At 34.7% G+C, this 288,358-nt stretch overlaps 8 protein-coding genes across 9 annotated transcripts in view; 5 read left to right on the forward strand and 3 right to left on the reverse strand.

Annotated features, from left to right (window-relative positions):
• The first annotated feature begins 5,167 nt into the window (after positions 1 to 5,167).
• slco1c1 (solute carrier organic anion transporter family, member 1C1) lies at positions 5,168 to 64,446 on the forward strand. Of its 2 annotated transcripts, none has more exons than XM_056456206.1 (15): positions 5,168 to 5,508; positions 13,573 to 13,721; positions 34,208 to 34,349; positions 40,029 to 40,161; positions 40,816 to 40,922; positions 42,248 to 42,394; positions 44,678 to 44,776; positions 48,696 to 48,941; positions 50,344 to 50,508; positions 52,708 to 52,903; positions 55,079 to 55,244; positions 57,522 to 57,691; positions 59,286 to 59,350; positions 59,442 to 59,559; positions 61,466 to 64,446. In XM_056456206.1, exons 2-15 carry the CDS (start codon positions 13,587 to 13,589, stop codon positions 61,704 to 61,706), a joined length of 2,130 nt encoding a protein of 709 aa, XP_056312181.1. In that variant the 5' UTR covers positions 5,168 to 5,508; positions 13,573 to 13,586; the 3' UTR covers positions 61,707 to 64,446. The 2 variants fall into 2 exon arrangements, with proteins under 2 accessions (XP_056312181.1, XP_056312183.1); XM_056456208.1 differs by having other exon boundaries at positions 5,168 to 5,500.
• A 3,089-nt stretch (positions 64,447 to 67,535) lies between these two features.
• On the reverse strand, positions 67,536 to 100,227 carry LOC130223397 (B-cell receptor-associated protein 29-like). Its single transcript, XM_056456209.1, is given in 12 exon segments — positions 67,536 to 69,703; positions 73,797 to 73,897; positions 74,176 to 74,284; positions 75,539 to 75,674; positions 76,123 to 76,270; positions 79,125 to 79,225; positions 79,309 to 79,410; positions 97,919 to 98,149; positions 98,365 to 98,487; positions 98,903 to 99,020; positions 99,719 to 99,840; positions 99,934 to 100,227. Coding segments are annotated over 12 exon segments (1,410 nt in total). The 5' UTR covers positions 100,017 to 100,227; the 3' UTR covers positions 67,536 to 69,667.
• A 260-nt stretch (positions 100,228 to 100,487) lies between these two features.
• On the forward strand, positions 100,488 to 204,320 carry cog5 (component of oligomeric golgi complex 5). The gene is made up of 22 exons (XM_056456210.1): positions 100,488 to 100,543; positions 100,739 to 100,878; positions 103,015 to 103,072; positions 103,690 to 103,744; positions 104,539 to 104,608; positions 109,249 to 109,369; positions 132,406 to 132,536; positions 155,791 to 155,950; positions 156,050 to 156,162; positions 156,640 to 156,717; positions 166,563 to 166,644; positions 169,736 to 169,937; positions 172,283 to 172,444; positions 173,711 to 173,810; positions 180,736 to 180,846; positions 183,556 to 183,618; positions 188,036 to 188,139; positions 194,364 to 194,601; positions 195,779 to 195,855; positions 200,754 to 200,880; positions 201,192 to 201,271; positions 203,220 to 204,320. Exons 1-22 carry the CDS (start codon positions 100,498 to 100,500, stop codon positions 203,329 to 203,331), a joined length of 2,430 nt encoding a protein of 809 aa, XP_056312185.1. The 5' UTR covers positions 100,488 to 100,497; the 3' UTR covers positions 203,332 to 204,320.
• On the reverse strand, positions 114,906 to 120,105 carry gpr22a (G protein-coupled receptor 22a). The gene is made up of 3 exons (XM_056456211.1): positions 119,840 to 120,105; positions 117,988 to 118,883; positions 114,906 to 117,759 (listed from the first exon to the last, which is right to left on the reverse strand). Exons 2-3 carry the CDS (start codon positions 118,071 to 118,073, stop codon positions 116,463 to 116,465), a joined length of 1,383 nt encoding a protein of 460 aa, XP_056312186.1. The 5' UTR covers positions 118,074 to 118,883; positions 119,840 to 120,105; the 3' UTR covers positions 114,906 to 116,462.
• A 2,925-nt stretch (positions 204,321 to 207,245) lies between the features above and the next one.
• Positions 207,246 to 222,106, forward strand: e2f7 (E2F transcription factor 7). The gene is made up of 13 exons (XM_056455144.1): positions 207,246 to 207,413; positions 208,116 to 208,214; positions 208,297 to 208,596; positions 209,232 to 209,382; positions 211,361 to 211,582; positions 214,141 to 214,299; positions 217,053 to 217,190; positions 217,272 to 217,424; positions 217,520 to 217,589; positions 219,079 to 219,334; positions 219,811 to 219,982; positions 221,049 to 221,350; positions 221,635 to 222,106. The coding sequence occupies exons 2-13, from the start codon at positions 208,116 to 208,118 to the stop codon at positions 221,782 to 221,784; spliced, it is 2,172 nt and encodes a 723-aa protein (XP_056311119.1). The 5' UTR covers positions 207,246 to 207,413; the 3' UTR covers positions 221,785 to 222,106.
• Positions 222,107 to 227,931: 5,825 nt separating this feature from the next.
• csrp2 (cysteine and glycine-rich protein 2) lies at positions 227,932 to 241,611 on the forward strand. Its single transcript, XM_056456213.1, has 6 exons — positions 227,932 to 228,035; positions 231,963 to 232,100; positions 235,126 to 235,294; positions 237,361 to 237,490; positions 239,307 to 239,400; positions 241,099 to 241,611. Exons 2-6 carry the CDS (start codon positions 231,989 to 231,991, stop codon positions 241,173 to 241,175), a joined length of 582 nt encoding a protein of 193 aa, XP_056312188.1. The 5' UTR covers positions 227,932 to 228,035; positions 231,963 to 231,988; the 3' UTR covers positions 241,176 to 241,611.
• A 1,112-nt stretch (positions 241,612 to 242,723) lies between these two features.
• zdhhc17 (zinc finger DHHC-type palmitoyltransferase 17) lies at positions 242,724 to 276,456 on the reverse strand. Its single transcript, XM_056456212.1, has 17 exons — positions 276,376 to 276,456; positions 266,757 to 266,854; positions 263,794 to 263,916; positions 261,751 to 261,828; positions 261,428 to 261,572; positions 260,924 to 260,988; positions 258,713 to 258,875; positions 258,273 to 258,398; positions 257,299 to 257,441; positions 256,090 to 256,192; positions 252,060 to 252,182; positions 251,628 to 251,690; positions 251,392 to 251,485; positions 250,765 to 250,848; positions 249,265 to 249,422; positions 249,094 to 249,188; positions 242,724 to 247,034 (listed from the first exon to the last, which is right to left on the reverse strand). The coding sequence occupies exons 1-17, from the start codon at positions 276,436 to 276,438 to the stop codon at positions 246,896 to 246,898; spliced, it is 1,863 nt and encodes a 620-aa protein (XP_056312187.1). The 5' UTR covers positions 276,439 to 276,456; the 3' UTR covers positions 242,724 to 246,895.
• A 2,788-nt stretch (positions 276,457 to 279,244) lies between these two features.
• Positions 279,245 to 288,358, forward strand: part of osbpl8 (oxysterol binding protein-like 8) — a 115,371-nt gene continuing 106,257 nt past the window's right edge. The window contains exon 1 of the mRNA XM_056456214.1: positions 279,245 to 279,550. The gene's annotated coding sequence lies outside the window, so the exon portion shown is untranslated. The remainder of the gene's footprint in view (positions 279,551 to 288,358) is intronic.

Consider the following 288,358-nt stretch of genomic DNA (forward strand, 5'->3'; position numbering starts at 1 on the left):
GGTACACATTTGTCCCTATTGGGTACCTCAAAAGTATATATTAGTGCCTAAAGATTTTGTACTTCTTAGGTACTAATATGTACCCTTGAGGTATTAATATGGACCTTTTAGGTACAAATGTGTATCTTTTGAAAAGATACCACTCCAGTGACAGCTTGCTTACCTTTATTTCTGAGAGTGTTTTGCCCCGTTGTCACTGTGTCAGTATTTTTTAATAGAACAGAATTGTACCTTAAGACAAAGAAACACATTTTTTTTCTTTCTCTAATTTCTTTCTTTTTCTTTTCTTTTCTTCTTTTCTTGTCTTCCCTTATATATGAGAGTAACAGATGTTTTACCTAATATTACTATTTATTTGTATTTTATCTTAATATTATTTATGTTTTTTTTTCTTTTATAGAACCTAAATGTATTCGTGTGCGACAGGTTTTGTTTGTCTGTTGTGTAAAAAAAAAAGTGAAAAGCTATCTGTACTGTATGTTTCATATCTAATATGTTTAATAAAAAATACTTTTGGGGGGAAAAAAAGAAACACATTTGTACCATTGCAGTTTGTACATTTAAGATTTGTACCATGTTAAAACCTGCAAACTTTCATCAAAGGTACAAATCTGATCCATGAAGGTACCACTACAGTGACAAGTCACTTTGTACCTTAACAGTGTCGAATGTGTTCCTTCAGGAACTATTTAAAGGCATTTTTCTTTATCTAAAATGCATTAATTTATTTTATTAACGATATTTTTTGTTTATGTTTCTTTTTGTGTAAATGCACCTTTTCCATTGACAATAAAGATAAAAAAAATACTTTAGCATAAATCAAAAGCTCTATTTTTTTACTAAACATTTCACAGCACTTTTCACACATTCTCCCATCTACAATATAACACATGATTTTCTCCAATTGTCACACAATACCTTTGTAATCACTTAGAAGTTAATTAAATTTAATTAATTTTAAAATAGAATTATGCAAAAGTATTGTGTATATGTCTACATGAACACGTTGTGGACAGCAAACGCCAAAAGGTGCGGATATCAATAATGAAAATGTGTTTGTCAGAAAATGCTTACCAAATGTTTATTAAAAATTATTAACAATACCTAGAGTGTTATGTTTTACCTGTTGTTTTGTTTTATAGAATTAATAATGAATATTTATGAGTATCTTAAACAGATGCTTTTTAATGAGGATTCATGTTTTAATATGGAAATTATTCATAAAGTCACTTTGCCTTTCCAGTAATATTTATCTTTATAGATACTGTAATGAAGAAGGAGCTGTCCAACACTTGTGTACCTTTTTAATGAAAACAATTGTGTCCCTCCATTTCAGTTGTACCATAGAAGGTACAGAACAGTATCATAAGAGGTCTATTCTGTAGCATTTAAGGTAAAACTTTTAAGGAACATTATTTGTACCACCGTGTACCTTCTGAGAGTGTAGTAAAGTACTCAAATGTTTTATTTATATACTGTTTATAGCTTCTAATATAAACAAATCACAGTTTACTGTAGTAAAAACTAAAGTATACTACACTTTACTACAGTATTTATTACAGTTTATCAGTTAGCTGATATCATAGTATGCTGTAGCATTCATTAACAATGTGTTGTACCATAATATATACAGTATAAAACACTTTACTATAGTATAATTTGAGCATTTACCTTCGACTTAGTCCCTTATTTGTCAGGGGTGGTAACAGCTGATTGAACCGCCAACTATTCCAGCATTTGTGTTACACAGCGGATGCCCTTCCAGCTGCAACCCAGGATTGGGAAACATCCACACACACACACACACACACTCATACACTACGGCCAATTTTAGTTTATTCAATTCCCCTATAGCGCATGTGTTTGGACTGTGGGGGAAACCTGAGCACCCGGAGGAAACCCATGCCTACACGGGAAGAACAAGCAAACTCCACACAGAAACACCAACTGAACCAGCCGGGACTAGCGAATTTCTTGCTATGAGGCGACAGTGCTAACCATTGAGCCACCGTGCCACCTAACGCTATAGTATTTTGAAGAATATTGAAAACTGGAAATCATTGACGTTTATAGTAGTAAGCATACAAACAAACACATACTATGGAAGTTAATGGGTGCAATGGGAATTAATAATAATTTCCGACATTCTTCAAACTATCTTCTTTTGTGTTCAATGTAAAAAGGAATCTCAAACAGGGTTTGAACAACAGAAGAGCGAGTAAATGATGACAGAACTTAGATTTCTGTGTGAACTATCCCTTCAAGCCATTGTGAATAGATGAAACACGTGCCGCTCTTTTATAAGGAATACATGCAATGAACTGTTACGTCTTGGGACCGGCTGATTTAATAACGTTTGTGAATGAAAGCGTTTTCTAAAGAAAGACATTCAGTCATGATTTACATTAGTCATGGTTAAAAACACAAACTGCGTGCTTAACCCTTTGTGTGTCAGAGACTGTTCATAACAGGTTGATCCTTTGAGTTAGATTTTAGGTTATTGATCTCTGTTGCATTGTAGAAGTCTACAGACTTTTGTTCAACAGACTGGTAAAAATAGAGTATTTATTATCTCATTATAACCATGCAAACATTACAGTTGTACCTAAAGGGATAGTTCACCCAAAAATTAAAATGTCCTCATCATTTACACACAATTGAGTGTTTTTTAATTGCAGGAATTGTATAGAAGTGTTCAAGAATTTTAGTACATACTTAAGAAACATATTAAAAGCATAAAAAAATATTTATTTATTTAAAGTTTTTTATGTGGCAGTGCGGTGGCGCAGTGAGTAGCCCTGTCGCCTCACAGCAAGAAGGTCGCTGGTTCGAGCCCCAGCAGGGTCTGTTGGCATTTCTGTGTGGAGTTTGCATGTTCTCCCCATCTTGGTATGGGTTTCCTCCGGGTGCTTCGGTTTCCCCCACAGTCCAAACACATGCGTTGGTGGTGAATTGAGTAAGCTAAATTGTACATAGTGTATGTGTGTAAATGAGTGTGTATGGGTGTTTCCCAGTGATGGGTTTCAGCTGGAAGGGCATCCGCTGAGTAAAACATATGCTGGATAAGTTGGTGGTTCATGCCGCTGTGGCGACCCCAGATTAATAAAGAGACTAAGCTGAAAAGAAAATGAATGAATGAATGTTTTTAGTGTTTTTGAAGCATTTTATTACTTACTATTTTATAATAAAGTATATTAATATAATAAACATAATACAATAAAGAAAGAAATAAAATATTTATTGTGAATATATATATTTTCCCTTTTGTGTGATTAAAATAGTAATTTAATTAATAATTCAAAAATCCATTCTTTCTGTTTTTCCATTAAATATTTTCCTTAAATATCAAACATATGCTGGAATAGTTATCAGTTCACGACTATATATATATATATATATATATATATATATATATATATATATATATATATGCTAAAGCATTCATTAACAAAGCGTATAATAAATAATACCCAGTTTAATATGATTAATAAGCACAGTTATTTTTTTATGTACTCTCAAATTATTCCTGAAATATTCCTCAAATTATTCCTGCTTATCAAACTCATTCATTCATTCTAGGTAATAATGTAAATTAAGGCATTGCTTTTTGTTTTTAGGTCATTTATTTACAGTTTATTCATTCTTATTCGTGTCGGCTTAGTCTCTTTATTAATCTGGGGTCGCCACAGTGGAATGAACCGCCAACTTATCCAGCATATGTTTTACGCAGCAGATGCCCTTCCAGCTGCAACCCATCTCTGGGAAACATCCACACACACTCATTCACGCTCATATACAGCCAATTTAGCCTACCTAAATTCACCTGTACCACATGTGTTTGGACTGTGGGGGAAACCAGAGCACCTGGAGGAAACCCACCCGAATATGGAGAGAACATGCAAACTCCACACAGAAACGCCAACTGACCCAGCCGAGGCTCGAACCAGTGACCTTCTTGCTGTGAGGTGACACCACTACCTACTGCGCCACCGCTTGTTCAAACTACATATTTAAAATAAGCTGAATCAACACAGTTCTTGAGTTTTTTGGCACAGCTTAATTGTTTAATATTCATTCATTCATTTTCATGTGGCTCACCCTTTATTCATCAGGGTTCACCACAGCGGAATGAGCCGCCAACTATTCCAGCAAATGTTTTACGCAGCTGATGCTCTTCCATCTGGAATGCAGTGCTGAGAAACACCCATACACTCTCACATTTACACACACACACTCATACACTACGACCATTCATTCATTCATTCATTTTATTTTCGGCTTAGTCCCTTTATTAATCTGGGGTCGCCACAGCGGAATTAACCGCCAACTTATCCAGCATTTCTTATACTTCCAGCCGCAACCCATCACTGGGAAACTCATACACACTCATTCACACACATACATACACTATGGACAATTTAGCCTACCCAATTCACCTGTACCGCTTGTCTTTGGACTGTGGGGGAAACCGGAGCACCCGGAGGAAACCCACACGAACGCAGGGAGAACATGCAAACTCCACACAGAAACGCCAACTGGCCCAGCCGGGACTCGAACCAGCGACCTTCTTGCTGTGAGGTGACAGTGCTAACCACTAAGCCACCGTGTCGCTATATTCAAATTGGTAAAAACAAATCAAGTTAACTTAATCGATTTGTGTTGGGACAACTTGAAGGAATTTTGTGGAGTCCAGCATTGGTAACAGTGTACAGTATGTAACCCAGTTTAGCAGTTCACTACTATATATGATGAAGCATTCAATAACAGAATTCTTAATACTACTATATATATATATATATATATATATATATATATATATATATATATATATATATATATATATATACAGTATAATATGACTCAAAAACACTTCTTTTTCGCGTAATTTCACTTGGATTTGTAACCCTGTTCGTTTAATAGTGTAAATGGTGCGTACATTTACATTTTTAGTGTACTATCTCTTTAATGCTCCACATAACATATAATCAAAGTCGGTATAATAATTTAATTCCTAAAAAAAATGAGATTTTATTATTATTGTTATTATTATTATTATTATTAAAGCCGCGATGAAAGGATGGATGAGCGCGCGCTTTACGCATATGATGTGATCATCCAGAGACTGTGCGCGCTCAATCACGTGCTTCAGCTCAATCCATCCAGCGGCTTCAAAGCAGAACAAACTATATCACCTCTCAGGAAGAAGAAGAAGAAGAAAAAGAAAGAAACTACAAGATTGACGTAAAAAAGATTAAACTATTCGGACGCATCGAGCCGCACGCAGCACAATCGGATGTGAGTGGAAGTGTTAGGAAACACCTCCAGCACCAAGTGCCTTTTCCTCGTCTCCGGCAAGCCTGTGGGAAGTTTTTTCTCCCTCATACACACATGATCTGCTCCAAACGCACTCGTTTTGGACCACAGGGGACTCTTATGTATCCATAGATTGTATAACAGACGCAATCGGGATCGGATATACGCGTACGAAGCGCGCGGTTTGGTGAGTAGGTACGTCTACTTCATAGCAGAAAAAGCGCACGTAGACAGACGCAAGACATTTTGACCTAATTCATCTCTTGCTTACAAATTATGGATATGCATTGCGCACAAGACATGGCATGGTTTAAAATGGGTGCGCAAAGCCGCGCGCGTGTCTATTAGAAGATAAATCCAACATCTGCTCGTTAAAAGTAGGTGTTTGTGCTTAGTTTGAATGATTCAGACTTATTGTGGCGGATAAATGACGCACTGTTGAGTTATATTAACATCCAGCAGTTCATTATGCATCTGCTTTTAGGAGACGGGTGTGTTTTGTTGTTGATATCAGTAGGTTTTATGCATTCAACAGTGTTGGACTGTGTGTGTGTTTGTTTTTTGGGGCTTTTTTAATCTGTGGTCACTCGTGGATTCATATCAGCTGCTGGTTAATTAGACGCAGTTGCGCGCTGGTTGTCATGACCACTCATCCACACCAATTCACCAGATCACTGACTGTTTACCTTCATGCGTCTGATGTGTATATATACGCCACATCATATATAAGCTTTAATTCAGGGGAAACTTATGCTGCTGCAGTTGTTGATACATCTAAATGATGTTGTTTTTAAGAATATTTATGACCTTTTGTTGCATTTCTGTGTTTTGGCTTAACTAAATAATCCTTATTTTACCAAATATTATACAATTTTATTAAATAAATTATGAGTTTTGCTAATTTAAGCAACAAGTTTGAGGATCTGAATTAGATATTGATTGTTTTCAAGCTTAAAACAACCACTATACTTGTGAAAATCAGTTTTTATGATTTAATTAATAAATTAAAGCAATTTAAGGCTAATTTGACTATATTATTATTAATAATAATAATAATATTTTATATATATTTTTAATGGAAAATAGCTACTTCCAAGTTGAAATTGTATATTGAAATATTGCTTTCTGCATTATTTTTATGCAAATAAATATTGTGACTAGGGATGCAACGGTTCTAGATTTTGCTTGTAGGATTACAGTCTGAGGAATAATCACGGTTTCATGGTTATCACGATTATTATGCATTCATTAATTCCAAAACACTACTAGTTTAGAAAATGACATGAAAACTCCTTATATTTTAAAGTTTTTTATTGCTGCTCAGTAACCAAATAATACAGCACAAAATAATAATCAAAAAAACAAAGGATATTCAATTTCTTTTTGGACTTAAAAATAAGTGAAAAAAATGTTTTCGGCGTTTTAACATAAGTAATAATTTTACACTCAAAATAAATGACAGAACAGTGAACAAATACATAAATAAATTAATAAATAAAGACAAGACTAAATAAAAATAGTATTTGTCTAATGTAAATCTAAGCATATTATAAAGCTGAACGGTCATTTCCACGTGCAAGTCACTCCCAATATGCGTGCAAGAAATTAAGTAACGATATTGCGCACTCAAAAGACGCAACATGTTAAGGGCGAAAGAAACCTTTTTTATTTAATAGCCTCAGCCATAGTTAGTCCAGTGTGCGTGGATATTAGCCTTGGTGTATAAGCTCAGAACTTTAAATTAGTGCACAGTTGGTATAACTTTGCTTAGTTGCAGCAGTTTGTTCTGTGCAGAAACGCGGTGTTGAGAAGCCTTTAAAAATAATCCATTGTGCGAATAATAGTGAAACTAGTTAATTGTTGCATCCCTAATTGTGACCTAAATGTTCACGCATTGAAATGTCCAATTATAAACTTCCTAGAAATATTGTAATTAGAATTCTTTTATTATATTTTCTGGTTTTATTATCTAAATAATGACAGGCTAAAAATGTAATTGATGACAGACTAAAAATATTGTAAATTCTGTATTGTTTTTTAATGTATTTGGGTTTTTAAGTATTATTTGGGCTGCCAAAATATTCATAAGACTGCCCAAGCTCATGCTAAAAAAAATAAAGCTCATTACATTTATGCAAAGTGGCTATTTCCAAGCCTAAATAGTATAAATATATTGGTATTAGTAATAATATAAGTAATGTAATATGATAAGATTAGATTAGATTGAACTTTATTGTAATTACACATGTACAAGTACAAGGTAAAGAAATGCAGTTTAGGTGGAGTGCACTACCAGGAGTGCACTAGCAGGATATAAGTTTTAAAGTGCGATTACAGAAAAACGATAGTGATATTTACAGTGATATTTACAGATGGATGTACTATCAACATTATAAATAAGTTGTATCAGCTATGAACAGAGATTTACTGTAGATATGTACAGGTTGCTATTAATAATCAGAGGTATGCAGATATATTAACTTTTTATGTGCAGTGGATATGTGCAATTCAAGATGAAGTAGTTTTGTGACCTAAATGATCACACATTATAAAATTAAATCATAACGTTCATAAAAATATAATAATTTCTGTATTATTTTATGGTGTAATTAAATAAATGAGTAAATAAATAAAAGACTGACTGTACTGCTCAAATTTACAAATGTTCTAAAAAAGATGGACATTTCTGTATTGTTTTTATGCAAATTATTTATTTGGGATTTAATGATCAAACTTCCGTCAGCGCCAATAGCCTAGTGGTTAAGTGTGCTGACATATAGCACCATGGTGCTCACGGCGACCTGAGTTCGATTTCCAGCTTGAGGTCCTTTGTCGACACTTTCTCTCTCTCTACTCTCAATACTTTCCTATCTGTAACCTACTCTGTCCTATACTAAAAAAAGGTGACAACCCCATTGAACTTACCAAATTTTAAATAGTAGAAGATTAAATCATTATATTTATGCAAATCAGTTGTTTTTAAGGGTGGCTCAGTGGTTAGCACTCTTGCCTCACAGCAAGAAGGTCGCTGGTTCGAGTCAGTTGGCATTTCTATGTGCAGTTTGCATGTTCTCCATGTGTTGGCGTGGGTTTCCTCCGGGTGCTCCGGTTTCCTCCACAGTCCAAACACATGCGTTATAGGTTAATTGAATAAACTAAATTGGCTGTAGTGTGTGAATGAGAGTGTATGGGTGTTTCCCAGTACTGGGATGCAGCTGGAAGGGCATCCGCTATGTAAAATATGCTGGAATAGTTGGCAGGGACTAAGCTAAAGGAAAATGAATGAATGAATGATTGAAGCGTTGTTTCCAAGCTTAAACTACAGAAAAATGGTTAAAAATAACAAAACAATTTGCAGTATTTATGCTAAGTAGCTATTTCCGAACATATATAGTATATAAAACATAATTTCTGCATTATTCTTATGCATTAAAGTAGTTTTGTGATCTGTATGATCACACAATGGAACATCCAATACTAAAATGCATAAAGAATATCACAATTATAATTTCCATATTATATTTTAGTTTCATTATCTAAATTATGATGGATCATCCATGTTTAAATCGTCTAAAAGGTGTACAGTTTATGCATTGTTTTAATGCAAAATTAATTCATCAATTTAATGCATTTTATTTGGCTTGTTTATTTTTGTGTATGGTATAATAGACTGGACGAGCATATGCAATAAAAAATAGCTCTTAATGGACAGTGTCCCTATTTTGTGATTCACAAGTGTTTTGGGTTTATTTATGGTTGTGAATTGCATTATGGGATGTTGATCTCTGCTTTGTGGACTTTTGATGTTGAAAATTCAACTCTACAGTTTAACATAGTGACTTTTATTGACATGTTAGTAGCTTGAAATAATATAATGTATAAGAAATAATAATATAAATTAAGAAATATGCCTGTAAAATAACAGAGAATGCACTGGCGGTTTATTACAAGGGTTTTATATCTTAATATGCAACACCAACATAGGCAATATATCACTTTAAAGTATTAAAAATGATCATCAAAGTCACTCCTTCAAACTTTTGAAGGGTAAAAGTCATCGAAAGAAAGATCAAGATCCCATAATGCAATTCAAAAGCAGAAATAAATAAAAACAGGAATCACAAAATACAGAAAACTGCTAATTTTTATCATTAACAATGATTGTTGAAGCCAAATGATGCCATTTATAATCCATATTAAACTCCTAATTAAGTAGAACATATAGAAAAGCATGCAGAAATGATAGCAGTCAAACTCATAGTGTGTCTGCTTCTCTGAAGAGCTGATTCATGAACTTTGTGTCCTTGTGCAAGACACTTAACCTCCGCTTACTCCAGAGGGATTATCACAATATGATAAGTGTAGTGACTCAGAAAAGTAGAAGAAGCATCTGCTAAACGACTGGAGAAAAATAGCCGGTGCTTGTGAAGAAGGCTGCTGTGTTTTTTCAAGTGAAGTTGCTTGCTTTTGTGTGTCCGATGATTTTCTGAATTCAAAGCAACCTCTGTAATTTATAGTCGGGTTGATGTTTCATTTACTGCACTGGCTGCGCTCAAGGACTCATCAAGTTCAATCAGAATATACAATCAGAGCATGAATAGCTAAATTACCAGCCCATAATGTTCAAGAGACCTTGGAATATAGACGTATAGAAGTTGCGTTGTGTGTAAAGCTGCACGTTTCTGAATCAAGTTGCAATATAAGATGATAGTTTTGTTATGATTTTGCCTCTTTTTTTATTCAGCTTGAATGATTTGTCTCTTGTTTGCTTTGTAGGCATCAAATCTTTCCCATTCTGTGACAGTTTTATGTGTGATATATTAGTTTTCATGAGTGTTTTTAAGAGTTAGGGAACAAGTTTAATTCATTTTTAATTACACACACTAAAAATAAAGTGATTCATTGGATTTATTAAATGTTTTTAAGGTAAGTGGTTGCAAATAGTTTATTTTTACTGAATTTAAACAAACTAATTAAGTTGAATGATACTAAATTTAATTAGTTTGTTTAAATTTAGCTCATAGAAATTGTTTGCAACCTTCACAAAACTTTAGCAAATCCATTCAGTGTATCTACAGTAGTAGGCCTGTAACAATAATCAATATATGTAGAGTTCAGATGCAAAATCCTGTAAACTCAGTCTGAAATTTCTATAGAAAATGAACATTTTTCTCAGCCTCTTTTGTTTATGTTGAGATATTTCACTTTAAAGACCAGGAAAAGAACTTATTCTTTGCCATAAAAGTGGTTTTACTAAACATACACACAGGAGCCTGATGGAAATGCTCATTTTAGAAGAACATTTTAGACGGCATTTAGAGGTTTTTGCATCTGAAGTCTTCATATGGACTTATTGCACAACATGGACATGACCTCAATCATATATGGTGATGTAATATATATTGCACATACATAAAAACCAATTCTAGCAACATTTGAGCTGATTGTGAAACATCTCTATCTTTATTGGAGGTGTCAGTATGGTTAAAAGCACTGTAGTATTTACTATAAACTACAATAGTATATTTTCATGTGGGTGTCTGACAGCTGAAAATAGATCTGGCAGCAGATATCACAGCCTCTGTTACTCTTTACCTTGCACTTTTGTGTTAACATTTATTGTAATTTATTTAGGATATGCGTTTCACATTCTGATCCCAGTGTCTGATTATTAAACTGTTCAAATGACTATAATTAAATGAAATACTCTAATATGATGTGTTCTGTGGAAGAGTGTACCTGTATTGTGATGCTATTATATAGTCATTCTGGCATTATATACTGTAATAAGTGGCGTGAAATGGTCTTAAAATGACGATAATATAATTAACACAATATATTTTGGTGCAATATATACAGTAGTACAACAAAATAGATATCATGACAGGCCTAGTCTCTAGTGAAATTGGAAAGAAGAAAGGCGGTATTTGTGGTGTCATGTCCAGTGTTTGGTGTAATTAGTTACAGAGTAGTGATTAAAATACTTGTATTTTGGTAATAATGTAAATTAAGACATTGCTTTTTGTTTTTAGGTCATTTATTTACAGTTTATTCATTCATTTTCTTGTCGGCTTAGTCACTTTATTAATCAGGGGTCGCCACAGTGGAATGAACCACCAACTTATCCAGCATATGTATTACGCAGCGGATGCCCTTCACTGAGAAACATCCATACACACTCATTCTCTCTCTCTCACACACACGCGCACACCACAGACAATTTAGCTTACCCATTTTACCTATAGCGCATGTCTTTGGACTTGCGGGAGAAACAGGAGCACCCAAAGGAATCTCGTGCTAACACGGGGAGAACATGCAAACTCCACACAGAAATGCCAACTGACCCAGCCGAGGCTCGAACCAGCGACCTTCTTGCTGTGAGGCAACAGTGCTACCCACTGCGCCACCGTGACACCCTTATTTACAGTTACTTGTCTTAAATTTTGTAAACAAATTCAACAGTTGTGTATAAATCAATTCAGATGATAAAAGTCATTGTATTTTTGTTATGCAAATATATCTCCAGGAAAATTCAGTATTTAAACTAAAGAAGGTTACATTTATCAAGACAAATGCACGTTGAAGAAAAATTGCACTTGAATTAAAAGCACTGTCAAATTAAATAGACAGCAAGAAGGTTGCTGGTTCGAGTCCCGCCTGGGTCAGTTGGCATTTCTGTGTGGAGTTTGCATGTTCTCCCCATGTTGGTGTGGGTTTCCTCCGGGTGCTCCAGTTTCCCTCATATTCTAAACACATACGCTATAGGGGAATTGAGCTAAATTGGCCGTAGTGTATGAGTGTGAATGCGAGTGTGTATCGGTGTTTCTCAGTACTGGGTTGTGGATGAAAGGGCACCTGCTGCATAAAACATATGCTGGAATAGTTGACGGTTCATTCCGCTTTGGCGACCCCTGATAAATAAGGCAATAAATAAAGCGATATAAACTATATTAGAACTTAGGACATGTCACCACCTACTGATGTCGAAACAGTTGGTTGAAATCTTCGTTTGAAGCTCTAATTTAATTCCAAAAGTAAATTAGATTGTAAATCCTTCGTATTTATTATCCAACCAAATCAGTTATGCGTACATTTATATTAAAATGTTTCAATTAAGGTCTCTCGGATTGATTGGAGATCAATTATTACAAATAATTTATTGTAATCTTCATTTGAAGCTTTAATTTACTTCCAGTTTCCAGTAAATCATCCATATTTATTACAGCCGACTCACTGTCAGTTATGCAATCTTTTATATTAAAATATCTGAATCTAGGTGTCTCGATCTCACTCACAATAACTTATGGGCTACAAATCCGCCATTTCTGGACTACATTTTCATACATGCACTTCGCTCACACACACACATGCTTCCTCATTCTGACCGATTACACTCGCACCACTTGAGGATTGTCTAAGAGTGATTACACACACTATTTAAACAGCACACTCACTAATTCCCATTGCAGAGTCTTGTTTTCTGTATAGTGACACTACAACGCATTTTCCTTGTCTTGTTTTGCCATGTATTTACCTCGCCTTGTTTATTTAGTTATCCCTGTATGCCGCCTGCCATTCGACCTCTCGTCTGATCCTTTGACTATGATTCTGGCCTGCCTTCATACATCTGTTTGTACCCGTGTTGACCATTGCTTGCCTGTCTACCCAATAAACCTGCACGTGGATCCGAACCTAGTTGTCTCTGTCACTCCTCGTGTTACACTAGGTCTCTCAGATTCATTGTGCATCAATTATTCCACAAGCCAATAACATTGAAATCATTTTATCAAAACTGATCATAATCTTCATTTGAAGCTCTACTTAAAGTCCAAAAGTAAGTCAGACGGTAAAGCATTTCTATTTATTACACAACTCAATCACAGTCAGTTATGCATTAATTAAAATTAAAATATCTGAATCTAGGTCTCTCGAATTCATTGTGCATCAATTATTCCACAGGCCAAAAATATTGAAGTCATTTTATCACACTTTTTTTTCCTCAAGACTCCATGCGTGTCTTTGAAACTCATGCCAGGACGTTCTAGCAGAAGATGCTCTCCACAGATAGTTGCAGGTTTCTCCTGGGAGCTGATCTTTCCGCTGCTATTCTTAGGGTTGTCACTTCAGTCAGTCTATATGAAGGGAATTGCATCACAAGAGCTGAAGTCAGAACTTTATTTATTGTGTGTGTGTCATTTTTTTATCAAACACACTAAGAGCACAACATGTCATGACGTGTGCAAACTGTGTCTCTTTCAGGAGTGCATGCATAAATGCCAAGAAACTGCATTAAAGAGTCATCATCACCCAAGGAAAACGAGATCTTTCTGTGGAGGATGGATCTGCCCAACAAGGAAAGACGGTCACCGGAAAACGGCCCAAATCGGCGCTGTTGCTCAAGCTTCAAGGTACTTATTTGCACCTATTTCTCAAATGATGTTTAACAGAGCAAGGAATTTTTCACAGTATTTCCTATAATATTGTTTCTTCTGGAGAAAGTCTTATTTGTTTTATTTCGGCTAGAATAAAAGCAGCTTTTAATTATATTCAAACTATTTTAAGGTCAATATTATTAGCCCCCTTAAGCAATATTTGTTTTGATTGTCTACAGATAAACCACTGTTATACAATGACTTGCCTAATTACCCTAACTTCACCCTATTTAACCTAGTAAGTCTTTCTGTTAAACAGAAATTGGGAAAAACATACAGAGGGGCTAATAATCTCATTATTACATGGCTGTTTGGAATATTTGATTCTGATTGGTCAGTCGCGACTTTCCAAGGTATGTTATTCCAAGATAACAACCATTAAATCTAATAACACTGGTTCATCCGGGTACTTCTAATCTTCTACTGTCAGTGAATACGTTTACATCCATATGCTTGTATCCAAACGCTTGTCTATTTTCAATGCTGTTTTTTATGGTTTGGCGCCCTCTTATGACTGAATAATCTGCAGGTTAGTGTATGCTCCGTTCAGCAGGTTTCATTTTTGTTAGCTTTGCATAATTAAATAAATAAAAAACTAATACAAATCAGACATACGACTAAGACATCATAGAAGTAACACTAAAATAAGAGTGGCTTAACTCATCATATATATATATATATATATATATATATATATATATATATATATATATATATATATATATATATATATATATATATATATATGAAGAGTTCAGATGCAAAAACCTTTAAATGCCATCTTAAATTTTCTTCTAAAATGCACGTTTTTCTCAGACATTTGTGTGTAGGTTCAGTAATTTCACATGTATGTTGATGAATAGGAGTTTCCCTATGTGAAAAAACTGAAAATAAACATAGGAGGTTGAGAAAAATGCTTATTTTGAAAGAAATTTTAGATGGAATTTAGAGGGTTTTGCAACAGAACTCTTCATATTCACTCACCGGCAAATTTATTAGGTACTAGTATCGGGTTGGACCCCCTTTTACCTTCAGAACTCTTTCCTGTTCTGTGATCTGCTGCTGCTGTAGCCCATCTGCCTCAAGGTTGGACGTGTTGTGTGTTCAGGGATGCTCTTCTGCAGACCTCGGTTGTAACGAGTGCTTATTTGAGTTACTGTTGCCTTTAGAACCAGTCTGGCCATTCTCCTCTGACCTCTGGCATCAACAAGGCATTTGCACCCATAGAACTGCCGCTCACTGGATATTTCCTCTTTTTCGGGGCATTCTCTTTAAACCATAGAGATGGTTGTGCATGAAAATCCCAGTAGATCAGCAGTTTCTGAAATACTCAGACCAGCCTGTCTGGCACCAACAACCATGCCACGTTCAGAGTCACTTAAATCAGCTTTCTTCCTCATTCTGATGCTCGCTTTGAACTGCAGCAGATTGTCTTGACCATGTCTACATGCCTAAATGCATTGATTAGAAATTTGCATTAACAAGCAGTTGAACAAGTGTACCTTATAAAGTGGCCGGTGAGTGTGTATATGTATATATATATATATATATATATATATATGTGTGTGTGTGTGTGTGTGTGTGTGTGTGTGTGTGTGTATATATATATATATATATATATATATATATATATATATATATATATATATATATATATATATATATATATAAAATGTGATTTTAAGACTCTTTTATTTAGTTAAATAGTAGATCTCAACAATAGAAAAGGACTCTCTACATCAGTGTTTCTTAAGCATGTTCCTGGAGGACCCCCAACATGGAATGTTTTGGATATCTCCCTTGTCTGTCACACCCATTACAGATCTTTCAGTCTCTGCTTTTGAGCTAATGATCTGAAACAGGTGTGTTTGCTTAAGGAGACCAGGAAAATGTGCAGAGCTGGTGGGCCTCCTGGAACGTGGTCGAGAAACACTGCTCTACATCAAAATTTACTGATCAGCGCATGATTCAGCAAACGTATAAACAATCAAATCTCTTATAAACCAAGTGACAGAGGCTTTACTTAATATCCACAGCAAAGAAAGATATCCAAAGATGCCTTTTCAAGTAGTAAAGAAACCAGTGTTTTTGAAGCTAATGAAGACAGCAGGCGTCAGGGATTTAGTTGAATTATTTAGCCTGACATGTTTACTACTCAAATATTTTAAATGTTTCTGAAAATTAAATATATTGTGTTCAATGGGGTTGTTTTTACCCAGACATTTAAAAGGAGCATATTTTAGAGCAATAGCGTGAAACCGTGATATTTTTATCCAAGGTTATCATACTGTCAGACTCTTGCCTACTCATACCGATATTCCCTCAATTGTCTGTGTGTTTATGTCTGGAGATGAAGATTCTGGTCCATCTCCTTTACATGTAACAGGCTTTGAGGCCTCCGGCGCTGTGACGTCATTGAGTCCAAACAAGATTTAGCTTCAGTTTGTGGTGGAATCTTTTTATTTTGTGAAGAGCTGAGGTCTGAGAACAGAGAGCGTTTTGAGCTCCTGATGAGATGATTATGGCTAACGATGTAAATAATGAGAGAGTCATGCTCAGCGCTTCCTTTGTCATGAACACATAAGCTTGGCCACAGAAGAGCCATTCAGCCTCGTCAAAACTCTCTGTGTGAGACTCATAGTCATGTGTGAAAGTGGATGACTGCCAGATTATAATGTAAACTTTACTCTACATTGATCTTTACTCTGCTATGATCAATGTGGAACGTGAATGCAGTGATTATCAAACACTTTATTCAGGAGGTGAACTGGTATTTATAATGAGATATTTACTCTTAGAAATATATGTTTATCTTGTTTACCTCAAAAGTGTGCATATTAGCACATCAAAGGTACTTATTATTATTATTATTATTATTATTATTATTATTAATAATAATAATAATAATATGTACTAGTCTTCATACATTTGAAGGCAAAATTAGTAGCTTCCCTGTGTAATTTTAATTACTTGTTTAATTAAAGTGGTGTTTACCATAGTATTTTCTATTATATTTTATTTAGTTTGACTGGAATATATAATATTTATTTGTTTGTTTGTTTATTTACAAAGTTATAACTGCTTTGGTCAATATTATTTGCCCCCCTAAAATATTAGTATTTTGATTGGCTAATGAACAAACTACTGTTTTCAGTGATGATTCTAATTAACCTAACTTGCCTAATTAACCCAATTAACCAGTTAATGGATGATTGCCAGCTTATAATGTAAACTTTAGAGTAAACTAAAGATGCAGTGATTAACAAACACTTAATTTTAGGAGGTGAACTGGTATTTATGATGAGATATTTACTGTTAGAAATGAAGGTTTATCTTGTTTACCTCAAAGGTGTGCACATTAGCACATCACTTGTACATATTATAATTATTTTATACTAGTCTTTATGCATTTGAAGGCAAAATTAGTAGCTTCACTGTGTAATTTTAACTACTTGTTTGATTAAAGTGGTGTTTAACACAGGATTTCCTATTATTTTCTGGAGAATGTTTTAGTTATTTATTTTATTTTGACTGGAGTATATATATATATATATATATATATATATATATATATATATATATATATATATATATATATATATATATATATATATATATATATATATATATATATATATATATATATATATATATATTCATTTATATTTATTTATTTATTTTTAGAGTAATAACTGCTTTGGTCAATTCTATTTGCCGCCCCTAAAAAATTACTATTTTTTGATTGGATAATGAGTAAACCATTGTTTTTAATGACATGTTGAACTTCCCTAGTTACTGTTAATGAATTACTGCAAGTTTATGTATCTTAATGTAAAGTTTACTCTTAATAAATTTGAAAACATGCAGTTTATAGATCCAGATTATAATGTAAACTTTACATTGATCTTTACTTTGATCATTGTGCAATGTAAATGCAGTGATTATCAAACACTTTATTTCAGGTGGTGAATTGGTATTTATGATGAGATATTTACTCTCAGATATATACGTTTATCTTGTTTACCTCAAAAGTGTGCATACTACACATTAGACATATTGTTACCTAGTCTATATACAGTTGATGGCAAAACTATTAGCTCTCCTGTGAAATTTTAATTACTTTGACAAATATTTCCCAAGAGATGCTTAACACAGCATTTCCTATTAGATTTTTCTTCTGCAGAATGTCTTATTTATTTTAGTTTGACAGGAATAACAATATGATTTAATATGTTTTTAAATGTAATAGCTGCTTTGGTCAATATTATTAGCCCCCTTAAGAAATACTTATTTTTGATTGGTTAATGAACAAACCACTGGTGTGTCTAATTAACCTAATTAACTAGTTAATGGATGACTGTGAGCTTATAGTGTAAAGTTTACTCCTGATAGAGTTGAAAAGATACAGTAATTATCAAACAGCTTTTTTCCAGGAGGTGAATTGGTATTTATGATATTTACTCTCAGAAATGTTTATCATCAAAGGTACATATTGTTACAGTTAACGGCTATTATCAAAATTATCAGCTTTTCTGTGAAATTTTAATTACTTTATCTAATATTTCCCAAGAGATGTTTAACACAGTATTTCCTATTATATTATATTCCTATTATATTGTTTATTTTTGTCTGACTGTCTCTATATAGTTTTTTATGTTTATTTTTTATGTAAAAACTGCTGTGGTCAATATTTTTAGCCACTCTTTTAATTAACAAACCCCGGTTGCCTATGATGTGCAATTCACCTAACTTCCCCATTTAACCTAATTAACTAGTTAAGGCTTTAAATTGCACTTAAAACTGAATGCTACAGTAGTTTCCTGCAAAATAACTAGTAAAATAATATATACTGTCATCATGACAAAGACTAAAGGATTGAGTTTTTAGAAGTTAGTTAAAACTATTTAGTTTCTTCTTTCTGTTAAACAGTTTCCACAGGAGGGCTTTTGTCTTCAATTGTGTATTAGTACATTATGAAAGAGTTCCTCCCTTGCAGATTACTTTTTCTGGTATAATATATATGTATATTTGATGCGTAATATATAATTTAAGCAAGCATATAATTGTTCCCATAGACTCACCTCTCTTTGTAGACTTTCCAGTCGTGTGTTTGTAGTCAACTTGAATTTGAAATCAGCCTGGTTTATTTTAATAATGCACATTACTGACCATTTATTTGTAATAATTAATAAGTTATGCATGTACTCTCTTTCTCTCTCTCTATCAATATAAATATAAACTAGACAGCTATCTAACTATATAGATAGATAGACAGATAGACAGATAGATAGATAGATAGATAGATAGATAGATAGATAGATAGATAGATAGATAGATAGATAGATAGATAGATAGATAGATAGATAGATAGATAGATAGATAGATAGATAGATAGATAGATAGATAGATAGATAGATAGATAGATAGATAGATAGATTCCTAGTGCTGACATTTATGCATGATAAATTAGCAGCGAAAACAAATCATGCTCAATCAAACTCAAGTAAAAATACGATTCCTTGCCAAAAAATGTAGTGCAAGTGGAGTACAAGTATATAATTAAATACAACTCAAAGTATGAGTAAGAAATGGCCCTTCTAAAAGCACTCAAGTCGAGAATATTACACTGTGGAAATTAGTCCACCATGTACCCTGCAAATTAAAAATGCAGCTTACAACGGTGCCATTTTTAGTTTTTCTATGAGAGTATGAGATGACTTATACCATGATATGAGATTTTTGTCGTATCGCCCAGCCTTAGTGCTGATATTTATGTACACAAACACAATGAAGTGCAGTTTGAGATGCTGCGATTGTCCCAGAGCCATCAGAGGGTTAAATGCTTTTTAAAGAGTCTATGGTCTATCAGCTGACTCTAGAAAGCATTGAGCCTCTGGGTCTGAAAGCGTGAATGACTAGCGAGTGTTTAGCGTGTTTGTCCAGCCATATGACCGACTTCTGAAAGCCTCACCACTTCATTAGTGACAAACTGTTTTTCTAGACGTTAAGATCTGGCACATGCGGAGGAGATCAGAATTCAGGGCTTGTTTTTGGTTGGGATTAAGTTTGCATGAGACAACAGTGCAAAAGCTGCTTAGGAAGCGATTATTTAGCAGGAATGAGCACAATGAAAGGGCCACTTTTTTTTAAAAGAGTAGGTCATATGGGTTTTGCAGAAATGTCTTATTTGCAGTTTGTAACATAGCTGTTCTTCAATGTATATATAGCTGTTCATCAAGTGTATGATAAATGCATAATATATAAGTGTAAGTGCATGATAAATTAGCAGCGAAAAGAAATCACACTCAATCATGCTCAAGTAAAAGTACCATTTCTTGCCAAAAATATGTAGTGCAAGTAGAGTAAACGTATCTAATTAAATACGACTCAAAGCATGAGTTAAAAGTGGCCCTTCTAAAAGCACTTGAGCATTACGCTGTGAAAATTATTCCACATTATACCCTGCAAATTAAAAATGCAGCTTACATCAGTGCCATCTTCAGGTTTTCTAAGTGTAAGTTGAATTATTTGCCATTCATGTATTATAAATGTAAAACACAAGATTAATTTAATGTGACGTAAGAACACATTATATATAATATATGCACCTATAATAAGCCGACAGAAAGCAGGTTGATACGCAAAGTTTATTTATAAACTAATTTCGAGAGGATCACATGCTTATGATTGATCACAGCTGGTCCTGCATTAGCTAACGCATGATTTACCGATCAGATGAATCCTAAACTAAAATAACCAGAGTTTCTTACCTTAGTTATCTTCATCTTGAAGAATCCCCCCTTCCACCCCTACTCCTCCTCCCTTTTCATTGATAGGGTGGAACGGTTGCTCAGTGGTTAGCACTGTTGCCTCACAGCTAGAACATCACTGGTTCAAGTTCTTACTAGGCCAGTTGACGTTTCTTTGCAGTTTACATGTTCTCCACATGCTTGCATGGGTTTCCACAGGTTCCCTGGTTTCCTCCCACAGTCCAGACATGCAACATAAGTGAATTTACCGAACCAAATTGGCACTATAGATGAGCTCTTAGTCAGGCTCCTACCTATGCCTTTCAGTCAGCAGTTTATCTCTTCATAGCAATCCCTATAATCTGTCTTGGGTCCTAAATAATGCAGGGGACTTCTCGAGACCAACCTGAGCTCAAATGGGAGGGAGCCGGGGTTTGAGGACCTTCTGAGCTCAGGGCTCTCTCCCAGTACATCATGCCAAACACGCTTTATTATCAACCGTCAGCTAAGTGTGAACTCTTGAAATTTATATGCTTGGCAAAATCTGTGTTCAATTCAATTCACCTTTATTTGTATAGCGCTTATACAATGTAGATTGTGTCAAAGCAGCTTCACATAAAAGGTCACGGTAAATAGTAAATCTGTGTAATCTAAAAATGTAAAAAAAAACTGACCTAAATCTAGCTGATGATATGTTAGTGCTTTAAGTTATACACATTTAACCCTGACTCCAATTTGTGTTTGAAAACGTAACATTCTGTAGTGCATTTAGTTATTGTTTTAGGCCATTTGGGGGTCTCGGTGATCATACAGTATAGACATTGTTTATCTTTTCATCATGCAGTCTAAACCATCACATTGCGCATGATTTGTGCATCTTCTTGAACATTTTAATGCTTTCACTCTGTACATGTTTTGCTGCATTTTTAAAGCATCTTGAGGTTTGTCTGTCTTATGCATTTTTTTCTATGCATGATTGGATTGGATGAAAGTCATAGAGCTGATTATTCTACTTATCCAATCACTATATACAAGAAAAAAATAAACATAGAAAGTAGTGACTGCAGGTTGAAGTTAGACATGCAGTAAAAGTACTGATATTGCACTCAAATGTACTCTAGTAAATGTATACGTTTTAAACTACTTACTAAAGTACAATTCCTGAGAAAAACTACTCGCAGTAATTTGAGTATTTCTGATGCATTACACCACTGTAAATAACAAATAGCCGATTGTTCTTGCAGAATAAATTGCAGCTGTTCTTTAAAAGGGCTTATTCTGCAAAAACAACATGCTATATGTACATTATCCCACTTATTAAACAATGCTGCTTGCCACAAAACTAAACAGTTAAACACAAAACATTGATCTGTGTTGTCACTTGACTAAATCGAAAAAGAAAAACAGCCTGATGCAGCCTACACTAACCTACTTGTATTATTATTCAGTCACCAGATGACGCCAAATAGTCAAGAACATTAAAGTTATTTGTAGATTGATGATTAGTTTCAGCAGTTGTTATCTGGGAATAACATACCTTGTAATGTTGCAATTAAATCAGAATGAAGTGTTTCAGAGAGCTGTGTAATAAATAAAGGCAACCCAGGCTCATTGTGGATATGTACCCAGGTCTACATTTCTGTGGACAGCGAAATACATGACATGTTTTTGCAAAATCCACCAGAGGCTGCTGTTTCTCACATAAATCCATCAGAGGGCGCAATGTACACTTCAGCCGACCTGGCCAGCTTGCTGTTGACTGACTGACCCACCTACCCCGTCCCTAAATCCAACCAATAGTGTTTTCAAAAGCAATCTAGAAAAAGAAAAGCCGCGGTCGTGTGGTTTCACCACGTTTTCAGCCTGTTGGTTATTTTTTTTCTTTTGTTTTACTTGGTTTCTGGAATTGTTCTTCACCAGACTCAAACCCCGTCATTGCAGTTTGCTGATGTGTGCAGCAAGCTACTGGCAAACTGATAACACCAGAAAAGCCGCCCGTACGGAGGCAAGCGGTCAGCGGTAGCGGGAAAAGGAATAGAAGCTGTCAGCATCGTCGTACCACCCCATGTCGTTCATTTTAAAGACGAAATGAAGCCAGACATACCACTGGCTACATAATTTGTGCTCTCCAGAAATGTAGACAGGGGTACGTATCCACAATGAGGCTGTGTTGAATAAAAGTATTGTCTCAAAGAAAAAATTGGCTCTGAATTGTCATATTTGCGAAATCCTTTTTCATAATTTTTTCATAAATTGTCATATTTGCGAAATCCTCCTATCGGTCTACAGCAGGAGTGTTCAAACTCGGTCCTGGAGGGCCGGTGTCCTGGAGAGTTTAGCTCCAACCCTAATCAAACACACCTGAATCAGCTAATCAAGCTCTAACTAGATGTAGAAACTTCCAGGCAGGTGTGTTGAAGCAAGTTAAAGCTAAACTCAGCAGGACACCGGCCCTCCAGGACTAAGGTTGAACTACAGTAATACATTTGCATAATACCCACCTACAGAAATTGTTAGTAAAGAATTTTAACACAAAATTTACATGGAAAGACCCATAAAAGTAGTCTTGGCTAGCTGACAAATCAAAGCAAAGTTGGTTTATGGGATGTGGAGGGTTTACAGACATTAAACCCCAAACTGATAATAATATTATTCCAAAATTAGGAGCATAGTCTGAAAAAAAGACAATGCTTTCTGAATTTAGATGCATTTAAACTTGTTGTGTGGACTCATTGTTAGGACACTTTACTATAGCATGTGACCCGGTCTCCAAGAAAGACAATGCAAAGGTGTGGTTAACAATATCCTCCTGATATAAACCTTTACGAAGGCCTGCTCTGATTTCCAAATTCTTTGCTTTAGCCTGAGGTCTGATTTTAGAAATGATCTGCACGTATGAGGAACAGTGGCTAATCTGATGAATGAAGGTATTGTAATTGCACCCATAGAGACCCTTATGGCAAAGCCGATTATGGTTTCCAGTGGAGTTCCAGCTCAACAAGTTGAACACAAATATTTGACAAAATTATCACAACCAGCAAAAAGAGAAAAGCACATTAGGATCTGTGTGCAGCAGAAAAATAGCAGCTTGGTCTATATTTAAAGCTTAAGTGATCACGCTTCGCTTTAAGTGACATTAAACTAACCATCTTTTGCAAAAGCAAGCATTATTTTGTTGTGTGTATGCTGTCAGAATCAAACCTCATGCCTAAAATCTAACTGACATGCTTGGTTGGAAACTCAGCCACTGGTCATAGAGTTGCCTGTTGATGTGTTGTATGTTATGGGTGAAGCTCAGACCTGTGCGTCTGGAGGTCTGGAGCTCATGATGAGCGTGTGTGTGTGAATGAGCTGATCTCAGAACAGCAGCCCGGGGCCTCCGTGAACACGTGCTTCTGTTGGCCGGCACTCAGATTACTGTGTCCACGTGTAATGTGATCTAAACAGATGAGCGGCGTGCCACTGTACAGCTGGAGATTTATGATGAGCTCCAGACTTTGACAGACACACGCATAGACAGATAGAGTATATACACTGAGACGCATACACACTCACATGCACACAAACACACACATTAACACACAGACACAAATATACTCTCACACACATGCACACCGCAGACATACACTCATACACACATATATACACACACATAGATACACATACAGTGTATACACTCATATGCACCAACACAAACAAACATACAATCAGACACACTCAAACACATTTACTCATACACACATATATGCTCGCACACAGACACACATATACACTCAGACATACTCACATGCACACTAACTAATCGATGTTGAAATGAACTCTGAATCTTTTATCTGCTCCTTGTAATTGGGATAATGGGGGTTTACACGCACCTTAGAAGCCAATTGTCCAATTACTTTTGGTCCCTTAACAAGTGGGAAGCACATATGCAAACTGTTGTAATTCCTACACCGTTCACCTGATTTGGATGTAAAAACCCTCAAATTAAAGCTGGCAGTCTGCTAGTGTACAACCTCACATGCACACAAGCACACACATTTACACACTGACACACATATACACTCACACTCAGACATACATAATCAATGGCATAATGCAAAATGCATGTATAGTGTATATATATATATATATATATATATATATATATATATATATATATATATATATATATATATATATATATATATATATTCTCTCACATACAATATAATAAAAGACTGAAATTGAACAATAAAACACACACACACACACAAATATGAAATAAACATCTATTTTACAACATTATAAAGTGATATATATATATTCATTTTCTGTTTTATTTAAACTGAAATTAAATAAGCTTTTAAAACATTAACAAATGAAATAAATGATTATAAACGTACAACTGAAATGTAAATAAAACTATATTGACATATTAAGAAACAAAAATCATTTTATAATAAAAAATATATAAAAATATATTTTTTAAATCTAATAAAATGTAAATATTTTATTTCAGCTGCTAAAGAGACGTGTGCTAAACTTAGAGCTAAGGTTACATGGTGTAAAATAACATGCAATATAAAGTAATGATAAACTATAAACCTAATACCAAAGTGAAGTGAATGAACACAGTAATGTTGTGTGTTGTTGTTTGGACAGATGATTGTCATCTGTTTCTATTCTGAGCGTCTCGTCACGAGCGAATGCTGTGCTCTGCCACATTTTCTTCTGTTTACTCTCTCTCTCTCTTTCTCTCTCTCTCTCTCTCTCTCTCTCTCTCTCTCTCTCTCTCTCTCTCTCTCTCTCTCTCTCTCTCTCTCTCTCTCTCTCTCTTTGACATAATAGTTCTTTAGATACTCAACTTCTGCCTGCAAATCCCAGCATGCATTGCTCTAGCACAGAGGTTTTTCAGATTTTCCAGAAATGTGAGGTTTTTTTACATAATACACTGTAAAACTGTTAACTCAAACTGTTTGAGGAAGCTGATTGCGGAAATCCATTTAAGTTTTGAAACACAAGTACTATAAACCTATTGTTATATATATATATATATATATTGAGTCATGTACACGTATATTATGTGTGTTGATGTCAAATATTTAGAGCAGTAGTAATTAAAACATTTTAAGTTCTTCAAATTGGTATTTGGAGTAATGAAGTTCAGTTAATAGAACGAAACAGAGTCCAAACAACTATAGAGGTACTCAAATGGTTTGGCATTGCCTCTAGCATTAGAGTTAACACAAAATGTATAAGTAATTAATTCATAACTCATTAGGTTTGAGTTCTGCTTAATATAATCAGTTTGTGAGTTACAATAACTCTTTTTCGTTAAGTCAAAGTAACTTTTTTTAAATTATAAGTTAAACTAACTTACTTTATTTTGTGAAATGTGAATTTTTGTTTGTTTGTTTGTTTGCTTTACATGATAGTAATGATGTGACGTTGTGAACAGAGGCTTCGAAGCATGTATATTAAAAAAAAGATACTTCTCGTAGTGAAGCAGTGTACCTGAGCTTGATTCGTTTAGGCATGATCACGTGATCAAGTGACGTCCGAAGCTTCATTTTCGCCTATACAAACGTGACTGCTTCAAATTTTATTTCAAAGGTTTAAACACCATTGTTGGTTAGTAAAGTATATAGTGAGACATTAGGCGTCGATTACATACATTTGTTCTGTTTCAAAGCACTGCACTAGTCCCATACACCAGTAATTAAACTAATACAGTAGTAATTTATAGTAAAAATCTTTTGAACCATACTAAAATGTATTATTTACAACTATTTTTAAAGAATGCCACTGCATATTGTAGTAAAGTGTGTAACGGAGGCCAGCTGATGAATTCAGTGCAAAAGTCTCACTCTCATAGCCTCCTCCATAGCGCAGTTGCCTCCCATACAGAAACTGCTGGTTTGATCCCCACTTGGAACGAGTGTATACACCGCATATACTGTAAATACTTATGAATGTAGGGTGTGGTTGGGGGGTTTGTTCTGTTTGGGCGATCAAAACTGGGTAGTAAGTAAAGAGACCCAATCTGGCAACAATGAAACAAGAACAGGTGTGTGTGAGGTGCATGACAGGATTTGTAGTTCTTTTGGTGGCAGATTTGTAGTTCTCTAGCGATCTGTATTGCTCTGTAGCTCAGAAATGTTTCAGATTTTCCATAAATGTGTGTTTTTTACATAATAGTTCTTTAGATATTCAACTTCTGTCTGCAAATCCCAGCATGCATTGCTCTGTAGCTCAGAGATTCTTCAGATTTTACGGAAAAGTGAGTTGCATCCCAGTGGATGAAGCACGGGTTTGCGTGACCCACAACAAAGCGGTGCTAACTGTGTTAAATGAAGGACACAGACGCTGAACTCTTGAGGGTTTGTGAAAACAGCATGCTTGCCTAATCTATTGATTGATTTAGGGCTTTAAACAGACGTCAGATTGTTTACAGGAGCTTGAGAGTATATTACTGTCTAATAGTTTCTTCTTGATGACAGGAAGTAGATCTGTGTTTAGATTAGATTTTAGATTAGATTCAACTTTATTGTCATTACACATGTACATGTACAAGGCAACGAAATGCAGTTTAGGTCTAACCAGCAGTGCAATAGCAGCAAGTGCAGGATACAGGTATAAGTTATAAAGTGCAGTTATAGAGAAACTATAGTGATATTTACAGATGGATGTACTATCAACATTATATACAGGTTGTATTAGCTATGAACAGATTTACAATAAATGAATATATGTACAGGATACTATTAATAGCAGAAGTGTGCAGATAGATAAACATAATTACAAATGTTCATGTGCAGTGGGTATGTCCAGTTCAAGTAAATGAATCAGTGCAATGAATATGTGCAAACTTTAAATGTGCAAATGTTAAATAGTGCAGTGATTGTGAGGAGTATAAGTTAGAGGAGTGTGGGGGGTGTATTGGGGGGGCAAAAGAGTCAGTAAGGGGCAGAGTTCAGAAGGGAGACAGCTCTGGGGAAAAAGCTGTTCCTCAGTCTGCTGGTTTTGTTTACATCAACACCAGTACTCTAGTCATTTACTTTATTCTGAATAAGGCATTAGTGATACTGATTCCTGTTCACTAAATAGGGGACTATGTTGGGTGGCTGGCATTTTGTAGTGGGGTCTGAAGTATATACAATTATTTGATGATCATTAATAATAATAATAATAATAATAAAAAAAATAAACAATAATTATAATAATAATAATTGTTATAATAATAATAATAATAGTGTATTATTTTTATTAAATATAATTATTGAGAATTTATTAGAAAATTTTGTTATAAATTATAACAGTTTATTATATATTTCAAATAGTGCATTCCATTTGTCTTATCTATTCATTTTATTATTATTTTGTTAGATTATTATAATAAACAAATTAAAACTGTAAAACAATAATAATTATAATTAATAAATGCTTTATTATTATTATTATTATTATTATTATTATTATTATTATTATTATGATAATATAACATTATTATATTAAATTCAAATGTTTGATTAATAATAATAATAATAATAATAATAATAATAATAATAATAATATGTATTAATGAAATACTATTATTCAGGTCATTTATTATACAAAAATATTGTTATAAATAATAATTATTTTATTATATATTTTAAATAATGCATTCTATTTGTCTTGTCAATTCATATTATTATTATTAATATCATTATTATTATTATTATTATTATTATTATTATTATTATTATTATTATATTAAACTATTATAATAAACTAATTAAAAAATGTAAAATGTAAAAAATATAATAAAAATCATAATCGTAATACAATAATAAATTATTATTATTATTATACTAAATTATTATAATAAACAAATTTAAAAATCTTAAATAATAAACTAAAAATAATAATCATAATAAAACAATAATAAATTATAGTTAATAAATTATTTAATTATTTTTCTTATTATTACTAATATAATGATGATAATATTACATTATTATAATAAAAAATGTTATATATAATATAAAGTATATTATAATAATAATAATAATAATAATAATAAGCAATGATACATTATTATATTAATTATAATGAAATAATAAATGTTATAAAAGATATAATTAATAATAATAATAATCTCATAATTATCATCATTATTAATATTGTTATTGTTGTTGTTGTTGTTGTTGTTTTCGACTATGAAAATGTTGGTGCAGATAATTTTTTAAGGAAACATGTTTGTACTTGGGGTTCAGTTTATAATTTCTTCTGCCATTGCCTTTATTTGATTAGTAAAATACAATAAAAATCGTCTGTGTGTCTGTGTGTGTGCGTGCGTGCGTGTACGTGCGTGTGTGTGTGTGTGTGGTTAACAATGTAATAAATTTGTTTGTATGTTCATATATTTGTAAATATAATTTATTGCTGGGATATAAAGCCAGATCCTTGAGAAATCATTCAGACATGCTCAGTTGGTGATCAGAATGCATTTATTATTATTGTTATTATCTGTGTTAAAGCAATTTTATGTGGAAACCGATACATTTTTCCTTTGAAGATTCTAAGATGAACATAAAAGTATTTATTTGAAATGGAAAAAAGTGTTTACTGTTAGTTTTTATTGATTTATTAAAAATAAAATGATTAGATAAGACATAAATAAAATACACTTAAATGTTAAATATAAAATATAGTTATTTATAACAATATCATTTTTATAATAAATTATTATAATAATTATCTTTTATTATACATTTAAAAAAATACATTTTGTTTGCATTATTTTAAATGTATAATAAAATATAAAATATTCACTGCCTTATTTTGTTTTATTGGGTTTTTTCAAGGCTTAGTGGGTAGCACTGTTGCCTTACAGCAAGAAGGTTGCTGGTTCGAGTCCCGGCATTTCTGTGTGGAGTTTGCATGTTCTCCCCGTGTTGGCGTGGGTTTCCTCCGAGTGCGACCTCTGATAAATCAGAGACTAAGCTGAAAGAAAATGAATGAACGAATGAATAAAATTATCTCAATTATATTTTCATATACATTTAAAATAATGCATCTTTTTTGCATTTTTGCATTATTTTTTAAGTATATAAAATTTTCATTGTCTTATTTTACAGTTTATGTATTTTATATTTAATTTTATTCAATGCATAATTTTATATATATAATAAAATATAATGGCGACGCAGTGGTGCAGTAGCTAGTGCTGTCGCCTCACAGCAAAAAGGTCGCTGGTTCGAGCCACGGCTGGGTCAGTTGGGGTTTCTGTGTGGAGTTTGCATGTTCTCCCCATGTTGGCGTGGGTTTCCTCTGGGAGCTCTGGTTTCCCCCTAAGTCCAAAGACATGTGGTACAAACATGTGGTTGGCTAAATTGTCCGTAGTGTATGAGTGTGAATGAGTGTGTGTGGATGGGTTGCGGCTGGAAGGGCATCCGCTGCGTAAAACATATGCTGGATAAGTTGGCGGTTCATTTTGCTATGGCGACCCCTGATTAATGAAGGGACTAAGCTGACAAGAAAATGAATGAATGAATGAATGCAAAATCAGTTATCTCAATTATAATTTCATATGCATTTAAAATAATGCATCTTGTTTGTATTATTGCATTATTTTAAAAGTATAATAGCATATAAAATATTCGCTGCCTTTATATTTTATGAATTTTTATATATAATTTTATTTATTGCATTATTTTAAATGTTTATTAAAATTCAATTATTTATAACAATATTTTCATAATTATTATAATAAAATTATAGTTTAATATACATTTAAAATAATGCAACATGTTTGCATTATTTTTAAATGTATAATAAAATATTCACTGCCTTATTCTATATTTTATAAAACATTGCATTGTTTTAAATATATAATAAAATAGTCATTTACAGTAATTCACTTATTTCTAATAATTCATAACAATAAATTAATAATAAAATAGTTATAATTAAAAAATCTCAAGAAATAGAAACAAAGCAGCCAAATGAACATTGTGATCATCAAAAGCATCCGGAAGGTCTCCATCTGTCTTCACCATATCCATTTTTCCTCTGATTCATTCATTCATTCATTTTCCTTAGGCTTAGTCTCTTTATTCATCAGGGTTTGCCACAGTGGAATGAACCGACAACTTATCCAGCATATGTATTAAACAGCGGATGCCCTTCCAGCCGCAACCCAGTTCTGGGAAACACCCATACACTCTCATATTCACACACACTCATACACTAAGGCCAATTTAGTTTATTCAATTCCCCTATAGCGTATGTGTTTGGACTGTGGGGGAAACCGGAGCACCCGGAGGAAACCCACACCAACACGGGGAGAACATGCAAACTCCACACAGAAATGCCAACTGAGCCAGCTGAGACTTGAACCAGTGACCTTTGTGCTGTGAGGCGACACTAAATTTAGTTGATCAGTAATATATTGATATTATTTGTTTGTGGATCAGTTAATAACTTCAGAAATAGTCGTTTATTTTTAACAAGCATTTGTTAGATTAAAATTCATCAAAATACATCATTTTAAATATATAATCATTTAAAATCCTCTTTATCGATGTAGTTAAAAGAAATAGCTGGTGATTTGATCATTAAAGGCATCAGTATGGTCTCCGTCCATCTCTGATTATTCATTCGTTTGCACTGAGTGTTCACGCTTGCAGGAAAAGCCCGCAAACCTCTGCGAATGCTGCTGGTTTCTTTATTCCCAGAATCCTGAGCAACAGATGATCAGCAAACGCTCATGTTTCCTCATGTTTGGCTCATATGCAGGCTTAAGTCACTGCGCTTCAATTCAAGAGCGTGACATAAGCTCTCCTAATCCGCTTTTTGTCCCCACTACCCATGATGCACTGCGGTCGGAGAAATGCGCCCGCTCCTCATCTCTCCATCTCTCCCATTTTTAAATGCATATTAATGAAGAGTTGCTCCCATGTTTAAAAATAGGTTAATGAGAGAGCGTTGCAGCATCTGACGCGTACTGGGTTGTGCAATATGATGAGAAACTGTTGTGGTCAGAATTATTAGCCCCCCTGCATATATTATTCCCCCAATTTCTGCTTAATGGAGAGCAGATTTTCTTCAACACATTTCTAATCATAATAGTTTTAATAACTCATTTCTAATAACTGATTTATTTTATCTTTGTCAGGATGACAGCACATATGTGACTAGATATTCTTCAAGATGCTAGTATTCAGCTTAAAGTCACATTTAAAGGCTTCACTAGGTTAATTAGGGTAAAGTTAAGGTAATTAGGCAAGTCATAGTATAACAGAGGTTTGTTCTGTAGACTATCCAAAACAAATATAGCTTAAGGGGGCTAATATTGTTGACCTCCTAAACATCCTATGGGAAATATTTTAATTAATATGAATAATTAAGTGAATATTGTATGGACAAAATAAAAAGTCTCTCGTTTCATATTGTGCTCTATTACTATTTTTTGTTGTTGCATTGTTTATGATAATACTTTTTCATAATTTATATGAGCACAATAATATATGCCAGAAAATACAATGTTTACATTTTTGCATTTTATTTAGGGTTACGTTTTATAATTTTTTTAACAAATGTTTTTATTAGTTTTACATTTTTTCAATAATTACCAAACAACACAACAACAATAAATAAAAAAATACAAGAAATGAGCATGATAATACAAAGAAAATGATGGTAATAATAATTAAAATAAAGACAAATAGATTTAAATAAATAAATTAAGTTATTATTAAAAACAATAAGGGCATTTAAACGTATTCAATGAAAGTACAAAGAGGCAGAGGCATTACACTGCTGCTCAGAATCTGAATTATATTGGTCCAGGTGATCAAGAAATGGTTGCCATATATCGTAAAACTATCAAGATTATCAAATACTCCATAACGGACTCTTTCCATGTCAATATTTGAGTGAGATAAGTTAACCATGTCTTAAGTTGAGGAATAGAATCTGATTTCCACAGGTTTAGAATGAGAGAGATATGTTTTATTTTTATGTTGGATAATCTTCGTTTTTGAGTTTTATTAATATTTATTTTGCATTTCTACAATTGAATCAAACATTTGCTCTGAAGTTCTAAATAAAGTGAGAAATATGAGTATATATTAGGGGTGTAACGGTACATGCATTTGTTAGGCTGAAAAACGGATCACCCTTATGCTGCGTTCACTCCAGACGCGGCACATGTGAGTAAATCGTGCTATTCACACGTAAATAGAAACGAAAACGTTTTGAGTTTACTCGCTTCAAATTCACTTCATGTTGATGCAGATTCACATCATGGGCAGAGCTTTTGTCTACCCAGTGACCCTAACTTCATTGCTAAATGGCTAACATGGATTTTACTGAGAGAATAGCTGTGCTTTATGTGGTCTTTAGGAAGGCAGATAAACAGTGTCAATTCAAGTTTGTGTCCACTAGATCCATTCAGAGGTGCACCCAGCTCTGTGAGTTCATCAACTCCTCCAGAAACTGTACCTGGATGATTTCAGCAGTGCTTCAGACTGAGTCCAGCCCAGTTTGATGAGCTGTTGTTCAGTGCCGGCAAGAAGATTTTCCCTCGGGACACCAACAGCAGGCGCTACGTCAGAATCATGGCCCTACCACCGCAAGTTCCTGATTGGTTAACGTGGCGCAAATGTCCGATGAAGTTCAGATTTTCCAACTTAAGCGATTCAACTGTGCAAAATGCTCCACTCGTGCTGCTTCATTCACACAAATTGCGTCAATAACAATGTCTCATTCGTGCGTGTCACGCTGCAGGATGTCTATTCGCTTCTTTGCATTGACTGAACATGCAAATCACTCACGCTTGATGCTTCATCCGCGTCTGGTGTGAATGCAGCATTAGGCTGAAAAAAACTAAATAAAATCAGTGTAACAACTGAGTAACCTTTCACAATAAACACGTCTGAAAACGCAAGATGCAGCGCTCAGTAGTTCCATCATGTTGCCGTTGTCATGCCAACTTGACCCAAGGTCAATAGGTCAAAATTTGGCCACAACTTTCTCAATATTTCAGCAAATGGAATATATTTTTGCTGACAAACCTTATTTTGACACCCATTTTGGGAAAACGCTTAAAAAAACAATAAGTACACTAAGTACTTATAAGTACAATAACTAGTACAATAAGACCCCCCTTTCATTATGTTGGGGGCTGTTTTTGGCCTATTGACTTCCATTATAGCTACAATTATTTTGATTTTAAAGCCATGACACCATGTAATCAAGGCTTTGCGATCAAAAATTGTCATTATAATGGAAGTCAAAAACAGCCCCCAACATTATGAAAGGGGAGTCAATTTGAACAGTACACAAGCATTAAATCTATTATGTTTAAAAATTAAAGGTCGGCGCCAGTGGTATAGTGGTTAGTGTGTTGACACATGCACTCCGGTGCTCACGGCGACCCAAGTTCAATTCCGCCTTGCGGTCCTATGCCGATCCTTCCCCTCTCTCTGCTCCCATTGCTCCCCATGCTTTCCTGTCAGTTCTCTCTACTTTCCTCTCCAATAAAGATGAAAACCCTAAAAAAAGTATTATAAAAATTAAACAGCACTTGGGATATTTTCAAAAGCAAAACAATTGAATAGGAGGACTAACAATTATGATTTCAACAGTGTGTCATTATTAAGATATTAAATGACTTACATCATGATAGCACATTTTAGTCGAGATTTTTGTTAATCTGACATGCTTTTTCTGTGTGTTTCATTGCAGATGTTCCTCGTGGCCTTGTCCTTCGCCTATTTCTCCAAGGCTTTATCCGGGAGCTATATGAAAAGCACAATAACTCAGCTGGAAAGACGCTTCGACATCCCCAGTTACTTAATAGGAGTCATTGACGGCAGCTTTGAAATAGGTAAGAAGTGTGTATTCATGCGTCAGCTTCGTGTGTGGGTCCGTCAGCTCCCTCCAGCAGTTGTGAATATGAAATATAAATTAATAAAGAAAGGGGGAAATGTTTACCGTTATTATGAGTAGGCCTGTCATGATATGTATTTATTGTTGTCAATATATATTACACCAAAATATATTGTGATAAGTGATATTATCGTCTATTTAAGACCGTTTTATGCCACTCATTATATAATGCCAGAATGACAATAGCATCACAATGCAAGTACACTTCTCCAAAGAGCACTAGCTTAATCCCTTTATTAATCTGGGGTCACCACAGCGGAATGAACCGCCAACTTATCAAGCAAATGTTTTACACAGCAGATGCCCTTCTAGCTGCAACCCATCTCTGAAAAAAATCTATACATTCACACGCATACACTGCGAACAATTTAGCTTACCCAATTCACCTGTACCGCATGTCTTTGGACTGTGGGGGAAACCGGAGCACCCGGGGGAAACTCATGCCAACACGGGGAGAACTTGCAAACTCCACACAGAAACGCCAACTGACCTAGCCGAGGCTCGAACCAGTGACCTTCTTGCTGTGAGGCGACAGCACTACCTACTGCGCCACTGCGTCGCCTTGAAAGAATATATCACATTTTTATTTTTAAGAATATAATAATAATAAAAATTATAATAATAATGATAATTCTTTTTATTTGTAAATGGCACCTTTCTGGACACCCAAGGTTGCCTACAACAAGCATCACCAGCCATAACAGAACAAATTAAAACAATTAATAAAACGTTGCCAAACAAGATGTTGATTGCATGTAGGGAGTTGCAGGTACAAACACATCGTGAGTATAAAATAACATAGTCAAAAGAAAGCCTGCTTAAAAAGATAAGTCTTGAGACGAGATTTAAAAGTGTGAAGACTATCACTGCTCCTTAGATCCAGGGGAAGCGAGTTCCTTAGGCGAGGACCCTCGGAGCTAAAAGATCTGGCACCCATTGTGCTTAATCGAGTGCGAGGTGGCACCAGGGAGAAAGAGTTGGCTGATCTAAGAGTGGAGAAGGGGTATAAATATGGAGAAGTTTGGTGAGATTATGTCATGAGATGAAGTCCTAGAGATGACACTGGTTCTAAACCAGTTGGAGTTTATTGAGAAGTTTAGAAGGAAGCCCAGAGAGAAGTGCATTACAGTAGGCAAGAGGTGAAGTAACTAATGCCTGGAGGAGAGTTGCTGTTATCGGTTGTGAAAGAAGGGTGGAGACGAGTGATTTTACGCAGGTGGAAATATGCAGTGCGCGTAATATTATTAATGTGACCTTCAAATGAGAGTGTGCTATCCAAGATGACACCCAAACTCTTTACCTGCACAGAGGGAAGAATTGTGCTATTATCAATGTTTATTGTAAAATGATCAGCTTTATCCAAAACACTTTTAGTCCCAATGAGAAGGTCTTCGGTTTTGCCACTATTTAATTTTAAAAAGTTAGCAGAAAGCCAGATATTTATTTCTGGAGGGCTTGGTGGATAGGTAGAGTTAAGTGTCATCAGCATAGCAGTAAAAATTGTATGTTGTATTCTCTAAAAATGTGACCAAGAGGCAATAAATATATGATAAACAGGAGTGGAGCTAGTACGGATCCTTGTGGGACACCAGTAGTGACGATCTGAAATCTTGACTTAAAATCCTCAATTCAAACGAAATGAGTATGTTCTGCGAGATAGGACTTAAACCATACTATTTAGGATGTGTAGTATGCAAATTGGGACACAGCAACAGTTTTCAGATGCTCTTTTGGAGGAAATTATTGAATAAACTTTGTGGATTAGTTTGTTGTGGAATATTAAAACATGTTTAGGAAGCGAGAATAACATGGAAGCGTCCTGCGTCTAAAAACAATACCTGCTGGGAACCGAGGATTCAGCAAGGAATTCACTCTGACACTCTGGTTTAGTCTTTTTACAGTCCAATAAGGCTGAGATGCTCCATGTGTGCTGCAATGTTACAGCAGTCATGCTCTGCAGTGCAGTGCTTCCACAGATCAGACGCTTACGCAACAAAATCATGTTAACAGGTCACAGCTGCAGAGGAAAGAGGCCGGCAGATCTCAGCAATGTATATAATTAATAGCAGTCAAGTTCAATAAATATAATAGTAATATAAATGGTGTCATTTTAATAGAAAATATAATGTGTCTAATAGATTTAGATATGCATGCTGTTGATTTATTTTTACAATTATTTTTATACTGAATATATAAATATTCTATCTAATATATGTTTATTATTTGTGCATTTATTAAAATATATTAGAAAAATAATTATTCATTTATGTTTCAATGTTAAATTTTATGTTAATTTTATCTCCAGTGCATCTGGAAAGTATTCATAGCGCTTCACTTTTTTTACAGCCTTATTCCAAAATGGATTAAACTCATTTATTTCCTCAACATTCTTCACACAATCCCCCATAATGAAAAAAGAGTTTTTGAAATTGTTGTAAATTTATTAAAAATAAAAACCCTGAAAAATCACATGTGCATCAGTATTCACAGCCTTTGCGCAATACTTTGTTGATGCACCTTTGTCAGCAATTACAGCCTCAAGTCTTTTTGAATAGGATGCCACAAGCTTGGCACACCTGTCTTTGGGAATTTTTGCCCATTCCTCTTTGCAGTACCTCTCAAGCTCATAGTTAGCTTCACTCTTAAATCAGAGTTAGCATCATTTTTGCTGGCTCCATCAGAGTTAGCATCACTTTTGCTGGCTCCATCAGTTAGCATTACTGTCACTGGCTCCTTCAGAGTTAGCACAACTCTCACTGGCTTCATCAGAGTTAGCATCACTCTCACTGGTTCCATCAGAGTTAGCATCACTGTCACTGGTTCCATCAGAGTTAGCATCACTCTCACTGGTTCCATCAGAGTTAGCATCACTCTCACTGGTTCCATCAGTGTTAGCATCACTCTCACTGGCTCCATCAGAGTTAGCATCACTCTCACTGGCTCCATCAGAGTTAGCATCACTCTCACTGGCTCCATCAGAGTTAGCATCCCTCTCACTGGTTCCATCAGAGTTAGCATCACTCTCACTGGTTTCATCAGAGTTAGCATCACTCTCACTGGCTCCATCAGAGTTAGCATCACTCTCACTGGCTCCATCAGAGTTAGCATCACTCTCACTGGCTCCATCAGAGTTAGCATCACTCTCACTGGCTCCATCAGAGTTAGCATCACTCTCACTGGCTCCATCAGAGTTAGCATTACTGTCACTGGCTCCATCAGAGTTAGCGTCACTCTCACTGGCTCCATCAGAGTTAGCATAACTCTCACTGGCTCCATCAGAGTTAGCATCACTCTCACTGGCTCCATCAGAGTTAGCATCATTCTCACTTGCTCCATCAGAATTATCATCACTTTTTCCAAGTCCGCCAGAGTTAGCATCAATCTCGCCGGCTACGTCAACATTAGCATTCCTCTCTCCGGCTTTGTCCTCCATCAGTATTAGCATCGCTCTCTCCATCAGACTTAGCATCACTTTTCCAAACAATTTTCCAACAAAGGCCGCAGTGTGTGTGTGTGTGTTTTCTAAATGTTTGGGTGAGTTGTTTCTCTTTGCGTAGCCTGACCTCCTCAGCCATGGTCTAAATGTCTGAGAATTCCTGTCCCCATTAAAACCATGAAGCGTCCTGAACTCCATCTTCACAAAGACCTCCGTTCATCAGGCCCGAAGCTCAGAGACAAATCATTCTGCCAATAACTGTTCCTCACAGACAAAGAGCTCAATCATGCAGAAATCAGTCGCGAAGCAGCATGTTCAGTGAGTTCAGAGGAGTTTGTGAAGTCATGAGGGACTTTTTGTGTGCCATCAATATTGGGGTTTTATTGTTGAGCGACAGTAGCAAGAAATGTGCATGCAAAATTAGTCTTATTTTACAGTGTTTACTCAACCTTAGGTGTTTTATGCTACAGTGTTTTCTTAATAATAACTCACAATAACTTGGCGCATGTGTGTGGACTGTGGGGGAAACCGGAGCACCCAGAGGAAACCCATGCCAACATGTGGAGAACATGCAAACTCCACACAGAAATGCCAACTGTTCCGGCTGGGGCTCAAACCAGCGATCTTCTTGCTGTGAGACGACAGTGCTAACCACTGAGCCACCGTGCTGCCCTTATTATTATTATCATTATTATTATTATTATTGATACAGAAAACAGTAAACATTTCCTTTCCCCAAAAATGTTATATATTACATTTTGTTTACATGTCTGTTTTATTTTGATTAACAAATTGTGTTGTGCTGTATTTTATTTTTGCATCAGTAGACAATTTTGATCCAGTCTTGTTTTTAAATATTTAGGATTATTGAGTAACTATTGTGGTTTTTATGGATAGTTTACTTTGTTGTTTACCTTTGTCTTTAGTGAATTTTTTAAATAATTTAATAATCATGGTTCTCAGTGATGGGTTGCTGCTGGAAGGGCATCCGCTGCGTAAAACATATGCTGGATAAGTTGGCGGTTCATTGCGCTGTGGGGACCCCAGATTAATAAAGAGACTAAGCCGAAAAGAAAATGAATGAATGAATGAATGAATAATTGAATGAATAATTGAATGAATAATCATGGTGGCGGCATGGTGGCTCATTGGTTAGCACTGTCACTTTACAGCAAGAAATTTCCCGGCTGGGTCAGTTGGCATTTCTGTGTTGAGTTTGCATGTCCTCCCCGTGTTGGTGGGGGTTTCCTCCGGGTGCTCCGGTTTCCCCCACAGTCCAAAGACATGCGCTGTAGGTGAATTGAATAAACTAAATTGGTGGTAGTGTATGAGTGTAAATGAGTGTGTGGGTGTTTCCCAGTACTGGGTTGCATCTAGAAGGGCATCCACTATGTAAAACATGCTGGATTAGTTGGTGGTTCATTCCACTGTGGTGACCCCTGATAAATAAAGGGAGTTAGCCGAAGGAAAATGAATGAATATGTTCGTTTAAAATCAACTTGAAATCAAAATTCAACGTTTGTTTTTGCTATTCTTAAGGTGAAATATTAATCCATGCAAGTTAATTAAAAGTTTGTTTTGATCATCTACAATCGAAGTCTGACCATTCAACCTGTTCGCTTACATCCAAGGCGACTGCGTATTAATGCACAAAAATGCATATTAATGCATACAAATACACTGCATAAAACATCTGTAAAGGAGCAGTTCTTCGTCTTTGTGATTCATGTTTTGATATTTCATTTTTCTCCATTATTTCTGCTTTTGAATTGCATTATGGGACTTTTATCTTTCTTTTCAACAACTTTTAACCTTGAAAAGTTAGACAAAAGTGACTTTTTTGAACATTTTTAATAGTTTAAAGTGCTCTATTGTCTGTGTTGGTGTTGTATATTAAGCTACAAAAACCTTGTAATAAACAGCCAGCACATTTTCTGTCATCTTACAGACTTATTTCTCTGTATATTATTTCTTATACGTAACTGAAATGTAAGTAAAAGTCACTATGTTAAACTGTAGAGTTGAATTTTCAACATCAAAAGTTAACAGAACAGAGATCAACATCCCATAATGCAATTCACAACTGTAAATAAAGTATGGAAACTGTTCATTACAGATATCTTCTACAGTGTAAGTGAATGGAAACATAGCTAGTCTAACCAGCTCTCGTTTTCTTTCTAGGCAACTTGTTAGTGATCGCCTTTGTGAGTTACTTTGGTGCCAAACTTCACCGTCCGAAGATCATCGCCATCGGCTGCCTGTTGATGTCACTCGGGACGTTTCTCATTGCTTTGCCCCACTTCATAATCGGCCGGTAAGTCAGAGTGTGTGTTTCTGTCACAGCGAGGGTCACATGGATCCAGTTTGATCTTGTTAAAGAGCGCAGATGCCTTTGAGTTTGCGGTCAGACTCTTGTGTCGTCTCTGTGTTTCTTGGCATCGTGAAGCTGCTCTGTGTTTTTAGTGGATGTAAAGAACAAGCTGAATTTTGCATGACGTTCACATTTACCTTTGAGTATTATTGAGCATGTGGCAGGTTTACAGTTGTATACACCGCACTTATAGATGTCCCCAAATGATGTTTACATGAGCAAGAACTTTTTCACAGTATTTCCTATAATGTTTTGTCTTCTGGAGAAAGTTTTATTTGTTTTATTTCAGTTTTTAATTTTTTAAACCCATTTTAAGGTCAACATTATTAGCCCCTTTAAGCAGTATTAGTTTTGGATTGTCTCCAAAACAAACCACTGTAATACAATGACTTGCCTAATTACCCTAACTTTACCCTAATTAACCTAGTTAAGCCTTTAAATGTGACTTTTGGCTGAATACTAGCATCTTAAATAATATCTAGTCAAATATTATGTGCTGTCATCCTGACGAAGATAAAAGGAATCAGTTATTAGAAATGAGTTATTAACGCCGTTATATTTGATGTCCAGTGCTGAATTATGGATGTTTTCTTGCAGATATAAGTTTGAGACGTCGATCCGCTTGTCTGTGAACTCCAGCAGCAGCCTCTCTCCGTGCCCACTGAGCTCCGCTGAACCCAGCACATCTTCAGTGCCCAGCGCAGGTACAAACACAAAGAGTCCCGCTGGTCAACCCAGTAAAAAAACCTGTCAGGGACTAACACATATATTAACATATATTAATTATATACTGTACAGCATCACGTGGGTTAATGTAGCAGGGCTTTTTTACTTGATAGCACCGGTGCTCCCAAAAATTTAAGAGCTTCCACCAAATATGAAAGATCACCACTGCTAAGTGTATATAAATGGATTTATTGAATTTGAACAACGTTAATTTGGACTAACAAAAACCAGAAACAACTATCTAACTAATGCTGTGGGGACTTATTCATTTTGGAATTATTGCAGAAATATCAATGTCTAATAATTATAAAATAAATTATTTTATTATAATTAAATGAAGCATTGCAGTAAGAAATATATTTGCGTACATTGGCATTTCCCATGGTCACAAAAGTTCCCTGTCATCTGACAGCGGAAAGCCTTGAGTGATTGACAGCTAATATGAACCAATATAGCGTCAGGGAAGAGCGATTCAGCACGTTTTTAGAAATAATCAAAACAAGTTGCACTGCCATTATATGAAATCGCACAAATGTTCCCAAATATATTATGAGGTCGCATAGATTAAGTTTCGGGCGCATATGTGACCAATATGGTAGCAATTTTAAGCCCTGTGTAGTCTTATTTAGTTTAAGCAATGTAAATTATAATCATTTTCTATTATAATCATATGTATGCTTGTCTTCTTCCTCTTCCTCCTCTTCATCTAACTCCTCTTCTTCTATTCCTTTTTCTTCCTCTGCTTCCTTTTCTTCTTCCTTTTCCTATTTTTTAATCTTCTTCCTCTTTCTCCTTTTCCTTTTTTCTCTCTTTCTTCCTCTTCTTCTTTATCTTTGTCTTCTGATCTTTTTTCTTTGTATTTTACTTCCTTTCCTCTTTCCTCCTCTTCCTTTTATTTTTCTCAATTCTCTTCCACCTCTTCCTCTTTTTCCTCTTCATCTTCTTCATCTTTGTCTTCTCCTTTTTCCTTGTCTACTTCTTCCTGTTCTTCTTCTTCCTCTTCGTTGTCTTGTTTCTCCTTCCTCTTCCTCCTGCTTCCTCATAATTTTTTTCCTCTTTTTCATTTTCTTTCTCTTCTTTTTCTTTAACTTTGTCTTCTCCATTTTTCTTTGTCTACTTCATTTTCTTCTTCATCTACCTCTTGTTTTTTTCTCCTTCCACTTCTTCTTCCTTTTTATCTTCTTCCTCTTTTTCTTTTTCCACTTCCCCCTCTTTGCGGTTTTCTTCTTCCTCTTGTCTTCCTCTTCATTCTCTTCTTCTTCCTCCTCTTTTTTCTCTTCCCCTCTTTCCTCCTCCTCCTCAGGTTGTGAACACGAGTCTCGGTTGTCGATGTGGATTTATGTGTTTCTGGGGAATATCCTGCGTGGGATTGGAGAGACTCCAGTGCAGCCGCTGGGAATCTCCTACATCGATGATCACGCTCTGGAGGAGAACGCAGCTTTCTACATCGGTTAGCATGCTAGAAACTTTCATATGTTAAAAAGTAAACTTATGGAAACATAATAGCACATTCTGACACCTTGATAAAACATGCTAGCATCACATACACACATAAAAACATGCAACTAAAGACATGCTAGCATCTTGACAGAAATATGGTAGCAAAATATCAGCCCATGTTTGCATGTAACTGTTTGCTAACATGCGTGCTTACAAACATGTCAGAATAATGGCAGAAATGTGTTAAATGCTTTAACTAACCTGTTAAATTAATGATAAATGCACTATATAAATACACATTACTTACTAAAGTACGCTAGAAACATGTTAAAATATGCTAGCAGTTTGATAAAACAAGCTGTAACTGCTTCAAACATTCCAGTCAAGCAGCAAAGTTTCTTAAACTAAATCTGTTTTACTCATATATCTACTTACATAGCAACACTTATTTAATATTTAGCTAGCTTTCTAGCTTGTTAGCTAGTGTAATCTTTTTTTTAACACATATAAATGGCTTTCAGACAGATATTAGTTTGTTCTACACTTGTAAATCACTTTGGATAACAAAATGCACAACTATAAGTCTAATTACACATGATTGTACATCTACACAGTGTATTATGTAGCATTATTATATCTATATCCATAAATATCCATATCTACTTATGTAGCAGCTCTTATTTAATATTTAGTTAGCCAGTGTAATCTTTTTTAACACATATTAATGGCTTTCGGACAGATATTACTTTGTAAATCACTTTGGATCACAAAATGCACAACTATAAATCAAGTGAGTAATGAACTGTACATCTACACACATGTAAAACGGTGTGTATTATGTAGCATTATTATATCTATATCCATATCTACTTATGTAGCAGCACTATTTAAATATTTAGTTAGCTTTCTAGCTTGTTAGCCAGTGTAATCATTTTTTAACACACATTAATGGCCTTCACACAAATATTAGTTTGTTCCACACTTGTAAATCACTTTGGATAATAAAATGCACAACTATAAGTCTAATTACACATGATTGTACTTCAACAGTGTGTATTATGTAGCATTATTATATCTATATCCATAAATATACATATCTACTTGTGTAGCAGCACTTATTTAATATTGAGCTAGCTTTCTAGCTTGTTAGCCAGTGTAATCTTTATTCTTTAACATAAATAAATGGCTTTCAGACAGATATTAGTTTCTTCCACACTTGTAAATCACTTTGGATAACAAAATGCACAACTATAAGTCTAATTAGACATGATTGTACATCAACAGTGTGTAATATGTATCATTATTATATCTATATCCATAAATATACATATCTACTTATGTAGCTGCACTTAATTAATATTTAGTTAGCCAGTGTAATCTTTTTTAACACATATTAATGGCTTTCAGACAGATATGACTTTGTAAATCACTTCGGATCACAAAATGCACAACTATAAACCAAGTGAGCAATGAACTGTACATCTACACTCATGTAAAACGGTGTGTATTATGTAGCATTATTATATCTGTATACATATCTACTTATGTAGCAGCACTTATTTAATATTTAGCTAGCTTTCTAGCTTGTTAGCCAGTGTAATCTTTTTTTTAACACATATTAATGGCATTCAGACAGATATTAGTTTTGTAAGTCACTCTGGGTAATAAAATGCATAAATATAAATCAAATTAGTAATGAACTGTACATCTACACTCATGTAAAACAGTGTGTATCATGTAGCATCATTATGTATATATATATATATATATATATATATATATATATATATATATATATATATATATATATATATATATATATATATATATATATATATATATATATATATATCTTCTTGTGTAGCTGCACTTGTTTAATATTTAATTACCTTCCTAGCTTGTTAGTCTTTATTCTTTAACATGAATGAATTGCTTTCTGACAGATTAGTTTGTTCCAATTTTGTAAATCACAACAAAATGCACAACTATAAATAAAATTAGACATGAATTGTACATCCACACTGTGTATTATGTAGCATTATTATATCCGTAATTCATAAATCCAGCTGTGTATAATATTTAGCAGATCTCAAATTCATGTTTTCACTCTTTTGTTTTCATTTCTAGCTGTAATCTTGTGATAAAGACGTGATAAAGATGTGATTTAGTACGACTGTGGAACTGCTTTGGCCTTTATCTGTATTGATTGTTCTTGCTAGAGAGCTTTGTTTTTCTTGGTAAGCGGCACAGACTCGAGTCCGCTAATAATCGATTTGTGTCCCGTCTGCTTCAGGATGTGTCCAGACTATCTCCGTCATCGGGCCGGTTTTCGGGTATCTGCTGGGCTCCGTCTGTGCCAAGATATACGTGGACATTGGGTTTGTCAACATGGGTGAGTGAACCACAGCAGCGTTTCCTAAAAGAGTCACTGAGCTCAGACACATTGAGCCTGAATAACACCAGTGCTATTTCACGGTTATTCACATAGATAAATGTCACATTTACAGGTAAGGGGGAAATGATTTGCCCTTCTGTGCAATAATAATTCTTTTTCAAATATTTCTCAAATGATATTTAATGGATTAGGAAAATATTTCTGTTTTAGTCATTTTAGTATATAAAATTAAACTAGGGTGGGTAGCACGAGCGCCTCACAGCAAGAAGGTCACTTGTTTAAGCCTCGGCTGGGTCAGTTGGCATTTCTGTGTGGAGTTTGCATGTCCTCCCCGTGTTGGCGTGGGTTTCCTCCGAGTGCTCCAGTTTCCTCTACAGTCCAAACACATGCGATATTGGGGAATTGAGTAAGCTGAAAATGCCGTAGTGTGTGAATGTAAGAGTGTATGGGTGTTTCCCAGTACTGGGTTGCAGGTGAAAGGGCATCTGCAGCGTAAAAACAAATGCTGGATAAGTTGGCGATTCATTCCGCTGTGGCGACTCATGATTAATAAAGGGACTAAGCCGAAAAGAAAATGAATGAATGAATGACAATTAATAAAATAAATTAATAATAAATAACCAATTTAAATAAAAAAACTAATTTAATAAATATAAATAAATAAATATCTTAGTGTTCAAGTATATATATATATATATATATATATGTATATGTGGTATTTTAAAATAACGTCAGCTGTCATTTTTTAGTACAGTTTGGGTTATATCAATTAAGTATTTCAATTAAAATAGTTTTTTGTAATATATGAGAATAAAAAAAGAGAGAAATTTTGCTTTTGGAAGATTTATATCAATAAATATTTATATCATAAATGTTATGAATTTTTATTTTAGTAAAACAAACATTTAATTTGTGTTTTTGCATCTTATTGCAATAAAACGAGTTATTTATATAATTTTTTTTATTTTAATTATCTCCATATAATTGTTAATTTATTTTTAAACTAATTCTAAACTAAATTAAAAGTTGCCTAATAATAATTGTAGACTCATTTCAGAATTGCGGGCACATTTCAGGTATTAAGGGGGTCGCACACCGGATGCGCTGCTCGGGGACGCGCCGCATTGAACCACGCATCGTCATGCATTTTAGAATTCTAAACAAAGGTTTCTATCAAGGTACACACACCGCGCCACAAGTCGGCAGCTGTCTGCAGTGACCACTGCTGCGCAACAGAGCGCGATCTGAATAGTTTAATTTAAAATTTAACATGCGAATGTGCGCGTCTGGTATGACATTTTTTAAAATGTGCGCTGTGTCTCGGCGCATTTGGTGCGCAACCCACTTTAGGGTATCCGCTGTGTAAAACATATACTGGATAATTTGGCGCCAGAGAATGTGACATCACTTAAAGCAAGTCATATGCCTTTTCTGTCAGTGCTTTGCAGATTAATAATCGATGTAACAGAGTTGACCAGAATCAAGACACAAACACAAAATGTGTGTTTTTTTATTACTGAAATGACAAATAATATAGAAAATAGATGTATAATGCAAATGTTAACTGAACTTAGTAAAGTAAACAGATAAAGAAGATGAAAATTAGACCTATTAGACTAGAGAACTGAAACTGAATGTATGATTCAGGCAGAGTAAGTCAACAATAGGTAGAGTGGGAGTCTTTAAGTTAATATTTCAAGACAAAAATGTCCCTAAACACACATGCAGACATTATTTTAAGTGATATAAATTGTGTTAATAGTCAAAACATTTTCATTAAGGTTTTTGTTGATAGGAAAAACAATTGAATGTTATCTTGAATATGTAAATTTTATTCTAGAATTACCCTAATACTCTGTTTATTTAATATAGAAATAAATGATTGTGTTAGTTTTATGGTTTTAATATGGTCTATGTAGAATCTACTGCACTAATCTGATTTATGTCGAATGTGTGGATTTTTCTTGCACTGTGTGGGACACAATTGGCTTGAACAGAGAGAAAGAAGCATATCATTCTGTACATGTGAGTGTGTTTTGGCTCATTTGTGATTCATAAATACTAAAAGGCTTTTAAAGGAGGACTTAATAGTAAAACTGACTCTGACTCTGGAGGAAATCCAGCTATTATTCATATTGTGTTTGCATTCAGAACAAAAGCAGGAGGAAATCAGAAACCCTGTTGTTCTTTGTTTGAAAGCTGCGGAGGCTGTTTATGTTGGATCCGAGTGTGTTTTTGGCATTCATATGCGCTCTTTAGTTGACTGCGGACGATGTAAAGCTTCATAAATATTAAGCTGTGGTTTATCCAACAGCTGTTTCAGATGAGACGCACACCAAAAAAAGAGACTGAGAGGTGAAAGTGGACATAAGCTGAAATATGTAATACGCTTAAATTGCACTGCATTAATATTAGATGTGTGCGCCCAAATAATGATGTATGAAACCGATTGCTTCCAGAATGGTTTTTGGCATTGGCAAAGTTTAGGTTTGTATGTGAATTAAAGCGTGCTGCAGACACAGGCCATTGCTTTATGGGTAATACAGCGTTACGTTACGCCCTAAAGCCATGAGATATTATATATACAAGTTTCAGCCAATAAAAACTATATCCTATAACTCAATGCATAGTTTCACCATTAGTTTTGTGAAATGAGCCATTAAAACAAAGCAAAGACAGCATCATCTGTATCATGAGCATATATTCTGCTTATATAGAGATGTCTAGACCATAATGCTAACAGAACTAGTCAGTCTATGTTGTATATTGGTGTCTGCATTATATCGCATTTACTAAAGTAATTTTATATTCATAGAAACAGTATTAAATGCATTAAAACTATTAACTATAAACCTATCTATTGCATTTGTGCATTAAAACTATTAACTATAAACCTATCTATTGCATCTATGCATTAAAACTATTTACTATTTAATTTTTAATAATGCATTAGTAAATGTTATACAGGTTAACATAGTAACTCACATTAACTTATGAAACCTTATTGTAAAGTGTGGCCATTATTTTTATGCACACACATATATACACACTGGTCTTTTTTATTTTTAGTTTAGTTTAGTTTTTTTATTTATTTTATTTTATTAATTAATTTTATTTTTTTAATTTATTTTAATTTTATTATTTTATTTTTGTTTTTATTTAATTAATTTTATTTATTTATTTAAATGATTTATTTATTTATTTATTTTAATTTTATTTTTATTTTTTTATATATTTCTTTTTATTTTATTTTAGTTTAGATTTAGTTTTTAATTTATTTTATTATTTTATTTTATTAATTAATTTAATTTTAGTTTTAGTTTTTTTTTATTTTAATTAAATTTTATTTTTATGTAATTAATCAATTTTATTTATTTATTTAAATGTAAACTTTTTTATATTTATTTATTTATTTATTTTAATTTTAATTTTATTTTTTAATTTATTTTATTATTTTATTGTTTTATTTTTATTGATTTATTTTATTTATTTGTATTTTAGTTTTAGTTTTAAATTTATTTTATTTCATAATTTAATTTTATGTTTATTTGATTAATTAATTTATTTATGTTAGTTATTTATTTAAATTTTAATTTACATTTTTATTTTATTTTAATTAATTTATTTTAATTTTAGTTTTTTTATTTTATTATTTTATTTTATTTTATTTTAATTATGAAACCATGTAAAGTGTGGCCATTATTTTTATACACACACATTATTTACAGGTTATAGAGAGAAAATGTCTGCACTTGATTACTTATGTGGCAGTGTAATATTATATATTTATTTATTTAATTTGTTTTTTACTTGCAAATTTTTACTTGCAATTTCATTGCTGTTTTCTGAAATCTCCAGCATTTGGGTCTTCTGTCAGTGTATGAGACTCAGATACTGTGTTTTTCTGTCCTCCCAGAGAGCATCAGCATCACTCCAGGAGACGCGCGCTGGGTCGGTGCCTGGTGGCTGGGTTACCTGATTGCCGGATTCATTACCCTGCTCTCAGCCGTGCCCTTCTGGTTCCTGCCCAAGTCTTTACCGCTGCCAGAGAGACGACTGGGCAAATACTCTCCGGAGCGCAGCAGCTTCATCAAAGACTCGGCTCTGCTGGAGCACAAATACCAGGCAGACGAGCCGGCTAACTTCCTGGAAATGGCCAAAGGTAAAGCAGCTGCATCTCACTGGAAGAGTAAAGAGTTCAGATTTCTGACAGTGAGGTCATAATGATAATGTCATCACAACTGTAGCAATAATATATCAATCTTTCACACCAGGTATTATTTTGGCATGCAATATATTTGACAGTGTTTTATGGCACTTAATTTTGATTCATTTTTTAGGAAGATAAAAATTAAGGTTTAATAAATCAGATGCATTTACTTGAGAAGCAAAAACACATTTTATGTATGGGTATACAGTCGAAGTCAGAATTATTAGCCCCCCTGAATTATTAGCCCACATTTATTATTTTCCCCAATTTCTGTTTAAGGGAGAGCAGATTTCCTCAACACATTTCTAAACACAATAGTGTTAATAACTCATTTCTAATAACTGATTTATTTTATCTTTGCCATGATGACAGTAAATAATATTTGACTAGATATGAAGTGACATTTAAAGGCTTAACTAGGTTAATTAGATTAACTAGGCAGGTTAGGTAAGTTATTGTATACTGATGGTTTGTTCTGTAGGAAAAAAAATAGCTTAAAGGGGCTAATAATATTGACCTTAAAATGGATCATAACAATTTTTAAAACTGCTTTTATTCTAGCCAAAATAAAACAAATAAGACTTTCTAAAAATGTCCTTGCTCTGTTAAACATCATTTGGGAAATATTTAAAAAAAGAAAAGAAAATTCAAAGGGGGGCTAATAATTCTGACTTCAACTATATATATATATATGTATATGTATGTATGTATATGTATGTATTTTTGCTTCTCAAGTAAATGCATTTGATTCATGTATGTGTGGATATTGTGTGGGAAAAAAACAAGACACAAGTACCTGTTTAGAAAAGACATTTTTGCAGTGCATATGATTACACAAGTGCATACGTTACAAAGCAACGTTTTTACACTGCATTAAATGATAAGATTACCACAAACATCTTTAGTTAGACAAAAAGATAATACAATTAAATTCAAGCAAAATATTTCAAGTAAATTAGATTTTTTTTTTCTCTTTTTTACTTCATAAAGTTAAATAAAGTGTACTAAGAGAGTTATTTTGTTAGATCAGCTCCAGATTTGTCTTCAGTACTGACTAATCTAATGTATATGCACAAATATAATATTGTATAGCTTCCTAACAAACATATGAATGTAAAAGAGAGATTTATGAGGAGTGAACTCGGATATGCTGAGCACATATCTCTTATCACTTAAGATATATATTTATCTCATATATCTTATACACCTTAAATTAAATTAGATTTAAATCCTTTAAAAACATGTATGTTAAGGGTCTTGAAAAGTTCACAGTTTATTACAACAAACGATGCAGTTTTAAAAGAAATCTAAATTGACCTGAATGTGTAAAATGTTCTGCTTTTGTCGTTGTCAGACTTTTTGCCAACGCTGAGATCTCTCCTGGGGAACCCGGTCTACTTTCTGTATCTGTGTGTGACCATCATCCAGTTCAACTCTCTGATCGGCATGGTCACATACAAACCAAAATACATCGAGCAGCATTACGGACAGTCTGCATCCAAAGCCAACTTCCTGATGGGTTCGTCCTCCTCCAAACACACCTTTATATTCAATTCAAGTGTATTTGTATAGTGCTTTTCAGAATTATTGTTGTTTCAATATTATTATTGTTTATTATCAAATTCAGAAAGGTTAAAGTTATTAGTTACTATAGCTTTGATAGTTACTAATAAATGTAACTAATTTACTAGTAGCTAATAGCTTTTAATTAATACTTATGGCTGTTTCCACTGAGTGGTATGGTTGTCACGTTGGGCTTACAAAATTACAAGATATATCCAAGTGCAGCAAGTTTTAATAAAGAAATAACAAGGGGACAGGCCAGGTACAGAAATCCAGCAGAGACAAAAAGTACACAAGGTGAATCAAACAATGTTTAAACAGGTATTTAAAAACATAATCAAAACATGAAACAAAGTGGGGTGGTGCGGTGGCACAGTGGGTAGCGCAGTCGCCTCACAGCAAGAAGGCTGCTGGTTCAAGCCCCTGCTGGGTCAGTTGGCATTTCTGTGTGGAGTGTGCATGTTCTCCCCATGTTGGCGTGGGTTTCCTTTGGGTGCTCCGGTTTCCCCCACAGTCCAAAGGCATGTGTTGTAGGTGAATTGGGTAGGCTAAATTGTCCGAAGTGTATGTGTGTGAGTGAGAGTGTATGGATGTTTCCCAGTGATGGGTTGCAGCTGGAAGGGCATCCGCTGCGTAAAACATATGCTGGATAAGTTGGCGGTTCATTCCACTGTGGCAAGCCCTGATTAATAAAGGGACTATGCTGAAAAGAAAATGAATGAATGAAACAAAGTAAAATAAACAAACTAATACAATGAGTCGGTGATCAGACTAGGACCAGATAAGAGCCAGACAGAACAAAACCGAATCATGCAAACAGAGTACACCAGCAAAAATCCAAAGGCAAACTAAACAAAGACAACACTAATTAGACAAATGACGGACTGCTGGAAACAAGTAGTGATCACGTGAACAACCACAATACAGGAACAAAAAACAAAATATAACTAGTGCCCAAAAGACCACAAGATGGCACTACAGCGGATGTGACAACAGTACGGTACGGTTTGCTTCGCTACGCTTTCCACTGTCAAAAGGTACCAAAAGTACCATGCTACTTTTTGGGTATCCTTTCCAAAGGGTACCTAGCAAAACAATAGGGTAACAAAAGGTGGAGCCAGACGCCCAGCTGAACGCTATTGGTTTGCAGTGAAACATCACTAGCTCGTGTACAAGCCAGGAAATAAAGGAAGCGTAATTTTTAAATACACAGTGGAGACATTACACAGTAATAATATATACATATAATAACAAACCTTATTGTTGTCTTGATGAACAGCCACAAAGCCAAGAAGAAGAGCAGAATCTGCCGTGTGTCCTGTTGTTGTTTACGAGGCCGTCTAAAAGCGCGAGTGGTTTCACTTTCTTGAGAGCTCCGCGGTTGTCTACAGAAGTTAGACAATAACTTGCCTAAGTACTCTAACTTTACCCTTATTACCCTAGTAAAGCCTTTAAATGTCACTTTAAGCTGAATACTAGTATCTTAAATAATATCTAGTCTAATATTATGTGCTGTCATTATAGCAAAATAAAAGAAATCAGTTATTAGAAATGAGTTATTAAAACTATTATGATTAGAAATGTGTTGGAAAAAATATCTCCGATAAATAGAAATCGGGAAACAAAAATATACAGGAGAGCTAATAATTCAGACCTCCAGTGTTTAAACAGCTATCCTGCAGTTATATAGTATATAGGTGATGTATATGTGTGCATGTTCAATGAAGTGTATTTATGCATTAGGTGTATGTGTTTGACAGGTCTTGGATCTCATCAAGTGGCTTTTTTCTGCTGTAATACAACATCTGATGTATTAGAGATCACAGCGCAGGGTTTAACGTGGTGTCATGTTTTCATTGGATCGCAGGGATTTTATTAATGTGTGCTAAATATTAGTCTACGGTTTTGATATCAAATCTGGAGGCTTACACGGCTCGGTTAAATCACAGTGTGATATAAACGATGACCACATATGAAAGGGAAAGAAATCCAACAATAATATCAGCACACAACGTATGCATTGTGTGCATTTGTGGAAACGGCATCAGGGTTTTTGGAAATCAGACAGGAGGGAAAACAAATAGGCCTGTTTTGTATTCCTGAGCCTTTGTTGCTGCTTTGATCCGGGTTTTCCTGATGCCGTCTGTTTTTTCAGGAGTTATCAACATCCCAGCCGTAGCCTTGGGAATGTTTTCGGGCGGCGTGATCATGAAGAAGTTCAAGCTGAGCATCATGGGAGCAGCCAAGTTTGCGTTGGGAACGTCTCTGCTGGGTTATTTTCTGTCTCTCTTCTTCTTCAGCATGGGCTGTGAAAACGCAAGCGTGGCTGGAATCACCACCTCCTACAACGGGTACGATAAAAGCTTCAGTTTGTGTCTGATCTGGGGTCAGCTGGATAAATACTGTACGACAAAACTGTGTGTTCATTTACCTGCTTATACTTTGTGCTACATCCATTTAGGGTGAATTGCAGTTTGAATAGTTTCAATAGTACTTTTCTCCCCTTGTAAATATCCTAAATATTTATGCAATGAATTAAGTGTCTCTTATATACAGTTCTTATGAGTACATCCCTCAAAAATGTATCCTTTATATGAATATTTTCTAGAAGATGCTTTACAATATTATATTAGTGCATATACATTAGATTAGTCAGTACTGAAGACAAATCTGGAGCTGATCTAACAAACTAACTGAAGATAGCGGTCTACAAATTAATAGTACAAATTTGTATGTCAGGGAAAAATTCATTCATTCACTCATTTTCCTTCGATTTTTATTATTCATCAGGGGTCACCACAGTGGGATGAACCGCCAACTTATCCAGCATATGTTTTACACAGCGGATGCCCTTCCAGCTGCAAATTAGGGAAAAATATTAAATAGAAATTTAAAAAAGAGGAGAAATCAAGAGAAACAACAAAAAAATAGTTTTAATTAGTTGAAATGTTTGTAATTATTTTGTTTTCAACATTTAGCTTGAATTTAAATGTATTAATTTTTCTATTTCTAAAGATGTTCGATTACTAAAATATTATTTTGATAAATATATCTCTTTAATGAATCTGTTTTGTTTAAATGCACCAAGATATATTCACTGAAGGATTAATAAAAATATTAATATCTAAATGGGGTGCAGTCCTTCATGCTGAGCACTGTAGGGTTGTGCAGAACTCACAGTTAATTAATAGGCTCACTTTTATTGAAGGAGGCAGCAATGTTGATCTCAACCCTCAGAATGCTGTGTTAATATAAAGCAGGGGTCACCAAATTTGTTCCTGGAGGGCCGGTGCCACAGATTTTAGCTCCAACCCTAATCAAACACACCTGAATGAGCTAATCGAGATCTTAATGGGTATACTTGAAACACCCAGGCAGGTGTGTTGAGGCAAGTTGGTGCTAAACCCTGCAGGGACACCGGCCCTCCAGGACCGAGATTGGTGACCCCTGATATAAAGAGACAAATGTATGCAGCTTGTTTAATTATGATCTTACAAGTGTTTCATTTAAAATGTTTAATCATCCTTGTTACTAAAAGTAAATGCTTAAAGTAAAACCAGGAATTAGTTAACAGTCATGAAACCTTTATAATCATGACGTGACACATGCTTATGCATGTTTATGCATGCTTTTGTAGACTGTCATTAGGTGTCATTCGCACTGTTATGACATTTTAAATGCAAAGATGACATTGTTTGTCATGACATCTTGTCATAAATGCATCATAACTTGTCATAAACATGATTGAGCTGAGGCAATTATAATAATTGTGTCATGAATATTTTTCTGATCGTGTTTTCACTGTATTTGTCATTAAAATGTCTCATTAAAAGTGTCATTAATCATTTTTAGCTGCGTCATTAATATTTAATGGCATTTTACTGACAATTTCAGCTTGTAGCTCTGTAGTTGAGGTCAAAAACAATATTAATGACGCTGTTATAAAAGTCATGAGACGTTTATAATGGCTTCATAACAATCATGTTAATGACTGATTCTGTTGTCTTGGTCATGTCAAGTTATCATGACAAAGACAAAAACAGGTCGAGATGTATTTGTTAAGGTCAAGTTATCATAAAATGACAACTGAGTGAATGACAGACGACATAAGCATGTATAAAATCTCATTCACATTCATGACATGTCACGTCATGATTATTAAGGTTTCATGACAGTCAGATATTATTATGAGACAGATATAATTCAATTTCAAGTGACAACATGTATTTATTTGCTGGTTTATTTATTTATTTATTTATATAAAATGTCATAACTGAGTGAATGACACCTAATGACAGTTGTTATAAACATGCAGAAAATTATGCGTGTCATGTCATGATTCTAAAGTGTTGGTGACCATCTTATAAACACCCCTTCAATTAAAGTGTTACCAACATGTTGCATATATGATAATATATTTTATAAATCCAAATATCTGAGTATATGTCATGTATGTCATTTCTATAAATACATCAGACTTCACTGTGGTATAACATGTTTCTCCAATACTTGTGTGTGTCCATCAGGACGGAGAGTCTGTTTATGGCGGACGGCTCTCTGCGAGCGTCCTGCAACGCGGCCTGTCATTGCCCTGAAAAGAACTGGGACCCGGTGTGCGGAGAAGACGGCCTCACCTACGTGTCCCCGTGCCTGGCTGGATGCCGGACGTCCCACGGCTCAGGAATGGACACGGTGAGCATGATTCTGGAACAATGGCGAGTGTTTGTTATCCTTTTTTCTTCAAAGCCACAATGCGGTGCTCTTGAACTGGACTTTTCCCAGCGCTCCCTGAAGGGTGTGTGCACTACCTGTTTGTCTGCAGCTCAAAGGCCAGATTGAATTTTTGGGCTTCTCTGAAACTTCCTTCCCCGTCTGTCTTTGAGGAGAGCAGGTTTTATTATTGCGTGTGTCTCAGTGCATCTGAAAGGCTGAAGTATTTTAATGTGCAGACGCTGGTTTCCGCTTCTCATCCTCTCTGTGTGTGTGTTTCATATCTCCAGCATCTGTTATGTGCTGCGTCTTTGACCTGCTACTAAACAAAAGAGTGGCGTAATTTCAGACTGAACCCCGGGTCAAACAGAGCACACTAGGGCTGAGTAATCTATCAGTTGAGCATTGATATCGCAATGTGTGCATCCGCAATAATCACATCACAGGATTAGATTATTTATTAAAGATTAAAGGATTAAGATATTATTAAATATTATTAAAAAAAAAAAAAAAAATATATATATATATATATATATATATATATATATATATATATATATATATATATATATATATATATATATATATATATATTTATACAACGTTGACCAAATGTTGGGGTGGCAACATTTGCCATTCTGGTGAAATTATATTCATATCGCAATATATATCGACACATCGCAGCCAAACTAAAATATCGCAATGTCAGATTGTTCTGAATTATCAGGATTGGAAGGATATGTTTTGATATTTGCATTCTTAAATGATGGGGTTCGAGTTTCAGCTGGGTCAGTTGTCATTTCAGTGTGCATGTTCTCCCCGTGTTGCTGTGGGTTTCCTCCGGGTGCTTCAGTTTCCCCCACAGTCCAAACACATGCGCTATAGGGGAATTGAATGAGTTAAATTGGTCGTAGTGTATGAGTGTGAATGAGAGTGTATGGGTGTTTCCCAGTACTGGGTTGCAACTGAAAGGGCTTCGGCTACGTAAAACATATGCTGGAATAGTTGGCAGTTCATTCTGCTTTGGCGACCCCTAAATAATAAGGCGACTAAGCTGAAGGAAAATGAACGACCAAATGTTTGAGAGGGGTCTGGATGCAGACCTGGTGCAGTGCAATCTGAGCTGCATCCAATGCTTTTTAATGAGCTCACCTTACCCCACCCCTCACAGTGACGTCACTCGCTCTATTGAGTGCATTATATCTGACATTGCATCTCTGAGTGATGCAATCTCAGCTTGCATCATAAAGGCTGCATCCAGATACAATTGGAATGTTTGATTGTTCAATTTCTGCATTTTGTATTTCTGTAAAGCCACAGAGCACGGTTTATTTAACTTTTCTTTTTCCTCCGTCATATATTTGTAGTTTATTATATTTTATGCTGATGCACTGCATAGAACAGGGGTGGGCAAACTCGATCCTGGAGGGCCGATGTCCTGCACAGTTTAGCTCCAACTCTAATCAAACACACCTGCCTATAGATTTCTAGTGATCTTGCAGATACTGATTAGCATGTTCAGGTGTGTTTGATTAGTGTTGAAGCTAAACTGTGCAGGACACCGGCCCTCCAGGACCGAGTTTGCCCACCCCTGGCATAGAAAATGACTTAATCATCTTTAAAATCTCTACAAATGATCAAATATTTCAATCATCTGCTGAAATTATATTCATATCGCCATATATACACATTGCAGCAAAACAAAACACAGCAGTGTCAGATTATTCAAGATTATCAGGATTTTTCCAAGGATATTTGCATCCTGAAATGATGGGGTAAGATCTTGTGTTGGCTTTCCTCAAAGCTTTGCTCTGTAAGCTGAAGACTAGTATCTTGAAGATTATCTAGTCAAATATTATGTGCTGTCATCATGAAAAAGATAAACTAAATCAGTCATTAGAAATGAATTATTAAAACTATTAGATTTAGAAATGTGTTCTTCTTTCTGACTTCAGCTGTATGTATATGACACCAATTATATAGAAATGTAAAATATCTGTGTAATAAAATAGTTTGGTATGGTTTTGCTTCAATCATATATACATAATAAATATATAACACAGTATATAAGCGCTAATGTTTACCCAAGGTTTCTGACACTAACTTGACGATTGTAAAGCAGTTTGAGTGTGTATATGTGTGTGTTAACTCTGAAATCTGGACTGACAGTTTCAGTTTACTAGAACTTCTATGTGAATTTGCTTTGACACAATCTACATTGTAAAAGCGCTAGAGAAATAAACTTGAATTGTATTGCAGGTGTTTGCGCAGTGCAGTTGTATAGGAGTTGGGAATCAGACAGCCACCGCAGGCCAATGCAACAACAGGGAAAGCTGCCATCGAATTTTCCCGTACTTCCTGGCTCTGTCCGTCATCACTTCCTTCATTATATCACTAGGAGGAACGCCGGGATACATGCTGCTCATCAGGTCAGTGTCTGATCACTAATGCATATTACACTCAATAATGCACTCTGAACTGGATCTTTTAAAAATAGAGTTTTAATTGTCTGTATCAGTATGTTAGACTTAAAGATATCTATAAGCTAATGTGCTCTAAAACAGGGACGAAATTCACATTTAGAAGATATAAACCACATATCAACATGTGAAGCTTGCAGTTTGTCACTGCCGCCTAAATGGATCAATGATTTCGGTATTATTTACGAACTCTAAATAGCGAAATCATATTAGCAGCCGATGACTATCAAAGTACAACATGTTCACAGTCAAATAAACAGTGGTAATGTTGTGTTCAAGTCACACTTGCAGGTTATTTCAGACCTAATATTCAAAGTGCCGTGGTAAACAATATAGGGAGTGTGTCACAAGTTGTCACTGAATGAACGTGTGAATATAAAACCAATTTTACCGTAATTTACAGTTTAATTAGTTTAATTAATAAGCAGTTTAATTCACCATATGTAACTGTTTTTGCTGAAATCATTGCTGCAATCAAAAACAAGTAATGTGTATGATTCAGCATAGCGTGAGCTTACCTGATATGACATGAGAACTGCAGAGTCCAGCATTTCTAATCAGGTCATCACTTCATTCAGCTCCCTTTTAGCCAAAGTCTGCGCTTGGCATTAAAGCAGTGTGGTGTACGGTAAATGAATTTGGCATCCTACCGCACAACACCACGTTTACTATTGCAACCGGGAACCTGTGTGACGTAGGTTGGTAATTCGTCTATAATATATGTTACTACTGTTACTATACTATTTGCTACTATGGCAGTCAATAGTTACAGGCTTTCAGCATTTTTCTAAATATCTACTTTAGAGTTCAACAGAAGAAAGAAACTCATGAACATTTATACCCACTTGAGGGTATAAATTATTTTATATATTTAATATATTATTGTATATATTATTATTTTTGGAGTGAACTGTCCCTTTAAACATAGTCCTGGTCTTATGGATGTGCTCATTTGCTGAATGATTATTTATATACTGTATTACCTGCATAAAACACAGCAGATTGTGGTCCAGTCATGAGTTTGACTGTGCTGAAGCAGATGTGATAGGGATTTTCTCCTCATTACTCTTTGTCTTCCAGTCATCAGTGTCAGTGGCTTGAATGTGAAATGAGTTGAGACAGGTTTCTGCTCAGTGCTGTAATAAATAAAGCGCTTTAGCATTGCTCCTCAAAGCTCAGTCAGCTGACGCCGCTGGAATGCTCAGCTCCTCCGGCTAAATTAGGTTAGCAGAAACACAGCAAAGAACAAACCCTGTCCAGTCTGAAAACACCGGGTAACACTCGCAATAATGCTGGACTGATCTGATGGAAACCTCCTGCTGGTGTGAGTGGTAGTTAGGTTAGGTTAATCCTCAATGCATTCACAATCTGTATACAATTTATTTACAATAAGCCATTGCATTGCTGTATTTACCCCTTTATACATGGAATATATATGTGTGTGTGTGTGTATATATGTATATATATATATATATATATATATATATATATATATATATATATATTCTTCCACTAGCTGCTGTTGCTGTGCTTTTCTCCACAGATGCATCAAACCTCAGCTGAAGTCTTTAGCTTTGGGTTTTCACACTCTGACCACACGTACTCTGGGTGAGAGGCGCTGCTCAAACACACTGACTTATCATTTATCAAGACACACTGGGTTAGTATGGCCTTTTGTTTGTTTGTTGGTCTTCCACAGCGGGGATTCCAGCTCCGATATATTTCGGGGCCATCATTGACACCACCTGTCTGAAGTGGGGACACAAGAAGTGTGGTGGAAGAGGAGCCTGTCGAATCTACAACACAGCGGCCTACAGGTGTATATTCCACACATTTATACACACACAGCTGAAGACGCTAACACCATACAGTAAGGTTGTATTAGGTAATGCATTTACTAACATGAACAATAAACAATACATTACAGTATTTGCTCATGCACTCTAAAAAATGCTGGGTTATTTCAACACAACTCTGGTGTAATAGGGAAACTGCTGGGTTAATTTCTTTTTATTAAATTAATAGGACCAAATTTAACCCAGTGTTTGGGTTAGTCCATATTTTATTCAACGTTGGGTTAAAATAAGCCAGCATTTCTCAGTGTGTTTGTTCATGTTAGTTCATGTTAACTCATGGTGCATTGACTAATGTTAACAAGCAGAAATTAGAATTTTAATAATGCATTAAACATTGGTCATTAAATGCTTTAGAGGTACAGTTTATTGATAATAAATACATTTACTAATGAAACCTTATTGTAAAGTGTGACACTAAAGGCATTATTCAAATACTGAATCAAACATTTGCCGTGAAGATGAATATGTATAAACAAGTATACGCCAGTGTAGTGTATAAGTATAGTAAATAAATCTGATCACATATGAATGAGCAGATTTATGAGTTTATACTTTATTGTGCATCTCTAGTGTCTTGCACCCACTAGACCAGAGATGGCCAAACTAGGGCTCTGGGGCCAAAGCTGGCCCATGCTAACCTTTGATTTGGCCTACCATCCAATCTGAGAAGACAGGGAGAATGATGGAGATGGTTTCGAGATTGTCAATTCAAATTTAATGTAACCCTTTGTTTGTTTTATTGGTAAAAGCTAACTGAAATTAAACGTTTCAATAAAACTGTACATTTGAACTAAATCTGACCAATTTACACCCTGTCACCTGACAACACAGAGACTTTGGTGAGCAAATCAAGTCAACGGCAGATTTAGCTTGTATTCAGTATTGAACTCCACTGTGTTATAAATGTTATTGCTTATGTGTTTATTGCAATACGTTATCATTTGCATTAGTTAATACGATTTAAAGTTAGGTTTTCTATTTATTTTGAAATATTCTGAAATATATTACTCATGGTAACTTTAATGTAATATAGCTTGGTATATTTACCTTCGGCCCATAGATATTTTGGGGTCTCGATGATATTTGGGTTTTGGCCCTTCAAATGAAAAAGTTTGGCCACCCCTCTGCACTAGACAATAAACAATATATCGGAAAATTATTGCGATATATAGTATTATCAGGATATGAGATGACTTATCATAAGGGATTTTTGTCATATAAACTATTAATTGATTAAAATGACACAATATCGATATATTCTGCACCTCTATATAAGGCCAAAAACCAAACTTGCACCGCAGATAAACATACAGCACCATTAAAGCTGAAATGGTAAGTTCCTAATGTTATTAACGTTCTAAAATAAATAGAAAAACATGTTATACTTCACATTTCATAATGGACGTCTAACAATAAAAACATTAACACATGTATCACACAATGTTCAATGCTGAATATACGAGTCCAGCTGCACCGCCTTGTGCATTGTCCTCCATCTTCAAGTGACAGAGTTCACATCTGATTCATGCACAACATATCATTGAAACTTTTCATTTCAGTTGGCTTTTTTGTAGCTCAACAATTAAACAAACAAAAGGTTATGATAAATTATAAATGACAATCTCCCCAACCTTCCCATCATTCTAAATCTCTTCTCAGATTTGATGTCGGGTCAAATCAAAGGTTACCATGGGCCAACTTTGGCCTGCGGGCCCTAGTTTGGGCATCTCCGCTCTACACACAATACGATTTATCGAAACATTATCTTTATCCGGATAACTGTATATAGGGCTGTGCACTATGACAATCTCTTATCATGATACAAGTTGTATTTGTGGTCATTTGACTGTCTTATTTTTCTCCTCAGAATAGCGTATCTGGGCCTGACGTTGGGTTTGCGCACCGTTTCCTTCTTCCTGTGTATCCTCGGTTTGTTGGTTTTGCGACGGCACGTTCAGAAGCAGAAGCACAGCACAATGCTGAACGGAGGATCAGCAGCGGCCGGAGAACTGCAGGCGCTCAGAAAAGAAGAAAACAACAGCTGTAACTCAGAGCAGTGTGCACCACATAACTCAGATTACGACCCGGAGCGGGAGACGCGACTGTGACGCTCGCGCAGAGAGAAAAAAAACGTCCGCGACGCCTGATTTTATGAGTTAACACTTTCTATCGGACCCATGTAAATGATGTGAAATACTGAAAAATCTGTTGTTTTGATATAGTAGAACTATTTCTTGAATGTACATGATGTTTGAGTTAAAAAAAAAGATGAAGAATGTCTTAAAAACTACCTAATCTGTTTGAAGATGCTTTTATAAGTGTCTTAACGTCAAGACGAAACATTGGATTTCCGCTTATTCAAGCCATCGTCGTGCACAGGCCCGTAACGATAACAAGATTATTATATCTTGCATCTCGTTTTTTTCTGAAGGATCGCGAAATTGCCTATTTATAACAAGGTTGAATTAAAAAAATTCAAGTTATAGATTCGCAGTTGATATCACAGACTTTTCAGATGAATATATTTGATAGATTCTGCAAGAATTACTGCATATTAACTCGCAATTGTTAGCAATGCTGGATTCGAAATTGCATTTGTCTGAAATATTGGCATTTCTGAGAAAAGAAAAGTGTGAAGGAGTGGTATGTTTACACAACACAGTACTCAACTAAAAATGTAACATTTCTGCGTGCTCATTTACATGCCAATAGTATTGTTAAGCCGTGGTCACACTGCACTTTTCGCCCTATAGAGTTCTGTTCATACACAACCGAATGTGACAGACCTCGTGCGACAATCTTCGCAGTTTGCTGCATTGGAAAGTTCAAGCTAGGTAAACTCTGACCTGCAAAATCATCGCAAGTGACTGCATTAGACCAATTGAAGATTAAAACATGACCTCTCTATAAAATATAGACCAATCACTCGCTTTTTTAAATGTCTAATGATCTTGTTTAATCCCATCCCTTTTCGCAGCATCGTACAACAGAATTTCGCAAGCTCAAACTCTAATGTGACCGCAGCTTTATGGGTTAAACTGTTTAGACTTTTAAAAATGGGTTTTAAACATCGCCATCTACTGGCCTGATGTCCACCGTACAAAGACATGTCCACTTATGTGTGTGAACAGGGATCGTTTTGGCTACTGCCGTCTGGTCACAACACTTTTTATATAGTGTGGCTCTCAATTCTGACAAAGCCAACAATGCTTTAAAGAAAACTTAAACAGAAAGCCTAGATATACAGTTAAAATTATTAGAGAAAAATGATTCGCCTCCTGTGAAATTTTAATTAATTTTCACATATTTCTCAAGTGATTTTTAACGGAGCAAGGACATTTTCACAGTATTTCCAATGTTTTTTTCTGGAGTCTAAAATCTTCATTTTTTAAGTTTGGTTGGAATAAAAGAAAGAAAATTACTTTAAGGCCAATATAAAAAGACACTTAAAGACACTTTAAGACTTTTAATTGGCTGCAGAAGAAACCACTGTTGTGCAATGACTTGCCTAATTAACCTAACCTGCCTAATTAACCTAATTAAGCCTTTAAAAGTCACTTTAAGCTGAATACTAGTGTCTTTCTAAATATTATGCAGTGTCATCATGGCAATGACAAAGGAAATTAGTTATTAAAGCTATTAAGTTTAAAAATATGTTGAAAAACATTGTTAAACTATAAAGTGATGCAGAGTACAGAATTTCTAATCATTTTTTACACTATTGCCGTGTGCTTTTTCCATTTTTAGTGCACTGTTGTTGTGTAAACACACCCTCAGATTGCTAAGAAAATCATCAGAATTGCGAGATATAAGCTAGAAGTCCCAGCACATTGAATATCTGCTCATTATAAGCCATAATGGAGCACAGGCCCACAGGAATATGCATATAATGCCTGGCGGGCTCATCTTCTCTTCTGCCATAAACACACACAGACTGATGCCTGAAGCAGTTGACCACGACACTGTGTGCTAAATGTAGGTAGCGTTAGCCTATAGGCGGACTATCATTTGTTTTTAGATTATCGTCAGGAAAGGAAGCGCATCAGAGATGCTCACCGTTGTGCTTTTCCAGCAGTTACTCCATTAAAGAAACAGGAGGAAAGCATGCAAACAGGTGCGTATGTAGGATATCATCTTCAAGATCGATGTTGTGCAGTGTCACTGTGAGAAATGTTGTGCGTGTGTGTGTGTTATTTTACCTGTGAACGGGTGCATTCCTGTGCCAAAAAAAAAAAGATAAAAAATTACACAAAAAAAGTGTGAGAAAGGAAACATGGTCTATTCTCAGGTTGTTCAATCAATTGTTCCTCAAATTTGCAAATAATTATTCTTTTATACACTTGTATAAATGTTTCCTTTCTGTCCTTGGAATAATTTGTTCATTTTGGGCAATTGAAGTTTACCACTAACAACAACAACCACCACCACCACCAAGGAAAGGGTTTTTATTTGTGACGAGTGGCATTTATGACTTGCTTTTATGTTAGGCAGTACATCATTTCATTTGCTATGTTTTTGTATACTTTAAAAAGTGAATATCCTGATGTGTAAAAAAGAACTAATGCATTTATTTGAAAGATTAGATGCATTCTTTTAAAAAATAAAATGATTTGCTACAAAAGAAAACCGTACTATTTTACAAAGGATCTACTAGCCTTTTCACTTTAATGGTGAAAATACAATCACAGCAAAATGTAAACAACTCACGAGGCACTTGCGCAGATCATTTCTGCATTATTATTATAAGAACTACAATATGATTGTTCAGCTATAAGCTATATTTGACCACATTTGACAGGTAGATGTCGATACAATAAAGTCATAAACATTCCCTCTTAAGACATTTCATATCATTTTCCAGCATACAATCAGTAAAGAACATGTCTGATCTTTGCATAGCACATTTATATGGACATTTCTGCTAATGTTTCTGTCTTTTCTCTCCTCAGTTTTCCACTACTGTATCTGAATTGTTTGGAAACTTGTTTCTGCCATGGAATAAACAATAAAGAAGGTAATCATTTCATAATTGTAACTTTTTTTCTCAAATTTGGGAGTATCTCCTGCAAAATTCAATAGAAATTTGCAAGTTTATATTTCAGAGTTCTGAGAAGGGTCAGAATTGCAAATTGTAAACTGATAACGCATGAAATGTTACGACATTGTGATACAAACTCAACTTGCAAGAAATAAAGTCAATTACTAGATATCAAAATAATAGTCAAAACTGCAAAACATTAAACATAAATTTGTAATATAATTATTAATATAAAGTTTCCACTTGAAGACTTAGAATTGCAAAACAGTAAATTCATACTTAGAATTGCGAGACATTGCATTCATAATTAGGATTGCGAGACATGAAAATTCAAAATTAGAATGGCAAGATATTGAATTTATAATCAGAATCGCAGGACAATAAACTCATAATTAGAATACGGAGACATTAAATTCATAATTAGAATAGCAAGACATTAAATTTCTAATTAGAATGGTAAGATTTTAAATTTCTAATCAGAATAGCGGGACATTAAATTCATAATCAGAATTGCGAGATATTAAATTTATAATTAGAATTGCAAGACATAAAATTAATAATCAGAATTGCGAGACATTACATTCATAAACAGAATTGCAGGACATTAAATTCATAATTAGAATTGCGAGATATTAAATTTAGAATTAGAAGACATTAAATTCATAATCAGAATAGCAAGATATTAAATTCATAATTAGAATAGCAAGATATTAAATTCATAATTAGAATAGCAAGATATAAAATTTCTAATTAGAATAGCAAGATATAAAATTTCTAATTAGAATGGTAAGATATTAAATTTCTAATCAGAATAGCGGGACATTAAATTCATAATCAGAATTGCGAGATATTAAATTTATAATTAGAATTGCAAGACATTAAATTGATAATTAAAATTGTGAGACATTAAATTCATAATTGCAAGTGTAACTACATTCACTAAAGTCATAACTGCAATATAAACTCCGTTATTATTCATTTAAAATTGTCAACTCGACTATTCTCATGAAATATAGAAATTATGACAGTAAACTGTCATAAATTTGTGATTAAGAGAGATAAACAAAGAACAGAGAATTGCAGAAATTAATAAAAATTACATCAAAATAATAATCCACATTGCAAAATAAACTTTAAAATGACATCGTTCACTTTGCATTTCTGCAGCTTGTATTATTGTAAATGCTTTCAAATTGCAAACAAATATAAACGTATATCTTATAAACTGTTCATTGCACTTGAGTTTCTATCTTGTCGTTCTGAGTTATAAAACTAATTGCAAGATTATTTTGAGTTTATAAATTCACAATCGTGAGAAACATAAATCATTTACACACATATTTTTTCTCCAAATAGCAAGAAAAAGATCACAATTATACTTTTGTTTATTTTATTCCATGGCAGTAACAGATTCTGACTTATTCATAATATTAAATAATAATATTAATAAATGAAAGAAAGAATTAGATTTAGCTGACAGATATTTGTCTCACAGCACAGGATAACTTTCACAGTCTTTAAGTCTAATTATAAATGAATATAGTAGTATATCACTACTAAAAGTGCACATTCGATGAGTAAATAACATATAATGGACAATTTTGGTTGTTTTTCTGAGACCAGGTGAATGATATACAAGATATATATCCAGGCCTCTTTTTATTTCAGAATAAATCTCACCAAAACATGTCCAGGTCAGATTTAACCCTCAATAAATAAAGAAAATTGCATGAAGATGGAAGCTCTTTGTAATTGAACGGATTGGTTTCTGCCCAATTATTCTGCATAGTCATATTCATTCAATAATTCAATACACTAATATTTATTGCATATATTTATATATTTTTTGCATTACAATAACAATCATTTGCCTTTAGAACTGGAAGGAAAATGCCTGTTTCTGCCTAGGAATAAACAAATCATTTAAGCAAATTGTGATTAATTCTGTGCTTATAATTAGGACTTGAGAGATATGAACTAAAAATTAAAAATCTGATTATCAAAGAAACCAAAATTGCAATATATAATATAATATAATATAATATAATATAATATAATATAATCTCTGAATTATAATAAAAGTGTTAGATCTGCATGTTTGTATCTTTCAGTTCTGCTTTTTTTGCCGCTTGTATTGTGTAACTGTAAATGACTTAAGGTAATTTAATAGTAATTACTTTATATAATAATAATAATAGTAATTTAGTCCTTTATAATTCTGAATAAATCTGAATTGCACCTTTATCACAATTTTAAGTTTGCATCTCTCAGTTCTGAATGTATAAAAATATGTTGTGAGAAAATAAACATTTATATCTCACATTTAATGTAATTCTGCATTTGTATTTAGAGTTTATATCCCACATGTCTAACATTTGCACCACAGAAATATCTTATATTCATCACACTTGTATCATCCTGTGGCAGAAACAAGCTTTCACTTTTTAAAAATGTGCTTAATTGTGATAAAACATATTAAAATAACAGTAAAAATGCAAACATAAGAATATAAATGCTCAGAAGAACGGTAAATATAATAATTGCTTTGCGGCTGAATATGGCCCGGACATGTTTTGTTTTATATTTAATTTAGATTATTGTATCTGTATTGTTGTGTCCTCTTAAGCAGCATCAGCAGCACAAAAACAAAGCATCTACCTCAAATGAGCTGAAACGCATTTGTCTAACAGTATTTGATCTCAGGTGTCAATGTATTTCTACCTCTCCAGAAAGAAGACGCTAATCGCTAACCGCTCTCACTGTCATGTGTTCACTTATTTTACCTGTTGTTCATCTGTACACGCTTTTATTCTTCAGAATTAAAGCTGATCAAATGACCACCGTAGCCTGTAATGTATGTCAACTCAGATATGCCTCCATTGTTTTAATTATAATGATATTGTTTTTGTTAACCTTTATTAGATAAGAGAAAGGAATGCAAGGGAGCAGATAGAGATTAACAAAGTTGCTTGAGCCGGGTCTCTGTGCATTTAGCATATCATTGCTAAATGTTGATGTACGTAACCTCTAGGCTATCGGTTGCACTACAAACCTGCTTTCAAACTCAATCCATGATGTAATGAGGAAGAAAATAGAGCAGAAAAAAGAAGGAAAACAACAAGGTTTATCAGTGCAGCATGCAACAAACACAAATCAATATTGGCTTTTTTTCCTTGTAAACACATTGGTAAGACAAAAAATGTGCAAAATGTGTTCCTTTAGCTTAGCATTAGCCATAAAACCCTTGAAGGAATACTCCATCTGTTTGTAAACAGGCTCATTTTACAGCTCTACTACTGTCACCATTTTAATCCATTTAACCGATCTCTGGGTTTGCACTTTTAGCTTAGCATACATCATTGAATCAGATTAGACCATTAGCATGTCAAAAATTATCAAACAATTTTGATAGTTTTCTCATTTAAAGCTTGACTCTTTTGTAGTCTTGTGTACATAGGCCGAAAAACCTAGACGGAAAATGAAAGTTGCTATTTTAGATGGTCTGATTTGTATACTTTTATTCTGGCGTAATAATCAAGGCACTTTACTGCAGTACCATGGCTGGTGCAGTGCAGTTATATTACACAGTGCCTAATAATCAGCCAACTTCTGTCAAAACAAACAACATGACCACCTGCTTGCACAGGGAACATGCTGGGAACTATTTTCAGGCACTGCGTAATATCATTGCACTACAGCCATGGTACCGCAGTAAAATACCTTGATTACTAAGCCAGAATAAGAGTATAGTTCCTAGAAATATAATAGCAACTTTCTATTTTCTGTCAGTCTAAGTACATGGTGTAACTACAGATGAGTCGAGCTTTAAATAGAAAAACTATTAAAAAAATTCATTGGTCATTTTTGAGCGCAATGCTAATGGTCTAATCTGATTCAATTATGTATGCTAAGCTAAGCTAAAGGTAGTTACCAGCTATATCAGTCTAGAAAATAACTTTACATCTTTCATCAGTCTTAGTGCACAATGTAAACACAGAAGTCCAGGTTTAAATAGAAAAATTATCTAAATTCTTTGGTCATTTTTGATTGAGATGCTAATGGTCTAATCCGATTCAGTGATGGGGGCTAAGCTAAAAGTAGTTCCCAGCTTTATCAGCCTGGAAAATAACAACTTTACCTTTTCGATTAGTCTTAGTATACAATGTAACCACAGAAGAGTGAAGCTTTAAATAAAAATTAAAATTTGTTGGTCATTTGAGCGCGATGCTAATGGTCTAATCCGATTCAATTATGTATGCTAAGCTAAAAGTGGTTTCTAGTTATATCAGCCTAGAAAATAACTTTACATTTCCCATCAGTCTTAGTGCACAATGTAAATACAGAAGAGTCAAGCTTTAAATAAAAAAATTTTGTTGGTCATTTGAGTGCAATGCTAATGGTCTAATCCGATTCAATGATGTATGCTAAGCTAAAAGTGGTTTCTAGCTATACAAGCCTAGAAAAAATGTTTTACATTTCTATCAGTCTTAGTACACCATGTAAATACAGGAGAGTTAAGCTTTAAACAGAAAAATTATCAAAATTCTCTGCCTATTTTTGAGCAAGATGCTAATGGTCTAATCCGATTCAATGATTTATGCTAAGCTAAGCTAAAAGTGCTCCTGAGAAACCCAGAGATCAGCTAAATAGATTAAAAAAACAGTAAAACTCACCTGTTTAACTCCAGAGGAGCTGTAAAATGAGCCTATTTACACAAAAAGGTGGAGTGTTTCTATAAAACAACAACTCTATACCCATTAATGTTCACATTATTGAACCCATTCCTATTAAAAATGACTATTAAATAAGGTATACAGTTGTCGTTTTAACAGGTTCTCTCCAGTGACTAGCTAAATGAAGTTTTGCACATTTTATTGAACAACGATGCTAAAAAACTGTGAAACCGCTCTGATCATGTGACCTGACAGGAAGTGATGTCTACATCAGGAGTGTCAGGTGAGTGTGTTGAGGATGAACTGAGCGTAATGATGATTATCGTGCAGATTTACATTGTCTGGTGTGTCCGTTCTTCTAGTTGTCTTTTTTATCTCCGCTGTCCAGCTGATTCTGGAAATTAAAAGACAAATAGTAAACAAGGGTCTTATATTGTTCTTGGTCACATATTCTTTAATATTTGTCACTAATGGGATTTATGCACAAAGACTTTTAATTTTCAGCCAGCCAACCAGCCCCAGGGCTTTCGGTGAACTGTCTTTCATTATAAAATTGACAAGTTTAAGGTCTGATTTCTCTATAAATCAGTGATCTTCACTGCCTGATAGATATATGATATAAAGTGGGTCTCAGACTGGACAAAAAGCACTGCATTAAATTACATTTCACCCCCCTCCACCATGTCTTTAAAATATGGCAGTTTAATTTACCCCAGTGTTTTCAATGAAGTTTCTGCACTCGCCTGCTGATTCTGACAGCGCTAACGTTTACTGATCACCAAACAACCTCAACCCCCCTTACGCTTGATCTAGGGCTGGGCAATTAATTGAAATCGCCATTCAGAATCAATAATCGATCAAATTTTTCCAGGTCAATTTTTTCAATAAGTTTCCCTAACATTTGTGGAGTCATGTGACCACGCTCTGTTAAGGCTGAACTATACTTATTATTATGTTATTATGATATTATACTTCTGCCAAGGGCATGAGTGTAGTCCGGTACAGCCTTCGCATACCCACGCACCTCTCAAAAAAATGTATTTACACATCACAACAACATGTAGCGGAAGCTTTGTGATTGGTTGGTTGGTTTAGTATCGGTGACGACAGTGGGTGGTGCAGAGAGCCGCGTTTTAGGTAATGTGTGTTTAAATGTCAGTTGTTCAGCGTTGGTATTCAATAAATAATCATAGATAGCAGACAGTGTGTGTTTACTTCAATAATTTTAAAATCAAGTAATGCACCCTTCAGTCAAACATCTCTCATTGTAATATGCGAGCATATTTACTGTACACAACTTGTCAGCGAACTATGAGGGTAAAAACTTATATTAAACAAAATAATCGTTTATCAATCGCAATCAACTTAAAATGTTCACTTAATCAAGATTTTGATTTTAGGAAATCGCCCAGCCCCAGCTTGAACATCTAAATAAATACGTAAGTCTATTTAACTGGATGCATTTTATTTACATTACAACATCGATGCTGTAAAAGGAACCGTATAAAATTGAAAAGCTTTCATCTGAAGTTTATCACTGGCTGAAAACACTAGCTGTGCATATACCCCATTTGGTCAGGATGCACATTGTTTTTGGTAATTATTATTGGTGAAAATGTGTAACTTAAACTTAAGAAGGTGATTTAAATGAATTTATTGAACTTAATGATTTTTTCTGATTTATTTATTGTAGATCTTTACTTTTTACTGTTTTATTATATTATTTTGATGGCATCCTGTGAAATATGGAAGCATTTGTACATTATTTTGTTGTCTAAAACATTACAAAAATACAGATTTAAAATATGACAACTTCGCAGTGCTATTTTAATATCACTAAGTTTTTGTTCATATTTTTATTTTTGTATTTTCTGTTTTTGTCTTGTCTGAGTTTTATTATTGTTACCTAAATTGCTATTTTTATTAATCTGGTGTGTTTTTATCAAAAATTACTATATTTTATAGTTACTATATGTGAATTTGACATTTATTTTTGATACAGAATTACATTTATTTATAAAATCTGTTGAATTTATTTTAATTATTCTTTCATTTTTTAATGAGCTTTTTCCTTCTTTTTTGTCATTTTGATGGTTTTATTAGATGTCTTACTAGAATTAAGTCTAAAATTACTTTTATTATTGAAAGATTTTTTTTTTTTATCTAAAAGTACTAAATGTATTTGTTTTGGTCATTTTTTTCTATTTGTGCCATCATTTATTACTTGTATCTAAAATGAATAAATCACTACTTTGTAAATTTCCTGTTATTTTAAGTTATTGTTATCTAATTTTACCACAAGTTTGATATTTTCTAGTTTGGATTATTGTTATATACATTATTAATGTTTTTTATTTTTAATCTAAAATTATCAAACATTATTTTGCTAATTAATTTTAGCCTAAAACTAGTCTTACTTTTTCAAATAAAAAATTAATGCATTCATTTTTGTGTAACCTTGTTTTTTATTAGAGGTTTTACTTAAAAAATTACTCTATACTCCAATTAATCTTGAGTTTTTTTTGTTGTTCTTAATTAAAAGTACATCTGTTCATTTTTATTTGTTTTTTTAATCTAAAGTTACAAATTGGTTTGTTTTTACTTGCATTTAAAAATACTAAATCATTACTTTACTTATTAATGTGTTAAGAGTTCACACTTATTCCGAGTTCAAACTGCTTGATTTTCAAAGTAGTGGCGTCACAAATGTTTTCCCACTGCATGACTATCTGGGTTAGCACTTCGTTGCTGCTGTGTTTACACTGTAAGATGGATCAGCGACAGGGGGTTTCACACTGCATGACTTTACAATAGGAAGAATCGCCGATATCATTGTCTCAGTCCACAAACTACCTCTCACAACCAAAACATACGAGAAGTGACGTGGAAACAACACGAGGTCAGGTAGTATATCTTTTGTTATTAATGAGCAAGAAGCCTTTAGTGGGGTAGAAAGTGTACTTCTTTTGCTCATCTGGGGTTTTGAAAGAAACTAACAATATTTCTTCAACTTTTTTTCTTTTTCGACCTGAGGTTTCTCTCAGATGACACGTCAAACAGAAATTTACACTAGTTTCTCCTCCATTTCTTGGGTCCAAATAAACTGAAAACAAATAAACAGATACCCATACTAGTAGATGCTGCTCTCTCATTGGCTGTAGGTGATCGCTAGGCCCACACGGAATCTGCGTGCGCAGAAATCCGCCGATTTTTAGCCCATCATTTAGTCTATGCATTTACTTGTGTAAATGTGTGTGAATTTATATTTATTCAGTTTTTAAATTAATTTCACTAATATTATTGTGATATAATAATAGTAATATTAAAATGCTAATTTTATTTATTTACAATACAATTTGTAAAGTAATATATTCTATCTTTCAGTAGATATATTATATAAGAGACTTGTTTTGTTTACCAAATAAGTGGATCTAATTGAATTTGCATCGTAAACATTTATATAAATATTATTTCATATATTAGTGTATTAGTTATGATACTTCTAAAATCAGTCCGCATAAATCTGCAGATTTTTTACAAAATTTTCAGCAGAAATAGCAAAAAATATTAATATCATGTTATTTTCAATCAGAACACATTTCACACGGCATGATTTTAAATCACCGACAGCTCCAGATATTTAGCATGCCAAATATCTGACGGGTGTCAGCGACTCATCTGTGATTCTCTTAGATCGCGTCTTTGATAGGTTGTTAGATTGATTGTTTGATAGATTGTTACTCACGTTAACGAACACCTATTTGCCTGTAATTTCAGCCATTTGTCTGCGATTTCTCAAAACCTGTTGGCGAGTTAAAATCGGGGCTAAAATCATGCAGTCTGAACTCGGCACTAGACACTGCTTGATAATAATAGCAGGTTGGTCATGCTACCCCAGGGAAGAACCCTAAGCTCGGAGACAATTGAGCCCAGGGTTCCCACCTGGTCAATGAGCATGTAAGGCAATGTCTCAAACTCAAGTCTTGGAGGGCCACAGCTCTGCATGGTTTAGCTCCAACCACCTCCAACTAACACCTACTTAATAGTCTCTAGTAGTATAGTAGTCAAAACTCTGTTGTGGCCCTGCAGGAATTAAGTTTGAGACCATTGATGTAAGGGGATATGAGATCAGGTAGGTCTCGAAAGCTCCCCCTAGTAAAGAAGGAAAAGGAGGAGATGGGGTTGATTGGGGGGGGGCTAGTGAGTTTGGAGATAATCTGATTGGCTTACTAATGATTACAGATGAGAGACCAGCCATGATCAATCATATCATATGTGCTCCTCATATCACATATCCACCATATCAGCAGCACTGTCTACATTCATAGCAACTTCGGTAATAAATATTCAATACTCTGTACATTTCCTCTTTAAAAAATCCTATTTAATCTAGTTTGTTGTTATTTATTTGCCAGAACTGAATAACTGTTCAATAATGTTTATTTGAAGTGAAGTAATATAAAAGGTGTGTGTTTTTAGTGTTTGACCTGCAGCTGCTGGTGCTCCTGAAGCAGCCGCTCGTACTCTTTGGTCAGTCCGTCACTTTGTTTCTTCATGGCGTCTAAATCAGACTTTGACTTTTTCAGAGCTGCAGGAAAGCAGTTTCAAATAAACATATCTTTAAAATAAAATGATTTAACATACTGTTAAACACTGCAAATGGAAAAGAAATAAAACAGATGTTCAGGTGCCCTAAAATGAAAAAATTGCATGAAAAAAACACTTTCTTCACTTTCAGATGTGCTGTGTTCACTCATTCACTGCTGTAGGAGTGTGTGTGTGTGTGTGTGTGTGTGTGTGTGCGCATGTGAGTTTGTGTGAATTTGTGAGTTTGTGTGTGTGTGTGTGTGTGTGTGTGTGTGTCACCATCTGTGCTGCTCTTCAGCTCCTCCTTCAGTCTCTGCAGCTCCTCCTTCAGTCGTTTGCTCTCCTCTGGATCTGCTTTCTGTCCTCCTGCTTTGGCATCTGCAAGAGCCTGAAAATGAAGGTGAAGGTTAGTCTTTCTGTGATTATTCAGACACACATTTATTTAAATCACACCTTTCCTCGTGCATACTTATCTTAAGTTAATATAAAATGCAGACGTTCAGGTGAGATTTAACCCCAAAAATCATAATAATTTTTTTCATGCAAATTAAATTGTTTATTGATAATTAGTGAGCTGCAATTAAAACCAAAACATTTGTTTCTTGTAATTGTCAACTTAAAAAATGCCAAACATACTATTAAATTAATAAACTCAATAAAAATGGTGAAAAACATTTTAAACTATTGTTAATTACTAAATTGAATTAAATTAAAGTTTTGAAATAAATCTTTTTCTTATTCATTTACGTAAACAAAAATGAGCTTAAATAAAAATACAATTAAACTACATTTTAAAAAGTCAAATCTTATTAATCAATTAAAAAGAAATTGTCATTGTAAAAAGCTATTATTAAAAGCAACAAATGATACACAAAACGTTTTCATATATAGATTAACGTAAGATTAAAATAACCTTACATAAAACTATATTGTTTATGCAAAAAAAAATTTTAAAGAAATTGTAAAATAATAACCAAATCCAATTTAGACTATAGTTAAAAGCTAAGTTTCTCAGTGCCTTTAAAATAAAATTAAACGCAGAGAGGAGCTGCAAGTAAAATGCAAATGGTCAGGTCATAATTAAAGTCAATCATTTATTTTTTTAGTATATCTTTTTTATATTTTAACAAATTCATAGCTGAAAATATTTTCATCCTTATTTTATTTATAGTTGTAACTTTTATACACTTATATTTATTCACATTTTCTCATCGAAATAAATAAAATAAAAATAAAAGCATAAAAAATTGCATAAAAAGCAACCTTTGTAAATAGTAAAATATTTTAGAAAGAGATTTAGACTAGAATTTATGCAACATACTCATATGTCCACCCTGTATGTGTCCCCAAAAACAAAATAAAGAAAAGAAATCTTTATTTTTTATTCATTTTATTTATTATTCAATATTTTTTATTTCTGAAAAATTATTGTATTATAGATATAATGGCTGTCTATAGATTTTTTAAGTGAATGCTTTGCTGGGTTCATAAAAAAAAAAAAAAGTTTTTGCATTATTTTTATGGCAAATAAATCCTTAATAAAACACATCTTTAATTCTGGGGTAAAATGTGCTCCATGTTTGAGCCTCATGCTTTTTAGCCTGTTTGAGGATCTGAGATTTATTTAATTAAATTTTTTAACCTGTTTGAGGATCTGGTTGTCCTCCATGTACTTCTTGGCAGCTTTATTGGTAGTTTCGGCCTGGTTCTGTAGATCTGTGCAGGAGTCTGCAGCCGTGGCCAGCTGACTGATCAGAGTGACCACTCTCCTCATCACCCTGAAACAGAGACACAGACCAAAACCTCAGCAGCACGTCCACTAACTCCACTAGTAGGTTTCTCATCTTAACATTTACTTGTGATTAAGTGCAGAATTATGTAGTATTACCACGATACATTGATTTTAATTGCAGTATATATTATTATTGTAGTATACAGATTTTATTACAATATATGGTATTATCACAGTTTATGGCGTGAAGGTATATAGATTTTAATTCCATTTTAATTAATTAAAAAGTCTCTTGCATGGTAGCAAACTTTCTGCATTTTTCCCCATGCATGCTGCATTTCTAATACAACAATCCGAATATTCTTAAAAAGCATGCTAAAAGTTGAAATAATAAATAACTATTCACTGTACTTTGAAGTGCACATGATATCAACACTGTGCATGTTCATTATCATGATATATTGAATATCTTCATTAGTCAAACATCAACATACAGCCAGAGGAAGAGCGAGAAGCCAGAGATGTAGAGGTTCCTCTGGGCCCGGAAGAGCTTCATGTGCATGTGGTCGAACATGTTGGGGTGCAGCTTGGCATCTTTGGACTGATCCGGGTTTGAGTATTTTCTGACCTCTCGGAGAGCGTCTGCACACATCAGATCAGATCATAACATTACAACACTCAAACAGGACAATCTTCAGGTAAAACCATTGTTAATATTCTATCTTATGTGAAAGTACTTGTAAAGTCTGTCTATAGTTTACATGTGTTCATTTAACTAAAGTCAACGTAATGACAAGTACAAAAGCATTTATTGATTCTTAATAACATGTATAGTATATGTATACTTTAAAAAATATCTGTTAATTATCAGTGTCCCTATTTTGTGATTCACAAGTGCTTTGTTTATTTACGGTTGTGAATTGCATTATGGGATGTTGATCTCTGCTCTGTCGACTTTTGATGTTGAAAATTCAGCTCTACAGTTTAACAAAGTGACTTTTAGTGACATTTTAGTCGTTTAAAATAATGTAATGTATAAGAAATAATAATAGAGAGAGAAATAAGGCTGTAAAATAAAAGGAAAATGTGCTGGCAGCTTATTAAAAGGTATTTATAGCATAATATACAACACCAACACAGACAATATAGCACTTTAAACTATTAAAATGGTTCATAAAAGTGAAAAAGATTTAAAAAATATTACTGCAAATGCAAAATGCGTTTTATATTTTAATTGATGGAAATAAACATACGTTAAAAATAAGACAAAAAATGTGAATTTGTAGAAATTCTGTGAATTAAACTCAAATTAAGTCCCTTTTAAAGATTTTTTCCCATCGCAAATTTGAATACATTTTCAACCAGTTTATCATTTTATCCCCAACCTTGAGTATATTAATATACGAGTAACAGCCACCGGTGGCGCTGAAAACAACAGTATTTTTCATTACAGTTTTTCTCAGTCTCTTTGGTGCATTTCTCACAACACCATTTACATTTGCACAACAGTTCATGCATTTCTCAAAACAATTAGTACAAACTGCAAAACCTAGTTGATAAGCTGCAGAAGCGTGTCACTTGCTCAAAATGGAGAGCTCATTCCTCAAAAGCAAGTATTGATGTCAATGAAAGTATCAGTGTCACCAAGATGAAAAGTCCTGACACCATTGTTTATGAACAAGATAGTCAGATGGCTTTGTCATGTTTTCATTATGATAGTTTACTCTGTTCATTTATTCCAATGCAACACAGTCAGGTTTTGGTGACACGTCCTGACAATGCTCAAGACAGCACTATATACTATTTGCACAGCCATTTGAAAACTACAGTAAAGTTACACATCACTGCATTGACTTAGGTATCCGAGTACAAGACACTGAATATGTATGCTTCACATTTTTACTGCATATGATCTTTACTATTTTAATTTATTCACAGCATTGTGCAAAAGAATAAACACACTCTTATTTACAACAAAATTAATCCTCCTTTGGGTAGAGCTGTGCACAACTGTAAACAATATTGCAGGACATATTGGAACTGAACCTACAATGTCCACAGGTCTGAAGATCATTCATGAAATTGTTCAATTTAGAAAACATTTTTAGGAAAAAAAAAAAAAAGGTTTAAATACTTTTACAAAATTAGTTTGACAGATTTTGACAACTAGTTCAACATTTTTGTATGTAATGACTCAGATAATGAAATGAGGACTATTAGTTTTATATGGAATGACTATTCAGCATTCACAAGTTTAGTTCAGTCTGACTGGCATGACATAAGCCAATGACAATGTTCTAAAACAGCAGAGAGTTGTGTGAAAGCAGTTGATGCATGTCCAAAAGCATTCGCAATTTGTTGGAAGGAATGAGAAACTGCTACTGTGATGTGCACAGATGACTAATTGTTTTGAGAAATGCATTACCTGTTGTGCAAATGTAAATTGTTGTGAGAAATGCACCAAAGCCACTGAGAAAAACTGTACTAGCTGTGTCTCATTTCAGAGGCTGCATCTTCCAAAGGATGCAGACTCAAAGGTGAGCCCTTTGAAGTCCACGCAGGCTGAATCAAGTTTTGAAATGAGACGATCTAGCCTACAGAGGATAGATCTTGTCATCTAGCAACCGTAACAGCTGCCATTTAATAAACTAATAAAAGTTGCAATTCCTTTTTTTTTCCAAAGTGATTGTAAGGCTGATTTTAAGCAATCTGAAGGCAAAACAAGTTTACAAAAGCAGGAAATATATTTTCTTTGATCCATCCATGTTTAAAATAATCTACAAAATCACCTTTTAGTAAGATAAAATCTACAAAATCACCTTTTAGTGAGATATAATCTACAAAATCACCTTTTAGTGAGATAAAATCTATAAAATCACCTTTTAGTAAGACATTTCATACACTTTTTGTTTATTAACATGTTAGCTCAGGCATGGGCAAACTTGATCCTCGAGGGCCGGTGTCCCTGCAGAGTTTTGCTCCAACACTAATCAAACACACCTGAACACCCTAATTAGTGTCTTTAAGGTCACTAGAAAGCTACAAGCAGGTGTGTTTGATTAGGGTTGGAGCAAAACTATGCAGGGACACCAGCCCTCCAGGATCGAGTTTGCTTATCCCTGTGTTAGATCCAAGTTAAAACCTAATTCATACATTTAAAACTGTAATCCGGACTTTTGTTTTAAAAACGTCCTGCCATTATCAGCGCGCAATGAATCTTGGGATGTTAGAGGTTGTGAAGGATCCACTGGTTGTGTCCTTCATTACCTGGGAAACAAAGGACGCATTTAGAGGCTATATTTGAAGGAGCCTTCGAATTTTATTTTTAATGATGACGGAGTGCCCTTCAAATGCATCCTTCATAGGATGCAGCCTCTGAAATGAGACACAGCTCATATATTTATTGATTTTCACATAAACAATTTACAGAATAATCTGAGTGTACACTGAAATGTTGTAAATAAATGTCTTTAATTTGAAATAGAAAAATACCTACCAAGAAAGAGAACGATGAGGATTATTATCATGGTGAGGAAGCCCTTGTTCCAGAACTGGGAAAGCCGATTCCAGATGCTCCACTTGAAAATCTTCTGCCATCTGCAAACATGGATGTTAGCTTACTAACAAATGCACAACAGGGAAAATACACTTTAAATTGCATCACAGCAACGACATCTCACCTTTGAGCGGAAATGAACGGCAGACAGAAGAAGATTAGAACAGCAATCTCTATATACAGGAAAGTTGCAACCGCCGTCCACTGCAGCGTCATGTTATTTCAGCTGAACGACAGGAGAAGATATATTTAGGTATATGAGCTAACATTTTAGGAGACATGCTTCTGAAAACCAGCTGTTTGATACCGGCAGAGCAGATTTACTGTATATACATAACTATTTTGAAAGCTTGATGGATTATGGCTTGAATGTAATTATCAGTGCTCTAAATGTACGGTAATTTTTCTTATTATTTTTTTGTAGAGTACTATAATTAGTGTATTATAAATTTCCTAGTACATGGTATAATATTTGTTATAATAATTATTTATTTATAGTCATCTCATACTGAACTGGTCAAAACAGTGAGAAATATGGTAAATGAAAACTTGTATTCAGTTGAAGACAAAATATTTCCTGTTCAATTGTAATATTATTTATTAATTTAATAGAAAATATTATTGTCTATTAAAATTATTTTCCTACTAGTCATTTTAATGTTAGAATATGAATAGTTTTATTAAATATGTGATTTTTAACAGAACACATACATTCACAGTATTTACTTTTATATTTTTCAATAAAATAATAATTTTTTAGTAATTAAATTTCATAATTAATATAAACTAGTTTTACTAACTATTTTACTAACTTATTGTATTTATGAGCACTAAAAAAACCTATCCATTAAAAAACTTAAAAAATTTATTATTATTATTATTATTAATGCTGCATCTGTTATTTTATGCACAGATAAACATTGAGGTAAAGTTGGATTTATATGGATTCATATTCACACTTTCAGACTTTCTCCTTAATAATATAATTTCAGAAAAGCAATATTTGCCCTTTCTAAATAGTGAAATCATATTAGCAGCTTATGACTATCAAAGCAGAGCATTGCTCACAGTGAAATAAATAGTGATAACGCTGTTTTGAAGTCATCTGATTTCAGACTGAATATTCAAAGTATAATGGTAAACAGTATAGGAAGCATGTCACAAATTGTCATTGAATGAATATGCAAATGTAAAACTTTAACATGCCTCAATCAGATAAACTCCTTCAAGATTATTCTAGAATGATTACATCATCCCAAATATAGCCATTAAGGCCATCTGGAGAAAAAAACTATATATATTTTTCAATGTACAGTTGAAGTCAGAATTATTAGCCCCCCTTTGATTTTATTTTTATTTTCTAAATATTGGCCAAATGATGTTTAACAGATTCATGTAATTTTCACAGTATGTCTGATAATATTTTTTTTCTTCTGGAGAAAGTCTTATTTGTTTAATTTCGGCTAGAATAAAAACAGTTTTTATAAATAAAAAATAAAAATAAACATTTTAAGGTCAATATTATTAGCCCCTTTAAGCAATTTTTTTTCGATAGTCTACAGAACAAACCATCGTTATTCAATAACTTGCCTAATTACCCTAACCTGCCTAGTTAAGCTAATTAACCTAGTTAAGCCTTTAAAAGTCAATTTAAGTTGTATAGAAGCGTCTTGAAAAGTTTGTTAAAGCACAATCCTTATCAAAGCTGTCATTAATCTCTTTGGAAATCTACTTATGGCATTATGCTGTGGTCAAAGGTCATTAATTTCACCTGTTATACACTTTGACTGTATTCAATACCAGGAAGAACGTAATGTTTATAAACCTTATCATTTTAACATGCACAAAGCAAACAAACGCATTTTAAGGTTTAAAACAAATACCAGTCGATGTTCAGAAGTGATATAATCAAGTCTAAGCAGTTATAAGCGTACAGCTGTTATGAATATTAATATCTATGATGAATATAACTTAGCATCTGCTCGAACAGGAAACGAACAAACGGCATGTCAAGACAAACCCGCGAATAAACCGAAGACACAACAACACAGACAGACAGAAAAGCGACACGTTTGCGTCTCACTTACATTTGAACAAAATCTCCAGCCGAATTTCAGACGAAGAACACAATTTTGGGAAAACTAGACTGAAGTCTGACAAACGCGCAACTGCCGTCCCGTCTCACTCCAGTGACGTCACTAACGCGCGCGCTCAGCATCACCATGCACGCGCTCCCGTGAAAAGCTTAATAATAGTAATAATTATATAATAATAAAAATTATAAAATATATACATATACCTTTTGCTTTCTCACATTAAAATGTTATGATTATATTTATTTTATTGTTAATTTTTAATAAAACGGACGAAAACAGACAAATAGTCAATAGTTTCAAGCAGAAGTCCTATAATATTTTGTATAATTTATTTAGTAAATAACTATATATGTATTTATTTTATATTTAAGTAACTACATGCTATTTTATTTGTTTTTGTTGTTGTGCTCTGCATCATCATGTGCACACTCTCGTGAAAAGCGAAATAATAATAATAATAAAAATAATAATAATTAATAATTATAAAATATATACATATATCTTTTGTTTTTTCCCAAGAGATCATTAAAAATGCTATGGTTATATTTGATTTAGCCTATTATTAATTTATATTACATAAAGGCACAAATGAATAGTTTTAAGCAGCAGCCCTATGATATTTTGTTGAATTTACATGTCTTTTCTGTAAATAATTATACGTATTTATTTTATACTTAAGTAATTACTATTTTATTTGTTATTTATATTGTTGTGTGTTTATATAATGACATACTCTTACGTAAATTGTGTTTAAAGCTTTTGCAAAATTGCACGTAAAAACACTTGAGTATACAGTATTTAAATGATTTTGCTGTGCTGAAATGTGCAAAACTGAGCCAGTTTGTTCAATTTACAGACCATATGTTTAGTATTTTTATTAAGTTTGAAATGTTATTTATAATACATTGTAATGTATGTTTGTTGTTATTATATATGTATATATTTTCCTGTATTCGCCTATTTTGCGTGTAATTCCTTGCCATAATAATTATAATGACTGAAATTACCGTGAAATGTTTTTGCTGTAATTCATAAATATCACCTCTGGAGGGCGAAACACTTCACAAAATCACCAGCTTGTTTTGGATTGACTTTTTTGACAAATAAATAACGCAGTTATGTTGTTTTTGCTCTGGTATTGTCTTATTTTGAATGGCTGTTCATGTTTTTCATAAGTGTGCTTGTCAATGAATCGTTTTTGTTTTTTATTTGAGCGTTTTTTGTTACAATCGAGAACTGATTCAACATTTACCCGTTAATCATTTGCAATTTAAGATAGTTTCATATGGTAAAGGTATAGAAGTTTACATATAAACTACACACACTTACATAGTTTAAACATTTCTGAGTTTTCAAAACCGTATTTTTTGTTCTAAAAGTGCAATTTTATACTTCAATAATAAATAAATAAGTAAATAAATAAATAAACAAATAAATAAAAATACTAGTGCAGTCGAATGATTATGCATTCACCGTTATTTTTGTTTAGCTGTGAAACATTAACACATTAAAAATAAAGATACTGTCATTGGGTCCTTTCCATAATAAGGTTGACAATAAACATTATTTGTTTACATTTTTGTTTCAATAAACATAAAACCTGTAAATACAGAGACCCAAAACAGTATCAACACAACAAATAAATTAATTTAGGCTCTGAAATGTTTCAAATTCAAGCGTTAAAGGCTTCTTCTATTACTGAAAATAATGAAAACATGTATTTATGTCCTGGCTGATTATTAATATGGTGGTTAAATACACTTTTTATTGCTATTATTTTCATTTTCCCCTGCAAAAGGACAGCGTCCCTAACCGGTAAGTCATGGGTTCGAACCCCACAAACGTACACCCGACATCTCCACTATCTCCTGACAGAGTTATGCCGTCACAGCTTGCGTCATCAAAGCTCCATCCAGATAGCCCACTAATGAAAATCTACATTGCAATAAACTTCATATTCAATATTCAAGCGTCAACAGAAAATAGAAGCAGAAAAACACCTAAAAATATCAACAAATAAAACATCTATGAATATAAGTACCAAAGAATCGGTAAATTCAGATCTGAAACTGTGTTAAATTCGTAAATGATTTGAAAACGAGTAACATAAACGCACAAATAGTCAACAGACTCATGCAGCAGCCCTAAATTTGTAAGTTTTACATGTATATTTTGTTGATTTATTCTATCACAAAACATTTAATTTAATTGTGGCATTTTTTCCCAAATTCTCATTATTTCAGTGTATTTTGGTCTCGATTGCGTTTGTGGGATTCGAACCCGTGATTCACTGATTAGGAAGACGCCTCCCCTTCAATATGCTTATTTAATTTATTGCACAAATTTATTAAATATCGAAGGGGAGGCGTCTTCCTAATCAGTGAATCACGGGTTCGAATCCCACAAACGCAATTGAGACCAAAATCTGCATTAAAATAAACTTTATATTCAATTGTCAATAGAAAATATGAGCAGAAAAAACATCTCAAAATCTCAACAACAACCAACTAATCTCTAAATAATAGTAGTAAACAATGAATTTGGGTCTAAAACGTAAGTGTTTATGTATAAATTAAATTATTTGAAAATGAGTAACATTAAAAAAAAAAACGTGCATGTCAATTAAATATATAATTTTAGATTCAAGTTAAGTTAAAATGAATTAAATATTTAATGCGTTTTTGACTGAAAACTTCTTCAAGTTTCAAGCTTCTTCAAACTAATTTCAAGAAATTGACAGTAAAGACAGAAGACATATAACACCAGAAGAGGGCAGTGCAACATAACATATGACCGAAAACGTGGAAGAAGATGTCAAGCGACTTTTTGCGAACATTTAAAATACCTCTAGCACGCGGATAACTTTAAAACTAGTAACTAAAACAAGCAAAGTGTCTATTTTAATGCGTTGCCCTTGAGCATTTTGAAATCGTTTATAGTGTATAGAAAACCAAACAAACAGAACCAAACCACGTGAAAACACGAGCTTCTCAGGTAAGTATTGCTAAAGCTAACAAAAAAGCACAAAGGGTTTTCTGATAGCTGTTAAAACTACATTATTTTTGCAAGTGTTTTCATTGTTAAAACTGAATATTTAGATTATTTCCCTTTACTAAAACGGCAGTATGGAGACATAGAAAGTGTATATGTCCTAATATTCAGAAGATTATGCAAGATTGTGTAAGAAAATCATAAGAATTGGCATGATTTTAAAGGAAATTGAGATATTTTTGCAATTACAGGCTTGCAATCTTTGGAAACCTTTTTAAACACAGTTGAAGATATAAGAATTGATATATGAATCCTTGAATTTACTAAATTTAAGTGATCGTAAACTATTAATTTGGGTTGAATTTAAACAAACCAACTAAGTTGAACATTACTACATTTAATTTGTTAATTTAATCATAAAAGAAAAGCAGAAGAGTGGGGGGTTTTAAAGGAAACTGAGATATTTCTGCAAGTAGAAACTTGCAAACTTTGGAAACTTTTTAAAACCGAATTGGGGAAAGATATGAACTACATTCAACATGAAATCAGCTTTTTAAGGTGGTTCACGTGGGTTTTTTGGAGCACAGTTTGCTCATGAAGCCAACAGAAACCATTTTTCAGAGGTTATTTATATCAGAATACAAACATTCAGAAATATGTTTTACAATATAAACTGCTCTGAAGTGCTGTACAATGTACAAGACATTTACTTAAGGTATACAATGATAGTAAAGTCTAGACTTCTGATTATTGGTTAAAAATAACATCATGGTACAGGTAAAAGGAGGTATCCCAAATATCTGTGTGCCCAAATGGACAATATGGCACAACAGATTGGGAGGTATAACTTGGTGCTCAACCAAAAAAAAAAAAAAAAAAAAAAATTGCCTTAAACTATACAAAATCTTAAAAGCTTAAAACAAAATCAACTCAAAATTTAAAGAAAGCCGAAGCGATCCAGAGAAAGTTTGCAGCAGTTTTCTGAACTGCTTGCAATGAAGATGGAAGAAGAGCAATACTCCAATCAAGATGGAAGACCAATACCAATACTTCATTCAAGATAAAGTGCATGATGCACAACCTCCATATCCATAAATCTCCCAAAAAAACTTCTAAAAGCAGCGCTGCAACATAACAAAAAAAAAAAAACTAGAGTCAAAAAGGTTTTTGATTTGCTGAGTTTAAGCATTCTTCTAAATCACAAAAAACACAACTCAATAATTAATCTTGAATTAAATCTGTGTTTCAATGATGCTGTAATAAAAAAAATCCAGGGTAAACATATAAAGGGAAACCATCAAAGGTCCCAATATGGATCCCTGGGGCACTCCACACAAGACGGGTGCAAGATGTTCTCAACATACGAGGCAAAATGCTTTAATGCAATGCCTTGAAATTCTAATACTGATGAAAAAGAATGCAAAGGTCCAACCATACCAATACAAAAATGTCAGTTTTAACTCTCAATACAGCCAACTTGGTGATCTAAAACCAGATTGCAACTTATTTGAATCACTAAAAGATTCTAAAGAAAGTGGTAAAAATGTTCAATACTTTTACTTTTACAAGTTTCAGGCATGCACTTTAGGGGAAAAGCACTAGAAGTGATTGTACACATTGGTATGTAAATCTAAACATTTTACTGCTCTGCTTTGAATTCTCTGTGTAAATATAATGATGCTGCAATCTTTCTAATGTCATTTTAGTGAAAATGTAATGTGGACTTCTCAGTTTATTGTACATCCATGACATTTCATTCTTTCTGTATTATTTATAAATGGTTGATGTGAATGAATTATAGGACAAAAATAAGATTTGCATGTGTATTTATAGTAGTTTGTGATGCTAAATAAGATGGAAGCAATGTGTATTTATGCATGCATACATGAATGTATTTGTCTTATGTATGTACTAAAAGTTTATGTGTATTTTAAGTGCTATGTGTTCACTGTTTATGTTTTGTCTTTAGTTCAGAAAAGATTGAGAGTCTGTGAGATGTTTGATGTTTGCATTTCAGTGACTTTTTCTAGAGGATTCGGCCATAAAATATGTGTTCAACTGGAGGCCAAACGTTGGAAGATACGCTCGACTTTTACTCGCAAACCCCTTTTTTCCTCAAGTGCTTTTTATCGTTTTTCCTCGTTAAAAGGAACCATTTTTCTTCAAAGTTTCAGAGAATCAGTCAAGAACTTTTTTTCATTATCTAGTTGACAACATTTCATCATATTTGCATTCATTTACATTGGTGGATGATGTATATACTGTCATAATGTGAGATTATGTTGTGTTTAATGCATAAAGTGTGTAACATTTCACAGTTTGACTGCGTCTGATGCTTTATGATTGTAATGATTAAATGCATTTGTTTTCAGAGTTTACATCTGAATTGTTTGCATTGCTTTTTTCCTTGTATTGCATTGTCTGCATGATGACCAGCTTGTTCAGCTAATAAGCTTTGATTTTCTGTTGCATTTGATTGGATGATTATAAATGAGTCTTTCAGCATCTGCACCTGTTTTATTAATTGCTTTAACAAGTTAACAACGTCAAATTGCGCTCCATGTGCATGCTGGCTTTGTTGGTCAAATAAAACTTTTCACTTTCAATGAATTGTTTCTGTCGTGTTTAATTGTTACATGCACTACATTACACCGAATAAATGTGTTTATGAACACATGACATGAGCTGATTTAAATGATTAAATGCTCCATATGTTTTTAATATATATATATATATATATATATATATATATATATATATATATTCTTAATAAAAAAAAGCTTGACACAACCCACCAAATAATAATTTTTAAAAGAGGGAGAGAAAGAAAAGTGGTGGTTCAGTCGCTGCGCATTTCTACGTGGAGGATCTGGATTTAACTTCCTGACCAAAAATGACTTAATTCATTAGTGGGGAGATAAATAAAAACCCAAATAACAAGCTTGAAAGGTTCATCTTCGGTGGCTCAGCGGTCCGTGAGTTAGCCTTTCGTGTGGAAGATCTGGGTTTGAGGCTCTCTTAAAATTGATAGTTTGTCCATCGATAAAAGCAGAAAAGTCCACAAACCAATAACATAGAAACCAAATTCAATGGCTCAGTGGTCTGTACATTTGCCTTTTGTGCCGAAGGTCCAGGCTGAGAAAAATCTGAATTCTAGGCTCACCTTCATCTGTTTTCCTTTGTTTGTACAACAATCACAAAAACCCACACACCAAACTCAATGGTCCAGCAGTTTGTACATTTGCCTGTCGTACAGAAGATCAAAATTCGAGAAAGATCTGGGTTCTAGGCTCACCTTCGTCAGTTTTTATTGATTTGACCATGAATAAATCGCACAAAAACCCAAATACCAAAATTTGTCATCCTAAACTCAATGGCTCAGCGGTCTGGGTCTTTACCTTTTGTACAGGAGATCCAGGTTCGAGAAAGATCTTGGTTCTAGGCTCACATTCGTCAGTTTTCATTGATTTGACCACGAATAAAACCCAAATACCAAGATCTGACACTGCAGACTCAACGGCACAGTGGTCTAGGTGTTCACCTTTTGTACAGGAGATCCAGGTTCGAGAAAGATCTGGGTTCTAGGCTCACCTTCATCAGTTTTCAGTGATTTGACCACGAATAAAACGCATAAAAACCTAAATACCAAGATCTGACACCCCAGACTCAATGGCTCAGTGGTCTAGGTGTTCACCTTTTGTACAGGAGATCCAGGTTCGAGAAAGATCTGGGTTCTAGGCTCACCTTCGTCAGTTTTCAGTGATTTGACCACGAATAAAACGCATAAAAACCCAAATACCAAGAGCTGACATCCCAGACTCAACGGGTCAGCGGTCTGGGTGTTCGCCTTTTGTACAAGAGATCCAGGTTCGAGAAAGATCTGGGTTCTAGGCTCACCTTCGACAGTTTTTTATTGATTTGACCATGAATAAAACGCACAAAAACCCGAATACCAAGAACTGACATCCCAGACTCAATGGCTCAGCGGTCTGGGTGTTTGCCTTTTGTACAGAAGATCCAGGTTCGAGAAAGATCTGGGTTCTAGGCTCACCTTGATCTGTTTTTGTTTGTTTGACCTTCGATAAGTCAAACATACCCAAAGCGGAACATCAGTGTGGAGTCCATGTTGCTCAGTGGTCAGAACAGCCAGTTGTGATCTGGGAATTCTGGGTTCGATTCCCTCTATAGATGAAATTTAAGCAGTTTTCTGGCTTTACCTGCAAGAAAAAAGATAAAATAACCAAAAATCATTGATAAGTATAAGCTGAGCAGTGGCTCAGTGGTCTGTGCATGTCAGGGCATGATCGGGATGTTGCAGGTTTGAGGCCCCGCTTTAGCCGAATTTGAGTTCTTCAATTGGCTTTACCTGCCAGAGAAAAGATAAAATGACCCAAAAATCATTAATAAGTACAACCAGAGCTGTGGCTTGGTGGTCAGTGCACAGCACGCCATGATCCGGAAGTTGCAGGTTTGCGGCCCCTCTTTAGTCGAATTCGAGCAGTTCTTCTGGCTTTATCTGCAAGAAAAAAGATAAAATAACCCAAAATCATTAGTAAGTATGAGCAGAGCTGTGGCTTGTTGGTCAGTACACGTCAGCGCATGATCGGGTAGTTGCAGGCTTGAGGCCCTCTTTAGCCGAATTAGGGCAGTTCAATTGGCTTTACCTGCCAGAGAAAAGATAAAATGACCCAAAACCGTTAATAAGTACAACCAGAGCTGTGGCTTGGTGGTCAGTGCGCAGCAGGCCATGATCCGGAAGTTGCAGGTTTGAGGCCTCTCTTTAGCCGATTTAGAGCAGTTAAACTGGCTTTACCTGCAAGAGAAAAGATAAAATGACCCAAAATCATTAGTAAGTATGAGCAGAGCTGTGGCTTAGTGGGCAGTCCAAAGCAGGCCTTGATCGGGAAGTTGCAGGTTTGAGGCCCCTCTTTAGTCGAAATCGAGCGCTTCAACTGGCTTTACCTGCAAGAGAAAAGGTAAAATGACCCAAAACCATTACTAAGTATAAGCAGATCTGTGGCTTAGTGGTCAGTGCACGTCAGGGCATGATTGGGAAGTTGCAGGTTCGAGGCCCTCTTTAGCCGATTTAGAGCAGTTAAACTGGCTTTACCTGCAAGAGAAAAGATAAAATGACCCAAAATCATTAGTAAGTATGAGCAGAGCTGTGGCTTAGTGGGCAGTCCAAAGCAGGCCTTGATCGGGAAGTTGCAGGTTTGAGGCCCCTCTTTAGTCGAAATCGAGCGCTTCAACTGGCTTTACCTGCAAGAGAAAAGGTAAAATGACCCAAAACCATTACTAAGTATAAGCAGAGCTGTGGCTTAGTGGTCAGTGCACGTCAGGGCATGATTGGGAAGTTGCAGGTTCGAGGCCCTCTTTAGCCGAATAAGGGCGCTTCAACTGGCTTTACCTGCAAGAGAAAAGATAAAATGACCCAAAATCATTAGTAAGTATGAGCAGAGCTGTGGCTTAGTGGGCAGTCCAAAGCAGGCCTTGATCGGGAAGTTGCAGGTTTGAGGCCCCTCTTTAGTCGAAATCGAGCGCATCAACTGGCTTTACCTGCAAGAGAAAAGGTAAAATGACCCAAAATCATTAATAAGTATGAGCAGAGCTGTGGCCTGGTGGTCAGTGCACGTCAGGGCATGATTGGGAAGTTGCAGGTTCGAGGCCCTCTTTAGCCGAATAAGGGCGCTTCAACTGGCTTTACCTGCAAGAGAAAAGATAAAATGACCCAAAATCATCAATAAGTATAAGCAGAGCTGTGGCTTGGTGGTCAGTGCACAGCAGGCCATGATCATGAGGTTGCAGGTCTGGGGCCCCTCTTTGGTCGAATTTGAGTGCTTCAACTGGCTTTACCTGCAAGAAAAAAGATAAGATGACCCAAAGTTATTAATAAGTATGATCTCTCCAGTGGCTCAGTGGTCAGTGCACTGCAGGCCATGATTGGGAAGTTGCAGGTTTGAAGCCCTCTTTAGCCAATTCAAGCAGTTCTTCTGGCTTCACCTGCAAGAGAAAAGATAAAATGACCCAAAATCATTAATAAGTATGAGCAGAGCAGTGGCTTGGTGGTCAGTCCACAGCAGGCCATGATCCGGAAGTTGCAGGTTTGAGGCCCCTATTTAGTCGAAATTGAGCGCTTCAACTAGCTTTACCAGCAAGAGAAAAGATAAAATGACCCAAAATCATTAGTAAGTATGAGCAGAGCTGTGGCTTGTTGGTCAGTACACGTCAGCGCATGATCGGGTAGTTGCAGGCTTGAGGCCCTCTTTAGCCGAATTAGGGCAGTTCAATTGGCTTTACCTGCCAGAGAAAAGATAAAATGACCCAAAACCGTTAATAAGTACAACCAGAGCTGTGGCTTGGTGGTCAGTGCACAGCAGGCCATGATCCGGAAGTTGCAGGTTTGAGGCCTCTCTTTAGCCGATTTAGAGCAGTTAAACTGGCTTTACCTGCAAGAGAAAAGATAAAATGACCCAAAATCATTAGTAAGTATGAGCAGAGCTGTGGCTTAGTGGGCAGTCCAAAGCAGGCCTTGATCGGGAAGTTGCAGGTTTGAGGCCCCTCTTTAGTCGAAATCGAGCGCTTCAACTGGCTTTACCTGCAAGAGAAAAGGTAAAATGACCCAAAACCATTACTAAGTATAAGCAGAGCTGTGGCTTAGTGGTCAGTGCACGTCAGGGCATGATTGGGAAGTTGCAGGTTCGAGGCCCTCTTTAGCCGAATAAGGGCGCTTCAACTGGCTTTACCTGCAAGAGAAAAGATAAAATGACCCAAAATCATTAGTAAGTATGAGCAGAGCTGTGGCTTAGTGGGCAGTCCAAAGCAGGCCTTGATCGGGAAGTTGCAGGTTTGAGGCCCCTCTTTAGTCGAAATCGAGCGCTTCAACTGGCTTTACCTGCAAGAGAAAAGGTAAAATGACCCAAAATCATTAATAAGTATGAGCAGAGCTGTGGCCTGGTGGTCAGTGCACGTCAGGGCATGATTGGGAAGTTGCAGATTCGAGGCCCTCTTTAGCCGAATAAGAGCGCTTCAACTGGCTTTACCTGCAAGAAAAAAGATAAAATGACCCAAAATCATTAATAAGTATGAGCAGAGCTGTGGCTTGGTGGTCAGAGCACGTCAGGGCATGATTGGAAAGCTGCAGGTTCGAGGCCCCCCTTTAGCCAAATAAGAGTGCTTCAACTGGCTTTACCTGCAAGAGAAAAGATAAAATGACCCAAAATCATTAATAAGTATGAGCAGAGTGGTGGCTTGGTGGTCAGTGCACATCAGGGCATGAATGGGAAGTTGTAGGTTCGAGGCCCTCTTTAGCCGAATTCGAGCACTTCAACTGGCTTTACCTGCAAGAGAAAAGATAAAATGACCGGACAGTCTATAGTAAGTAAGAACGTGCCGGTAGCACAGTGGTAGTGCACCAGCTCCCTGATCGGGAGAGCGTGGGCTCAATCCCCACTCCGGCATGGAAAGCATGGTTGCGTGACGGTCAGGTCGCCGTGGGCTGTGACAGGCTGTGCCTCGGCAAGCGGATCAGAACGTGGCGACAGAGACATGAAGGCAGGACACGAAGGGGCGGAGTATGATTCCAGAACGCTCCCCCTGGGGACTTTCGTAACAATAATCAGCAGCGGTTATGCGGAAGGAGACAAAATTTTGGAAAATTACTTGTAAAATATTCCAGACTAAGTGCCCATGGGAGGGGCTTATTCAAATCAACCAATCAGAGGAGAGTATAAGTAAGAGAAGGAGGGGCTAAGTCAAAAGAGCCTATTATAAGGCACTAATTAACTATCTAAGCCAATCAACTAGAGAGGAGGAGGGACTAATTTTTCAAAATTTTTAAAAACTAGAACAGAAAGGGCAGGCTAAACCAGGCAGGGTGGGGAAAAACAAATCCCTGCTAAAAATTAGGGCAGGCTAAACCAGGCAGGGTGGGGGAAAAAAAAAAATCCCACTAAATATTAGGGCAGGCTAAACCAGGCAGGGTGGGGGAAAAAAATCCCGCTAAATATTAGGGCAGGCTAAACCAGGCAGGGTGGGGGGAAAAAAAAAAATCCCGCTAAATATTAGGGCAGGCTAAACCAGGCAGGGTGGGGGAAAAAAACCCCGCTAAACCCCCCCCAACCCCCCCCCCCCCACTAGCCAGCCCCTAAAAAAATAAAAAACCCCGCTAGCCAGCCCCTAAAACCCCCCCCCCTAGCCAGCCCCTAAAAAATAAAAAATAAAAAAAAACCCCGGTAGCCAGCCCCTAAAAAAAAAAAAAAAAAACCCCCCGCTAGCCAGCCCCTAAAAAAAAAAAAAAAAAAAAAAAATCCCTGCTAGCCAGACCCTAAAAAAAAAAAAATAATAATTTTATAAAATGGCCTAAAATAAATAAAACCTAGCCCAGCCTATTCAGCACCAATCTGTGGTTCAGCAGGATCCCATTCCACACTTCTCAGCCACTCGTAGCTTCAGGTCAGGACCTTCAGGATGCTTTGATTCGGATGTTAGCACTGCTGAAATAAGCTTTAACAGATTAGGTGGTTTGGTTTTAGATCAGCAATTGAGAAACACTAGTCATCTAATTTGATGACATTTAATCATAACTCATCCACAAACATTGTAAATGTTTGAAAAACAAAAATCACCCAATCAAAAATACACTTTTCAGAGAGAAGAGGAGTTCAGCTTCAAATCATCAAGAGCACAAAGATCACATTTAACCTTTTATTTTGCACAAACAAATACACGGCAGATTTTTAATACTACACATAGAACACCACTTCAACCACTCCAGGAGCCCTCCAACACTACATATTTTGCATGTCTTAATTGCACCTGATGTCATTCACCTCATTTACAGACTTGGATCTTGAGACATGCAAAATGTGAAGTGCTAGTAAAGGCTTTGTGAAGATGGTTGAAAAGCACAGATTAACCAAAGAATCAGTCGGAGCTGATACCATCAGATGAATACAAGAGCAACAGATTACACTTGCTCAAGTTTAAAGGACAAAGGTGAATCAAGGGCAACTTTTGAAGAACTCCACACCATTGTGTTGCTCTGCTTTCTCCCACAGCTCAGATCCAGAGACCTAATAAAAAAAAAAAAAAGAAACATCACTGTGGTTAAAGTCATTACTATAATACAAGTGAATGTGGCATTCAAACAACAATGCACTTTTAAAGAATCTCAACTACAACTGATCAATGACATTAAAGATCTTTGTACACTACATGTTAAACAAAAGTAGAAGTCATGCTAAACAAACAGCTGAGACTTAGAGGTTAAGCTTATGAGAGTTGACTAAAATAACTTACAATAAACACAGTCTCTCTAATGTTTAGTTATGACTGCATTTGAACTAGTAAGAGAGATTTAAAAGTACTGGTGATTGTTTGCAAGGTTTCTCATGGTGTTGTACTACTAAAAACTATGAGAACTTCCAACTCATTTACCCAGGAGGATAATGAGATAATCATTTAAATGCACTATAAAACTTATACCTTCTTTGTAGCAGTCTTGCACTCAAAATATAGTAATAATACATGGTACATCTTACCTCTCGTCCATACACGGAAGTCGCCTCCTCGCGTGTGGTATTTAAGCCCCTGCAGGTCAGCCGTTAATCAGATTGTCAGCCAATGGCATCGCAGCTTGCAAATTAGCCCCGCCCACTCAAGAAAGCATCGGAAATTTCCACTGTCGTGAGCGAGCGTGACGCGTTGTTGACGGAAACAATAGCATGATACCAATTGGTACACAACCATAAACATTAACCTGCATTTTCAATCATATAAGTGCTTTTTTTCGCTATTATTATACACTAAATATGCCTCAAATGAATGTTCATATATGCACATATGATTTAATGAGAATACAGCCTATTTGTTTAATGATTTAATGTTAAGTTTAATAAAAAATAACCTATAAAAATCTGTTAATTAAAAACGTTTATTAATATTCAAACAAATTTACTGATTTACATTTGCAACTGCAAGAAAGCTGTAATTTTTATGAGTTGCAATTATTTACTCATATCTCTGCCTTGTTTTTAATTAAGCAATTTTAATTTTAATAATATTAATGATTTAGGGTCATTTAAAACACACATCATTGCATGTTAAACATGAAATGTTTGCAGTACATAATCAAATCTGTTTACCATATTAACGTGCATAAGAAAATATAGTATAGTAATATAATTTGATGTAAAAATATAGTACTTTTTAAATCAAACGTTAAGGTAAAACTAGTTTCTTCTACAAGAAATGTCCTCAGCTAAAATTAAAACATAAACCACAAATCATTCAGAAATAATCCTTAAGTACAGTACATTTTTATGTAATTCAGACAAAAAAAAGTCAGAAATGCATAATATAAATGTGTATTTCTTGTAAAATATTAATAGTTTAATAATAATAATAATAATAATAATAATTAATAACTTCACATATTATTTAGTCAGAATTTCACTTTTGTATCTTGCACTTCCAACAGATAGAAATGTAAAATAATCATCTAGCATCGCATTAAACAAATCAATAGCCTTTAGTGGAACCAAAAAACTTTTAAAATGACCACCTGCTGATTTCATTTCATACATTTTAATGTAATAATGATATATTAATACTTATTAATGATATAAATGTAATCTATTTTCCCCTTGGATGTATGAATTTTACCATATTTACCATATTTAATCAGCATAGGATGAAAGAAAACAACATTTAAAACTACAATACCTTCTAAATGTTTAATTCTGATTCACTTCTGAATGAATTACAGCACATCCTCGCCTTAATACCAACAAAATACTTCAAAAACACATTAGGATGTTTGTCATTTGTGACTTTATTATATAAAACAGTACATTGATTAAAAGCATCTATACAGAACCGTATGTGTTGTGTAAGAAATCGATGACGGCAGACGTGCTAGATAAGTTATTAAACACCCTCCTCTCAGGCTGAGAAGTGATTCGCTCCAGCATGTGGATCAGGTGATGGTGGAAGCAGGTAAACGGAGTGCCGTGTTCAGCCGCGATGTCCACCCAATCCCACACACACTGCAGCGGCGTCTCCTCGAAGCCAGAAAACATAGCCGGATTGGACAGCAGACCCCGAGCGGCCATCACTCCTGCGGGAGCTCATAAACATCATACACAAATACACCACAACAGCACCTATAATCGATACTATGCAAAAGTCTTAGGATACTAGTATTTTCATCAAGAAAAGGTTTAAAGTTGGCTATTTCTATATTTTTATAAAGCATGGCAGTTTGAAATATCATTATTTGTGTCGTTAATTTTAATTGTACACTGAGATTATTGTCTGACTACAGCTAGTGCTCTACACTGACAGAGATCTGATCTGATCATCATCCAATCTGTCTGGAATGACATGAAAACCCGAGACAAACTAAATCCAGACCAACCTGTAAAGCTATTTTACTGTTCAAAGTTTGTGTAAAAATGCTGTAATATGAGGATGCTTTCAATAATAATGCATAAATACATTTTATTTATCAATTAACTGTTATTAACTAAATCAAATCAACATTTGATTTGACCACACTTTGCATTTAAAACACTTGCCCATAGCTTTTTAGGATTTAGTTTCTCTCAGTTTGTTCTGTTTCTTCATGTCATTCCAGATATGATCAAAGGATCTAGCATTTCTGATTTTATTACTCTTATTAATAAAACACAAATACCCCAAAATAATCCTTAGACACAGTACTTTTTAATGCAATTCTAAGAATAAAAAACACTATCAATCATAACTGCAATAGTCAATAAGTTATATTTAGCAATTCTGACATGCAACTGTAATTTACCTGTTTGTAATTTTTGTAATTTGCCAATTTCATTGGCAAGTTCATAAGTTCTAGCAATTCTGATCTCCTATATTTTGTCTGTAATTCAGTTTCAGTTAATCTATATTCTGCATTAAAATCAGAGTGAAAATGCACATCCGTTGCATCTAAATGCATCTGTCTGTTTCTGCATGCACTTAATAATAATAATAATAATAATAAATTAGATTTATAATGCAGTCAAACCCTTATTACAGTAGAAAAATCTTTAAGTAGAGTAAGCATAAAAAGTAGTGTCTACTGTAATTAAGGGTTATTTTGAGATATTTGTGCTTTATTTATTTATTTATTTATAATTTTTTAAACAGGAAAAGATTAAAAGGTAATCAGGCCTGACTCAGCATGAATGCTGTTTTTCAGCAGGTTCCTGCTCTGCAGAACAGAGACACATACAGACACATTTGCCATCTCCTCCATCAACACATGAGAACAGTACAAACAATCACCAAACATACAAAATAGAGGGAAGCAGGCTACTAACTCAGTGGCTACAGCGATAGTTGACCATCAGATGATGAGCATGGGATTTTTAAAATAAAATTATTAATGCTGCTGTTGTTTTTAGATGTTGTGAGATCTCATTTTTAGGCTTTTGTGAATACATAAAAGAAAGATCTCTGTCCATAAAAGTTTTTAAAAGCCGGTGATGGCAAACATCCATTTGTTGCAGATCTAGTGGAACGATCAGTCCTTCTGTGAAGTTTTGGTACCAAAGCACAAAGGGCTGGTGAGGTAGCACTATATAAAGTTTGATAGATAGTTTATAAAGTCAGCATTGACAGAACCTGCAAACTTGCAAATTAAATAATTAAAATTGCAGGATAAAAATGTCAGAATCACTAGATGGGACTATTTTCACTATTATTATACACAATAATCATGTTTTTAATAGTAATTATGAGTAATATTTGGCAATTCTGACTTTATAAAGCACAAATCCCCCAAAATAATCCTTAATTACAGTAAACACAGTACTTTTTTAATCTAATACTGAGTAACTGCAATAAAGTATCTAGAAAATCTGACACACATTTGAATTTATTTTAACAGTAGGTCCAAATCATCCCAAAATAATCCTTAAGTACAGTAAGTACAGTATTTGTTATGCAATTCTACATATAAAAATTTAATTCGCTAAATTACCAATATTTACATATTAATTTACATATTAATTACATTATTACATACTTATCATAACTGCAATAAAGTCATTTACTCCTATCTAGCAAGCTTGACATGCATTCATTTTAAACTTAATTTAATAGTCTAAATCCCCCCAAAATAATCCTTAAGTACAGTAAGCAAAGTACAATGTTTATATGCTTTTATAAATATAAATAAGCCATAACTGCAAAATAGTAATCATAACTGCAATAAATTCATTCCTATGTATCAGATTTGACATGCATTTGAATTTAATGTAATAATAAGTCCAAATCATCCCCAAATAATCCTTAAGTACAGTAAGTATAGGTCAGTATTTTTAATTCAATTCTAAATGTAAAAATAGTAATCATAACTGCAATAAAGTCAATTAGTCCCATCTAGCAAATCTGACATGCATTTGAATAGAATTTAAGTCCAAATCCCCCAAAAATAATCTTTAAATGCAGCCTTTTTCATGCAATTCTAAATATAAAAATGAATTTTGCTGAATTGCAAAAGATTAATCATAATTGCAATGAAGTAATTAATCCCCAAAATATTCCTCAAGTACAGCAATGAAGTTAAATCTAGTGTTTTAACATTCTGCACACAAATGAAATAATGAGAAGCAGAAGACCTGATACGCACCGTCCACTCCAGTGAGTTCACAGACAGCCTCTACATCCTGCATGCTCTTGATGTCTCCATTAGCGATGACTGGGATGGAAAGACTGTCTTTGATGGTTTTAATGGCGTCGTAGTGAACAGGCTGGTGTCTCTCGATGGCAGTGCGTCCATGAACGGTGATATAGGAAACTCCCGCGGCCTCCACCTTCTGACAGAGATCCACCGTCTGACGGACGTCTTTATGGATTCTGAAGATAAAAACAAAACAATAGGAGACATGGAGGCAAATTTAATCATTTAATGCTTTCCACAATACACAGTTACAGAGAAGCTTTAGAAAACCATAATGGTTCATTTGGAAAGAGATAAATAGGAAGAGATACATAAAAAGATACCTTTGGAAGAGATACAGAGTTATTCTTCCTTCTCATGAGCGTATTTTAATATCAAGATATGATATTACCTTATTTTAATGGATACAGCATAGTTGGGATTGTCTATTTGGTTTCTGACGTGTCGAACCATGTCTTTCACAAGCTCAGGTTTGTTGATCAGACATGCACCATAGCCTTCAGACATCGCCCACCTGCAAAAAGTCAAGTCATCTTAAATTCTATTTACAATGTGTGTCAAAACAGCTTTGCAGAAATGAAGAAAATACAATAAAACATCTCATACTCTCATCTCAGTTCAATACAGTTAATCTGCATTCATATGAGACTGATAAATGCACAACCGTTGCATCTAAATCCTTGTATAAGATAATGTATGTATATAATATGCATGAATGTATTATTATTATTATCATAAATGTGTAATTTACAATGCACTTTTCTTAAACTCAAAGCACTACAATGTATACAAACAAAATAAGATTAGAACCAAAGCCAAAATGACACACTTGCACAATAAATTATAACTATAACTATTATAAACTGTTACTAATCCATATCTGAATTGTATTTTCTGTGTAATTTATGTACTGTAAATGTTAGCATTACCTTTGTGGACAGCCACAGTTTAAATCCACCCCGTCTGAGAAAGGAGAAACCACACATGCGGCATCTGCCAGCGTCTGTGCATCCTTCGCAGCAAACTGGACAATTAATGGTCGGTCGTCTGAAGAGAAAACAAATGTTAAAATTGATTAAAGAATGGACCTCTAACAAAATTTAAGGGATTGGTCAAATGTTGTTTTATGTAAATAAAATGTTTGGAAATGTTCCTGTCTGACATGACCCTTTGTTAACATGTTTTAAGGGTTAAACAATGCATTTACATTAAAACATTAAATGACATTAACATAAATTAATTCATGTTTTTATACCATTATAAACATAAAAATATAAGCATATATATTATTAATTTGTACGTTTACAAACATATAAACAAAGTATTTATATACGTATGTTGGTTAATATGCATATACAAATACAAATAAACATAAATACATTATTTTTTATCATTTATGTATTAATTATAAACATTTTGTATGACATTATGGTGTGAACATGTATTTATGTTTATACCACCAAATCATCAACAGCACCAGAAGTGTTCTGCAATACATTATGAACACAGTAAGTACATTATATTTACTTTTTGAATGTAAATGTAATGTATATTTACATTGAATGTAATGTATATTTAACAAGTAGTTAATATAAAGTGGGTTAATATTAGTTAATATAAATCTTTTGTGCTGAATGACAATATTATTTCATCAATATTTTGACATTTCATGTTCCCACAAGTTAATGGAAACACAACATATATGAAAACACTTACATTTAATGCGAAATTCAATCTGAACTCACTCTTATTGGTGGTGAACTCACTGTCTCTAGCTTTTGCAGATCGCATGAAATCAGCTGCAATGATCATTGGAGTGAAACACACATCACAGTCATATTTCCTTACCAAAGACCTAAAAGCCAGCCTGAAATAAATAAAATAAAGTATTATATCATCTAATTGCCGATCAGAACTCCAGTATATGTCACAGAAATCAATCAAATCTCCTCTTTCTTACTTTGAATAGCGGACCATTGGTGCACACACTCTGACTGGCTTTCCCCTGTTGAACAAATCCAGAATATTCCCACTTTCCATCATATGGTGTTTATTATGGACTCCCGACGTTAAATCCGCTACTCACAATCCTAAAGTCACTGACAGGTCGGATTACTCAATGTTACCGTCCTTATTAAAATGTACTGCATTTCCATTATAAGCAGGACATGCGTTTTCTCTTTAAAATCGCTGTCTGTGTTGTAAATATTGGACGAAAACGCGCGTGTTTACACCCGGCTTCACATGCGTAGTAGTTTCTCACTTCCGCATTCAGTGGGCGTGTCTAACCTTTGACTGTTTATTTTTTTCGCAAGAAAACTAAATATATTTACTCCAAATAAAAGCACGATGAGTTTATATAACTATTGCAAATAAACGTTATAATAAAATATAACATCTTTGCGAAATTATAATACTAGTTGAGCGGTATAGCTAATTAATATTCATAACCATCGACCAATCGCCGTAGCTTTCCATTCATGTGGAGACGCTGGAATTACACGTCATCGATGAAGTGGCAGTGATGGAGGCTAATACGGAATCAACAGCGAATTCTCTGCTGGAAGATGGTAATATATTGATTTTAACACGCTCTGATCGATTTATTTTTTTGGTTTACATCTTTATATTCTACTGTGTTTAAGTATTGGCTGATTAATCATGTCGATCGACACTTATAGCTGCAGAAAGTAGCACATCAGTCAAGTCCAGCTAATGCGATCTGCTGCTATCTGTATTTAAACCCCCCATCTCTTCCTTTCCAGAGTGTTATTCTGATTTCCTCCAGGAGGATTTCGATGTGAAAACGTACACCGCTCAAGCCATTCATCATGCTGTGATTGCTGAGCAGCTGGCGAGGCTGGCAGAGGGCATCAGTCAGCTGGACAAAGAGCTGCACTGCCAGGTCAGAAGCATGCAGATCAGCTGTCTGGATCATAGACACATCAGGCAAATCCGTTCATGGATGTGTCTCTAAATAAACACAGGAACACTGTTGGTTAAGATGCATAAAAAAACAACAGTTAAAACACACACACACACACACAGCAAGGATAATTTCAGTCCTGTCTAGTATATACACGGTGCATGTATATACAGTGCTCAGCATAACTGGAGTACATCCCATTTTGAAAATGAATATTTTTCTCCATTTCTCAGTGAATATAGGGTAATGTATTTGGTGCATTTAAACAAAACACATTTATTAAACAGATATATTTATTAAAATTATATTTTAGTCACCAAACATGTAGAAATTTAAAGATAATACAATTAAATTCAAGCAAAATATTGCAAAAAAAAATTATAACCTAAAAAATTTCAGCTAAATTTTCTCTTTGCTTCTCTTACTTTTTTAGATAAACTCCAGATTTGGCTGAATATAATATTGTATAGCTTACTATTAAAAGTATGAATTTTAAAGAGAGATTTGCGAGGGGTGTACTTGTATGCTGAGCACTGTATTTTCAGTCATGTGTGTGTGTGTATGTATATATATATGTGTATATATATATATATATATATATATATATATATATATATATATATATATATATATATATATATATATATATACATATACATATACATACATACATACAATGCTCAGCATGAAAGAGTGCATCCCCTTTTGAATATGAATATTTTAAAATGATAATCAGCGAATATCCAATTTTCTTTGGAGAATTGAAACCATACTGTTTAATTAAACAATATCCTTTAAATATATGTTTATTTAAAATACGAGTTTGGTCATCAAATATCTTTATGAATACAAATATAATACTTTTAAATTCAAACAGATTATTAAAAAAATACATACTTCAATATTTAAACTTTTTTTTATTTTTTTCTCCTGTTTATTACAATAATCTAATGTATATGCACAAATAGATTATTGTATTATTGCAAATGCAATTCAAAGCAGAGCGCTGTACTCATTTATCCTCAGCACTGAATACTATAATCAACATGTAGAAACACATTTTGTCAAGAGTGGGTATTGTCAGTGGTGTAGTCCTTGCTGTACGCACGTATACTCAGTATGCTTACTTTTTTCCATGAGCTGTTTGGGTATTACCACTTCTGAGGATCAATAATTGCGTATACTCACTTATTTTTCTGATTAAACTTCCCTAATTTTAGTGTATTTTTAAAATTCTTACTTAAAAAATGTATTTGTGGGTAAATGTATATACATTTTTCTTTGTTTACCCCAAAATGATCTGTTCCTGATCCGCCCTAAAATGAAAATCCTAAAATCGCCCCTGTACAACAGTATTTCACACTTGTCTTAATCGTGCCCACTGCTACAGGGAACGACACTATATATAACACTAAAACGATGAGCCAAAGACTACTCATAAATCGCGTAACAATATGCAATTTAAAAGGGTAACTACTTGTATATAATGGTGACAACAGAAGACAGACTCCTAATAGTTTGGTTTAAAACAAGCATGCACGAATGTGACAATCAAAAATAATGGATGACTGATGTTTAAAGGAACCTATTACATGTAAAGTAATAAGCCAGTAAAGAAAGTAAGTAAAAAAAAGCTGTCTTTTTATGTATGCACAGGCCCTATTGAGTTAACTTAAATAAAAGTTAACTAAATTGTTGTAACTATCTTGATGGATTCTTTTTTTCAATATTAAAATGATTATATAAGCCACATACAGTAAACATACAGCCAATTGCCAAGGCTAGCTTATATATATATATATATATATATATATATATATATATATATATATATATATATATATATATATATATATATATATATATATATATATAGCTTATGAATCAAAGAAACATTGACTTTCGTCGTTTCTTTGCCTACTTTCATTTCAAATTTGGGTCGGCTGTAATAGTACACCACCCTTTTTTTAGGACTACACCACTGGGTATTGTTGAATAGTTTTAGGACAATTTTTATGAAAGGTGATGATCCACTTTAAATATTGACTCCTGTATAGTTATTATTTTGCTTGCTTCCTTGTTCTGTGTTTATCAGTGTTTTGCTTTTGAACACAGGTAGTAGCCAGACATGAGGATCTACTGGCTCAGGCCACAGGGATCGAGTCTCTAGAAGGTAATGTTTTATTTCCTCATTCATATTTCTATATTAATATATTTAACATCATTATTCTTATACCTTGAAACTAAACCCTAAACCTTAATGTTTTTAATAGTTTGGATTAGTTATTATTTCATTTTTTTGTTTTCATTTTTAATTTTACCTCAAAGTTTTAAAAATAAAGTGTTTATTTTATTATCATAATTACATACATTATTATGATGCTGTATGCATTTATTAATACAAAAGTAATTTTATTGTCAGATTATTTTAAAAAATGGTTGGTCTTTTCATACAATAAAAAAAACAGTAGTTAATGTTATATAATTTGTTGCAAAGTCATTAGTTACAAACACAAAAAATAATAACTTATTACTTATTACTTATTAATACTTATTACTACAGTATATAACCAGAACATACTACATAGACCAGTCCCTCCAGGATTACGGTGGTCCTTGTGATCAACAACACAAGATTTTCAACAAATAATGTCATATATATTAGTGATATTAAACATACATGCAGTTTGGCTGCAGTCCACCAGAGGGAACTATCGTAACATTTTAAATTCAGAAGTGTGAACTGTATATTTACTCTCTCTGAGAATCATGATCATCTTTGTATTACAGGTGTATTACAAATGATGCAGACCAGAATCTCAGCTCTCCAGAGCGCTGTGGACAGGTGAATGACTCTAGTATAAGCATTAATATTATCCATTGTTGCATGATTAATAATAACATTATGCATCTGCAGTTTATGCACTGAAAAAGTAAAACTACTGTGTCTTTCATTCAAAGCATATTTTTATATTAGATACAGAAAAAAAATTATGCCTTAATTTTTTATTCAATTTTCCTTAAAGCAATAAACAAACCTCTTAGGACAAACAGTTTTTTCTCAAAGGCGTATTTTTACTTTAAAGCATATATTAGTTATTATTATAGTTTAGTCCATAGTGCAACTTTAATTGTTATTTGATTTTAAGTTGAACCAAAGTAATCAATTTAATTTATGGTCAACAATGGCAATATTAAGCTTTTAAATGAATGTATTTTTGTCCTTGGGCAGAATTCTGATAAATATTACATTATATTTCAGTTTTATCCAAGTCAAAATTATGATTTGAGGAAATTTATACATTTAGCTGTAACAAATTACAATATACTTTTAAGTTGACCCAAACCCAAAACTATACTTTGTTGTAAGGGTAAAAAAAAGATAGTTCTTCCATAATAAAAGTCTAGGCTATACCAAAGAAAAATATTAGTGTCTATCTAGTAGACAATATTTTTACTTTGAGTGACACATTAAATATTTTTGATTTAGATTCCAAATTTTTACAAATATTTTATTATAGTAAAAATATAATTTATTTTAAAAATGTAATAAATGTATTAATATTTAAAAAAATTAAGTTGGTTCAAAGTGTCATTTTCATACATTCAACCGAATTTAATTTCTCTTTCCTTTCTCAGGATACGGACCAAAATTGTTGACCCTTACAATAAGATAGTGGCACGGACAGCTCAGCTCGCCCGCTTACAGGTGTTTGTGTTTTATTATTCTTGCATTTGCTTCTGTCTTCTCATATCTCTCTTATCCCGAGGGACTGGCTTTCTGCTGAAATATTATTATTTCTTCATTGTCCTGCTTTACAAACACTGTGCTTTTGCTCAGAGGCTTGATTTCCATGTTTATTGATTCAGTGTCTGAGATGCAGCCCTGCCTTCAGTCAAGACAGATTCTGAAATACAGCCAAGCTGAACAAAAAAAGATGCACAAAATCATTCTGGGAGAATAACTGTTTTTATATATATATATATATATTGGGCGGCACGGTGGCTCAGTGGTTAGCACTGTCACCTTATAGCAAGAAGGTCACTGGTTCAAGTCTCGGCGGGGCCAGTTGTCATTTCTGTGTGGAGTTTGCATGTTCTCCCCATATTGGTGTGGTTTCCTCCAGGTGCTCCTGTTTCCCCCACAGTCCAAACACATGCGCTATAGGGGAATTGAATAAATTGACTATAATGTACGAGTGTGTGAAAATAAGGTTGTATGGGTGTTTCCCAGTACTGGTTGCAGCTGGAAGTGCATCCGCTGCGTAAAACATATTCTGGATAAGTTGGCTATTCAGTTGTTTTTTTTAAGCTTGCATATCTGAACGTGATGCACTAAACAAACAAAATAAACCAGTAAGAATGACTAATGATGAAGGAGGTGGAGCCTGAGAGCCACACCTACTTATGCAAATGAATCAATAAGAGTGAAGAGTTTTTCTAGGGAAGTTTCTTTATTTTAAACTTTATCACACCAGATATTTAATTTTACATGACATATATAGCGGTTATGGGAGGTTTTTGCATGACTATCATTCTATTGACTTAGTACCTTTATTAATCAGGGGTGGCCACAGTGGAATGAGCCCCAACTTATCCACCATAAGCTTTAAACATCGGATGCCTTTCCAGCTGCAACCCAACACTGGGAAACACCCATACACTAACATTCACACACATACACTATGGCCAATTTCATTTATTCAATTCACCTATAACGCATGTGTTTGGGTTGTGGGAAAAATCGGAGCACTCAGAAGAAATCCACGTCAACACGGGGAGAACATGCAAACTCCTCACTGAAATGCCAACATCTGGTACTCGAACCAGCGACCTTCTTGCAGTGAGGCCACAGTGCTACCCACTGAGCCACCGTGCCGCACATGAATATCATTATTTCTTTGATTTTTGTGAAATTTTACTATTTTTTAACAATGAAATGAAACGACGTTACACCGAAGCCTGATGAAAGTGCTTATATAATGGACTCCCTGTGAAGCCACGTCAGTGTGGGTTTATTGTTCTCACTCAATATCTTTCCACTATAAATACAATATGGATCTAGCTCTTTTGGCAACTTGCCTTACTGACTGTAGTATTTTATTATTGTATTTCACAGATAGGGTGGGACTTGGTTCATGTTGTCTTTTTCTGTCTTGGTCTGTCCTGTCCTTGCCTTTAGCCACAATTTATTTTTATTCCTCGTAAGAATAAGAGCAGACCTGACGACGGGGACACAGCTGACGTTTGTTCCTGTTTTCCTTTTTGTAATTTTTCTGTCACAATATCTGACGCTCTGTCACCCCGGGACAAAGCTATCAGTTCCAGACACACACAAAATCAGATGCACGTACCTTTGGGACAGTTCGGCTGCACCTATTCACTGAAAAACGCCAAAAAGGCTGACCTCTCAGAGTCCTTGGTCCTGCTGCTGTTTGTCTGCCCACAGGCGTGATCTCATACTACACTGAACACGTGGCTTAGTTGTGTGTGTTTTACCACAGATACACTATCTTGTAAGAGTTGCTTAATTCTTCTTTTAAATAATGGATGCTTTTTTCACATTTCTGGCTTTCTCAGTAGCAGAAGTCGTCATATTTGGGTAAACTTAGAGCAAAGTGAATGAGAGAGTACAACAAATAATCTTTTTACAATCCTATTTGCTGAAATAATGAAAGAAAAACTCCACGATGGTGTTATCAAGACCTTCAGAAATAGTGTGAGACTGATAACAGCAGCCAGAAGAGAGAATAATGCCAGATTTACTGTCCTGCACCCATAGACTGTGCATTAGAAACACCTCACATAAGCGGTAATTTGTTTTCATGCAAAGATGATATAATACATACAGAAATGCATATTATTGTTCACAAGTTTTAAAATATCTAATATTAAAAACCTTCAAGGATTTAAGATGCTGATGACCGTTAAATACGTCATAACGGTCTTGTAAAAAGGGTCCGTATCTGCTCGCTTTTAGGGTGTGAACTGAATGTTTATTCATGCCTGTTTATAATATTTGTTATAGGATACATTTTTAAACACATTTTTAAGCCTAATAGTTTTAATAACTAATTTATTTTGTCTTGATGACAGTACATCATTTTTCACTAGTTATTTTTCCAAGATACTAGTATTCTGCTTAACCTCTTAAGGCCCAAGGTGTTTTTTTACATGCAATTTTATTTCTCTTTAATAAATATAATAAAATGAGGCGATGCAGTGACAAGCGGTGGCGCAGTAGGTAGTGCTGTCGCCTCACAGCAATAAGGTCGCTGGTTCAAGCCTCGGCTGGGTCAGTTGGCGTTTCTGTGTGGAGTTTGCATGTTCTCCCTGCGTTTGCGTGGGTTTCCTTCAGGTGCTCCGGTTTCCCCCACAGTCCAAAGACATGCGGTACTGGTGAATTGGGTAGGCTAAATTGTCCGTAGTGTATGTGTGTGTGAATAAGTGTGTATGTGTTTCCCAGTGATGGGTTGCAGCTGGAAGGGCATCCGCTGCATAAAACAAATGCTGGATAAGTTGGGGGTTCATTCCACTGTGGCGACCCCAGATTAATAAAGGGACTAAGCCGAAAAGAAAATGAATTAAATATAATAAAATATTAAGTATACAATATTAAGTAAGAATAAAAATCTAAGTATCATCTTTTGATATGATGTACTTTTAGAGAAAAATGATGTCCATATGAGTGGTCCAAATTTACATAAAACACTTTTTCCTGAATTTTTTTAATGCATAAATAACATCAATTTTTTTTAACTTGCTTTGACTATCAGAGAGTAAAAATAATTGTATTTTTCCCATTTTGGACAGTTAAAAATAGTGTTAGGGACATTTCATATGCTGCAAAACAGTTGCAGGATGACACTTATATAAAATCTAAAACATTCAAAGTATTTTAAATAACCACTTCAGAGCTAAAATGTGCTGTCCACATATGTGGACACTCAAGCCCTAGGTTAAAGTGACATTTAAAGTCTTAAAAGTAGGTTAATTAGGAAAGGTATCAGATAATAATGTTTTCTTTTTGGTAGCCAATTTGAAAAAGAAGGGCTAATAATATTTTCCTTAATATTTTCCCGTGCGTTTTTTTAATTAAATTAATTCAACTGCATTTTTTATACTTAAAAAAAATAATATAAGAATATATATTAACCTTCAAAATATATATATATCTTCAAATCCAAAAAATCAGTTGATTAAAAACTCATGAATTTACATCTGAAATCATTAACCACTGCCGCTGTCCTTCAAACCTCTACATCAGGGGCGTCAAACTCAGTTCCTTGACAGCCGGAGCTCTTCAGAGGTTAGTTCCAGCCTTGTTTCAACACACCCGTCTGTAGGTATCAAACAAGCCTAAAGCACTCAATTAGTTTGATCAGGTGTAATGCCTTTAATTAGTGTTGAAACTAATCCGTGCAGAGCTATGGTTCTTCAGGAACTGAGTTTGACACCTGTGCTCTACATTGTATCCATTTATCTGCGAAAGATAAATCACTGGCTAATCACTTTGTATAATTACTGGCTTTTATATATTATTTAATAATTATTGGTCAGAATAAGCCTATTTTTAGCATAAATATTTCTGTTATACAGGATGATGTAACTATTTATTCCATCTTATAAAAATAGGTCATTATTTTTAATGCAAAAGTTATTATACTGTAACTTCTGAAAATGTATTAGATTTAGTAAAATTTGGATGAAATATACACCAATATCCTTCTCATCTTTGACTATTTAATATAATGATTTTACATGAACACTATTATGGTCAGAGATTTTAGTCACTAATACCAAGTTTTATTGTGGGCACAGTCTATGTAAACTATGGTTACCACCACAGTGCATAGAGTATTTCTCTTTATCATAATGTGGTGTCTATTATCATCACCTTATTGTTAATACTTCTTTATTGACCAGTAGAAACCAGCATCAGAATAAGCCTATTTTATTTGAACATAAACATTTCTGTTACACAGATTGATGTAACATTATTTATTCCATTTTATTTAAAAAAAGTCATTTTATTAATACAAAAAGTTATTATACGGTCACTTGTGAAAATTTATTTAATTTCTTTTAATTTTGAATTTAGGACACCACAATATTTCTCATGTTTGACCATTATATTATCATAGTTTTTGGTCGCTAATACCACGTTTTATTGTGTGCACAGTCTATGTAAACTATAATGCATGTTAGATGGAGTATTTAACTTTATTATAATGTGGTCTCTATTATCTTTACCCTAACATTTCCTTATGGACCTGTAGTAACCAGCACAAGTCATTACGTTATTTGATGAACACAGGAATGAAGTCTAATATTTATTCTGTCTGACAGGTGGCGTGTGACCTGTTGAGAAGGATTATTCGCATCCTATACCTGAGCAAAAGACTGCAGGGACAGCTGCAAGGGGGCAGCAGAGAAATCACTAAAGCTGCCCAGAGCCTCAATGAACTGGGTGAGTGACCCATCACGATGTGCATCTACACAACCCTTATGTCCTCCAAAACATTCGCTCATAATGGAGTGGTCTACACGAGTACCTCTGTTGTATTTATTGCAACATTAGTACTCTATGCTTGACAGTAGACCTACTTGTACTGTTTGTTCTTGGCTATGTTGTCCTCTCCTGCTGCCATGGTTTTAGTGGGGTTATTTTTCACGTTATCTTCTTGTTTCTTACAAGTATTCAGCTTAAAGTGTCATTTAAAAGCTTCACTAGATTAATTAGGTAAGTCTTTGTATAATAATCTGTGAGGGGTGTCCAAACTCGGTCCTGGAGTACCGGTGTCCTGGAGAGTTTAGCTCCAACCATAATCAAACACACCTGAACCAGCTAATCAAGCTCTTACTAGATATACTTGTAACCTCCTGGCAGGTGTGTTAAAGCAAATTGAAGCTAAACTCAGCAGGACACCGGTCCTCCAGACACCCCTGACATAAGCTATAGGTGAATTGGGTGAACTAAACTGGCCGTAGTGTGTGTGTGAATGAGAGTGTATGGGTATTTCCCAATACTCAGTTGGAAGGGCATACGCTGCATAAAATATATGCCGGAATAGTTCATTTCGATGTGGCGACCCCCGATAAATAAGAAACTAAGCCGAAGGAAAATAAATGAATGAGTTGAGTTTATATTAAGTATAGATTTTTCAGTAGGAATTGTGGTTTCCTCATTCATGCCTTGGTAGTTGAAGTATTCTGCAATATTTTATTCAGTTTTGTTCGGATCTCGTAAATGGCATCAGTAAACTTCTACTGTTTTTAGGTCAGTCCTGTTCTTGTGGCCTAAATGTTTTGCTGAGTGTGCAAACGCAGGTGTGAGGACTGTCTGGAACTGTTTCTGGGATTGTCTGACCCACTTTGGAGATATTTTAGGTTACACTTCATCAAAACCGTCTTGATTATCAGCTGACCTGAATAACATTTACAGGTCACTTTAGTGCCAGTAGTGACCGGAGTGCATTATAATAATCTCACGAAGCTTAAAGTCAACATGAAATGAAAATTGACCTCATTTACTTTCTTAATGTCGTCTTGTCACCCCTCAACCTCTGTTCTGTCACATAGATCCAATAATGATCCAATCAGTTCCTCTTGCTTTCCATTTTGAATCCTGTTTCCATTTTTTTTCCATGTGGCATTTCTAGTAAAACAGGATTTTCATTCTCTGAATACAGTTGAAACACTGTTTCATGTTGACTTTAAGATTGTTCAGCTGATTGTCTCTGTAATTTCAGAGCGCTCTCATGGTGTTATCTGGAATTCATGTAATTGTGGACATTATCTGAAATGTAAAACTTGTTTAAGGTCCTGCGTTTAATGGCTGTAATATATTCATAATAACTCCTACGCTATTGAACTTTTGTTTGTACATTTGCCTAGATGTCATATGGACAGATAAATGGCACGATGCAAATTCAGTGTGTTCTTATTGCAAGTTTTATATGGTACAGTAAACACGTCTTCATTATTGAGTCCCAGAACCTGTGGCAACGATTCCAGGGAAGATCAGCGGGTACTTTTTCCTGAATTATATTTGCATTTTTGTTTTCAAGTAAAGCTAAATCAATGCAGAGAAACAGTAGTTTCCCATTGTGCATTCAGTACGCATGCAAATTTTTTGCATTCACCATAATTTCATGCTGTGGACAGAAACACAAAGTATTTCCATCTCTTTTTTTCTCTCTTACACACATAAGTGTTTCCAAAACAGTGAACAGCTCACCTAGACTGCATTTTAAGTCATGGTACGTTCACTTCTGATGTGAGAGTATCCAAATTTAGAGTAATATCTGCATGAATTTTCACAGAAATCACAGAATGCACTGTGAGAAGCTCTGTGAAGAAATTAGCTACCATTTTATGAACAAATGTATTTCAGCTCTTTTGTGTGCATTACATGAGGTGCTTTATTTGCCAGTTAAGAGATCTCAGCCAATGTTGGCAGTGTAGCTTCTGGAAGAATGGTAGCCTTATATTGTATGTGACACAATATGTTTCAGTAATATGTTTTCTCTATTCATTGAATTATTTATCATGTCAGAGTGTGGGTCATATTTGGATTCGTCTCACCCAGCTAATGGATTACAGAGACATCTTTGCATTAGCATCACCATCCAAGATGAGACAATTAGACTGCCCTAACAGTACCTGTCCTTTTTGTTCACCGGGATGCTCGGCTTTTATGCCATCCCTCCTCCCCCTCAAGGTATAACATGAACAGCCAGAGTCTGATTTTATATCATTATCTGTATGTGCAGCTCTCTGGCATCCAGCATAAAAAGCCGTCTAACAAATCTCCCATTAGGCAGCTTGTTTAAAAACATACTGTCTTACACGATAGAAAAGCTTTTTGCCTGTTGCTTTTGACAATGTTTTATGGTACATGTTAGATCACAGTCTCTTTTTTTCCCCTCAAATACAGCAGGATGCAGCCCTGAAACCGCAGAAGCAATTAAACTGCTTGCTTTTTTTGAAGTCTGTCGCTGTCTGATGTCTTTTAAATGCTGTTACAAGATACCCAATGAGATGCAGTTGGACACTGATTGGGTCGAGCTTGAGAGTTCGTAAAACTGCTGATAGCATCATGTCATTGGATTGTAAACAAGACGATCAGTAAATTATAATGGAGCCTTAAAGGTTTAATTGACAAAACGCTTTCCTGTTTACCACTGTCGGAGATGTTAGCCTTTGACATCAGTGTGTTTCAGAGAAGGGATGGACAGAATAAACGGTACCATGCACAAATAGATATACAGTTGAAGACGAAATGATCAACCCTTATGCGAAATTTTAATTATTTTAAAAATACTTCCAGGGCGGCATGGTGGCTCAGTGGTTAGCACTGTCGCCTCACAGCAAGAAGGTCGCTTGTTTAAATCCCGGGTGGGCCAGTTGGCATATCGTGTGGAGTTTGCATGATCTCCCAGTGTTGGCGTGGGTTTCCTCCAGGTGCTCCGGTTTCCCCCACAGTCGAAACTCATGCGCTATAGGTGAATTGATTAACTAAATTGGCCATTGTGTATGAGTGTGTATGGGTGTTTCCCAGTATTGGGTTGCTGCTGGAAGCGCATCCGCTGCATAAAACATATGCTGGAATCGTTGGCTGTTCATGCCACTGTGGCAACCTCTAAAATAGAGACTAAGCTGAAGAAAAATGAATAGAAAACGGGGGTATGTGTTAAGGGTAATCAATTTCTTTGCCAAACTGTCTATTATAGTGCAATATTCAAACACTCATTTTTTTCCTCATATTATTTCATCATTGCTGCCCAATGGATATTTCTTTGCTTCATCTCATTGTGCACTCAAAAGCCTGATTTACGGCTGTCCTAACACAATAATGGCAGCACACCATTTTACTAACAAGATTTATGGATCTATTGTCTGCTTTGTATAGTACGGATGGCTACCAGATGGATTGATGAACAGTTGAAGGAGAACTCTAAATGGCTTAAGGGGAGATCGACTAGGGCAATGAAAGGAGGTGAAGGTGTTTTTATTGGCGGAGGACACGTATGTGACCGCTGTCAGCAGTAATGGCATGATTGAAGTGGGATCAATGGGCAAACTGAAGGAATGATGCTGTCATTGAAGAGAGGAAATCAAAGGCAGATAAAAACCGATGGGAAGTAAGATAAACCACATGCTGTTTTATATTAGTATGTGAGGAAATGTACCCGCATGAGCCATGGTGATACCTTATATTGAAGTGGATTGCTATTTTGGACCAAAGTAATATTACAGCTTAAACACTTGGACATTTGCTGATTATTTTTAAATGATTATTTATTTTAAACTATTGTCAAATGAAGGATCATCAAGTTCTATCTTTGTGAGGTGGTTTCACTAGAGAGTGCTCTTAAATGGTTGCAATGTCCACCTTATTATAAGCTATGCTTGTCCAGTTTATGGCGTTCATGAAGTAGGTAGGTGCAGGTCGCAGTATTTTGATATGTGGCTTGTTTATTTCTAAGATAAAGAATTTGGGTTTAATTATACGAGAGACTTTTTATGTGTGTTTTTTGATGATCTGGGTCCATACATAGCCTAACTCCTTTTTCTTGCACCACATTAAAAACAAAATCGCATTCAAAGTATGTTGCATATTTAAATATCACATTTTATTTCAGTATGATGGCATGTTTTCAAGTGAAACATAGAGTTAAGGAGTTATTATCTTTTGCTTGCAGAAAACTAATGGTTTGAGGGGTGTGGCTAAGCATATTTCGTTAAAAAAAACATGACCAGAGAAGGTTCATTTCATTGCAGATCTCCTATTTTAAACTCCCAGAATATCTTAAGAGTTGGTCTATTTATAAAGCCATTTGCTTTCAGAATAGTGGGCAGATTTACACCCAATATGGGGTGCTTTACACAGGGGATTTGATGGTGTTTGTTTTGTACATCACCTGAACTGCACCTGTCAGTCAAATGAAGATGAAATGTGGCATTCATGAAGTAGACAGGTGCAGGTTGCAGTATTTTGGTATGTGGCTTATTTATTTCTAAGATAAAAAAAAATTTGGGTTCAATGATACGATAGACTCTTATGCGAGTTATTTTTAAGTATGATCTGACAAAACGAATGAGTCCATACATAGCCTAATTCTTATTTCTTGCACCACATGTAGCTACATTAAAAACAGAATCACATCCAAAGTATGTTGCATATTTAAATATTTTTTTTTAAGTATGATGGCATATTATCAAGTGAAACATAGGGTTGAGCAGTTGTTATCTTTAGCTTGCAGCAAACTAATGGTTGGAGGGGTGTGGCTTAGCATATTTCGTCAAACTAATTTCATTGCAGATCTCGTATTTAAACTCACAGAATATCTTAAGAGTTGGTCTATTTATAAAGCTATTTGCTTTCAGAAAAGTGGGCAGATTTACACCCAATATGGGATGCTTTTCACAGGGGATTTGATGGTGTTTGTTTTGTACATCACCTGAACTGCACTTGTCATTCAAATGAAGATGAAATGTCAATCATGGGACTTTGGACTCAGTGACTCACGCCTTTGAGAATAAATGACTGACACAGATGTCATGATCAGTGTAGCAAGGTAAGAGGAATAGATTGGGTGAATGAAATCAGATGGTGGACAGAAATGAATGTTCTTTTTTTTAACCAGATTTTAAAGACACAGAGGTGATGCAGTCCACTTTTTGGTTTGGTTACAGGCTCTAGAATAGAGACCGTAAGGGATTTAATGCTGTTTTTGTGCTTTTAAATAGGACTGAACAGTATATTATCTGAGCATCAATATTGCAATGTGTGTGTCTGCAAAAGTCACATTGCAGGATAAAATTGTTTATTAAAAATTTAAAGATTTTAATATATTTTGTATTAGTTACGCAATGATGACCATGTTATTTTACATTTAATTGTTTAATGTTAGACTTACTGGAAAACCATAACGCGCTGTTTATTTTCGCTTGTAAGTTATGCAGATGCACTGCATAGAAAAAGACTTGATCAGCCCCGTTGATTTTATTTAATGAAATCTTTCCAAATGAAGCTATTCAAATCATCTCAAATCAATTTTATTCATATCGCAATATATATCGTGGCAAAACAAAGTATTGCAATGTCCGATTTTTCCAGTATGTGCAGCCCTAAGCCTTTAAATCAAGAGAAAGACAATAGTGTTAATACTAGAATATTGAGCATTGGCATTAACAATGGAAACAGTACATTTTGTTAGTATTAATGAGACTTCGGATCTTTCAGAACGCAACTTATAAGCATATTTCTCCCAGTTTTTGGTATCAATTTTTACTGGCAGGTGCCCCATTTGCTCACTTGCAATCATATTTTTGTCACTGCATGCCTATTTCAAATGCTTATACAGCTTGTTTACCTTTGTTATGAGCAACCCTAAATCTCGGTCAACTCATCAAAGAGCAATTGCTCCAAATGCCTTGGTATAATCTGTTGGATATTATGATACAATTGGGTTAAAGGGCTCTTAGAAATTACCATGTGTGTTATTTCACCACAGTGTCATACATAAAAATGATGCCTATTAATTATGTATGATTAATGCGAGTTATTGTCCAACACCATTTGCATCCATTCCAGATTTTTTGCACATCAAACCAACTCTCGGCTTAATTTTCAGCATGCAATAGCATGACACTGTCCCAAAGCACCTAGGTGTGTGACCTTTCATTGATGCAGTGCAATGTGTGATTATTTTTCCTAGCCTGCCAAAAGATACAGCTATCACCCTGTAATCCAGTCTAACCCATAATTAAACACCAACAGCTCAATGGGTATCATGAGGTCAACTATCTGGAGTCAACACCTTTTCATTGACACTCCCCAACCACTTCATAACCCCAGCAGCTTTATTGGACGATATGCTGTACACCACTTCCTTTATACCTATAAAAAGATATAATTTTATGCCAACTGGTCATGCAAGTGATTTTGAAAGGAAGCAGACCTAGCTTTGAAAGTCTTGTGACTTGTTGACCTGAGTAGTAGTAAAGTTATCACGCTTTTTTATTGCAGGGTAGAGGGCAAATAAGAGATATCCACTTAAAGAAGCTCATGCTTTAAATTCTCAAGAGTATTTATCACATATTTGTCACCAGTAAAATTTAAGGTAAAACAGGAGTAAAGACGTATAACCCCCTTTTTCAGAGACTCAAAAATCTTTACTCCTTTAATTATGACCCAGTGTTATTGCAAAGGAGTTGTGTGGAATTCATCTTGAAAATAAAATCTGCACTTTTGGGGTGAATTTAATGCAAATAAACAAACCCAGGGGCATCATTTTCTACTTTACATTTGAGGTTTATACTTTGATATGTATGTACAATATCTAGGACCAGTTCAATAAAGCACATGCAGTATTTACACTTCAACGTCTATGACATCTACAGTAGTCACCATCACAATAAATAATAATAAATTATTCCTCTTCAGGTACTGTACAATTAATACACTTAAGTTCATTACTGCTTTGGATTAGTGGTTTCCCTTTTTAACGACTCTGTACCTGATGAGGATTTTTGCCTAAAATCGGCCCAGTAGCTCATTCCACATCCTCTGATGAGAGGCATTTTTGCCTGACCTCTGTCTCCTCAAAAGTCACCTTTTTGTTCCTTTTTGGGTCAATCCATGAGTTGTGAATGACCACATTGTTGGGCATGGGGTCAGCTTCAACAACTGACACAACGCGCTTCTTCATTTTACTCTTTAAAACCTTCTGAAATTTCTGCCTAGTAAAGGCATACAGCAGCGGATGAAAAATGGTGGTTCCGTAAGCCATGACCAGGAAGCCCAGTCTGAGACGCACGGTGAAGTTGCTTGGCCCTACACTCAGGATAACCGTGTTGAGCACGGTTATGGGTGTCCAGCAAAGCAAAAAGGTAGAGATGATAAGAAGCGACATGCGAAAAACCCTCTTTTGCCGTTCACGGCGTTCCCTGTGCCGTTTGACCGCCCTACGGAGGGCTATGATCACAGATACAGAGGTACGCATACCCAATGGTGGATTTCTGCCTGCACTGCTTTGCGATGCATCAGTAGATTCTGGTTGAGTGGACGTCATAGAGATGGTCTTTTTCTTTCTTGGTTTCTTCTTGGGCGCCGAATGGAAGCGTGTGCCAATGCGGATATTCAGAGCCTGCAGAATCTTGTAGTAAGTAACCAGCATGACCACAGCAGTGAAGAAGAAGATTGGTATCTGTGCCAGCAGGTGATAGTACAGTCCCAATTCTGTGTAGTATTCGTTTGAAGGCTCTTCGGCCTCTGTCTGATTCCTTTCATTACCAGCCTGGCTGAAAAAACCCTCTTCTATGAAAGGTACCAGAAAGCTGAAGAATGATAAAGCCCAAATGGACCCTAATAGGGCCACTGCACGTCCCATTGTCAGAACTCGATTTGCAGGCCGAACTGAGATATCATAGCGGTCTAGTGTGATAGCCAGCACATTGGCAGCAGTGGCCACACTAGCAAAGGACACACAAGCCTCATGAAAGCAGCAAATAAGTGCATTGTTGCCTTCCAGTGGCAAAAGCACCACCACTATCGTAAGTGGGATGCATCCCACACACACCAGCACATCCAGAACATGAAGGTTCATGGTTACAATGTTGCTGACAGAGCTCACCAGGTTTGACTTCATACAGTAGAGAGCCAGCACAGTCAGGTTGCTACTGAGACCCAACACAATCTCCAACATGAGGAAACCCGTAAGAGACACCTGAAAGCTGACAGGGTAAGGAGTTTCCAGGTCCATTTCGAAGTCAAGGGGTTCAATGTTATCGAGGACAGTGACGTTGCTCATGATGGCCTGGAATCCCAGCACAGGAGGGGTATGCATTCTCCTACATAATAAAAAAAGATAAATGGCTATATTTACAATTCTATAGCAAGGCTTTAAAAAGCTTGATGCTTTTCTAATAATTCGATGTCTATGGCATGCTACTGAATGCATGCTTGCATCAGTCAAGCTTAAAAAAAAATCACAATTGTTGGAAAATGTAACAAGCACAACACATTTGTCTTTACAACACATTCACTTAAGAAAATGTGCTCAGACTAACGAAACTCACCCCTCCCTTGTGTTCCCCGTCCTCGTTAGGTGCTTGTTTAGCAAACCGAAGTGCTGATGTGTTGGACTAGATGGCATAGACTCCATCCATACTCCAATGCCTCTTTATCTTACCAGTGTCCTTTGCTCCTTCAGTGCCATTCTGCTATGTACCTGCTCCGTTGTGCTCTTGTTTAGTTTTCTGATGTCAAACGAGCTAAAATTGAACAAATGCATCAGCTGTCCTTATCCCCAGCATGGCACAGACTGAAGTAGGGATACCCCTGTTTCCTCAAACACCTCTCTGTAGGGTTGATTAAACACCGTCCAAACAGTTCATACCTCATTCCCTTGCATCCTCAGATTTCTGTGGGTGGATGTGGGAGATGGAAACACTCTCAGCTCTTCCTTTTCAGAGCGTGGGAAGGGTTTGTGCATTGTAATATCCACGTGGTTCTGACATGAAAGCTGTGTTGTATTCAGGCTCGTCTTTAGCCTTTTGTCCTTTGTCTTGGCCAAACAGATCTTGCAGAAATGATCACGGACAACACCATGTCCCATCTTCAATGTTTATTCCAAGATTTTGTGAACCACAGGCAGAAATGTGCAACAGGTCAGAAGTGACATTCTCTCCTCAACATATAACAAATGTTCCACTGTCCTTTTACAGAGTCCATGGCTCTTTGTATTCCACCTGAGTAAGTCACATTCCCACCTGCTGTGCCACAATACAGCTCCAGGAGACCAGGCAGGTAGACAGCGGTACACAGTAATCACAACAAGGTCACGGGTTTCCAGAGGGAAGGAGGTAGCCAGGCCGGTGCACTGTGTGGCATATATTTACCCTTTCTTTTTCACGGTGTTCATGTGGGACACCAGAAACGGAGGTCCATTCTCAGTAGTTTCACACTCATGCAGCTGGTAAATGCAAGAAAATTGTTGTTAGAATTTGTTGCTCTGAGTCATAAATGACCTTGAAATTGTCTACCGGAATGTGGCAGCCTCTTAGCATGTGTAGAAGCCTAAATATATATTGGATTATGAAAAATAAATGCATGTCATTTGCCCACAGATGTAATGCAATTTAAATGCCATTTAATGTTGTTCAGAGATATGTGCACCCTTCCAGTTGTCTTTTGAAGTCATGCTAACTTTTGGTCTGTGAAAGTGTCTTTGATCTAATTAGTTCAGGAATTAGTTCAAAAGCTTAAAGCTCAATAGCAACTCATTAAAGTAATGTTCCTTTGGAATAATGGACTCCCACAGTGACTGTGCGTGAGTGGTTGTTTGGAGAGCAGTTTGCAGTACACCCACACCATACTTGCATGGGCTTTACTCCATATATGTAGAGCAGAATACTCCAAGCATATATCTCACTCTTTATGTCTGTCTGTTTTAGTGCTAGAAGGCAGCTTTCAGCACTAGCCAGAAGCAGTAACAGTGACAAGAGTGCTCACATCATCTTCCCCTTAAGAGGATAATGGGTTGGATGGGTTTCGATTACTCAGTTTTGCTCTTTCCACATACATTAACAGAGTTAAATGTGTCATTTACTGTGTTGGAACCACTGGAGGAATCACATAAAATACAGCTTGCATCTTTTGTTTTCCCTCTCAAATCAAGACAGTGCACAATTTTTCTTTAAAAATAGATCATCATTTAATATTGCTGTCCACTGTACACAAAAACGAACTGCACTGAATTAAAAGCATAATGTAAATTTGCTCATGCTAAGTAGCAACCTTTGCATTTTCCCCGTATTTAAAAAGTAAAAGTTGTCAACTTCATATAGATGTCTAAAGTAGTGGTTTGTATAAAAAGCCATGCATTCCCCCTTTATCAGATGCTCCAGGACAGAAAACTGAAGCTTTTACCTCTTGTTGCTGCCGTAAGAGCGAGTGACCTGGTAGCCCATATATTTCCCAGTTTGAGTACAGCCATGCCAGAACGAGTGATCCAGGACATGCTTATCTGAAGGGATGAGTCTGTCTGTGCCTTTCTCTGAGTGCTCCCTCGCCTGTCAAAGGGGGGCAGGGAAGTCAGATGTTGTAGGATGTAGTGCCATGCATCTCGTTTAGAGATCTTCTCCTCTCCTCCTCCCCTGTTCCTTCCCTCTCAGTCTTTCTCTCACCATCCCTACGTTCAGCGCTTTCAAAATGCCCTACCTACTCATCTCTCTCCTCCTCTGCTCTCTCTCTCTTCCCTCCCACCTCCTCTCATCACTCTCGCTTTCCCTCCCCCTTCCTCCGTTTTTTTTCTGCTGTGGCTTATAACACTCTGGTTCCCGATTGGTCTCCTGTAATAGTTGTAACCCTTTCTTGCCCTGTTGCTCAAATAGGGTTTTCACCAACAAGTGAGACAATGAGAACACAAAATTGTTCTGTATTGTCTCCTCTTCTCAACTTTTATTTTCTATTCTAAATGCAGTTTTGTCACGACTAAATTGAAAGGTGGAGTAAATAGAAAACTGTTTATAAAAGCTCTGAGCAAGAATATGCTCATTTGCAAGGCTCTATCAATGCCTTCATGATGCAAACATGACAAGAAGCGTCACTTTCGGTCAAGTTTTTTTTTTTCTTTGCTTTTCTTTTTTTTTTTTACCATACGTGTGTGGGCGTGTTGGTGCACACTGATATGGAGAGACGCAATGGGCTAATTATGGAACATTGGTTTCTCAGCAAATTCAAATCCATTGTTGTACATCACAAAAATATAAATATAACAAAAGGCTTCAAATGACCAAGCTGAACATACCTGTAAATATTTCAAGGTGGGCATTAATATTTAAACTCTTTATACAGACTCTGTCCAAAGACAGTTGTCGGAAGATGCGAGGGAGAATGTGTACACGAGAACTAGTGGCACAAAACTCTATTTACCTCAATTCCGAAAGCCTGTCTTATTCAGCATTTCTAGTATCCATCAGTAATAAGCACTCTCTTTATGCCGTTATCTTTCTCTCTTTGTATAAACTGCCGTATTGAGTGTGTTTGTGTGATTCTAGCTTGATAATATCACTGTGGCTGATGCTCAATGAGTGGAAGCAGAACTCCAGAAGCCCTGGGTGAATTAACCCGTGCTTAGCAACCGCAGGTTTCAGGAACGGAAGGTAAGATGCCAGGTGCCAGCTCACTGGGAGAGGCGTGAGGGATGAAAAGTCGTGGAAAATGTACGCCTCTGCTCCCTGGAGCAACCTCTTAGAATCAAGCAATGCCCACTGAGTCTCTGGCTTGACCCTCTGGGATGCCACATAGCAGTTTTTCCTTGTACATGTGCCTGGATCCCTTCCGCTCTCTCATAGTTCTGTCAGTTTTACGAAGGTATTACATTTCTATACACATTTTAAAAAAATAAAAATACAGTATGTACAGTAGGGATGGGAATCTTTAGGCACTTCACAATTCTGATTCTGGCACTCACGAAACTTTTCCAAAGCATTTCTTGACCTCCATTTTATCCTTAATCTTCGCCTGTGCAAATATATCTTTTCAACTTTCCAGTGAGTTTCTATGCTTGTTTATGATTGGAATCTATTTCTGACTACTGCCATCTTATAAATTATTTATTTCATGAACAAAGTTATATTCAGCATGAACAAGCACTGAATGTAATGTTGAAACAACAATATACAAAAAGGCAAAAATAAAGAACAAACAGTGCTCCTTCAAAAAGAGATTATAACATTTTTGTTGGTTTCAAACGCCTTCAAAGCAAAAATATTTATATAAAAATATTTGGAAAATATGTGAGGTCAGAGCCACTGAGAACTAGCTTTAAAACAGTAGTTAGGGGTGTCAAAATTACTTGTTTCTTCGGTGCAATGCAGCCGCAGACAATTCGGTATCAGTTTAGTAATAATCAGAACATGATCACAAAATGATCATAATCAAAACATAAAATGATGTTATTTATCTCACATGCAGTATATTGCGGTAGCTTACTATGGCGAGGGAGGCGAGCGCGAGTATTTAAAACACTCCAACTACTTAAAAACGCAGAAATTGTGCATAGTTTACTGCATTTGTGTTTGCTGGACAGTCTTTCACTGACACTTGCAACAGAAGCCCCTGATTCACTGTTATGGAAAAACTGAAAGTAAACTCAATTTCTCTCTCTCTCACTGTGGACCATTGACCTGCTGTCATGAGGTAAAGTTCCCTCTCCTCTCGGCTGTTACAGCAACACTTCTGGATACAGACACAAGATTGTCTGCATAGCGAGTTTTCTACTCCGCATCTATCATGGATCAGCTGTGATCTCAGCTGCTGTTTATTACTCGTAAGAAAATATAAAACTGCGTATGGAAAGCATCCTCAATGCACCGAGATATCGAATTGAACCGAATCGGTGGTATGATAATCGTAATCGAACTGTGAGACGAGTGTAGGTTCACACCTCCAATAGTAGTACACAATTTAAAAAACTTTTATATTCACTTCTTAGTCCAAGTTTGTAGAATTAATGTACAGTAGTTCACCTTGAGATAAAGTATGACTTAACACTGAAACCTAGTGACTTTCATTGTATGTTGTTCTTTCCAGTCATTCTGATTTGAAATGAATTGAGAATAAGTACATGACGCCATAAGTATATTTTTATTTGGGTGAACTTTCAATTTATTATTGAATTTATTGTGCAGATACAGGTATGCCACGTATTTTACAACAGCAGTGAATCTAGGTCATCCAATCAGATTTTAGAGCTATCTTCGGGTCGGTGTGAGCTGTTGGTCATACCTCTTTTTTTCTGGCTCTGTTTTAAACCCTATTCCTCTGTGTCCTCCCTGGCAGTGTTGCATCTCATCCGTAGCCATGTGTCAGGTAGGACAGGCCAGAGAGCTCAGGCGAATGTGATTTGCTATCCCTAGGCAGTTCTCCAGTATCAGCTGTAAGGTTTTCAAGACACCATTCCTATTTATTGGCACACTCTATTAATTTTAAATGGGACCTATTATGCCCCTTTTTACAAGATGTCAAATAAGTCTCTGATGTCCCTAGAATTTATAGTGAAGTTTTAGCTCAAAATAGCACACAAATAATGTTTTATAACTCTTTGAAACTGACCCTTTTAGGCTTTCATCCAAATTATGCCAATTTGGTGACTGTCACTTTAAATTTAAATGAGCTTGTGCTCTTTCCAAAAGAGGGCAGAGTTACAAATGCCTGTACATCAGCATAGTGGCAGATTCAAAACAGGACTAATGTTACCTCTGTGAAAAATTGAAAATCTTCGAGGAAGAGGCTCAGAAAAAGGTAGTCAACAGAGACTACAGTGTGCATTTGTGCATCCTAAAACTCCACATTTAATTCCTCTTAGTTGCTGACATTATCTACAGTGTAAAAACTCTAATGGCGGATGGCTGCTTTACACTCAGAACTGTTTATGCTAATGAGGAAGATATCAAATTGTTTCTGCAGACAGTTACCTCACAACTGTGTTTAGACCCCTTATAAAGTGATTTTTGCATAATGGTCCCCTTTAACAAACACATTTGACCAGAAGCTTAAATAAAACAACCACCAAAACCCAAAGCCAAACAGGAAGTTCTGGTTGGCCTGTAGTGTTATATTTTGTTGGCTAACTACTCCCTCAGAGACTAAGGAGCTGTTCTTGGTCACGTTCCCAGTGTCTCCAAGGGCTATCTGCCATGTGGACTTGAGACATACCAAATGCAGATGACAGACTTAGTGGTCAAACTCGCCTCTGGCAGTCCATAGTCCCCAAAGACCTACAGCTGTTCCATCACGACCCAGTGTAATAACTGCACATCTGTTAAACTGGGTCTAAGTCAAACTAGTCCACTTCAGAAAGATGACATTTGGGCACGTGACTGAACTGACTTTGGAGCATTTTATCATGTCAAACCCTATTTGTGTTTGACATTCAAAGGCCTGGAATATAATGCAAGTAGATGCAAAGATCTTTTGGATGCTCGTACAACAAATGAATGTAATACAGATGGTAATGCTTAATATAGTGCGTTCTCTGATTCTGAGGTGCAAGGTTGTATTTTTCCAGTAATTATGAATGATTCTAGTGAGAGTTAGATGATGATTATTTTCTACAGACTGCTTCAAACCCCATGGAAGAGACTGTGGGGAAATAGGATTGTCCTGTATTTAGCACATTTCAGAGAAGAAGATGCAAGAATCTTTTGGATGGTTGTACAACCAATTAATGTAATACAGATGGTAATACTAAATATAGTGCATTCTCTGATTCTAAAGGTGCAAGGTTGTATTTTTTCCAGTAATTATGAATGATTGTAGTGAGATCTAGATGATGATTATTTTCTACCGATGGCTTCAAATGCAGTGGAAGAGACTGTGGGAAATAGGATTGTCCTGTATTTAGCAGATTTCAGAGGCTTTAGTTGTATAAACAGTGTCAAGTCCCCTTAGCCTCTGCGGGGCCAACACGTCATTCTCTGACGCAAGGTTACAGTGTTAATGCGAGTTTGGAACCCCCACATCGTGTTTTCACAGAGACAGATTAGTGGGGACACCCTGACTGTGAACTTCTGCTTGCTGCGTATGTTGGTTCAGCTTTGCTTAGCCATCCCATAGGGATTCTGTCCAATCACAACAAAGCATTCCGAGTTCATCCACTTCCTGCCACAGTCCAGAGGGCTGTGTTTTTACATGTTTTGTTGAACAGGGGGAGGGGAAAGCATGGGAAAACGCTATCCCTTTGCGAAGGGTGACCTTCATAAAAAGCTCTGTCACCTCTCTGAGCCAATCTAGTCTGGACAGAATCTCTTTTTTACCTATAACTATTGGGAGTCTCAATACTCTTTCTTTTCGGCTTAGTCCCTTTATTTATCAAGAGTCGCCGCAGTGGAATGAATGGCCAACTTATCCAGCATATGTTTTACGCAGCGGATGCCCTTCCAGCCGCAACCCATCACACCCATACAATATCATTAACACACTTACACTATGGACAATTTAGCTTACCCAATTCACCTATAGCGCATGTCTTTGGACTTGTGGGGGAAACCGGAGCACCCGGAGGAAATCCACACGAACACAGGGCGAACATACAAACTCCACACAGAAATGCTAACTGATCCAGCTGAGGCTTGAACCAGCGATCTTCTTGCTATGAGGTGACCGTGCTACTGTGCCATCCGAAACAACTATTGTTTATCTTAATTTTGTGTAACCCATGAAGGACAACTTTTGGTCTAAGCACGGCACAGAAAAATACGAGATAAAAGTCATGAAAATTAAAAACATAATGCACATTACTTACTAAAAGGCTTTATCCTAATATTTGCATTGCAACTTTAGTAAAAAAATTCTAATCTTAAGACAATGGCAATTGACCATCTTTACAAGAATGGGGATGGTATTTAATAGTCATCAGGATGTTAATTTCTTGAAAGAATTAGTTTTAAAAAATGTCTGTACATTTATAAAGCTATACTTTGTATTATATTATCTTTGCATCAAATTACAAAACAAATAAATAAACAAATTACCACTCACGCGAAGGGTTTCTAATGCATTGTCTATGCATCAACATTAAATTTGATGTTGTTTTCTCTTCTCGCTGCTGTTATCAGTCTCACACAATTTCTTTTTCTCCTTTTTTGGAAAGTCTTGAAATCACTATCATGGACATTTTTCTTTTTTTAGCAGAACAAATAGAAATACAAATTTATATCTGTAATTTACTGCTCTCTAAGTTTACCCAACTATGATGACTTTACTGCTGAGAAACCCAGAAATGTGAAAAGGGTCCATGAGGTGGCAAGTAAATACTAGATCTATAAATATGCGGTCTGATTTATATATTACACTGGCATTAAATATTATATAGAAAAGATTAAATTACATGTTAATATAGTGGTATAATATTATATTTATAATTAGTACAATATTACAGGATCAAATATAAAAATAATAGTTTTTAACAGCAGGTGGTCTAATGAAGTATATAGTAAACCATTTTATTTCTTCAAGATCTTAATTACATTTTACGATGCATCATCATCATCATCAGTGTGAGTAGCACAATGAATGCTAGCCGCAATGGTTTACCACTCTAGCTTGGTGACAAGTGAACTCGATGTGTTATTGAAGTACACAGATGGTAGCTTGAACGCCTGTCTGAAAGAGCCAGCTTATTCTTCCAGTTGGTCAAATTGATGTGGGAGGACAATGTCTGACCTTTGGATGTGATTTCGGTGTGCAAGTAATGATTCTATCAAGAAGCCGCTAGAGTGATCTTCACTGTCTTGTCACTTCTGACCGGCTGAATTGTGTGTGTTCTTCCTTTGGCCATCATGTATCATTGCAATTAAGCATCTAAGGCAGACATTGGGTAGAATTGGAAGTAATTTGACAGAGAAAACGATCCAAGCTTCTTTTAAGGCCTAGTACCGGCACTTGTTTTCAAGTAGTGTGTCATGCATCATCTGTTATTCCAGAAATATATGTAGTCTATGCTCATGACCATTGTGATTTGTGCAGGTTATATTTTTGGGGGCATTTTATTGAAGTCTGTTTTGAAAATGGTTTATATGGGGTATTATTTTTGATAAGGTCTAAAGTGCGGTAATTTTCTTTGAAACATAGACCATCAGTCAACATTACTGTTCTTTTAGTTAGATTATTCTGGCATTTTCCCACTGCAGACATTTTTCTGTTTATATTTTTACACTGAAGTACCATTTCGGTGGATTTGAGCATGTCTTTTGACTCGCTGCTCCGCTTTGTATTGAGTTCTTGAATATAAATGATTTTGAACCAAGTGTTGCACGTTCAATTGACACTTTCTCTTTCTTGTAATTTCAGAGATGACTCTATCTATGCCAACAGCAATTACCTTTTCTTCACTTTCATTTTAATCTCAAACAAATTGAGTGGCCCGCTTTGCAGGAATCACCTCCTCAGACCGACCCCATATTGAATTTGCACTAATGTTTCTTATCGGTCTCTTCTTTTTTCCCTCCGTAATGGGGAAAAAATTGCATTTCCAAGGTCACAGTTAGAATCGTTTTACACCATATTGCACACCCCACCTTCTCTCTGTGGAGTGGCTGTTTTGCTCCATTCCAGATAAATTCAGGTAATAACTGTGATTGATGCTGAGCCAACGGTCCTCTAGTGCTTCTACAAAAAAGACGGTCCTGCGAAGAGCAAACAGACGGTCATACGAGCGTCTTTTTCTGCATCCCATGGAAGCAACGGAGTCAAAAACCCTGATTGAACAAGCTCCTATGGCCCTCCCCCTGGTGTGCCCTCTGACCTCTTTGACCCCTGCATGATTTGATTTTGCAGAAAGAAGATGTGGCTGCATTCAAAATGAAATACTAGTTAATTTATTACTGCACACCACCCAGTAATAACTGCACACCTTGCGTTTTTAAAGCGATACTACACGCAGTTACTTACGATCAGATATTAATGCCTTTCTTTCTTCAGATGGACCGACATGACCATATAGGGCTTGTTTACATCATGTGCACTTCCATGTGTTTTTTCTTATTGAATAGCTTTTTAATTTGTTAAAGCATTTAGATTTAGCCACTTAAGTGCTTCTCTGCTTTATAAATTCGACCTTCAAGTCCTGCGCTATATGCAAATTTAACCAGGTTGTCAACTAAAGCATTAAATATCCTGCATTTTATTTAATTATTATTTTTATTTACAAAATGTAAGCTATTTATCTTTTTTGGCACACTAATTATTTTATATGTAGGCTGCAGGAGGCTTTGCACTTCACTTGTGATGCAGTTAAAGATTATCACTAGTGCACAATGTCATCATTATCGGCTAAATGAAATATACATATTTGTCTACAAATAAGTGCAAGAAAACATTTAAAACTGTAAAGGTTTTACATTAATTTGTGCATAACTTTCAACTTTCTGTTAATAATGCTTTCAGGTCATGATGACATTAAACAGGCGTGTAAATAGCACACAACATAACACATAACAAAACATGTTCGTGAGTCTGGTGTCCCCAGTAACAGGCTTGAAGTCCCAACCCGGTTTTTGACTATTCAAAAACAACAGTAATCCATTCAACTCTAATCAGTGTCTATTGTTTGTGCTACTATACTTCTTAAACTGTAGGGAGAGTCTTGGTTTTTGTCTAGATTATCTGCTTGTACTACATTTCATAATGTTTTATTATTTTGATTTGATTAAACTCATACCTGTAAAGCACTAATGTGAACACCTGTTGTTTGTAAAAAAAAAAAAAAAAAAAAAGTGCCTTATAAATAAACTTTGACTTAATTTAGCTGTTATAATAAAAAAATGAGGCAACTTTGAATTTTGACCTCAAAGCACGCATTAGAGACGGAGCAAAGTGCCATGTCTTTTAAAGAAATGCAGTGTGCATTCTATATTTAATTAAATCACAGCCTTTTGCAGTTTAATAATCTCAAAGATCCCATTGCGAGTCTAATTTAATTTAATCCTGCAGCCCTAATAGCAGTCATTCCAAACATAGCTGAAGTTAGCGAGTTAATGAATTAAAGAGTCATGATGTTACATGTAAATCCCAGCATTGCATTAAATTACATTTTTCTGCACATGTCTTTTGAAATATGGAAATTTATTTTACTCCAGTATCTTCAATGGAGCTGAAACCATATTCATTTCAACTTGCAGCCCAAGACCGGCAACTCACTGAAGCTACTGTCAATAGGGCTGAGCCTGGTCAGAACCTGGATGGGAGACCACATGGGAAAACTAGGTTGCTGTTGCTAGTGGTGTTAGTTAGGCCAGCAGGAGTGCTCAACCTGTGGTCTGTGTGAGTCCTAATGCCCCAGTATAGTGAAGGGGATGCTATACTGTCAGTGAGTGCCATCTACCGGGTGAGACAATAAACCAAGGTCCTGACTCTCTGTGGTCATTAAAAATCCCATGGCACTTCTTGTAAAGAGTAGGGGTGTGACCCTGGTGTCCTGGTCAAATTCCCTCTATCGGTCCTTACCCATCATGGCTCTGTCACTGTCTCTCTTTACTTCCCCTATAGCTGGTGTGTAATGAATGCACAGGCACTGTTGTCCGGTGGCTGCCTTCACTTCATCCAAGTGGAGCTGCACACTGGTGGTGGTGTGGAGAGACCCCCTTTTGATTGTGAAGCGCTTTGGGTGTGTGGCCATACATTATAAACTGCGCAATATAAATACACATTACATTACACTCGCCTGTTACTACTGACGCCGCTTGCATTTAAACTTTTTATCCCGTTTTACCCTTAAACAACTAAATGAATGCTTAAGTCCATTTAACTATTTATATTTAAATTATATTGCAACATAAATTCTATAGAAGTAACCTTGTGAAATTGAAAATAGTCACATAAACCTTTCACCGGACGTTTATCGTTAGCTAAAAAACACTATACCCCATTGTGAGTCCCTTTACAGTGAAGTGCATTTCTTCTTGGACAATGTAGTCATTATCGCGCTCTGGCAGGGTGAAAATGAGGTGAAATGAAATAGTGCTGCAACACAGGAGACTTCTGGCAGCGATTGTTGATTTTATTCTGGCTTTGGGCCTACCTGTACGAACAGGAGCCAAAACTCCCCCTGATTTCCCGTGTAGGAGCCACCTGTTTCACATAGCTCTCAATCTCTCCCGATTTTGAACCACAAACCCAAGGTCACTTCCAAGCATCTGTGTGCTACAGTATGGAGTCATTTCCTCAGCAAGATATCTGACCTCTTCTAATGAGATAGCTCTGGGTTTCTTTATGGTATCTTTGTTAGCAGCCGGCAAATCGAGTCACGGAGTCGTCAGCTGGTGGTGTGTGCCCTAGGAAGGCGCTAATGAGTGGATCTATGTAGTGACATTGTTCTGCTTGGTGCCACTGTATCTGTATCAGTCAGCATCTCTGACTCATGGGCTGTCTGTTCAGACGCCTGTTCGGCATGGCACCCTGTGTTTAGAGATGCTGTTTCTTTCCCTCTCATTTACTTGCAACAGTCCTCTTCTCTTTAAAGTTCACAGTGTGCATTTTCTTGCACATGTCCTGCTTGCATTTAAAAAATTGTGCAGATGTGTGCATGTCCTTGTGCATAGACTTACTTGTCAGAATGGCTATAGTTTGTTTTAAAATTATAGTTCCCTAACAATGATAGTGCCGTAATTTGACCATTCTCTTTTCATCCCAACTGTAAATTGATATTGACAATACCCTCAAAATGATTTGTGCTGCTTGTTCAAACTACTAATTTAAAATGAGCTGAAACAACACAATTTTTGGGGGGGTGGGGGGGTCAACCTAATTGTTTTATGTTAAATTCACTTATATTTGTTAGAAGAATTATGGTAACTTAATCGATTTGTGTTTGTCTATTCAGTGTTAAAGGTAAACTAAAGCTTTAACACTGGGACTACCAGTACCAAATCAGATCGAGATTTATTGCTAGGTATGTTTACATGCAAGAGGAATTTGTTTTCATGACACAAGTGTCCACAGTGCCACAGAATAACCATGACAGGATCAAAACACGGATAATAAAGAATTAAAAAAATAAGAAGTAAATAGAGAATGAAAATATGTAATTTGACAAATGCATGTACATGTCTTTTGAATGAGACGTTAAACCGAGGTCCTGACTCTCTGTGGTCATTAAAACCCCATGACACTTCTCTTAAAAGAGTAGGGGTGTAACCCCGGTGTCCTAGCCAAATTCCCTCCCTCGGCCCTTACTCATCATGGCCTCCCAATCATCCCCATCCACCGAATGCTCTATCACTGTCTTTCCACTCCACCAATAGCTGGTGTGTGGTGAGCGCACTGGCGTCGTTATCCTGTGGCTGCCGTCTACGTTATCCTACGTTATCCTGTGGCTGCTACACACTGGTGGTGGTGTGGAGAGACCCCCTTACTTTGTACTTTGTGTGTATGGCCATACACAATAGATGCACTATAAAAATACACTCATATATTACTATACAATATAACTACTGGAAAGGCCACAACGTTCATTCTGATCGTTCTCATAAGACATCATATTTACATTCAAAGCTTCTATTTTGATATTAGAATAAAGCTTGAATGTATGTCATTATATATTATGATGTCATTACTCTAAATTTACAATTTATTTTGTAATACAGCCTATAAATGTGTAAGACCACCTGTGAACGTGTGCTCCTCAATTTGTCTGGCAAGCCATTGTTTTGAAAAACATGTCTAAAGTGAAGTTTTTGCTATCAGAAATGTATGTTTTTTTGTTAGCAGGAAGTTGATAGGCAATAGAGGCATGCATATTCTAAGACAGACACTGAAATGCATGCTGGTCAATTTTACTGCTATGGTAATTTAAGGTACAGTGCTCAGCATAATTGAGTACACCCCATTTCGAAAATGAATATTTTTATTCATTTCTCAGTGCATATAGGCAATGTTTTTTGGTGCATTTATACAAAACAGATTTATTACACAGATATATTTATTAAAATAATATTTTAGTCACCAAACATATTTAGAAATTGAAAGATAATTCAATTAAATTCAAGTAAAATATTGCAAAAATAATTACAACCTACAAAATTTCAACTAAAAATAAAAATAAAAATTTGCCTCTCTTGATTTTTCCTTTTTTTAAATTTGTACTTAATATTTTTCTATAACATATAAATGTAAGAAAGAAATGATGCACACATTTAGGAAAAGACAGCATTATATTATAGTTATTTGCTATTTAATAACAACATTGTAAAATGGTCTAAATGACTGCCTCTGTAGTTCAAGTGTTAATGAACTACAATAGTAGTATTCCAAATGTGTAATAATGCTGTTTTACCAATTGACACTAATCTGCTCAAAACTGACAACCTAATATAAGACTGCTTATACCACTCATGCAGCACAGCTGAGAGGACAGGTGTTGCAAAATCCATGCCTATGTGAATCGACACACCTGCTGCTGGTCTCCCGTGTGGAGTATTTTCATGTCTAACTGGGATATCAAGCCTCCTCCACCTGTATCAAACACCCTCCTAGAAGCTGCTGCCCTACTTCAAGTATTCATTCCAGGGCATGTTGCCATCTAAATAAAGTGTTGCTCTTTATCAGCCCTAAGTAGGAAGATGCCTACTTTAGCGTTGCTTTCTGAAGCCTTTCTTGTTTGTTTGTTTTTTGCATAACTATATTAAGCGGTTTCCACAGTTTACTGCGATGATGGGTCGAGCAGTTTTTCAGACCCCCTGCTTAGTGCACACAATTGCGAGGAAGACTGTTTGCATGCTAACGGCTCGAACAGGATCCTAGGGGTGTGCAAACACTCGTCCTCCATATAACACACTGCTGTTATCTATCACATAAACATATGACTGCCCAAATCTCTGTAAAATTCTCATGGAATGAAATATGTATTTATTTAATAGTTTTGTTGATTACTAATAAACAAAAATCTCAGAAAAACAAACCGTAATTTGTGCATTTTGTTCTATTTCTTTCAGATTACCTGTCCCAGGGTGTGGATCTGTCAGGTATTGATGTCATAGAAAATGACCTGCTTTTTATAAGTCGAGCTCGTCTGGAGGTGGAAAACCAAGCCAAACGTTTACTGGAACAGGGCATGGAAATTCAGGTAAAAATGCCATGTTGGGGAGAAATAAAGTACAAAGTGTGGCAATATGATCAGTGGCCAGTAGGCAAGTAAGTCCTTTTACTACATGTAGATTGCTTGTGGAATAAAGATATTCATTTATTCATTCATTTTCTTTTCGGCTTAGTCCCTTTATTAATCAGGGGTCGCCACAGGGAACTGCCAACTTATCCAGCATATGTTTTATGCAGTCGATGCCCTTCCAGCTGCAACCCATCACTGGAAAACATCCATGCACAATCATTCAAACACACACTATGGACAATTTAGCTTACCCAATTCACCTGTACCACATGTGTTTGGACTGTGGAGGAAACCCACACGAACGTGGGGAGAACATGCAAACTCCACACAGAAACGCAAACTGACCCAGCCGAGACTTGAACCAGCGACCTTTTTGCTGTAAGGCGATCGTGCTACCCACTGCGCCACCATGACACTGATAAAGATATTCTAACTACTTTATTTAATGAGTAGTTTATCACCAGACCAGACACAATTTACAAGCATTAGCATGTTATTGATTGTGCTACAACACTTTTCAAAATCCAGCAACACATGGGATCGAGTTTACATGGTTAGATCCATTTGCTTCCATGTGGTAAGCCATTTCTGACCTAAAACAACAGGATGAAACCAATGCCAGTATTCTTTCCATCTCTCTCTCTTTTCCATCACTCCCTCAGCATGTTTCTCTGTCACACTCGGCACACTCACACACAGCAGATGGGCCACACTGGCCCTTTCTCCCCTGTCTACAGACACACAGGCATCGCACTGAACTGTCCAGTCACATTTCAGAAGTTCAGCTGCCACATGGAGCCCTCTCAGGGGCTGAAAGATGAAGAATATGGTCATTTTTTCAATAAACTGCAGTTTAAAATGCTTCCAAAAAAATAAAACTACAAGATATGTTGCAGATGATCATTCAGACATAACTGTCATGGTTCAATTTAAGGTCGTTGCATATAAAGTATCCATATAAAGTATTTTAAAAGGTGTTTTGACTCTTCAAAGTGTGAAATGTATAGATTGAATGTGGCAGATGATTGAGAACCACTTATATAGTCTACTGTATACTGGTTTCAATGCCTGCCACTGTTTGGCAAATGTGTGTCCGTCCATACCTTCTACATATTGACAGTGTCTGTTCAGGATTCGTTAATAGAAATCTGAGTAATGTAGCTGCATTATCACAAGCAAAGTCTTATAATACCACTGATTTCCTGAAATAAACGTTGAATTTTGGGATAATCACTTGCAGCTTTTTGATCTGATAAGGAACTCTCCTTCCTCAGTGCAGTGGATTGAATGAACATAATATGTCCTCATTCTTGTTTTGAAGAAGAAAAGAAAGGAGAAAAAGGCATCACTGCTTGATTTGACTCAGAATTGTTTTGCTTTTCCCCCCACAAATAATTAATTAATATGCATCAGACTCAGTGTGACTCAATTTTTTGGACACCAATATAAAAAAGCAAGAAAATTTTAGACTTCAGTGTGTAAAGCGCTTTAATTTTACTGATTCTGTTTCTATGACCGACAGTAAAAATTTTCTGCACAGGTTATAGAGAAACATTGCACAGCTCCAGTTGGAGATGACAGGACTGTTGAAACGGTCAATAATTGATTGCTTTCTGCATCTCCCATGGGCCATCAGGTGTCTTTGAAAGCATGAGTGTTCGGGGAATAAGGGTGTATTTGTGGAGATGAACAGCCCATATCTGACCAGGTCCAGTTTAGCAGAGTGTCATCTAGGTTCTATTTGTTCCTGCATCTTTAATGGTTTCCTTTGCTGGCCGCATGCTAAAATAAGCCTGCCAGCTGTATTGTTTTCTTTTTTAGCTCCAGCAGTTGATTGTGTGATGGTCAGTCGCCCTCATCTGTCACATGATGTCTCAGGTTATTGGCTGCTGACGAAGTAATGGCATTGAGAACTGAGATCTTTCTTAAAATTTAGATATTTTGTAATGGAAATTTCAGCTTATAGTGGCTCTGTTTCAAAACCTGTTGTGAAGCATAGCCTGATAAGGTGTGTGTGAAACTGAGAAACAAATTATAAATATTTTAGGGAATGTGCTTTCATAATGATAATTAAACCATACATTGAGGGTCTTTTTGTACTGGTGTCTTGGCTGTTTTGGGTCTGTCATGGATACATTAATATGACAGAACAAAAAGTAGGTGATTTTTATTAAATTCATTTAAAAGTTAGAAATTACTCTCTTTATTAATAAATCTTAATAGATTAATTTAGGATTATATTTGTTGTAGAATTATTTTATGTATATACGCTGCTTGACAAAAGTCTTGTTGTCGAACCCAGTTGTATAATTTTAGTTGATCATTTGGAAAAGTGTCAGAAGGTAGATTTTTCTGATAAAATCTGTTGAACTGCATCCCAATCATCACAATACTGCAGAAGACCTATTAAAACCCGCATGAACCGAAGATTAGAAAATCAGTCAAATTTGGGGAAGGAAAAATCATGGTTTAGGGTTACATTCAGTATGTGGGCGTAGAGAGATCTGCAGAGTGGATGATCAACATCAACAGCCTGAGGTATCAAGACATTTGTGTTTCCCACTACATTACAAACCACAGGAGAGGGGAAATTCTTCAGCAGGATAGCGCTCCTTCTCATACTTCAGCCTCCACATCAAAGCTCCTGAAAGCAAAGAAGGTCAACATGCTTCGGCATTGGTCAGCCTAGTCACCAGACCTGAACATTATTGAGAATGTCTGGGGTAAAATGAAGAAGGAGGCATTGAAGATGAATCCAAAGACTCTCCACTGCAGCATGACTTTATATTCTATACTGGACATTATTTCTGTTCAGTGACAAGAGTTTTGTCTAAGCAAAATCAGACCTTACTGTCCTAATCAAATAATTAAAAATCAAGGCTTGATCATATTTTCATATTTGGTAAAATAAGGGTAATCTACAGGCCTTTGCCTTTCATATAAGACACTTCTGATACCAATGATCAACTAGAAATCAAATTATTAACTTGGATAGGCTACAAAACTTTTGTCAGGCAGTATGTATATATAGTTGTAATGCAAAAGCCATCTGAAAATGTCTTCAGAAATTACTGAACCTACAATCAGGAGTCTGAGAAAAATGCACATTTTAGGAGAACATTTCAGACGGCATTGAACTATTCACATATGTGTATGCGGTCAGGCTTCCAATTTTCACCCGGCTGCCAATGGATCTTCGTATTGAACAAAGAACAGAGCCATATCTGGAAACCAGAAAACTGTTAAGAACTGAGCCAGTAAGCACACTCGAGCCACCCAAGCAATCACACAGCAACATGACAATCACGCAAGCATTGTGATGTTGAGTTTTGCATAGGCCAACACGTCTTATATTTTCTTATGAAAATGTTAAAATCTAATTAGTATGTTTTTTTTCCAAGAAACAAAATAATTTTTAGCTTATGAAAATGTTAAAATCTAATTAGTTTGTTTTTTCCAAGAAGCAAAATAATTTTTAGCTTGTTCACATCAATTAAATGCGAACAGCTGTTTCGATCTCAGTTCTCCATCCTATAAATCTCCATCAAATATCCCTCTCTGCAACACATTCTTGGCCTATTAGCATCTCATTATAAAACCAAGCAATGCAAAAGCCCCCTGACCTCTATTCATGTATTTGTTGTTCTGGATCTTATCATGTAGTTCACTCCACACTCCTCCACGGCCAGTCCTGCGTCAGTATATTTAGAATTGTGTGGGTTACATAAGCCGCCATTCCTGATCTCATATGGAGAAATGATTCTCTTCATCTCACTGTTTATTCTAAACCAAAAAAGCTGATCAACTTTAATTTAGATTCTGATTTTTACCAAGGCGACGCTGATCCTTTGTGTCTTTAGCCCCTTAGCATACCAGCCAAGGTTACAGGAATGGTATGGTAATAATGCAGTATAAGCTTTACTGACAGCATCTCAGCCCTTATTATCAGTTTGTGATCATAACAATTCTATGAGGACTTCTAAGAGATCCTCCAAGGACTTAATGGACAACATAAAATCTTAAGCAATATACAAATATACTGTATTATACAGTATCTGACTAAAATCTTGTCACCTATCCAAGTTTTAAGAACAACAAATAATAAATTTACTTCTAGTTGATTCTTTGGTATCAGAAGTGGCTTATATGAAAGGCAAAGGCCTCTAGATTACGCTTATTTGACCAAAATAAAATATGATCATGCCTTGATTTTTAATTATTTAATTAGGACAGTAAGGTCTGACTTTGCTTAATCAAACGTCTTGTCACTTATCAGAAATAATGTAAAGTATAGAATATAAAGTCATGGTGCAGTGGAAAAAGAGTTACCACAGTTCATCACGATTCTTTCGATTCATCTTCAATGCTTCCTCCATCTTACCCCAGACATGCTCAATAATGTCTGGTGACTGGGCTGGCCAATCTTGGAGCACCTTGACATTATTTGCTTCAAGAACGTTGAAGTGGTGGCTGAAGTATGAGAAGAAGCGCTGTTGATACCTCAGGCTGTTGATGTTGCCATCCACTCTGCAGATCTCTCGCATACCCCCATACTAAATGTAACGCCAAACCATGATTTTTCCTTCACCAAACTTGACTGATTCGTATGAGAATCTTGGGTTCATGCAGGTTCCAATAGGTCTTCTGCAGTATTTGTGATAATTGGGATGCAGTTCAACAGATGATTCATCTGAAAAATCAACCTGCCACTTTTACAAATGATCAACTAGTCAAGTTGGATAGGTGACCAGACTTTTGTCAGGCAGTGTATGCATAGACTTAACTATGTATATATACTGTTGACCCTATACACCTTAACTTTCTGATTTTGAATATAATAGCATGCACGTTTTGTAAAGCTGCATTGGAACAATAGTTATTGTTAAAAGCGCTATATAAATAAGCTTCAATTGAATTGAATTCTGTTTATAGTAATGCACTTGCAGTGTAAACGTATGGGGAAAGATATTTGTAGCACTCTTATAAAAAGTTGAATGTTTTTCTTAGGGGTTTTTTTGTATCAAGTTACTTAACACCACTTTAAATGTTGCATAACAGCACTTATTGTATTGAAGTGAATGCTAAAACACAAAAATATCTAGTCTCGACTTCTGCTGATTTTTAAGAGTAACTTCTTTTAATCACAGAACATTCATTTAAACAAAAGACGATTAAATTAGCACTGCGAAAAATGTTTCAGACAATATGAAACAATGAATTTGATTTCGGTAATATGACATTTTCAAGTAGCATTCAATTGAAAATAATGCGTCCTTTCTATTGAGATTCAATGTCAAGAAAGTTGGGTATGATGTTATTGGTTAATCATATCAGAAAAGGCTTTATATTGTCAAGTTATAATAATGAGGAAAATATTTCACTAATTATGCACAATAAAATCAGGCGCATTTTATTGATAAAAGGGGTCTGTTTTAAATTGATGCTTCTTTTAAAACAGATTAGGGTTGGCAGGGTTTCAACGATATGTAACTGTTGCATTGTGTGTTTTCTCTTCTAAATATCATTAAAACCGTATGTAAAAGTGGCCGTTTATATCAGTGCCTTTCTGTTTTGAAAGCATCGGCTGTCTGATTTGCTGCCATATTGTCAGAAGGGCACTTGAAAGGAGAGTGCATTTGAAGGTCACTGTTAGACATTGACATGCAGGGAGGCAGAACAAAAGTATAGCCTGCATCTGCACATTAATTTCAGATGGGGTGAGAGAAGAGAAGCAGTGTTAAATTTTTTATCCACCTTGTTTCAAGTCTGTTTTTATTTCTCTGCTCATACATTTATATCAGCTGCTTAAGAGGGGTGTTTCACACAGAAGGTCACAAGAGGTGACACTGTCAAGGGTTGAAGGAGAAATCGTGTTTTTCTTCTTTTTTTTGGTGTGGATAATGTTTTGGAAGTGGGTTGTGATAACCGCAGTGAAGGTTTTTGCTTACTCAGCAAATATTAGTTGAAGGTCATTGAGGTGTGTGTGTGTGGTCTGAGCTACAGATGCACAGTAGAGCCTCAAAGGGCTCAGAATTCACTGCATGGAGATGAAAAAGTGTGTATGCAGACACGCATATACAAATGACTACTCTCGCCTTGGCTCCTGTCTTCCTGACCCAGAAAAGTAGAGTCCTCATGGGGCCAGTGTCCTGTTTCACATGCTCGTAGGGGGAATGGACATTAATGCAGCCTTCTCGCTTACGGAAAAGACAAAATTACAATCTCTTCATCCAAGAAAAATTGTAACTCCAAAAATGTATGAATTTCACTGATTTAGTGAGCCAAATATAAAACAAACTCTCACTGATTTTAAAGACTATGCGAGTAGACTTTTCAAGCAAAACATCACAAGAATGAGTTTGCTGACTCAAACTGTGCTCAAGAGGTAGTACTAATTAAAAAATGTCTTATTAGCACATGATTTAGCCTGTCAATGCAAATGGAAGGTTTGCTTGACTTGATATTATTGCAAAACATACATCCGAGCAATAGAAAATGGAAATGAAGATAAACTATTGATGCATTGAGATAATGACACCTGTACTATTTATGAAGGCAACAAATTGGGCTCTTCATACTTCCATGAAAAAATAATACAATTGAAAAACAATAACATACTGTGGGTGATGATGCTATGTTGATACCAGAGGCGAATCACCAGACTGATTTGAGCTGATAACAACACTAACTCAAATAACAACTGGTCACAACTAAGATGTGAAGAAGAGTGCTGTTTTTCTGGACACACAACATATCCAACCTTGAAGCAGATGAGCTGCAGTAGCGGATAAACACACCAGTGCCAATGTTGTCAGCTAAGAACAACAAATTGAGGCTACAGTTAGCATGTACTTACCAAAATTGGACAGAATAAGGTTGCTTGGTCTGGTAAATCTTAATTTCTGTTTTCAAATTTTAGAAAGTAGGGTCAGAATTTGACATAAATTACATTAAAGCATGGATCCATCTTGCCTTGCATCAACAAATCAGGGTGGTGGTGGCACATTTTGGCACCTTTAATATCCGTTAAGCATTGCTTCAAGTAATTCTGTTGACTGTCTGCATTTATGACCACAATAGATCTTGTGATGGCTATTTTCCAGCAGGAAAATAAGGCATGTCACAAAGTTTAAATCATTTTAAACTAGTGTCTTGAATGTGACATTGGGCTCACTATACATAAAATAGCCTACACAGTCGACAAACCTCCATCCAATAGAGAATGTCTGGGTTGTTGTGGAATGGGAGATTTCCATAGTGGAAAATTCCATTCAATCTGCAGCAACTACATCATCCTGTAATGTCAGTATGGACCACTTTGCACAACAAAAATGGTTCAACACAAACAGAAGCGTGACAGATCTTCTGCGCCAGTAACGTGACTGAATGCACACACTCAGAACCGCTCATTTAATGACTGAACAAGTTAGTTTTATCTTTTTAAATGCATTTTAGTTTAGACTTTTCTTGTCAATAATGCACTGTTTCATTCATTAGATGAGTGAATCATGTTAGACGAGTGACTCATGTAATAAGTGCAGAAGACCTGTCAAGTTTCTTTTTGTGTTAGACTATAGGCAACCAACATTTTTACACCCTTAGTTTTGTTAATAAAATTAAGACCGCTACTTTTTTGCAGGATCCAACCTAGTATTATCAAGGTATACCTAATGAAATATCCCAAAATAATTATTTTGTGACCATTATTTCCAAATAATGTCAGAAATTTCAACATGAGCATTCAATAGTTAACCTCTTTTTGTATGGACTATACAATAGAACTAAATCAGTAATGTTTTTAGGGCATTATTAAAAAGCTCTTGTTTAGCTACAGGGTAAGCTGAAATTATGCCATCAGGTGCATGCATGTTCAAAACAGAGTCATAAACCTAGGAAAACAACTAGTGAAATCACAGTTGGAGTGTGGCTCCTCCATATAATACATTAGGTGCTGCCCCCCTAGGAAGCGTGTTGATTGTAGAATCAATGACAGGAGGGAACGAATGAGTCTGGGTTTTAACTGAGTCACCACATTTGACAGACAGATGCGCCTCTTGCCCCACCATGAGTAACTGTGTATTACATAAGCTGGCCCAGCACAACATTGATCATGCAGCCTTGCGTCCCAAACAATACGTCACCTTTGTCCATTCCCAGAGGTCAGCCGGACGAGGAGTGCAAGCAGTTGTTGTCATGCATAGATGGTAGAGCTGCATGATATCGGAAAAATCTGACTTTGCAATGTTTTGCTTTTCTGCGATATTAATATGATTTCACCAGTCGAATTGAATAGCGCTATTTGGAAAGATTTCATTAATTTAGATTGATTGCGATCAAGTTCTTGTCTATTCAGTGTGTTTGCATAAATCATAACAAATTACAAGCATATATAAATATGACAAAGCAAAAATAAAAATGAATTAAACAGTGTTTTTTAGAGAGTCTAGTATTCGGATGCAGAAATTGAACAATCAAACATAAAATAACATGGTCATCATTGTATAAATGGTTTAATAATAATAATAATAATAATAATGTAATGTGTATTTTTATATATAGCGCGTTTATATTGTATGGCCTTACACCGAAAGCGCTTCACAATAATGAGGGGGATCTCCACACCACCACAAGTGAGCAGCTCCACTTGGATGATGCAACGGCAGCCACAGGACATTGGAGCCAGTGTGCACACCACACACCAGCTATAGGGGGAGTGGAGAGACATTAATAGAGCCAATTTGGTGGATGGGGATGTTTGGGAGGCCATGATGAGTTAGGGCTGATGGCAGGAATTTGGTCAGGACACCAGGGTAACACCCCTACTCTTTACAAGAAGTGTCATGGGATTTTTAATGACTACAGAGAGTCAGGACCTCGGTTTAACATCTCCTAAAGACGACGCTCACTGACAGTATTGTGTCCCCTTCACTTTACTGAGGCATTAGGACTCACACAAACCACAAGTTGAGCGCACCCTGCTGGTCTCCCTAACACCACTTCCAAGAGCAACCTAGTTTTCTCATGTGGTCTGCCATCCAGGCACTGACCAGGCTCAGCCCTGCTTAGCTTCAGTGAGTAACCAGTCCAGGGCTGCAGGGTGATGGCTGTGTAATAGTTATAATGTCATTATTTTTTATCTTTTATTAATATTTATTAGAGATTTAATAATGAATATTTAATAATAATAAAACTAAATTCTGTGATGTGATTATTGCAGACACACACATTGTAATATCAATGCTCAAACGATATATTTTGCGGCCCTAATAGATGGATTTTGTTCTGTTAATATAAGGTGCAGATATACACCACAACCCATCATCCCCATTTATTGCACTTTTGTTGGTTTAAATTTTAAATGGTTTAAATAAAGCAAATATTATTTATTGCCATCTATACTTAAAAATCAATGTAATCACTGCACAAACGTTCTTTTAGATCAGGGGTGCCCAAACTTCTTTCATACAAAGGGCCAAAAACCAAACTTGGTCGGCGCCAATAGCCTTGTGGTTAGTGCGTCGACACATGGCACCTAGGTGTTCGCGGCGTCCCGAGCTCGATTCCCGGCTCGAGGTCCTTTGCCAACCCTTCCCCTATCTCTGCTCCCCACACTTTCCTGTCTGTAAAATCTCCACTGTCCTATCACAATAAAGGTGAAAACCCCTAAAAAAAAAAATTATTATAAAAACCAAACTTGATTGAGGATTGTGGGTTGAAGGCAAATATAGGTGGGGTAATTTACCATGGGTAATTTCCAAATTTATTTAATAATGTTTAAAAATTACTAGAAAACATTGATTTATATTACCTAATACAGTTTTTCTTTACATTTTATAGTGAACTTATTACAGTAAAAACAAAACGATCTAATTTATAACAAAATTACACTAGTTTTAGCCTTGATTTGCTTGCTGATGTCTTCTGAATATTTCTCTATGCATTGAGTTACATTTTTTTTTTTTATTTTAAAAATCAGATTCGTTTACATTTAATTGAAACATTAAATTTCTGTTTGCTTTTTTGTAGCTCAGCAATTAAACAAACAAAAAAGGTTAAGTCAAATTAGAAATGACGATCGCCTCAACCCTCTCCATCATACTCGCTCTCCTTTCAGATGTGATGGTGGGCCAAATCAAAGCCTACAATGGGGGGCTCTAAATTGGGCATCTCTGTTTTAAATTATTAAATCTTTGTAACACTAAAAAAACCCAATATTTTACTGTTCACTTTAAAGTTTCTTTAGGGCAGTGTTTCCCAACCATGTTCCTGGAGGCACACCAACAGTACATATTTTGGATGTCTCCCTTTTCTGACCCATTAACTTCAGGTGTTGGAGTCTCTTTTGATGTTATGATGAGTTGATTCAGGTGTGTTTGATTAGGGAGAGGTTGAAAATGTGTACTGTTGGTGTGCCTTCAGGAACAGGGTTGGGAAACACTGCTTTAGGGAACCAAGAATTTGTTATTTTTATTTTTGAGAGCAGACCTATGGTTGAAATCATTTGGATTTAAGTGGTTTTCAGTCCTCTGCATTTGTCTATTCTACCAAATCTTTTTCATTTTGTCCAGTGGCATATTGGGATGTAATTTTTGTCATCCACAGCCTAACAGACCCATGTACCTGCAGCATGTAATGGAATTTTCTCCCGCTCCCTGCTGAAAAGGCCAAATAAAAATATGTTATTCGCCTAGGGCCAAACAAATACTGACAAGAATGTTAGGTGAAAAAGATTCAATGCTGCTTTTATTTCTGTGCAATACCATGCAACAATCTTACTTCATTCTATGTAAAACAAATGGCTTTCGCTCATGCATGATTTATATATATATATATATATATATATATATATATATATATATATATATATATATATATATACATACAATCTTCTGCAATTGCAAATGTGCAATCCCTGTCACTAATAATTTGATAACAGAATTTTTGTTATTGTTCCTTCAGGGCTGAACATAATGCATGACTCAAACAGTGCTCAAGAGCGTAGTAATAATTTAAACATTTCTTATTAGCAGACGATTTAGCTTGTCAATGCAAATGGCAGGACTCCTAGTGCATTTTGGTATTTGCAAATGTCAGAGTGGAGAAAAGGGGATTGATTTGGGCACTTGTCTATATTTTGTACACTGTCTTTGTAAACCACATGAAATAGTGTTAAAGCTGACCCAATCAGAAATCAAATAGGGTTCAAAGATTTGTTCATAATCATTTGATCTGTCTAATAATGCTAATAATGCATTGTTATGTGACAGATGGGTCTTTTTCCTGAGAACATGGCAGTCTGTCAGCTGCGTGTTTGGATATGCAAGAACAAGGTGTCTGATATAGATGTGACTGACAGGTTTTCTTGTTCCAAGCTAGAGGAAAAACACTGAAGTGATTTTAATTTGCTCTGAACCAAGATACCCACTTAAGAGGTCTACAGAAAAAAACACTCGTCCAATAAATCACTGTATAAAAAAGTACATCATCTTGCTTCAAATAAACGTTTAGAGTGTCAGAGATTTGGTTGACTGTGTTTTCCTTTATGCCTTTTTTTAAAATGCCTATTGAGAAAATGCCAAGGTCACTAAAAAGTGGATTTCATTGTTGTGCCCTATTCAAATCTCCACTCATTTCCTCACGTGTTCCAACCGTGCCGGTCACTGAAAAGGTTATACAGTCACCCCCCTGATATTCATGGCTCATCCATTTTTTGAGTCATGTGTTTGAGTAACCTTTACATCAAAAGCAATGTCTCTCAGGAACTGAAGCTGCTAAGGAGTGAAATCATTGCCTTTGTGCACTCCTTAAGTCTTTTTTCTGTCTTTTCTTTTGCTGCCCTTTTTTTCCTCATAGGCTTTGTTCCTGCTTTTCCTTTGCCTTCTCGCTCCCTTCAAACATTACATATCTGTCACTCTCACATTTTTCTCTGTCTGCTTTCTAAAGACCATGAAGATGGAAAATAGATGTGCTGGATTGCTCATATAGCTGACAAAGCCCTCACCAGGTGTGGCCTGTTATGCCAATATGCCTGTCTATTTTTTTAAATGCATATCATATTCTGTATCCGGAATATTCTCATTCACTATTCCCTACATTAGTCCACTTATATAGTCCAATGAATGAATGAAAACAAGTAAGTGAATTCAGGAAGTTGATAAATCTCTCAGATGGTTTAGATTTAAGCCTGGTTTCTCTCAAGGTTTTTTTTCTTCACTTTTGTCAATTGGTGAAGTATGTTCATTGCCACTGTTGCCACTGGCTTGCTTGGTTAAAGACTTGTGGAGCAGTGCATTGATGGATTTGCTCTTCAGTGTTTGGACTTTCAGCACTGAAAATTAAACAACACTGAACTGAACTAAACTGAACTTCAACTCTGAAAACTGGACTGACAGTTTCAATCAACTAGAACTTCAATGTTAAGCTGCTTTGACACAATCTTCATTGTAAAAGCACTATATAATAAATACAGATGAATTGAATTGAGATTTTAAACTTGGTCAAGAGTTTTGATTTACGTCATATAAACGTTACTTTAATAAAAATAATTATTTTGAAAATTATACTAATAGGATTCCATCTTGTGGTAAGATGCAGAAATCCAGTCTGCAGTGATCGTAGTTGGCTAAAAAGTTTAAATAGCCATAACCTAAACAGCCGAGTCCATCACGTATTTATTTGCATTGTGAGGATTTGCAGCATGTTCTCTTTATTTGTTTGTGTTGTGATGATTAGCAACACGTATGTTGTCAAACTGATGAAGATCTTTCCTTTCCAAACTGATGAAGATCTGCTGGTGTTTTTAGTCATTGCAGCGTGTTAAGTTCTCTCGGTCACTGTATAGATATGTCAAATACAGAAAAGAAGATTTGACACTATACTTTTGTTTCATCAAGACTGGTGCTAGAAAACCCAAAGGCCAACTTCTAACCGATTATGTTGCACAATATTGGAAAAATCTGATATTGCGAGGTTTTATTTTTCTGCGATAATTATTGCGATATGAATCGTTTCACAAGATTTTCTCATGAGTCTAACAGTATTCAGGTACAGAAATGAAATGATCACTTTGCAAGAAATGCTTTTCTTGCTTTGCTTTGTCTTGTTTCTGGTCCAAATATCAAAGATTTCTTAGAGCAAGTAAAAATGCTGCTTTGTTTTCACCTTCAGAAGAAATAGGTCAAAATTAAGAGGTTTTTCTTAAAACAAGCTAAATTATCTGTCAGTAGGGTAAGAAAAATAATATTGTTTTCACTTTGAAATGTAGATATTTGGACTGAAAATGGTGCAGTAGGTGATCTGCCACAATGCTAACCGGTTAGCATAATATCTTTGAAACAGTCCCTGCCCTGCTGTCCAAAGCCACACCTCCTGAAACAGGAATGCTCTCATCCTAAAGATGACCGGAGACCACCCTCTCTCACGTGCTGTGCTAAAGCAACTCTGCTTGGGGCTTGTCCAGCGGCTTGCAGGAATTACACGTATTACTAAGCCATACTTGCATGCTATTTTAGACTGAATATTCAGAGTAACATGGTGAACTATATAGGGAGCGCGTCACAGATCGTCATTGTTCAAAAATGAACCAATCTGATGTGAATATAAAACCGGTTTAGCGCGGAAATAAAAATCTACATTATTGATGCTGTAAAAGGTCTCTTATGAAACTGAAAATAGTCACATCAGTCTATCGCCGGAAGATTTCAGTGGCTGAACAACACTTCTGTGCATATAATCCATTCATAAAGCAACAAAATCTACATCAGCTTTGCGTGACTAAAATAGTTTTAAAACATAACATTACCTATCTAAAAGAAATAATTCAGCCATGGTGTCATCCTTCCTCCGGCGTGCAAAAGTACGCTCTCTTTCTCTTTCTCTTTCTCTTTCTCTTTCTCTTTCTCTCTCTCTCTCTCTCTCTCTCTCTCTCTCTCTCTCTCTCTCTCTCTCTCTCTCACTATCTTTCTCTTGTGTGCACATGAACGTGCAGCGCGTGTATGCACAAACGACAGATCTGCTTGAACAGGTACGCAGTTGTACAAATCTGCATTCGCTGACTTTTAATTGGACGAACATTTTTTAGTCTTCTGCCTTACCCAGATTATAAAAATACATATAAACACATTTAGATCATTTACTGTAATCATTCCTATTGGAATGTGAATAGACTTTCAACAAGCACAACAAAAAATGTTTCTGAAGACATCCACCTACTGCACCTTTAAAAACAATACCGTAGCTCATGGTCACTTATAATTCAGCCTTAACATTGCATATCTTTATATGTGACTATTGCGGATGTGCACATTGCAATATAGATTCTGAAATGATATTTTGTGCAGCCCTACTGCAGACTTTGTTTTTTGCAGTGCTGTGTATGATATGTGTTAAAAGAGTACTGGTACACTGTTACAGATCAGAGACCTGTTAGCTACTGGCTCCCATGTGTGCTGATTAGCACTCCTCGTTCTTGCACGTCGTCTCCTCTCGCCCATTACCCATCAGTAACACATTACTGCCAAGCACCCACCTGACAAATTACTGTTACCATGGAGACCATATGCACATGCCTTTTTAACATGCCTTCTGCCTGTTGTCCATTCTTCTCAATTAAGAAAGTTACACAAATATTAAAACATTTAATATGCAGCACTTTTATTTATAGTTCAGATTGCCATTAGGATTTTTTGTTACCAGTCAGTCCTATCGCACTATATTTTGATGTATTCCATGTCACTGATTTATATCCATTTATCATAAAAAATTGAATAGTATGCTGCGAAAATCAACAAACATGTTTATTCAATGCTAATATGATTTAAAGAAATATTAGATTAAGATCACTACTTGGTTAAGGATAAAATCATATATTTGATAAGCCTATAGAGAAGGATGTCTTGTTTTCTACTTTCACAAGACAAAAAAAAGACATTTTATTTCTGGTTATGCGTTAATTCCTTCATTTTCTTTTCGGCTTAGTCCCTTTATTAATCTGTGGTCGCCACAGCGAAATGAACCGCCAACTTATCCAGCACATGTTTTATGCAGCGGATGCTCTTCCAGCTGCAAACATCCATACACACTCATTCACACACATACACTACAAACAATTTAGCTTAACCAATTCACCTATTCTGCATCTCTTCGGACTTTGGACCGGAGCACCCAGAGGAAACCCACGCAATCACGAGGAGAACATGCAAACTCCACACAGAAATCCCAACTGACCAAACCGAGGCTCCAACCAGCAACCTTCTTGTTGTTAGGCGATTGTGCTACCCACTGCACCACCGCGTCACCCACATGGTTATGCATATTTTTAAAAACTCTTGGTTTTATCAATTTAGCATCGAACAATGATTTAAGCATGCATGTATTCCATCCACACAAAGACATTAAATGATCACTAAAAGATATCTGTCCAATTTGGCTTACACACAGCCATAAAAGAAATGACACATGATACGAGATGCATTTGACCTTTTAATGCCAGAGCAAATCAAAGTTTCTTTTTCTCTGAATATATTCCCTCTCATTAGTTATTCTGAGCACACCTTGTCTTTCACCTTTCTCCTTTACATAATCATCAGTTCTCTCCTAAATTGAGTTCTCTTCTTCCTTGTCTGACATTTACCAAGTGCGTCTTAAAAGGCTTTAATCGGTCTTCGTCTTGTTTGTTTTTGAGTTGCTGTGGAAACACGGCTCGTAAATGAATGTCTAAGTGATCCATCATCTTTTCACTTTTTCCTCTCACTTCTCTGTTCTTCAGCAGTACTCTCACATGACCATAACACTTGGCTAAGTGTGAGCAAGTGAACTCTGGATTTTATCTGGACTTGCATCAGCCATGTTGTTGTTTTGGTATTATAATTTAAGGATATGTTTCTCTGAAAAGGTTCTGCAAACTTAATACACTGTAAAAGAGGCTTGATTCCACACATTTTGTTAATGTTGTCCCAACACAAATCAATTAGGTTAACTTTTAATTGTTTAATGTTCAATCCAATTTGTAAAAACATTTAAGCTGTCCCTGTAAGGATGGGTGTTTAACTACAGCAAACTGTAATTCTGCCGAATGACTGATCAGTATGATGGTGAAAACTGTACATTTTTAGTCAAACCATCCTTCTGCAATCTTATTCCAAACATGGAAATAAGGGCAGTTATAATGGGTATAATAGCAGTTATTGTATTGCAATATGGAGCGATTTAAGTGTTAATGTTAAATCAAAAGTAAATCACAGAATACGTGAAAATGACATGATTTAATGACAATAATTGATAATAAACAGTCAATAATAAACTGATTATAGAAAAAGAGCAGAGCAGGAAAAGAGAAAGAGCAAAATTCACAAACCAATTTAGTCTATTCCTCGACCATGTGACCAAAGCCTGAGACATATAAACTGACCAACCAACATGTGGCCACATCATAAAACCCATCAAGTCCAAACACATCTTAACCAGGCCCTAGTTTAATCAGTATCTGCCTTTGGAAACTGTATGGACCTTGGAAAAAAGGACATGTTTTGCAATATAAACAAATGCATATGATAATTTGTGCTCTTACATCCCCCTCCCCCCCAAAAAAACTTGTTTCAACTCATTTTAAATAAGTAGTTTGAACAAGCAGCAAAAGTAATTCTTTAAATGCAGGTTGTACTTTTGTCAAGGCTAATGAAACTACAGTAAAAACAAAAGCACGCACCTCAGCATTTTAGACTTGCTGAAAAAATTTTACAGACAGTTTTACTTTGTGGAAAACTGTGTTTGCAAATAGAGCAGCAATGATTGTATAATACAGAAAGATTACAACAAATTTAATATGGTTACTGCAGTCAAAAATTTGTGTGATTGTTAGGCATATGTTAGTCATATGAATAAGGTTTGTTAGTGACCCCACCATGTGCCAGATTAACTAGTAGATATCAGATTTTTTAAATAGTGTTTTTCTTTACTGTAAAATTGTGCTTAAGTTGTACGTTACTCATGAGATATTCTTAAACTGCTTCTAACTCTAGTCTTTTAAACTCTAGTCTCCATATGGGGACAAAACAAACACAGCCAGAAGCTAATGACACTGGTGTGGTGACCAGGTGTTTTTATGAAAGGAAGTAATTGGCTGGAAATGACTGTGTTGTTGTTCTCATAAGGCACTGTCCCGGCATGATGGCCAAACTTTTTAAAGGGTGGGAATTAGGTGTGGGAGTCTTTAGGATCTTCACAATCCAATTGAGATTCTGAGAGTCAAGATTCAATTCCAAAACGATCGTTAACTTGTATTTTTCTGATATGTTCTGCTATACATTTGCATGCTTACATCTTTACATTTCAACCAGAATTAAAGTTTCTATGCTTTTGAAAGGACAATTGAAACTGAAGAATTGAAAAACAAGGAGTTACAAAGAGCAATTATGAAGAAAAAACATTTCCTAAAGAAGCCGCGTTCATTTTTTTTCGATAAAAGAGAGCAACAAGATTTGTTTATAATATTAATAAAATGTTAAGTTAAAAAATGTACAGTTGAAGTTAAAATTATTATCTCTCTAATATTTCCAGATTGCTATTAACCAGAGGGAATACTTTTCTCAACACATTTTAAAGATAATAGTTTTGATAACTACTTTTGTTAATGCAGTGTGTCGTAATGATGGCATATTATCATGTTAGCCTCCTTGAGTGATTCTAAAACCGCTGGTGCACTTGAGTAGCCAAACATGGCATCGTGTCTATAATGACTCAAGGTTTCTCTTTTGTTTTCGGGTATGAAAGAAATGTGAACAACATCCTGAAGCTGGCCGAAAAATGAACCAGAAGCACCACACCTGTAATTATCGACCTGTCCAAGTGAACCTAATTCCACAGCATGCACCTATTCGCATGTGTGTTTATGCAGGCCCGCACAATCCAATTTAATTACAGAATCGATTCTTTCAATACAGATAAAATTTTTGAGAATCGATCTAGGATCATTAGAATCATGATGCAAATTTGAATACTGAATTGATTCTTTTGATTCTTTTGAATTGTGATGCATCAATGAACCAACTCAGTTCTATTAAGGTAGCAATGATGACAGTGTAGCCAGTATCTACTCTGGGTTTTTTTCTCTCTAGAAATAGGACATCTACCTGAAGCAGTCATGGAGAACGGGGGTTAACTGAACTGAATTCTCTACCAAGAGAATTCAATCAAGCCCACACACAGCGTCTATAATGGAAGTGATACCATCAGGGTGGCATATTTATTACAGGCCCAGGTAGGATACATGATGAAAGTAGGTAGAACTGTGATAGTGACCCACGGATGATCTGCCATCATGTTTTACCTTACTCTACCCATTTCCTACCACTGTATAGGGAATTTATAGATAGTGGATTTATCAGTTAGATGGTAATCTTAAACCACCTCTGAAAAAAAAATCTAGCACTGTCAACCAAGATTAGTACAAGTATGCATGTAGGAGAAACAAGCATAAATATGAATATAATTAAAATAACAGTGGCACATCTCAAACCTTGTACATATGATCTGTATTAGTAGGTTTATTTAATGGGGACAATGCAGTATAACATTGCTACAGTTTAAAGCAATCAATGACTCACATATAGGCTTATAGCCAAAGCCTAATTTACAACCTTGGTACCTGGTTAGGCTTTTTTACACTAAAACAATACAAATATCTTATTATAATATATGATATAAAATACATTGCCAATGCACAAATAAATAAATAAAAATAATAGGAAGCTGCATGGCAATCAGTGCTCACAAACCTGATTTAGCTTAAACCACTTTTTCTGGATTCACATACAGTGCTGTGCACACCTGCCTTTTCAAAGTGTCCAAGAATCTTTTGGATCTGCATTGTGGTACAGATGAACATGCAGTTCCTTACAATGAAGATGGCAAGACCTTTTCCTGACCTTCACTTTTTTTATGAGGGACTATCTGATATAAACATATTCATTCCAGTGTGTAATGATATTCTCCCAAGAGGCATCAAGAAAGCACACCACATAAGTTCATGTGATCCCTTGGACAGAATAACTTCTCCATCTGCTGAATGGGAGGTCCAGTAGACACGCTCTGTATAAGATTTCCCATTTATTCCAACAATAGCCCACAACATGCAAGCCAATCTAATCAACATGGTACCCGGGTGTATTTTTAGTCACATTTCACCTTCCTAGTGTTTTCCTCATTCAAAATTGGTCCTAGAGTTTGAGCTTAAAAGCATTAGTCCAAATATGTTTTCTCCCTCTTGCCCGTAAAGAAAGCGATCGTTGGCCACCTGTTCCAGCTAAGTGCTAATTCTGGGAACAAAAGCGTAGTGCTTGTCTGGATGTGAGTAATGTGAAAACACCTCATTCACAGCAGTTGGCGGTTAGCCATCCCAGGTCACCAGCTTGCACTGAGCTGATCAAATCCATCTCCACGGTGACTGTGCATGTCCCTGCTAAACCATTATCCCTCCGCGGTTCAGGGCTAAATGAGGGCTAGCGCATTACATGCTGCGAGTGAACCTGCCGCAAGCAATTAGGTCTCTCTCAATCCTATGTTTTCCTTTTGCCTCTGATTCACATGTGTTCTTTGACAACTACACTCTGCTGTTGCATAAGTGACAGCACGTCATTTACACTTCTGGACAACAGCCAGTTTTGGCTCAGTTTTGTGAATGTAAACTAGAGAAGTATAGATGAACAATTATAAACCTGTGTCAAATATAACATGAATAAATGGATATAATTACTGACTTGACTAAAATCAGACCCTGACATGCATCTGACATGTACCTCACTCAGGACATGTGTTAGGGCTTCCCCTTCCATAATACTCCTAAAACACGGATTGCTGTAAAATTTGCAATGGCAGGAAAGCGTTTTCTCTTGTCAACGACAGGGAAAGAGTTAAGCGAAATCATTTATCGATTTCATAGATGGTAATACAAGCCATACATTCATTCATTCATTTTCCTTTCAGCTTAGTCCCTTAAATAATCTGGAGTCGGAATGATCCGCCAACTTATCCAGCATATGTTTTTTTTATGCTGTGGATGCCCTTCTAGCTGCAACCCATTACTGGGAAACATCCATACACACTCATTTACACTCATACACTACGGACAATTTAGCTTACCCAATTCCCCTATACCACATGTCTTTGGATTTGAGGGGGAAACCAGAGCACCCTGAGGAAACCTACGTCAACACGGGGGAAAACATGCAAACTCTACCCAGCCGAGACTCGAACCAGCAAATTTCTTGCTCTGAGGCAATCGTGCTACCCACTGCGCCACCATGACACCCCAGCCATACATGTAAAGCACAAATAAAGTCCTTCAATTTGGTCATGTCCATCGGCCGCCATCCTTGAACCAATCTCCATAGTAAACTGCTTGCTTGTCTGTCTGTTGCACTGCTCTTTTTAGATGTTTGCTCACACTTTCTTTTGCAGTTTGAAGTGTGTCAAACACACAAAACGGCCAATTTGCACCATGCTATTCACTCGATTTGAGCCACAGGATGTCTAATCACATCTTTGCATTGACTTCACATGTAAATCACTCACGCTTCATCCGCGTCTGCTTACTGCACAGGCTGCAAAACAATTCCTCACCCTTTCCATGTAATGTTAGGATTGTGAGGGCACAGCTGAGACGTCATTTTTCGAGAGACACTCAAATACATTACGTGCAATTAATTGCAAACTGAAATAAATCTAATTGGATTATATGGTTTGGAATTGAATGTTTTATGATATGAAAATTTTTTGTGATAATTTTTGAGTTTCAAATAAGAATTTTGCAGGATAGCAAAAATTTGTGACTTTTTGTTGATTTTTGTGTTGGCTTCAGCGATCGCGGACCACAAAGCAGGTCATAAGTGACTTTTTAAAATTGAGATTTATACATCTAAAAGCTGTATAATTATGCTTTCCATTTATTTATGGTTTGTTAGAATAAGACAATATTTAGCTGAAATGCTACTGAAATAAGAGGGAAAATCACATTTAAAGTTGTCTAAGAGAAGTGCTTAGCAATGCATATTAAACAAAGTGAGTTTATGGTTAGAAATGTACTAAATTTCTTCATGGAAATACTTAATATTCTCATGATTTTTGGCATTCATTAAAAGTAATAATTTTGACCCATACCAAGCATTTTGGCTATGGAACATAAGATTAGTTTTGTTATCCAGAGTCACATATGAAAAAAACCCTAAAGTATACACTCTAATGAAAACAGGCTGTCTTAACGCTCTCATGCATTGCACATACTTGTGTCATATTGTCAAAATGTGTGTTAACATCTTGTGAACCTCCCTGAGGAAAGCTAAGATTGGCACTAAAGCTTTGCTGTTGTTTTTGACAACAGGAGAAGTGTTTCCCTTTCAGTCTTACTTCCTAAGATATTAAGCTACAAAAACAATCCAGCCACCCGTGTATCAGAAATCAGAACGGACCCTCACCAACACCTGTAATGAGGTCACAGGGGATTGCTGTTTCTTCTTATACTTACCATAGTCAAGACACTCCCTTGGGATTTTCACTAGTGCTGCAGTGTGCAATATGCATGTTTCAATCTAGTTGGTTTGTCTACTTTAATCTTTAAACATTCATTTTGCCCTGAACTTCATACTTCTGTTTGCAGTATTAAAATCAAGCCTCTTTCTGAATTGGGGACATTTCTTTTGCACAATGCTGGAAGGGGGGAAGCTAAATCAGAGCAGGGGTTGCAGTCCTGGCCTCATTTTAGCCTTCAAGTGGTTTTGAAGAGCGGGTGAAGGAAGTCATGTGTGTCCGTCATTTGCGTGATTAGAGCTTGAATATGCTGCTTGCCGGCAAGTACTTATCCAGCGCTGATGGCTTTATCCCACCACCCCTTCCTATTACACTCAATCTGTGCACCATTAGTCAAGTGCATACAGAAAAGGGGTAGATTTACTGGATTAACACTTCCTCTCGTCTGCTCTTTTTGTTTTTGTTATAAGCACATCTGTTGCATTCATATCCATTCACCTGCAGTTTTCCAAGCAGAGTGACTGGACCTGATCGTCTTTGATCCACTGGGGATTAGATTGAAGTTGGACGTGGTTTTTGAGAGAGATTAAATTAAAGGCAGGATCAGAGATCAGGACCGTCTGCTAGAGCTGCTTTGAGTGCAGCAATGGAGAACTCCCCATGTTGCATTTTTAAAGGCAATGTCCTGTAGTCACAGCTAAGCTGAGACAGTCGAATTTTAAGAAATTGAATTTGACCTACTTTTCTAGCGGTGTTGAGCATGGTGACGTCAATCGGTGCTGCACACGGTGCCCTCATGCAGAGAGTACTAGTCTCAGGTGTAGATAGGACTTAGAACTAGAGATGCGAATGTAGAGTTTAGCAAGTTGGGCACATTTTTATGCATTTTGATTTCTGAATGTTTTGCTTCCCACATCAACTCTACTCCAATATAAGACCTTGCTCAAAACCATTAAAATCCTCTATAATTTGTACTCCAATATAAGACCTTGCTCAAAACCATTAAAATCCTCGATAATTTTTACTCCAATATAAGACCTTGCTCAAAACCATTAAATTCCTCGATAATTTCTACTCCAATATAAGACCTTGCTCAAAACCATTAAAATCCTTGATAATTTCTACTCCAATATAAGACCTTGCTCAAAACCAGTAAAATCCTCGATAATTTTTACTCCAATATAAGCCCTTGCTCAAAATCATTAAAATCCCACATCATTTGTATTCCACAATGAAACCTTGCTCAAACTTTTTTTAATAATCACATTGGAAGCTTACAGCCTTGCTTGTGTTTACTTGTCTTGCATGAGATTAAAGCATTAGTTCACCCTCCAAAAATGACAATTATGTAATTATTTACTCACCCTTTGCTTGTTTCAGACCTTTATCATTGTCTTTTGTTAAATACAAATGAAGATATTTTGAAAAATCTGTAACAATTAACTTCCATAGTAGGAAAAACAAATACTATGGACATCAGTGTTTACAGATTTTTTTTAGCAATCATTAGAATATCAACTTTTTTTTTCATTCAACAGAGCTTTGCAACCATTTGAGGGTCAGTGAATAATGAGTACATTTAAATTTTTGCATGAACTGTTCCTTGTAGCATAATGCAATTCACACTGTGTACGTTTTCTTTTTGGTAAAACCAATTTTGATCGGTGTTTGCTTATTATTGTTTATCCCACAGAATCCATCACAGGTGGGGACAGCCCTACAAGTGTTTTATAACCTCGGAAATCTGAGAGAGACCATAAGAAGTGTGGTAGACGGATACAGGACATCGGTGCAAGAGAACGTTGTTAATGCCTTAGACATTAAGGTCCTTACTCAGCCTTCCAACACCAGAGGTTTGTAGTTTAGTGCATTCATGCTGGAGTATGTTATTTGTGTGTGTGTGTGTGTGTTTGTGGTTTATTTAGTTGCTTTTTTGTGTGTGCTGGGTTTAGGTGCCCCTGGCAGAGCAGTCATGCCCACTCCTGGAAACACAGCTGCATTTCGAGCTGCTCTTTGGACGAATTTGGAGAAACTAATGGACCAGATCTGTGCCGCGTGTGGTCAGGTATGCAGACATTCATTACATAGATGCTCCTGTTATGAAACACTATTAATGTGATTAGGCAAAACATCAGTAGTTCACAGATGGCTGTGGTATTACCATGTGCCCATCCATTTTCTGGTGTTCACTTGTAAAGCCCTGACATGGTAAGCTTGATTTAAGCCTCAAAATTAACTTTGTGCCTCTAGTGCAGATGGTAGGGCGAACAGAGGATGCTTGATGTATGTGTGCATGTACAGTTGAGGGCAAAATTATTCATCCACATGTACAGGGATACTAATAATTTTGACTTTAGATGTATGTATAGGTAGACAAAATATTAAATTAACTTTTAAAAATGAAGTTTTGTTTATTAACATATCAAAAGCTTTTCAACAAAGACTTAAATGCACCAGCACACTCACATCTGTGCTTAATTTAAGTGTGAATTGTAGATCACTCTTGATAGGGGTCATTAAACATTACTATATCTCTGAACAGGTACAGCACCTGCAGAAGGTTCTGACAAAAAAGAGGGATCCAGTGACTCATGTTTGCTTCATTGATGAGATCATCAAGGTGAGATATGGACGTTGTCATTTATTTCTTATCTTTGCTTAAATTGACCTTTTTCATTGGAGTGGATGTGCAGTTACATATCATTATTAAGTTGTAAAGGCTCACACTTTTTTTTTTAATACACAATTCACGCTATTACCTAACACATTAAGCTCAATAAACTTAATTTGCTGCTTTTTAAATGTTAGTTAGTTGGGTTTAGGTACTGAGTAATATTAGAGATGTAAAATAAGATACTTCTTTACTTTAGACTTTCATACTTTTTGGCACAGAGGGTAGCATGTTGGCCTCACAGCAAGAAGGTTGCTGGTTCGAGCCTTGGATGGGTCAGTTGGCATTTCTGTGTGGAGTTTGTATGTTCTTCCTATGTTTGCGTGGGTTTCCTCCGGGTGCTCCGGTTTCCCCCACAAGTCCAAAGACATGTAGTACAGGTCAATTGGGTATGCTAAAATTGTCCATAGTGAATGAGTGTGTATGGATGTTTCCCAGTGATGGCTTGTGGCTGGAAGGGAATCTGCTGCGTAAAACATGTGCTGGATAAATTGGCGGTTCATTCCCCTGTGGTGACCCCAGATTAATAAAGGGACTAAGCTGAAAAGAAAATGAATGAATGAATAAATGAAAATAAGATACTTTTTACTTTAGACTTTTATCTTTAGACTTTAATACTTATAAGTGCCAAAAATCAGTTAACATCGTATTAATAGTCATATTAATAGTTATTAATAGTCATCTTATTAATAAGCCAGTTTTAAATGTTACTTAAACTAACCATCTACATTGTAAAAGTGCTATAGCGCTATAGAAATAAAAATGAATTGAAGCGTTACATTGTAAACTTGTATTAGGAATTTATATATAGCGGTATTGTATATATCCAAATTTACATTTGGATATGGATGTGTAGTTGCATTGGAGTGGATGTGCAGTTAAATATGATTAAGTTGTAAAGGGTCGCACTTTATTTTAATGCACAATTCACACTAGAAACTAAGACATTAAGCTCAATAAACTTGATTAGCTGCTTATTAATTGTTAGTAAGTTGGGTTTAGGTACTGGGTAATATTAGAGCTGTAAAACAAGATACTTTTTACTTTAGACTTTCATACTTTAGACTTTAATACTTATAAGTGCCAAAACAGTCAAAACCTTGTTAATAGGAAGCTAATGAGAATGTTACTTAAACTAAAGCATTACATTGTAAACTTGTATTAGGAATTTATTTATAGTGATAACGTGCATATCCAAATTTACATTTTTCATTGGAGTGGATGTGCAGTTACATATCATGATTAAGTTGGAAAGGGTCACACTTTATTTTATGCACATCTCACAGTATTAAAAAATCCTTAACCAAGTCTTTTAGTTCAATAAATATCTAATTAGCTGCTTATTTCTTGTTACTAAGTTGGGTTTAGGTATTGGTTAGGATCGAGTATGCAAAATAAAGTCTTTATAAGTGCTAATAAACAGTTAATATCTTAATAGGCAGGTAATAACCCAGTTTATGTATAGCAATATTGTGCATATCCAACACTATCTCACGGCAATTCGTAACTTTATGATTTAGTACTAATTTGTATGAATTTGTACCATTAGTAGTATTTGCTCATCCTCCAATGATAGTTTAGGTTTTAGCGGTTTAGGGTTTAGGGACCTCCTTAAAAAGGCACCCTTTAAAAAAACGTACATTTTACTTAGCCACTAAACTGACGAAACTTAAAATGGTTATGTGTCCTCGTGAGATTGGTCTGGCATATCATCCCATGTGAGAAGAGTCTTGTCCTTGATATGGAGTGATTTATTACAAAGGATTTTTGTATATGCTGCCCTTGCCTGTTGCTGACCTGCCCGCATAGCCCCTGCTGGTTTAGTGGCTGCTGGCACATTAGCAGTAAATGACATCCTAATTGGTGTCTGCAGGTGGCTGGCCCCTCTGTGACAAGGTTACCTAGCCCACACGCATACACACATGCATACACGCATATATCCAACACACACTTTTTTTTCAGCCGTTTTATCTACAATTCCCATTTGGCTCTGGGTGACTTTGTGAACTAGTAGGAGTAGCGCTGCACAGTATGTCGTTGTCACAATGTGATCATTCGCAGTGGTCACATCACAGGATATACATGAAAAAGTTTACCGTTGCTATATTTAATAACAATTCTTTTTATTGAATTTATACAGCAAAGGCGATGCACTATTATTTTTATGTCCTTATTGTGTACTATTATGTCCTTATACAATTACTGTAAAACCATAAAACATGTAAACCATAAAACACTATTGTATTTATCTATGCTTGTAGATATAAAATTAGCACATATAATATTGTAGGTATAATATAGTAGTTTATAATGTTTTTTTATGCAGATGCACTCTCAATCGATCTAAATCATCCTGATCGATCTAAATGCATTTATACAATAATCGCAGAATAACAAAATATTGCAATGCTGCAGTGATGTGAGCAGTGTTTGTTAAGGCATAGGCAGTGCAACACCCCAACCCCACCTTTGTGTGGCCCGACATCCGTGGCTCTCAGTTCCTTCAGTGGCAAATTTGGCTAATTACAGCCGGTAATTAAGGTGCTATTTTCTGCTAAATGAAGGGCTAAACTGTGAGATCAGAACAGTTATAGGGGCATTTAGGGAACGAGTGGCATGATTTCACACGATAGATTTCAAAGAGAGCATGTAATGTTGGGAATTAGAACTAGCCTTTGAGCAATGCATTTTCTCAAACCATAACCAGCCAAGCTAATATTGCACATAGACTAGTCATCTGAATAGGAATTGAGACGTGATGTTTTAACCCGGTAAATGCATTTGACCTGGAAGGAATTGAGCCTCAAAATACACCTCATTTACTTATATTTACATTTTGTTAAGAGATATGGCCAGTTTTTCATGCATCTGACGAAATAAGATGAGAATAATGCAGTTTCACAATAACTGCATGGCATTTGCTCAATTAAAACTTGATATAATAAACAACATTGTATACTGTACTACTGCCTACTAATGTTTTCTGTACATACAGTTGAAGTCAGAATTATTAGCCCCCCTGAATTATTAGCCCCCCTGTTTATTTTTCCACAATTTCTGTTTAACGCAGAGCAGATTTTCTCAGCACATTTCTAATCATAATATTTTTAATATCTCATTTCTAATAACTGATTTATTTTATCTTTGCCATGATGACAGTAAATAATATTGTACTAGATGTTTTTCAAGACACTTCTATACAGCTTAAAAGTGACATTTAAAGGCGTAACTAGGTTAATTAGGTTAGTTAGGCAGGCTAGTGTAATTAGGCAAGTTATTGTATAACGATGGTTTGTTCTGTAGACTATCGAAAACAAATATAGCTTAAAGGGGCTAATAATTTTGACCTTAAATTTTTTTTTTTTTTTATTAAAACCGCTTTATTCTAGCCGAAATAAAACAAGTAAGACTTTCTCCAGAAGAAAAAATATTATCAGACATACTGTGAAAATTTCCTTGTTCTGTTAAACATCATTTGGGAAATATTTAAAAAAGAAGAAAAAAATTCAAAGGGGGACTAATAATTCTGACTTCAACTGTATATTAAAATGTGCAATATATGTGTGCTAAAATAGGCATAATTACCTAATAAAATTAGATTACAATAATGCAGTTTCACAAAAACTGCATGGCAGTAGCTCATTTTAACCTGATGCAACAACAGCATCCTGTACTACTATACACTAATGCATTTCGGAAAACCACACTTCACTAAAATTTGGTTATGAACATAGCTATAGCTTGTGTTTTGTGCAAAAGAGAAAGGGTCTGTTTTCAAATCTACTGCCACTTTCGGCAGTCTCTGTATTTCTGCCCTTTTGGGGGAGATGAGTTGAGCGGCTTCTAATCACCTCTTGGAAATCGAGATTTTCGGTCAGAAGATTGAGGTCTGCAGGAATGGGGGGAGGTGGGGGCATTTCCATGGAAACACATTCTGCTGTCTCCCATGGACCCTCTCTTTTCACAAAAGTTTGATTTAAAGGGCCATAAAATCCCCCCTCTTTCAGTTCAAGTCTACCTCAGAATTTTTTTAGAAATGCTCTGAGATGGGCGTGGAGTGCTGCGAGCAGAGGGAGGAGTGGGTGTGGCTGGCAGGGCAGGGGGAAAAGAACTGCTTTTGTCAGTTGTCTCAAGATAAAAAAAAAATCAGATACAAAATGTGAAGAGACCCATGATTTTATAATGTACAAAGTTAAAATGCAAAGAAATAAACTGTGAGTAATTTAATGCTGTGACATCTACGATAGGCTATTCATAATTTCATATAATATATAATCACATTTTGTTATATCATTATAAAGATAATCATGTTTATATAAACACTAAATGAGGAGGACTTCTCTCCTCATAAATCCCTGGGTCTAAATGCAGACACAGTGGATAGCAGTGCAGCAGGTCTCGCTATCTATTCCAACCATTAGCCCTGCCGATAATCCGGAGAATTTTAAACATAGCTGAACAGCAGCACAGATAGGCGATGTGTCTGAATGGTAACAAACTCAACTGATAAAAGACAAACTCCACCATTCTCCAATTCTCGTACAGCTCTCTCAACAAAAATGCTTGCTGTACACAAACAGGTTGGCTGTATTGGTGGCCCTGACAGCATCGCGGAAAAAGCCATGCAACAAACTCCATGGATCATGGAAACAAACACAAAAGCCTTCACAAACGGCTAAATACCACGTGCCGCGAGTGGCCACAGTCTCACAGCTTGGTGGGTCTGTTGTCTATCATCGGAATGCACCATAGACAGAAAGCATGTGCAATCATGAAAAATTCAGGAACAGGGTCTTCTTATAGGATAAGAAATGCTATGAATAATAATGAGAAACCGATGCATCATCCCTCCACTAGCAGATTCGCGCTACATCACAGATTTTGATGAATGACGAAGATGAAATAAGCTGACAAAAGCTCCAAATTATCCAGTTTTCACCACAATTAAAGCTGACATGTGCTAACATTGTCTCAACTGATGCTGAACACACACAAATCTGTTAACATCTCAAAAAATGTACTCCAGGTATGTAAGGGTGTCTTGAACCATTAAGGGAAAAACATTAATTTTAATTTCTTATTTCTGAAAATAAAACAGTATTTTTACTTCTGACTAAATTGCTTCTTGATTATAGAATGTTTAGTTATTTGGACTAGAAGCAAGCATTTATTTTAACGGTGTACAACTTGCATTCAGTTTAATTCATTGCTTTAGCTACTGAATTGTTTGCATCTTGAGCACACAAACACACAAAAAAATTGCCTTTAATAAAAAGTAAACTTAAAAGACATCTTGAAATTGAACTACCCAGAATGACTGACAGAGTGTCATCAGGTGCTCAGAGTGCTGTCAACTGTACATGAAAGAGACACCCGGCATTTAAAAGGCCCTTGCTGCCTCACAAACCTGTAAATATTCCTAGTGCGCCTCTGATCCTTAAGTTTAACTGGGTGCATGCAAGAAATTGCCTGCATATGCAGTATAGGAAAACATACAGGAACCTTCTGCAGGAGTCAATGTACACCACAACAAGGGGAAAAATAGTGGACAACTGTCAATTGGCTCACAAAATGAGATTCAAATCTTGAAGAGACCCATGATTTTACAGTTCACAAATTTAAAATGCAAAGAAATAAACAGTAATGTAATGCCCTGCTACATTTGTTATTCATAATTTCATATACACATAATTACATTTTGTTCTATCATTATAAAGATAATTATGTTTATATAAACACTATAAATGAGGAGGACCTCTTCAATCCCCGGGTCTGAATGCAGACACAGTGGATAGCAGTGCAGCAGGTCTCTTGTCCTATCTATTTCAATCATTAGCCCTGCTGGTAATCTGGAGAATTTAAACATGTGCGGACACAGCAGCCCGGATATAGGCGGTGTCAAACTCAACTGATAAAAGACAAAGTCCGCTATTCTCCGATTCTCGTACAGCTCTCCAGACAAAAATGCTTTAATAAAAGCTCAACTTGAAATTTAAACTACCCAGACTGACTGACAGAGTGTCATCGGGTGCTCAGAGAGCTGTCAGCTGTAGATGAAAGAGACACCCGGCATTTAAAAGGCCCTGTGAAAGGTTTTTGAGGGCGAGCACCTCTCTTGCTGCTTCACAACCCTTTAAATATTCCTAGTGCGCCTCTGATCCTTGAGTTTAACCTGGTGCATGCAAGATATTGCCTGCATATGCAGTATAGGAAAACATACAGGAACTTTCTGCAGGAGTCAATGTACAGCACAACAAAACTGCTGTCAGATTCCCTGGAGATTGGAAAAGGTGGGTGAATGTCTTGTTTTTTTGTTTTCTATCTCTGCCTCCGCTTTGAAAGCTGTTTTCAAACTCCCACAATCTCACACCTTTATTTGTGGCAAAAACACCCCCCCTACACACATACATGCACCCATCGGAAAACTAAACCTGCAAACCGCTACATTTAACAGTTACACAAGTAAAACAGACCTTCCCGTTGGATTCCCAGCTGCTTTTATGTAGCAAACAAGCCTTCTGGCATCTCTGGCACGAGTTCATCTCCATGGATGGCCCTCTTGTTCACTTCAGGTGTCAAAAATGTGAAATACGACTCTACATCAAGAAAGGCAATCGCTTGAAGTAGTGGAGCATGCATGAAACTGACTTGTGTTTTACTGAAGCAAAGATAAACGGTTGATTTCATCAATAAGGTGCTGAATACATGCCACTCTATTTGGAGGTGTACAAATAAAGCAATGATTGAATGAAATATGCATTAAATCATATCGAAACGTGAATATTTGTTTAAGAATTTGCTTTCTTGGGCTTTCTTTATCCTTTTTAATGATGCAGCAGTCAATCTGGCTTGAATGCTACAAAACCTGATGATCCATGTTATCCGGGATTGTTCTGTAATGCACAAAAGGTTATCTAGTAGTGAACTTTAATAGACCTTTTGTGGCCTTTTCCTTAGAGCTCAATGTCACAAACGTCCTTACATATATATATTTTATACACTTGTATAAAATCTCCAATGTTTTGGAGATCAAACTTAGAGAACAACCTACAGTATCTTAAATTTTTAGGTCACTGCTTAGTCCTATTTGAAGTTATCCTATTTTATAAGGCGTAAAAGAGCAGTTTTTCTAACATATTTCATCAGTTGCATGGATTCAAGGCACAGTATAAGAAAACTATATATATATACCCCAATAATCTGCCTTTTATCACCATCATCATGTAATAATGTGTACTTATATAGTGTATTTATCGTGTGTGTCCATACATCCAAAGCGCTTCACAATTATGTGGGGGGGTCTCTCCACACCACCACCAGTGTGCAGCATCCACTTGGATGATGCGACGGCAGCCACAGGACAACGGCGGCAGTGCTCACCACACACCAGCAATAGGTGGAGTGGAGAGACAGTGATAGAGCCAATTAGGTGGATGGGGATAATTGGGAGGCCATGGTGGTTAAGGGCCAATGGAGGGAATTGGGTCAGGACACCGGGGGCTACACCCCTACTGTTTGCAAGAAGTGCCATGGGATTTTTAATGACCACAGAGAGTTTAACGTCTCATCCAAAAGACGGCGCCGACTAACATTATAGTTTCCCGTTCACTGTACTGGGGTGTTAGGACTCACACAGACTCACTGGTTAACCGCCCCCCTGCTGGCCTCACTAACACCACTTCCAACAGCAACCTAGTTTTCCTATGTGGTCTCCCATCCAGGTACTGACCAGGCTCAGCGCTGCTTCGCTTCAGTGAGTAACTGGTCTTGGGCTGCAGGGTGATATGGCTGTGGCAATTAACCATCCCTTTTATTAATCCAACTTTGTAATCCAAGCCAATTTCTCCTCCAAATAATAACCGTACTACTAAATAATCAACCTAATAATCCTTATACTTGTAAATTAATTCATTATTTGACATAAACTGAGTCATAATCTGACAGGGATGCTTTTTTTTATGCAGAACACCGGCTTCGAGCATGACCGTCATCAAGCAAACTAAAATATGAAACAATTATTAAGTTTGTGTGTGACAATGTGGGGCATTAACAACAATAAAAACATCCTGAAAATGCTTCTAACATAATGAAAACATCTATTCTGATTTGCTGTTGTTTACTTTTGATAACTGAAGCATTTCTCCTGCTTGTTTCTTTGTATCCAGCCATGCAATTAATGTAGGAAAGGACAGAGCAAGTAATTAGAGTAGTGGACAGACTGATAGCTAATGGTTTGGAGGTCTGTACTAAAAGATATCATTTGTGACTCACGCCATATGAGTTAATCTTCGATGTGCAATCACTGTGCATCTCGTTCTCTGTCAATTGAAGGTTGATGTAAGTTACACACTGTGTCAGGCACACAAAGTCTATTGTTCAGTAAAGCTGACTGAATTCAGCTAGTTTATGTGGTCTATAATGTGATTCACTAAATTAGATTTCAAGACGATCAATTTTGCACTCATTGTCAATAGCGATAGGATGTAATGAACTATTACAGCCTTGTTAAATGTCTGATCCTGAGACACTCCAGCCTCTTTACACACACAGCGAGCATCAAGTAGACTGGCACCTGCAGCACATGTCCATCAGCATTAGACCATATTTGTTTTGTTATGATTCCTAAATGATTATTTGCCAGAGACTTCTCTATTTACACACAAATGCACACAGGGCTCAGACATTATTCTGCCAATGACTTCTAATACCAGCGTTTTGAGAGTATGAGAGTTGTTTGAGGGCTGTTATTCTAACCTTTTGTGATTTATTTTACTTAATGTTTACCCCTGAGTTCACTATAAATGTCAGTCAAATTTTCTCATAGTAAAATAATCATCATTTATTTTAGGTGACCATTTTTAAATGAACTTTGTTTTAGAAACAATGCACAATAACAACTACTGGTTTATTACCTGCTTATTATTAAGATATTAACTGTTTATAAGCACTTTTAAAGTCTGACTTTATTCTACATGCCCAATCCTACCCAATACCTAAACAAACTGCTACCTTAATGACTTTTAAAAGGCAGATAATGAGGAGTTTATTGAGGTAATAGCCTTAGTTAATGGTTTGTTGATGGTGTAAATTGTACATTTAATAAAGTATCCCCTTTAAAACTACTATATGTAAATAATCTGAAGTAGTCTAAACAGTTTGCAAGTAAATTCAATTAAATTCAAGTTCATTTGTATAGTGCTTTTCCCAATGATTATTGTTTCAAAGCAGCTTTACAAAAGGTGCACATTATTGCATTACAATCAAATTTAAAAAATTTTACTAGTTAATATAACTTTATTAGTTACTAATACCTTTAATTAATTAGTAAATAATTTCTTTTAACAGTTAAAGGTGTTATATAAAAGCACAGATAACCTACAGTTATTTAGGCGATGTCTATGTGTGCATGTTCAATGAAGTGTATTTGTGCAAATGGAGTAAGAACACCCCAGCAAAAATTAGGATGTGCCTAATTGCCATAATTCTAACCAAGGATAAATGTAAACTGGAAATAGTCTGTGAGATTTTGTTGGTTTGTGCCAGAGATTAACTTCAGCATAATAGCTTTTGACAAACATAATAACAAAAAGAATTGTGTTGATTCCATTTGAACAAGCAGCAACAATATTTTTTGAGTGTAGTCTGAGAGATTTTGTTGGTTGGTGCCTCTAAAGACAGGCTTTGTTTGAACAGCATGTTAATGCATTTTTTGTTATTATGTGTGTCAAAGGCTATTATGCTAAAGTTCATCTCTGGCTGATGCGTGCCGTGTGTTTTTCTCTTTCTCTTATCAGGATGGGCAGCCTGACATCTTGCACACCTTCTGGAGTTCAGTCACTCAGACGCTCTCCGAAGAGCTACAGAAAGCCACAGCTGGTGAGTCTCAGTCTGAGGTTTTTGTTTAAGACGATGCCCCGCCATGCATCTCAAAAGCTCATTCTGTGTGCGAGTGTGTTACACAAGCTCCCCTCCTGCGCCTCGTCTCTCTCTTCTCCTCCGCTCTTGCTTTCTTTTCATCACATTACAGTTGGATTCAAACTCTATTACCCACGTACACTCTTCTGGCATTGCTTTTGAGAAGACTCTGTTAACCTGTTCCTTCTCTAACACGGACTACATTTACATGGACACCGATACTCTGATTTTAATACGATTAAGACAATAGTCTGATTATCCAAGAGTCTACCTTGTAAACAGAGATTTTTAATGACGTTAATCCGAAATATTTATTGAACAATTTTGACTTCAACTAAATATAATCACATCTGCTTACTCAACCGATAACATCTGCATCATTTAGTGGCTGTATTGCAAATTTAAACCAACTTTATACTACAATATCATCCAATTAATAGAGCAAATTGGTTTATTGTGATGGTGCCCATCTTAATTAAAGTGCTTAAGACCTTAGCCCGCACGTCCTCCTTGTAGGGCCACTGTAATTTAGACCTTGGCATTGATGGTGCGGCTCTATTGATCCTTGCTTTTGTTATCATGAGCTAATGATGCTTTGTGCTTCACTCACATGATCAATAGAAAGCAAATAGAAGCCTCTGCATCACTTTCATTATCCAAATGCTTCCCTCTTCAAAGCCTTTATCAATCCTGATTTGAAACCTCTCAATCAAACTTGCTTTTATATCCTCCTGACCCCAGGGGGCTTTACTCTGTCTCTTTCTGCACATCACAAAATGAGAATGTTTGAGGCGAAGATGCAAACTGTTACAGTTCCAAGATGCCTTCAGAAGTCATTTTAGTTCTCAGGTCGATTGTTATAGACTCTGTCTTGAGACATCACCGCTCCACAAGCCTTCAGAAAAGATCTGCTTATAAATGATTTATCACTCCCTCTTTGTCCTAAAATACGTTTTGTGACCACTGACAGCTTCCTCCCTCTTCCCAGAATTCTCTCTTGAACTGTGTGCCTTTCAAAGAGCAGGTCAAAGGATGAAGACTGAGTTGCTCAGCACTCAGAAAATGGCTTGTGCTGCTTGTTCAAGCTATATTATTTAGAATAAGTTGAAACAACACAATTCTTGAGTTTTTTTGGGGGTGGATAACTCAATTGTTTTATTTTTAAGCTGCTTAAAGGTGTAAAAAAAACAATTACGTTAATTTAAACGATGTGTTGGGACAACATGAAGGAATTGTGTAGAACCCTGCATTTCTACAGTGAGGGTTGTTTTTTCAGTGTTTGGTGTGAATTGCTCTAACCCTAGTAGAACTGATAATTATTTTACTAACAGTAATACAGGTTTTAATGTCGGTTTTGTTGTTTATAGTGTTTTTTCATTTATTATTGTATTACAACATGAAAGGCAATCTCAGACCCTTGACTAACACTACAGTTCAATGCATTTTCCATTATTTTGACACTGACGTTTGTTTGTTGGTTTTGTATGCACCTCATCACCTACCCTGAGGAAAGATTTTCTTGACAGTCAAGGGTTTTGTTTGAACACTGCTGCATCGCAGATTTATGAAGTGAGGAAATTTAAGCTTCACTACCGGCAATAATTCAGAAATAGAGCGTCAGCAGAGCATGGCTACAGCTTACTGACACCACTCAGTAGAGTAGAACTACTGCGGCTCGTCTTTGTTCTTGTTCTGGCAAAACATTGACGACTGAAACCATTTAAGGTGCATGCGCTTTTGAACTACTCAATTATGCATTCATCAAATCAATCTGCATAGGAAACAATCTGCATAATATTCCAGCATTTAATCACCTGTAAAGTTGGGTTATTACCATATTAATGAAGAGGTATTTTTTATGCAATTCCATCTGACTCTCTCATTCTGCAACATTTTTCCTGTAATTTTTTTTGCTGTTGTTGTTGTTGACATTGTTTCTGTGGGTTTGTGGTTTTTCATCGCACTGAAGAACAATGATTTTTGTAGGTTCCTGTCACTGCTTGTCATAATAACAAACACTTTTAAAAATCAAATTATATTCACAACATTTTAGCCAATATATAAATCTGAATTTGGTTAGTTTTTCTAAACAGAATTTTTTTTAATAGAAGTCTTTTCATGAAAATGTTGTCTTATTTGGGCTGTTAGTATTAATATACAAGCTTAAAGATTCTGTGAGATTAAAATAAAGTTAGATGTTAGTATCAGTATGTTCGATTTAAGGATATCTATAAGCTAGTGTGCTCCAAAACAATGACAAAATTAGCATTTATAATATATAAACATGATATAAACATTCAAAGCTTGCAGTTTGTCATTTGCGCCTAAATGGATCAACGATTTCTTTCACGTCATCTCATACTTTAGTTTCTCATCAAATCTTTTGACCAATCTAATGCTCTCTAGTATCTAACATGCCTCGCCTCCTTCAATTCATTAGCTCAACCTGTTACAAAACAAAACGCTATTGGCTGTTTTTAAAAGGGAAGGAGCTACTTTGTCCCGCCCTCTCTTCATGTTTCGAATTGAAACAATCGAATAAAACTGCACATTTCAAACCACTTGACAGCACACAATGAACAATATTAATTGTAATAGTTATAATAGTATTCAAAGTGTACATCAGATTTTTTAAATAATTACATACACTTTAGAATTTGATGCATCCCTCTGAAGTACATCATAACAGATGCTAAAGCAATATCAGAATTCAGGATGCTTGCTCATAATATACATGTTTTAGATGGTGTAAGTTTGCTTCATGTTGGGGTGAATAACACAATTATGTTGCAATTATAATGAAGGCCAGCTAGTAAAGAGCTATGTTTGTAAACCTCACTTTACTGACCTCAAGAAGCATACTAATGGCTGTGGTCTTTGGCATGCTTGTTAGTGAAACTGTCTCCTATGCTGGAAATGCCATTTATAGTGTGGCTAGTAAAACCAGGGGGGTTACATTATCATACCAAACATGCAAAACGTGAATTTATCTGTGTCCATCCTCCTTATTTAAACGTATCCTCTACTCTATTTATTTCTGCTTTGTTTTCAGCATCAACCTTCCTAAAGCAGGCACTGGAAGGAGAGTATCCCAAGCTCTTAAGGCTTTATAATGAGCTGTGGAAACGGCTACAGCAATACAGTGCGAGCATACAGGGGGCGCTAGTGAGCAGTGGTGCAGGTCTTGACGTGGAACTGCCAGCAACAGAGCATGACACTGAAGATCTGTTCACACACACCAAACCAGACTATGAGTAAGTACTACTATGATACACACTAGTGTTGTCACAATACTGTAATATCAGAATCAATCATCCTAGTAGAATATATGATTTGTATTATCTTATTTTCAAGCAGAGGCCTAATACTAAACTGTATCTGTCAATCACTGACATCCGCCGGATTTAACATCCTGAATGCAAGTAAACGGAAATGCTATGATTTCACATCATAAAAGCCAAAGCTTCCTTATTTAGACAAAGTATTATCTTCTGCATCATTTCTGTTGGCCAACAAAGATTCCTCCTACCCACAAAGTGCTCTCACAACTGCTCTCTTCAATCAGACAGCATTTCTGCTTTTCACCTGAATGGAGAGATGCATTAGGAAGCAGAGAAGGCTTTCTAAGCTCAGACACATTGTCAAACAATCTCTCAGAGTGCATCAACGTTTCTGCCTCTACTCTGATCAGACAGCCAGATCCCATAATCATGATTGTCCCCTAAACAGCCCATGTCTCATATCGCATAATACAGCATCAAAAAAAGCTTGTCAGAATGCATGACAACCAGCAATTAAAGCCAAGATTATTAAAGCCTCTTATGAAAAACTGGCAAATGCATTCAGCGTGTCAGGGTAATCTAAGGGTAAATGGTTTTCTAAATATTTTATTTAGCAGAGATTCAGATCTATGTTTAGCTCTTATGAACTACTTTCTGATAAACACATGCACTTCATAAATACAGCACTAAACATTACGTTTAGTGATACTTTTGTTAAGGATATATCTGTCTTTTGTTAGTTTGCAGGCCTATTTTTTTGCCCTTACTTACAAAGTCGGATTCATTTGGTTTTAAATTCTGAAGATAATGATGTTTATGCCGACCTCTTTGACACTAGTGTCAATGGTTCTGATGGGCAGTGCTTTATTCAGTTTATTAGGTCAGGAGAGAGCACTGCAGCAGGACGAAGGACAGGAGGCGTTCTGGCCTCAGCAAAGGATTGGGAAATGCGAGCAGACCTTAAAAAGCAGCTTAAATACCCAGAGGAAATAGCACAGACTAGCCTCAGACCAGATATTGTCCTATGGTCTAGAGGCACCAAACAGGTGGTGCTTATAGAACTTAAAATACCCTGGGAGGAAAGAATGGAGGAGGCCCATGAATGTAAGCTCAAGAAATATCAAACTCTGATACTTGAGAGCCAAGAGAATAGATGGAGGGCCTGGAATTTACCAGTAGAGGTGGGTTGTAGGGGGTTTGCGGGGCAGTCACTCTGGAGAGCCCTCGGATGGCTGGGAATTGAAGGAATGGCCAGGAAACGCCTTGTAGGAAAGGTTACTATAGAGGCAGAAGCAACATCTCGCTGGATTTGGCTACAAAGGGAGGTTCGGTGGAAAAGCCAACCAGTTGAAAGACAAACCATAACATAGAGTTGGTGGTGGTCAGCAGGAGTAGATCCAGGATGCTGGATCTGCTGTCAAGCCCTCCCGAGGTGTCATGGGCTTAAATCGGTGAAACACCAAGGAAGGGGGGTGCCCATCTGATGACCAGCTGTAACCACCAACCTTATATAGAGTACATCCCTAACTCCCTAACTGGTGCTACAGTAAGAAAGGAGGGGGGAATTATGCCACTGACCCACAGTTGGTGCAAGGCAGAGTACCTGTAAAAGTGGGCCAGTTGCGATGGTCCCATCGTATTTTGCATCTTGCATATTATTGTTTAGGAATCTGTATTAATTTAGTAAAATCTCAGTTACTCAGATTTTTGGTGTACACAAGACAAACAGAGTGATTATTGTAAAATTAAAAGGCTGTCAGCTAGAAAAACTATTTGTTACAATGGCAAAATTAAATCTTTGGGCCTCTGATATGTATTGAAATGAAGAAGTTATGAAGGTTGAGGTTTCATTTAAGTGTCACTCGCTCTATTGTGCTTTAAATTTTGTCTCTACTTTTAATTATATCGGAAGGCATGCGTCTTACTAAAATGAACAGACTTAGGTCAGTGAATTTGTAAATATACAAATGAAGTATGTGATATACAGTCGAGCCTGAAAATGACACTGGCTTCTCCCAAAAGATATTAGGATGATAAACAAGAGGCATCATTGTGGAAAAAATATATACACTTCTCAGCTTTTATTTACATTTATGTCAGAATTGCCAGCAGTATGAATAATTTTGGGCTTGCCTGTACATGCCACATGTTTATCACAATTAACGATGTACTCTGATTACATAGAAATGATGATGGAAACATTGGAGATTTGACACCGTACAAAAGTAGCACAATACTTTTACATTTGTTGATATTTATTTGTTGTATGCACCCTAAATCAAATGAATAACTGCTCTGACATTATTGTTTTATTCTAGTCCAGAGAAGGATCTAAAGGACTCTCTTCAGCCATATGAAGCTGCTTACCTTTCCAAGTCTTTATCCCGCCTCTTTGACCCCATCAACCTTGTGTTCCCTCAAGGGGGTCGAAACCCACCCTCTAATGATGAACTGGACAGCATCATAAAAACAATAGCCAGGTACTGCTCTGATATTTAGAATACTACAGATGTGGTGAGAAATCGAGTCAGAGAATTTCAAAATATATCGATATTCTCTCTTGATTCGATTCTGAGCATAACAGCAGATGGCACTGCATGCTTTACAAACTGCTTGCATCCAATTCCTTACAAATACCACTTGAACCTAAAATAAAAATGAATAAACCTAGGAACGGTTTAAGCAAATGATAAAAGTTTTCATAGTGAGCTATATATCTAGTGACATAAAAGTCAACTTTCATGACTTTTGCACCTACAAATACTCCTCCTTGTGAGCCTTTAAGTGTACAATGAGCCTACAGCAGTATCTGCTGTTAAAAAGCTCAGAATCTATTTAAGAAAGATCAGCAACCTTTTAGGAATCCTTACTTTGGCTAAATGCACGATAGACAAAGAAGTTTTATTTGAAGCTCATCAAAATATCAATATTTTTATTTGCAAATTAACTAATCTGGTTAATCTAGAAAAAAGTATGGTGATTTAAATAACCAGCCTGCATACAGACTGTTCTCAGTGGGCAAGAATACATTATAACTTCATTATACGGCCTTCTAAGAAACCTTACTTTAGCTAAATGCACGATAGACAAAGAAACTTTATTAAGAGCTCATCTTGCATGTACAGAATTACCCCTTTAAGGATCCACTGTATTTTTCCACCACAGAGACGACAAACCAACAATGCATGCAAGGGAATTGTCAATTATCAGTATACTTCAATTTGATTTCATATTACAAATCACTAAAAAAAAATTTATTTTATATATTTTGTGTGCAAATTACCCTATCATCTAGTAAATGTATGGTGATTAAAGTAACCAGACTGCATACAGACTGTTCTGATTGACTGTAATTGGCTGATAAGTCTATCCTGTAAGTTGTTTTTGTATGCTAGTGAGCTGAATGTTGCATCAGTGGATTCTGGCCTCACGATTACAGTGTCCAAGAAAACATATCTTTGCCATTATGCCGCCTTCTAAGAAACCTTACTTTGGCTAATTGCACAATAGACTAAATTACACTTTTAAGGATACACTGCATATATCCTCAACGTAGAATGCAAACCAACAATGTGCGAAATTGCATACAAGAGAAATATCAACTATCAAAAAAAAAATACTATTTTATATTTTTATTAGCAAATCACCTAATCTGGATAATCTGGTAAATGTACGGTGATTAAAGTAACCAGACTGCACACAGACTGTTCTGATTGACTGTATTGCATGTTGTTTTTGTATGCTAGTGAGCTGAATGTTGCATCAGTGGATTCCGGCCTCACGATTGCAGTGGCCAAGAACGCCGCCAAGACGGTGCAGCTCTTCTGCGTCAAGTCGGAGCAGTTGGTAAGAGGCACACAGGGATAATGAGCTCGGCTGAGCGGGAGGCTGTCTGCTCTCATGCCCCTCAACCCTGCCAGGGAGGTGACACACATGGTCGGCGACTGAGCTCATTATGAGAGCCGGGGAAGGGTGGGACGCGTCTCAACAAGCGCTGAAGAATCAGAACACCTGCTGAGAGTCATGACCTGGACAAGAGGCAGGGAAGATCCCACCCTACCTAGTTAGAGGTGCACGTTGATGCGGTCTATAAATAGTAGCCCTATGAACCAGCCAATGATGACGATAGAGAGTGAAATCGCAACAAAATGCAGTAATTGCTTAATGTAGTTAAACAATACAGTCTTGATTGTCATTGTACAAGTACAATGAAATCTAATTCAGGGTTTAAATCTAAGTCCGTACTTAAATTTCAGACATATAGGTTCAAGGGCTGTAAAGTACTTAAAAACAAATATATATTGAAAGTATATATTGAAAGTGCTCAAACTAAATGTAATGTGTATTAATATACCGCATTTATTGTGTATGGCCATACACCAAAAACGCTTCACAATCTTGAGAGGGGTCGCTCCACACCCCCACAAGTGTGCAGCATCCACTCAGCTAATGCGACGGCAACCAAAGGACAACGGCGCCAGTGCGCTCACCACACACCACCTATAGGGGGAGTGGAGAGACAGTGATAGAGCCAATTCAGTAGATGAGGATGATTGGTAAGGACCAATGGAGGGAATTTGGCCAGGACACCAGGGTTACACCCCTACTCTTTACAAGAAGTGCTATGAGATTTTTAAAAACATCAGAGTCAGGATCTGGACTCCCATCCACAAGATGACAGTCACTTACAGTATAGTGTTCCTAGGGGCCCTATGAAAGCATTAGCGTGTACTTGACGGATGGGGGGGGGGGGGTGTAGCGGATGTTAGGAAGGAGGCGGGCGGTCATGCAGGGGGTGGGTGGGGATAGGGGGGGTTCTAAGGTTCTAATAACAACTCTTGGGGGTCCTAAACGACGTGGGCCCTTGGAATCGTTTCCCTCCTAGCGGAGTTCCCTTCACTTTACTGGGGCATTAGGACCCACACAGACCACATGTTGAGTGCCCCCTGCACTCAGCCCTGCATAGCTTTAGAGAGTAACTGGTCTTGGGCTGCAGGGTGATATGGCTTTGGCCAATAAATATGAAATTAAATTCGTTTATAGGTTTTATTTCAACAATTGTACTTAATTGTTAAAAAACAGAATAAAAAAACTTAACTTTTTCAATTGAAAACTTTAATTCAAATCAAATAATGCATGTTTTTAATTAATTTTCCAGAAAGCACATTTAAATATCACCATTATTGAATTGTATTGAAATTCTTTGAAGATGACTTTTTTCAACAGTCAGAATTGTTAAAACTTTTCTTTTAGATATTTTTCATGTAAATTTAAGTGCAAATGAAATGTGAAGTTCAGTAAGGACTTTCATGGCGCTTGGTATGCTGGGTTATGAATTACAAAGGTGCTTGATTTAAAATGAATGATATTTTAAAAAGTCCTTGAATCTGCTTAAGGTCTGTGTGCATGTACCACATTGCCTGTCAGCTTTAACAGAATGGCTTGTTCATGTAGGTCTATCTCCCTTCACTGTAAGCTGGAGGTGTGATTGACCGTGCCTGGCAATGGAGGTGGTGTGATTGGATTAGTCTGGTGTCTGTCCTCAAATCACTGGCCCATTGACTCAATCTGTCTTATGTCAGCAAAAAGATGAATAACGAGGATTTGGTTCTGTTCTTTCCTGCAGTACAGATGTGTCCTGTGAACTCAATTCAGCATCTTTTTTTAGTGCCAAGCCTTGACCTGTCCTCGGACTTCGAGTAGTGATATCATACTGGTATATTGCATGATTCTCCTGAGCGATCAGAAATATTGTTTTGACAATCTGAGGAAGCGAGAAGCTCTCCAAGTCGACACAGATGGCTTCTTTTTTAATCAAATCCAGCTTAACAGCTTGCGGACTTCATCAGTTAATGGTTGGATATAAATGAAGACAAAGCGAAAGACTGTGTCTCTATTGACCTCTGATATCCTTCATGCTGTGATAATGGAACGGGACTTAAACCAGCTTTGATCCAGAAATTTCCGCAAGAGTGCACTTGTAGAATTATTTGCAAAAGCTTTGGGAGTGCTTCTTGCATTGGAGAAATTTGCTGTATGCTTCATAAAAAACTGAAGCAGATGTCCTGATGAAGCCTATATTTCCCCTGTCTAATCTGATGATGCAATTACTGCCAACTTTCTGTAGAGGCTATTGATGAGAAAATCAGATTTTTTTTATGTCAGGAATTCACAAAAACAATTGCTTTTTGAAACGATACAGTTTATTACTACAAATACAATAATTTTTTTTCTTTTTCAAATATTTCCCAAATGATGTTTACCAGAGCAAGGAAATTTTCACAGTATTTCCATTAATATTTTTCATTCTGGAGAAAGTCTTATTTGTTTTATTTAGGCTAGAATAAAAGCTGTTTTAAAAATAACAATGCCAGTGACTCGAGACCCCCAATATCCTCTAAGGTGGTTATAAATATATGAACCTTGCACACAACAAGGGCCACACATACCAACAGGCAGTGTTGGGCAGTATCGTCGCTACAAGGAGTGACGGTACTAGCTTAACTACATTTCTCAGTAGCATGGTGGTTGCGTCGCAACTTTATAAATCGAATAGCTTTTCAGTAGCAAAGCTATTATTTTAGTCAAGTAGCGCAGTAGCGTCCACACAAGCTACATTTACCAATCGCGGATCAATAAGTGATGGCACCGTCATTTACGGAGCAGTGAGGCCAGTGTCTAATCGATGAAAGTAAATCCATATGATGGCGAGAATGACGATATCTTCTTCTTGTTTAACGGTGGTCTACAACAAATTTTTTGGTGCGTTACTGCCACCTCTCGCTCTGGTCGGTGATGTCGCCAACCAATTCGGCTAACACGAGAAATTTGCTTGATGGAAAGATGACTGAGCGAGAGGAGGTCTATATATATAGTTCACTGTAGTAAAGGCTAAAATATACTATGGTAATTACTATTAGTTTATGATAATTACTAATAATACTACATTATGTAGTGTAATTCATTAATGAAGATGTGTAAATATACAATATAATGCTTCTTCCTAAATATTTCCCTTTACAAATTACTATTTTAAATATTTACACAAATGTGTAACTATAATTTGTTTCTATTTAGTACAGCATATTATTTGGAATAAATAACTAAACTGAACAAGTATGCCTCGTATGTTTCATTGACAGTTTTATTGATCACTAAGATCTGATTGAATTGGATTTAAGTTGCTTTGATATAAAAAATAAAAATGGCAAAAATAGTTTAGATGTATTTTATTGCCCTATTTTTATTGCAATAAATAACAGCTTAATGTAGCTAAGCTACTTTTGCCAAGTAGATTTTAGCTTAGCTTGCTACATTTCCCAGAGGGTAGCTTTTAATGTAGTTAAGCTACATTTTAAGTAGAGTAGCTAATAGCTTAGCTCACTACACTTTTCAAGTAGCTTGCCCAACACAGCCAAAAGGCCCAAGTCTATTTAGCATTTAATTTTGAAGAACGCCACTCAGAGACCATCCTCCATCTTCAGTTGTGGCCTGTTTATTTTTAGTGTACGTGAGTGCCATAAAGGTATCAGAAAGTTTAACCTGGTGCCATAAAATCAATGTGCTGTGTCTTTACTATAACGTAATCACCTAAGGGGTGGCAAAAAAAAATCGAAAGGCAGATTGCTTTTTCTATTTCTACTATTTTTCTTTCTTCCGTAGGTTATGGATAAAATGTATTAAATCTAATAGCTTAATAAAATGAATTTGATTTTTGGAAATAACCAAGCGACCCTCCCGTGTTGTCCCGACCCCCACTTTGGGAACCACTGGTCTACAGAACAAACCACTGTTATACAATGACTTGCCTAATTAACCTAACTTGCCTAATTAACCTAGTTAAGCTTTTAAATGTCACTTTAAGCTGAATACTAGTATCTTGAAGAATATCTAGTCAAATATTATGTGCTGTCATCATGGCAAAGAAATAAGTTAGAAATGAGTTATTATCATGTTTAGAAATGTGTTGATCTTCTTTCCATTAAACAGAAATTGGGGAAAAATATACAGGGGGGGGGGGGGGTTATTATTCTGACTTTAATTGTATATCAGTGTTTGTAACTAGTATTAAAATATTATCTTAAAATGTAGTGTATGTATCTTACTATTGACTTTAAAAATGTTACTTGACAGTAGTTTACTTTAACATGGCTGAAAATAACTTTCAAAGTATCGTCCTCTAATCTGGTTTAGCTGTAGGGTGAAAATATCTGACAACAGTGTACTTCTCTGAGGATTACAGAAGAATGGGAATGTTTTGGGTCTTCGGGCAGGTTTACTGCAAAGCCGGGGTTGCACAGCAGTTAATCTCGGAATAGTTCGTTACTGTATTGGACTGCAGATTTGTGCTGGAGGCTGTGCTTTATTTAACATCAGGTGTGAAGGAGCAACCACTAGCGTTACTGCACCACACTTGGCATCTCCACACCTGCCACGGGAAACGTTAATTAACCGTTGCTTTTCCATTTTTAGGCCGTTGCCATGGCACTCCGCTGCCACTATCCTATGTGGCTTTCCTTGCAGACTATATGTGAATTTTTTTTACTTCCCAATTGTATTCATCCAACCCTTGATGCAAGGTGTGATCACTTGCACTGTAAAAACATCCATAAATTAGCAGTTTTGTATTGCATGTTTTATTGTTTTATTTTCCCTTGTTTATTAATGCGTTGAGACCTTAAAACCCCAAGTTTTTTAAACTATTAACATTTTTTTAATGCTTTTTTTTATTAGAACGCAGCATAACATCACAGATACATCAGAGAAAGTCGATAGGGATGGCTACTGAAAAGATTAGAGGGGAAAATTCACATTTGCATAGTGTTATTTTAAAACAATATATTGTTTTAGTTGTTTACTATATGTTGTATGTTTGAAGTTAGCTATTAGATCTGCACGATACTGTAAAAATCTGACGTTGCGATACTTAGTTTGTCTGCAAGACATATTGCAATATGAATATAATTTCACCAGATAGCGAGAATAGCTCTACTTGGAAATAATTCATTAATTTATGCTAATTTGGGATTATTCTGTGTGTAAATCATGCATAAAGAATTTAAAAGCATATGCACATACAATAAAGCACAAAAAAATAAGAAATTTACAATGCTTCATAGTTTTCTGAGGAGCCAAACAGTATTCAGGTATATAAATTGAATAATCATATGTAAAACCACAGTATAATCTTCATTGTAAATAGTTAAATAAACTTAAACTTACAAAGGTAAGATTTCTTGTGCCTGCCCTGAATGCAAAGTCACAGGTTATAAAAACACATGCAGATGATCAACTTTCATTAAACTCCACAAATGTCATGTTTCCAAAATTATGGCTCTTGCCCCAATATAATCACAACATATACACTTAATATTGCATATCCTGCGACCTGACTATTGGACACTTGCACATGCTGAAATTATATAGTGTGCAGCGCTATTAGTTATACATTATTCTTTGGACTGGGTTCCATCTTGTTTCAAATATATTCATCTGCAGTCTACAGCAATAAGTTATTCTTTCCAGTTCGTAAATTCTCTAATTGTTTTTTATCCATTGCTCATAGGTAGGTGGGTCTGACTATAGCCGGTTAAAACTATTTACATTTTTAATAGTTGAAAGTGATATATTGTCTAGGTTAATGTTGTATATTACACTACAAAAAAGACCTTGTAAGAAACTACTAGTGCATTCTCTGTTATTTTACAGACTTATTTCTTTATATATTATTATTTCCTATTTGTAATAATATTTCAAACTACTAAAATGTCACCAAAAGTCCCTTTTATTCAACAGTAGAGTTGAATTTTCAGCTTCAAAAGTCGACACCGCAGAGATCAAGAGTGTGTACAGCTACTTTTTTCTTGCATTTTACACTTTGAGTTGTTTTGCCTGTAGTAGCTGTTTGTTTATGTCAGGAGGCAGCAGTGCAGCACGAATATGTGTTTGTGTGCGGTGGTCCGCTCGTGACTAAGACAACCCTCTGCTTGTTAGTTTCTATGGTGTGGCACTGAGCAGTGCAAATCTGTCTTCTTTTTCCTCTCTGTGTTGCTTGCCCTCCTACCCACAATGCCAGCTGCTTCTGCTGTTTGAGCTTCATATGTGACGCCCGTGTCTCAGCATGCTGACCGCTGTGCCACCACTGAGCAAAGCGCTTCTGACCTCAAACGAACACTAGGACATCTGGGGAAATTAGCGGCAGCCTGCGGTCTCCTTGTTTTTGATGTTGACTTCTTGATTATTTACTTTGATTGTGATGCTTAATAGGGTATATGCTGAAGGATTTAGAATTTTTAGTAACCCAGTTGAACTGTATGGTGTTACTAAATCGCCGCGTTTCGTTAATAATCAATGATCTTCACTGCATGATTGCACGATATATGTACGATATGTACGATATAAATCTCAGAATGTACACGAAGCACTGCATTAAATTCCATTGTTCTGCGCCATGTGTAAATGTATTTTGAAACCCTTTTTATCTTTGCCATGATGACAGTATTATTATTATATTTGACCTGATATTTTTCAAGACACTTGTAATCAGACACCAGTATTCAGCAAGTGACATTTAAAGACTTAACTTGGTTAATTAGGTTAAAGTTAGAGTAATTAGGCAAGACATTGTGTAACAATGGTTTGCTCTGTAGACAAACTTATGCCAAACCAAACTTTTATTTAGATTGTGAATAATCATGATTAATATTTGTCCAGCAATATGTTTAATCTCTTTTTATTCTCTCTTCCTTGTTTCTTCTGCCATTTTTTTCAGCTGTGTACTCAGGGTGATGCAAGTCAGGTGATCGGACCCCTAACGGAGGGTCAGAGGAGAAACATTGCCGTTGTGAACTCTCTTTTCCGCCTGCAGCAAGCTGTGGCTAAAGTAAGATTGACACCTCTTATTCAAGAAATGACGATTAAAATATGATTTATTTCCCTTTGTGTAGAATAGTTCTATTTCTATATTCGCTGATGTCCTTTTTGAGTTCATTTTATTAAATATTCTTTGGCGTTTTATCAGAATATTGTTTACATTACATATTATTAATATAGATTAATATTATTTAACTTATAATGCATGTGAGGAGCGACATGGTGGCTCAGTGGTTAGAACTGTGACCTCACAGCAAGAAGGTTGCTGATTTGAGCCCTAGCTGGGCCAGTTGGCGTTTCTGTGTGGATTATGAATGTTACCCGTGTTGGCGTGGGTTTCCTCCGTGTGCTCCGGTTTCACCCACAGTCCACATTGCTATAGGGGAATTGAATAAGATAAATTGGCCGTAGTGTATGTATGTGAACGCAAGAGCGTATGGTGTTTGTGGTTGGAAGGGTGCGTTAAATGTATGCTGGATAAGTTGGCGGTTCAGTCCCCTGTGGCGACCCCAGATGAATAAAGGGACTAAGCCGAGGGAAAATTAATTAATATAATGCATGTGAACAGTGTTGGATGCTCTTAAGCATTATTAATCCAGAACAAAATGAATGAAAGTAAGAAATAAAGAAGTTTAGTAAGGTGAAATGAGCACTATATTTTACTTTGAAAGCTCCTATTGAAATCATAACCCCTATGATAAGTCTAAGACCTGTGCATTTTACGGCCCACAGGCCCCGCATGAAGTATTTATTTAATTTAACCTCAACCGCAAACAGGGCCTTGCAATGCGCAGGTCTGATATTTTGAGTCAACAAAAGGGGACTTTTACATGTAGCGTCTTTTGCGCGCTTAGATTCATCATTACAAATAGAGTCGGCGAGTTCAACAAGCAAATAGGAAGGGATACACATGCAGTATGTCATGCCAACGTTTGCCAGGTGCCGCGAGTTGAAAAAAATCGAAACATTTCAGAGTGCCGCGAGCGAACCACGAGTCATGTGACAGAAACCAACCAGGCAGATTCACACTTTGTATGGAATTACAGTGTAATAAAGCTAGACTAATTACCTCCGATTAACAATTGAACAAATGCAGATACAGATCCTCTCTCAACCTGACTTCAGTGCACTTTTTCAGCCCAACACAGGCTAGAATTTTCTCACTGAACATAAAAAATATTCTGAATGAATGAATGTTTATTGAATAGTTTCACAGATTTTTTAAAAAACAGATTAACTTTATTGATCTGACCCGCTAAAACTGCCCCAGAGTCTAATGTGGCCCCTTGAAAAAATTAATTGCCCACCCCTGCCCTAAGCTGTGGGTAAAGTAAGATTGACAACTGTTATAAAAGAAATCTTTGTTAAAATACATTTATTTATTATTTAATTTTTGTTCAATGTATCCTGTAATGTCGACTGTACAATACATGTGAATAGTGATGGATGTTCGTAAGCTTTTAAATGGCATGACAAAAGAAAGAAAGTATTCATTCATTCATTTTCTTTTCGGCTTAAACCTTTTTATTATTCAGGGGTCTCCACAGTGGAATGAACTCCCAACTTATCCAGCATATGTTTTACACAGTGGATGCCCTTCCAGCCGCAACCCAGTGCTGGGAAACACCCATACACACTCTTTGACACACATGCACTACAGCCAATTTAGCTAATTCAATTCACATATAGCGCATGTCTTTGGACTTGGGAGGAAACAGGAGGAAACCAAACACACGCGAACACGTGGAGAACATGCAAACTCCACACAGAAATGGTAACTGACCCAGCTGGGGTTTCTTTTAAAAGCATTTCTTTAAAAGCTCAACTGAAAATATAACCCCTGATTAATTTAATTAATTCCAGTCTGGCAAGTTTGTATAAAAATGTCTTCCTTAAAACAAGCTAAGAAATCTAACCAAAGTTCTGCTTTGGCATCCCATTGATGTTGTTCCCCCATTGATGTCTTTCCAACACTATTTTATTAACAGAACTCACTCAGCTGGATGAATGAAATCACTCCTCCATGCCAAGTAAAAGTGTTAAAAATAGAAGAGTTTGAAGTTATTAAAGAGACCTGCAATATTATAAAACCGCTCCATGTGTAAGACATAGTCCATCTGTCTATAAAGCGCATATAAATGCAGCGTCTTTCCTCAGGAGAGACTCTTGGGGAAACTGCAGACTCATCACCAATCATATCTGTACTATTTGAGTGGTGATATTTCACAGGTGGCTTTTTTAGCACCAGCTGATGTAGTTCCCTGTCTGCCCCATTAAAAAAACATGACAGCAGAAGCCAAAGCTTTTTCCTGGCCTGTTTGATTAATAAGGTAATAAAAAGAGATTACTCTGTGATTAAATATTTAAGCTGGCGGTGATCAAAGTTGAAAAGTGAAGGCGCTTGTTTCAGTAGGATTATTTTTTTTAGGGTTTGAACTGTGAGTGAGGACAGGGAAGCATTGTTTAAGGCAGTGGTCACCAAACTTGTTCCTGGAGGGCCGGTGTCCTGCAGATTTTAGCTCCAACTCTAATCAAACACACCTGAACAAGCTAATCAAGGTCTTACTAGGTATTCTTGAAACAATCAGGCAGGTGTGTTGAGGCAAGTTGGAGCTAAAACCTGCAGGGACACCGGCCCTCCAAGACCGTGATTGGTGATCCCTGGTTTAAGGGCTCGAATTGTAGGATGATTGCTAACTTTGAGTTGTTTTCTTTATAGGTTATATCTGGACTGGGCAGCTTTCCTCCAGCAGCAGAACAATCGCTCACAGCATCTTTAGAGGTAAAACTAAATGAAATTAAATGAGAATTAAATTTCAGCTTTTGCCATCAAAAAGATGTTTTATGCAACCTCAAGTAAAGAAAAATGTGTATAGTGTGTCATTAGGGTTTTAAATACTGGGTTTCAAGTATGAAAAGGGTTAATTGATGTTGATATTGAATGTGTTTGTTTTGCTAGTTATTTGTGATATATGTGATGTGAATGCTGATGTGATTATGTGGTGAAGCCAAAGATAAATTTCCACTTGTGGACAATAAAAGAAAGAAAGACCAACAACAACAACAAAATCCCATTTACTCCTAGGGTCATTATTTTTGCTTCACTTAAACAATCTAAGATGATTTGGCAGATCCTGGATTTTTAATCTCAATAGCTGATTTGTGACTAATTTTGTTCTTAAGGCAAGTTTGCGAATCAGATTAAAATATCTGGATGAATTGATCTAAGATTGCTGCATGTGCTTGTGATGGACAAATCTATCAGTCCTAGAACTCGTGATCAGCAATGCTACAAGTAATGCGAGACAGCACCATAATGACATCATCTGATTAATATTCAATTATCATCCATGTGAGAAAAATTACATAAAACTCATAGTAAATGATCCGGTTTTTTAAATATGATCTGAGATAACTTTGCATATTAGTTGTGGGCTGCAGGCTTTACACTTTCATGCACTGAAAAAAATTATTCAAAGATGTTTCCTTGGATTTACTAAATTCTTTTACGTTAAGTGGTTGTAAACAATTTATTTAAGCTGAATTTTAACAAACAAATTAAGTTGAACATTGCTCAATTTAATTTGCTTGTTTAAATTCAACACAAATAAATTGTTTGCAACAGTTTTGTGTGCAACAGTTTTTTCAGTGTGTGTCAAGAGGGTTAGCAATTTATTTAGTTTTACAATTAAAGTGGATTTGCTACAGGGTAGTAGTTTATTCGAGTTTTAATAATCCTGTGGCATAAAACGTAACTGGCTACTTAAAGTAATTTGGCATTAAAAAACAACAACTTTTTGATATTTGAGAAGTGTCTGCATCACTCGCTGCATCAAATCATCCACATATTAGCTCTCAATAATGTGTGCATGACTACTGTACCATAAATAATAATTATTTCTTTTTTAAAACATCATACACTCTCAGAAATGGTACCCAAGCTGTGGCAGTACCTCTTAAAAGTATGTGTTTGTAATAATAAACATCCTTTATGGTATCATTAAAGTATACCTATATATTATTATTTAAAGCGCACATATTAGTCATTAAAAATTAAAAAAAAATGTACGTTTTGTACATTTCAGAGTGTAGATTACATTTTAATCAATTTATTTTATATCCATATTTTTATTTTATTTTAGATTTAAATTGTTTTACAATATTGCTAATTCCCTCATTTTTATACATTACAACTGTAAGAAAATATCAGCAGCTGGTACATACTTTCAGCATCACCTTAGCTTGAAATGATACCATTTAATCGATTATTAACCAATAAAATAAGCTTGCTCCTGGTATGGGATGGGCACTGGCAATGGATTTTTAAGATCCAAATGCAGGTTTATTCATGAGAGTTGTCATACAAACAATGGTCAGAACAGGAGCAAATGGGTACATGCAGGGAAATCCGGAGTTTAGTCATAAACAGGCGAATGGTCAGTTCCAGCGGTAAGCAACGTAAACAAACAGACAAAGCAAAGGACAACAAGGCAAGGCAAGGCAAGCGCATCGTAAAGTTCACCAAACAGTTTACAAGACTCAGTCCAGATGTGTGTGTGCAGTTTATATAGTCCTTCAATTAGTCCATGAATAGCTTCAGCTGTGTGTTATTGCAATTAGTGGAAAACAGGAACCGGTGTGAGCAAGGTGTATGCTGGGAGTTGCAGTTCTTTAGTGTGGTGTGTGTAGTTCTCTAACAATCCACAAGGATTAGATCCCTGGTGATTGTGACAGCTCCAGAGCAGGTTTGAGCTGCCAGACCTTTTGCTATTACAACATCCGGATAAGTTTTAAAGAATGAAACTTTTCTGGAGTGTATAAAATCTTAAATAAATAAATCCAGCTAATTGAGTATTGCACGTAAGAAAAACAGACCACTGGTATCAGCATTACAGGTGCACTACTCAACATGACAACAAGATGACATAAACCGCACTCTTGGTTCAGAATGCTAACTAAAATAACACTATGCAATCTCCACACAACATCACATTTGTTGTTAATTTCAAATTAAATTATATTTATGAGCAGTATTATGCCTAGATAGAGTGTGAGACAGAGTCAGACAGTCAAAGACTCAGCTAAAAGTATGTTAAAAACCATCAGTATAGTCTCTTTTTGCATATTTTTGTCAGCATATCAGCTCACAGCAGACATCCTTGACATTTATTTGGAAGTGCTTTTTAGCAACAAGTGCACAGCACAATTTATGCAGACAGCGGTGCGTGATACACCGTCAGGCTGTGATTATGTGCGCATCTGTGATAGATTGAAATTAAAAGGTGAGCATGAGGGACAATGAACAAAGGGTCAGGATTTTGATAGAGGTGCTGCAGCTGTACACTAACACACACCGAGTCTGAAGGTGGTTTTGGAAAGTAATTGGGTAAACATTGAGCTGCTCTGAATTCAGCACTCTCTCCCTTGAGGTAAATTGGCTATCAGATGGGTAAACTGGTCATTCTCTTTCCCTTCATCTCTTTTAACAATACCTGCCAGCTGGACAGAAACGCGCACACACTAACCCCTGATCTTTAAGCGTAAACACAACAATCCAAGGTGAAAACACGATACCACACTTTAGCACCCGCTTGTCTTTTGCTCTTCTCCCATGTAAGACATGTCATATTGGTAATCATGTCCCAAATAACTCATGCAATGTGGATGCATGTTCTTATGGCCTTCATTCGTAAGGGGGCCAGACAGAATCTGCACTTATTTTGTGCTATTTTGGTGCACAGTTAAAAAATAATAATAATAAAAGGTCCAACTTTATATTAAGTGGCCTTAATTACATGCACTTACATAAGAAAATAAGCATCTTATTAATAGCAGGTAATACACCAATAGTAAATGGTGTGAATTGTTACTTAAACTAAAGATCTTTCAGTGTAAACACAACAATCCAAGGTAAAAACACTACACCACACTTGAGCACCCACTTGTCTTTTGCTTTCCTCCCATGTAGGACATGTCATATTGATAACCATGTCCCAAATAACTCATGCAATGTGGATGCATGTTCTTATGGCCTTCATTTATATAGGGGGCAGACAGAATCTGCACTTATTTTGTGCTATTTCTATGCAAAATTTAAAAATACTAATAATAAAAGGTGCAGCTTTATATTAAGTGGCCTTAATTACATGCACTTACATCAGAAAATTCGCATCTTAATAATAGGCAGATAATACACCATAGTAAATGGTGTGAATCGTTACTTAAACTAAAGCCTTACTTTGCCATCGTTTATTTTTTAGCCTCTGGGTGGTCCGAATAATAGGATAGCTAGGTCTGCAAAGTATGTGAGCACCAACTTTGTCGTGAAGGAGTCTAAGAGGAAGAGATGTCCAGCAGAGATTTGCTCTTTATCTCCCGCTTGCAGGGGATTTTGCCAATGACCGCACCTATTTGGTCAGAGAGACCTATTGGGTTTGCATTGATGTCACTCAGAGATGGAGAGCCGGATAAGAGGCTGGGACGAGGAGTCCAGCTGCTGTGACACGCGATGGTCAGACTGATGTCCCATCAGCAAATGTCAGGCAATCACATGGGAGAGCAGTTGTTGGCATAAGTCGCCATGTGACTTTGAGGAAATACTACACAAATCAATGACCTTCAAAAGAACACATTGGTCATACTTTATTTTAAGACTGCTATAAACAAAGCATTTAAGGTTTCGTGAAATTAAAATGTTAGTTTCAGTCTTAGTTTTAAAGATATCTATTAGCTAGTCTGCTCCAAAACTGTGACAAAATTAATGTTTAGAAAATATAAAACTGCTATAAACATCTAAGGCGTGTAGTTTGTCACTTCCACCTAAATCAGTCAGCGACTTTTTTCACGTCACCTCAAACTTCCATTTCCCATCAAACCTTGACCAATCAAATGACATCTAGCCTCTGACATGCCCCGCCCCTTCAAGGTGCTTCTCACTTGCTTTTCACTTGAAACGGCATAAAACAAATTGCCATTGGTTGATTTTAAAAGGGGAGGAGCTACTCTATGTCCCGCCCCTTTTTTATTTTATACAAGAGTATGGAAATAAGCCATGTACTTTATCTATGGTAACAACTGGTACTATACCTAAAGTGTCACCAAAAACGTTCACACATCTTCAGTAACTCTTGTCATGGATAATTGTAGTTTAATTCACATTGTTTAGTGAACTTGTATTGTGTTTTATGTGTCTCTTGCAGGCGGTTCAGGTGCTGATGAGTAGTGCCGTTCAGCCTCTACTGAATTCTGTTACAGACTCTGTCGAAGCGATACTTATTACCATGCACCAGGAGGATTTCTCTAGGTAAGCTAGCAAAGCTCTTATTATTATAACACACACTGCATCATGCATACAGCAAAATATACAGTATACATAGTTTATTTGTCATGCTTGAAGTAAAATGTCAAGTACATACACTGCAAAAAATGCTTTTCTTAAGAATTTTTGGATATTTGGACTAGAAACAAGACAAAAAACAGTGACATTTATTTGTCACATACAGCCATACACAGTACTTTTAGATATGAAGAATAAAGTTATAGACCATTTTGAGGGATGTAAACAATAACAATGGTCCTAACATATTTCCTGTTTTACATTTTTCATTTGCATAGGTCCAGAGAATCCTATTAGGTCCATATATTGATGAATAACGTTACGACAGCTGTTTTAATGTTGAGATAACATTGTATTGCCTCTTGTTACAGTCATTAATAGCTTGACAACAAGCAGGGTATGTTTATGGACCAATGACATCACCACATTGAAATCGTCTATAGAAAATATAACGAAATATTTTTTTAACATCTCAGCTATACAAACAAACATAGAAACTTAGAAATCTTTCTAATAAAGGGCTTGGTCCATAGAGAGGAAAAGGTTTATCCTACAGGTGGTTTGTCAGGCCCACTCACTTACTTGGTTGATAAAGCCAAGGAGATGATAATTAGCAGAAATAAACTAGTTCTTCCTCAAAAGTTGAAACCTCTGGTCCTTAAAAGACATGAAATAGATGTTTTAAATATTTAGGAACATTTATTCATAGTGCATTAACATTTGTTGGAAATGTAGAGTGTATTTTTAAAAAAAGCAATGCAGAGGTTTTATCTTATATCTTATTAGGAGGTTACAACAATTTGGTGTGAGTCAAGATATTCTGCAGTTGAGATGGTATACAAGAAATTGGTTGACAGTGTTGTGAACTTTAACATGTTATGAACTTTAACATGGTATGGACTGTTGCCAATTTAGGAAAAGCAAAAACTGCGTTGGGTAGTAAAAATTGCCAGTGCAATTGTAGATAAAGCACAAAGACAACTAAATGAAATTCAATTAATGAGAATTAAACAGAAATCTCATGTCATTATTGAAGAATGACATCTTTAAATATAAAATTTCAGCCCTTGCCATCAAAAAGATGTTTTAGGCAATCTCAAGTAAAAGAAAATGTGTATGATTTTTAATGTGATTTATATGATGACATTAAATGTATTTATGTTGCCTGTTTTCTGTGATGTGAACACTGATGTGGTTGTGTGGTGAAGCCAAAGATAAATTTCCACTTGTGGATAATAAAGAAAGTAAAGTACTACTACACAATATTCACCTTATTCTTTGCCGACCAGCAGGCGCAGCCATTTGAATCTTTTTGGCTCGAGACTTCCGGTCTCATTCACTTCCATTAATTTTTAGACGTTAAAAACTGCTCGTTACTCTGCTTGATGTTGCAAACTGATATTTTCTTATTATATTATTCTACTTGGTCTGTATAGTAATGCAAACATTTGTTTGTAGAGCAAGTAGTTTGACCGTTTTCTGCAGTTTATTATTCCTAGTCATTTCTCCCATAGGGGACCTAATCGGAAGTTCAAAAACAATCGCGAAAACAGGCGCACTTCTGCATTTTAGAATAAGGTCAATATGACCAGGGTGTGTGCAAATGTGCATGAACGTGCATAAAAGTCTGTTTTTCCTTAAAACAAGTAGAACAATCTGCCAAAGGGGTAAGCAAAATATTCTTGCTTTGTAAAGTGATTACTCAATTTACCCCACGAGCAGATTCTTTTGCTCATTATTCAATATTTATAATACTTAATATTTCTGAAAACAAGACAATATTTTGTGCTTGTCAAGAAAATGCTTTTTTTTAAAGAATTTTTTGATATTTGGACAAAAACTTGCAGTGTTGCATTGTGAAATACAGGACTTTTATTACTAATCTAGTTGTTTTTTTATGTAAATTACTCAGCACAAGCCATGCAGCATCAGTAACCTAATGAACAGCTGAAATGTATGAAACACTCCAGTTTAGCTCTATTTTTCACATTTATATTTGACCATATACCACAAAAACAAATGAGATGTCAAAATGTGTATTTATGGCTGTAAAAAGTCTGCGTTCTCCCCTTGCGGGCTTTTACTCAAACACTAACATGACATTTGGGATTGTGTGCCATGTTTAGTCTTGTTGAGGGCAGTTCTGAGACTATATTTAATGAAAGTGTTTCCTAATGCAGGTGTAGAGTGTGATGGGTTTGCTTTTTATTAGTTCTTTGCCATTTAAAAACAAAAAGAAAGAAAAAAAATTAGATTTTCTTTTTTGTTCGTTTTTTAAACTGCTGTACCTTTTCCATATTTGTGTTTACATATTTTTCTGTATTGCTGTTAAGGCCCAATATTTGTTAGTTATCTTTATAATGTTTTTATTTATATATTTTTTTATTTATAATGTTGTGTTTAATTAATTCAGAGAGGAAGAAAATGTGAACTAATTTACTTTTCTGCTGCTAGATTGGAACAATTGATATCTTACTGATTCTTTATATTTGATTAACTCTCTTACTAATAAGCATCAATGAAACGGAGTTAAATTAAAAAGAAAAATGTGGTTGCACTGCCAGTATTTTTAAGTTTGGGTATCACAATGCTACAATAATAGAAATACAATGTAGTAGTTGTTGTTTTTTCATAGTGATTTTATTTGCACGTTCCTATGTTTACAAATGCTTTACAAATCTCATTTCAATTACATGTGAACATCCTTTTAATGTGTAATTAATAGGCTTTCTCTCTTAGATTTTTTTGTCTTGTTTCTAATCCAAATATCTAAGAAAAAAATCAAGAAACATTTTCTAGACGAGCAAAACATATAGTCTTGTTTTAAGAAATAATATGTCAAAATTAAGTGAGCTTTTCCTTAAAACAAGCAAAATAATCTTAAATCAAAAGGAAAAACAAGATTATTTAGCTTGTTTTAAGGAAAGACTCACTTAATTTTGGTATAATATATCTTAAAACAAGATAATATGCTTGTCTAGAAAATGCTTTTAGATATTTAGACTAGAAACAAGACAAAAACTAATAAGAAAGGCATTTTTTGAAGTGCAGCATTAAAACATTATACCATGTTTATTTCTTTGCCTACAAAACCTCATTAAATACGTACACATAGACATTACCGATATGATACAAAACTGCAGATTTTATATAATAAAATTGGATGTTTATATATAATGACTTATATTTGAATTGAATTGAATTTGCCATCTTCCCTCAGGAGTGTCTTACAGGGTTGTACCTTTTCAAAAGGTACAAATTTGTACATAAAAGGTCCATATTAAAACCTCAAGGGTACATATTAGTACCTAAAAAGTACAAAAGTGTTCCTCTTAAAATTTTTAGGTACTAATATATACTTTTAAGGTACCAATATGGACCCTTCAAGTACAAATGTGTACTTTTTGAAAAGGTACCACCCCAGTGACAACTCGTGTACCTTTATTTCTGAGAGTGTAGTAACAGTGGGGACATACAAAACAATCTTGTTTTTCCATTTGGCATAAGATTATATTGCTTACCCCACTGGCAGATCATTTAGCTTGTTTTAAGGAAAAACTCACTTAATTTTGACACATTATTTCTCAAAACAAGACAATATTTTATGCTCAGCAAGAAAATGCTTTTTGATTTAAAAATATTTCGATATTTGGACTAGAAACAAGACATAAATTCTAAGTAGGAAAAACATTTTATTGAGTTTATGAGTCTGCAAATGCAACATAAGTGCAGAAAAACCAACAGACTCACTATAAATGACTATTTCATGACTGAAACACAGGACACATTCTCTGTAGTCTCTCTTCTGCATTTATCTCTCGTTTTCTCTTGCTCGTTCTCTCATTCCGGATGATCCGCTGAATACAACAGAGAGTGATGTGCCAGCGTTTGATAACATTTAAAGCGTCACCCCTGTGATTCAGCGCAGCTTTCTTTTGTCCACATCTCTCGTCTCCTCGGGGCCACTGGAGTCAGGCTTGGTGGGCTTGTTTTATTTCTGTCCCCACTGTTATTAAGACACTCCTGAGGGAAGATGGCAAAGAAATAAACATGGTATAGAAGGTTGTGTTAGTGCGTTTTAACAAGTGACAATCGGTAAGTCCTGACATTTTAGTTTTCTTAAATGCACAAGAAGGGATTTTGGCGTGAATCTCATGATAAGATTTAATTAAAATAAAATATATAATCACTTTTTGATTTATTTAATGCTGCATTTAAACATGTATTGTGGTTTGTGCATTATTGTGAGGTTTTCTGTTGCAGTTAGCTTTTATTTTTGATGATTCTCACTACTGTCATGTATTTTGAGTACAAATGCAATAATATGATTGTTTTAATTAATATCAACATACATTTAAAGGCAGCTATATAGATATGTAGTACTTGGTAAAGTTAAAGAGGCCACCAGAGGGCGCTCAATCTGCGGTCTGTGTGAGTCCTAATGCCCCAGCAATGTGAAGGAGACCCTATACTGTTAGTGGGCGCCGTCTTTTGGATTGAGATGTTAAACCGAGGTCCTGACTCTCTGTGGTCATTAAAAATCCCATTGGGATCCCAATCATCCCCATCCACTGAATTGGCTCTATCACTGTCTCTCCACTCTACCTATAGCTGGTGTGTGGTGAGCGCACCAGCGTCGTTGTCCTGTGGCTGCCGTCGCGCCATCCAAGCGGATGCTACACACTGGTGGTTTTGTGGAGAGACCCCCCTCATGATTGTGAAGCGCTTTGAGTGTATGGCCATACATGATGATGATGCGCTATATAAATACTCATTACTTACTTACTATTTATTTTTCCTAGTATGGAAGTCAATGGTTACAGGTTTTCAGCTTTATTCAATATAGCTTCGTTAAAAGTAACTCAAACAGGTTTGGAACAAGTAAAGGACGAGTACATGATGACAGAATTTTCATATTTGGGTGAACTATCCCTTTAAGGTAATTTTACTCCAAAAGAAAAATATGAAATGTATATAAATTTATAAAATGCAGTTTAGTTCCACTTCTTTCTGCTTTTAAATATCTATATATTGTGGCTCTACTGTACTGTCTTTAAATTTATGCAGATTTTAATTAATTATTATACAGTATATTATCTGTACTTTTGTCGTAAATACTGCATCACGGTAGTGATGGTCATAAAACTAAAACTAATTGCCAAAAAATACTCATAAAACAATCAAAAAAAATTCCACAGAATACCTCAAAAGATTCACAAATTAGTTTGATCAAGATGAATCTCAAGGTCAAAATTAAGGCTATCTTGTTACACAAAAGTCCAAATAAATAAATATAAAATGTATATAACAATTGTATATAAATGCATATAATTTTAGTCCCACTTCTTTCTGTTTTAATTATCTATATAATGTCTTTAAATATATGCTGATTTTAATTTAAACAATTACCTGTAATCTTAAATACCATATCACAATATTGACAATCATAAAATTAAAAATATACAAAAAAATAAAATAAAATAAATAAAACAAAAATAAATCTAATTGCCACATAATACATCAAAATAATCACAAATTTGTTAAATCAAGATGAATCTCAAGGTCAAAATTAAAGGTTATCTATATATATATATATATATATATATATATATATATATATATATATATATATATTTATATATGAAATGTATATTTCTGGTAATAAGTATCTATATTGTGACTGTATTTGTTGTATTGCCTTTAAATGTATACTGATTTTAATTTAAACAATCATTCTATTAAAGCATTTGTACTCAAAATATAGTCACCAAAGATTTTGAGAATCATCAAAAATAAAAGTTAATTGCAACAAAAAAATCCTCAAAAGATGCACAAACACGATGCATGTTTAATTGCAGGATTAAAAAATGCATTCAGATTTTAATGTCATTTTGTGTGTGTGTGTGAATTTATCCTTATCATGAGACCCCCCCCCCCCCCAAAAAAATGCCACCTTGTGCATTTAAGATAAAAAGGCAGAAAAATCTGATTGTCACTTGTTGAAATGCCTTAACGTGACCTTCTTTTGCTGACATTGTGTGTGCGTGCCTGCGTGTGTTTCAACAGTTCCAGTAGCTACACATTTATAATATTGATTATGTGACAAAGTAAATCAATGGTGTTGCTTGTTGCTCAGGCCTATGCTCACATTACAAGATTGCATTACACTACTCTTTTGTGCTTTTCTCCAGTCCTTTACCTGCGGGTGGCCGTCCGGATGTGCCATGCTCTCTGTACATGCGTGAGCTGCAGGGCTTTATTGCACGAGTGATGAATGACTACTTCCGCCCGTTGCAGTGTTTGGACTTCCTGTATGACAGTACGGAGAAAATCGCCCAGCGTGCCATAACGCTGTTTATCCGTCATGCCAGCCTCCTCCGTCCACTCGGAGAGGGTGGGAAGATGAGGTTGGCGGCGGACTTTGCTCAGGTGAGGACAAAATATGATGCACAACCTTATTTATTTGTCTCTTTCTTTCTAATTTGACCCTTTTTTAATATTTCTGGGATTCTCAGTAGTGGAAATCATCATAGTTGGGTAAACTTGGGTAAACCTCCACCTTTGTGCAAGGAGGAACAGGAGAGGCACTGCCAGTGCCCAGCAAAACGGTCAGAAACGGTCAGTCAAATGGTCAGAAACAGACTCCATGAGGGTGGTATGAAGTTCTGACGTCCACAGGTGGGGTTGTGCTTACAGTCCAACATCATCCAGGACATTTGGCATTTGCCAGAGCACACCAAGATTCTGGAGATGCTGTGGAGAACGTTCTGCTGCCTGTGACCTCATCCAGCGTGACCCGTTTGGCAGTGGGTCAGATATGGTGTTGGGGTGGCATTAGGTTCCAAGAAAAGATCCTTAGACCCTTGTGAGACCATATGCTGGAGTGGTTGGTCCTGGGTTCCTCCTAATGCAAGACAATTCTAGACCTCATGTGGCTGAAGTGTGTCAGCAGTTCCTGCAAGACGAAGGCATTGATGCTTTGGACTGACCCACCCATTCCCCAAACCTGAATCCAATAGAGCACATCTGGGACTTCGTGTCTTGCTCCATCCACCAATGCTACATTGCACCACAGACTGTCCAGGAGTTGGTGGATGCTTTAGTCCAGGTCTGAGAGGAGATCCCTCAGGAGACCATCCGCCACCTCATCAGGAGCATGCCCAGGCATTGCATGAAGATCATACAGGCACATGGAAGCCGCACACACTACTGTGCCTCATTTTGACTTGTTTTAGGACATTACATCAAAGTTGGATCAGTTTGTATTGTGTTTATCCATTTAAATTTTGAGTGAGACTCCAAATCCAGACCTTGATGTTCTTCCTTCTGGCTGTCGTTATCAGTCTCGCAATTATTTTTCCTTTTTCTGGACGTCCTCATAACACCATCGTGGAGTTTTTCTTTTATTATTTCAGCAAATAGGATTGTAAAAACCTTATTTGTTGTACTCTTCCATTCACTGCGCTCTAAGTTTACCCAAATATGCAGATTTTCTCTCCTGAGAAACCCAAAAATGTGAAAAGGGTCCATCGCACAGCCCTAGTTTAAACCCTACAGATTGCTTGCTGTTATTGTTTGCGAATAAACTCTCGTCCATGTGTTATAGATGGAGTTAGCCGTGGCTCCTCTCTGCAGACGAGTGTCAGATTTGGGAAAAGCGTACCGTCTGCTGCGCTCTTTCAGGTGAGGTGTTTTATTATTATTATTTACAGTCTGGATGATGTCAGATGAATTAATCTTCCTGTCCTCGACTGACCGCACGCAGCTCCTCATGTCACAGTGATTCTGTGTCGATTTTTCACACAAACACTCTCATTTTGTGTTATCCTCTGTTCTCATCCTCCCCCCGCTGAGACGAAGAGGTCGCCTGGAGTTATCCCTCTGAAAATTGCTGTTAATTAACGATGAGAGAGAGAGAGAAAGGAAGGTTATTAATGGAGATGCTTGTCTGATTAGCTGAGGAGAAGTGAGTGTCAAATTTTATGCCTGGATGATACTCCAGTCCTCACCTTTTATTGCTCCTGTTGTTTCAGGTTGAGTTCTGGCAGCTCCACATTTCTTGATTTTGATCCATCGATGAATATTTTCCAAATTAAAGTTTTCTGTCAGTCTTTTATAAGAAAATTAACATCTTTTGAGATCAGATGTGTGCTAAAGCTAATTTGATAGTCGTTTAAAATGAGGTTTCGTAATTCGATTAAGTAGGTACTCTTAAAGCTCAAAACCCTCCAAATACATATCGGAAGAAATGATTTGTTTATGCAATATAATACTTAAAATGCTATGAGATTTAAAAGAAAGATTTAATCACAGCTGTCAACACCTCCCAAAGAATTCTGCTGAAAATAGGTCATGCATATATTGTACACTCTCATTATTATCATTATCAATTTTATGCATTTTCATGTAGAAGAGCGTTTACTCAACGTCAAGCAATGCATATCTTATTTACTTAAAACAACAATGCTGAATGCTTCTTTCAATCAATAACAAAATAATCTGCCAATGGGATAAGCAAAATAATCTTATTTCAAAGTGAAAACATGACTATTTCGCTTGTTTTAAGGAAAACCTCAGTTAATTTTGACTTATTCTTTCTGAGGACAAGGCAATATTTGTTTGCTTGTCTATAAAATGCGTCTTGATTTAAGTGTTTTTTGATATTTGGACTAGAAACAAGACAAAAACTCTAAGTAATTCTAAACATTTTTCTTTATATATCGATAGCCAACATTAAAATTAAAAGTCTAAAATTATAGGAACGATGCATTTTATTTGATATACCAATGCATTTTAGAGCTCATCACAACTGACATGAAGAAAAAACATTTGAGGTCCACCAAAAAGGTAACTTACGCCCAAATACTCGTTTAAAAACAATGCATTTTAACTTGTTTTTTTAATGTAAAGTTAAAATGATGGTGATTTTAATCAATTAATCGTGTAGTTAACTACTGCTTTCATTAGCCGACTAGTTTAGAGCGGTTTATTATTTGCTGACTCTTTGCAAAGCAATGGATGTTCTTGAAGCATAATATGAGCACATTTTCTTTTGGGCATAATTTCAGGAACATTTAGGTGATGTGTTTTTTTATAGACTCACATTCCTACTTTTAAGTTGCGTTCAGTTAATAAAGTGGTTTATAATTTTGTGACTCTTTGCAAAGCTACAATGCAAGTTCTTGCAGCATAGTATCAGCAAATCATGTTCAAGAACATCAGGGTGATGTGTTTTCACAGACCCATACATCCTTACTTTTCAGATAATGGAGCGGTTTACTACTTTGTGACTCTTTCCAAAGAAACAATGCATATTCTTGCAGCATAATATGCCCAAATAGTCTTTTGGACATCATTTTCAGGAGCATTTGGGTTATGTGTTTTAAAAACCCACATGTCGCTACTTTTAAGTTGCGTTCAATTAATAGAGCGGTTTATTAGTTTGTGAATCTTTGCAAAGCAACAAAGCATGTTCTTGCAGCATAGTATCAGCAGATCATGTTCAAGAACGTTTTGGGTGATGTGTTTTCACAGACCCACACATCCTTACTTTTGGGTTGCATTCAGTAAATAAAGGGGTTTATTATTCATTTTAATGGGGTGACTTTTTTTATTTATTTTGCAATGTACTTCTATCTGCAGTGAGTTGATATCTGCAGTGAACGCACTGGAAAATCCACTTTAACATGCACAAATGTTTGTGCAATTGTAATGGACATTTTATTTTTCATGTGTGCACCTACCTTGAAAATGTTCAGCATTTATTGTCAATTGTGATTTAAAGTGAGCATATAATATCATATTGTATTGAAGTACAAAAATGAGTTTAAGATTTCAGCAAAACTGGGATTTCTAAAATGTATTTTGAGTTAATATCTGCAGTAAACCCAGAGATAATGATATTTGAGCTCCACTTTAACATGCACAGATATTTTGGGGGAACATTTCGGTGATGTGTTTTTAAAGCCTACAGAACTAACGTATCATATTTTGAACACCTTAACATTCGGGTTCACAGATGGATTTGATTCAAGCGGCGTGTTTCTCTGTACTTCCTCCAGGCAGCTTAATAAACATCAATGAGGTCTCACAGGACAGCTAATCAAATTAAAGCGCTGCCATCTTTGCCAGCTCTGGGAGCAGCTGCTGTGCCTGGATCCCTCATGTACTAGGGCCTGATTCCCCACTAGCAACTTTATTTTACTCAATGAGTGTGTGTAAGCATGCAAAATGATGTCTGGCATCCACAGGGGATAGATGTTATTAGAGATGAGCCCTAAAGTAGAGATATAATTATTAATATGAAGATCACATTAATGAGAGACCGCTAACAGAAGGGCGAAATGAAAATTTCACCCTGAAATATGAGGGTGCTTAAAAATAGTGCAGCTTTTAAATTATGTTGTTTTCTTTCTCCTATTCATAAGCTTGTTTGATTAGATAATAATAATACAGTTCAGGGACGTGTGTGTATTTTAATTTGAAGTTGATTCATGAAGTTGTTTTGTAACCTTTTATCTTTTGACATCGGTTGTGCATGAAAAATTATACATAGCTATTCTTATTGTAAAGGCTTGAGTGTTTTGCATACTTGTTAGTGTACTTACCGCAGGTTTACTTACCCAAGAGATGTACGATTTTCCCTTGCTGAACAAAGGAATGTCTTAAAACAATGCATGGATTTGCATTGTTCTCTTTGTATGAAAATAATGGTGCAATTAAACTGATTCAAAATAAGACTCAAAAACATAATAAGCTTTCTTTTCCACCTCATTATATTGCATAATTGGTACTTATTGAAAAGTGGTGTGCTTTTACTTACCCAAGCGATTCAGTGTATGATTTCCAGTCAATCAATGATTAATGTATTTTTAAGGAATAATCATAATCTTGCTTGATTTCTGTTTATGAAAATGAGAGCAATTTTAATTATGACTTAATATAAACTTCATTTTATAATCTAATATTGTATTCAAGCACAAATATGAATCCTAGATTTAAGCGAAACTGGGACCTTTTTATTCATCTTGTCTGCAGTGAGTTGATATCTGCAGTGGACACACTAAAAAATCCACTTCAACATGCACAGATATTTTGGGAATTTTAATGGTCTTTTTATGTACACCTACCCTGCAAATCTTCATTTCAGACTCTAAATTGTGATTTATAGTGAACAAATAATATAATATTGTGTTCAAGCACAAAAATAAATTGAAGATTTGAGTGAAACTGGGTTTTTTTTATGTATTTTGAGTTGATATCTGCAGTGAACCCACAGCTAAACTATATTAGAGCTCCACTTTAACATGCACAGATGTTTGGGGAATTTTAATAGACTTTTTATGTGCACCTACCTTACAAATCTTCATTTCAGACTCTAAATTGTGATTCAAAGTGAACAAATAATATAATATTGTGTTTAATCACAAAAATTTATCCTAGATCTCAGCAAAACTGGGACATCTTTTTAAAATAAATTTAGCAATGAAATTCTCATCTTGTCAGCAGTGAGTTGATATCTGCAGTGGACACTGGAAAATCCGCTTTAACATGTACAGATATTTGGGGAATTTTAAATAGCCTTTTTATGTGCACCTACCTTGCATATCTTCATTTCAGACTCTAAATTGTGTTTCAAAGTGAACAAATAATATAGTATTGTTTTCAGTGAAAATGGGACTTTTTTTGTGATATATTTCTTTAAGCAGTGAGTAGATTTCTTTAGTGAACCTATTGGAAAATACACTTTAACATAGACAGAAATTGGTGTAATTTTAATTGACATGTTATTTTTTATGTGTGCACCTATGTTCAGCATTCAATTCAGACTCTAAATTGTGATTCAAAGTGAACAAACAATATAATATTGTGCTTGAGCACAAAAATGAATTCTAGATTTCAGTGAAACTGGGACTGTTTTTTAAATTAAGCAATATAATTCTCATCTTGTCAGCATTGAGTTGATATCTGCAGTGTCCACTTTAACATTGACAGACATTTGTGCAATTTCAATGAACACGTTATTTTTCATGTGTGCACCTACCTTGCAAATATTCAGCATTCATTTCAAACTCTGTTTTGTGTTTCAAAGTGAAAAAAACAATCTAATGTTGCATTTAAGCACAAAATGAGCACAAGGTTTCAGTGAAAGTGGGATTTTTCAAATGTATTTTGAGTTGATATCTGCAGTAAACCCACAGGTAACTGATATTTGAGCTCCACTTTAACATGAACAGATATTTTGGGAATCTGTTGGCCTTTTTTTCATGTGCACCTACCTTGCATATCTTCAGAATTAATTTAAGACTCTAAATTGTGATTCAAAATGAACAAATATAGTATTCAAGCACAAAAATGAATCCTTAAATTGCAGCAAAACCGGGACTTTTTTCAGCAATATATTTCTCATCTTGTCAGCATTGAGTTGACATCCGTAGTGAACACACTGGAAGATCCACTATGCATGCACAGACATTTTACTTTTCATGTGTGCACCTACCTTGCAAATCTTCAGCATTCATTTCAGACTCTAAATTGGGATTCCCGATAAATATGAATATATTTGTCTGTCTCTGTTTTAGGCCGCTGCTGTTTCAAACGAGCGAGCACATCGCTAGCAGTCAAGCACTGGGAGATTTGATTCCCTACAGCACCATATTGCATTTCATGTTCACTCGCGCCCCGGCTGAACTCAAATCACCACATCAGGTACGTCACATCCATAACGCTGGAATTGCTCAGCGATGGAAACCTCTCCTAGTTCATAGATCCTCAAGGATTGAGGTTTTAGGTTTTGGTGTTAGCAAGCAGAGGTCAAATGTTGTTTATAATGCCCTTGAGTGGGGCAATTAAATAATCCCCAGTGTTCATGTGATTGACCCCCTGTAAGCTGCTTCAGATAAAAGCTTCTACCATATGACTGATTTAATTTTGAGCACTTGGGAAACATGAAGATACTTTGAGCCATTTTCTAAAAGAGTTCAGATTGTGGACTAAACACTACTTTTCCTTATAAACAGAGAGCGGAGTGGTCAATCTCTCGCTATTCTCAATGGTTGGATGACCATCCATCAGAGAAGGACCGTCTCACTCTTATTAGGTAAGATCTGAGGCTCAAAACTACGCTTTTTTATTTTGGTTGATTTCACAATAAACTTTCCCAATGACTCCCTCTGGTGGAAAACTTGATTAGCATCTTGGCTATGCAATATATTAATATTAAAATGAGCTACAAATTTGAAGGTTCCCATGCATGGAAATATCAGGAAATAATAATAAATAACCATTAGTAAATAAATAAATAAATATTTATTTATTTAATAAATAAATTAGTTAATGTATACTATATATATATATATATATATATATATATATATATATATATATATATATATATATATATATATATATGGATGTATGGAGTAGCTTTTGTTTAATTGGTAATTATCTTTATAAAACATTGCATTTAAAGCAATTTCTTGCCAATTTATTGTTGCAAATATTATATTATATTATATTATATTATATTATATATTTGTTACAGAATTTTATGAATCTTATATTTATTCTATCAAAATATTCTATATTTCCATTGCTTTAACATTTTATTTTGCAAGTATTGTATTTTTATTTTATTAGCTTTTGTTTATTATCTTTATAAAACACTGCATTTAAAGCAATTGCTTGCCAATTTAATTGTTGTGAATATTATTATATTTATGTTTCAGGATTTTATGAATCATATATTTATGATACTACAAATATTTATATTACCCTATTAAATTTTCCATATTTCCATTGCTTTAACATTTTGTAGTATTTTTATTTTATATTATTGGCATTTATTTATTAATTATCTTTGTAAAACATTGCATTTAAAGCAGTTGCTTGCCAATTTAATTGAGAAATTTATATTATATATTTTTGTTTCAGAATTTTATGAATCATATACTTATGATTCATGATAATCATATACTTATGATTCATGATAATCATATACTTATGATTCCATAGCTTTAACATTTTATTTTGCAGGTATTTTTAATTACATTTTATTAGCTTTTGTTTATTAATTAGCTTTATAAAACATTTTTAAAAAACTAAATTGCATTTAAAGCAATTTCTTGCCAACTTAATTGTTGCAAATATTATATTATATATTCATGTCACAGAATTTTATTTATCATATATTTATAATTCAGCTACAAATATTTAAATTACCTACAAAATTTTCCATATTTCCATGGCTTTAACATTTGATTTTGCTAGCATTTTTTATTTTATTTTATTAGCTTTGATTTATGAATGACCTTTGTAAAACATTGCATTTAAAGCAGTTTCTTGCCAATTTAATTGAGAAATTAATATTATATATTTATGTTTCAGAATTTTATGAATCATATACTCATACACATTTTATTTTGCTAGTATTTTTTTAGTTTATTGGTTTTTACTTTTTAATTATCTTTATAAAATATTGCATTCAAAGCTATTTCTTGCCAATTTAATTGTTGCAAATATTACATATTTATGCTTAAGAATTTTATGAATCATATATTTTAAGATTCAGCAACAAATATTTTAATTACCTACAAATTAATTTTCCCATGATATTTCCATTGCTTTAACATTTTATTTTGCTAGTGTTTTAATAAAATTTTCTTTAATTCATACTTTGCGTCCCTGAAAGCCTATTTAATTTTGTCTTGCATTTATACACTGACTACAATTTTGTATCTTAGAAAAATATGGCGTCCCTTAAATAAATATACATTTTTCTAATTATGCTCTGCTCTAGAATATTGTATTCCTTTAATTTGGATTCTGTGAGTAAATGCTATTGTTTTATGTAATTTATTGTTGTTGTTGCTGTTCATAATCAAAGAAAACTATTTGTATGAACACTGATATTTCACAAGCAGCAGTCCTGAGCTGAATTTCTCAGTGCAACATCAGCGCTCTCTAATGGTGTTCTGAAGCACAGCAGCCTTGGTTTTTTCAGCACAGCTGTAATGAAATAAATAAAATAAGACTTTCCTTTGTTGCAGAGGGGCACTGGAAGCATATGTGCAGTCCGTCCGATCCAGGCAGGGAAAAGAGTTTGCTCCAGTGTATCCCATCATGCTCCAGCTGCTGCAGAAAGCCACAAGTGCATCATAAAACCTGCAAATAGAGTTGTCTTATTAAAATAATGTTCATTATAGTTACAATACTACACTCAGTCTTTATATACATTATTATGACTCTTTTGGTTTGTTTATACTGGGTTTAAAGGGATAGTTCACCCAAAAATGAAAATTCTGTCATCATTTCTTCGAATATTCACTATTTACTGTCCCTCAAGTTCTTATTAACCTTTATGACTTCTATTAAACACAAAAGAAGAGATTTCGAAGAATGCTGGAAGCCTGTAATCATTGACTTCTATAGTATTTGTTTTTCATACTAATCAATGGTTACTGGTTTTCAGCATTCTTCAAAATATCTGACTAAATGAAGCTCATGAAGGTTTATAACAACTTGAGGGAGGCTAAATAGTGAGTAAATTTTCATTTTAGGGTAACTATCCCTTTAATAAGACTAACAAATCTACATATATTCGTATTTTTTGGGTTTGCTGGGTGCATCAGAGTGAATGGTTTGGTGAACACATGATGTAAATGTGTAAATTATGATTAAATATTGTCATGTCAATCATAAGTAGCTGATTCAGGTTGATTTAATTGTTAACTATTTATCTGTTGGCTTCTGTTTGAATATTTTATACTAAATTTGCTAGTAGATATTCACTACAGAAATGAATATGCTACTTTGCAGGAGGACCATAGACTGTAAAGAAAGAGGATGCATTTAAAGCAATAGTTCACCTCAAAAACTGAAATTTACTCACTATTTACTCACACTTAAGTGTTTTTTTTCTGTTGAACACAAAATAAGATACTTTGAAGAATGCTGAAAACCAGTAACCCTTGACTTCCATAGTAGGAAGTCCAACATTTTTCTAAATATCTTCAATTGTGTTCGACAGAAGAAACAAACTCAAACATTTTGTGAGTAAAATAAATGTTCAGTTTTGGGTGAACTATCCCTTTAAAGAAAGAAATGTTTAGCAAGATGAAATAAAAACTATACTTTAATAGATCACAGAATTTTTTGCAGTTGTATTTTTTCTTTCAAAATGTATTAATTTAACATATTCATAGAGTTAGAGACCCTATAATACATTAGCACAAGTTTAAAGGCTGGCTAAGAGAGGGGTTTCATTGGTTAATATTATGTTTTACTTATGTAAAGTGTATTACCACATGGAATATCTGGAAAAGTTTTATTCAAGACATTGAAAATCAGGTAATTATTATTATTTTATTGTTCCTGAGGTCATGAAATTAGTTTTGACATTTTAAATTGTCTTAATTAATTAATTAACACACACACACACACACACACACACACACACACACACACACACACACACACGTATATATATTTCATGGTTAGTTTTATTTTTTTATTTTTTATTTTTTTTGTTTTGTTTTGCTAATGAATGTAAGTCTTGACACATTTAATTTACAATAGCAGCATAATCCTATAAGTGAAAATTAAGATGGATAGGTGATGGAAATTCAGCTTTTTAGACTAAATATCAGGGAAAAAACAAGGGGTTTGACATTTTGCATATGGAGGAAACCCTGCTTTACATTAATATTCAGCTCTGGTTCTTCCGTCTGTCTTTGAAATCTCAAAACTATTTTCCTTTGCCACCAGTGGCCACTTCAAACCATCTTGCAATTTCATTTCTGCCTCCATCTTACACTCTTCTCACGCTGTTTTATTTGACCTACATGGCACAGTCCCATATTCTGCTGTTTAATATGTACAGTCTGTGGGTTGCCATCAGTGTGGCGCATCCTCTAAAAATTCATTCAGCTTCTCTTTCGATCCAATTTTGCATAATCATGCAAATGTGATTCACCCACTTGACTAAGCGCTCCTTGAGAAATTAAATTAATTTTCTGCATGCCTCTCAGACAGACAGACTGAAACATTTCACAGTCATAACACAGCCGTGAGTATTTTGGACTTATGCATAACTATTCTTGGCATAGAGATGACAGAAAAGATTATGTAATGTGATATACACCCAAACAATGCCAAAACTTCATAAAGCCACATTTTTTAAGATGTAAATCAAGTCTTACTCTGTATTTTGGTGTACCTCAGACCTCACAAAAGCAGTAAGATAATCATAACCCTGAATATATACACTCACAGGCCAATTTATTAGGTACACCATACTAGTACCGGGTTGGACCCCCTTTTGCCTTCAGTACTACCTCAATCCTTCGTAGCATAGATTCAACAAGCTACTGGAGATATTCCTCAGAGATTTTGCTCCATATTGACATGATAGCATCATGCAGTTGCAGCAGACTTGTCGGCTGCACATCCATGATGTGAATCTCCCGTTCCAACACATCCCAAAGTGCTCTATTGGATTGAGATCTGGTGCCTGTGGAGGCCATTTGAGTACAGTGAACTCATTGTCATGTTCAAGAAAGCATTCTGAGTGATTATTTGAGTTACTGTGGCCTTTCTATCAGCTCGAACCAGTCTGGCCATTCTCCTCTGACCTCTGGCATCAACAAGGCATTTGCACCCACAGACCTGCCGCTCACTGGATACGGTCTCTTTTTCGGGCCATTCTCTGTATATCCTAGAGATGGTTGTGCGTGAAAATCCCAGTAGATCAGCAGTTTCTGAAATGCTCAGCCCAGCCTGTCTGGCACCAACAACCATGCCACGTTCAAAGTCACTTAAATCCCCTTTCTTCCCCATTCTGATGCTCAGTTTCAACTGCAGCAGATCTTATTGACCATGTCTACATGCCTAAATACATTGAGTTGCTTCCATGTGATTGGCTGATTAGAAATTTGCATTAACCAGCAGTTGGACAGGTGTACCTAATAAAGTGGCCGGTGAGTATTTGGATACCTTCAAAATCACTTTTCTTTTAAACAATCTATGATTTAACAAATAGATCAATTTCAATTTAAAATTGTGAAAAAGGCTGCGAATTTCAGCAAACAAAATAAAAAAAATTAATAATGTAGTTCTCTGATATATTAGTTTTATAGTAACTAATTATATTATCAATGATTATTATCTGATATATTAGTTTTACATTTATAGTAACGAATTATATCTTGGACTGGACTGGAAGAAACAACACTGGAAAAAATAATTCATTTGATTTACTTAACCTATTTAAGGTAACTGCTGGCAAACAATTGATATAGGCTGAATTTAAACAAATTAAGTTGAACATTACTGCATTCAATTTCTTTGTTTAAATTCAGCCCATATAAATTGTTTGCAAGCGGTTACCTTAAAAAATTTTTGTAAATCCAATGAATAATTATTTTTTCAGCGTTGTTTCTTCCAGTTCTGTTCAAATACAAGATATAATTTGTTATTATAGAGGTAAAACTAATATATCTGATAATAATCATTGATAATAATCATTTCATTGAATATATTAAGCTATTTCAAAGGTTTTATGGCTAATATTAGATTTTCTATTCTATTTCTATGATTATGACGTGTGTAAAATGTCCTTATGTGGGGGTAGTTTGTGGGTGTGGGGTTTCTTCTCATATTACACTCTTTCCCGCGAGAAAACCCGTCAGCCGCGCCAAAACCCCACCTGTGTCACACATCACCTTTGTTCCTGCCTAAACTTGTCATTTCAAGCTGTCAGGAGACCATCTGCTTTTAAAATCGTGTCGATTAATCATATGTGCTGATTAATTATGTCCCCGCTGAGTTGCAAATACGCCTTAAAAAACTTCAGGCGCGCCTTTAATAATAATCGATGCGAGAGCGCGCCTATAGCCCCGCCAACAAACCCCCACAGGCTTGGTCAGAGCGCGTCTCTGGTTGGCTACAGTTGTTTCCCGCAGGCGTTTCCTTCTCATTCGTCCAATCAGCGTCGACAAATTTGCATAGCGGATTCGTGATTGGACGAGAGATGTTGTGGCTCTTTAGAGCGCCAGAAAACAAGCTTTAGCGGGTGATTCATACTCGCCTGATCACTGAACGACTGAAATAAGAAGATTACAAGCTCAGATCCTCTGATTTACAGAGGAATTATGCTCATGTGAAGAGGAAAACGAAAGATCAGCCTTGACACAGGATTTATTTACGTTTTTAGGATTTATTAATTACAAGGACGGAGGTTTCAGGTAAGAATATAACGTTAATGTTCCTGATCTACATCTCACATCTGAATTAAAGTTACGTCATGTTAATGTATTAAAAATAATGTAAATCGATTTATTTTTTAAGTCACAGATTTTTTTTAGTATTCAAACAATCAGAAAAGCTTATTATTTATAATAAGCGGTCATTTATATTCCATATATATAAGTTAAGTTAGCTAAAATTCTATCTAATCTATATGTACAAAGTGTGAATATATACTATATCCAATTCTATAATAATAATATAAATATGAATTATTTATTAAGTTAAATCGTTATGTTTAGATTCTGCTAATATAACTGGTTTAGTTACCAGGCAACTGGTGGAGATATTTGCGCCAAAAACTGCCCACCGTCATCAGATCAGATCAGATCGCTCTTATAGCATTAATTATACGTTTATAATATGTAATATAACACGATTATACCTATAAGTTAGATTAACATACAAGTATTTGGATGTATAACTTCTGGCAGCACTTCATTAGTAAGTTAGCAAACGTAGCATTACGTCAGATCAGGACTATATTCATAATAAAATATATAAACATAGTTGTTGATATTCAATATTGTTAATGCAATGAACACTCATGTTTATATCAATGTCATTCATGTATAATAACAGTTAACTAAATGTATAACGGCATAAATGTGCTGATTATGACTTATTTCTTTTTGTTTTAGATGGAGGTGAAGTGTTTAACATTAAAGGATTTGCTTAGTGTCAGAACACTAGTGAATAAGACAGGCTCTGATGATGCTGCCAGCATGAATGACCATAAAGTAAGATTATCCAGATACACGTTTGTTTAAATATTATGATGATAACGTCTCATACGATGTTTAACTAATACTATGTTTTCAGGAAAACATCTGCATGGACAGAAGGAAAATGACCCCACTGAAGAGCGAGACTCTGACAGCTGCTTTGAATGGACATAGGAAGATTTCCAGTCCTGAAATCACCCACATAACCCCTATTAAACTCACTGAGAAGGCCCATGCGGACCCCTGGACTCCAACAGCAAATCTGAAAATGCTGATCAGTGCCGCCAGTCCAGATATACGCGACAGAGAAATGAAGAAAACCCTCTTCAAACCCATTGAAAATAAAGAGAAGATTGCAGAGGAGGAGGAAGAGGAAGAACTTGACGACTCGTGTCAGGTAGACAATGAGTCAGAAATCAATTAAATTAATGGGATGGTTCACCCAAAAAGGAAAATTATGTCGTCGTTTACACAGCCTTTACTTGTTTCAAGTCTTTATGGGTTTCTTTCTTCTGTTGAACACAAAAGAAGATATTTTGAAGAATGCTGGAAACCTGTAACCACTGTATTTGTTTTCCTACTATAGAAGTCAGTGGTTACAGGTCTCCAGCATTCTTCAAAATATCTTCTTTCGTGTTAAACAGAGTAAAGAACGTCATAAAGTATACAGCGAGAGTAAATAATGTGTAATATTGGGTAAACTGTGCTTTAAAATGAATGAAATTAAAGGAATAGTTCACCCAAAGATGAAAAATCTGTCATCATTTATAGTAAACACCCTTTACTTGGTTCAAGCTTTTAAAAAAGAAGATATTTTGAAGCCAGTAACCATTGACTTCCATTGTATTCGTTTTTCTACTATGGAAATCAATGGTTACAGGTTTCCAGCATTCTTCAAAATATCTTCTTTCTTGTTCAATAGAAGAAAGAAACTTATAAAGATTTAAAACCCACTTAAGGGAAAGTAAATAATGAACTATCCCATTAAATATGTTCAGTAGTTTGAGTTCGTTTTATCTTTCTTTATTCCAGTTTGAAGCATTAGACGAATCTGAAAGGCGACCCAGTAGAAAACAGAAGAGTTTGGGGCTTTTGTGTCAGAAATTTCTGGCTTTGTACCCTGATTACCCAAAATCCTCTGAAAGCATCAATATCTCACTGGATGAAGTGGCCACATGCTTGGGTAAGAGAAAATAACTGCTAAACACAATCTGTATATGTGTTGACCTTATTCTGCAATGCAATGTCAAACCCGTGGAGATATCATTGAAACTTTTGAAGTTAAAGTAAATATTTATAGTTGAATGCATTATTATCTGCACTAAAACTTTGGAAGTTAAATAAGCACAGATTTGTTCTAAATGCAGTTTTTATGATAAAAAAATAAATGAAAACTTTTCTATAAATCAATAAACAGCACATTTTCCACTAAATGTTTTATGGTTTCATTATTTTGATTTCTGCGGATGAACTTCTGATTCATTCGCCTAATAACGGCAGTAAACAATCAAACTACTTGCTCTACAAACAATTGTGTTTATGACAATACATAAAATAATATAAGAAAACACAAGTTTGCAGCATAACAAGCCATTAATATTTATTTATTTTTGGCTAAAAATCAATGCAATTAATTGAGACCAGAAGTCTCGAGCTAATAATTTAATTTAATGAAAGTTTATTTGTATAGCACTTTTCACAATAGTTATTCAAAAGCAGCTTCACAAAATGCGCCCATTAGTAAATTACAATCAAAATCAGAAAGAGCTATGGACAGTACAGTGGTCAAGCATAATTAACCTGCAGTTATACAATATGTATATAACTTTAAAATAAAAGTGCCTATATACAGTTGAAGTCAGAATTATTAGCCCCCGTTTATTTTTTTCCCAATTTTTGTTAAACGGAGAGAAGATATTTTTCAGCACATTTCTAATCATAATAGTTTTAATAACTCATCTCTAATAACTGATTCATTTTATCTTTGCCATGATGACAGTAAATAATATTAGACTAGATATTCTTCAAGACACTTCTATACAGCTTAATGTGACATTTAAAGGCTTAACTAGATTAATTAGGTTAACTAGGCAGGTTGGGGTAATTAGGCAAGTTATTGTATAATGATGGTTTGTTCTGTAGACTATCGAAAACAAATATAGCTTAAAGGGGCTAATAATATTGACCTTAAAATGATTTTTAAAAAATTAAAAACTGCTTTTATTCAAGCCGAAATAAAACAAATAAGACTTTCTCCAGAAGATTTTTTCATTCCTAAAGAGGTTTTGGTGACCAAACTCTTATATTAATGAATAAAACTGTTTAATAAAAATAAAATAAAAATAAAATAAAACTTTTTTGTGCAAATGTACCAAAAAGGTTATAGTCACTAATAAATGCATAAAAATATACATTTTCAAAAGAGTATACTCATTTATACTGAGCGCTATATATAATACATTTTCAATAAAGGGATCTGATCAACAAAATAACTGAGACAGGGCATGGGATTATAAACGTTTTCAAGGTATACCGCGGTTTGGAAAAGTCAAGGTTTTAAAACCACCCACATTTTCTGCTATAGCATTCCTACCGTATATGTAAGCTTTTTTGTTTTTGTTTTTTTTGCATTTTATTTAAGGTTTTTAGGACAATATCTCCAGCAGAAAAAATATCCAAGGATGCCTTTTTCAAGTAGTAAAGAAATCAGTGTTTTTAAAACTAATGAAGACAGCAGAAGTCAATGATTCATTTGAATTATTTAGCCTGACATGTTTACTGCTCCAAAATATTGTATATACTTTTATATATTTTATTTATTATATACTTTATATAAGTTTTACAAAATAAAATATATTGTTCAAAGAGGATAAAGTTGTTGTTTTTTACCCAGACGATTAAAAAGAATATATTTTAGAGCAGTAATCACAATACCACGAAACCGTGATGTTTTTATCCAAGGTTATCATACCATCAGAATCTTATACTGGCCCGTGCCTAATTGAGAATAAGGTTCCAATGGCTGCGCAAACTCATTTATGAAATATTAAGCTCTATAAAATGCATTTGTTCATGCATGAACTAACAACGAGCAATAATATTTATTTGCATAAATATATTTTCAAAAATCGAACTGTTGGTTCCCAATGTTTTGATTTCAGGCGTTGAGAGAAGACGTATCTATGATATTGTGAACGTGCTGGAGTCGCTGATGCTGGTCAGCAGGAAGGCAAAAAACCTGTACGTGTGGCACGGACGCTCGCGGCTCCCGCAGACTCTACAGGAACTTTTACAGGCCGGTCGAGATCAACACTACGATTTACTGATGGACCAGAGGGAAGGAAACAGCCTGCATGCTGTCCAACACATGCAGAATGCACACGGTAGGACATGCGCACACACACACACACACACACACACACACACACACACACACACACACACACACAGTAAAAAAGTGATTAGTTACTCTACTTTAAAAAAAGTGAGTAAACCCATTGCCTTAAAATCAACAAGTTGACTTTACTTTAAAAAGTGAGTATCTGTTGTAACTTGGAACGGTTAATTTGACTTAACTTTTATAATTATGCACGTAATTCGTTTACTTACTAATGTCACGATTAAAGTCTAATGTAATGTCTTAACTAAGTTAATTAGGTTTTTATTCCAGCCAAACTAATATAAATGAGACTTTCTCCAGAATAAAAATATTATAGAAAATATCTAATGTAATTTTGGAAATATTCACAAGTTAACATTTTAATAATTTGCCATTTGGCTGTATGTGGTCTGTATTTATCAAGGATATCAATAAAGCCAAATATGCTTTGTGCAACTGCATGTCTACCATATTGCACTGATATGGTTTAATTTTATAGTGACGGTTGCACCCTTAAGCGTCATTATTAGTATCTCACCCATTAATCGGTCACCAGTTAACAGCGTTTCAAGCAACACAACACCGGTTTCCAGGTCTTTGTGTTGGTCACACATAATCCCATCACAGCACAGTTGTCTCTCAGTTGTAAATGTGCCGTATTCTAGCAGACATGCATAGGAGGGGAGCTAATTAATCAAAGAGGAACTCAAAGCTGCATGTTCAGGCATGTTTCTGTCTGCTGAACTCTTGTAAGAGTGACCTGTGCCTGTTGATCTTTGTTAAGAGAAACTGCATTTAATATTAATGTGGTTCATATGTAAATATAAATACACTTAAGCATACATGGTTTAATTAATTAATGTGTTAATTGTGTAATGAAAAGCAACATATATTCAGAAATTTCACTTAAATTTGGTGCATTGGGTAAATATTTGTTCCTGTTAATTAAAAATGACAGGTTCGAAGCCTAGAGTTATTTTATTACTCATTATATCATATTATAGTAATTATATATGTTAGTTTCATTAATTTATATACATAAATGAATGAAATAAAAGCGTTTCAGTGGTAAAAAAAAATCACAATAATTCTTAATTCTGATATTTTAAGTCTAGACTGTTTGCATGTTAAAAGGCTTTACAATAAAGCTTTGGTGTGTAATTTTACATGCTTCATTTTTAAAACAGATTAAACAAAATAAATGAAAGTTTCATCTTTTTGGTTTCCTTAAGCAGCAAATGATGAAATAAAAGCCCCAAATTTTGGCTAATATTGAAAAAAACACCATCCTCTACCATATTTTTGCATATTACACTTTTTCTGTCTTAAAATGCATTAAAATAACGCTTTAATATTTAATTTTACATGCTTTATTTTGAAAACAGATCAATGCAGTTTTAAAAAATCAGTTTTCAGTTTCCTTTAGCAGCCCATGATGTAATAAAACCCCCAAATACTGACACAAACACCATACTCAACCATATTATTTGCACATTACACTTTTTCTGTGTTAAAATGCTTCACAATAAATCTTTGGTATTTAATTTTACATGCTTTATTTTGAAAACAGATCAATGCTATTAAAAATAAAATCTGTTTTCAGTTTCCTTTAGCAGCCAATGATGAAATAAAACCCCCAAATATTGGCTAATACTGACACAAACACCATATTACCATGTTTTTTTTGCATATTACACTTATTTGTGTGTTAAAATGCTTCACAATAAATCTTTGGTATTTAATTTTACATGCTTTATTTTAAAAACAGATCAATGCAGTTTTTAAAAAATCTGTTTTGAGTTTCCTTTAGCAGCCAATCATAAAATAAAAGACCCCAATGTTGGCTAATACCGACATAAACGCCATTCTCTACCATATTTTTGCATATTACTGTACTACTTCACAGTGTTTGCTTTGCGTTAGAGCATTGATATGGAAGTCTGCTTTGAGTTTGACGGCTTCATACAGAAATGAAGCTGTTTTGCGTCCTGCTGTCCTCGTCTGGACCTTCTGATGTGCTTATTATTGTGTTCGTTGGCTTCATATCCCATGTGGCCGCTGTCACCAAGCAACGGCTTTCCTTCCTAACAAAAGCTTATTACCATCCCATCATGAGGGCAGGAGTCACTCGAACAGCCAATTCAGCCATTCATTCCTCATATTCAACAACTCTGATTTCCTCCTGCCACTTCACATTTGCACACTCATCATTCTTTATTCAGTCATTAAAAATGCAGATTCCTCTTATCAAACACAACTTTGGATGGGTTCTTAAAAGGGTTAGCTCACTTTCAGCATGGACATTTCATCATTACAGTTGAAGTCAGAATGATTAGCCCTCCTGAATTATTATCCCCCCTGTTATTAGATTTTTTCAACACATTTCTAAACATAACTCATTAATGACTTATTTCTTTTATATTTGCCATGAAGACAGCACTAAATATTTGACTAGATATTTTTCAGTATACTAGCATTCAGCCTAAAGTGACATTTAAAGGCTTAATTAGGTTAAAATTAAGGTAAATAAGTGTTGTAAACCTGACTTCTCTCTTTTCACAGCCGCTTCCAGCAGAAGGAAGGATAAATCACTCCGAATCATGAGCCAGAAGTTTGTCATGTTGTTCCTGGTGTCCAAAACCCAAACTGTAACCCTCGATATGGCTGCTAAGATTTTAATTGAAGAGGGTCAGGAAGAGTCCTACGACAGCAAGTATAAAAGTAAGACATTTCTTATATGCCAATAGATTTATCTTGATATTTTTTTCCCGTATTGATCAATAATGATATTCATTTTGATATATAAATTGTTAACTCTGCCTGAGTCTCCCAACTAGGGCTGCACAATATATCGTTTCAGCATCGATATCGCTATGTGTGCATCCACAATAGTCACATCGCAAAATCTGCAACGTTGAGTCTGAGTTGACCAGGAGCCACAAAATTGTAATTGCTGTATTTATATGATCTATGCCACAAAATTTACTTCTGTCTTGGTTTCTAGTCCAAATTTCTACATTTCAAAGCTGAAATAAGATTATTTTACTAACCCCACAAGCATATAATTGAGCTTGTTTTAAGGAAAAACTCTTAATTTTGACTTATTTCTTCTGAAGGTGAAAACAAAACAATATTTTAACCTGCTATAGGAATTTTTATATTAAAACAAGACAAAGCAATGTAAGAAAAGCATTTCTGCATTGGGATTATTCAATTTCTGTACCTAAATAATGTTGAATAAACCGTCAAATAGAGCTGTTCAAACTATCTTGTGAAACTAAATTTATTTAACAATATTTTTGCAGAAAATTTAAATATTGCAATATCAGATTTTTGCAATATCGTGCAGCCTTACTTCCAACCATGACTAAAGCCACACATTATCATTTATTACATTTTAAAGTATAGTTAAAAAATATATGTATTACACATTTGTCCTTACAAATTAAATAAAAAATAAAAGTTGTGACAAAAAAAGGTAAATGAGAGTAAATGTGCAAAATCTAATCTGAAAACTATTATAAGCATACATTTTAACACAATGTTTTTTAACCTGCTTTAATTTCTTTTCATTTTTTGTATTACTTTAAGAGCTATATTAAATGTGCAAAACGTTCTTTTTTATTTTAAGAGGTACATAAAATGTGAAAATGCAATGATACTTAGCAAATGCACACAAATTTAAATTAAGATAGCACACTTAAAAATTAAATTCTATACTTATACTTAATAATACTTAATTTAAAAATAATACTTAATATGTTAAGTTGTGATATAAGAAGGTAAATGAGAGTAAATGTGCAAAATGTAATCTTAAAACTGTTGCAAGCATCATTTTAACACAATTATTAGTATTAATTTACCTGTTTTACTTTTCTTTTTTATTTTAAGAGGTACTTAAAATGTGAAAATGTAACGAAACAGCAACTGCACACAAATGTTCAAAACTATTGTCCTTAAATTAGGATAGCACGCTTATAAATTTGATTAAAAACTAAACACTGTGACATAAAAAGCAAAATAAGAGTAAATGTGCAAAATGTACTCTTAAAACTGTTGTAAGCATAAATTTTAACACAATTTTTTTTTACTTTTTTTAGTAAGTACTTTACTTTCTTTAATCTGGCTTTAAGAGGTACATTAAATGTGAAAATGTAATGATACTTAGTACATGCACACACATTTAAATTAAGATAGCGTACTTAAAAATTGAATTTAATACTAAACGTTGTGACACAAGAAGGTAAATAAGGGTAAATGTGCAAAATGTAATCTTAAAACTGTTGCAAGCATACATTTTAACACAATTATTAGTATTAATTTACCTGTTTTACTTTCTTTTTTATTTTAAAAGGTATATAAAATGTGAAAATGTAACAAAACAGCAACTGCACACAAATGTTCAAAACATTTATCCTTAAATTAAGATAGCACGCTTATAAATTTGATTAAAAACTAAACGCTGTGACATAAAAAGCAAAATAAGAGTAAATGTGCAAAATGTAATCTTAAAACTGTTGCAAGCATACATTTTAACACAATTATTAGTATTACTTTACCTGTTTTACTTTTCTTTTTTTATTTTAAGAGGTAAAATGTGCAAAATCTTAAAACTGTTCACTGAAAAAAGTGTTGCATGCAAAACTGTTGCAAACAATTTATTTGTGTTGAATTTAAACAAACTAATTAAATTGAGCAATGTTCAACTTAATTTGTTTGTTTAAATTCAACACAAATAAATTGTTTACAACCACTTAACGTAAACAAATTTAATAAATCCAAGGAATCATCTTTGAATAATTTTTTTCAGTGTACATAAAATGTGCAAAATGTAATCTTAAAACTGTTCACTGAAAAAAGTGTTGCATGCAAAACTGTTGCACACAATTTATTTGTGTTGAATTTAAACAAACAAATTAAATTGAGCAATGTTCAACTTAATTTATTTAAGCTGAATTTAAACAAACAAATTATTTACAACCACTTAACGTAAAAAAAATTTAGTAAATCCAAGGAATCATCTTTGAATAATTTTTTTCAGTGTAAGCATCAATTTGAACACAATTTTTTTTTTACTTTCTTTCTTTAATCTGGCTTTAAGAGGTACATTAAATGTGAAAATGTAATGATACTTAGTACATGCACGCACATTTAAATTAAGATAGCACATTTAAAAATTGAATTTAATACTAAAAGTTGTGACACAAGAAGGTAAATGTGCAAAATGTAATCCTAAAATTGTTGCAAGCATCATTTGTAACACAATTACATTAGTTTTTTTTATTTCTTTTATTTTATGCATGACTTTAAGAGCTATATTAAATGTGCAAAATGTAACAAATCTTAGCAATTGCACAAAGTCTGTTAACTTTTTTCACTAAATATTGTTTATCAGCCCATCACTAATGTAGTTTTACTTTTATTGATTGCATGAAGCTCATAATTAATTTTTGGGATTGTTTGTGTTTGTTTAGCTAAGGTACGGCGTTTGTATGATATCGCTAATGTCCTGACTAGCCTGAATCTGATCAAGAAAATTCACATGAGAGAAGAAAAGACGCGTAAACCAGTCTTCAAATGGATCGGGCCTGGCGATTTCCAAAGCAGCAGCGGTATATCATGTTTTAACTTCTGATAATGGTTTTTAGGGCTCTTAAGTGTGACCGTATTGTAATTATATGCCTTTATTTAAGATTTAGATGATTTGAGAGCTCAAATCAGCAACTCTAGTACTGAACGACGGGAGAAAATGGCACGTCATTCCTCCTTTCAGGTCATTCCTGCTCCGCCTGTCAATCAAAGACTGATAAGCTCCGCCCCCAGCACACCTCACAGATATTCCACAGGTTTGAGCAGAGCGGAATATTTGCATAATTTTAAATAAGTCAGTTGTGTTTATTGTAACTGGTTTAATGCCGTGTTTTTATGTTTGTATTGTCAGATGAGCCAGTGGATTACTCCAGGAAAAGCGGGAACAACAGTGCAGTGTGTCGACTGCAGTTTGGAGACAGGTAAAAATTAGTTTGATTGTTTAGTTGGTTGTTTTAATATATATTTGCTTAAATATCACTTATAATGCATATATATTATACATTTCTCATAAACTTGAGAATCTGAGCATGTGACTGAAAAATTGTAGGTTCAAATCTTAGAAAGATTTATTTCAAAGTGTTCAAAGACTTATTTTTACTCCTTTACTTTTGAGTAATGCATGCTTCCAGCTGCAACCCATCACTGGGAAACATCCACACACTTATTCACACACATAACTACGGTTGATTTAGTTAATCAATTCATCTGTAGCGCATTTCTTTGGACTTGTGGGGGAAACCGGAGCACCCGGAGGAAACTCACACCAACACAGTGAGAACATGCAAACTCCACACAGAAATGACAACTGACCCAGCTAAGGCTTGTACCTGCAACTTTCTTGCTGTGAGGTGATTGTGCTGCCTACTGCGCCACCGTGATGCACCTATATATACATATATATATATTCTTATATTCTTATATTTTTAATACAAGTTTATATTTCATTTTTATTATTATGAAGCACTTTGGATCAACTACGGTTGTGTAAAATTGTGCTCTATAAAAATGCCGTCTAGACTTGATATACTAATAATTAGAGTTGATTACTAATAATTTACTTGAATACAATGTTAATAAAGCATTATCAGAGTTTTATTTTTAATAATTTAGACATTTGTTTTTTGTTGTTCTATTATTATGAAATATTTATAAGTTGCTTTGATTTATTTTTTGTAAATGGTCTATAATTTAATTTAGGTTTAGCATTTAATTTTTTTCAATGTCAATTTTATTAATATAGCACTATTAAACACAACCAAAGGTTGAACAATGTGCTGCACAATACAAATCACAAAAAGAAAGAGAAAATTATAGCTTAATCAAACAATTCTCACAAGTTTTCAACCTAGATTTAACATTTTTGCTGTATTTTTAATTTATTTTTTAATTTAAAGAAAAAAGTAAAACTAACAAATAAATAAAGATACTTTATTTTAAGATAAAAAAGTATAAAAGAAACTTAAAAGTTCTTTTTTTAAATACAAATGTTGCTTTATTATTTTTAATAACTATAATGTGCTTTGATAGTTTTAATTATTGCAAAACAATTATATTTCTAAACTAATTTGTTATTAATATATCAGTTTTAGTTATTCAGTTTAAATACTAACTTCAGTCACTTGTGTATTTCTATTAATTAAAAAATATATTTTTTTTATAAATAATTATTAATTATATATAATTGATAATATAATTTCAGCTAGATTATTTATTTCAGTTAGTTTCCAAAGCAATATTTAAAACTCAAATTCAAAATATCTCAACTATTATGTGATGTTATTCATATTTTTAGCACCTCAACTTGAATTCATATACTTGACAGTGGTTTCTTTTTGTTAACTAATTGACACAAGTAAGATTTCAAGTTTGTGTTATCACCACTAACCGTTGACTTGTGTATGTTTCCAGTGTTCAGCCCAGTGTTAGTCCTGTAGTTCCCTCTGCGCTGGCGTCTCTAGCGATGCCTCTTCAAGCTGATCTGATGCCAGTTCCAGCTTCGTTTTCTCACCCGCTGGCAATCCTGCCGCAGACGCCCCTGCTCATGCTGTACAGCGGGAACATTGCTGATGGTGCCTCCAGCCTGAGAAAGAGGGAGAGATCAGAGGAAGAGGACCATCAGACCGCAAAATGCAGAAGACGCTCGGCATCCATAGAAAGTGACACAGTGAGTTCAATTCAGGTTTATTTGTATAGAGCTTTTCACAATTATTCAAAGACATTCAATACAGTCATGAACAGAATGATATGCAGTGAAATGCCTACACAACCTCGTGACCTTAAAATTAATAGCAACAATAACAATCCAAAATTTTATCAATATTTGAGTCTGATGCATCACTGGAATGAGTTTAGTACTGCTTTATAAAATCTCATTGACTGCATTATTATAATCCGTAGAGCTGTAATTGACCCTCTAACACACACACAGGTGTCAAACTCAGTTCCTGGAGGGCCGCAGCTCTTCACAGTTTAGCTCCAACCCTAATTAAACACACCTGATTAAACTAATAGAGTCCTTTAGGCTTGTTTGATACCCACAGATAGGTGTGTTGAAGTAGGATCAGAACTAAACTCTGCAGAGCTCCGGCCCTCCAGGATTTGAGTTTGACAGCCCTGCTCTAACATGTAAATGTCTGCTAGGTGGAGAGCGAGAGCTTGAGCTCCAGCACCAGAAGGTCTCCAGTCTGCTCTCCTGAAGGCTCCCCGTGGGACGGGGCCTCATTTGGGGGTCTGCATGAAGATGACGTAGCAGCATCCAGTTCCAAAGACGCCCTCCTGTCCCCTCATTACCTCTATGTGCCAAACACAGCAGGTACATCAAAACTAGTGCTGTGTGTATGTGTGAGTGCATATATATACACATATATAGACACAAATACATAAAACATACATTTTTGTAAATAAAATATTACATAATTTGTATTATACACACACAAATGCATAAAAATAATTATTAATATGATTATAATAAAATATATAATTCTAATAAAATTAAATAATTAACTGTAGTAAATAAAATAATGCATCGTTTGCAATATATATATAGTTTATATATATATAAATTAGTGCTTTCAAACAATTAACTACATTCAAAATAAAATAAACGTTTGTATTTACTATATGAGTGTGTACTGTGTATATTTATTATGCCTATAAATAAATACAAACATACATAAAATAAAAAGAATAATCACTGACATATATATATATATATATTTATATATATATTTATATTTGTGTGTGTGTGTCAATGATTATTCTTTTTATTTATATATATATATATATTCTTTATATATATATATATATATATATATATATATATATATATATATATATATAAAACATAAAAATATATTAATCTAAAATATTTACGCATTAAATATAAATAATTTATATATCAAATGAATGATCACATCCACAATAAAAGTTTGTATTGTTGTAAAGTGTATATTTATTATTTGTATAAAATTAGTTATTAATATAAATCAAGAACTAAAAAATTATTTTAATATATAAATAATAATTATTAATATATTAATAAATTGTTTCGGATATAAATGCTTTGTATATAAATATAAACAAACATTCTCTCAAATATATGCATGCATGTGTGTATTTAGATGAGCATTATAAATATAAACATTGATTTATGATGCGATTAACCATTTTCAAAGCACTAATCAAATATTTAATGTTCACTTTGACCACAATGCTTTACAAAATAAAAATAAAACCTCTTTCCTTGCCAAAAAAGTCAAATAAATACAGTATAATTATAAAATACACAGAGCACAAGTCAAACCTCAAGTTCAACAAGACAGTAAAAACATCATGAGTAAAAAATATCCCTCACACTCTTCATCATTGTTTTTCTATAGGTCTGAATAGTATTAACTTCCTCATGCCAGCAGGGCACACGCAGGGTGGAGTGCCAGCCGTAGCCTTGCCGTATTTTCTGTTGCAATCACCACTAATAGCGGGTGCGATGCCCACATCCAGCACTGATGGGCCCGCCGGCTTCAGTTTGCCCACCGTTCTGTCGCCTGCACAGTTTGTGGTGGCAGGAGGAGCTTATGGTGTGACTGAAACACTGCAGAGCCCAGAGCATCATGGGAACAAAATACCAGCCACTACATCATCACCACGAGCAGAAGAGAGCCCAAAGCCAGCAAAAACACAGGTACTGCATATGATTAGTAATAATACTGCAACAATATATATAGTTGAGGGCAACATTATTAGTGATTATTTTGATTAAGTTAATTATTTAAGTGATGTGTAAGAGTGCATGGAAATTTTAAAAGTATTTCCGATAATATTTTTCCTTCTAGGGGAAGTCTTATTTGTTTTAGTACAATAAATGCACATCTAAAGCACATAAAAGAGTGAATTAATTAATTATTCCTACTTTATACGTTTCGAGCTGTAGTATAGTTATTCTCACCTTGTTTCCCATAATTTCAGACTCCTGTGACACCAAAGGAAGCATCGCTGGGGGCCAAATCTTTCTTCGAGACACCTGGAGCTTTTGGGTCTGTCACCAACCAATCAGCAGCTCGCAAAAGAGGCTCCGCCCAGAGGAGGCTGGACATCGGGCACAGCACAGCCAATTAGATTAGCCGAAGAGTTTTCAGGCTTCTGTGGTGCTAAAGCGCCAAAGACGAAGAGCAGAAACACGACTTGAATAATACAAACATTTCCTGTGTACTAACTAGTGAACATCAAAGTCAGAGAGTATAGATTACTATTATATTTTCTCACCATTTCCAATAGTAAGTTTGTTTGTTGGCTGATTTTGTTGACCAGTTGTATTTATTATAATCTTTCAAAGGCTAAAATCATCAACAATCCGACTTCAGCACTACATATTTAAAAATGTGAATAATTAAGACCTCTGAAAGAAAAAAACTAGCATCATCAAAGATTAATCTTGATTAATCACATCCAAAAATAAAAGTTCATATTTACTAAGTTTAATTTTGTGCATACTGTGTATATAAATATATGCATGACTATATTATGTGTCTATATTATTATGTGATTATATATTATGCCTATTATTCTGTATTAAATATTTGTTTATTTATATTTAATGCAAGCTATATATAATAAATACATAACTATAATAACTTTTGTATTTCATATAGTTATGTATGTGTATTTATACATATATTCATAAATATAAATGTATATATTATGCAAATACAATCTTTTATCTTGGATGTGATTAATTATGATTAATAATTTGACAGAATGAAACAAATAAAACACATTTCCTTTAGTAATTCACAGGTAAAAGTGCCATATTGGTGAAGCCGACGCGCCTTATAAATATATTACATGACGCCTTCACTGAGAATGAATGAATTTTGAGCACAATATGAGATGAACTAAATAATGGTTGTCATTTTTAACACCGTTAACTGTTTGAGGTGCTACATCTGTAAAATTAATAGGAAACAATGACATACTTGAATGAGCAGTGAATCTGCCGGAGTGAAGCAGGATTATCACAGTACTGTACTGTTTGAGACTAAAGTATGTTTATGTATTGTTTTTTTTTAGACTAGTCGTAAATTATTTTGGCGTTTGGATCATATTTTACACCTCCGGGTGTGGCTTGTTGAGCTGTACAGTATTTACAGTTATTTTACTGTAACTCTTGGCATTGAATATTTTTGTATTTCTGTATCCGTCAGTGTTTAAAGTGAATGTCTGTGGATGTTTAAAGCTGCACTGCTGAATCTGTATAGTGCTTTCTGTTAGATGTATTTTTTTTATCATTTCATGTATAAACACTGTTGTCTAATACTAAATAAATACATGCAAAATACAATATTTGTTCAACCTCTTGATGTGAAATGAACAGATGTGCTTAATCAGAGCGACCACAAGAGGGCAGTGTATATATATATATATATATATATATATATATTTATTATTTTTTTTTTTTAATAAGAAGCTATACAATATTATATTTGTGCATATTCATTAGATTAGTCGGTGCTGAGGCCAAATCTGGAGCTAATCTAAAATAACAATAATCGTCAAAAACATTTGTAGCCCAAATTTATAGCAGGGATTTTATTTTTTTTTTATTATTTTTAAATATGTAGGAAAATTCATACATATATTTATTTATTTATTTTTTTAAGTCTGTTGATTAATCAGAGCGACCACAAGAGGGTAGTGTGAGTGTGTGTGTATGTATGTATATATATATATATATATATATATATATATATATATATATATATCACATGGTATCTATCTTATGGATATGTGTGATATAGATATATATCTTCTTACAAATCTTTTAAATTAATATTTTCTTTAAGATGGTTTGAAAGTGCTGAAAGTCATTACTGAAGCCAAATCTGGAGCTAATCTGACAAAATATCTGTAAAAAAAATAATTAACAGCCCAAATTAATGTTAGGGATTTTATTTTATTATTATTATTATTAAATAAGAGGGGAAATCCATATAAAGTATATATACATAATTAAGTAGAAATGTTTGGGGGTTTTTTTTGTGAGATTTTTCTCTTGAATTTAAATATATTATCTAATAAAGATGTTTGGTGACTAATATATAATTTTAATCATTATGTTTGTTTAATAAATCTGTTTCGTTCAAATGCACCAAAATATATGACTATATTAACTGAGAAATGGCTAAAACATGTACTTTTCATGTAGTATGTCTTAATAGGCCTATTGTGCCTTTATGCCGAGCGATATATGTGATGTATATGTAAAAAGTGATGTATAAATTTGATTTCTCATAATACACATTCAACAACATAAGGTTAAATTCCCTGCTAATGATTTTGTCCTGTAATATGTTGATATTAAACTCATAATAACGTTAATTAGTGCATCTGCATTAGGACACGCTGGCCCATGACACCTTGTTTGCTATATAATATCGTCTTAAAAACGATTAAAGCAATTGTACATGACATTTTACCTTGAAATATGAGATCCACAGTTGTTCTTGGGATATAATGAGTTATAAAAATGTCAAAGTTTTCTGCTTTTCTTCCGTCCTCCTCCAAACGTTTGCAGAACTGGTACGAAATACCGCGATTCCGCGAAAGCGCATCGCTTTACGGCAGCAACAACTGCACGCTAGAACAGATACGGTTGCGGCCGGAAGTTAACGATAATTAATTACGTTATGTATTAAATTACCCAATAGATTGTATTTTATTAACACATACCCCACCCCAATCGTAAACCCAACTGCCACAGTACTGTAAAAATATGAATTATCGTTATACAGTGTTACAAAAATGATGCTTTATCTGCATGCTCTCTAGACTTTACCACGCACGTGCTATCGACTGTAATTACGACAGTGTTGTATTAACAGTCGTGAACTCTAATTAACGATACACACGATTTCTAGTTTTATTATTTTTATTAGACTCAAAATGATCGCCGTGTGCCATTATCTTCACATTAAGATCTTATATTTAATAAAAGAACAGTTAAGATTAATAGAGGTCTAAGAACTGATTCAAAACAGCTAGCATCAAAGTGCTAGCATTAATAGTAAACAAACCCTCTATTAGAAGTGTGTGAGGTCTGTATAAAAGTAAAAGCATTACTAAAAAAAATAATAAACCTAAATTAAAGCAAAAGCATTAACTAAACTAAAACTAAAGCATTTCCAAAAAGATTACTAAAGATTATAACTTTTAATTGAGCTAAGTTAATCACGTTTCTTATTTTAAGTATAAGCTGTTATACAAGCTAAATACTTGCTAGCATTAATAAATATTATTTACATAAAATGTATTTAACTTTTAATTAAAGCTAAGTTAATCATGTTTCTACTTTTTGTTATATAAGCTGTTTTAATGTTATTTAAGTTGCTTAGGGCTCTTAAGTTTAATTTGATTCAACATAATATTTTTTTTTACAGTGTGTAACATAACATTTATAACATCCTAATAATGCTCAGTGGGTAGCACTGTTGCCTCACAGCAAGAAGGTTGCTGGTTCGAGTCCTAGCTGGGTCAGTTGGCATTTCTGGGTGGAGTTTGCATGTTCTCCCCGTGTTGGCGTGGGTTTCCTCCGGGTGCTCTGGTTTCCCCCACAGTCCAAACACATGTGCTATAAGGGAACTGATTAACTAAATTGGCCACATATGAGTGTGTATGGGTGTTTCCCAGTATGGTTGCTGCTGGAAGGGCATCCGAAGCCAATGTCTAAGGACAATGTTATTTTGACGTCCAATAACGACATGAAATGATGTTAATATTTAGTAGACTTTAGACTGTTGGAAAGTGACCAAAATACAACGTGGAGCCAACATCTTAAACCAATATCATATTGAAGTCAAATACTGACCTTTATTCGTCAGGTATGGCAACCAAAATCCAACGTATGATAGACGTCATAGTGGTAAGATCCACACAACGTCAAGCTGTTACATCATTATTAGACATTGATATTTGGTTGATTTTAGGTTGGACATTGACGTTGGCCTGACGTTGGGTTCTGATGTCAACCAGATTTTCATTTCCAAACAAAATGCAACGCCCCTACAACGTTGGAGTGCAATGTCAATCTGACTTCATGTTGACGTCTTGTGCCTGCTGGGTGTTTAAGGCCATTTCGGTCTTCATACAGTAAACATCCTTCATCTTCTCATCAGTGACAAATATCTCTGGGTCAATGCGTGTAAAGGTTTTGGACATCTTCTTGAACACTTTTAATGCTTCCAAACAGTTTGCTGCAAATATAAAGTGCACATCATGTCTTGAGATAGATCATTATGATGCGATTTACATAATATGTGTGATTTGATTGGACAGGAATCACAGGTCTGATTTTTCTAATCCCCACAGACAAGGCAAATAAATTAGTGACTGCAGGTTGAAGGAAAGTAGTGGAGTAAAAGTACAGATACAGCACGAATTAAATGTACTCAAGGGAAAGTTAAAGCACACATTTTTAAAGCTAGTTAGTAAAGTACAATTTCTGGGAAAAACTACTCAATTACAGTAATTTGAGTATTTGTAAATTGGTACTTTACACCACTGGAACCTTGCCAGAAAGTTCTCTGAGAGTGGTAGAGATGTTTATGTAAAAAAAAAATACACACATGGAAACCTAAATGAGCAGATCTTACACTTTTATTTCAGATGTAACTCTCAGAGAAGCCTGTATTTATTACTGACCCAGAAGAAAGTCTTTTAAAAGTGATCTGTCTGTCCACCAGTTTGAATGAGTGTTTAAAAAAACAAACCTTATAGAAACCTAAATAAGCAAATCCTACACTTTAATCTCTCACACACGTGCCATTCCTCAGACAGAGTCCAGTTTTTCCATGAAAGGAAGACGGACAGAGAGTTACATCTGTTTTTCATTCCCTCTTTCTTTCCAATCTCGCGCCGTTCATATAAATTCCTTCTAAAGGACATTCTGTGTTATGTGGATTACAGCTGGATGCAGAAACTGGTGATGAATTTCACACAAAACACCCAAATATGCAATATGCACCGTACTTTTGTTTAGATTTTCAACATCAGATAGAGTTTTATGATCTGGATACCCATTTACCCCAATATTAACTTCATATAACCATTTATAATTGCATATATTTTAATACATTGTATAATAAATAACGAATTAACAACAGAAAAATGCTGGCAGTTTATTACCAAGTTGTTGTACTGTAATTTACAACTTCAATCCAAGCAATATCTCTTAAAACTATTAAAAAATAACACCAAAAGTTGTTGGAGGAAAGATTAATATGCCATAATGTGATTTAAAAGCACAAATAAATAAATAACTAATCACAAAATACTGAAAACTGTTAGTTTACAAACATTTTTACAGTGTACACAAAAAATAAAAGTGCTAGTTTGCCAAATATGGACAAACCCATCCCATTAATTAACTTTTTTGCATTTAAAACAGCTGGTTTTCTCCATGTTTGACCCAATGTTGAGTTACAACAACCCAGCATTTTAAAAGAACATCAAGGCTTTTTTTTTAATAATTATTTTATAAAATATAATTATTGAAGCACAGAGATTATGAAGACTTTGACATTTTAATGACGTTAAACTGTATGGGTTGGTCCATAGTGGTGCATGCTGGTTATTTGCAGGAGTTGATTTCTGAATGGCCTTAATCCAATAGTATCTTGATGCAGACTTTATGATGCAAGCTGAGACTGCATATCTCAGTGATGCAACGTCAGACTCAATGGAGCTGGTGACGTCATGCTGAGGGGTGGGGTTAGGTGTGGGCATTAAAAAACATTGCATGGAGCTCAGATTGCACTGCACCATCAGTAATTCTGCTCAGTTAATTTGCATAATTAATGACGCCTGTGTGTGTGTTATGGCAAAAGCATATTAATATCAGTAAAGATGCTTTTGTTCTGGTCTTTAATACATCTCTCCCATTCTTAAAAACTATATAAGACAATGTAAACAAAGCTAAACAGTTTCTTTCATTAACAGAATGTTTTTTCAGTGAGTTTATTTATCAAGCACAGTCAGTGTGTGATAATTATTATTATCATTATCATAAATTAACATGCAGAAACAAAAATAAATTAAATGATGAATATATCAATCACATGAGGGGAAAAATAAAATAATGAATAGCGAATGTATAGTATACTTGCGCAACGTACGCTTAGTGCGTAAAGGAACATGACGTAAATGCGCGATCGTTCGGCCCCTGACGTCATCCGGGTGAGGGCATGTCTATGTGTGTGTGTGTGTCTCCTCCTTTTCGCCCTCTATAATTTCGTGATGACATTCCAGTCTGCTTGCTGAATTTCAGTCAGTCCGGAGCAGTTCAGAGTCCGCTGGGAAAAACACGTCCAGTTCAGGTGAGAAACTAGACTATATTTATGTTTGAGTTGTTATTTATAAGTTTGATGTTTAATCGAGTATAATCGAGTCATATTTTCAGTTGTTTTGAGTTGGAAAAAGTCCTTAAACATGAACAGAAATTAGTTTTGAGTTTGTAAAAGTGTATTTGGATATGATGATGGGCTGCTGTGATGATTGTTTTGCTTCTTCGTAGTACGTAATGTATGACAAAACCACAGAAAAAGAAACTCTGTCTGAGATTTACATGTAAAATTGATCTATTTAGGATTTCATCTAAAAAATATAATTATATGCATGCAAGGAAAACGAAATTTCCTAATGTTATTTTCATGTTTCTCTCTTAAAATTTGATATATATTAGACATTAATAAAATGTTTACTTGGCCATTCTCATCACAGCACACATAAATAAATAAAAAATAAATAAATAATATGAAAGAGAGCCTAAAATAAACAAGTAATGAATAAATAAAGGATTACATTAATCATAATTTGAGTTCATGTATAATTTTTTGACAGTTTAATATTGATCTGGGAGTAAAACATGTGCATAAATAAATGTTCCTCAATGCAGGATGCGAGTTGATATGATTAATTAATGTTTTATATATATATATATATATATATATATATATATATATATATATATATATATATATATATATATATATATATATATATATATATATATATATATTTATTTATTTATGGATATTAAATATATTTATTTATTTATGGATATTATATATATTTATTTATGGATATTATATTATTTATAAAATATGATATAAGTATAATATGTCCATTACATAGCACATATGTGAAAGCCATGGATGCGTTTTAAAAAGTAAATCACTCTTTTGATAGAGCTTATAATTTGTTGACAGTTTAATATTGAGAGTAAAAACATGCGCAGAAATAAATGTTCCTCAATGCAAGATGCAAGTTTATATGATTAATTTCCCATCATAATATTTATAATATATATATATATATATATATATATATATATATATATATATATATATATATATATATATATATATATATATATATATATATATATATATATATATGTACAATATTTCCATTATTTAGCACATATATGATGACTATGGATGCATGGATGATATTGATGAAAAAAATGTGCATAAATAAATGTACCTCGATGCAAGTTGATATGGTTAATTTTCCATTACAATGTTTATAATATATAATATACGTAGAATATTTCCATTACTTAGCACCTATGTGAAGGCTATGGATGCATTGTAAAAGTAAACTCCATTGCTTGTCTTCTGCGATCGCTCTTTTGATAGAGCATAATTAAAATTTGTTGACAGTTTTATATTGATCTGGGAGTAAAAAAATGTGCATAAATAAATGTTCCTCAATGCAAGATGCAAGTTGATATGATTAATTTCCCTTTATAATATTTTTAATATATGATATATGTATATTTTCATTATTTAGCACATATATGACGGCTATGGATGCATGGATAATATTGATGTGCATAAATAAACGTTCCTCAATGCAAAGATGCAAGTTAATATGATTAATTTTCAATTATAATAATTATAATGTATATTATATATATATAATATTTACATAACTTAGCACATATATCACGGCTATGGGTGCATTTTAAAAGTAAAACCCATTGCTTGTCTTCTGCAATCACTCTTTTGTTAGAGCATAATTAAAACTTTGTTGACAGTTTAATATTCATCTGGGAGTAAAAATTGTGCATAAATAAATGTTCCTCAATGGAAGATGCAAGTTGATATGATTAACTTTCCTTTATAACATTTATAATGTATAATATTTCTATTATTTACCTCGTATATGAAGGCCATGGATGCATTTGAAAAGTAAAACCCGCTGCTTGTCTTCTGTGATCACTCTTTTATTTAAGCTAAATTAAACTTTGTTGACAGATTATTGATCTGCTAGTAAAAATGTGCATAAATAAACGTTCAGCAATGTAAAGATGCAAATAATTAATATGCTTGCATGTAATATTTCTATTATTTAGCTCATATGTGAATGCTATAGATGCATTTGAAAAGTAAACCCCATTGCTTATTTTCTGTAATCCCTCTTTCTTGCTTAGAGCAAAACTATAATAAAAACAAACTAATTTTATGACTTGCTGATATTTTTCAGCAGACGTCAGGCCTCAAAGTTTATGAGCACTTCATTTGAATATCTCAAAGTGATCTGATATCATTTTATTTGACTAGAACAACCCAGAAAATGACCCACTGAAATGTCTGACTGCTGCTGTTTTATATGCATGCAATTGTTTCGCGTTTTGCTTCCAGACATTGTTACTGCATGGTAAATATAGAGCATTGTGTTTAACAAAAGATCCTCAGCTGTGTTTGTCTGTGATTGTCCTGACACTCCTGGTGGTCTCCTGTGTTTTGATCTCAGGGTCTACAGACGTCTGCAGGGTGTTTTTATTAGTTCAGGCTTTTTTATGCAGAGATGTATTCAGTTTGTTGGCCTGTGTGTGTGTGTGTGCGTGCGTGCATGCGTGCGTGCGTGAGATCTTGTCCGCTGCAGTGTTCATTTTGACAGCAAATTGTGATTTAGTTTTCATCTTAGTCTTAGCCACCCAAACATTATATACATCTATACAAAATATTTTACCCTAAACCACCTCATCAAACTATCAGTTCAGTTCCTTTATTTTGACATTCAAAACATCACAGTAAATAGTAATGCAGAGCGAAATTACGTTACAACCAACCCAGCAATAGCATAAAAACCACTATAAAGACCTAACATAATAAATAAGCCTTTATAATTTCATAAATATATCAAATATATAGTTATATTTACAATATAAACCAATTTACAACCACAGAAAGGAATGAATAAATACTTAAACACTTAAATACTAAATAAATAAATAATAAATACTAAATTATAATAGTCATAATATTGGCAATTTGTGCTTAATATAATTGTTCATGCATTTATTATTACATCCTGGCTATCAGTAATATTTTAAATGTGGTCTTGTGGAATATAGATGTTGCAAATTTTGATGTGCATTGTTAATTTATTTAATAATATGTAAATGTATGTGTTGGCAATTCAGTTTTGAGGAAAGTTACTCTTGTGTATTGTTCAAATGGACTCTCCTTTGGTTATGTTAGTGGTTAGGCTCCATTGACTTCCCTTATAATCACATTTCTTGATTACAAAGTCATTACAGCATATAATCATGCATTCTTGATTATTGTTGGTTTTCCCTGTTGGGAAGAGGTCAGATGTGACATTTTTCCTGTTGATCATCAATTGGCAGCATTAACCCTTTAGATAGGCCTGTGCACAAATGTTTCTGGCTATTTTATGCAGTTCTATAGAGAACGCATGTATATATTCACACCGTTTACTACTGTATGTTGTGAGAGCTGAGCTGCTTATTTGGATTTTCTCAGACATATCAAGGTTTCTCTCTCACAAACACATACAAACTCACACTGTACCCCATATATTTTTGCACTGCAACTGATGATTAACAGCAAAAATGGCAAATGATACCTCCTCCCAGCAGGGAAAATAAGCAACAATCAATAATGCGTGATTATATGGTGTCAAGGCTTCGCGATATAAAATATGATTATAATGGATGTCGATGGGGCAAAAACAGCTTCCAACATAACGAAAGGGTAGTCAGTTTACCCAGAGTGTATTTATTGTTGAGGTTTTGAAAAATTTCAAAGCATTTTCTTAAAATATGCATCAAAATAAGATTTGTCAGTAAAAATCACTGCATTTGCTGAAACACAGAGAAAGTCGTGGCCAAATTAAGACTCTAAATCAGCACAGACTGGATAAATACATCTCTAACAGCACACAAGGGTTAAAAGTATAGTAATGCATTACAATTTTGCTTTTTCTTTTAGTCTTTTAGTTAATTATCACCGTGATCATGCCAAACTGGGGTGGAGGAAACAAATGCTGCGCCTGCAACGGGACGGTTTATCATGCTGAAGAGGTCCAGTGTGACGGCAAGAGTTTTCACAAGTGCTGCTTCCTCTGCAGTGAGTAAAATACAACACTTTACTGTTCAGGTCAACTCTGTGAGTGTATGAACAGAGCTGCATTTCATTGATCATATTGATCCTGCTTTTATTTTATTTAGTTTTATTTGATTTGCAATATTTTATTTTAGTTTAATTCCTCCCTGTATGAATAGAGTAGGAGTTTGGCTCTCATTGCCGGCAATAAGTCAGACTTGTTTCCAGTGCAGGGCTGCCCTTTGTCACCAATTCTCTTCATAATTTTTATGGACAGAATTTCAAAGCAGAGCCTTGGGCTGAAGAGGGTCCAGTTCGGAGACCACAGGATCTCATCTCTATTATTCGCAGGCGATGTTGTTCTTTTGGCTTCATCAAACATGGACCTTCAGCATGCACTGGGGCAATTTGCTGCCGAGTGTGACGCAGCTGGGATGAGAATCGACACCTTTAAGTCTAAGGCCATTGTGCTCCACCGGAAAAAGGTGGTTTGACATCTCCAGGTTGGAGGAAAGTCCTTACCCCAGGTGGAGGAGTTCAAGTGTCTTGGGGTTTTGTTCACGAGTGAGGGAAGGATGGAACGTGAGATTGACAGGCTGATTTTGATGTACCGGTCTGTTGTGGTGAAGAAGGAGCTGAGCCGAAAGGCAAAGCTCTCAATTTACCGGTCAATCTACGTTCCTACTCTCACCTATGGTCATGAGCTTTGGTCATGACTGAAAGGACAAGATCTCGGATACAAGCGGCCGAAATGAGTTTCCTTCGAAGGGTAGCAGGGCAGCAGGGCGCACTCTTATGGATAGGGTGAGGAGCTCTGACACCCGGAAGGAGCTTGGAGTAAGGCCGCTGCTCCTCCACATCCAGAGAAGTCAGTTGAGGTGGCTCGGTCATCTGTTTCTGATGCCTCCTGGACGCCTACCTAGGGAGGTGTTCCAGGCATGTCCAACTGGGAGGAGGCCTCGGGGAAGACCCAGGACACGCTGGAGGAACTATGTCTCTCGGCTGGCCTGGGAACGCCTCAGGATCCCCCCCAGAGGAGCTGGAGGAAGTGTCTAGGGAGAGGGAAGTCTGGGGTTCTCTCCTAAGGCTTCTGCCACTGTGACTCGGCCCCGGAAAAGCAGTTAAATGGATGAATGAATAAATGAATGAATTGTAATATTTTTTAAAATAATATTTTCATTTAATTTGTAATATTAATATTACAATATACAATAAATATAATATAACATTTTATTTTTAATTTGTAATATTTTATTTAATTTAAATTTATTTTATTTTAATTAGTAACATTTTAATTTAATTTGTTTTAATTTATTTTAATTAGTAATATTTTAATTTATTTTAATTAGTAATATTTTAATTTATTTTAATTAGTAATATTTTAATGTTTATTTTAATTAGTAATATTTTAATTTATTTTAATTAGTAATATTTTAATGTTTATTTTAATTAGTAATATTTTAATATTTATTTTAATTAGTAATATTTTAATATAACTAAATGAATTTTAATTTGTAATACTGTATTTTGTTTAAATGTGTATTATTTTATTTTAATTAGTAACATTTTATTTTAATTAGTAATATTTTATTTTAATTAGTAATATTTTAATATTTATTTTAATTAGTAACATTTTAATATTTATTTTAATTAGTAATATTTTAATATAACTAAATTAATTTTATTTTGTAATACTGTATTTTATTTAAATTTGTTTTATTTTAATTAGTAATATTGAATTTTATTTTACATCTGTTTCAATAGTGATTTTCATTCCAAGAAAAAAAAGGTACATCAGCATACAGGTCAAGAAATAAGCAAATAAATTGAATATGATATTTTTCTGACATGCTTTGCAAGAATTAAGAAATAAACTTTTATATATTTAATGTAGTTTTTTATATACAATTTTAATTACTGCACAAAAATACATTGTAAAATCAGCAACAAAAGATAAATGACAAATAAAATGACAAATATAAATAATATTTAAATGATTATAAACATACATATTGCAAAGTGGGTTTTTATTTGCAAAATATTATTTATCCTTTAGAGTTTGAGGTTACATTTAAGGTAAAATAATATTAATAATGTACCTAAGGGTTATTAAGTAAATGCATATTATACAAATTAGTTTTGCACATTATTTAAAAATTATTATTATTATTATTATTATTGTTATCATTTAACTAGACATTGCATATTAATTTGTAAGACTGCATTTAGTTCATTGCATTTTATTAATATAGAAATAACTCAGACTTCTCAGCTTTTGGTTTGTCCTGTAGTGTGTGTGTGTGTGTGTGTACTCTTGAACATGTTTTCCTGAACTCTCTTCACGGCTGAACGCACATGCTTCACATTAGAGCTTTGCTCCCAAAATGGCAAAAACAATGGAGCCCACATGAGCTGTTTATCCTCCGAGAGCCACAAAAACCATTCAGTTTCCACACAGACCAACAGCAGCTAATAAACAGCGCTGAAACTCTTCCTTCTGTCCGTGTTTTTGCCACAGCTCATTTATAACAAGTCAGTCAGATGCGGACGGTCATCTGATGTTTATACGTCATAGAAAAGAAAACATATGAATAGTAAAGTGCGTCATGCTTCCTCGTGTCTGTCTTTGAGACAATATCACATATAAGCCAAAGTCATCTGACAAAACACAGTCAAAACCACATGATAAGCACATTCTAGCCTGTAATCATGGAGTTAAATGGTGGATTGTGAACGCATGGCTTATTATTATTGCTCATATTCGTATTTAAGGGTTTGTTTGGCTCTTTAACCCCAAGAAAGATGTTTGTTTTTTCCTGGTTAATGAAAAAACATGCTGAAATTTGGAATAATATTAACATAAACTACATAAATGTAATCCAAAAGTAGTCAGATTAGGTTTGCATAAGTGTGTAATCTACATGATCGACGACAAATGCTGTCATGTAATTTGTAATCAGTAACTCTATAAGTAATCTACTCAGCTCTGGCAGTCGTTTATGAGTAGTTTAGCATTGATCAGTTTCTTAAATGTGTGTTTTCTCTACAGTGGTCTGCAGGAAAGGTTTAGACAGCACTACATTGGCCATCCATGACCAGGAGATCTACTGCAAGTCCTGCTATGGTAAAAAATACGGGCCAAAGGGATACGGCTATGGTCAGGGAGCGGGAACACTTAACATGGACCGTGGAGAGAGACTCGGCATCAAGCATGAAGAGTGAGAGCTATAAGTTAACTATTATCTTTATAACATGGACAATTATTCATGTTTTTATTAATGCATGTGTTATTTATGCAAATCTGTCAACGAAAAGGCGATAATAAATCAATATATTGTTGTTTAGTAGTTAAATGTAATAGTTAAAATATATTATTGTTTTATTGCAGCTAGTTTAAGTAAACAAATGTTCTAAAGTTATAAAAAATAATAAAAATGTTAAATAAAATTGATGAAATTGTGTTATAGAAATACAAAAAGCATATATAGAAATATTTCAACTTAATAAATAATATATATTTCCCATTTTCTTTTTTAATTCTAATATATAATAACAGAATGTTATTGATTATATAAATACACCTGCTAAAATACAAAGCGTAAAATGCAGTTACATTTTCATGCCTACCAAAAAATAAAAATAAATAAATAAATATATATATATAAAAAAACATTACTAATGCTTTGCTTCTTAGACTTTACACACCTGAAACTTGTCTATAGCGCTTGGTCACTGCTGCTCTTATAGTTGTGTAAATTGCTTCCTTGTCCTCATTTGTAAGTCGCTTTGGATAAAAGCTACTGCTAAATGACTAAATGTAATATATATATATATATATATATATATATATATATATATATATATATATATATATATATATATATAGAATTAATAATAAATAATAATTTTTTTTTTAAAATAAGTATAAAAAATGTATATATTTTTATGCAAATAAATACAAAATTAAACTGTTGCAAAAATGCAATGCTTAAAGTTCAGTATTATCTTTATGCAGGCCTATATCAAAATAAAATGTACATTTTAATGAATATACAAATGTTAAAATTCAGGATTATTTATCTTTATGAATGCCAAAAATAAAAAGTATACTTTAATGATTATATAACTTCAACATAACATAAACACAATGCTTAAAATTCAGTATTATCTTTATGCATGTCAAATAAAATGCACATTTTAATGAATATAAACAATGCAAACATATAAAGTAAATTATAAAAATATTAAAAAATGCAAAGCTTAAAATCCAGTATTATTTATCTTCATGCTTGCATGTCAAAAATGAACTACAAAACTAACAAAACTACTGCAACAAAAATGCAATGCTTAAATTTCTCATGCATGCATGTCAGAAATTAACATTATTAGAGTTGTTAATAATTATACATTTTTATGCATGCATGTCAGACATTAATATTAGTATTTCTAGTGATTATATAGTGCATGTCAAAAATGTATATTAGTATTTTTAATGTTTACAAATATTTAAAAAAGTAAATTATAAAAATGTTAAAAAATCCAAAGCTTCAAATCCAGTGTTATTTATCTTCATGCATGCATGTCTAAAATCAATGTTATTAGTATTATTAATGATTAAATAACTACTGCAACAAAAATGCAACACTCAAAATTTATGCATGCATGTCAGAAATTAATATTAGTGTTTTTAGTGATTATATAGCTACTGCAAAAAAAAAAAAAATGCAATTCCTAAAATGCAAAGATGCATGTCAGAAATTAATATATTTAATATTATTTCTGATTATATAACTACTGCAGCAAAAATTAAATTTCTTAAAATTCATACATGCATGTCAAAACTTAATATAATTAACATTATTATTGATTTATATAACTACTGCAGCAAAAATGCAATGCTTAAAATTCATGCATGCATGTCAAAACTTAATATAATTAACATTATTATTGATTTATATAACTACTGCAGCAACAATGCAATGCTTAAAATTCTTCATGCATGTCATAAGTTAATATTATTAGTATGATTAAAGAATATAGAACTACTGCCTCAAAAACGCCATGCTTAAAATCCGCTATAATCTTTCTGCATGTAAGACGTGTTCAGTCAGTGTGTTTTATGATATCAAGCTATCCAGTAGTGCTGAACTGTGGCGTCAGGTGATGATGATGGTTATGAAAGAATGTATTATGTAATCAAACTCCAGGCCTCTTCACACACACTTACCAGCACAAAGCAGCCCTTCATCGGGAAAACAGCATCTGATCTCTGTGTCTCCTACAGGACACACACTCACCGGCCCACAACCAACACAAACACGTCCAAGTTTGCGCAGAAGTTTGGCGGATCAGAGAAGTGTGCGCGATGTGGAGACGCGGTGTATGCAGCGGAGAAAATCATGAGCGCTGGCAAGGTGAAAACCTGGACGTTAAACACACATTTATTAATGCACATACAGTTATTAGTGCTCAGTGGGACACAATGATTGAGCAAGGACTAATGCGCCAGGGGAAATGTTTTATTAGATTTATTGTCATTATTATTAAGGTCTCACTAATAACAGAGGAAATGTTTTATATTATTATTATTATTTATTATTGTTTTAATTACGTTATCACTAATGCTGGAGAATTAATGTTTTATTATATTTCTTTGTCATTATTTTAACTAAAGCTTTTTATGATTATAATAAATGTCTTCTTATTTATTAAAAAGTCATTCATTTTAATGATTCTCATTACCACAACTCTCATTAAATTGTGTTTAGCCTATATTTTTAAAATAATATATATTAATATATAGATAATATAATAATAATAATAATATTATATATATATATATATATTTTTTTTTAAAAACACACAAAACTAAATATACCAGCAAAATAAAACATTTAATACTCAAGAAAGTTTTGTTTGCTGCTTATTTTCAAACTACTTATGTAAAATGAGTTGAATCAACACAATTCTTAAGTCTTTTTTTGGGACAACTTAATTTTTTATGCTCAATCCACTTAAAATTAGCAACAATTAAGGTAAGTTAATTGATTTGTGTTGAGAGAACATAAATGGTGTGGAACCCAGCATATTCTTTTACAGCGTATTCTTATTATATCTTATTTTGTTATATATATATATATATATATATATATATATATATATATATATATATATATATATATATATATATATATATATATATATATATATATATATATATATATATATATATATATATATATATAATTATTTTTGAATATTTTAATTAATATTTTTTGTGAATCAGAACTTGGCAAATATTTCAGAAATTCCTGTGCCATATCGTCTGTGTTTTGTATCTCCTAAGAATGTGAAATAAAGCTATACAAAGTAATTATTTAATGAGTGTGAATCATGACCTTCAGGATAATATCACGAACTAGATTAACAAACCAAAAACTTAAGTTAAAAAACGTGAGCGCGCAGCACAAACAGCATTACTGAAATATTTCATAAAGAAATAACATTTTACAGGAGGGCTAATATTAAATAATTTATCTTCAACTCTACATATCAATGCACATTACATTTAATAATACACTTATACACATTTAATAATACACTTATACTTATAAAACTTATACTTATTTATTTAACAACTTACTTTAGATGCTAGTTTGCACATAACAGCTGCACATATAACGTTGTATATAGTAATATAGCTCTACATTTACTTGTCAATCTGTATATTTGCACTCACTACTTACTTCTATTTTTAAATATATGTATTACCTGTTTCGCGTCCCGTCTCTGTCATTCTGTTGCACTGTAGAAGCTCTGTCACCAAAACAAATTCCTCATATGTGTGAACATACCTGGCAATAAAGCTCTATCTGATTTCTAAAACGTTTAATAACAGTTCTCAATCCCATCGAGACTCAAGAGGAAATGAATTTAATAAGTATTTAAAGGAGTTTCCTTGATATATTTGGTATTGATCTATTGAATATCCATCTTAATATACAGTGTTTACATCTAATCGAATGGAAATCATAGCAATCTGACATCACACAGTGACATCATCACCTGTATTATTGGGTTGAACACACAGACGTCTCTTCTCTCTGGTCTCCTTTGCAACATTTTCTGTCTCTTTTCGGTGAATCTGCATGAAATCATGAGCACTTGATGATGATGATGATGATGATGATGATGATGTCAGTTTCTTCTCTGCTTCTTCTCCTCCTCCAGCCGTGGCATAAGAACTGCTTTCGCTGCGCCAAATGTGGGAAGAGTTTAGAGTCGACGACACAGACGGAGAAAGATGGAGAAATCTACTGCAAAGGTCAGAAGACAAACAGTGCACAACACTACTCTGACTACAGTATACTGTAGGTCTCAAACTGGAGGCTCTGCTTCAACCTTAATTAAACACACCTGATCCAACTAATCAAGACTACTGGAGACCGTTAAGCAGGTGTGAGCTGGAGGTAAACTCTGCAGAGCTGTGGCCCTCCAGGAATTGAGTTTGAGACCATTGAGCTGCAGCTTGTTGATCTTCTGCTGATCTCAAGTGTTTCTATTTTCTTCATTTTGTTAGTTGCTTTGGAAAATAATGAATAAGTTTAAATTTAAACACAAGATTCTCCTGCAAATCTGTCAGTGAGATCACACATTAACATCAAAATAACCTGCAATGATGCCTAAAGTGCTCCTATTATGCTTTTTTAATGGTTTCCAATTCTTGTTGTGGTCTTTCCTAGAATAGATCTGCACATATTAAAGGTATAAAAACGTTCTCATAATGTCCATTACAGCATTTAGCATTATCTTATATTTCAGAGTCTAAACTTTATTATTGAAAAGGTTAGTTCAAGGATCAGGTCTCTTTAAACCCTGTCTGCTCTGCTCTGATTGGTCAGATGACCTCAGTCTGCTCTGATTAGTCAAATGGCCCAGCCCTGCTCTAAATTGTCAGATGGCCCAGTTTGTTTTGATTGGTCCAATGTATCTGTTTTAATTGGTCAGATGGCCCAGTCTGTTGTGATTGGTCCAATAGTCTTACTTTACTTTGACTGGTCAGATGTCCTAGTCTGTTTTGATTGGTCCAATGTTTCTGCTTTAATGTAATTGGTCAGTTTGTCCAACGCGTTTTGGTTGGTCTATTGATTCTGCTTTAATGTAATTGGTCAGATGGTCCAGTCTGTTGTGATTAGTCCAATATTTTACTTTACTTTGATTGATCAATAGGCGCAGTCAGTTTGATTGGTCCAATGTTTCTGCTTTAATGTAATTGGTCAGTTGGCCCAATGTGTTTTGGTTAGTCCACTGATACTGCTTTAATTTAACTGGTTAGGCAGGCCCAGTCTGTTTTAATTGGTCAAATGTCTCTGCTTTATTGATTATGGCCCAGTCTGTTTTGATTGGTCAACTAATTCCGCAATAATTGGTCTGATGGCCCAGTTTTATTTGATTGGTCCAACAATTCTGCTTTACTTAAATGGTCAGATGGCCCTTTGCAGGCAGCCAATGAAGACTATAGACTGCCTTTTTGCTAACTCATTACAAACCAACATGTTTGTCCAAGAAGTGGAATACTGACCACTTGTTTCAAGCAGCTCAGATCAACTTATTTCTTTTGAGAGACAATAATAGTGACTCCAAATATCTTAATCTTTGAAACTTTGCAAACCTTGTACATTCATAAATAGCTACATACACTAAACAAGATCGGTGAAAAAGTATAATGGGGCATTTTACAGCATCACGACGAACATCTCAATCTCTTTAATGTGTTTGTCAGTGTTTTGAGAGCAGTATTTGTTTGTTTGTCTGTCATGCACACCACACAGGGTGTTTCCCTGATTAAACGCCATCAGCAGAACCAAAAGCTTGAATAACTAGATTAACAAGAAACTCTTGAATCTCAAAACCGTCTGATCTGAAGTGTTGATGAACTTTCTAAAAGCATCAGTTCTGGCTCTCAAACATTCACTGATTTACTATAGTCATGCTTGGTTTCTTCTCTCTTTCTCTTTTTCAGCATGTTATGCAAAGAACTTTGGACCCAAAGGATGTGGATACGGTCAAGGAGCAGGAGCTCTGGTTCACGCTCAATGATTAGTCCTTATGTTATTGTAAAGGTTGTTAATAATTTCAAGATAATGATTATTTTGCATAAAGGAAAATAACTATTAGGATAAATATTACTTAAGCACATTTCCATCAAAATTATGATGTAAAAAATATTTTAAAATAATTGAATACAATATTTACAGTATTTATTTTTTTGTAATACAATAAAATAATGAGAATTTGGGGAAAATATCACAATAATTTTTAATGTAATACAATTTTTTTGGAATATAATCAATTAAATAAGCACAATGATTCATTAAAATAATGAGAATTTAGGGAAAAATGTCACAATTAATTTTAATTAAATAAAGTTTTTGTAAGACAATATATAAAGATAAACAATAATATATTAAAATAATGAGAATTTAAGGAAAAACACCACAATTAATTTAAATTCAATGTTTTGTAATACAATAAATTAAATAATATGGAAAATACACACAAATTTGGGAAAATGCCACAACTGACTTCAATTACTATATAATTATATAATATATATATATAATAAGACTAATTAAAAAAGCTAAAAAATACATTAAAATAATGATAATTTTGGAAAAAATGGCACAATTATGTAATTAAATTTTTATTTGTAATGCAATAGATTAAATAAGGGAAATATTACATTAAAATAATGATAATGTGGGAAAAAACTCCACAATTAATTTTAATTTAATGTTTTTTAATACAATAAATTAAGCAAAATAATACATGAGAATTTGGGGAAAATGCCACAATTTTAATTTAATAATTATTTTTGAAATACAATAAATTAAATATGCAAAATATTACATTAAAAGAAATATTACATTACAAAGTAATTGGGAAAAATTCCACAATAATTTTTATGTCCTATTTCTTAATGCAATAAATTAAATAAACAAAATAAAACATTAAAATAATGAGAATTTGGTAAAAATGCCACAATTAATTTTACTGTAATCATTTTTTTTGTAAGAAAATAAATTAAATAAACAAAATAATACATTAGCATAATGAAAATTTGAGGAAAAACACATCAATTATAATTTTTTTGGATTGGAAAGCAAAAACAAACATTTTTAATTAATGCTAAAAAGAAATTAAGTTAATTTTCTTTATGCAAAATACATATTTTTCACCCTTCACCAGACATTATTGGTACACGTTCAGTAATACGTGTAGTCATGAGCATCTACGTTAAATAAATCAATGTTCAATGTGCACTCAAATCTATTGTGCTGCTTGTTCAAACTACTGATTACATTCGATTTTAAGTCATATACACTGGAAAAAATGACGTTTGCTGTTTGTTTTTTGGGGGAAACTTATTTGTTTTAAGTTCAATCCACTTAAATTTGTAAAAAATAATTACATTTGTTTTCTGTTCAAACTACTTATTCAAAATGAGCTGAAACAACACTTTTTAGGGAGACAACTTAAATCTTTTATGTTCAATCCACTTAAATGTGCAATAACTAATAGGTTAATTTAATTCCATCATGTTGAAATTGATCATAAGGCACCCAGCATTATGAAGTAACCCCTTGATTTAGTTGACTGTTTGAATGTTTTATTAATAAAGCCATTAAAATTGAACCATGCCCAATAAGTTACATCTGAAGCAGAGTAGGGTGACGTCCTGATCTCAGCTGAGGCACTGGAGATGAGCATGTGCTTTTCACACGGAGGGGAAAACAGCCGGCCAAACCGTAAAGGCATAGGAACAATATGTGAATCTCTCCTCTAAAAACGGTCACATGGATAAATGACTGTGCCTAAAATCCCAATATTACAGTATACGGGGGGTCCGTCCAGTGATGACGCCATCACTAAATGCCCACAGCCGTTTCGTACATCTACTTCTCTGGCATTTACAATTTGTACATCCAGTGGTACAATGAATACAAATAAAAGGGGGCTGGATATTAATGGGACATTCAGATATAATACATCTGACCAACGCAGATCATAACGATACACACAAAATGTAAAACAAAACAAAGGGGGATTTTAAAAAACGAAAACAAAACCCAGTCGCAAATACTGAACATTCATTATTTACAGACGGGGCAACTGTTCGGATGGATCACTATGAGAAATCGGCCCCGTGTCCAGGCTTTACACATGCAGTGGAGACTTGCAAAGGTCAAAGGTCTATACACAGCAGTGCCAGACGCCACTAAAAGCTACAGTCATACACTTGGATAATAGTCGATTTTTTTTTCCTCTTTTGTTTTTGTTTTTTTTGGTAGGATAAAAAAAAACGAGGAGCAGCTCGAATGTAACTAACACGAACGAAATAAAAAAACAAAAGTCACTCACGGAATAATGAATCTAGTTCGTTATGTACAGATGCACATTCTTTACATCAGTCCGTCCTGTCAGTCAGCTCTTGCCGCTATTTGTGATGCCACACCAACAGGAAGAGGAAACGGAGGAGAGCAAAAGGGGGAGGAGCTTCCTCTGTTGTTTACGTAAGCGTCAAGATCCCTCGGCGACGATAGGGAGAACCAGCTTGTTTCTTCAGTAACGATGAATAAAAGGAAAATAAAATAAAAATCAGTGCATTGTTTCAGGCAGGCAAATATTGCCGCCACAAATAAACAAACCAAAAATAAATGTTAAAAATCATGGAAGGGCGTGTTAGACTTCTTCCATAAAGTTCATACAGCTATCAGGTCCACTTAATGGCTTCTCAACAGCATCTTGTATACAGTTCCTAAAACTACACATAGATAATAAATATAGAGGTTCACGTACGAGAGTGTTATTTCCTCGGAGGGTTACATAAAGCAGTCGAGGATGTGTTCAGGTTATATTTCAACCCAAAAATCAAAGGTGTTTTGCTTAGAAAAGCAAGGGGAGTTTTGTGTTGTGACATTATTTTAATGGAAATTCAGTTGTCTTTTGGTTCTCATTAACATAGTGTCTATTGTGGTAATGAGAAGCCAAAATGAAATGTGTTTCTAGAAAAATGAAGCCTGTTTTCCATTAAAACACTAATTTGATGTAAATTCGGCACATTTCTCCCTTAATGCTCATTACCATAATGAGTATAAAGGCAGTACTGAATGCTTTACTATTCAAATACGGTACTGAGATTGGATTTTGTGTATTGTGGTAATGAGAAACTAAAATCTAATGTATTCTTTTGTAAATTAAGGATGTTTTGAAATACAACATTATTCTGATGGAAATTAAGCAGATTTCTCTCTCAGTGCTCCTTACCAGAACATCTTTATGCATTACGGTAATGAAAACCCAAAATCACATGTATTTTACTAAAAATGAAGACTGTCGCCCATGAAAATATTGTTTTGAAAACATTCAGCAGACTCCTCCATTACTGCTCATTACTGTAATGAGTGTAAAGGCACTATTAAATGCTTTAATATTTAAATACAGTAATGAGAATGGATTTTGTGTATTGTGGTAATGAGAAAACAAAATCGAATGTATTGATTGGTAAATTAGGACCGATTTCAAATGTAACATTATTTTGATGGAAATCCAGCAGATTTCTCTCTCAGTGCTCATTACCAGCATTGAATGCTTTACTATTCAAATACAGTAATGAGAATGAATTTTGTGTATTGTGGTAATGAGAAACCAATATCTAATTTGTAAACTAAGGATGTTTTGCAGTATAATATTATTTTGATGAAAAATAAAACATTGTTTTGATGTGAATTCAGCAGATTTCTCTCTCAGTGCTCATTACCAGAACGTCTTTATACATTACAGTAATGAGAACCCAAAATCACATGTATTTTTATAAAAACTGATGATGATTAAAACATTATTATGATGTAAATTCAGCACATTTCTCCCATAGTGCTCATTACCGTAATGCATGCAGGCGAGTTAAAAAGGCAGTATTGTATGCTTTATTATCCAAGTAATTACAGTACAGAGAATGTTTTTGTGCTGAGAATTATTATTTTGATGAACAATTTAGCACGTCTCTCTGTGCTCATTACCGTAATGTGAGGGTAATACTGTGAAGTGATTTACACGCTGCTATACGATAATTTTGTTTTACAGTAAACATTGCTGTAATATAATTATTTTGGTGAATTCGATTTAAATAAAGCCATCATAATATGCTTTGCCACCTAAATAATTGCAGTAATGAGATCTGGTATTCGTTAATGAGACCCAGCATCATATTATTTTTATGTTTTGCATTACAACATTATTTTGATGGAAGTTTAGCACATTTCTAGCACTCATTACCGTAATGCATGCAGGTGAGTTTATTTATTGCAATACAGTACTTTTTACAGGACAAAAAACTTAATTATAATTACTTTTTATACAAATGATTATAGTTTAAAGGCAGTATAATACACTTTGACATTTAAAAGTAAATGCAGTGATGAGAATGATACGTTTTAGTGCATTACGGTAATGAGAATTAAAGGTAAAATGTGTTTAAATACCGAAAACTATTTTGTAATGCCAAAAACTACTAAACAAGCTTCATTTTCTTTAACCAAACTAAATTTTAATACGCTTAATTTAAATTTTGGAGTGAAATATAACCCATTTTTTCATCTCGACCCATTTCATACGTCTCCCCCGCCTAAACTATTAAACATGCTGCAAATGTACATATATGCTGAACTGTAAAAAAACAAAAAAATGATGACCACATAGTTACTCTCTGAAAAATACTACATAAATAGGTTAAAATAAATATGCTTTAAGTCACATTATGTAAAGAGGGAATCTCGTGTTCATGTGAACGCGTCTGCACGATGCTCGTTTGATCCGATTCATATCCAAATAAAGGAATCACGATCAGACGAATCAGAAGGAATCGTTCAACAAAACGAAATGAAATGTTTACGTCATTATCTACTCAACATAATCTCGCTCCAAACAATTATGTGCATTACTTACTATGGTCACACTTTACAATAAGGTTTCATTAGTTAATGTATTTACTAACATTAATTATGAACAGCATTTATTAATGATAGTTCAACATGTATTAATGCATTATTAGCATCCAAATTCATGCTTGTTAACGTTAGTTGATGCACTGTGAGTTAGCAAGAACTAACAACTGTATTTTCGTTAACTAACATGAAATAGAAATACTGTAATAAATGTATTGTTCATTGTTTGTTCATGTTAGTAAATGTATTAACTAATACAACCTTATAGTAAAGTGTTACCCTTACTTTCAAATAAAAATCTATTAAATATGTGAACAGCGTGAACACTCGTCTAAATATCTCCTTTTGTGTCCCACGAAGGAAAAACATATTTGAAGCGACACGAAACTAAGCAAACGATGACGAAATCCGAATTTCACGCAGAACGATTCCTCAAAAACGGCTAATGCTAATCTTCAGTCTTGCACAAAATGACGAACGATCTGATATCACTTTAAAAGGGGGTCACAGGAAGAAAACCGAACGTAAAAAGAACGAACGTAAGCCGATGTGCGAAAACGAACCACGAATCGTCTCTCCTGAGCAATGGAGGAGGGGTCGGCTGTGATGTCATCAGACTCCTCCCCTTCCTGCTTCTCGTAGTGCCGTCGATGGCAGGTGTGCGGGTTTTAGTTGTCGATGCGAACCGATAAAACAGCATGCGTTATAATCCTGATGAAGGAGATGGTCCCGTGAGCAGCACTTCTGGAAAACCTCTCCCCTCTTTATCTTCTTCTCCTCTTTCTGGTTCATTTATTCACTCGTTCATTCACTGCGCTACACCAGCTGGTATCCTGAGCCGGACGTCTGGTCGTACTCTATTGTGTACTGCGAGGTCCAGTCTATGGGTACGGGCCGCAGGAGGCCGCAGCAGCGCAGCTCGAAGAAATCGATGAGGTTACGCATGCAGCCGTGACTGTGAAGGAGAGAAAAATGCAAACTGAAAACAACTGACTAGCTCTCCTTTAGGACGCCATTGACAATAATGACTTCCTATACTAATCTGGAGATGATCATAGTTTTGAGTAAGATAGGAAGTTAGGTCCCTCTTTATATTAAGTGGCCTTAACTATTACACTATCTGACAAAAGTCTTGCCGCCCATCCAAGTTTTATGAACTTGACTTGACTTCTAGTTGATCATTTGGTGTCAGAAGTGGCTTATATAAAAGGTAAAGCCTTTACCCCAGACATGCTCCATAATGTTCATCTCTGGTGACTGGGCTGGCCAATCCTGGAGCACTTTGACCTTCTTTGCTTTCAGGAGCTGAAGTATGAGAAGGAGCGCTAATCTGCTGAAGAATTTGCCCTCTCCTGTGGTTTGTAATGTAATGGGCAACACAAATGTCTTGATACCTCAGGCTGTTGATGTTGATCATCCACTCTGCAGATCTCTCTACGCCCCCATACTGCATGCAACCCCAAATCATGATTTTTCCTTAACCAAACTTGACTGATTTCTGTGAGAATCTTGGCTCCATGTGGGTTCCAGTAGGTCTTCTGCAGTATTTGTGATGATTGGGATGCAGCTCAACAGATGATTCATCAAATCTACATTCTGACACTTTTCCAAATGATCAACTACAAGTCAAGTTATTATTTGTTGCTCTTAAAACTGAGATCTACAACAAGACTTTTGTCAGATGTGTATGTACTTGCATCAAAAAATAAATGCAATGTATTGCAGAACACTTGCGGTGGCATATGGATAGGGTTGGGGACAGGTTTAAGGGTGGGCTAAGGTGTAAAGGATTGTCAACAGTGCAATTAAAGATAGAATTGCATGCTGGTATTTAATCAATCATAAGTGCAGTGTATGCATGTACGCAATAACTACATTGCATAAAATGATTAAATTCAGTGCAAATACATTTAAGTTAAGGCCACTTAATAAAAAACTGGGAGCAGAAGTTGATTTAAAATTAAATTACAGGCATTATTTGATAATTATGCAGGCTTAGTGTTTACAAAATATTTTAATTTATATATAGAAACTTAGGGTATTAAGTTACATTTTCATTTATATGAGGATGTGATGATGATTCATTTATATAATGATGACAGTGTTGACTAAGACAGGAAGTTATTTTAAGATTATAGGCATTAGCTGATAATAATTATGCTGGCTTAGCGGATTCCAAAAAATTCATAAAATAAATATATAAATTATTATGGTTATTACATTATTATTATAGAGATTATAGTTGATAATTATGCTGGCTAATTATGTTGCAAAAAAATAAGAATAAAATAATTAAACATATGTATAATGTTTTTCACAATAGCGTGTATTTGACATTTAAATTTGTGTTTGCTCATTATAAATATATGATTAACTTTTTTTTCAAATTCTAAAGTTAATTTACCTATTAAAAATACTTTTTAAATGAGTAAATATTATTATTTTAAGTTTTATCTCAGTTAGTAATTTAGTACTTCACCTTAAACATTTTATTCTGAGGATTTTGAGATTATATATTAATACAGATTTGCTTAAACTCATGTATTTTTTACTTATTTGTTCATTATAATATATTTTAAATATTATACACAAGTTGAATACATTTATATATTTTATTATATTTTACAACAGTAAATCAAACATTTAATTTTCATAATGATCCTCTTAGTTTTATTTCTTAAAAATACCCTTAATTAATTACATTTTTTACTTAATTTTTATTTCATTTCTACTTTGTTTACAATGACAACTTTTTAGTACAAAATCAGCCATTATATTAATAACAAAATCAATGTTTTTTCAGTACATATAGCATATCACAATTAAACCTTTGCAATTTGTTATTATTAAACTACATTTTAAACCTGTGTCATTGAATAAAACACTGTTTAACTGTGTCGTTAACACTATATTCATTACCTATTGTATGGTTTTTCCACTGTTAAGAATACTATTCTCCTGTTAATTGTTATATATATATAAAATATTGAGCAAAATATGAAACAAGGACTCACTTGAATGGGCTCTCGATGGACGTGGCTGTGACTTTAAAGTGCTTATATCTTCTGGCGTTCATTCGCTCATTTGTGGTAATGCCCAGAACAGCGATCTATGAAGCACACATCAAGATTCAGTCAAAAAAAGCACCCGTTTAGATGATGAAGACAGCATGTGTTATAGCTCACCTGGTAGAGCTGGCACATGATGAGCACCGCGACCCACATGAAGTGAAAGACGCTGTTGAGAAACATCCAGAACATCCACGGCGAGCAGGTGGCGATCTGAGTGATGTAGATCCAGAAGCCGTCTTTAGTGTAGCTGGTGGCACAGTGAATCCTCCAGTCTGCAGAGACAGAGACAGCGTTTTAATCGTTTTCTGATAACAGAAATGAAGCAATAACTTTTCTGATTGTGTTTTTGTGCTGGTGTAAGTCTGACATGGAAAAATAAATATGAAAATAAAAACTGGAGGTGGGTGGCGATCAAAATTCTGTAGTAATGAAACGAGTGATTCACTGAATCATTCATTCAAATGATTTGTTTAAAAGGGCTGATTCTTATATAAAGGATAAAAGTGGCTGAATCAAATGAAACTTAAAATGTTGAAAAGATTCTGTTGTAATAAGTGATTCACCGAATCATTCATTCAAAAGATGGAGAAATCTAGTTGCTGAATCAAATGAAACTAACAGTATGTGTGATTCACTGAGTTATTCAATTAAATGATTTGTTCAAAATTACTGACTCTTTAATAGTGGATGCAAGTGGCTGAATCAAATGAAACAAAGTAAGGGTTGACAAGATTCTGTATGAATGAATCACAGAATAATTAATTCAAATGATTTGTTCAAAATGTCCAACACTTTTATAGAGGATGCAAGCGACTGAATCAAATGAAAGTAACCGTATGTGTTGACGAGATTCTGTTGTAATGAGTGATTTACTGAATCATTAATTCAAATGATTTGTTCAAAACGGCTGACTTTTTTATAGAGAATGGAAGCGGCTGAATCAAATGACACTAACCGTATGTGTTGACAAGATTCAGTTGTAATAAGTGATTCACTGAATCATTTATTCAAATAATTAATTCAAAATAGCTAACTCTTTTATAGAGAATGCAAGTGGCTGAATCAAATGAAACTATAAGTAAGTGTTCACAAGATTCAGTTGTAATGAGTGATTCACCAAATCATTAATTCAAATGATTCATTCAAAACAGCTGACTCTTTTATAGAGAATGGAAGAGGCTGAATCGAATGACACTAACCGTATGTGTTGACAAGATTCTGTTGTAATAAGTGATTCACTGAATCATTCATTCAAATGATTAATTCAAAATGGCTGACTCTTTTATAGAGAATGCAAGTGGCTGAATCAAATGAAACTATAAGTAAACGTTCACAAGATTCAGTTGTAACGAGTGATTCACCGAATCATTAATTCAAATGATTCATTCAAAACAGTTGACTTTTTATAGAGGATGAAAATGTCTGAATCAAATGACACTAACAGTATGTGTTGACAAGCTTCTGTTGTAATGAGTGATTCACTGAATCATCCATTCAAATGATTCATTCAAAACAGCTGACTCTTTTAGAAAGGAAGCAAATGAAAAGATCACTGAATCAAATGGAATTCAAAAGATTACACCACAATGGCTTTAGCAACTCGAGTATACTTACAACAAATGCATCCGTACATCATCCAACAGATCATGCACAACAGGAAGAACAAGTAGCCCATAAAATAACGGTGGTTTCCACTTCCTGTGGCAAACAATGAGGAAGAGAAACAGAACACTTAATGGACTCCTACAACATGCGAGTCACATATCCTGCTCGCAGTTGGTCTGACTGGACCCAAAGAGGTTTGTGAAGATTGACTGAACCACAGGGCGATATTTATTGCATCATCAAATATGATTGAGATCATGTCCATGTGCTGTGCGATAAGTCGATATATTGATTATTGTGACAGGCCTAAATGTTTGTTAGCAAAATGATCTCATTGTAAAGACCTGACAGCAACTAGAACATGCACCAAAACACTAGCAAACAATACAGCAATTGTGCAGCACCATCAAAAGAATCTCAGCCGGACGAAAGGAATAAGAAACAAACTAATTAACGAAAAACTTAATCCAGAAAAAAGAAATATTACAGAGACATTGTTCAAATATATATCTAATATCTTTATATAACCCCATATCTTTAAAGAGAGTTTATAGCTCAAATCAAATGTTATTCAGAAATGCAACTGTACAATTCAGCTTGCCAAATATGACAGAAACAAATATGGTGTTCACTCACCGACGCAGTTCCCAACCCACGGGCAGTGGTGATCAAACTTGGCGATGCATCGATTGCACACGGCGCAGTGTTTTGACCTGATGGGCTTCCGTATCTGCGGTGAACAGATCGGTAAACAATGATTTAAGTGCATGGAAACTGCCATGCAAATGTTAAGTTATCAGCTGGCAGACGCTCGAGGAGTGTTCAATGTGTTCAAGCAGTTGTGCACAATGGAAAAAAGCTGTCATAATTACCAAACAGGTGCTGCAGAATATGCTGAGATCCAGACAGCCTGTTTCTGCCAATTCAACTATAGTCTAGAGATAAAGAAGAGCAAAGCAGATTACATTTTTGACATTTTCTGAAGGAGCTGGATTGTTCCTTAGTAGTCCAAGATGAATGTTTAACTATTTAGGATTTGCTGCATCAGCCTGGATGGACATTTGTCCTTCTAAAGATGTTTGCAGCCATGCATTTGTGGAAGAACACAGGATTGAAACATCAAAATGTGCATAAAATCATAATGCACGGTAAGCTTGTGTATGTCTGACATCCAACACAAGATAAGATGACAGCATGTGTTATCTCCCGCTCGAAATTATCAATGAGGAAAATACAAAGAGCTCTTATGGTTTCTCTTGTTACACTTGCTCTAATTACAGCTGAAGTCATTTCATTTTTGATACCTTTTTCTTCTGCTCCTCTGATGCTTTGATAATGCCAGGGTCGGACTTCCAGGACTTGCCAAAGTTGTAGAAAAGAGCCAGACTGTTGAGCAGGAAGGGCAGGTGGATGGTGACGAATGGGAGATGTGTGGACGGTTAAGGAAGTTGCGCTTATTAAACTGTGGACCAATAAGTTCCCATGATAATTGGCGATTACTTGCTGAACGTCTAAAAATAGTTCTGAATCTGACTGATCTGAATATATCGATCAGATCAATCTCCCACCAAGACATTTTGTGTTTAATAGATTTAAGTTGAAATGGCCTCAGTTCATTTATAATTCATGCTTTCAGAGTTTTGCCTAAAGTTTTGTGATTGAATCAATTATTGAATCATGTGAGTGATTGAATCAATTATTGAATCATGTGAGTGATTGAATCAATTATTGAATCATGTGAGTGATTGAATCAATTATCAATTATTCAGTTGCAATCAGTGAACCAGCAAGCATTTGGGGGTTTTTAAAAGAAGTCTAAACATAGACGCTTGGCTAAAAACAAGGCTAAATTTGGGCTGTCAGTCATCTTATAGACGTCTAAAAATAGCCCAAATCTAGACTAGTCATCAAACACACAGATTAAAATTGACTTCAAAAATCCTGGGTCCAAACCAGTTCATTGATTGGCAGAGAAATAATTCTTAGGAGCTGGAAATCAGAAGATGCCCCTTCCCTTGAAGAGTGGGCGCATTTGAAAAACAAAAAAGTCTCACAAGCAAATAGACAAGCTAAACCTATACTAAAATAAGGTACTTAACCTGTTTGAAAATGGAAGAGTAATAAATGTGTGAGAAATATACTGATTGTGACAGTGTAAATGTGATATGTTATTGACTGAATTTACTTATTCCTTTTTTAATTGTATTTTATAGGGTAAAATGTTGATTCTTCACAGAGTTTTATTCTGTATTCCATTCTGAAATCTGCCTAACAATCAATAAAACTGTTAATCACTAAAAAAGGCTTCACATTCATTTCATTCATTGCTGTATATTTGATGATTGGTCTAGTTTCGGGCTATTCTTAGACTTAGACAACCCTTAGATTTCCACTGAAAGCCCAAGTTTAGTCTTGTTTTAGCCAAGTGTCTGTTTAGACATCTATTAGACTTCTTTTAAGATAAAAAAATGCTTGCTGGGCAGGAGTGGTTTAACTGATTCACTTAATACAAAGATTCAATCACAAAACTTTAGACAAAACACTGAAAGTGAGAATAATAAATTAATTAGAGCCATTTAGACTCAAGGCACCCACTATATGTAAAACAAGTTTAAAATAAAAACTAAAATGACGTCATTTTGAACAAAATCCAGCCACAATGAAGCTGTTTTTGAATTTGTTTGGCCAATTTGAAACCGCTCACCAAAGCAAACTTTTGGGGAAATGTGGTTTTGACTCCAAAACACCTTTGAGCTACCATTGGTTCATTGCATTTATGCAGTGGTGTGTGTGTTCAAGAACTTTGCCAAAAAAAGTTAATTCTTTCATTTCGTTTGAAGTAAACCTGGGACTTTAAAGGGATCTATCCTTTAAGTTGACATCTAAGAAATCTCAATCAACTAGAGATGATTAAACAACTGAGGATGTCAACACACCCAAAAAACCCTAACAAAAGCAGAAATTCTGTATCTCCTGTAAGTGGGTTTGTGCTTTTGCAGAGCTGAGCTCAGGCAACAATTACAGCACTAAAAAAACAACAACTCAATCCTCAGAGGAGATGCTCTATTGTTGGACGATGAAGGTGAGATTGAAACGGATCCACCCAGAGTGCATCGTTTCTATTCCTGAAGCACCTGGACATATGGAGGATCTGCGCACGCTAAAAAAAATCCTTCAACATCCTCGAATCACACAAACCACATTTCAGCAGCCTTTGCTGGAGAAGCTGATCCAGACATGAGTCACGTCTGGAGTGGTTTGTTCAATAGACGAGGAAATGCTTCAGCTTTGAAAAGAAATCCTATTTCCCCACAGTTTGACAGCACTATAAACACAAAAACGCAACATGTGTCATTACCAGAAAGCAAGTCGGCTTTCTTAGTCGTTCTTCATTTCTCTCACACCTAATGGTGGGCGTCTTGAACAGAATCTTATATCACACTATGAGTAATTATATGCCACACTGACCATTTATAGCTTGAAATGGTGCTTATTTATATTAAACAACCAGACACAGTGGCAATTGTGGGATAATTCAGCCAAATAAATAGTGCACAAACCAAAGAATCAGATTATTCATAACAGATGACTGTAACATTTTAGTTTAAGTCACAATTCATGCTATTAACTATTGGCTTATTATCTGCCTATCACTTTTTTAAGTGGTTATGAAGTATGATTTTATTCTACAGTCCTAATCATACCCAAAACCTTCCACCTTACTAATCAATAAGCAGATAATTAGCAGTTTATTGAGCTAATAGCCTTAGTTAATGGTTTGTTAATACCATGAATGGTGACTTAAAATAAAGTGCTCCCCAAATCACCACTTAGAAGAATGGATTGCATTATTTTGGACAATCAGAATGTTTGATTTAGCTTTTTTTAGCATTGTTATCTCATATGAATTATATAAACTAGTGTGTGGAGTACCAATAGCTATAGCAATTAATACATTTTTTTCTTTATATATCATAATGCATACAATCCACACCACACCCGTCCTGTAACCCACATTATTTCACTTAAGGTGTCAACCATATCAAGCCTTTGAAAGCTGATGCATCTGCCCAGAGTTGTGCTGTTATAATGCATTTGTCTTTTTCTTCATTTATGCAAAGCTGCTTTGACAATCTACATGGAAAAAGCACTTTAAAGACTTAAATTTACAATGCAACTTGAAAGAAATCAGCCCCAGATTAAAACAAACACCACTGAATGAACGGTACGAGTTTAGAACCATTAAAAACATCCAGATATTGAATTGCACTGCCAAATTCCCATCTATATCATCTGTTCCTTTTATTAGGTCCATCACAGAGTGCACATATAAATGGGGCTTCTCCACTAGATCATTTTCAGCAGTGAAAAGAGATATTCCCGTATAAACTGGGTCAATCCAGCGACCTAGTTTTAAAAAGGGACCTATTATGCCCCCTTTTACAAGATGTAAAATAAGTCTCAGATGTGTGTCTCTAGAGTGTGCATGTGAAGTTTCATCTCAAAATACCATGCAAATAATGTTTTAGAACTCTTTAAAATGGCCCCTTTTAGGCTTTATTTTGGTGACTGTTGCTTTAAATGCTAATGAGATTGTGCTCTTTTCAAAAGAGGGCGGAGCTACAAATGCCTATGAGTCAGCATTGCAGCAGATTTAAAACAGGACTAATGTTATCTCTGTCAAAAACTGAAAATATTGTTCAGAAGAAGGTAGTCTGTGCATCTAAAACTTCACATTTATAATTGTATAATATAGCTCTTAGTCTCTGACATTATTTTCAGCAGGTGAAAACTAACAGCATATGACTGCCGACTCAGGGCTGCTTATGCTAATGAGGGAGAGATCATCACTAATGGGTGGGGCTTTCCATCTCTGATGACACGTACAAAGAGAGAACGTCAATCAAAGTGTTTTTGACTGTTTTGATCAAGCGTGATTATAAAAAAAAAATATTAATTAATTTTACCCTAGACACTGGCTATATTGTTGCCACACACTTGTGTTTAAACCCCTTACTAAAGTATTTTTTGCATAATAAGTCCCCTTTAAGTTTGCAATAAAAACAAAAACCACAGACAAAGGAAAATATGTTTTTTAACTTATATATAGAAATGTTTTGCTCTTAGTTAAAAGAATGTGCCTAGCTTTCCTGCGGTCAGTGTTCTGATCCGGATGTTCATTTAAACTGATATAAATGGATGCTCAAATGAGTCATTTCAGTAAATGCTAAATCTGCTGCTATTGTTAATTGACTTGAATGCAGCAACAGAATATTCTGGTTGCGTCAAATCCACATCATAATCAACATTAAAGTGGAGCGAAGTGAAAAGGATATCATTCCAAAACCAATAAAACCAGGTGATGTACATCCAGAATTTAGTGGCCAGATAGATGCCCAGAGGAAGAGCGCTGTGCATGGAGTGATCGAAGAAAGACCTAAAAACAGAGATCACATGTTAGCTCACATCAGAATCCATTAAAATACTGTGAATAATTGTTTATCAATTAAACGTTTACAGCAACTTTTAAGAATCTTCAGAAATTTAAGACCCATTTAAAATGATTTGAAGAAAAGTGAAGACTTTTTAAGATCCTGATGACAGCCTGCTGATAAAAGCTTCAGAAATGAACGTCAAGAAGAATTTCTGATAATGTGGGGAAAATAAGTATTGAACAGGTCACCATTTTTCTCAGAAAACATATTTCTAAAGGTGCTTTGACTTGAAATTTTCACCAGATGTTGGTAACAACCAAAGAAATCCATAAATGCAAAACGAATCGAATTAGTTTACAAATGAAGTTATGTGTAATAAAATGAAATGACACAGGGAAAAAGTATTGAACACATGAAGAAAGGAAGGTGTAGTTCGGCAGTGAAAGCCCAGACTGCAGCTGAAATCTCTCAGTAGTTCTTCAGCAACCCTCTGCCCTTCCTCAGTGTAAATGAATATCAGCTGCTTCAGTCCAACATCTACATTAGCAGGAGGATGAAGATGAACCAGAGTGGACATTTCATCAAGATAATGATCCAAAACACAGCCAAGGAAACTCTCAAATGCTTTCAGAGAAAGAAAATCAAGTTGTAGAATGGCCCAGCCAATCACCTGACTCCAATCCAATAGAGAATACAGAATAAAGATCAGATTTGATAGACGAGACCCACAGAATCCCACACAAGCATCAAGATTTGACACTGTTGAAATCTGTTAGAAACTCACACCTGAGCAATGCATGTGACTTCAATCTCCACATGAGAGGCGTCTTTAAGCTGCCATCACCTAAAAAGCTTTAATATAAAGTATTAAATACATTTCAGTAGTTCAGTTCTTTCTCCTTGTGTCATTCCAGTGTTATTACACACAGCTCTTTTTATTTAGGTTTATTTTATTTTAATGTTTGTATCGTTTGGGTTTTAACCTAAATCTGGTTCAATTCCATGTCAACAGCTCCATGTCAAATATTCCCAGGAAAAACACAACGTGTTCAATACATATTCCCCCCATGTACAGGCAAAAGCCTAGTATAATAGTTGCGTGTCATACTTGGACAGGAACTGCACGACGAGCCACATCACTGCATACATCACACCCTTGATGAGCCACGAATCAATGTCCAAATCAGCAATAAATCCGACCAGCCAAATCACCAGGAAGGGAGTTCCCAACATCACCTTCTGTCTGAACTCCTGCACACACACACACACACACACACACACACACACACACACAGAAAATGGACAGATTCATAAACATTCTCTAAATCAGGGGTGCCCAAACTCTCTCCAGGAAGGCCGGTATCCTGCAGTTTAGCTCCAACTTGCTTCAACACACCTGCTAGGACGTTTATAGTATATCAAGCTTGATTAGCTGGTTCAGGTGTGTTTGATTAGTGTTAAAGCTAAACTCTCCAGGACACCAGCCCTCCAGGACTGAGTTTGGACAACCCTGCTCTAAATGAACTACTGTAGGTTACATCTGTGAGACTTTTATTAAAGGGATAGTTCACCTTTCCCTTGTCCCAAACACAAAGGAAGATATTTTGGATTATGCTGAAAACCGGTAACCATTGACTTCCATAGTATTGCTCTTTCCTACTATGGCGGTCAATGGTTACAGGTTTTCTTTGTCTTCTTTAGTGTTCAACAGAAGAAAGTCATTATGAAACTTGCTCGTAGAAGAGTAAATAGCAAGTAAACTTTCATTTTTGGGTGAACTGACCCTTTAAGTGTAGAATACAAGAAAAACAAATACAATGGAAGTCAATGGCTGTTTTTTTTACCAACATTCTTCAGTATATCTTCCATTTTAGGTGGGTGAACTAACTCTTTAAATAGCATTAGAGGACCCCTGTAAACATTTTAAGACCATGAAATAAAAGAAAGTTAGCTTATTTAAGACACTGATTCCATCAGAAAGCAAACCAAGGCAGAAATCATTGTCTGCACAGAGTCTCCATTATTCAGCATGCATTAACGCTGATTTCTCCTTGACATCGGCTGATTGCTCAGTTGCTCTACCTTGTCCATCTTGAGTCGTTTCAGATATGATGGGCTGTCGTAGCCTTTGGCCTGTCTGGCCTCCTGCAGATGATTGATCATCCAGACATTTTTCCTCTGTTTAGCTAGATCCAGCGGCGTCTCTCCCTGCCATCATAAACATACAGTGCATAGCATAAATGAGTATACAACCACAATTTTTATCAATATTTCAGTGAATATACACAAGTTTTGGTGCATTTAAACAGATTTATTTATTAAAAATAAGAGTTTGGTTACTAAACATCTTCAGGAAGTGTTGATTTTTCCTCTTTTTAAAAATCGCCCTTCATATTTTTCCATAACATATTAATTTGGGTGTGATGATAGATTAGTTTCAGTTTAAAAGAGAGATATTGTGCGATAAGTCCATATATTGATTATTGTGACAGGCCTACCAAACATAGTCTTCTGTACTTTACCTTGATGTTCTGTGCATCGACGTTAGCATTAGCCTCCAGAAGCAGACTGATGACAGTAGTGTTTCCGGCCAGAACGGCCCAGTGTAGAGCCGTGTTCTTATGATATTTATCACCCAGATTCACGGACACATTAAACGTCAGCAACAGTCGTGTCGGGTCAACACTGCGGTGCAATGCAAGAAAATACAGCTATTAGTCTTAGTAAAATATCTTCCCACAAAACACAGAGGGAGAAGGTGATTTGTAAAACTACTTGTAACAAATTATATATATATATTTTTAGAAAGTTTGTCAAGGGGTTTCAGCTGAAAAACATTAAACACACACACACACACACACCTGTGCTTAGACATATGCTGATATTCAATAATCCAATATAACATGATAATGAACATGCACAATATTGATATTGTGAGCACTTGAAAATACAGTGAAGTTATTTATTATTTAAACATGCTTTTTTAAAGAACATTCACATTGCATTAATACAGTAATGTTCAGTAATCAAGACCTAATAGGCGATTTATTTTCAAAAACTATTAACATTTTTACATCTTAATCTGGCCAACAACATTGAAAACTATTTATGGGGCTTTTTTGTTTTTTAATACTATATAGTGAAGTTCAATTTGTTAACATCAGTTAATTTAACTAAAGTCAATGTAATGACCACTAATAAAGCATTTATTAATCTGAGCTGATGTTAATATCTAAGTTAATACCTTATAATGCATAAAAAAGTTGTAAATGTTTTATTAAATGAAGTTAATATCTAACAAATTTAGTTAAATTACACACACACACACACACACACACACACATATATATATATATATATATTATTTTATTTTATTTTTTTTTTTTATTATTATTATTTTTTTAAATAACTATAATATAGCTACTTCTAACTCTTGATTTAGTGAATAACACATTAAAAAAGTTATAATTGCTTTACTAAATGGAGTTAATAAATAATAAAATGAGTTAAAATTAGATTAAAAAAACTATAATAGGGCTATTTTTTCACTGTTGATTTGTCAAATAAAACATAAAAAAATTAATTGTTTTAATAAACTGAGTTGATATCTAATAAATTAGTTAAAATATGTTTTTTTTTTAATAACTATATTACGGCTATTTCTCACTGCTGATTTGCCTAATAACACATTTAAGAAGTTGTAACTGTTTTATTAAATGGAGGTAATAAATAATAAAATTAGTTTAAACTCGATTTTTAAATACCTATAATATGGCTATTTCTCACAGTTGATTTGCCTAATAATAACAACACATAAACAAATATGCAGTTGTTTTATTAAATGGAGCTAATAAATAATAAAAATGTATATATATTTTTTTTTTAAATACATATAATGGCTATTTCTCACTGCTGATTTGCCTAATAACACATTAAACTTTTTAAAATTGTAGTTGTAATATTTTGAGTTGTAATTTCTTAATTAAATGGAGTTAATAACTTATAGAATTAGATTTTTAAATACCTATAATATGACTATTTCTCACTGTTGATTTGCCTAATAACAACAACACTTAAAAAATATGTAATTGTTTTACGAAATGGAGTTATAATAAATAAAAAAATTATACAATTGGATTAAAAAACTATAATAAGGCTATTTCTTACTGTTGATTTGCCTAATAACACATTAAAATAAGCTGTATTTCAATTTTTTAATTATAAAAAATACATAATCATAATTATATTTTTTTAATTATTGAATTATTTTATTTTATTTATAGAGAATACCATTTAGATATTTTTAAATAACTATAATATGGCTATTTCTCACTCTTGATTTTAATGCATTAACTAATGTTTACTAATGAGACTATATTGTAAAGTGTTATATATTGTATTTTATCATGCTTTTGCAAATAAATTTGGCTCAAAACATTTGTCGCTCTGAACATGCAAGTATAATAAGGTAAAGTTTTTGTTGTTGCTGTAGTTAATAACCTGTTTAGCTGTTGTTGATTACCAGATGACCAGTTAACTATTGTTGTTGTAAAAGATGACATTATTGAAAGTAATTTAATGAAATGAAAGTAATGTAATTTATTAGTTTTAAAGTATTTTAACCAGTTAAACTTTGCAACATGGGTATCTAATATAGCAATAATATCATAAATCCTGAAAAAAACTTAAGCAATCAATCACAACAACAAAATATGATAGCATCATAAGCCTACCTGTGTGTCCGATATGCAGCCCACATCAAAGGGGTCATGCCATTCTGATCCATCATATCCACATCCTGGAGAAGCACAGAACAGGCTTAAAAGTGAGATCAGACTGAGATCAAATGCATTTGTTATCGTTCCTAGAGGTCAAACTACTGTGGATGGAAATGTCACAGACGCCCCCTGCAGGCTGAGAACGGACAAATCCATCCTTTCACATCAACCTTCAACATGCATTTGAGATCAGTATACTGTTTATTACACTACACATTCATTTATATAGTTTTCCTTTATACTAACTAAATAAATAAATAAAAAACAAATAATTTAATGCCAAATATATACTAATATACTAATATAAAAAAAAATGCAAATCATGGCTTCAATTATTTATCTATTTTAGGTCTGAATGCATCATGAGGTTAATAAACTGTACAAAATGACGTTAGCTTGATTCTACATTAGTCATATTTCCTGTATAGCTCCGCCCACACATATCTGATTGGCTCATACCTGTCCCTTGGCGATGAGGTAAGCCACGATAGATGTGTGTCCAAATTGAGCAGCCAGATGACCACAACTACAACCCTCGCCATCGATGAGAGATGGATCAGCGCCGTACTTCATTAACTGCACCACCATGGAGAGATGACCTTGTCTGAATGACACAAAGCAGACCAGAGGGGTCACACACACACACACACCATGATTAACTGTGTGACACACTTGCAGTATTCTTGCACATTTTAACAGCTAGATGGCATTGCAATGCAGTTTTGGGTAAACAATAGGCCATATGCAATCAATTGTGTGTTAGTATTGCATTGAAGCATCACCTTGTAGCCCAGTGCAACGGTGTGGAGTTGAGATCTCCTCCCAGCTGGTCCACTATAGCACCTTTGGATATGTAATACCTATGAAGAGAGCAGGCAGAGACGGTTCAGTATGAAGGCTGGGATGTACCAAGCCGATTGTTGGCCATTGAGCTTTGTCAGTCCTGCTAGAACGTTTGGTGTACTCCACATGTCGGCTCTCATCAAGCTCATTAGCCTGATTCAACATGCCGAATCTGCATCGGCTGAGGAAGCTCTCTGATTGGTTAATCAGCAATGATTCAGAGTGCAAGTGTGATGTAGTGAAGTGACGTAGCAAGTAAACAATTCAAGTCAAGAACGTCAATAAGTAGTCCGACTGTAATCTCACTACATTTCTCAAATATTTGCAAATGATACAGATTATTTCACTGTAAAATGGTCCACTTTATCAAATGAAATGAGTGTGGTTAACTCAAAATTGACTGAAAGTTAATTCTACTCATTTGAAAAGGGTTTTGAACTCAGTGTTGAAGGTAATGAGTTAATTAAATACCTCATTACTTCAACATAAATAGAGTAAGTTCACAGTACTCATATACATTAGTTTTTAACTCAAATGGTTTGTTGCAATTGGGTTCCTCAAACAGTTTGAGTTGCCTTAACTTATAGGGTTTTATTGTACTCAGCTGGTTTGAGTTCTCTTCATTTATTGGGTTTTACTGTGCTCAAATTGCTTCGTTTACTCAAATGGATTAAGTTGACAGTACTCATTAGGATTAGTTTTTGAACTTAAAGGGTTTGTTGCAATCGGTTTCCTCAAATGGTTTGAGTTACCTTAACTTTTGGGGTTTTACAGTGTAGATTATCAGACATTTGCACGAGCTAATCCCTCCGTGACGTATGACGATAGGTGTGATCATGGCACTGCTTTGTTTACACTTTGCACTTTGCAGTTCTGGTCCACCATTGTCAGGGTTTCTGCAGGTTTCACCAAGTCAAATTTAAGATTTTTTAAGACCATTATGAAGCACATTTCAGACTTACAGGTCTAAATACAAAGGATTTTTTCTAATGTTATGGTTGGGCCAATGAAAAAGATTCAAACTTGCTTCATTGAAACAATTTTAATTGAGTCATTTCATAACCACATATTTTAAATGTGTCAAAACAAGCTAAATCTAAGTTCAAAAACACTATAATGAACTAAACGTATGCACAACGTTCTGTCTAAAATATATGGAGAACGTTTACACAAATGTTATTGTAGGGAAGTTAATTACAGTTTCATTGAGATGCAATATTGGTGACAGACAGAGGAAAGTTAAGACCTGTTAAAGTTATTAAAGACCTCAACACTAAATTTCAGTAAATATAAGACCTTTTAAGGCAGGGGTGTCCAAACTCTGTCCTGGAGGGCCGGGGTCCTGCACAGTTTAGCTTCAACTTCCTTTAACACACCTGGAAGTTTCTAGTACACCTAGAAAGAGCTTGATTAGATGGTTCAGGTGTGTTTAAGTGGGATTGGAGCTAAAATATGCGGGACACTGGCCCTCCAGGATCGAGTTTGGACAGCCCTGTTTTAAGGCCTAAATTTCTACTAAAATTTTTTTAGTAGAAATTTAAGACCCCGCGGACACCCTGATTGTGAACTAAAAACAGATACTGCCCTCCACTAGGGAAAAAACATGGCCTCCCATGCAGATGCAGAACGCGAGCTCTTGAATCAGTCGGCTTTCGTCTATTTGGTGTGTTCATGTGCAGCTTTTTGGTCCAGTCAGAACCAGAAATGAGGCGACAACACAGTTAGTTTTCATCAGTGCTAGCTTTTTGGCGTCGGCTTGGTGTGTAGAAGACAAACAGGCATTCACATACACACTCTCATAATGAGAATTCTCAGTTGGTTGTGCTTCATCTGAACACTGACTGAGTGATAACTCTCTCCATTCCTCTGCGTATATCTGTGGTCTTAATAACAAAGGGAAACAAAATCTAGCCAGGACAAATGTCTAACATAAAAGAGAGGAAGAGTATAGTGTGTAAAGCTGACTAAAAACAAAGACATACTTGACCAAATCTACACGGTTGTTGATTGCGGCCCAGTGGAGGAGCGTGACGTTTTCTTTATCCGGCTGACGAACGTCATATCCGGCCTCCACCAGCTCACGGCAGCGCTCGAATATCCCATATCTGAGCACAAAAACAGATCAGCTTACAACACAAAACAGCCCTGATTAACAGCCTTCAGACATTCTGCAAACACACTACATCAACAGTGTCAGGTTTTTGCATTAACTTGCTTTTCTGACACAATTTTGACGACATCATCGGTATCTACATGTTCCTGGATGTCATTATGAATAATAAAAAATATACATAAGGGTGTATATACATATATAGGGGTGTCACAGTGGCGCAGTGGGTAGCACGATCACCTCACAGCAAGAAGGTCGCTGGGCTTGGCTGGGTCAGCATTTCTGTGTGGAGTTTGCATGTTCTCCCAGTGTTGGTGTAGGTTTACTCTGGGTGCTCCGGTTTCCCCCACAAGTCCAAAGACATGCTCTATGGGTGAATTGGGTAAGCTAAATTCTCCGTAGTGTATGTGTGTGTATGGAGGCTTCCCAGTGGTGGGTTGCAGCTGGAAGGACATCCGCTGGGTAATGCTGGATAAGTTGGCGGTTCATTCCACTGTGGCGACCCCAGATTAATAAAGGATACAAGTATTAAAGTGCAATTTAAAGGCTTAACTAGGTTAAAGTTATCCAAGTCATTGTATAACAGTGGTTTGTTCTGAAGCCAATTTATACGAAGAAATTAGCCTGTTTTTTTTAAGAAATTGCCTTTATTCTAGCCTAAATAATACAATTACTTTCTCTTGATGGAAAAAAAACATAAGTAATTCTGTGAAAATATCCCTAATCCATCACTTTAGAAAGATATCACTTGAGAGATAATTGAAAAAGAATAAATATTATTAGTATTATTATTATAGTCTTTATTTCACCAGGGAAATGGCATATTGACATTAAGAATCTTTTACAAGAGCGTCCTGGCCAACATTAAGCAGTATACAGTTATACAGAACTAAAAGATAACATCATTCATCTACTAAAACACACACAAAACAATGACAATGAAAAAAATCTACAGGTCAATATTTCAATTTCCAAACAATCTCAAATCATTTTAAATGTATGTAGTGAAACCAACACTGTGTTTGCAGGTTATTTCATGCAAGAGGTGCTGCATATTTAAAAGCCCATTTTTTCTCCCATTTCAGTATTATAAATAATTATTTGCACAGCAGGGCTAATAATTTTGCCCTCAACTGTACAGAGTTCATACTATGTATGGGCTGGTATAAGATTCTGACGGTATGATAACCTTGCATAAAAATTTCACGGTGATTGTGATTACTGCTATAAAATATATTCTTTTTAATCGTCTGGGTTAAAAACAACAACTTTTTTTTCCATTTTAACATAATATATATATATATTTTTGAAAGATTTATAATATTTTGGGGCAGTAAACATGTCAGGCTAAATAATTCAATACAATTCTGCTGTCTTCATTAGTTTCAAAAACCCTGATTTCTTTACAACTAGAAAAAGGCATCTTTGGATATTTTGTCTGCTAAAGATACTGTCGTCCTAAAAAAATGTAAATAAAAAAATCGTACACATACCTTAGGAATGGTATTACAGAAAATTTTGGAGCTTTTAAAACCTTGACTTTCCAAACTGTGGTAAAACAGTTATCGTCCCATGCCTAGCATTTTTACTACTAAACTTCCAGGACTTCCAAAACTTTCAGGTAAATTTTCATGACATAATGCTTCATGTAATGTCTGCATTCACGTGGTAAATAAGAAAAAATACATTAAAAAAATGTGACAAAGTGTGTAGTTTATATTTATTTTTCTATCTGTAAAATGGTTTTTATTTTTTATTTTTTTTTATGTTTATTGTGAACGTTTAATTGAGTACAATCATACAGCATTTCAGGGTACATTGGTATCACAGTATTTGAACTTAAGTGGTGTAAAAATACGTACAATATTGTCAGGTGAATTTACTACACAGTAGTACTCAAATTTTGTAGATTATAAAATGAGAAACAGCATAAAGAAAGAAAAATAAAAATTATAAGAGAAAGATAAGATAAATATAGTAATCAAAAATAAATAGAACATAAAGCACTATTTACATCCAGGGTAAGAACACATGTCATAATTCCTTCCAGAATAATCTCAACTGACCATCTTCATTATACACGAGGGAACGTCACACATTGTAATATAAATAAGTATAACCGTATACATGTACATACATTAGCATATATTTATCTATCAGAACATCATCTTCTATTCATTTATAGCAACAAAGTCGGGTCTTCTAACTACAATATATTCAACCCATTTCCTCAGGAATATATCCTTCTTTAAATTGACGACAAAAGTGATTTTTTCCATTGTGTAGATCTCAATAGTTGCGTCTATCCAATTACTAAGGGTTGGTCGCTCTTGCTGTAGCCATTTGCGTGTGATTGCTTTTTTGCTGGCAGCCATGAGAGCACGCATAAGGTATTTGTTGTCTGCGTAAAATGGTTTTTAAAAAGTACCTTGCTGTCTGATAGAGATGATAGCTTGAGTTTTCATTAGAATAGCACAAATTATAAATATAGTATATTATAATAGTCTTTCGCACTCGCAGTATCTTACCTCTATAGTTAGAGATTGTTTCTGGACACCACACTCAAAATACATCTAGAATTACGGTGAATGTGAGTGAAGCAGAGGCGAAGCTGAAACTGCGAGTTGCTTTTTACCCAGTGCAGAGAACGTCACGAGGGACGGACAGTGCAATTGTATTTATGCAATATTATAATCTCAAATATATTCAAGTATACAGATATTTCTTTAAAAACTTCCATGAATTTTGGGTTTATTTATTTTTTCCAAAACTCCATGACTTTTCCAGGACCATTGGCACCCTGACTGTGTATGTGTGTGTTGTGTCCAGACTCACTGGGTGGCTTTGACGATATCCCAAGTGCTGTAGTCGTCCACATGGCTCTTGCGGCTCTCGTTATAGCCATGGTTATAGTGGCTCTGGGGTTTAATTTCCTGTGGGATAAAAACACAGTGGGTTCAGAAGGATGATTGATGGATCATTAAATCGAGGATCTTGGACTCGACATCCTATACATATGATCGACTGCCATAGTGACGGCTCGCTCTGATATCTCAATCAAACAGAAACTGCTGAAATGAAAGCACGTTTAAAAGGAGACTACCCTTTTCTGCTCTTTTGAATTAGAGTTGATGTACTGTGAGATTAAACATTATCATACAGACAATTTTGTCAATCTTGCTAAACTATGGTAGCATGCACCACATTGAAAAAAATGGATATTGTGATATTTGATTTTCTGGCGCTAAATATTGCGATATGAATACATTTTAATAGCACTATTTGATGGTTTTCTGGGGAGTCTAACAGTAGTCAGGTGCAGAAAATAATCTTGTTTTTGCTTTAAAATATTCAAAATTCGTAGCAGAAGCAAAACAAAATGTTTTATTTTTTATTTCTATACAACAAAGATTTATTTGTTGCATAAATCATATATATCTCCATATAGATCAAGTAATTAAATACAATTCTGTAGCTCCTGGTCAACTATAACTCAGACTCAACATGACATCTTGCGATTCGACTATTGCAGATGGACACATTGCGATATCGATGCTAAAACTATATATACAGAGGTTAGCTAATCATAAATGATCTTTCTGCATATTCATAACAATGCAGTAGCAAAAAAGATGTTGTTTTAATACTAATGGTCAACAATAAAATGTTCTGAAGCTGTTTTGTAACTAGAAAGTTTGTTTAACTTTATAATTAAAGTAATAAAGCTGTCAGACGGTCAGGGGAATGGTGTGAGTGATGACCAGCAGATGTCCCGCTTGAGCTCTATTGATTGGTGGGGAGGGTCTCTGTTTATTGTATTAAAGGCCCAATACTCGAGGGACACTGATGTTCAGAGGAAACCCCCAAAAACTGCCGGAACTAGTTTGACCTGAACCTCCAGCGTTACCCTGTACACCTGTCACAACTCCTTTTCATTTTTATATTTAATTTTTATATTATACTTTGTGATTATATTATTGCTATTAATTTTAATTAATCTAAAATATTTTATATAGTTTTTATTATTCATACAATCCCAAATGCTCTATTGATTGGTGAGGAGGGTCTCTGTTTATTGTATTAAAGGCCCAAAACTGGAAAGACACCAATGTTTAAAGGAAACCCCAAAAACTGCTCGAACTAGTTTGACCTGAACCTCCAGCATTACCCTGTACACCCGTCACAACTCCTTTTCATTCTCAAATTTATTTTATATTTAATTTTAAACTTTGTGATTATATTATTGCTATTATTTTAATTAATTAAAATTATTTGATATTGCTTTTATTATTTATGAATCATTTATTTAAATAGTTAAATATTATTATTATTTTTTAAATAATAAACCAAATTTATTATAATCATAAGAGCTTTATTGATTGGTGAGGAGGGTCTCTGTTTATTGTATTAAAGGCCCAAAACTCGAGGGACACTGATGATTAGGGGAAACACCGAAAATTGCCTGAACCATTTTGACCTGAACCTCCAGTGTTACCCTGTACACCTGTCATGACTGCTTTTCATTTTCAAATTCATATTATAAATAGGTTTTATATTATACTTTATGATTTTACTATTGCTATAATCTTTAGTTAATTAAAATTATGTTATGTTGTTTTCAATGTTTATTATATATTTTAATAAATATTTTAATAATTTTTAAAAAACAAGACGTTTGGCCACAGGAGACATGGTTGTGCCCAGCTGAGCCTGGTTTCACTCGATGTTTTTTTCCTTCACTTTCGTCAATTGGTGAAGTATGTTCCTTGCCACCGGCTTGCATCGTACGGGACTTAAAGAGCTGCGCATAGATGGATTTGCTCTTCAGTGTTTAGACTTTCAGCAATGAAACTTAAACCTCACTGAACTGAACTGGACTGACACTGTTTCAATTCACTATAATCTTCTATGTGAAGCTGCTTTGACACAATCTACATTGTAGAAGCGCTACAGAAATAAAGATGAATTGAATTGAATTGGTAGAAAGGGTCTCTGTCTATTGTATTAAAGGCCCAAGACTCGAGGGACACTGATGTTAGATGTAGAGAAAACACCAAAAATGCCTAAACCAGTTTGACCTGAACCTCCAGCATTACCCTGTACACAAATTCCTTTTTAGAAATAAAAACATGAGGGAAAAAATGGCCTTGGTGTACAGGGTAACGCTGGAGGTTCAGGACAAACTCCTAATAACAACATATAATAATCACAAAGTATAGTATTTAAGCCCATTTTTTAATTTTAATTTTTTTTTGCTATTAATATATATATATATTATTTGATTTTTAATTACTCTAAATTATTGTTTACATTGTTTTATTATATATATATAACAAAAAAACCCCTAATATTATTATAATTATAAGCCACAGCCATCAGAAAATTGCTTATTATGATCCTACATTATATATAATAGAATAAAATATAATAATATAATACCAAACAAAGCAGTTGAATAAATATTTGGGGACTTTTTAATTAGAAAACATGGTCCTCAAATCATCAGAGCAATATGGAATGTAAAAACTGTCTCTATATACTGTAAAGTACTGTAACGTAAAGCTCAATATCTTAAAACCACTAATGGAGATCGAACCTTATAATTCCAATGTGGTGATCAGACTGCAGAAATAACTCCAGAAAAACACATTACACTTTCAAATAGGTGCGTAAAAACACTGCAAGATTAAGACACGTTCTAGCAAAAGCTTGAAACAGATGCAAAGGGCAAACAGAAAACACCCACAAGACACATGGGAGTCCTGGCACACACACTGATCCCCCTCTATGTATATGTGTGTGATGCCAGCATTGTGTTTGTGTGTGAAAGATTTTTCCATATAAAGATGATAAAGCTGCAAACAGTGTGTAAACAAGATAACTATCAGTATTTTTGTATGGATCACCAACCAAAATTATTAGTTAAAGGTAAACAGAGTATCTGACAAATAGGTTTTAGTTTCTGTTTTGAAGGCTGATCTGTCTAGACATCCTTATTATTGACAAAAAGACCCCTAGCGTGATCATATGAATGCCGAAATTACAGCTGAGTGAAATCTGGATTTCTAGAAGACTCTTCAAAAGGTCAGAGGTCAGGCCAATAGTAAGTATATTAAATATAAAGGCATTATCAATCAAAAGTTAATGATCAGACACAATAACAAAACATACAGTCATAACAGTGCTCAAAATGCTCTCTCCGAATTTACTTTTGTGCATTGAATTGAAAAAAGCCATAGGATGAATTGATTTATGATTTGACAGTACATATTGTCTTCAAATTTACATATTAATTTTACAAGTGGGCTAATGTAACACCTGAAAAAGATGCACAAATTATTTAGTAGTTTATACACCACAATGCAATTGCATCATGATTATATCAAAACAATTCGAATGTTTACAAAATATTACAATATTAAATTCAGCCAAATGTTTTATATTTCATGTTTAGTAGTCAATTATTATGAATATAACAATATAAGACTATTTAAATGGAAAAACAAATACATTTGGAATTAAATAGAGATTTTTTCTGCATTTTTAGTCGATTAAAAATAATGTATTGTTAAATGAGTCATTAAGAAAAAATAATACTAAAGCAACTCTTAAATCTAAAAACCAAATAGAGTATTATTCAGAACTAAATCAACTACTGTGTGATGGAAATCCTGTTTTCTCACATAAGAAAAACATATGAGCAGCAAAGAGCACAGCATACTTTCAAATCAAAAGCTGAAGAAATGACTCTTAACGCAGCTGAAATTAAAGTCTCATTACTATCAAAATAAAAGATGCATATCATCTGTCAATGATCATCCAAAAATTGCAAAACATTGGGCAATATTAAATAATATTCCAACTCAAAAGCATGAAAACATGCTATAAATATCAATTCTAAACGGCACAGAGGAGATCTAAGCAGATGTATCCACATGTATAAGTCATATGCATAGCATTAGAGATAACGCCAGTTATTAGTAATCTCATGCGCAATGCAGAGCTGAACATCACAATGATATGTATGTATGTATGTATGTATGTATGCATGTATGTATGTATGTATCTATGTATGTATGTATGTATGTATATATGTATATATCTATATGTATATTTCTAATTTAGAATGCGAACAGGAACAAAAATTGTTGAAATGATCTGCTTCAGCATCACCGCAGGCCTTAATATAGCTGGCTTCATTCAATATCTTTGCAGCGGGTATCAGAACAGTTGGTCTAATTGAATCGGGGGCCTGGTGTTCATCCTGCCAGTGAGGAAAGCGGCTCTTACAGCATCATGTGACACACACTGAGATGCTCAGCTTCCTATTCACACAGGAAGACACACTAAGACCCAGCTCTGTGTGCTTTATTAACAGCTTCTGGTAATGATGTTAATTACCTCATCCATTTATATCTTTAGCTCAAATCAACATCCGTCAGAGCAAGTCTGGACTGGACTACCCATGCAATCATTATTGCATAGACAGCTGAAGTCTGAATTATTAGCCCTCCTGTATATTTGTTCCCCAATTTAGATTTTTTTCAACACATTTCTAAATATAATAGCTTTAATAACTAATTTCTCTTATATTTGCCATGATGACAGTACATCATATTTGACTAGATATTGTGGTATTCAGCTTAAAGTGACATTTAAAGGCTTAACTAGGTTAATTAGGGTAAAGTTAGGGTAATTAGGCAAGTCATAGTATAACAGTGGTTTGTTCTGGAGACAATGCAAAACTAATATTGATTAAGGGGGCTAATAATATTGAGGTTAAAATGTTTTTTTTTTTGACTAAAAACTGCTTTTATTCTAGCCAAAATAAAACAAATAAGACTTTCTAAAGAAGAAATACATATTATAGGAAATACTGTGAAAATTTCTTGCTGTTAAACATCATTTCAAAATAAAAAATTACGGGAGGGTGAATAATTTTGACTTCGAGTGTAAATAACTTATTTTTATCTTAAATCTCAAAACGTTTGCAGGGTTTGACTCTGTATTAATCAAATTACACATGTAATATGTGCTTAATAAACCACAGACATGTTAATTAAATCACTCACACTATTTACAAACTGAACCAAACAGGCAAATCCACAAAGCTGAAGCGTTGCACACGTACATGTTGCAGAACCTGATCACTTCAGATTGCTCAAAGCATTTTTGGGAACTCATTGCCTCAGACCATTTGAGTAAACTAACTTGTTTTTTTTAAGTTAGTAGAACTTTCGTTTTATTTTGTACTAAAACAACATATTTGTTGACTTCAATCTTCAACTCTGAAAACTGGACTGACACTGTGTCAATTTCAATTTACTAGAACTTCAATGTGAAGCTGCTTTGACACAATCTACATTGTAAAAGTGCTATAGAAATAAAGATGAATTGAAAATTGAATTGAATTTGTGAGAAGTGTAATTTTTTTACTTAATACTGGTGTTATTTTAGCATCCTTGAGATAACATGCAAGTTTTTTTTGTATTAAAAATATGTCATCACATTTTGCATTAAATTACTTTTGGGTAATTAAAAAAAAATCATTTTATATAGTTTATTTTGTATATTTTTGTATATTATTATAGTTTTTTCTATTTAAATATGTAATTACATTTTGCATTTATTTCATTTCCTTAAAAAAATGTCTATTTAGTTTATATTTATTTTTAATTTTAGATTTTCGTTTTCTCATACTAAGATTATAAATTTAATCACTGTCATATCAGTATTAAAGTATATATTTAAAGCAAATTAAAGTATACAACGTTTTTAAAAACATTTAAAAAATAATAACAATAGTCATCATTATACTATCCGATAAAAAAAAGGTAAAAAAAAAAAAATATTTTTTTCTATCCATTTATCTATCTACCCATCCATCCATCCATCCATCATATACTACCGTTCAAAAATTTGGGGTCGGTAGAATTTTTAAATGTTTTAAAATAAGCTTATCTTGTTCAGGCTGCATTTATTTAATCAAAAATACAGTATAAATTGTAAAATCATGAAATGTTATTGCACTATAACATAACTGTTCAAAAGTAGTTTATAATTTCATTTAATCATTTATTCCAGTGATTTCAATGATGAATTTTTAGCTTTATCCTTCAGAAATCACTCTGATATGAATTATTATAATTATTATTACTTATTACTATTTATTAACGATAATAGTAATAAAAGCAATAATGACTGGAGTAATAATTTCATTTGAAACTACATACAATAATTTTTATAAATATTTAACAATTTGTTTTACATTTAATGAAAGCTGCACAGATGAACAAAATAATTTTCTTAAAAAAAAAACATGAAAAAAAACGACCCCAAACTTTTGACCAGTGTATATCTATCTATCTATCTATCTATCTATCTATCTATCTATCTATCTATCTATCTATCTATCTATCTATCTATCTATCTATCTATCTATCTATCTGTCTATCCATCCATCTATCCATCCATCCATCTGTCTATCTGTCTATCTGTCTGTCAATAAAAGTCAATGATATGCAATCATATATAATTGTTGCATGCCAAGAATATATTCATAAAATTATATATATATATTCCTATAGCAATATATTCATATAGCATTAAATGTTCATCTAATTTTATTTTTGCTGCAGATTAGACTTTATAATTAAAAGTTTCAGCCAGTTTTATTTCTTTTTAACATATTCAAATATGTATTACTTCAACAGAATTTATTATGAACTATACTGGGCAGTGTTTTACAAAATTCTTCATTTTTGTTATTAAGTTTGTATGATACATGTTATATGATGCTACTGGCCTACCTTCTTTACCCCTTGATGTTAAAATAAATTGAAAATAAAAGTTGTTTAACTTAACCTATCATAATATAACCTTTCAATAACACATCACAAGCCAAACGGCCACATGCAAAACACCATATCTATCAAAGCTTCACATTCATGCCGCTAAATCAACCAGCTCAACACCAGATAACACAAAAGGTAGACATTTGCTTAAAATATTCAACTTAACCTGCTTGTTTAAATGCAGCCCATATAAACTGTTTGCAACCACTTACCTTAAAAAAATATTGTAAATCCGTGAATCATTTTTTTAGTGTGCCTGGGTCAGCGTGACCGTAAAAACACTCTCATTCACTGAAACTACATGTGTGTGATGAGCTCTATGGTCTGCCTGAGCATGAATAATTTACAGCAGGAGGTCCCATATGAGCAAGCTGTCTCACACACACACACACACACAATAAACTCAGGGTTTGCACAGAAAAGTGTGAAAACAAAATGAACAACCCTAAAACTCTTGATTTAATTTCCATTGACTGGGGTCACGTTATGACTTACTAACCTTGATTAACCTTAAAGGAGGTGTGCTGTTTATTTATAAACCATCGCAGGATAATGCTGTCCAGTTCGGCAGGTTTTTAAAAAGATCTTGATGCACATATGAATGTATGGATTTGTGCATTTCAGATGTAAATATCTTTAAATCACATTTCAGGGATTAAATATAGGGTTCGTGTTTGTTATGCAAGAGCTGATGTCACACACTGTGGTGGCTTTTGTTGATAAACTAAATATTAATAATAATCTGTAATGCTGGTGCCTATTGAAATCATAGTTTATATTATGATGATTATTATTTATTAGTACTATTATTATTTATTATTACTATTCATTCATTAATTCCCTTTATTAATTTGGGGAAGCCACAGCGGAATGAACCACCATTATTACTATTATTATTATTATTTTTATTATTATTATTAAGTACTCAGACTTCCATATTACACATCATATATTAAGTTTTGATACTATGACTGCTTTTGTTGATGAACTAAACAATAATAATCATCTCTAATGCAGGTGTCTATCAAAATCAGTTTATATTATGATACCATAATAACAATATTATTATTTATTTTCACTATTATTATTAATATTAAGTACTCAGACTTTCATATTACAAATAATAATAATAATAATAATTATTATTATTATTATTATTATTATTATTATTATTAAGTACTCAGACTTCCATATTACAAATAATAATTATTATTATTATTATTATTTTTATTATTATTATTAAGTACTCAGACTTCCATATTACAAATCATATATTAAGTTTTGATACTATGGCTGCTTTTGTTGATAAACTAAACAATAATAATTATCTGTAATCCAGGTGTCTACTAAAATCATAGTTTTTATCATAGTAATGATAATTATTATTTATTATTATTATTATTATTATTACTATTATTATTATGTTTATTATTATTATTATTATTAAGTACTCAGACATTCCTATTATAAATCATATATTAAGTTTTGATACTATGGCTGCTTTTGTTGATGAACTAAACAATAATAATTATCTCTAATGCAGGTGTCTATTGAAATCATAGTTTATATTATGATACCACAATATTATTATTACTATTATTAAGTACGCAGACTTTCATATTACAAATCATATATTAAGTTTTGATATATTTATAGTAGGACAATTACAAAATATCTTCATGAAACATGATCTTTGTTTAATATCCAAATGATGTTTGCCATAAAAGAAAATAATAACAAGTCAGAGTATTATATTATTGACTAGAAACAATACGTGTGCTCTTTCATTAATTTTGTTTTTCAAAAAGCACCACATTTAGACTGTACGGCGTGTCATTTATTTTATTTTTAATAACACAGTTAGGATTTAGCAATCATAATTTCCACTAAATCTGCTTTTTTTCATTCATAAACTACAAAACTAGTCATTTATATGCACAAACCTATACTTATTTCATGTGAAACTTCTTAATATCAACTCAACTATCCATGCCAAGCCTGAAATTACCTATTTAGACACCAAATTATTTAAATCACCCCCAAAAATACAATTTCTTCATAATTATATATGGAGAAACACGAGTATACAACAATGACAGACCTGTCATCACATTAATGTCACATTTATAAATGAACAATCATCAAAATGCATTTGAACACAATCGACAGGCTCATACAGTGCAGTAAAAGCATGCAAATTAAACAATACGTTCAGATTAATCGTCAAATATGATGCTAAATGCTGCTGATGTTTGTAAATGGTGCCTGTCATTTAGATGCAAACGCAGCACAACACAGTGTTTACTCCAAAAATACCGTAATATCACCCATGCCACTGCACAACGTGAAATAAAAGCTCACATCTGGATTAAAACTATACATCCGGCACGCAAAATAAACACAAAATAAAAATAATATCTGTGATTACGGAATGCTAACGTTAGCATCAATGCTAATACGCAGCAGTTGGGGGTTTCAGCCCCTCTGCTTCCCTATGAAGAGTTAACAGTAGAATTGAAGTAACGGGACGTGAAATCATCAGGGCTTCATTTGGGAGCGCTACTGTGGTGCAGTGACATAAAAGCTATATATTTTTTTACCTCTGGATGGAGGATCGGGACGCATCCAGCTTCTTTCTCATATCCAACCAGAGCGTCCGCCATCTTGCTGCTCGACCACGCGGAGCATCACGGGAAAAACATTTAGGGGGCGATAAACAGAAGAAACGCGCGCGTGCACGAGGGAGCAGTGCGCGCGCGTGAGAGTTGACCTATTCAGTTTTATGGCCAGAATAAAACGCTTACTGAATCCTAAAGCTGTTGTAAATATCATTCATGTGACTCTGCTGTCAAACACTGACGCTCCACTCTGATTTATATCTCTGTTCGAGATCTGAAATGACCTATTTTTTGATAACCTATTTTGGTTACCAGCCTTAGTGCTCGGTATTTCTTATTTATAATATTAATAGTAAAAATTATAACAATATTTACCACTACTGCAATGACTACTACAATTTTATTTATTTATTTATTTATTTATTTATTTATTTATTTATTTATTTATTTATTTATTTATTTATTTATTTATTTATGTATGTATGTACGTATGTATGTGAGCTCGAAATGTACATTAATGTGAGTAATGTCACTTAGAAATCTCTAATGAGCATAAGTGAGCCTAGATATTTTTTTTACTAGCATGGAAATTAATATTTATTAGGGAAATTATTTATTATTGTTTATTTAAAATATTTATAATATATTTTAAATGTTTTATATTTATTATAATGCTGCAAATATTTCATAAAACAAACCAGTAACATAGATATTTTATGATAATAACATTTAGTAACATAGATATTTTTATCATAAATGGTGCAAAGTAGACTAGCCTTTTTGCTCGGTAATCTAACAATCATTGTTCTTATTTATAATATTAATTATATAAACAATAATAATACTTACTGCTACTACTACTAATACATTTATTTATTTATTTATTTATTAATGTGTTTATGTGTTTATGTGTATGTGTGTGAGCTCAAAATGTACATTAATATCAGTGAAGTCACTTAGAAATTTTATAAATCTCTAATGAGCATAAGTGAGCCTACATGTTTTACTAGCGTGACATAATTTATTATTGATTTATTATTTATTTTGAACATGATTTATTATTTATTTATTTAAAAATATTGATTATATATTTAAAATATTTTATATTAACTGTATAATAATGCTCTAAATATTTCATAAAACAAACCAGTAGCCTAGATATTTTATAATATCAACATTTAGTGACATAGATATGTTTATCATACATAGTACAAACAAAATCATGTCAGTATGTAATTTATATATTTATTTGGTAAAAAAAAAAAAAAAAAATATATATATATATATATATATATATATATATATAGTTTTTATTGTTATGATAATGGAATAATAATGCTTTTAGCATATTTTTGATTTGAGTTTCAGAGACCACAGAACCAATAATTGACCAATAATTGGCTAAAATTGTCCAAAATAGCTTATGTACCCTGCAAAGAATTTTTTTTGTCTTGTTTTAAGTCCAAATATCTATAAATTCTTATATCAAGAAGCATTTTCTAGGCAAGCAAAACATCATGTGTTGTTTTTAGAATTAATATGCAAATATTAAGTCTTTTTTTTCCCCTTAAAACAAGCTAAATATTCTGCCAATGCGTACACAAAATAATCTTGCTTTTCCTTTTGACATAAGATTGTTTTTCTTACCCCATCGGCAGATCATTTTGCTTGTTTTTAGGATGAACTCACTTTATTTTGGCATATTATTTCTTAAAACAAGACCATATGGTTAGCTTGTCTAGAAAAAGCTTCTTAATTTAAGAATTTTGAAATATTTGTATATTTGAATAAGAAACCAGACAAAAAATCTAAACAAGAAACAAGCTTTTTTTTGCAGTGTAAACATTTAACCAGGCAATATTAATAGATTCATTCATTAATTTTCTTTTCGGTTTAGTCCCTTTATTAATCAGGGGTCACCACAGCGGAATGAACCGCCAGATTAATAGATTATATAAAACCAAGATTTATGTTCTGAAATACATCAAGCAGCATTCAACACACAAAATAGCTTGAATCTTATCTAAGTTCAATTTTCCTTAATCAATCATATGACCTAAAACAGATCTGGGTGGACACAAAGAGCCATTCACATAAGTGTGTGTATAGATTTTGTTTAATTGTAGAAGAAATGTACTTGACAGATAAATTGACAGAGAACCAACAGACGTGACTTGATCCTAACAGATAGATGTACATCACATTTTGCGAATTTTCAGGAATGTCATTGCTGTCAGGAAAATAAATAAATAAATAAATAAATAAATAAATAAATAAATAAATAAATAAATAAATAAAATATATGGTTGCCTTGTTTTGGATGTTCACTACCACGGGGTGGCAGTCTTTGATTGCGTAAATATTTTTCTAGATTTCCATGTTTAGTAGGGTTCCATGTTATACAAAATAAGAGTGATGTGGGAGAAAATCCTATTTTACTATGGTTTTACCATATTAAAATTCAAACAAATATACGCATAATATAGTTTGTGATTGTATTATACGTGGATTGATCTATTTTTCTGTTACTTTAATTAAATTTCAAGAAATAATTAATAAAACACACTCGCTAGATGTTATTCATAAGTCTGTCATATAAAATCGCTCACTGGTTTTTATCCCCGTAGACTTTAATATGATATTTTAAAGGGTCTCTCCAGCGTAACAGACTCCGCCTAACGGCCGCTGCATCCCTCAACTGACCTGCGATCAGCCTGAATGTTTTCTTCAATCACATTCGAATTCTTGTTCCATTTCTAAAGCTGATCCCAGACCTGCAGCCTGGTAGAACGTCGATCCTTCGAGCGCAAGCAGACAGAACTCAACGATCGCAGATAAACAGTCGCGCAAGGAAGGAAGACGGACGTGCGAGCGAAGGCGCGCCGTTGTATCGCAATTCAACGCTTTTATTTCGCATCAAAACGCGTTTATGCCTCACAATTCAAGCCTTGTAGATTCCTGCGGCCTATGTGGGACCGTTCCCGACAATTTACGTAAAATTCGCCTGAGAAGTTTTAACCCATTTACTGATGGACTGACAGACGGATTCTCCTCGGACGACGCAATCTAACGTACAGAATTCAACATTCGCCTCTTTATTTTACTCAAGCGAAACCCCGTGTTTTCCCACAGGAGGGCTTCAGAGCGGACAATTAAGGTCAGTGTTTATATTTTGTGTTTATGTCTTCCTATAGGATACGAATAACGTAAACTGCACTCCACTGGTCGCGTCTTAAAACCCAGCGAGCTGCCTATCTAGACAGCACATCCGAGCTAGCGCGTGTGTAATGTTTTTGGGCGGGAATCATTAACACATCTGAACATTATAGTGTCTCAAAATAGAGCCTAAATTACCTGCAGTGTTATCATATTGATGTTTTACGCTAGGAAATCACAGTGTTTTGGAGAGATCCGTTGTTACTGTTATTTAAACTACCTAAAATGCACGAATACAGGATGCTGTCTACTTAGGAATCAACTAGGGTTTGAAACGCAGCCTGCTCACATGTATGTGTGGGTCATCCTCCATCACTGAGATCAGATTTTCTACGCATTTTAACCTTAAATGCATTTCAGAGGTTAATGTTGTGAGTGAGTGAATGTTTGTTATGTAAGAGCCGATGTGACACACTTCGCCTGCTTTTGTTGCCCACCCAAATAATAATATTTATCCCTAACACAGATGTGTCGTGGTTTATAAATATTCACAAGGCACAGCCAAAGTTTACATCCTGATTGTTATAAACGTGGAATAACAATAAACAGCTTTGTCTCATTTCTAAATGCCACAGCAGTCCATCACATCTCATCTAAATCATACAATAATACTACAATAGTCACACTTTACAATTAGGTTTCATTAATGTATTTATTAACATGAACTAATAAAGAACAATGCATGTGCAGCATTTATTAATCATAGTTCAACATTTACTAATGCTTTATTAATATCCAAATTCATGCTTGTTTACATTAGTTAATTCACTGTGAGTTAACAAGAATTAAACTAGACAAAGTATTAACTTTGACCGCTACACTAACATAAACAAATACTGTAATAAATGTTTTGTTCATGTTAGTAAATGCATTAACCAACATTAACTAATACCTTATTGTAAAGTGTTACCAATAAAATGAAATTTTAACAAGTAAAAATGTTTCGTAAAATATATTAAACCACCGTCATACACCATAGTATTTTTACATTTGTACTGCACCCATTAACAGTTTTATTACAGTAATAATGAAAATCACTGTGGTAATTAATTATGGTAATAATGGGTAATTAATTAATGTAACTAAAATGTGAATTTCCCAGTAATGACTTCAACATGAAATGTAATAAATGCATTAACTAACATTAATTAATGCACACTTATTGTAAAGTGTTACCAATACTGCACCTATTAACAGTTGGATTATAGTAATGATAATAATAATCACTGTGGTAATTAATTATGGTAATAATGGGTAATCAATTCATGTAACTAAAATGTGAGTTTCCCAGTAATGACTTCAACATGAAATGTAATAAATCTGTAATCAACATAAAGGTAGCATATTGAATTACTAAAGTAATAATCACAAGACACACTTTACAATTAGGTTTCATTAATTAATGCATTTACTTACATAATATTAAACAATACATGCGCAGCATTTATTAATCGTAGTTAAAAATTTACTAATGCTTCATTAACATCCAAATTCATGCTTTGTTTACATTAGTTAACACGATTTAACAACGAACTAACATGAATAAATCATGAAATAAATGTGTTGTTCGTTGATTGTTCATGTTAAATGCATTCACTAACATTAATTAATACCGTATTGTAAAAAGTTACCAATAAAATTATATTTTAACATTTAAAAATGTTTCATAAATCTATTAAAGAACCATCATACACCATAGTATTTTTACATTTGTACTGCACCCATTAACTGTTTCGTTATAGTAATCATAATCATCACTGTGGTAATTAATTATGATAACAATGGGTCACACCATCTTGTGTATATATGCAAAGTAGACCACATTGTGAAGATGTGAGATTTATTAATTAATTTACTAAAATGCGAATTTCCCAGTGATTATTTCAACATCAAATGTAATAAATCTGTAATTACCATAATAGTAGCATGCTAAATTACTAAAGTAATAATCACAAGACACACTTTACAATAAGGTTTCATTAGTTAATGTATTTACTAACGTGAACTAATAATGAACAATACATGCACAGCATTTATTAATCATAGTTCAACATTTAATAATGCATTATTAACATCAATATTCATGCTTGTTTACATTAGTAAATGCACCATCAGTTAACAAACTAACAATAAACATGTATATTTATTAACTAATGTTAATTAACATGAAAAAATACTGTATTAAATGTGTTGTTCATTGATTGTTCATGTTAAATGCATTAACTACATTAATTAATGCACACTTATTGTAAAGTGTTACCAATACTGCACCTATTAACAGTTGTATTATAGTAATCATAATAATCACTGTGGTAATTAATTATGGTAATAATGGGTCACACCATCTTGTTTATATATACAAAGTAGACCACATTGTGAAGATGTGAGGTTTATTAATTCGTTTAACTAAAATGTGAATTTCCCAGTGATTATTTCAACATCAAGTGTAATAAATCTGTAATTACCATAATAGTAGCATGCTAAATTACTAAAGTAATAACACTAACTGGGTCATTAGAAGAAGCAGCTTCAGAAAACCCTCACAACTCAATTAGTATTCAGCGCATGAACACAATTTGGCCGTTTTAATTTGACCACAAATCTTACTCTCATTTGCAGAGTTCAGCTTGTACTGTTGTTTTAGCTTCAGATGTTTTAGATCAGTCAAGGACGGATACGCGACCACACCAGAATCCTGATGCGGATTGTGTGTTTATTTGACCTTTGCATGAAGCTTTGTGTTTCCACTTTCGCCTTTAGTGTCAGATTGGTGTCCAGAAACCCGAGCGCTCACTTCCACGTCGCTTTCTGTGTCACAATGTTGAAATATGACCTGCGAGAGACTCCGAACAATGCACATATGTTGTATGTTTAGCGGTGATATGCAATGTGTAATCCTAAACCTTCTGTAAATATTATTATTATTACTCCCTATTATTATTACGTCTCTTATGACAAACTCTCACACTCAGCTGTGATATTAATACATTACCCTGGACCGCTACTTTTTTGAACATGAGATTACATATGAAAGCTAATTATATATGATGTACACTGAAAAAAAATGATTCATTGGATTTATTAAATGTTTTTTAAGGTAAGTGGTCGCATTAAATTACTCAATTTAATTAGTTTAAATTCAGCCCATATAAACTGTTTACAACCACTTACCTTAAAAAGCATTCAGTAAATCCAATGAATCATTTTTTTCAGAGTATGGTTTAATACAGGAGTGCTCAACCCTGTTCCTGGAGATCTTCCTTCCTGCAGATTTCAGTTGCAACAAACACACCTCTAATTATCAAGTGCTGTTCAAGTCTTAGTTAATTGGTTCATGTGTGTTTGATTAGTGTTGGAGCTGACCTCTGTATGAAGGTAGATCTCCAGGAACAGGGTTGAGCACCCCTTGTTTAATAGGACAGTACAATATTTGAGAGACAACATCTAGAATCTAAAATTTATACATAGTAAGATCATCACAGTGCAGCTAATTAATAGTAACCACTAATACATTATCATTTAAAATTTGTATGCTTTGCTAATATCCTTTAATACCAGGTTTTTGTCTACAAGAAGTTTTTAAAATTATTTAGTTTGATCAATATATCTGCTTTCCTGAATGGTATTTCACCCTTATTTTGCCATTATTATTTTCACGCAAGTTATTAAAAACAATATAATAAAACTAGCGCACAAATCAACAAGAATAAAAGCTAAAACTTTGAAGCTAATTGTAAAAATACTGAAATATAAAAACTATATATGCTAAAATAAAATAGCTACGCTAAAATAAAACAATTGTGACCACAATATTCATCAGTAATTTCTCCAAGGATTGTTTATTTCGTGGGAAAGCGTGTACAACTCTAAGACGAGACCGTGATCGTCATTTGCCTGTCAAATAGAGTTTCCATTGCTGTGTTGCTGTGTGTTACTGACGCCGCTGGTGTGTTTGCTGTCTGATTTTGCATAGTGTTCCCAGCTGAGGACAGGATCAGAATGTGTTTGCCATTCATTGCTGTGCAACTATTTCTAGATGCAATTGCAAAATATTGCAACTACACATATACAGTTCACCAGCAGTTTGGTGTAGGATTCTCTGATATTTTCCACTCAAAATTTGCACGTAGATTTCACTGATTATTGCAAAGAAATGTCAAATAGTGATAGATTCATTGTGAAATTCTGAAGCAGAAATAATAAAGTGCTTTCTCAAAAAATACAAATATGAATTTTTCTTCTATTTTGTAATGATTGAAATGCAAATAAATGCATAAAATAAAGTAAAATAAATACTTTTGCATCAGTTTTATCAGTTGCAATGTAAAAATATTCAGGAAATGTACAAGCAATTTCTAAGACAAGAAATTTCCTCAAAAGCTGCTCTCTTTGTACATAAAGTTATTTATTTATGAATTATTATTATACTGGAGGGTTATATATTTATATTGCGTTCATATCGCACTGTATTATATTACTGTAGTGTCTGTAAATCTCAAACATTGTTGCCCTTTTGCTTTTATTTCAGTTTTGCGTCGGAAGTATTTTTCCCTGTTTGTTTTTCTAATAAGGAAAGCCATGAACCAAACCAACCTGCTTTATAGGGAATCACATTACACATCTCGATCCGAAGCTGATGAATGAGTAAAAACAAGGCAAAACGACTAAGAAACTAAAAGAAATACAATCTCATGATGCACTGCCAATGACCGAATCAAATGGAGAAATGTAAAAATACTCATTTAGTTGAGAGCAGCATGGTGGCTCAGTGGTTAGCACTGTCGCCTTACAGCAAGAAGGTCGCTGGTTCGAATCCTAGGTAGGTCAGTTGACATTTCTGTGTGGAGTTTGCACGGGCTCCCCGTGTTGGGGTGGGTTTCCTCCGAGTTCTCTGGTTTCCCCCACAGTCCAAACACATGTGCTATAGGTCAATTGGATGAACTAAATTGGACTTTTCCCTGTACTGGGTTACGACTGGAGGGGTATCCGCTGCATCAAACATTTACCGGAATAGTTAGCGGTTCATTCCGCTGTGGCAAACCTTGATGAATTAAACCATTAAACTAAGTTGTTGATCTTTATCTATGGAAACAAAATATTGCAAGCCGGGCTCAACATAAGGACTGCCTGATGGCCCGGGGCCAGTGTGAGAGATGCTCGGGACAGTAGACAGGACTGTAACTGGCCCGATTTAACTTAACTAGTTTAACTTGCCTACGACAGTGCGACTATTTGTCGATTGCCTGCAAAAGAATTGAGAAACAGTTTGTGCTTTTAAGCCTTTAAATGCTACCGTCTCTGTGATGTCGTAAACACCATATTATTTTTCGTTTCCTCTTATCTGATTGAGGAAATCTAATACTGTAAACTCGCAGACTTTTTTAGTCACATCCATAACGCAGGTTTATTTTCCTCATTTAAAATATAAAAAATGTTTACAGATGGATATTTTTCTGCTTATATAACTCTGTGGTGAGTTGTTTTGGAAAATATATGTGTCAATATAATGTTAACACACACTTTCTATGTAAATTTATGTTTTGAGTTTTCACTGTAAATGTCACATCCATAACGCTGGAATTGCTCAATTGTAAACATGAAGATCGCCAAAACTGAACTGTAAAAATACTTTGAAAGCAAATGACACCTAAGAGAGATGACTGTAATGCTTTTTTAAAAATAAATCCAAGTTTAAATGTTGGAATGTTCTAAATGAATAGGGCATAGGGGGGATAAGTGGGAATAGAACACAGCCAGGAACCAAGTTTCTAACTACAGCTCAAGAGGTGTAGTTGCAAGCCTACAAGTTTGCCACGCAATTTGCAAATATTCATTGAAACGACGGATTGTGAAACGCCAAATCAACGAACTATGTTTGTAACAGAACTTGCGACCTTAGTTGGCTAACGATAGTTTTTAGAAACGCACCCGTGGTCAGTTGTTGTAGTCTGATGACTCTTGTAATAAATCATGCATAGTCTGGTTTTGCACAGCAGTTTTGTCCAGATCTTTTCTTGTGGTCATGATGAGGCGAGTGCTCAGGTGCAGGCCCTCCAATGCTTCATTTATATTAATGACCGTCCCGCTGACACCGCCAGCCATAATCTCTCCACATTTTGTGCATGAATTCCCAATCAAAATGGAGTTTTAATCCTCATTATATCCTTCACCTTCATTATATTTTCTCCGGTGTCCTTCACAATGCTCTGAATGTCACGCCTCTGAGGTCTGAAGTGTGTGTTTCATGATTAAAGAGGGCGAAGGGAGTGCGAACACTAGACTGCGTGCCTTGGAAAATGATCTTCGCTGTTTGATTTGAAAGATGTAAGTGGTGTATTTTTGCCTCAGTGTCATTATTTGCCTTTTTTGCAATTATTTAGGAAGTGTACAAGCAATTTCTGAGGCTAAAGTTGTATCAAAAGCTGCTCTTTTATATGCATGTAAAATTATTTATATATTACAACTGATACCGCTGAAGCAAAACATATTTAGCACTTGCATCTTTCATTTTTCAAGGCTCCTTTCGCCTTCTTAAGTGATCTTCAATGTTTTATTTGAAAGATGTAAGTGCTGTTGTGTTAATATTCAGCAGGCAGCTTCATAATAATAATAAACCTGATGTGCTAGAGATGATAATAAACAGCAGGATGAGCTAGAAATGCTCATCAGGTGAGAACAGAAGCTTGTTCCTGTGTGAAAGATCTGCCATGTCGGTGTTGAAACTCTGAAAACAGGAAATGAACAACATATAATCTGATTCACACTTGTGAGATGAAGAGTTTAAGAAATTGTAGACCTTCAGCGATGGGACAAAATGTGCTGCTGCTGTTGTGAGGCGGTATTTTGCATATGCTTTCATCCAAAGTGACTTACTCTTGAACAATATCGCAGTCAGTGTATTATGAGGGCCAACGATATGTGCCAAGTTTCAAGTATAACCTCTATTGCAGAAGTGAAGGGTGTTGTGGTTATTAGAGTATTTCTGTATCGTTGCTAATGTGTTATGGGCTGCTAGTTGGCTGTTTGTTGGCCTAAATATTTTTATATCTTGCATACATTTTTAGATTATGGATATATGTGTTTATGTGTGTATATGTACATGGACAGATGCACGCATTTGTTTTTTAATTGTGGGGACATTACATAGGTTTCCATTGTTTTTAATCTGTACAAACTGTTTCTATTGCCCTAAGCCCACCCTACCCCTAAACCTAACCATCACAGGAAACCGTGTGCAGTTTTACTTTCTGGAAAACACATTCTGTGCGATTTCTAACTTTTTGAGTAATGAGGACATCAGCAATATCCTCATAATTCACCACCTTCTTGCAATATCTGTCATACCTATGTTATTATACAGATGTGTCCTGATGTCACAAAAACAAGTGCACACACACACACACACACACACACACACACACACACACACACACACACACATAGCATTTTAATTGTTATTTATTGCAATAAATTGCCCTAAACCGACCTAAATCTAGCAGGTTGTCAATAGTTCTTAGATATTTCTGATTAAACACTAAAACGAAATGCAACATGTGTATATATTATCATTTATTTTATTAAATAAAACACTTTATTGTATGATTTAGGGAAATGTCTAATTGCTGTTTTGTTAGGACTGATTTTGCTATTTGAAATTTGGCAAATATTATTAGCCTTTATAATGCATCGATTTTGATATTGTCTTTTATATTATTAAATAAAACACTTTTTATGATGTATTTTAGGGCTGGGTGATTTAGGGAAATATTGAATTTATTTATTTTATTTTATTTATTTCAACAGATAATATATTACCATTTATTTATTTTTGTAATATATATATATATATATATATATATATATATATATATATATATATACACTGTACAAAATGAAGGGTTCCACACAAATAATTCATGTTGTCCCAACACAAATCGATTAAATTAGCTTAACACTTATAACAAATTTATGTGGATTGAACATAAAAAATTAAGTTGTCCCAGTAAAATCTGTCCCAGAGAAAGTCTTATTTGATTTATCCTGGCTAGAATAAAAGAAGGTCAAAATTATTACCGATTTAAGCAATTTTCTTTTCTGATTGAACCACTGTTATACAATGACTTGCCTAATTACCTTAACTTTTCCCTAATTACCCTAGTTAAGCCTTTAAATGTCTCTTTAAGCTGAATACTAGTATCTGGAAAAATATCTAGTCAAATATTATGTGCTGTCATCATGGCTGAGATAAAATAAATCAGTGATTAGTTATAAGTTATTAAAACTATTATGTTTACTATTATGGGGACATATGGGGGGCTAATAATTCAGGAGGGCTAATAACTGACTTTTTTTATATATATACACTGTACAAAATGCAGGGTTCCACACAAATATCTCATGTTGTCCCAAAACAAATCAATTAAATTAGCTTAACACTTTTAACAACTTTATGTTGATTGAACATAAAAAATTAAGTTGTCCCAGTAAAATTTGTCCCAGAGGAAGTCTTATTTGATTTATCCTGGCTAGAATAAAAGACGGTCAAACTTATTACTGATTTAAGCAGTTTTCTTTTCTGATTGAACCACTGTTATACAATGACTTGCCTAATTACCTTAACTTTTCCCTAATTACCCTAGTTAAGCCTTTAAATGTCTCTTTAAGCTGAATACTAGTATCTGGAAAAATATCTAGACAAATATTATGTGCTGTCATCATGGCTGAGATAAAATAAATCAGTGATTAGAAA

Source organism: Danio aesculapii, chromosome 4, assembly GCF_903798145.1.
Source record: "Danio aesculapii chromosome 4, fDanAes4.1, whole genome shotgun sequence".
NCBI lineage: Eukaryota > Metazoa > Chordata > Actinopteri > Cypriniformes > Danionidae > Danio > Danio aesculapii.

What these genes read in the sequence shown, in the direction of transcription:
- slco1c1 (XM_056456206.1), top strand. Translation starts at nt 13,587, where the DNA reads ATGCCAAGAAACTGCATTAAAGAGTCATCATCACCCAAGGAAAACGAG. An exon ending in ATCTTCAGTGCCCAGCGCAG is followed by an intron (nt 40,923 to 42,247) that starts GTACAAACACAA and finishes CCTCCTCCTCAG; the next exon opens with GTTGTGAACACGAGTCTCGG. An exon ending in GAACGCAGCTTTCTACATCG is followed by an intron (nt 42,395 to 44,677) that starts GTTAGCATGCTA and finishes CGTCTGCTTCAG; the next exon opens with GATGTGTCCAGACTATCTCC.
- cog5 (XM_056456210.1), top strand. Translation starts at nt 100,498, where the DNA reads ATGGAGGCTAATACGGAATCAACAGCGAATTCTCTGCTGGAAGATG. An exon ending in ATCATAAAAACAATAGCCAG is followed by an intron (nt 172,445 to 173,710) that starts GTACTGCTCTGA and finishes TTTGTATGCTAG; the next exon opens with TGAGCTGAATGTTGCATCAG. An exon ending in AACTCAAATCACCACATCAG is followed by an intron (nt 200,881 to 201,191) that starts GTACGTCACATC and finishes CCTTATAAACAG; the next exon opens with AGAGCGGAGTGGTCAATCTC.
- gpr22a (XM_056456211.1), bottom strand. Translation starts at nt 118,073, where the DNA reads ATGGAGTCTATGCCATCTAGTCCAACACATCAGCACTTCGGTTTGCTA. An exon ending in ACGGGGAACACAAGGGAGGG is followed by an intron (nt 117,760 to 117,987) that starts GTGAGTTTCGTT and finishes TTTATTATGTAG; the next exon opens with GAGAATGCATACCCCTCCTG.
- e2f7 (XM_056455144.1), top strand. Translation starts at nt 208,116, where the DNA reads ATGGAGGTGAAGTGTTTAACATTAAAGGATTTGCTTAGTGTCAGAACA. An exon ending in ACCTCACAGATATTCCACAG is followed by an intron (nt 217,425 to 217,519) that starts GTTTGAGCAGAG and finishes TTGTATTGTCAG; the next exon opens with ATGAGCCAGTGGATTACTCC. An exon ending in CAAAGCCAGCAAAAACACAG is followed by an intron (nt 221,351 to 221,634) that starts GTACTGCATATG and finishes CCATAATTTCAG; the next exon opens with ACTCCTGTGACACCAAAGGA.
- csrp2 (XM_056456213.1), top strand. Translation starts at nt 231,989, where the DNA reads ATGCCAAACTGGGGTGGAGGAAACAAATGCTGCGCCTGCAACGGGACG. An exon ending in CAAGTGCTGCTTCCTCTGCA is followed by an intron (nt 232,101 to 235,125) that starts GTGAGTAAAATA and finishes TTTTCTCTACAG; the next exon opens with TGGTCTGCAGGAAAGGTTTA. An exon ending in TGGAGAAATCTACTGCAAAG is followed by an intron (nt 239,401 to 241,098) that starts GTCAGAAGACAA and finishes TCTCTTTTTCAG; the next exon opens with CATGTTATGCAAAGAACTTT.
- zdhhc17 (XM_056456212.1), bottom strand. Translation starts at nt 276,438, where the DNA reads ATGGCGGACGCTCTGGTTGGATATGAGAAAGAAGCTGGATGCGTCCCG. An exon ending in TCCCGATCCTCCATCCAGAG is followed by an intron (nt 266,855 to 276,375) that starts GTAAAAAAATAT and finishes TTTATCCCACAG; the next exon opens with GAAATTAAACCCCAGAGCCA. An exon ending in CCGTTGCACTGGGCTACAAG is followed by an intron (nt 261,573 to 261,750) that starts GTGATGCTTCAA and finishes TGTGTCATTCAG; the next exon opens with ACAAGGTCATCTCTCCATGG.